This window comes from Chiloscyllium plagiosum, unplaced genomic scaffold, assembly GCF_037043375.1.
Source record: "Chiloscyllium plagiosum isolate Xiang-an unplaced genomic scaffold, Cpla_swu_hap1 HiC_scaffold_22, whole genome shotgun sequence".
Taxonomy (NCBI): Eukaryota; Metazoa; Chordata; class Chondrichthyes; order Orectolobiformes; family Hemiscylliidae; genus Chiloscyllium; species Chiloscyllium plagiosum.
The window spans coordinates 13,306,429-13,512,270 of record NW_028270160.1 but is presented as its reverse complement, the minus strand read 5'-3'; the positions used below and the strand labels follow the sequence as shown (position 1 = coordinate 13,512,270).

Sequence of the window (205,842 nt, the reverse complement as noted above, 5' to 3'; positions counted from 1 at the left end):
CCCTCCTCCCCCTCCTCCCCCTCCTCCCCCTCCCCCCCTCCTCCCCCCTCCCCCCTCCCCCTCTCCCCCCTCCCCCCTCTCCCCCCTCCCCCCCCTCCCCCCCTCCCCCCTCTCCCCCTCCCCCCCCTCCCCCCTCCCCCCACTCCCCCCTCCCCCCTCCCCCCCCCTCCCCCTCTCCCCCCTCCCCCTCTCCCCCCTCCCCCCTCCCCCCCCCCTCCCCCCCCTCCCCCCCCTCCCCCCCTCCCCCCTCCCCCCTCCTCCCCCTCCCCCCTCCCCCCCCCTCCCCCCCTCCCCCCCCCTCCCCCCCTCCCCCCCCTTCCACCCTCCCCCCCCCTTCCACCCTCCCCCTCCCCCTCCCTCCTCTCCCCCCCCTCCCCCCCTCCCCCCCCTCCCCCCCTCCCCCCCCTCCCCCCCTCCCCCCCCTCCCCCCTCCCCCCTCTCCCCCCCTCCCCCCTCCCCCCTCCCCCCTCCCCCCTCCTCCCCCCCTCCCCCCTCTCCCCCCCCTCCCCCCCTCCCCCCTCTCTCCCCCCTCCCCCCTCCCCCCTCTCCCCCCCTCCCCCCTCCCCCCTCTCCCCCCCTCCCCCCTCCCCCCTCTCCCCCCCTCCCCCCTCCCCCCTCTCCCCCCCTCCCCCCTCCCCCCTCTCCCCCCTCCCCCCTCCCCCCTCTCCTCCCCTCCCCCCTCCCCCCTCTCCCTCCCTCCCCCCTCCCCCCTCTCCCCGTCCCCCCTCTCCCCGTCCCCCCCCTCCCCCCCTCCCCCCTCCCCCCCTCCCCCCTCCCCCCTCTCCCCATCCCCCCTCCCCCCTCTCCCCCTCCCCCCTCTCCCCCTCCCCCCTCTCCCCCTCCCCCTCTCCCCCTCCTCCCCCTCTCCCCCTCCCCCCTCCCCCCTCTCCCCCTCCCCCTCCCCCCTCCCCCCTCTCCCCCTCCCCCCTCTCCCCCTCCCCCCTCTCCCCCTCCCCCCTCTCCCCCTCCCCCCTCTCCCCCTCCCCCCTCTCCCCCTCCCCCCTCTCCCCCTCTCCCCCTCCCCCCTCTCCCCCTCCCTCCCCCCTCTCCCCCTCCCTCCCCCCTCTCCCCCCTCTCCCCCCTCTCCCCCCCCTCCTCCCTCCCCCTCCTCCCTCCCCCTCCTCCCTCCCCCTCCTCCCTCCCCCTCCTCCCTCCCCCTCCTCCCTCCCCCTCCTCTCCCTCTCCCCCTCCCCCCTCTCCCCCTCCCTCCCCCCCCCTCTCCCCCCTCTCCCCCCTCTCCCCCCCTCCCCCCTCTCCCCCCTCCCCCCTCTCCCCCCCTCCCCCCTCCCCCTCCCCCTCCCCCTCCCCCACTCCCCCTCCCCCTCCCCCCCTCCCCCTCCCCCTCCCCCCCTCCCCCTCCCCCTCCCCCCTCCCCCTCCCCCTCCCCCCCTCCCCCTCCCCCTCCCCCTCCCTCCTCCCCCTCCTCCCCCCCCTCCCCCTCCCCCTCCTCCCCCCCCTCCCCCTCCCCCTCCTCCCCCCCCTCCCCCTCCCCCTCCTCCCCCCCCTCCCCCTCCCCCTCCTCCCCCCCCTCCCCCTCCCCCTCCTCCCCCCCCTCCCCCTCCCCCTCCTCCCCCTCCCCCCCTCCCACTCCCCCCCTCCCCCCCTCCCACTCTCCCCCTCCCCCTCCCCCTCCCCCTCCCCCTCCCCCTCCCCCTCCCCCTCCCCCTCTCCCTCCCCCTCCTCCCCCCTCCCTCCTCCCTCTCCCCCCTCTCCCCCCTCTCCCCCCTCTCCCTCCCCCCTCTCCCCCCTCTCCCCCCTCTCGCCCCTCTCCCCCTACCCCCTCCCCCCCTACCCCCTACCCCCCTACCCCCCTCCCCCCCTCCCCCCCTCCCCCCCTCCCCCCCTCCCCCCCTCCCCCCTCCCCCCCTCCCCCCCTCCCCCCTCCCCCCTCCCCCCTCCCCCCTCCCCCCTCTCCCCCTCCCCCCTCTCCCCCTCCCCCCTCTCCCCCTCTCCCCCTCCCCCCTCCACCCCTCCCCCCCTCCCCTCTCCCCCCTCCCCCCTCTCCCCCCTCCCCCTCTCCCCCCTCCCCCTCTCCCCCCTCCCATCCCCCCTCTCCCCCTCTCCCCCTCCCCCCTCTCCCTCCCCCTCCCCCCTCTCCCCCTCCCCCTCTCCCCCTCCCCCCTCTCCCCCTCCCCCTCTCCCCCTCCCCCCTCTCCCCCTCCCCCTCCCCCTCTCCTCCTCCTCTCCCCCCACCCCCCTTTCCCCCTCCCCCTCTCCCCCTCCCCCTCTCCACCTCCCCCCTCTCCCCCTCCCCCCTCTCCCCCTCCCCCCTCTCCCCCTCCCCCTCTCCCCCTCTCCTCCTCCTCTCCCCCACTCCCCCTCTCCCCACTCCCCCTCTCCCCACTCCCCCTCTCCCCACTCCCCCTCTCCCCACTCCCCCTCTCCCCACTCCCCCTCTCCCCACTCCCCCTCTCCCCACTCCCCCTCTCCCCACTCCCCCTCTCCCCACTCCCCCTCTCCCCACTCCCCCTCTCCCCACTCCCCCTCTCCCCACTCCCCCTCTCCCCACTCCCCCTCTCCCCACTCCCCCTCTCCCACTCCCCCTCTCCCACTCCCCCTCTCCCATTCCCCCTCTCCACCCCCCCTCTCCCCACCCCCCCTCTCCCCACCCCCCCTCTCCCCATCCCCCCTCTCCCCATCCCCCCTCTCCCCATCCCCCCTCTCCCCATCCCCCTCCCCCCTCTCCCCATCCCCCTCTCCCCCTCTCATTCCCCCTCTCCCCATTCCCCCTCTCCCCATCCCCCCTCTCCCCATCCCCCCTCTCCCCATCCCCCCTCTCCCCATCCCCCCTCTCCCCATCCCCCCTCTCCCTCCCCCCTCTCCCTCCCCCCTCTCCCTCCCCCCTCTCCCTCCCCACTCCCCTCTCTCCCTCCCCACTCCCCTCTCTCCCTCCCCACTCCCCCCTCTCCCTCCCCACTCCCCCCTCTCCTTCCCCATTCCCCCCTCTTCCTCCCCATTCCCCCCTCTCCCTCCCCCCCTCCCCCTCTCCCTCCCCCCTCCCCCTCTCCCTCCCCCCTCCCCCTCTCCCTCCCCCCTCCCTCTCTCCCTCCCCCCTCCCCCTCTCCCCCCCCTCTCCCCATCCCCCCTCTCCCCATCCCCCCTCTCCCCATCCCCCCTCTCCCCATCCCCCCTCTCCCCATCCCCCCCCTCCCCATCCCCCCTCTCCCCATCCCCCCTCTCCCCATCCCCCCTCTCCCCATCCCCCCTTCTCCCCATCCCCCCTCTCCCCATCCCCCCTCTCCCCATCCCCCCTCTCCCCATCCCCCCTCTCCCCATCCCCCCTCTCCCCATCCCCCCTCTCCCCATCCCCCCTCTCCCCATCCCCCCTCTCCCCATTCCCCCCTCTCCCCATCCCCCCTCTCCCCATCCCCCCTCTCCCCATCCCCCCTCTCCCCATCCCCCCTCTCCCCATCCCCCCTCTCCCCATCCCCCCTCTCCCCATCCCCCCTCTCCCCATCCCCCCTCTCCCCATCCCCCCTCTCCCCATCCCCCCTCTCCCCATCCCCCCTCTCCCCATCCCCCCTCTCCCCATCCCCCCTCTCCCCATCCCCCCTCTCCCCATCCCCCCTCTCCCCATCCCCCCTCTCCCCATCCCCCCTCTCCCCATCCCCCCTCTCCCCATCCCCCATCCCCCCTCTCCCCCCTCTCCCCCCTCTCCCCCCTCTCCCCCCTCTCCCCCCTCTCCCCCCTCTCCCCCCTCTCCCCCCTCTCCCCCCTCTCCCCCTCCCCCCCTCCCCCCCCTCTCGCCCCTCCCCCCCCTCTCGCCCCTCCCCCCCCTCTCGCCCCTCTCGCCCCTCATCGCCCCTCTCCCCCTCATCGCCCCTCTCCCCCCTCATCGCCCCTCTCCCCCCTCATCGCCCCTCTCCCCCCTCATCGCCCCTCTCCCCCCTCATCGCCCCTCTCCCCCCTCATCGCCCCTCTCCCCCCTCATCGCCCCTCTCCCCCCTCATCGCCCCTCTCCCCCCTCATCGCCCCTCTCCCCCCTCATCGCCCCTCTCCCCCCTCATCGCCCCTCATCGCCCCTCTCCTCCACCCCCATCATCCGCCCTCCCCATCATCCCCCCTCCTCATCATCCCCATCCCCATCCCCCCTCCCCATCATCCCCATCCCCCACCCCATCATCCCCATCCCCCACCCCCATCACCCCCCCTTCCCCCACCCCCCTCCCCTCCTCCCCCCACCCCCCCTCCCCTCCTCCCCCCACCCCCCCTCCCCTCCTCCCCCCACCCCCCTCCACTCCCCCCCTCCCCCCACCCTCCCCCCCTCCCCCCTCCCCCACCACCTCCCACCCTCCCCCCACCCCCTCCCACCCTCCCCCCACCCCCTCCCACCCTCCCCCCACCCCCCCTCCCCTCCTCCCCCCACCCCCCTCCACTCCCCCCCCTCCCCCCACCCTCCCCCCCCTCCCCCCTCCCCCCACCCCCTCCCACCCTCCCCCCACCCCCTCCCACCCTCCCCCCACCCCCACCCCCCCCCACCCCCCCACCCCCCCACCCCGCCTCCCCATCATCCCCATCCCCCACCCCATCATCCCCATCCCCCACCCCCATCACCCCCCCTTCCCCCACCCCCCTCCCCTCCTCCCCCCACCCCCCCTCCACTCCCACCCTCCCCCCACCACCTCCCCCCTCCCCCACCACCTCCCACCCTCCCCCCACCCCCCCTCCCCCCACCCCCCCACCCCGTTCTTCCCCCCCCTCCCCCACCCCCATCACCCCCCTTCCCCCATCCCCATCACCTCCCTTCCCCCACCCCCATCATCACCCTTCCCCCACCCCCATCACCCCCCTTCCCCACCCCCATCACCCCCCTCCCCCACCCCCGTTCGCCCCCCCCCCACCCCCCGTTCGTCCCCCCCCTCCCCCACCTCCGTTCGTCCCCACCCCCGTTCGCCCCCCGCCTCCCCACCCCCGTTCGCCCCCCCCCTCCCCCACCCCCGTTCGTCCCCCCCTCCCCCACCCCAGTTCGCCCCCCCCACCCCCGTTCGCCCCCCCCCTCCCCCACCCCCATTCGTCCCCCCCTCCCCCACCCCCGTTCGTCCCCCCCTCCCCCACCCCCGTTCGCCCCCCCTCCCCCACCCCCGTTCGTCCCCCCCTCCCCCACCCCAGTTCGCCCCCCCTCCCCCACCCCCGTTCGCCCCCCCCCCTCCCCCACCCCCGTTCGCCCCCCCTTCACCCACCCCCGTTCGTCCCCCGCCTCCCCCACCCCCGTTCGTCCCCCCCCTCCCCCACCCCTGTTCGTCCCCCCCCTTCTCCCACCCCCGTTCGCCCCCCCCTCCCCCACCCCCGTTCGCCCCCCCCCTCCCCCACCCCCGTTCGTCCCCCCCTCCCCCACCCCCGTTCGTCCCCCCCCTCCCCCACCCCCGTTCATCCCCCCCCTCCCCCACCCCCGTTCGTCCCCCCCCTTCTCCGGTCCCCGTTCGTCCCCCCCTTCCCCCGCCCCCGTTCGTCCCCCCTCCTCATCAATCGCACCATTCCCCCCCAACCCCCCCGACCATTGATCCCTGAATTGAAAATTAAACAAATGTTATTTCTCTGGTTGAAAATGAGGAATTTGCAAGCTTTACAGAGCCACGCCTTCAGTTTATTGTGCAGCGACAGACCATTTTGGTCCATTTGGTTTATGCTGTTCTTCATGGTCAGCAGGAACTTCACCTTACCCCATTTTCCCTCACAAGGCAATTTTGTACCTGAACAAAAGGGATAATAGGGATGAGGAGAGTGTGTGTGGACAGTAGTTTAGAACTGAAATTCTGGTATCTCTGGTTCCCAAGGAGAAAGATCGTGCAGCATTGTGCTCTGAGATTGAGAGCTGTGTATCATGATAGTGATCTTGTGCATGTTCCTTTGTAGACCAACCCATATCTTGAATATGTTTGTTGTTGATGAACTCTAGTCTGAAAGCTGTGGTAGGATTTCACCATCAATTATATAAAGTAATAGTCTTTATTACTTGGACCTGACTCATTCATAATTAACTGACTAAATTAATTAAGTTTGACCAACCTTTTCATTGAAACGTAACTAACTGACAGCAACAGGACGTGTTGGACAGCGGCTCTTGCTTATCATTTCCCTTTTCTTTCCCAGGTATTTGAAGGTTTCTCATGTCTCACCTTAGACGTTTGTCTGTACCCAGCCTCTCAGCCACCAACAGAAGAGATCCTAACGATCACAATGTGGATTGACTTTTCAAAAACCAATTGGTGTTTTTTGACCAGGACCTAGTCAGTGCAACTTCACTATACTGTTGTTGTCTCTCCCTGTGGAACCTGTGTGCATTTAATGTGACAAGACTAATTTATGCAGCTTGGTAAAAGCCCAGGATAGGATCCCTGGGAGAGACGGTGAGGTAAATAGAGTGGATAGGTGTCTCCAGGCTTGGGCTTTAAAGATCGTCAGAGGGAGGGAACGAGTGAGGACAGGAAGGACACTAACAGAGAAGTTAAAAGTCAATGTACTCCACTCATCCTGCAATCTGTCATTGCTATGCATTACTATTTGTTGGATTCTGTAGCTTTGATTTAATTGCCAAAGAAATATTGTCTGTGCTCGGAAAGAGAGAATTGTTAATCACCTAAAGGAATCACCTCACACCCTCAATACACACTACGCTAGACCTTCACACCCATTTCAGCACCTCACCACAGGATCTCCTAGTCATTATAGTGAGTGGATGTATTAATCTAATCTGGCTAATTTATACTTTGTTCTTATTGCAGACATTATTCACCAACTACTGTACCTTGAAGTTCAACAATAACCTCAGGAAGCCTGCAGGAGTCAGCGCACAATGCCTGTTTCCTTAGATCCTGGGTCACTGTTTCTGTTGTACTCATCTATCAGTGAGTGAACTCATCTTGAGGTGCGGACTGAACTCCTACAAGGTTTTTAGAATATCAAGGGATTCAGGTGGATTATACATGAATAACAGGTATCCAGAAGTGATTTATAGACTGGAAACTAATCGAGGGGTTTCGGGGTTTAAATGTGGTGTAACATACATGCAAGATTGAGTTACAGATTGGAACCTAATCGAGGAGTTTTGGGTTTATATGTAGTTCAGTAGATACGATGGATTGAGTTACTGATTGGAATCAAATCAAGGGGTTTAGGAGTTTATATGTAGTGTAACGATGTGTGGAATTGAATTAGAGACCGGAAACTAATCAAGGGGTTGGGGGGGTTTCTACTTAGAGTACAGATACGCAGGAGTGCATTACAGACTAGAAATTAATCGAGGGATTCAGGAGGACCGGCGTATATATAGAAAAACAGATAGCAGGAATGAATTCCAAGCTGGAATCTTAATTGAAGGGTTCAGGGGGATTATATCTACCTAATGGGAGGGTGTTTGATAAGACAGTCTTGTGTATGAATGATATAGCAAATTGTTTGTGAAACCCAAGCAGGTTATCAGCAGACCATCTTTGTTGACCATTTCAATTGTCGTCACTGCAGGTTAATTTGTGGCTATAAATAATGTGACTCTCTCTCACCTCCAACCTCCCACTCTCTATCCGAACTCTCCCAGTTCAATTCTGCTGGAAGTATTATGTGATATTCGGAAGTGCCCTCTCAATTTCACATTATCTGATCTGAATTGACACACACCTTCCTCCCTTTAGCTTAGTGTATGGCTGCTCCGATCTTTTCTTATTTGCCCTTGACATTGACGCTGGAAAGTAAGGAATGATTTCCATTTTGAGACTCTACCATTGCCTTTAATGGAATTAACCTGCAGTTGGTTTTAGTGAGGGAATGTTGTATGATTTGTTAATGCCAGACACCTGAGGACTTATGATGAGAATGTGGGTCATGGCAGCAACAGAAGGAAGGATTTGAACTTCTCCCCCCTTCTTTCCTCCCTCACCCTATAACTGCTGCAAACCACCCCCCTCAAAAACAAAGGGATAAGTCCCACTTTGAAGAGAAATTAAACAGATGGAGGCTAAAATCAGAAGGAAGATTCTCCTCTTCTTCCTCACCTCATCCAATTTCTATGGATTGCATATGAATTCACCCACTTTTCAAGCAAAAACCAAGAGAATCCACTGAGATTTATAGAGCGATTCATGTTGCCGCCAACACATCGTAAAGCCTTTGCAGTGAATTACAGTCAGTGTGCCGCTGCAGTGGCTGTTGTTAACTGCGAAAGTATGAGACCACCACCACTAGCAAATGGCAATTCAGCTAAGCTTGACTGTGTTAACTTAGGGGTATCAGCAATCTTTTATTCAATATAGAATGTTGAAATCTGGACCATTCTCCCTGAAAAATATTCTGGATTTGGGACTAAATGAGAGCTGTCAAGACTAGGATTGATAACACTTTGTGGAATAAGGGGAATTTGGATCAAATATAGGTTAATGGGGTGGAGCCATATGTCTCAGTTGGAATGGGAAATGGTCTTGAGGGGCTGAATGACGTGCTGTTATTCCTGTGGTTTCTCCTACTCTGTCAACAGAGCAACGTTCATGTGGTCACCCATTTTGTTAATGGATCCCGAAGATACTTAATATCTGGGCAGCTTGGATTGAAATCTCATCCAACAGACAGATAGTACTGCAGGAGTGCTGCACTGTCAGAGGTGCTCTCTCCAGATAAGCCAATAAATGGTGGCCATACTACTCTGATAGATGTCAAAGATCCACTGTCCTAGTACACCATGACCATTGTTTTCCATTGCCTGTATGAAAAGGAACAGCCTCAAAAACTCCCAAGTTTGTCAAACTTTATTTTCCTTTCACAAATGGATATTGACTTTAGCTTATCTGTTTTCTAACTGTTCAGTTAACACGTCCATTATAAATTGTAACTTTACTGTTTGTTTGAACCCCTCAATTAATTTCTAGTCTGTAACATACTCTTGCATATCTGTACTCTATATAGAAAGCCCTCAACCGCTTGATTAGTTTCCGGTCTCTAATTCAATCCCACATATCTGTTACACTACATATAAACTCCTAACCCCCTTGATTAGATTCCAATCAGTAACTCAATCTATCGTACCTATTAAACTACATATAAACCCTAAACTCCTCGATTAGGTTCCAATCTGTAACTTAATCCTGCATGTATGTTACACTACATTTAAACCCCGAAGCCCCTCGATTAGTTTCCAGTCTATAAATCACTTCTAGGTACCTGTTATTCATATATAATCCACCTGATTCCTTGATATTCTAAAGACCTTGTAGGAGTTCAGGGGAGAAGTTCAAACCCTCCCTGCTCTCGCTGCCATGACCCACATTCTCATCATATGTCCTCAGGTTTCTGGCATTAACAAATTCTTGTAAATTTAACAAGTCTACCTCCTTTCAAAAGTATTGGTGATATGTTTGCTACTTTCCGGTCTGCAGGAGCCTTTCCAGAATCAATAGAATATTGAAAGATAACCAGCAATACATCTGCCATCTCTTTGAACATAACGATAAAATAAATTGAAAACAGCTGATACTGGAAATCTGAAACAAAATCCAGAAATTGCTAGAAAATCTCAGCAGGTCTGGTATTAGCTTCAGGTCTGATGAAGTGTCATTGGACTCTGCTTTCTCTCCACAGATGCTGCCAGACCTGCTGAGTTTCTCCAGCATTTTCTGTTTTTGTTTCACCGCTTTTAATATGCTGGGATGACGCTCATTGGCTCCAGGGGATTTGTCAGCTTTCAGTTCAGTTGATGTTTCATATCCCACCTTTTTAGTTCAGTATTACTAATTTCTTTTAGTTCCTCACTTTCACCAGTACCTTGGTCACCTAGTATTTATGGGAGATTTTCTGTATTTCCTTCCAGACAGATAGATACAAAGTAATTGTTTAGTTTCTCTGTCATTTTCTTGTTCCTTGATATGTTCTGCTGTCATTACCCTGATTGGGCCACATTTGTCCTGACTAATCCTTTCCATTTCATTTATCAAAACAAGCTTTTGCGATCTGTCTTATGTTCCTTGGTAATTTGCATTAAAATTATATTTCAACTTTTGGGATTTTCTGAGGTTGTGAAAGGTGCCGTAACAATAAAAGTTTTTTTCCTGTTCACCTGGAAAATGAAACCTTGGAGAATGCTACCGTCTTCCAATTCAGTTTTCTAGTTTTATTTCAACTTGAGGTATCTCGTAGATCACACAACCACCTTTATTCCCTGCTTAGAATGGTTCGTTCTTAAAAAGAACAGTAGAACATTTGCATTTGCTCATTGATGCTAGATCAATTGGTCATTTTAAATCAGAGGTAGAAAAAAGTTTATTAAGCAAAGCTATTAAGGCACATGGGCCAAAGGCAGGGTGTATGGAGTTAGGCCATAGATCAGCCATGCTCTCATTGAATTGAGGAACAGGCTTGAGGGGCTGAATGGCCTACTCCTGTTTCTATAATTCCTTAAAGTTTTAAACATTACATCAGCTGCAGTATTCTTAGTCTTTGCTTCAATCGTGCTGTATCTGTCCTGGGAGTGTTTGATAGTGTCGAGGGAGAACTACGAGTGAGATTTACTCTGTCTTGGGAGTGTTAAAGGGAGCTTTACCGTCCCGAGCTAACCTATACCCAGGTATATCCTAATTCCTTCTTACAGGCTGGCCACTGTTGGAATGAGAAGGCGACTGCATTGTGTCTGTACAGCAATGCGTTTGTTCCTGAAGTGTCTCCGACTAGGCCGCAGGCGGCGTTCGAAGCTCTTCCACCGTGTGAGGACCCTCTGGAGCTACAGCAAACTGTGTGTCAACTCACTCGTTTACAACACCTTCACCAACACTGATGTTGTCCTTGACTCCTTATTTGAGCCCATCTATTGGCTGGTAGATCATGTGACCAGGTGGTTTGGAATGGTGAGTGTAGCATCTTCAGGTTATTTTTTAATATCCACTCTTGGAATGTCAGTGTCTCTGACTGGGCCAGCATTTACTTCCTATCTGTAATTGCCCAGGGGATGCCGGCGACTAGCTGCCTTCATACAGTGCTGTGGTTCATTCAGTTACAGGCACACCCATGATGTTCTTTGGAAGAGAATTCCAGAATTCAGCAACATTGAAGTTTATAGTGATATAATTCAAGTCAGGATGCTCTGTTGCTTTGAGGGGAATTTGCAGTTAGTGATTTTCTATGCATCTGCTCCCCTTTTACTTTCAGGGGATAGAGGTCATAGGTTTGGCAGATACACTGCAGCAACTCTCCAAGGTACCTTACAGATGGTACACATCGCTGCTACTTTGTGGTGTTAGTGAAGGGAATTAATGATGGGATGTTAATCAAGTGGGCTGCTTTGTCTTGGATGGTGTTGAGTTTCTTGAGTTTTATTGGAACTGCACTTTTCCAGGCAACTGGACAGTGTTCCTTCACACTCCTGACTTGTGCCTTCTAGTTTGGGGTGTAATGTCTCAACCTCTCCTCCTCCTCCTCACACTTTGTTTAGATTAATTGCTTCTTCACTTTGTCTTTTGCAGGTGTTTGTGATCCTGGTCATTATTCTAACGACCACCATTGTGATGATTGTCTATATTTGTGTGCTGCCGGTCATCATGAGTACATACCCTGTGGGCTGGATTGCGTGGCACCTTTGCTATGGGCATTGGAACCTTATGCAGATTGTATTTCACTACTACAAAGCTGTGCGGACACACCCCGGATATCCAACAGAGGTATGGACTCTTTGAATGCAAGGTAAGGTGGACAGGAGGAGAGACTAATTTGGAAAGAACAGAAAGGATGTGTGGTTCATGGCAGGGTGTGAAAGGTTTGTGAAGGTAATTCTTTGCTATCATAAAGGGGGAGAAGAGTGTTGAAAGGAAATTGTTTGCATTTGTATAGCACTATTCACAATGTATAAACGTAAGTAATGGAGCAATCACTTTATGCACTGAAACCCTGTGCTGCACCTGTCCCGGGAATCATGATTTGGAGATGCTGGGGTTGGACTGGGGTGTACAAAGTTAAAAATCACACAACACCAGGTTACAGTCCAACAGGTTTAATTGGAAGCGCTAGCTTTCTGAGCGCTGCTCCTCCACAACCAACTGATGAAGGAGCAGCGCTCTGAAGGCTAGTGCTTCCAAATAAACCTGTTGGTCTATAACCTGGTGTTGTGATTTTTAACTCTCCTGGGAAGATTTGATGGGGACAGTGTAGAGTTTATTCTTTATCTACTCCATGCTGAAGCTTGGTTATCTCCAACTTTATTCGCAGGGGAAAAGTGACATTCCAATGGTTTCAATCTGCAGGAAGTGTATTAATCCCAAACCAGCTCGTACCCATCACTGCAGCATATGTAATCGGTAAGAGTTTTGTTCTGTCCATTTGAAGTAACCTTGAGGTTTAATGCTCCCTTGGCAGGGGAAAAGCAGGATTAATTGGTTGGGATATTCCAACTGCTTGCTCATATGAGTGTGTTTAGGGGAAGGGTTGTTCCTGCGTGGTTGATTAACATAGGCTTATTCGGGTGGGGGTGGGGTGGGGGTGGGGAGATGTTGGCTGGAGCACTGCTGTGCTTCTTCCCATGGTTGAATAGGCAACCTGCACTCACCATCCCACACACACCTGAATAGGGTAACCGCGGGATGAATCTCTGTGGAACTAATCCTGAATGAACACTCCTTCCCTGTTTTGCTCAGAATATGGGTATTGTTGATAAAGGTGACATTTACTGTTCATTTATAATTGCCCTGAGAATATTTTTAAACCCTTTATTTTTAAACCCTGGTAGTTATTTGATTTGAGCATCAGAGGGTAGAGGCGTAGGATAGAGCTGGTCCTGACCAGTTTGGACAAGGGCAGCAGGTTTCCTTCCTTAAAGGACATTACTGATTTTTTTTTTACAGCAAACTGGCACAGTTTGATCCCTTTTTTTATTTGCAATAGACTTTATATGAGGAGCAGGACGAGGTAATACTCCTCCATTGATTAACCAGTACTTCATTATCTTCCAGATGTATATTGAAGATGGATCATCATTGTCGTATCCTTTTTGCACTTTAATGTTTTAGCATTTGCAATTTTAAATCCTCTTCAAGCTGAGTTAGTCTAGAAAGCCTTATCAAACACTCTCGGGACATTTACATTATGGGGTTAGGTACAGAGTAAAGCTCCCCCTTTACTGTCTCTCAGTTAAGCGTACCCAGGGGAGCTACAGCGTGTATTTGGTACAGACTGAAGTTTCCACTACACACACTGCAGGACATGTACGGCACAGGGTTAGATACAGAGTAAAGCTTCCCCATACTGACCTCTTCAAACACTCCCAGGTTGGCATAGAATGTGTTATATATAGAGTCATGCTCTAACTATCTTGTTTCCATCAGTCACACCCATGTACAGCATGAGGTGTAATGAAGAAACGCTAGTTGAATTTCAGAAAACTCCTTCTAGAGCATTAAAGGAGTGAAATAAAAGGAGGCTCTGTTGTTGCAGCTCCTCCCCAGATTCGTCTGTTCTCCTTAACTCTACAGCCCAGCTTGGCTGAATAACTGTGTGGGCCATTTTAACCATCGATACTTCTTCTCCTTCTGCCTATTTATGACACTGGGCTGTGTGTACTGTAGTGTGAGCAGCAGGGAGTTGTTTGTAGATGCATATTTCACCATCAACGTAAGCTGCGAGTGTTCACATTGGTGTGCTGGAATGATATGTCTGACACGTTTCCTTATGTAGAATGTATTCTGGATTGTTTAGCTGTGTTTGTGCTCCACCAGAGCAACTCTCCATCTTCTCAGCCTATTGGTAAATCCTGTTTCATTATGTACGTATCTAATATCTCCTTTAAGAACATCATTGTTCACCTCACCCACCCTGTGGTGATGATTCCGACATTGTCACCATTCTAGGTGAACAGTTTGCTCCTGGTTTTTCAGTGACTGCCTTATATCTGTATCATTTAGTGGTCATCTGGTCATTCAGTGACTGCCTTATATCTGTATCATTTAATGGTCATCTGGTCATTCAGTGACTGCCTTATATCATTTCTCTCGCGCCTTCACTATGTCTACCCTATTGAAACACCTTAATGACTAAAAAAAAATCTCTAATAGGTCATCTCTTAGACAAGAATATTGACTGTGTCCTACTCAAATTCCCACAAGAAAATTTATTTCTAATTTTGGAAATCTAGAGCATGTGACCAGAAAAGTTAGCCTGCTTCTGTAAAGTCAGGGTGCTCTTCAATTGAAGTGACACTTGCCTTACTTGTCCCAAAATAGAAATTAAAAAGCAGCTGTGTATTTTATTGATAATGTTTACACTGGGCTCTGCTTCTAAATCCAGAATTTTGATCAAACCTTGTGTTTAAAAACTTAGTGCTATCTCTCCCTGATGGCCCAGTGGAGAACTATGTCACAGAATGAGGGGTAACACTTTCACGCAGAGTGTGGTGTGTGTGTGTGTGGAACAAGCTGCTATAGGAAGGGGTGGATACAATTACAACATTTAAAAGGCATCTGGATGGGTATAAAAATAGGAAGGGTTTGGAGGGATATGGGCCAAATGCTGGCAAATGGGACTAGGTCAGATAAGGAGTCCTGGTGGGTGCAGACAAGATGGATTGAAGGATCTGTTTCTGTGCTGTAGGTTTCGTGACAAGTGTTACAGAGCAAGAGGAGGCCATTTAGCTCTGTGCCAGCTTCCTATCTGTGTCCCGTATACCACAAGCTTGAGTCCAGATTGGCTGAATTCTGCTAGTGTTTAGGTGTGGACGATTGCTGCTAGTTAATTTGGGGCCAGGTTTAAGTCTTCAGTCATTTAATCAGAAACATTGAGGCTGATTCAAACAGTGGCAAAGTGCTACTCTTGCCAGTGTCTCGTCTTTTGGTTGAGATATTAAATTGAACAACCCCTCCCTGTCTCCTCAGTAGACAGCCTTATTTCTCAAGGTGCAAGAGGGTTCTCTATGGTGTCCTGGCTGATATTTAACACTCAACTGATATTGTGAGAAGGAAATGATCGAGCAATTATCACACTGCTGTTTGTGGGAGCTTGCTGTGCCTATACCAGCTGCTGTAATCCCTATATTACTACAATCCTTGCATTTCTTTGTCATCCTCATCTCTTTCTCATCCTCAAAGGTGTTGGAGAAAATCTGCTTATTCATTTTCTTCTTTAATTTTCTTTGTTTGAAATAACTAAAGCTTTCTTTGATAAAGAGAGTGATGTGTGAGGTACAGGTAAGTGTGATTCCCCTTGGCTCCTAACTAATGCCCTCTTTCTCTCTCTCTCCTCTTCTGTCTTTCTCTCTGACAGACGGCCACAGAGACTACAGCTCCCACCATATCCTTCCGAGAAAAAATTTTCCACAAGTGTATAATTTATCTCTGGGTTCTCTGCAGGTCAGTGTTCTCATTTCCTGATACAACCACCCTCGTGTTTGTATTGTGGGATCTTGCTGAGCACAGAATTTCCGGAATGATTGCCTAATGAGGGTATTCACTTCACCGTAATGTAACTGTATGTGATGTGAATGAGATGTCTCTTAGATTAAATAATAAAGTACCAGCTAAATATGATTATTCCCTCTCAGGTTGTGGGTGTCAGGAGGACATGTGACTTTTGGTTGATTTGTTCCCCTCTCTCTCCTCCCCGCCCCCCCCCCCCCCCATTTCCTTGGTTAGTTCTGTAGCCCTGGCTCTCAGTGGCCTCACCATATGGCACACTGTCCTCATTCTCTGCGGGGAGACCAGCATTGAGAGACACATCAACAAGAAGGAACGGCAGAGGCAGCAGAAGAAAGGCAGAGTAAGTCGTAGGAGTCGGAACTCGGCAGTGTCGTGTGCTGAGGACCCCGGCTCTCAGGATACTGCAAAGATGGGAGCTGTGTCTTGGGTTTTGCTGTTGCGTGCTGTGTCGGCTGGGTTGGGGTATAATGTTGGGGGTGAGGGGGCATGTGTCACGTAAGACTTCGAGAGATTTACTGCGTTGGGGAAGTGATGGGGGATATGGGGTGGGGTCAGTGTTAGGCGGTTACAGCGTTGTGGGGTGCTGTGTCAAGTGATACAGAAATGGGTGAAAGCTTGCAGGAGCACCAGTTTGATCTCTGTCTAGTGACTGGTGGGGAAGAGAGGTATTGCGCTGGACTTCTGCAGTCGAATAGCTGACTGGGCCAGGAGGCATGGCAACCTAGATCATTGCCTGAGAGATGCAGGTGAAGAAACAAGCAGCACTGTTTTAGTTCACCACTCTGTGTGTTGAATTCTTTTCTCAGAGTCAGACAACTGCCCATGTCCTGATCCCACACTGACTTCATTGAATACATCATAGAGAGGCTGTCCCCCTGAGCAGGGCTTAGTGGAGGGTTCACAGTTGCCACTTGGTGGTGGGCAGAAGATGGTGAACGCACAGGGTGGTGGGGGTGAGGGTGCAAGATTTAATCCCCATCTGAAAAGCACAGTTCATGTGACGTGTGACCTGATGACCTCAGCCAGTGTTCCTTTGCTGTCTCTATTGGCGGTGAGTCACAGGTGCAAAAGTTGCTCTCTCTCCTATGCTGCCTATCAAAGCTGTGGGAGAGCAAGGGCCACCAAAAAGTACCATGTATATATTCTTTGATCATTAACACAAGGGATGCTGTGCTATATGTCAGACACCTTTCCTGTTCAGGCAGATATAGCACAGGGTTTGTCTAGTGATTATAATGGGTCAACCAGGAGTATCAGAGGTTCTGCTCGCTCCGAGAGCTGGCTCTGAAGAAGCTGGATCAGTGTCAAGAACTCTCCATGCATAAATAAATGGTGAGTTGGTGATGGGATATTGACCACTGGAGTTATTTTAGTTAGATACAGAGTAAAACTACCTCTATGCTGTCCACAGAAAACACTCCTGGGACAGTATAGAGGGAGCTTTACTCTGCATCTAAACCTGTTCTTTACCTGCACCACATATTCGTGGGCCTCTTGCTGAGATATTTGTATCATCCCTAGTCACAGGTGAGGTGCCGGAAGACTGGAGGTTGGCTAACCTGGTGCCACTGTTTAAGAAAGGTGGTAAGGATAAGCCAGGGAACTATAGACCAGTGAACCTGACGTTGGTGGTGGGCAAGTTGTTGGAGGGAATCCTGAGGGACAGGATGTACATGTATTTGGAAAGGCAAGGACTGATTAGGGATAGTCAACATGGCTTTGTGCGTGGGAAATCATGTCTCCCAAATTTGGTTGAGTTTTTTGAAGAAGTAACAGAGGATTGATGAGGGCAGAGCGGTAGATGTGATCTATATGGACTTCAGTAAGGTGTTTGACAAGTCTCCCCATGGGAGACCAGTGAGCAAGGCTAGATCTCACGGGTTACAGGGAGAACTCTCCATTTGGATACAGAACTGGCTCAAAGGTAGAAGATAGAGTGGTGGTGGAGGGTTGTTTTTCAGACTGGAGGCCTGTGACCAGTGGTGAGCACAAGGATCAGTGCTGGGTTCACTACTTTTTGTCATTTATATAAATGATTTGGATGTAGGAGGTATGGTTAGTAAGTTTGCTGATGACACCAAAATTGGAGGTGTAGTGGGCAGTAAAGAAGGTTACCTCAGATTACAACGGGATCTCAGTCAGGTGGGCCAACGGGCCGAGGAGTGGCAGATGGAATTTAATTTAGATAAATGTGAGGTGCTGCTTTTTGAGAAGGCAAATCAGGGCAGAACTTTATACACTTAATGGTAAGGTCCTGGGGAGTGTTGTTGAACACAGACCTTGGAGTGCAGGTTCATAGCTTCTTGAAAGTGGAGTCACAGGTAGACAGGATAGTGAAGAAGGTGTTTGGTATGCTTTCCTTTATTGTTCAATGCATTGAGTATGGTAGTTTGGAGGTCATGTTGCAGCTGTACAGAAGATTAGTGAGGCTACTTTTGGAATACTGAGTTCAATTCTGGTCTGCCCTCAGCCTCCGACACTCCAGGGAAAACACCCCCAGCCTATTCAGCCTCTTCCTATAGCTTAAATCCTCCAACCCTGGCAACATCCTTGTAAATCTTTTCTGAATTCTTTCAATTTTCACAACATCTTTCTGATAGGAAAGAGACCAGAATTGTACGCAATATTCCAACAGTGGCCTAACCCATGTTCTGTACAGTCATGATCTCCCAATGCCTGTACTCAGTACTCTGACCAATAAAGGAAAGCATACCAAACGCCTTCCTCACTATCCTATCTACCTGTGACTGCACTTTCAAGGAGCTATGAATCTGCACTCCAATGTCTCTGTTCAGCAACATTCCCGAGGACCTCACCATTAAGTGTACAAGTCACCACACCAGCTTATAGTTCCCTGGCTTTTCCTTACCACCCTTTCTTAAACAGTGGCACCATGTTATCCAGCCTCCAGTCTTCCGGCACCTCACCTGTGGCTATCAATGATACAAATATCTCTGGACTGACAAAGGAGTGTATAATGATGGGTGGTGTGTAATAGACTATGTGATAACAAGGCCTGGTGTGTGGGGGTTGGGGTAAGGACATGGGTGAATGTGCCTCACGCACTAAAGTTGTTGAACTCTATATTGAGTCTAGAAGGCTGTGGAGTTCTCAAGTGGAAAATGGGGTGAAACACTGCAGCAAGCCTGAGACAGAGATGTTGGCCAGAAAGCACGGTGGTATGTTGATATGGCAGCTAAATGCAAGCTGAGGGTCCTTTTTTTTTTAAGGATAGAATGTAGGTATTGTGCAAAGCGGTCACCCAATCTATACTTGAAGTTGCCTCAATCTTGTTTTACAATTTTCTTCACCTTAATCAGATTTTCAGGAATCCCTATCATGCTGGAAAACTGAACAACTTGAAATTATTTCTTGGGATAGAAAAACGAAGGTAAGTGTTTACATGGAGTTCAACAGAAATTATGAATTGTAAATGGGCTATTTGGCTCAATCATTCCACTTTCCCCTCTCCATCCTATTTCCCTGCTCCTTGTTTCTTTAGTTTTCCTGATTACAGCTCAATTGTTCACCGTTTAGCCCATCAAACCTGTACCAGCTCTCAAGCAATTTAGTGAGTCTCATTTCCAGCCCTTTTTCTCTGCAGCCCATAATGTTTAAACCTTCCGGTGTTAGTACAATTGCTGTTGAAAAGCAATGATTGATCTGGTTTCACCACACTGACAGGCAACACATTCCAGATTCTAAACACTTGCTGCAAAGGAAGATTTCCTAACCTCAGCAACTATTTCTCAATTTTCCCCCAAGATCACAAAATATTGCAGGCCCCTGAGCCACATTTGATAAGATTGTGATTGATCTGATTGTGCCTTTACTCCACTCTCTTATCTCTATATCATAATCCTGAACTTCCTTGTCAAACAAAAATTATCTAGCTCAGCTTTGACTATTACCAAAGATCAGCCTCCATGCTTTGTGTGGAAAAGAATTCGACTTTCCTCTGAGAGAATGAATTCATTCTCATCTCTGTCTTAAATGGTAAACTCCTTAATTTTAAATAGAGTCCGCAAATTCTAGATTTCCCCCAATAAGGGTCAACTTCCTCCCAGGATCTACCTTCTCAAAATCTTCTGTTTCAATAAGACTACCTCTTATGCTTCTGAACTGAAGTGTAAATAGGCCTAACCTACTCAACCTTCTTTATAAGGCAATCTCTTCATCTCAGAAATCATTTTAGTGACTTGTTTCCAGTGTAAGTATATAACTCTCCTTAAATAAGGAGACCAAACTATACCAATAATCATAAAGTCCTCAACAGTTGTAGCAAGACTTCTGTTTTTATATTCCAATATTTCATTGCCTTCCTAATTATTTATTGTATCTGCATGATAACCTTTTGTGATTCATTTACAAAGGCACCAAGATCCCTCTAATGCAGCATTTGCTGTGTCTCACCTTGTTGGGAAAAAAACTTCTATTCTTCCAGTCCAAGTGGACAAGTTCATTTTTTTTCTACATGATACCAATCTTCAGTCTACTCACTGAACCTATCAATATTCTTTTGCAGGATAAATCTCCTTACAAATTGCTTTCATTATATCCTTAGAAAATTTGGCTACGTTACAGTCTGTCTCTTCATCCACGTCATTGTCATGGCTGGTAAATAGTTGAAGCCCTAGCACTGATCTCTGTGGCATATCCCTAGTTAATTTACCAACCTGAAAATAACATATCCTGACTTTCTCTCCTTTTTTCTTTCCTATTAACTATTCCTGTATCCATGCTAATAAATTGCCTTAACACCATGAGCTCCTGTTTTGTGCACAAATCTTTTATGTCATATCCTGTCGGATGCGTCGAGGAAATCAAAATACACTGCATCCATTGGTTCCCCTTTATCTATCCTGCTTTTTACATCCTGTTGTTCTGTCACAAATTTGTTAAACACTGTTTTGCATTCACAAAACCATATTAACACTGCCTGATTGTATTCGGATTTTCTAAGTGTCTTGCTATAACCTCATTAACACTGGATTCTCACATATTTCTGCAATGATGACTGTTAGGCTAACTGGCCTACAGTTTCCTGCTTTCTCCTTCCATTTTTAAAGTGTTGTATTGATAGCTTTCCAGAATCTCTGCAATTACAACCAATGCATCCGTTATCTCTTCAGTGATTTCCTTTGAGTAAAGGGCTTTTGCCCGAAACATCGATTTCGCTGCTCATTGGATGCTGCCTGAACTGCTGTGCTCTTCAAGCACCACTGATCCAGAATTTATATCTTTAACCATGCTTCCTTCCTCTGTGCGTAAATCCACTTTTATAGCCCTATTCCATGATTCATATTTTTGCTATTTGTGTGCCCTTCAATTATTGGATCTCCTTTAATGTTGGCTTCTGGTATTTTCTCATTCTGTTTGCTGAACTTCTATTGAGATACTTCTATAATTCCTCCTGTGAAATCAGACAAGGGAAGGAATTTCAGCCCCCACTGCTACTCCTGTCACAGAACACAGTGGCCCTGAGTGCAATGGCCCTGCCTCAGGCTTCGAATGGTTGTTTTCAAAATCTCCACCTTATTTGCCATTATTAACTTGCCAGTCTCATCCCCTATGGGATTGTTGAGTGCTTTAGTTAATTTTTTTTAGTATTCTTATAAAAACAGAAAAATAGACTAAATTTATTTTCATCATCCGTTTCACCTTTCAATCATCCTTTGCTGGTTTCTAATATTTTCCCAATCTGCTGGGCTACTGCTAACTTTCTAAGATTGTTCATCTTTTCTTTTTGATTCCATTCTTGTACATCTATCCAGTGCTGGATGTGCAGAAACTTCCACCGTTAAATATTGGGAAGACTGAAGCCATTGTTTACAATTCCCTCTCTGAACCCCAGCTGCTTTAAGTAAACCAACCCTCCTGATCCTTTTTTTAAAATCAGTTATTAACCCATTAGGTGTCTCAATTACCTCCTCTTTTAGTTTGGGCACCAAGTTCATCCTTGGAGAAAACAGATGCAAAATGTTATTTTTTAACCAAACTTAAATTTTTTTGGCCCCTAATTGGTGCCTCTTTTTTTGCTATTCTTCTGTCCATACATTTTTGGATTTGCTTTCATGTTGGCTTCTTTTCTGATCATCTGTTTCCTGCACTTTAGTTTGTTGCTGTAGCCAATAATTTGTGGGTTTATTCTTTTAGTAATTGGTGAATCATTACATTTGTGCCCTCTGTTTGCATTCCAGTCACTGGATTACTCGCCTACTGCTCCCCTCGTCACACCTACCTTATGGAAATGGTATGACATGGACACTGCCATCAGCCTTCAGTGTGGATAAGGCCATACTGGCGATTTGAGGAATGACAAAAGAGACATCTGACGAAAGACATCAAAAAGGCTTTTTTGTTTGCCTGGAGGAAAAGAACTAATAGCTTCACGCTTCCCTGTGTATCCTGGGTCTGATAACAGATACAAATTTTCGAACGGGAAAACTCAAATGATCCGTGGTGATCGGTTGGTGCTCCGTGCATTCAAAGGCAATAATTACAGAGTCAATGAAGCAATAAAACACCCGAGCAGATGTGACGGGAGTAAATTTCCTTGACTAATGGTTATGCTCATGCCACAAAGCTGTGCTTCCTTGGATGGGCATTATCAGGGACATTTTTTTGAACATAAAGGTTTAAGGACTGTGTTTTATAAAAACTGTAAATGATTATTGTATAATGATTGCTTTCTTTGTTAACTTTGGGTGATGTTGAAACTGGCAATAACTTCTGAGTGGCCCAGAGGGGTGAAGGGGTGCCCACACCTGATCTCAGCAGACTTCTCCCCAAAACCCCAGTGGACCAACCCCTTCCCCATCACTCTCTTACAGTAAGATTCTAATGAATTAAAACCCTTTAGTGGAAGAAATTGTAGCTAGTCTTTAAAAAGCTTTCAGGTTGTGTGGTGGCTGGAGTTATTTTTGCTGCAGTCAGTTATATATTGTGGTGATGTATTAAGCAAGTTGTCATGTAGGTCCTGAGTTAGGTCATTCTGGTGCTGATTTTAAGTGGATCTGTAGCTTGGGGTACACTGTTTCTCACTGCCCAGTAGGGGGAGGAGTGAGTATGAGGCAGGTACTGTTCTTAATCAAAACCACTCCTCCTCATCCATAAATTCCAGTGTAAATAATCAAAGCTAAATCTTTGTTGAATTAATATTGCTTCTTTCTCATCCTTTACTAAAGCAGAAATTTATCCCAGACCTGCTCATTAGCTTTGGGGTTATTGAGTGCAGAGTGAGAACTGTCATGTGAATAATATCAACATCCAGTTGAGCCAATTTGAAGATCATTCCTTAATTTTGATATTAAAATTCCCTCACTGTTCACTGAGAGACTTAACTGGAAAACTGGAGTGGAGTCCAATTAAGGACAAGCTTAGGACTGCTTCTGCCACTGCACAGTGGCAAGGTTCACACTTAAGAGCAATTTATTAAGTATTGCAGACCCCGACAAAAAGGGAGGCTCTTTCTTGGGCTTCTTTTGGTGTTGACCCATGTTTGCAGCTTATTTTCTCCTTGTCTTAATGTAACTACACTACCTTTGTAATATGTATGTTTAATGTGACCAACTGTGGATACTCTACACCAGAGGCTGGAGAATCTGATTGGAGCTGGAAAACCCAATTAAGTGTTACAAATAAAGTATCAGATTCATTACCTCACTAGTTGCTATTTCCCCAGAAAATCATTTATTGACCATTGAACAGAGTGATTTGCTAGGGTTGTTTGAGGCTAGTAAAAAGTCATGTGTTGTTGTGTCCAGAGTCACATGTACAGTAGGTTCCTGATGCTCCTACAATAGCCCCAGTGTGATAGTCCAAAGTAATCAAGGTGACCTACTGAAACAAAAGCTATCTAATCTGAGGCTAGATTCTAGTTTCTCAGCTTGATACCACTCTTACATTGATATTTTAACTCCGGCAGCCTCTAAAGGCATCCTTTGAAGAGTAAAAATAACACACACAATTTTTTTTTAAAATGTTAATTATTTCTCCAGTGGAGAGTTAATCTTACATTAAAAGTTGTGCAGGCAACAGTTACAGATCACACTTGTTTTTATAAACTAGTTGGGTGGAACTAGTAAAGGCTCAGTAAGTGTCACCTTTCATTTTCACCACTATCTTTGTTCTACGTAAAAGCTGCGTGTGCACAGCACATCTTATAGTCCACTTAGCTCTGTCAAACCAAAAGCCAAAGGGGAGTGCTTTGAGTTAGAGCACCTTACCAGAAGCAAGAAGGAGCAGAGGATTAAAATGGAACCTTCTGGCATTAACTTCAAACAAATTAACAAAACTATCAAAAAAATCTACAAACAATCCAGGCTGTAGAAATACTTTAGAAATGGTCTAAAGTTTGCAATACAGAGCTATACAGCAGTAATTATTGACTGCCAAGTTTAAAAATGGATGGCATAGGCTTGAGATGTCAAAAAAAAAGAGGACTGGGAGATACCACAACAAATCCTCAATTTTGGTAGGAACAGAAACAGAGAACGAAAATGAGATTGACAGGGAAATATATCATCTGTCCTCAGTTTGAAGAAAGAGTAAATTTACAGAGCAGATGTAGGAAAAGGGTGGAAAAAATGGAGGCAATTTGAGTTTCCATCTAACTGTGGGAGAATATCAAAGGCAAATTCACAACTATCTCCCCAGTTACATCACACACAAGTCTTACCATCAGTACAAAACTAGCGATTAAAAGGAGCAACTTTGTAGATGAAAACATTAATGGTTTGAAAAGAACATCACAGCAGACCATTTTGGAGTGACAGAACTTAGTAGGATATAATGTGAATATGGAGGTCATTGCTTGTCAATGATAGGGCATGGAGGTTGGTGAGAATCAGTGACAGGGCAAAGGGTACACTGAGATTATCACTGAACCAAGGAAGTCACCCAAGAAATTATAAACTGGTAAACAAAAAACAACAGAGTGGTGGATGCTGAAAATCTGAAAAAAAGGAAGTTGCTGGAGAAACTCAAAGGTCTGGCACCACTTGTCAGGGTCCAGTGACCTTTCTTCAGAACACTTCTGCACAAGGTCACTGGTCCAGAAACGATGGCATTGCTTTATTTCCACAGATGCTGCTAGAGCTGCTGCATTTCTCCAGAAATTTGTTTTCGTTTCAAACGATAGTTTGTGATTAGTCAGCAAGAATGAGAGACAGTGATTCTAGTCCTATTTCCCTTTAACTAATCCAAGATACTGATACAAGATTTTAATGTTTTAGCACAATGCCAGCAATGTGCACTATTTTGGTAAAAGTTGCGGCCAGAAAAACATTTCCTCAAGACAATTTTTGACAAACCTCCCAGTTAATACATGCTAATTCATCCACCGGAGTATCAATCAGCCTTACCATCACAGAGGACAAATGAAGTTATGTCTGGAATCAGTTCATTCAGTGTAGACTGTGCAATGCCTAGGCAGTAATCAGCCAATGATTACAGAGCAAATGCACGTAGTAAGACAGTCTGATGGTTGTCAGTAAGCTGCTCCTCCCAAAATAATACCCGGCAGAGAGAAGGGCTTCAACTGGAGGGGTCACCCCCTCAAAAAAAAAAGTGCAAATATTCTATTACCTTGGGCATTCTACCATTGCCCTGACTTGTTTTCCACATGCACCTTTTTCTGCTGTGCTCCGCTTTACCCCTGACTATTCATCATCCTTCCCCATTCTGTAATAATGCTAAGGTATCCAGAGTGTAAATATGACACATGTTAACAAAGATGCACGAGACATACTAAACCGGGGAGGGGATGGGGCAGCAATAACAAAAATACAAGTGATTTCACTCCTGTTTTTTCCCAATTTTTGAAGCTGACAGGTATAGATCATTCATGTTATTTCTCAACGGACCAAGACTACTCTGGTATCATTACTCAGTAAATGGAATCCGAACTATGGAATACCTCTATCACTCATACTCCACTACTAGTCTTGCACTTTGTCACACCTGTCATACTTCAAAAAGATCACAGTTTTTACAAGACGGGTATTTTGTTCTGGTTCTTAGCACTTAGCAATTTTCAAACCATCCTCATCAGCAAAAATGACACTCAGACTGACCTACAGTAGTTAGACCTGACAGCCTGAAAAGACAGGCCACCGCTAAAAGCAGCTTCAACTTAACAGCAGTACACTACATTCTGCAATATATGGAATATAGTACATATCAATCTAAAAAAACATGCATCACCTAACTCACAGAGAGTCAGCCAAGGAGAATTTCAAGGAGATGCACTTTAAAAACAAAGTAATTAAAGCAATTTCAACACAGTACCTATTGATCAAGTTCCAGCCTGTAATTCACACTTAGGTATTAGTCGTTCTATATATAAAACTCCAAGCTCTTGGATTAATTCATAACAAATTCCTAGGTGTCTGTTATTCCATTTATAAATCAACGAAACCCCTTGATTACATTCCAGTTTGTAACTTACTCTCAGGTACCTGTTATTTCACATAGAATCTCCTGAACCCTTCGATTAATTTTGTAACTCACTCCCAAATATCTGTTGTGGCATATATAAATCACCCAAACTCTTCGATTAGTTTCCAGTCTGTAACTCACTCATGAGATTCCAAGATTGTGTACAGGTTTGTCCTGGTACACATTAGGGTGAAATGAACCATCTCAACTGCAATACAGCAGAATCACTGCACAGCTATTTGATGCAAAAGTCCTACAGGACATTTGCCATGTGTCTGTCTCTCCTAACCTTTGCTCAGTTACTAGAACGAATTAGGCAATTTGCTCAGTTAGTGAGGTTGCTTTGTCATATCATACAAGGTGAAGAATTACCACACTCTACACAAGGGCCATTCTGAGACCACCGAGGTGCTGAATGAAATGTGCTTATTTAAATAGTCGTTAATTGGTTAAAGGTGCAAATTCTTCATTATTTCAGTCTTCATTTCCGCTGGAACACTTTTTCTTTTGTAAGAAAAACTGGATTTAATTTTTATTGTGTTATTTTTGTGGGGGCTTGGAATGTTAAGTTGAACAGGCCACTGGTTGTAAATGTGCCGGACAGGCTAGGCCTCGTCTGATTGTCGTCTTTCTCTCTCTCTCTCTCTGGTCAGGTGGATGCGCATCAACTGCCTGGGCTCCCTAAAAGAAACCTATATTAAAGAGAAAAGGGTTTGGGAAGAGGGTAGAATTGGAGATTAAAAAAAGAGAAAAGATTAACAAAAAATACTTCACATTTGTTAAAGACAGAAATGCAGAGTGCAGAATCACACCAGAATGTGAAAATCATATTAGACATCAGCAATTATACACCAAACAAACTATTTTCTCAGTGTTAAGCTGATCAGCATAGACCAGGATCAACACTGGGAACTTCAGTCCTGAGAGACCGGACACTGCAGCCTTGAAGTCCAGGCTGGTCCCAATTCTAATCTCTGTTATCAGATGGAATAACTGACTTTCTTTTACCTTTAGAGGGGCCTGGACTGGAGTAGAAATTATATCATATGGAAAGCAAGCATCTTAACATAACACTTAGAGATCGCCTGGACTGGTTCTGGTCCTGACAGGTCAGACAGCAATTTTCCAGAAGTAAATTTTCTTTACTGCCTGATATTGTTTTGCGTCTCCAAGGAGGTTACTTGGCTGTGGTGATGGAGTGGAGTAGGAAGTTTCTGTTTGTGATGACATGGACAGCATGAGGCATGGGCAAGTTTTGATGCTGGAAATGTTCTTCATCTCTCTCCAACCATGAAGGTCTCTATTTCGGCAGATCTCCAACTGGGTTTCTAGTTTTAATTAAGTGTGTGAGATTGATCATAGACACAAGCATCTTGGCTTAGTTCCTGCCTTCTGGGGAGGTAGCTGAACCTAGTCACAGGGTGGACAGCAAATTTACAAAGGTATTACTGATTTGAATAATATAGTTTACAGTACTGGGGGAATGAGTTGAGTAGAAGGGACAGAGGGAGAGCTGTTGAAAGCTTCCTTTCACCTCCAAAGCACATGAGGTTACCAGGAATTAGAATCCATAATGTTTTCAAGCCTTCCAACACACGGTGGCCCATCGTAACGTTTTTGTGGCTGTGATAAATGAATGCAACTGGCACTGCACTGCACAGCCTCTTCCCCCTTTACCCAATCGCCTTGTAAAAAGCTCACACATACCATTCTCCCCGAGCTCTGACTGCTTCCTTCCTCACCAGTCGCTTCTTGTCATCTAAGGGTTTAGCCAGGGCTTGGATTACCCGGGATTTGTGGGGCAGGATCTGTAAAATTAAGGCAAATTTTACATGTTATTTACAAACATGGCTTTCACAGGGTCCAACAATGGATGGAAACGGCAGGATTCCATTCAATTTTCCGACACATGCATCACAACTATGCTCATCAATATTTTAAGAGAATGCACACACAAACTTGGCAGAAATACTGAACAGGCAAAATCCTTGCAAACATATTTCTGGTGCTCTGATGCGTAGCCAAAGGAATTGCCATCCAACACAGGTACGATGGAAACAATTACACTTCAATTCGGTATAGTGTCATGGAGAGGGCAAAAAAAACATGCAAGCAAGGTTAATAACCAGATTGAAGTTTTCAGTTATCAAGATATGGACCCCACCCCTTTGAGAAAAATAGAAGTCCTTGCGATCAGGCCAATATTTCAAAGATTAAGGAGGGATAAAATTGAATTTGTGCTTAGTAGCCAGTATGTTTCAAACAAATAGTTCAGAGAGGACCCGGGAGCACGATCTCAGGTTATACAGAACTGGAACTAAGTTAGCAATCTTTCCCAGAGATCCTTGAAAACTCCAGAATCAGGCTACTGCCTTGTGAACTTCACTGTGAACTTCACTGAATCCCTTCCAGTGACAACTAGACCTGTTTCTGGTTAGAGAGATCACTTTGTACAGGAGGTAATATGTAACGTTAATCAGGAACAAATGGATCTGGACTAGTTTCAATCCCATAAGGGTATAGGATTTGAATCTCTTTCTCTCATGAGGTCATCTGGGGTGGGAGTGAATCTATTTGATGCTCACTGCTCAGATCATACTTGTGTGGGACAGGTTGAAGTCACTGTTTATTTATATTTTAACAGACAACATATTCTTTAAAAAAAGTAATGAATTGGCACAGTGATAGACTTGGAGATCACATCCAGTTATGAGTGTACCACACCAAATACACACAGCATCAGATTACGTTCCTTTATCAATATGGCAGCACAATTGAGGAAGTGCAGCCCTGTTGTTGGCACTGACCTTTAAGTGAGGCATTAACTGAGACTTTGTGGAATTACTTAGAGAAGCAACAGGGAATCCCAACTCAATCAGCACCAAAAACAGAAAAAAAAACACAACACACCACCAATTTCATTGGTACGTGACATTATGTTGTGCACAAAATGTCCGTTAATTTTACTTCCTCAAATAAAGTAACTGGATCTTGAAGAAATAATTACACGACAGATGTCTGGGTAAACACAAATCTAATGGACAACACCATAGATGATTAATTGTATAAATCTTACCACATGTGGTGGCAGCTTAGTCAGTGCATGCATGCACTGTAAGGATGCAATACGGACTTTCTGCAATTGAAACACAGGCAAATTAGCATCAAAAGAGAGGCACACCTTTCTGACACAACACTGATAAGTGATTGCATCATCATTATCACTAAGGGCATTACTATTTGGACTCTATCTTAAACGGAGCACAAAGCGAATCGAAAAGACGAAACCAGCAAGTGAGGCCTCAATCGGATGCACTGAATGAACACAGTGTACAGGATGGACTAGGATTACTGATGATATTCGACTACTGTATGAACTTGAATGAGTCCTGTGAACATTCCTCTATGTGCTGAATCAAACTTGTTTTCTGTACTAGCTCCTTGTTAAACCATATAAGAGAGAGAGTTTCGTTCTGAGTCACTGAACTTCCCCTTGGATCGGGATCATAAATGTTGCTGGGAACAAACCTTAGCCTCCAGGACTGGCCATTGATTGAGGGGTCCCCGATGGGCTGAAGGGAGTGAGGCCCATTGCTCTCTCTTCCTTTCTTTTCCATTTTAAAAATATTATTACTTATTAAACGTTTAAGCAAACTGCTGTTGTCAAATCTTCTCTTAACTACATTTAATGGAATCCGAAGGACCACTTGTGATCCAAGACAGACAGAAAACACTTTCTGGAGTTTAAGATAATGGCCACGAGAATCAGATGCAAAATAAGAGCAGCTGCTTTCACACAGCTCGGTGTGATCTGGAACTTGCTGCCCGAATGGGCAGTGGAAGTTGATTCAGTGGTAACCTTCAAAAGGGAATTGGGTGAATAACTAAAAACATAAATATGTCAGGATTATGGGGAAGGAGCAGAGAGGAACTAACTGAACAGATTTTTCAAAGAATGGGCACAGGCATGATGGATTGAGTGACTGCGTGCACTGTACAATTTAACACACAGAGGTATCCTAAGCAACAATTGCACATGTAAGTAAGTCAGCTCAAAAGGTACCACTTGTAAAATACTTTTTCTTGCCAATCTCCTGACGAACATAACCTTGAAAAGTTACATTATTTTAAAGTCATTATAAAAATACAAGTTGTTGCAATGGATCCGCACGCTGCAGGAACAGAAGCAGACCATTCAGTTGAACAGGTCTGCTTTGCCAGACAATGAGATCATGGATGATCTAATGATCCTCAACGCCACTTGCCTACCTTTTCCCCATAACTCTCGAGTCCCTTAATGATTAAAAATTTGAGTTTGTCAGCCTTGAATATACTTCATGACCCAGCATCGACAGCCCTCTTTAGCAATGAATTCCACAAATTCTCTCCACTCAAAAGAAATGTGTCTTAAATGGTCAAATCACCAATGAATCTGAATGTACCACAGGCTAATAAAATTTATGACTATAAAGGCTTCAGAACACAATAAAAGTATAAAAAAAAATGCCCTTCACCTCAAGAACGTCAGGTTTCTGTTCCTGAGTAAGTAAGAAAAGATTGCACAAGTTAGATCTGATAATTAAATGATGAAAGTCCTTGGTCACAGTCACAGTGCTCCAACTGTCTATACGTACCATGGCAGGGCTGGAAGTCAGATTGAGCAATTTGTTCACTAAAGTATCTACATGCAAGCTCATGGTCTGAGTGGCGTCCAGCAAAAGAGGATGCAAACAGCCCAGTGTGGACAACTGGACCACCTGGTCTGAGCACGACAAAGCCTCCAACAACAGAGTCAGCAGCTGGTGAAGGAAAAGGAGCAATGGTTAAACCCGGCACAAATCAAATGCTTGGCTGATATAGACTGGTACCCATTACGTGCCTATTAATAGAGGTATTTTCTAATTCACCTGTTCAAAGATATTACTGCACACCTCCAGAGCAGATGAGATTTGAATGTAGGCCTCCTGGCTCAAAGGTTGGGACACTACCACTACATCACAAGGATGACACATCCCTCAATATGAGCCAGCACCAATCACATGCTCCCCTTAATACGAGCCAGCACCAATCGCGTACCACCCCCCCCTTTGGTATGAACCAGCACCAATCACACATTCTCACTGCTGTACCAGTCAGAAGTTGTTGATGCTGATTTATATCAAAGGGTCAAGTGAAAAGAGATAGAGAGGGTTAAAGTCAGGAATGCCATATTACACAGAATCACAACCTCCAGTAATATGATTGACTCTTAAGTGCCCTCTGTGCAATTAGGGATGGGCAATAAATGCTGGCCGAGCCAGCAATGCTCTTATTCAGTGAATAATTAAAACAAAAGCACATACAGAAGTGAAGAGATGACTAACATGATGAAGTTGCCCAGATTCTATAAAAGGCACAAAGCCCAAAGGGTGAAAAATGCTTTTACTGACCGACGGGAGCTCTGTCATCAGGACCTGCTTCGGAAGACTGTTCAACACGTGAGAAAGTGCCTTCAGGTAGTTCGACTTATTATCTGTAACAAAGCAAGCCCATTGTCCCAGGGTTAGAGGGAATATACCAATGTCACTATACCACTGTCAGGGTGAAAATGCCAGTGTTGGCATCAGCATGCGCTCGTTTAACAGGAAACAATTACCAATGGAGATTGGGACTAATTCTCCTGTAATCCTACCCCACGACAGCTCTGTAACTAACATATTTCACTCTGGAATTAGACAGCTCAAAAATCCTGCCTCCAGTTACAACCCATACTGCAGAGACAAACTACAATTATACTAAACACTGCTCTTGCAGACCGGTAGCAAATTCTAACCATTTAATTCTCCATTTCCTTTTGTGAAAAATGTGCACACACTCCTGAAGCTGGTGACTCTCAGGATGGAGTCTGGATGCTCCAGGATAGGGACTGAATTTCCCAGGGTGCTGCTGTCCGGTGGTCTGGTAGAACCCCCCCCAGCCTTGATTGTTGGTCCTACCGCAAACAACGGCCTGTCCTTTTCTCTCATTTGCCAATTAACCCACTACGCCTTCCTTTGCTCCAGAATCCCCATTCCAATTGCAACTGCAGACATGGATCACCTTCACTGGCTGAGTGGAAGCCCTGGACCAGTTTGGGGACGTTCTCGGTGAAGAATCGCTGCCGGTACATGATGCGAATGTCGGCGTGAGTGGCCTTGTTCAGGACATCCGAGGAGTCACTGACCAAGACGGAGAATCCGTCCGCTGCCTCAGTTCCCAGATCGGGGTCAGTGAGCAGCTGTATCAGCTGAGGAGAAAGGGGAGATTGAAGTGAGTGCGATGGGGAATGGAAACAGGCAGATTTGGAGAGATCAGAAAGAAAACAAGCTGCATGGTGTGCACCAGATCAGAGAAATCTCTTACCTTGTCAGTCAATGTGGCAGCAAGAGAGTGATAGCGCAGCACAAGTGATTTTGTTAACTATGGAAATAATACAAGAGGAGGAGATTGTTAGACACAGCAGAACACTGCCTCAATTCACATCCCAAGGTGGTCAGCAACATCATTTGAAAGCATCAACACATCCACACTGACACAAGGCCATTAAACTTACAACGTGAGCAGATGGCTTAAAGCTAATTATTTCACATTAAAAAAAAATCTTTCATTCATGAGATTTGGGCTTCGCTGGTTGGATCAGCATTTATTGCCGGTTCCCCGTTGCCCTGGAGAAGGTGGTGGGAGCTGTCTTCTTGAACCACTGCAGCCCATATCGTGTAGGTAGACCCAAGGTGCCGAAAGGGAGCGAGTTCCAGCATTCTGACCCAGCGACAATGAAGGGGTGATAATGTATTTCCAAGTCAGGATGGTGAGTGGTTTGGAGGGGATCTTGCAGGTAGTAGTTTTCCCATGTACCTGCTTGTCCTTCCAGATGGTAAAGATCATGAGCTTGAACAATGATGTCCATGGAGCCTCAGTGAGTTTGCTGCAATTCATCTTGTTGGTAGTACACACTGCTGTCACTGTGGGTCACTGATGGAGGGAGTGAATGTTTGAGATGACGATGAGGTGCATATCAAGCAGGCTGCTTTGTCTTGGAAGTTTGTGTGAGTAGTTGCAGCTGTATTCACGCAGGCAAGTGGGGAGTATTCTATCACACTCCTATCAGGATTTGGGTGGTCAGGTCCAATCTCTGACCTGTTCTTGTAGCCTCAGCATTTATTTACTGTGGATCAGTTAGCTCAGTTGGCTGGATGTTGGTTTATAATGCAGAGTGATGCTTACAGCATGGGTTCAATTCATATGCCAGCTGAGCTTACCATGAAGAAGTCTCCTTCTTAACCGCTCCTGAGGTGTGATGGCCCTTTGGTTAAACCACCACCAGTCATCTCTCTCTCTAATGAGCAAGCAGCACTCTGGTTTGGCAGGACTTTGGTAACTTTACTTTGATCTACTTATGTGACTGGTCTAGTTCAGTGGAACGTAATCCCTGGAATGTTGGCAGTAGGAAATTCTCCCAAATGACCACTCCTGGTACCTGGCTGCATGTGCCACCTAAACTCAGTGGTACTGAGTCAGGATTGTTTGAGGTAGTTCACTGCCACCAGTCTTCCTTTGTCTTTGCTTTGTCTGGGGCCTACTTAGAGATTAGTGGTGGAGGACAATGTGAACAGAAGAGGCTCTGTTTTTAGATAACAAGATACCACTGCATGATAGCATTAAACACAGTGACATTTGGTCAGGCATCTTTACTTGGACCTTAGCGGATGGTACAGCTGTATCTGCTTCCTCCAAAAACTACAGTAAGACCATAAGATCCTCAGATATAGGAGCAGATTTAGACCAGTTGGCCCATTGAGTCTGCTACGCCATTGTATTTCTCAGATCCACTCTCCTGCCTGTCACCCTTGATCCCCTGACTAATCTAGAATCTATCTACCTCTGTTTTAAATAGACTCAATGACTTGGCCTCCACTACCTTCTGTGGTAATGATTTCCATAAATCTCTCTTCAGTTTTAAAAGGGTTGTCACTTCACTCTGAGGCTGTGCCCTTCGATCCCAGTCACTCCATCCAGTGAAAACATCTTCTCCACATCCATTCTCTCCAGGCCTCTCAGTATTTTGCAAGTTTCAATCAGATACCCCCTCCCCAATTCTATACTCTTCATTGAGTACACACCCAGAGTCCTCAACTGCTCCTCATATGACAAGCCCTTCACTTTTGTGAACCTCCTCTGGACCCTGTCCAAGCCCAGCACACACTTTCCCAATTAAGGAGCTCAAAACCTCTCCCAAAACTCCAAATGTGGTCTGATCTTAGCCTTATACAGCCTCAGCACTACATCACAGCTCTTGTAATCTAGCACTTTTGAAATGAAACAAATGCAAATATTGCATTTATTCTTAGGAGAATCCAGATTAGAATGCCTTGTCTTCACCCACACTGTGTGGCATCAGTAGGATGGAAGGAGCCTTATAACATGAATATTAACCCCTTCAGGGCCATTATTCATATAACAGTGGGTAATTAACATATGACGCAGCCTGCCAGGAAAGACTAGAGAATGAAGGAGTGCTACTGGCAAATAAAAAGAGGAACTGAATCTCAAACTTGCAACACAGACGAAAAGGCTGTTTGGACACATGTGTCAGGTCTCTGAACCAGCCACTTACTTATGCGCATTACCCCAACTGCTAAACATTTCAGTATACATTACCCTCTTCAAAGTCTTACAAGATCCTGCACTCACTACAGTTCCTGTTAAGTCTTATTGTAAGTTTTGAACTGCTACACTGAGTTACTGGATAGCATCTGGGAGCAGAAATTCTGGCCGACTTCCCCAGCGCTCCTCTACCCAAGGATTTTGAGAGAAGTTGAAGAAGTGCCTGTGCTCTTGGATACATTTGCTGTATAATGCCTCTGCTTTAGTCGGGAGTAGCTGTTTGAGTCAGATGTTGGCGAGTTCGACTCTCACACCAGAGGTTCTAGCACAGAATCCAGGGTGATACTCGGTGCTGGTTCTGAAGAAAGACTGCACCATCAGTGGTGCTGTGAAATAAAATGAGTCATGGAAGCAAGGTCCTGTCTGTCCTCTCTTAAGGAGGAAGAGGATCCACAGCTACTATTCTGACCAGGAACAAGGGTGTTCTCCCATGGCCTGGTCATCCGTCAAGAATCACTAGAGGGAAAAATAATTGGTAATTATCATATTGCTGATAGTAGGAGGTAGTTGTGCACAAACTGGCCAAACGTACATTCCAAAAGGGACTACAATTAGTCTTTTAGTTCATGAAAGGCTCTGTATAAATACACATTTCTCAAAAATCGAATAAGTATAACTATTGGCGTATAAATTCCTTACCCACAGCAGTAAGGTGAAAACTCGGGTCCTGCTAGTAGCCTGTGCACAAACTCCAGCATTCCTCTCCAGCCCACTGTCAATCTTTTTCAACACATCCTGGAGAACAGAGTCCAACTGTTCACCTACAAACACACACAGGGAAAGGATTAATCACAGGACTGTCCTGCACAACCTGAGTTGAGGCTCCTGCAAGTGGGAGTGGTTAAAAAAAAACAGAGAGAGGAAGCTAAAGTTGGCTCTCAAAAATTATTTTTAGAACATAACCAACTCGGAGTAGGAGTAGGCAATCCAGGCCCTCGAGCCTGCTTCACTATTCAATACGATTGTGGCTGATCTCATCTCAGCCTTGATTCCATCTTTTCTGGCTGCTTTCCATAACATTTCCACTCATTGAAAAACCTGTCTATCTCCTGCTTAGATCTTCTCAATGTCCTGGCATCCACTGCATTGTATTCCACAGAATCATGACACTTTGAGAAGTAATTTCACCACATGTCTGTTTGAACTATGCTACCCTTTATCCTTATGGATAAAGTCCGATATGGATACCCAATTGGGCAAAGCTTATTAATTAGAGCACAGAGATATACAGCACAGAAACAGACCCTTCTGCCCAACTCGTCCATGCCGATCAAATATCCTAAATAAATCAAGTCCCATTTGCCAGCATTTGGCCCACATCCTTCTAAACCTTTCCTATTCAAATACCCAGCCAGATGCCTTTTAAATGTTGTAATTGTACCAGCCTCCACCCCTTCCTCTGGCAGCTCATTCCATACACGTACCACCCTGTGTGAAAAAGTTGCCGTGTAGGTCACTTTTAAATCTTTTCCCTCTCACCCTAAACCTATGCCCTCTAGTTCTAGACTTCCCCATCCCAGGGAAAAGACCTTGTCTATTTACCCTATCCATGCCCTCATGATTTTATAAACCTCAATAAGGTTTTTAAAAGGTCAGCTGACACTCCAGGAAAAGTAGCCCCAGCCTATCCAGCCTCTCCTTATAGCTCAAACCTTCTAGCTCTGGCAACATCCTTACAAATTTTCTCTCAACCCTTTCAAGTTTCACAACATCTTTCCTACAGCAGGCCTTGTGCTCCATCACTCCTCTTGCTGAGAGTTTCCAGGACAATCAATCCCCATTCGCTAACTGTCAGCAGAACTTCAGGATATCAGAGAAAGGAAAGCAGGTGCTGAATCTTGAGTCACAAATAAATATAGTGTTTATGTGAAGCAGCGTTAGTCAAGGGGTGGTCACATGTCATAATCCCTGACTTGAAGTAATTCACTCTGCCCTCACTTCCATTGCAAGTTCTCATGTCCACATTCATCTGAAAGTGCCTGTGTTATTTATCCACTGCGAGTGGCTTTGCTGCAGCGACTCCACTAGAGGGAGCGTGGTTACAAAATGATTGTTTATACAGGCAATTTCCTATTGTAAATCCAGCCACAGAAAATTATATTAGAACCACAGTGACACAGAAATGCATGCACACACAAAGTTTCCAATTCAGAAACCTCAACATAGTGCTGTTCACCACCAAGATAGCAAAGAATAGTGAGACCCCATCTTCCAGAACAATTTTTTAACAACCAGGTAATGAGGTATGAACTGTTGGTGTTTGTTGATGGTCTCCCTTTACCTTTTATGACAAGGCAAGGTGTTATATAAATGGCAAAGGCTGAATCCTACACTGACTTATTCACTACCTGTCCACTGTCTACAATTTACAAGTCAGGATGTGATGGAATACATGTCAGTGGCTGGGATGAGTACAATTTCAACAACACAGAGACCTGACAGCATACAGCACACAGGCAGCCTGCTTGATTGGCACCCATCCACCAGCAACGACGAGCACTCTCTTCACCACCAATGCAGAGTGACAGCAGTGTGTAGTGTTGCTGGGATGCACTGCACCAACTCATCACACCCACAATTTCTACCATTTAGTACAAGGGCAGCAGGTAAATGGGAACACTGAGAAAGTCTATAGCCTTAAAACTTGTCCTTAACCATTTAGACTAAACGTAACGTTGAATTATAGAACACATTTGCTGCACACTAGAAAAGAAGCTGACAGGCAGGGAGGATCAGGCCACAAAAAGGGGGAAACCCAGGTTACGCAGAAGATAAAAACATCTGTTCTCATCAGCATGCTCCTCGGCAATTAAGAACATTTGCCTTAACATAAGTGAATCTGTGTAAACAGGACACCGAGTGATAACATTCACGGCTGTTCCCTTGTGAAACTAATGACAGTGTTTGATTCTGACCTGAAAACGAATCTCGGTATCATCAAAAGCCTTGTAATTAATGGTCAGGTCCTATCAATTATAATGGATTCTTAGAGGGAAAAACATATTTTCTGTTACAGTCCCTGACTTGAGAGTTCAAAAGGACATGAGAGAGAGAGAGAGAGAGAGAGAGAGAGAGAAAGACCATTTTAATACTGAGACTACTGAAGCTAGTAGAAAATTAACTCTTTGTGCTTACTTGCTATGGACTGAATTTAATTGCATTTTGAGACTTTATGATGATGTTGAGTAGCCATTACTGGTCATGAAATGCAAACTCTGTAAAAAGGTAATATTGATGAAGCTTTAACTTATTTGCTGTTCTTATAGACCATGACTGCCCCACTGTCAATTCTAACGAATCAGATCTTATGTCTTACTTGAATTTGAATCATAACTCTGAAAAGAAAGCATGTTTAGTTTGAGGCTAATTAATCAGTTTAAATACAACCTTACGGTAACATCTCAGCCTCAGGTACAGAATGATTCTGTGCTCAAGATAAAAATCAGGAGTCTGCTCCTAGTTTAAAAATTATTCTAAACCTAACATTGAAGAGATTCTGACACAATCTGTCAGGAAGCTATTTTATGGTCAAAAGTTTGCCCTCCTTGCAAAGAAGACATTTTGTAAAACAATGATATCTGACATGCGAGCTGTGCAAGGTTACCTTACAAACTCTTCCAATTAATTCAGACTGGTACCTCTTTATGATAGGCCCTTATTTTGCCAGCAGATGCCTAACTCAGCTGGATTTGTTTTTCCCACCTGATGAATGGCTCAGGGCCTATAGGAGTGATCAGTCAAGCGCACACAGACCTGTCAATTAACTTCACTTCCTTACGAATTATTGTCTTTCACTGTTATCTAATTAAGAACATACAGTGTTGTTGTAAACTTTTTGTATAAAGGAAACCACTTTGTGACAGTACAACAGAGTAGCCTGCAAGTACCCTACTCTCCTCGGTTATTAGAACCTAGTTCGTTTAGCTTATAGGTATCAGTGTTATGTTGTAACAGTGATGTAATCAGTAAATAAAGGAGATGACTAAAATTAAACTAATCTGCCTGTAAGAGGTTTTTTATTCCAGACTACCAAAGAGTACAATCTCCGGGACAAACCAAGAGAGGCTTACAGGTTGAGTCCACAAAGGATTCCCTGGGCCGTCTCAAATCTATATTTAACACCACCACCACTTGCAAGTTTGTCTCCAAGCCACTCTCCATCCTGACTTGGAAATATATTGCCATTCCTTCAGTGTCATTGGGTCAAAATCCTTAAACTCCCTCAGTATTATGAGTCAACATATAGCACAGGGAGTGCAGTGTTTCAGCACAACTTTCTCAAGGAGTTCTGAGGAAGGGTCAGTGGACAGCAGTGGAGCCTGGTACAATTACAACATTTAAAAGGCATTGGATGGGTACATGAATAGGAAGGGTTTAGAGGGATATGCTGGCAAATGAGACTAGATTAATTTAGGATATCTGGTCGGCACAGAAGAATTGGACCAAAGAGTCTGTTTCTGGACTGTAAATCTCTATGACCCGAAACGTTAACTGATTTCTCTCCATAGCTGCTAAATCTGCTGAGCTTTTCCAGCAATTTCTGATTTTATTTCTCAAGGACGATTTAGGAATAGACAATAAATAGTAGCCTAGCGAGTGATGCTGCTGCAGATAGGTGCTATAGCTTATGAGGTTAAAGGCCTGTTTTTGATCAACAGAGGATCTTGAGTTTCAACCTGAATGCAGCTTTCAATTAAACTGATGTGTGCCAGAGAACATTTTGAATTAAGTGCCAATATAGTGACAGCATTCAAATCACCTTTCCAGCAAATCTCCGACAGTTGTGTAAATAACTCATAAGGAAATGGTTGCCAGTGGTGCTTGCCACCTGTGAGTGAATAAATAAAAGTCTTGTCTGCAGAATATTGAGCAATGGGCTGATGTAGATCGCTACTTCTCGCCTGTGAAAAGAAATGCTGACCTAGACCCTGTTCTCACCTGCAGGGTATTTGTTGATGAGGCCAGCAATGCATTTAGCAGCAGACGTGTAAGTGAATCGATGGTCGCTGGTGCAAGCTAGCTCCATTAGTCGTTCCAACAACCTCTCCTGTTGTGGTACTATTATCTGCAATAAACAAAATGCTTCTGTAACTTAGTGATTAGTGATCTGAGATTTATGAAATGAAACTAGACCTCATTCAGAGTTGTCCTCTCTCATGTTATTATCAAAAAGAAAGGACTCAGCATTAAGATGAGAACTTAACTACAGTGTATATACACATATTTATTTGATAGCCACACTTGGCGTTGAGAGCAGCACTGATTAAGTAGATGCAGATTGGAATCATAGAATCCCTACAGTACAGATAGAGGCCATTTGGCCCATCAGGTCTGCAGCGACCCTCTGAAGAGTATCCCTTACCCCCACCCCATCCCTGTTCACCATAATTAACCCACTGAGCCTGCACAACGCTAGAAACTATGGAACAATTTAGCATGGCCAATCCACCTAACTGACACATCTTGGGCCTTTGGGAGCTCCCTGGCAGAAACCCATGCAGATCGGGAGAGAATGTGTAAACTCCACAAAGTCAGTCACCCAAGGCTGGAATTGAATCCATGGCCCTGGCACTGTAAGGCACCAGTGCTAACTACTGAGACACAGTGCTGCCCTCTACACGGTTTCCAATGCTCCCAATTATATGTTCTAGACAGATTAAAGTTTGTTCGACACAATTCCCATCAAACTCTCTCAAGGTAGGTACACCACAGGGCTAGACCCATCCTAAAGCTTTCTTTGCATGACTCAACCCAACCTCAAGTGTGATTATCAGTGTGATAGTTTCATGTACCAACGCATCCTGCAAAACAAAGAGTACCAACTTGTAAACAGTCTTAGTTTGGTGGACTCTCCTTAACCGTTCACCTCATCAAAATGGTTGAAATGGACCAAGGTAACCCCAGCTCCAAGGAGGAAAAGACCATCTAATGATGGTGATAATTTTGCTTTTAGGTCAGGTTAAGACTCACATTCTTTGGCAGGGAGCAGACAGCAGCCTGCAGAAGGGCAATCAGCTGAGTTTGTGGCCACGGAGAATCCGGTGACTGGAAAACAAAAAGAAAATTTCATAGTTTACAGATTACAATGAAACATTCCAATTTCTCAATTCTGTATAACTTCTGTCTCCAATCATAAATCTACTGTGTCGAGCTTCGGACGATGGTAGGGGAAATAGAAGGTTGCCTTCAGTTGAGGCATTCAGAGGTACTGGAGCTTTTTATTCAAGGAGGAATGTGTTTGAGTCTGGAACACCTTTTATTTCAGGAGCCCTGTATCAGCATCAGGCATTTCTCAGTTAGAACTCCCTGGGCTCCATCCCGACAATGATTCTCTCCAAGAACAGATCAATCCCACGGCATCCCCAAGTCAGGTTGAATATTAGCACCTCACATTAGGCAGTTTGTCAACCCAAACTGAATGGAATGGTCTGGAATGTACTTGGTTACATTCTGCTCAACCATAGAATTAGTGTGTATCCGGATGGTGGAGCGAGAGGTGGAGTTATGAACTAATTCTGTTACTTAAGTTTCTGAGTGAGTCTGCAAGATAAAACAGGGAGATATCAAGGAGATGTCTGAGCTTCAAATCAAGGGCAGGCAGAAGAAGGGGTAAAGCCATTTAGGATTGAGATGAGGAAACATTGCTTCACTCCGAGGGTAGTGAATCTTTGGAACACTTTACCTCTGAAGGCAACTGAATATGTTTAAGGCTGAGACAATAGATTTCTACATATCAAAAACATCAAGGGATAAGATAATGCAGGAAAATGGTACTGAAGTAGAAGATTAGCTTCAATCACCTCAAAAGGTGGAACTGGGTCAAAAGGAGGAACGGCCTATTCCTGCTCCTACAGTTTATGTTCTTTGAAGTACTGAAAATCAGAGATTCATCAACCTCTCTCACCCACCTCCTGCTGTTTGCAGAGTCACTGGTATAGAGACCTAGGGCAGTGCACCAACCAAGTCAGTCAATGCAACGTGGGATAAACCTTGCCTGGGCTTGGGAGGGAGGCATAACTGAACTTTTCTAACATCAACTCAGTCCCTAATAAAGTTTTGTTAGGCAGCATCAGACCTCAGTACCTTAGACAATGTGAGGTTGTTCACCCAAGCCTCAGCATCACTATGTCAAGCAGACTAGGATTTTCCTGCTCCTCGGATGCTGCCTGACCTGCTGTGCTTTTCCAGCACCACTCTAATCTAGACTCTATTTAGCTGAATAAGTTGTGCCCTACATTTTTTCGGATAGAGTTCACTGGAAAAGCCTATGTTTATCGGCTGTCTTCCCTGATTTAGCTCCTATCACTGTCGCAGCTGAAATTAGCTGATTCATTACTGACAGAAGGTCAAACCTGAGTATTCTGGTCAGCATGGCACAGCTACATAGAAATGCAAGTAACAGCTGGAGCAGGAAGGCCATTTGAGACTGTTCCAACTTTCAACAGAACAGGCTGATCCATCGGCAACTCAGCTTTCTTGCCCTACACCCATGTCCCTTGATTCAGTCACTGCCCAAAAATCTAGTTTTTAAAAAAAAAATCATTATTTCATGTTATATCAACATCACTGGCAAAGCCAGCATTTGCTGCCCATCCCCCCTTGTCCTGGAGATGATGGTGGTAAAAGCTGCCTCCTTCAATCACAGCAATCCGTATGGTGTCAATAGAAACTGAAACATATGCAACAACTGAACATCTACAGCATTATTGCAAAAAGGATTCCAAAGATTCACAACCCTCTAACAGGATAGAAGAATTGGGAGCAGGAGCAGGCTGTTCAGCTCCTCAGAACCTGCTGCACGAACTCAAAAATATCATGGCTGATCGGATTGCAGCCTCAATTCCCACCCAGCCCTGAAAACCTTTGCCTCTTGTTACCTACCTCTGTCTTTAAAATGATCAACGACTGCCACCATGCCGTTTGTGGGACAACAATGTTCCAAACACTCATGACTCTCAGAAAAAGTTGAAAATCACACAACACCAGGTTATAGTCCAACAGGTTTATTCGGAAGTACAAGCTTTCGGAGCGCTGCTCCTTCACCAGCAGCTAGTTTGATTTTAAACTTTGCCCACCCCAGTCCAACATGGCACCTCCATATCATGGCCTCTTAGAAAAAGTATTCTCTATCTCAGACTATGAAGACGTTTTGATGAATGACCAGTTTCTATGTGGGGCGGCAAGGTGGCTCAGTGGTTAGCACTGCTGCCTCACAGCACCAGGGTCCCAGGTTCGATTCCAGCCGCGGGCGACTGACTGTGTGGAGTTTGCACATTCTCCCAGTGTCTGCGTGGGTTTCCTCTGGGTGCTCTGATTTCCTCCCACAGTCCAAAGATGTGCAGGTCAGGTGAAATGGCCATACTAAATTGCCCATAGTGTTAGGTGCATCAGTCAGAGGGAAATAGGTCTGGGTGGGTTACTCGGAGGGTCGGTGTGGACTTGTTGGGCCAAAAGGCCTCTTTCCACACTGTAGGAAATCTAATCTAAATCTAAAAAAGGCATGATCTGATTGTGGCTATATGGCTGGTTGCGTATTCTGAGACTCTGACCCCTAGTGCTAGACTCCCCAAAGGATAAACTACAGAGCTCTCAGGAGGACTGAAGGCCCATTGAGATGAAATGTCCGAATCTGAATTTAGCACCATCTCATTCTGCAGAACAGGGAACACCCCCAGTGTTCCTGCTGCTGTAAAGTTAGTGTTGCTTCAGACATTCTCATTTATTTAGTTTCAAACAGCTTACTGTAAACAATATGCTGTGCTTTATCTGAAGGATCAGAAATGTAAAGGGACTGCTTTAACTGTATACAGCCTTGGTTCGATCCGGTACTGGATTCAGATCTAGGCACTGCATCTCAGGCCTTGGAGGGAATACACAAGTGATTCACCATTCACAGGATGACATGTATTAATTTATGAGAACAGGTTGCAACTTCAGGCCTCTCAGGGATAAATATTTGAGGAGTGATTAAATTGAAGTGATTAAAATAATTGAAAGGGATTCAACCAGACAGGAAGAGAGAGAAATTATTTCCTCTAGTGGGAGAGTCAGAACTAGGGTGAGCTGAATGCAGTATTCCAATTGGGATCTGTACAATACTCTGAAAAGTAGAGCTCAGCGATTCAAGACTAAAACCAAGAAATAAGCAGTCATGGAAATCTAGAACTCGACACTCCAAAAGGGTACAGATGCTGAGGAACAAACTAATCGTCCTTGCAGGAACTTTTTATTCAGTAAGGGTACCATTAAAGATGGGTGGCTGGTCTTGAGGTACAGATCAGCAATGGTTTCACTGACAGGCAGAACAGGCTCAAGGGGCTGAATGGTCGTCTCCTATTCATTTGTTTTGTTTCCAGTCAACAATGCAACAAACGTTGCATGTGATGACTGGATAAACCGTGGGCCCTGCCGAGCTCCTCTAATGATTCAGCATTGAAGACCCCAGGAACAATGTCAAAAATGCAGAACTAAAAGCAATCAGAATCCTGTGAACACCTTGGTGCATGTCTGGCTGGAGCAGGATTATACTGAGCTTCAATGGTGTGGCCACTGAATAGCCCAGCCAATACTGTGCTCAGCCGGACAGAACACAGCCAGTTGGTTGGCTCTTGCAAAACATTCTCAGAGGGTCAGTACCACAGGGGACACTGTTAAAGATAACTGGAACTCTAGGTTCTGATATAGATAATCTGGAATGCAATGGGTTGTGGAGAGAAATTCAGCAGTTAATTTAGATAGGAAAACTAGTTAACTAATTGAGAAATGAAAATATTTATCTTTTCCATCAACCTGCTCAGACATATTATGACACCTCTGGAGTAGGTGGGATGTGAACCTGGGTCAACTGGTCCAGAGGTAAGGACATTACCACTGTGCCACAGGAACCCTCAACAGCTATGGGACTAATTGGCAGTTGTTTCAAAGCTGGTACAGAATTTGTGTGTAGAATGATTCTCTGATTAAAGATCATTAACAAAAAAAAAACAAAGGAGTTGCTCACCTGAAAAGGCTGGAACTTTCTGGAAAGGTTATTTTCAGGCAAGGAGGAGACATCCCCATCAAGGTACAAGGCCACAATCTGGGAGATTGTTCTAGAAGCTCGTCTAAGAGTGGGTAGTGTTAGAGAATGGGGAAGGGGGAAAAAAGAAAACAAAACCTTTTCTTTAATAACAAAGAACTTTCTACACACAAACGGAAAATTTCAAAAGGTAACTCATGTCATGATTCAAAAATAATTTCACTGCCAGGTAATTTTCAAAAGCCAGGTTTAAAAATATTCATAGAGTGAAAAGGTTGCTGAGAACCTTGGCATTTCTTTTCCTTTATTCGTCTATGGCAGTGTTTTTCAACCTTTCTGTATACAATGCCCCCTTCTTATCCTTGAAATCATGCAACACCCCCAAATCACCAAAGTCTGTTTTTGCAATTCACTGCAGTGCTGAAAACGGAAAACCTTTGTGAAATATGTTTTATATACAACAAAAAATAAATGTTATTTATTACTGTTCTTACTGTCCGCCTACTTTTGACTCACTCTGTATAAATTTTAGTCTGTGATAGCAAAATAGTCAGTGCGATCCTTGTGGTTCATGTTGTCTTGCTAAATCATATACATGTTTCAATTTTTGTCAAAAACAATCTCAGGTCACCACGCTGAACAACATCCATGTGATTGCGGGTCTTATCTTGTATTCTGGCAACAGCACGGAATCCTTTCTCAACCAAATAAGAGGTAGGAAATGGTCGTGCAAACCACTTCGCCTCTTCGCTTAATAGCAGGAACCAACAGTGGGTGGCAGCTTGAATCCAAAAAAGGGGCTCACTCATTTGCGAAAACCGAATTTTCATTGCAGTGTCTTTTTGGAGCTCGATCATTTCTTCCTGAAGTCAAATGTCCATTTCTTCTGCGCACGAGATAAAGGGGTCAGTCAGCCATGTAGGGATCTCCATCTCGATAAGATCAGCAAATCATATTTTCATATCATGCTGCAGTGCACAAATGTGAGCTGAGTAGATTAGTAACTGATCATCAGTAACATCCTCCGTAATATTGTTTAAACTCCGGAACTGGTAAACTCACGACGACTGATATTCCGATGAAAGAGATCAAGTTTCGCAATAAAAGATGTAACAGCATTCCTTGCTTTTATGAAACTCACATTATCTCCTTGTATCTGCATGATCAGCGAATTGCACTTATCAAATATATCCGCGAGATATGCACAGTCGTGTTTTACGGTTTCAGCTTTCATACAAAGGTTTTCATTATTTCTGTGTAGGAATTCGATGCTAGAATCGAACACTTCATGGAAACGATTGAGGCATTTTCCTTTCAAGAGCCATCTCACTTCTGTGTGCAGCAATTGCAGAAATTCATCTTCATTATCTTTATAGAGTTGGCGGAGAAATTGTTCATTCAGAGCATGTCTCTTTATATAATTTACCTCATCTATCACCACTTGTAGAGAATGGTTGAGGGCTTCACTAAGTTTCTTTGCAGCCAGATGCTGCCAATGGATAATGCAGTGTATTGTGAAAACGTGTGGCACTTCTCTCTTCAATAATGCGACAAATCCCCGATGTTGGCCAATCATAGCACGCGCACCATCTGTAGCACAAGCAATAATGTTTTTGAGGGAAACAGACTTTTTATCAAAATAATCCTTGACGCAGTCTAAGATAGTCTTACCTTTGGTATCTGTTGGTAGATCCAGAGCAAAAAGTAGTTCTTCTAGTATTTCATTTTTGTTGATGAAACGTACGTACCCCAAAAGAAAAGCTTGATTTCTGCATATAGTACTTTCATCAATTTGTAAGGCGATTTCTTTCGATATCAAAAGGGAACATAATGTATCTTCAACATTTGACGCCATTTCATCGATGCGCCTTCTCACAGAATCGTTGCTAAGAGGAATACACTTGACAGTCATTGATGGCTCCTGGCGTAGCACGATTGATAATACTTCAGCAATAGCTGGAAGCACCAATGATTCACCCACGGAATGAGGTCTACCACATTTTGCAATTAGCTTTGCTATGTTGTATGATGCCACAAGGCCACCCACATTTGTGGCTCCCATCTTTGAAAAAGCAGTGGAAATCATTGGTCGCTGATTGAATGTTTGAAAATATGCCAAATCTTTGTCCTTTTTGTCACTGTGTTTCTTTTTCCAAATGTTTAATAAGATGGGAAGGCTTCATGGCCTTGTTGGAAAAACCTTGTTCACAGAGCAAGCACAGTGGTAACTGCTTATTAGACGGAGATTGAATAAAGAGATATCACAAATAGTCCATGCTATACTGCCTGCACTTTTTCTTACTCCATGAGGCCATTTTTACACTGTCGCTCGAATAACCTGATGGAATCATGGGTATTGCCTTATCATGATGATTTTAAGATGCTCAGACAAGTGGCAAAATTTGATTGGTTAGTGTGCATTCATTCTGCCACCCGGTAGAACAGTTGAAAAGCTGTGTTTCGTCTTCCTAGAAGCGACACGAATTAGGTGATATTGATCTCGGCAGTAGAATCAGTGCCAACTGCAAACGAGTTCAAATGGTTTGCCATTCACAGAGAAGACTGTCAACAATAGCGCAGCAACCAATCAGAACGCACGCCTTCATGGGTGCAGGGAAAATAACAGGCGCTTCCGCCCCCCCCCCCCCCGTTGAGAAACACAGATCTATGGGATTCAGGCATCATTGGCCACTTGACATTTGTTGTCTGGCCATAATTGCCCTTGAATTGGATATGCGGAGAAATGTTCGACAACGGCGGGGCAGGGGCAGGGACAGGGGCGGCTTTGTTCAGAATAATTGAGGACATCTGTTCTTAGTGTCAGTGGATCGGTGATACCATTTATTCACTTGTGTAACATGTGGCAGTACTTCCTTCTCACGCCGGGTCTGGAAGATTGCGCATATTTCACAGTTGGATATCGGATAACTAAAATTTTGGTTATATCGAAGACTCTTAGCAAAACTCATACTCAAGAGGAAAATATTTAATAAGGTGAATGGAATATGCACGTAATAGAACAATCCTGATACATAATCATGTAAACCACACTGAGCAGATTTGAATTTATGAAGCTCAGCTCCCTCATCTTGACTGTTCTGGAATGTGAATGTCTCATTACCCCTACAAGCTAAGAAAACATGAAGTCTGAAACTGAGATAGTAGGAAAGTTGGAAGATGTTCATATGTGAGTGAGAGAGAAAAACATTCTTCTGTAAATTATATTCACTGACCGAAGAGACCAGAGAGCGAGCGAGAGAGAGACACACAGAGAGACAGAGAGACACACACACACACACAGACAGACATTTCAGAAGCTGGTGGAAAGATTAACTCTGTGGTCTGATTTGAGTGAATACTGGCTTGTCATGTTTTGAATGTTTGTGTGCTGTTCCCTGGAGCCCGAGATCCGAGAATGTTATGAATTTAATTTGCATTCTGGGAACCTGAGATGATTTTAAAAGAAAAAGCCATTTTGTAGGACAATGATACTGGAAGTGTTAGATGAGCAAGGTTACCTCATGACTTTTTCCATATAGGTTAGACTATTGTCATTATGATGAACTAGCCAAAGCAACTGACCATTTGGCCTGACTTGATCAGGTTCCCTACTTTAATGTGCGTGTAGCTTAATTAGTTAAGCATACTCAGACCCGTCAGTGAGTTCCTCTTCCTCTGCAAACTTTTGCCATTTTATTGCTGCTCATCTGATTAAGGACATGTGGCATTTTTGTAATTTTAATACCAATTTCTGTGTAGAAACAGCTTGTTTGCAGCAAAAAAGGGAACAGCCTGAGAGAGCTCTTAGGGGTAAGAGCTGGCGCTGCTACTCTGCTAATGGTTTTAGAACCTTAGCTCAAACCTGGCTTGTAGGTATCTATAATATAGTGTATGGTAAATGCCATTGGTAAATAAAAAGGTAATAATTTAAACTAAACTGTCTCTAAGAATTTTATATTCCAGACTACCATGAGTAAGATCTCCGTGGAATCTTTTTTTTTTACCTACAATTCCATGAAAGGGCAAATGAAGCCTCCATTATAAGACAGTAGGCCCGACAGTGCAGCATTCCTTTCATTATCGGATTGAAGTGCAAACCTACATTTTGGGCTGAGATCTCAAAGGGAGCTCGAGTGTTAACAGTGGTTCAGTTGGTACCATTCTTATCCAAATCAGGAGGTTTTGGTTCAAGCCACACTCAAGGACTTGAGCTCAAGATACTGACATTCTTGTGCCAGGGTGTTGCAATTTTGGCTGAAATATTAAACCAATGGCCCAGCTTCTCTCTCACGAGAGCACAATTTCAGACAAGAGAAATCCCTAATGCCCATGGCCAATGCCTGACCCCAATTCAGTCTCAAAAAATTATATGGTCATTACCACATTAATTGCTGTGGGAGCTTAGTTACCACAAATCAGCTGTTAACTTTTCCTACTTTACAGCAGTGGTTACATATCAAAGAGCAATTGTTTGGCTTTAGTTCCATCTGTGGGTGTGAAGGCATCAGAGAAATGCAAGTTTTGTTTTAATTATGAAACCACAACATTCTGATTCAGAGCCAGAGTGCTATCTCCTGAGGTAAGCCGCCAAATGAACTTTACACTTGCCTGAAAAAGAGCTTCACACATACAAATTACTGTTCAAGTTCAAGGAATTTAGATAGCCAGGCAAATACAGCACAGCGAATTACAAGCAATAAATGAGATGAATGACAATTCTTGTGCTTTTTGGTCATGTTAACAGAGCGAGAAATGTTGGCTGGAAGCTGGCAAACAACTTGCTCCTGTTTCAGTACCCCCTCACCAAAAGGTCGTTGATATGCAGAACTGCCCATTTCTTTTCAGTCTCTTCTGGTAACCTCACTGACTTAGAACTAGTGAGAGATCCCAGGAGCGAGAGAAAAACACTAATCGCGGGTTTACAAGGTGGCACCTATCATCCATGCCATCGTGAACATCATTATAGACATCATTACAGTGGCAACATCCGTAGCTGTCTGGAACAGCGATGACGCTACCCAATTGCCAGTTCCAGCAGCTGGTATCTAAAATAAATTAGAAAACATGTGGGCCACAGAGTTGACCAATCTACACATGTAATCCAGATACATGCATTCAAGGCACTATTGCGGCTGTGTGACACCACAGGACCATCAGCATATGCACGGACTCCAGTGGCCATCTTTGCACAGATGAACTCTGCCAAGCACCTTTGATATTTGGAACACATGATGTAGGTTGACAATTCACTCATCAGGTCCACTTTCCACAAGGGCAAACAGTCAATAAGTTGGACCAGTCTTGACTGGGACAGAGATTTCATCCTACATAAGAAACAGGAGCAAAAGTAGACAGTACAGCTGCTTCAGACTGGACTGGCCGTCAATACAACCATAGCTGCTTCCCTGAATTCATTGCCTGAACTCCTTGACCACAACCTACTGCCACATGAACTCCAATTTCCCATCAACTCCACATACGCTTCCATTCCCTGGTGGGCCAAAAATCTATCATTTGCAGTCATTAATATATTCAAAGTATGAAGCATCTACTGTTCTCGGGAATAGAGAATTCCAAAGTCTCACAACCTTCTGAGTGAACAAATTTCTTATCTCAGTCCTAAGTGGCTTACTAATTGTCAATGTTTCCTCTAAACTGTGTGGCTGTGCAGCTGCTTCGACAGTCCACGTTGCATTGATTTGTAATTCTGAGAAGTCACTCCCGTGCACAGACCTTGGAGATCATTGCAGAAAATAAAATTAGTGGGAACATTACTCCTTAGCCTAAGATTCTGTCATCACCTTTTAGATTCTCTGACCAGGGGAAACAACTACTGAGTGTCGATCCTGTCAAACCCCTTCAGAATTTATGTATCAATGAATTCTTTTCCAAAAAGTACTTGGCCCATAAGATCGTCTTCCTGGCCCAAGGATTTCCATCACTCAAGACATTATGTGAATACAAGGGGAGGGTGGGAAAGACGTGGTTGGTCATGATGACTTGGCCATGGACTTTTGGTACATAAGGGAATAGGGGCATCCTTCATGAACCAGACAAATATTTCCTGTCCCTGAAAAGTACGTGCAAAAGTCACAGAAACTTACTCTGTCTCGCCATCACTGTAGGCAGTGCTGATCACGGTCCCAAACGCCGTGATTACCTGTTCCTCACACAGGATGCCAAGCCGGACCTCAGATGCACAGTCTAGATCAGATAGTTTACAAGGTTTAGTGAGTAAAATTCACATTTCTTCATTTTTTTTCAGTGACAAGCTTTATAATCATCGTTCACTTCCAATTACACAAAGCCAGATCAAAAGAGAAAGTAAACTGTAGGGAGCAGTAAATTTTATCTTAAAGACAGCATCTCTGACAGTTCAACACTCACTCAGTGCTGCACAGGAATGTCAGCCTAGATTATATGTGCAAACCCCCCCAAAGTGGGACTTGAACCCCTCAACCTTCTGACTGAGGCGAGACAGAAACATTTGGATGGGTATATGAATAGGAAGGGTTTGGAGGGATATGGGCCGGGTGCTGGCAGGTGGGACTAGATTGGATTGGGATAACTAGTCGGCATGGATGGGTTGGACCGAAGGGTCTGTTTCCATGCTGTATATCTCTATGACTCTACAATCCATTGAGCCGCAGCTAACACGAAAAAGTTTCCAAATTCCAGTTCTGAGGAAGGGTCACTTGACCTGAAATGGTAACTCTGATTTTTCTCCACAGATGCCAGACCTGCTGAGCTTTTCCAGCAATTTCTACTTCCGTTAAGTATTTTCCAAAGTAGGCTGCTTTCTTTAAATGTAGAGCTAATAGACTGGGTTGCATGGAGGTTCATGTCGGGACTCTCAGCTCCAGTGGAAGAAGGAGAAGAGGGTCAGTGTCTAGGTGGCAAGGCCTGCATCTCAAATTATTTTTTCTAAAAAAGCTACAGATGAAGAATTTACATGCAGCTGTCATGTAGTTGGGCAAAAAAAAAGTTATATATCAACAGCTGTGCTTACAATGACACAGATTTCCTATCAGTGTCACATCTGCTTCCTATCATGGTTCAGAAATGGGGAGGGCATAGAGAGTTGGGCAGCTCATGGAATTAATCAGTTCAGACTCAGTTTCTAATTTCAGGATAGCTTAATATGTAAATCTCCTTCCGTTTACTCTTGAGATGTAGTTACAGACTAATATTTGTGAGAGCAAAACAATACCCTTTTTTGTTAAATATGTTTTCTCATTCCCTTGGTTAATCCAATCCAGGTGTCTAACAAAGAAATCTCTCTGAAGGCATGATTTGGAGATGCCGGTGTTGGACTGGGGTGTACAAAGTTAAAAATCACAACATCAGGTTATAGTCCAACAGGTTTAATTGAAAGCACTAGCTTTCGGAATGCTGCTCCTTCCAACCACCTGATGAAGGAGCAGCGCTTCAAAAGCTATAGCTTCCAATTAAACCTGTTGGACTATAACCTGGTGTTGTGCGATTTTTAACTCTCTCAAGGCAGACATCAAACTGTGTCCCAAACAGGTGCCTTGAGATGCTCGGCTCCTTATTGTCTCACTGCACGTTCTTGAGAAAACAATGACAAGAGTGTACAGCAGAGAACTATTGCTGAGGTTGGGGTGGCACAGGACAAAAAAAAAAAAATTGGGCACCCAAGAGCCTGTATCACTCAGAACAGGAAGGAAGAAAAACAGAGAAATAGCAGGAGGCTATTTGGACCCTCGAGCCTGTACCACTAATTAGTGAGCTCATGGCTGAGCAGAGGTTGAATTCTATTCATCACGCTTGGCTCCATTCCCCTTAGTATCATCAGCCAGCAATCTAAATTAAAATTATTAATTGAGTTGGCATCCACTACTTCAGTTCTACATACCTAACCACTCCTAACTGATCTGGTTGATTTTAAGGTTATGTCATCATTTTTCTAGATTCCTTCCACAGAAAAAATATCAAGATAGAGTGGAGGACAAAAAAAAAAGAGAGTCTGGCTGAATGATAATTCAGTCTTCCTTTCCGGTGGAAGTATCTGTGGTGCATTCAGCCCCTCTGTGCAGTTCTGTGACTACAATCAACCAAGTGAGTGGCAGAGTGGGGAAGTGGGAACTAATCCAATTCCCACTGCTGTCGGATATCTCAGCAAGTTGTGTGACTACACCTTTGATTGGAAGTTTCATTTAAAGTTGAGAGAAAGAAAGTGGGGGGGGGGTGGTTGAGGGGAGGATAGAGGGAGGAAGAGAGAGAGAGAGAAAAAATGCAAGTGAGATAAGAGGTCTTTGAGAAATGCAAACACAATATGAATTCCAATAAAGCAGGTAATAAATGACAGGTTGGCGAAGTTCCAGGTTAGGGTCCCAGACCATGGCAATTTAACTGATCCACTTTTTGAATCCCAAATAGTAAAAAAAAAGAAAAAGTTTAAAAATTGATCAAATACTCTGCAAATATTTAATTAGGAAGAAAATAAAAATAAAAATGGGAAAGAGCATGGGCAGGTACTAGCTCATAGTTACAATGCATGCTTAAGGTTATGTTTAATGTCCTTCAGCAGTTTGAATGAATTCTGGGTCAAATATTTCAGAAGAAAAAGAAGAGGGAAAAAGTGTAGAAGCCTGATCCAATGGAATCAAGGTAATGCATGGTTAATATTTAATAGCAGTTACACTTTTGTACAAAAACAAAGAGCAAGTGGGAGTCATGACTTACTAAAAAGGTAAACAGACCTTTCTCCTGTCCTGTAAGGGAATGCTAACTTGGATGCTTAGCAATGCTCATTTGGGTTTGGCTATAAGGTCATGTTTACCTTGCATAGCTGTCTGGATGGCCAGTCCCAGTAGGCATGGAACAACCATTTGGTGAAAGTACTGGCTGCTCTCTTCAGCACCCCGACAGTGTTCTGCCACTCGCTGCAGGCTCTGGCACATCAAGATGGCCATGTCGCTTTCATTGCCTGAAGTCCCTGCAAGAAAATAAAGTTACTGTAATTAGGTCCTCTGATGGTGGAGCTCTAATGTACGCCACTACTGAGCTACAGTTTTCAAAAACATCCACCATAGAGTAGGATAGTCATCTCTCCCTTCCAAAAACCTGGTGTTGTTCACCTTAAAGTATTTTGCAATTGAAGAACAGGAAATTACATGTATATCAGGACTTTTACAATTATATTACATCCCAAAGCACTTGACAGCCAATTAAGTACTCTTGAAATGTTGATTCACTGTTTCTACATAGAATTTGTGCATAACAAGAAAACAACATAATATCTTTTAATCAAACAGAATTTATTATTGAAACTCAGTAGGTCGGGTAGCATCCGTGGAGAGAAAACAGAAGGACACTAAACATTACCTCTCTTTCCCTCCACAAATGCTGCCAGACCTGTTGGGTTTCTCCAGCAATTTCTGCTTTTGTTGGTTTCAGATCTCCAGCATGTGCAGTCTTTTGTTTTATATTGATATGTTGATTAAGGGATACCTTTCCCTTTTCGACCTCAAAGTATTTTCATGGGACCTGAGCATCTGCTGGAATTGACTGGCCTCAGTTTAATACATCAATGGGCATGTGCAGTCCTGCTGCAGCATCTGACCAAATGACAGTGCAGCACTCCTTAGCTGAGTGTCAGTTTTGACTCTTGTACTCAAGTTGAGAGTGGACCGAAACCCACAAAGTTCTGATTCAGAAACGCGACGAAACCCACAATTGACAATTAAAGGCAAAGTGAAGAGGGAACAAAACTATCAAATAAATGTTCAGAGTCACAATGTATTGAATTTCATGCCCCCAAGAGTGACCCATCCCCACATTCTATTTTTAAGAGCATTAGTCCTAATCACAAGATAGTTATCAATAGCAGATCACTGATCACTGATCACTCTGCCTCTGATTTACCATCCTTGGTCTCCTTCCACACCTGGAACATTAATGGTCCCCTTGCCTTTCAAAACCCCTTTTTCACTGACACTGTCTCACCCAAAGAAGGCGTCAATTCCGACCAGAGGCAGAGTTTCTTAAACCTTTTCACATCTGAACGGATACTCAATTAATAATTTGGAAAGAAATCTCAGCTTTCAGCATCTCAGTTCACCAACATTTTGGTGAGAAAAAAAACTCTTTCTGTAGAACTCACCTTTCTGTAAATTGGTCAAATGCTGCAGCAGGACTGGGACTGTCCTCTTCACTATACTGGGGTGTGTGGAAATGGCAGCCAGAGCCTGTATACTGCGTTGATGCAGAGCATTACCAGACGGTGCAAGAGGTTCGCCATCATCCTTCACTTCCATCCGTTCTAGAAATATCAGTGTACAAAATATTCATATTCAGTATTAATTACTCTTTTGATGACTCTGCTCAAAACTCAGAGCATGTTTCAGACAGTGCTTCAATACCAATTCTTCAGTTCCAGTCTCACTTGCTCACAGAAATTTCAGGTGTAAGAAGTGGAAGCAGAATTAACATTGCGAGTCCAAAAACAGTCTTCTTCAGTAATACCGTCTGCCTCCACCCCACCGCCAACACAATGGCTTGGATGTGTCTCGTTGGCTTTGCACTGATGAGATACTAAAGGAGATCCAGTCTGTATTATAGGGAAAAAGTTCAAGATCTTCACACTTGGAGACAGTGGCAACAGCCCTTATGCTAAACTTGCACAGACTCTAATTCTCCAAAGTTCCAAAGTGTTTTGAATGTTGGGTTGCAAACAGCTATGCTTTAAACTGTCAATTTGTTTCCAAGAGAAAAGGGATCTCAAGGATAACTCATCCACATTTATACTTGCATACATGATCTATGTGATTCTCGTTGCTATGGAGCAGGGGTTTGAGAGGGGATATGTTTCTAAAATATCCACGAAAACCATCTGTTATGCATCAAGAGAAAAAGTGAGTGAGTGACTGAGAGTCAGACAGACAGAGAGAGAGAACACGAGTGAGAGTGAGAGAGAGAGCGACAGGGAGACATAGAGAGAGAGCGCGAGCGAGAGCAAGAGGGGGAGAGAGCTAGCGGGGGAGAGAGAGAAAAGCTAAATACCTTTATTGTGCACAACACCACAAGAATGCAGATAGACATTTGTGCTTGGACTGGAAAAACCAAACTTGTGAAGAGCTAAAACTTGTGAAGAATTGCCTCACTTCAGCAAAAGGAAACATTACATGGTCAATGATACTTCTGGAGCTAAAGTGTTGCAAGCTGGAAAGGAACAGACCAGAAGTAAACTGTCAGGAGCCAGTCATTTTGGACTGTTTGCAGGAGCATTGAACATCCGCTTAAAAGACCTAATAGTGGATAATTTCAGTGTTTCTGAGGATAGTGAGACTTAACCTGTTTGACAGTGAAGTGTGAGATAACTTCGATTTTAGCTAATCCAGCTCTGACTGATTGGCAGCAGAAACTGCTTCAGTTTTCTCTCCAACCTATATTGACCCAAGACTTTTTGATCTCAGTGAACATTGCCCCATTAGAGCTTGATTTGAGATTGCAACTACACCCATGGTGCAGGCATAGCATTGAGCATAATAAAGGTCATTCCTTATGCCTTTAATTAATAGAGTGGCCAGTTAGTGATTTATTCAGTTATCATTTATTGCAGGTACTCAGAGTGATCTACTCTCAGCAATCACTGCAGACGTAGTGCACTTGGGAAAGGCAATTACAAATTGTGAGGAACATGGTTTTACCAGAGGGTGTGGCATCAAGGAAATAAACTGTGCCAAAACATGCAGGTCAATAACCAACAAGGATTTTCTTTTAAACACAGCAAGCTGTTGTGATGTGTAATGCGTTGCCTGAGAGAATGGTGGAAGCAGATTCAACAGTAACTTTCAAAAGGAAATTAGATATTTCAAAAATGAGACATTTACAGGGCTTTGTAAAAAAAACATGAGGGTGGGATTAAATGGATATCTCCTTCAAAGCTATAATGAGTTGAATGGCCTCCTTTGTGAAGTGTGATTTTGTAAGTCAACAATAAAGGAAGTGGTAGGTCCAAGGTCTTTTAGCATTCCAAGCGCTGTTACATCCGTGTGTAACAATCCATCCAGAGAAGAAACGAACACAGCAATGTGATATACCTGTATTTAAATCTTGCGTCAGTGCTGGAACCATCTTAGTGACGAAAGCAGAGGGCTGGATTGCAGAAATGATCGTGGAAGCTTCCAATGCTGCGGCACTAAGAAAGAAGGGTTTAAAAAAAAAACAGCTTTTATTTATATTTAGCTCTTCTAACACAGTAAAAAAATCTCAAGGCTCTCCACAGAAATATAATCACACAGAATACTGACAATCAACAACATGATATTAGAACAGTTGCTTGATCAAAGATGCAAGCTTAAATAGGAGAGGGAAATGTGGAGAAATTGCAGAGTTTAGGGATCAGACAGCTGAAAGCACACTTGCTTATGGTAGGACATCGAAAGTGAAACTGCACAACTGGCCAGAGCTGGAGAAGTACAGAATCCTTGGGAGAACTGTACCGCTGAGGACAGTTACAGATGGAGCTTTAAGTATGGTGAAGAATTTATCATTTAAAGTGTACAATTGTTGGCGAGAATGGCATGCAGACGATCAGAAGTCTGAAAGGCCAGAGCACACCAGCAGGCAAAAGTTTAACCTTTGATCACAAGCTGGTGGCTCATGGCTCGTGGGGAAATGAGGGGGACACATTCCAAATTGAACTGAGGTCATCCATTTAAAATGTTCTATTGTTGGAGCAGTCAGTTCCTTGCAAGGAGGTCTGTAGAGAGCAGTCTCCTATTCTTCACCATACAGCAAATATTTTATCTGCCAGCCTACTATTCAACTACTGGAAGAGGACAGGAAATGGACAGAACATCAAAGCTCAAATTTGTCCTCAGCCAAGATTGACACCAATATCCTGCAGGGTAGACAGATGATGATTAGGAATAAGGTTCTGGATGTAGAACCCCACCTATTTTGTTCTCAAGCTCCAGGTTGCTGTGATCAACAGTAGAAGCCCGAAAGTATTACTGACTGATCAGCAGAGAATACCATAGAATACATACAATGTGGTATTTGGCCCAACAAGTCCACACCGACCCTCCGAAGAATACCCCACCCAGACCCATTCCTCTCTCCTATCACCCGGTATTTGCCAAGGCTAATGCCCTTAACCTACACATCCCTGCACACTATGGGCAATTTAGCATGGCCAATTTATGCAACCTGCACATCTGTGGACTGCAGTCTCAGAATCAAACCACTGATGCTCTTTATCTGGATGGCACCAAGGTGCATAGTTTTTTTTTATTTAAACTGATTAAGCCTTCTTATGTCAATCTTCCACCTGGCATCCCCCTCTTTTTCAGAGTTTTGGAATTACTTTTCGAATGACAAGGCCAGAGCACAAGGTTGGAATACTCCAGAAACGTTCTGCCATTCACAACCAGACAATGAACGCAGCAGAGCTTTCCTTGGAGTATCAAAAAGAGACATTTAAAATCCTCACCAAACTTGAGGATCAGCCTCCTGTAGGATCAGTCTGTTCAAGTGGTCTACACTCAACTCGATGTCGGAGGAAGACAGCAAATCTATAATAAGAGAGATCCATGAAGCCAGATACACAGCGAAATAAGAGTCGGTAAATAGAGGTGCTCACAGCAGCTCTGCACCAGTCAGCCACCCTGCCATTTAACTGAGTTCAGTTAGCAATCATAAAAAAAAAATTACAGCTGAGCACGCGTGATGAGGAACTAACCTTGCTGTGATGCCAGAACTGCCAAAGTGCTAGTCCCCACCATTTGCAGTTGGACACTGGAATCAGTCAGTGCAGAGAATACCAGGATACAAAGCTGATCCTTAAAGGCACACAGGGGATTCTCATCTATAAGTGGGAGGGGCAGAAGAACAATTAAAAATCAAATCAATGTGCTCACTCCCCATTCACATTGCTCAGTTTCATTGTTCAATAGTTTGCATTTACCTAGCACCTTCATCTAATGAGTTTTGAGAAGATTTGTAGCTCAGGCTGAGGTTCTGGATGTAGGTTTGCTCGCTGAGCTGGAAGGTTCATTTTCAGACGTTCCATCACCATATTAGGTATCATCAGTGAGCCTCCGGATGAAGGCTTCATCCAGAGGCTCACTGCTGATTATACCTAGTATGGTGACAAAACATCTGAAAATGAACCTTCCAGCTCAGCGAGCAAACCTACATCCAGAACCTTCATCGAATTCACCAGAATGTCCCAAAAGTTTTATCAAACTTGTACACTCAGTCACATGAGGAGGTATTAAGATATATGGCCAAACACTTGATCAAAGCAGTAGTGAAACACTGAACTCCAGTTAAAGTGCTGCAGGCACTTTGGGAGGAAATTCCAGAAATCAGTGCCCATGTAGCTGAAGACATGGCTCTCTATGGTGGAGTGATAATTTGAGAGAAGCATAGAGTCCTGAAAGGCTTATAGGACGAGAGCATTAAAACTAAGACAGATTTGACCACAAAGATTTGGAAAACATGGACAATAAATAGTATCCAAGCAGGTATTGACAAACAAAAATAACTCCTTTATTCATCAATGAACAAACCACAATTTATGCTTACTTTTAATGAAATTAATTGTATCTCCTGAAATGACTCAGCAAAACTATTTCTTTCAGGAACAACTCAATTCCACTTTTTTATACTGATGCTGAAACATTGATACAAGCAGCAGAGTTTGCTCAATGATAATTAGTCACAAAGGACATGAACATTGCAGCCTATGGTGTAAAAAGGCATATCTATCAAATGTTATTGTATTATCAGTATTCTAGGAACAGTTCACATGGAAAAATCAAACACTTACATTCTTTAACTTACATGAGAGGTAACAAATGATAAAATATCAGAGTCCACAATTTGCTTTCAAAAATCTGTCACTGGGTGTTTTCGGTCTCCAGGGTGGAGTTACCTCTTGTGATACTGGGAGTGAGCACTCATTGAACAAACAAATATTACAAAAAAAAAAGCAAGTGTTGGCCATGCAACCCAGGTCTTTGCAACATAGTCTGACATTTTCTGCACTCTGATCATTGTTGCATTCTCTTGTTAACTATCTTTTTTCCTGCAACATCAAAAGACCCAGGTCCATCCACACTTTCACTCACTGATGCGGTGACTGGACCCTCTCTCAAATTCAACAACAATGTGAAATGATCCCAAACAATTCACAGGAGTGTTACCAAAAAACAAAATTACAAAGAAGGCAATTGAAGAAATAGATTTTAGGCAGCATTTTATCGGAGACAACAGGGTAAGAAGTTGGACAGGTTTAAAGGAGGGAATTCCAGAACTTAAGACAAAGTTTCCAAATACAAAGCCATTACAACTGGGAGATGTGCAAGAGACAAGAATTCCCTTGATAACACCCTGGAACACCTCAGGGGGATTGTCGTGCATCCCCACTTCCTCCATTCCCATTCCTTGAATATCTGATCAGCACAAAATCCAACCCACCTTCCTCATCTTGGTCCCACTTTTGGATTAGTTTAATGAAAATTTTCAAAATTCCCAAGATTGTCCAACGTTGGCTACTCTGCAAAAAAAGAACATTCCATCATTAGTTCAATTTGCAAGAATTGAATGCCAATACAAGTAAAGTGCCTCACAGTGTCCTTGTCAAGGGCGCCACACCAAATTAATTTTGGAGCACAGTGACAATCATGTAAGGAAACCTATCAATCTATAACAGCAAAATCCCACGAACAAACATGAAAGGCCAATTAACCAGTTTGTTAGTGGTGCTTTACGAAGAAATGTCAGCCAAGACACTCACTCTGCTCTTCTTTGCATAGTTCAGGTTGTTGTTTCAAATTTTCATACTTTGTCTGGAGTATTGTGTGTAGTTTTGGTCTCCTTACTCAAGAAACAATATACTTTCCAGAGTAGGAGTATAGTGACTGTTCACCAAACTGATTCCTGTGATGGAAGGACAGTCATACGGAGAGATAGATTGGGTTGACCGAGCCTGTGGCCACTGAAGTTTAGAAGTATGACAGGGCTGTCAATGAAACATATAAAGTACTGACAGGGCTGGACAGACAGGTTGAAGCATCTTTCGGGCATAAGCCCTTCTTCAGGAATTCAGGAAGAAGGGCTTATGCCTGAAACGTCGATTCTCCTGCTCCTTTGGTGCTGCCTGACCTGCTGCGCTTTTCCAGGAACACATTTTTCAGCTCTGATCTCCAGCATCTGCAGTCCTCACTTTCTCCCAGACAGGATGAAGGGATGATGCTCACCCTAGGGGGAAAGAGTGTCTACAACAAGGGGTCAAGATCTTAGGATACGAATTAAGAGCAGAGGTAGGTCATTCAGCCCATCAAGTCTGCTCTGCCATTCAGTGACAACACAGCTGATCTGATCATTCTCAACTCCACTTTCCTCCTTTTCCCCATAATCCTCGATTCCCTTATTAATTACAAGTCTTAGTCTTGAATATACTCAGTGAGCTAGTCTCAACACCCTCTGTGGTAAATAATTCCACAGTTTCACTATCCTCAGAGAAGAAATGCCTCCTCAGCTGTGTCTTAAATGTGCAATTCCTTATTCTGAGATTATGTCTTCTAGTCCTAGGCTCTCCCACCAGCCCTGTCAAATCCTCAAATAATCTTTTATGTTTCAATAAGGTTTCCTCTTATTCTTCTATATTCCAAGAAGTACAGGCCCAGTTGATTAACCTCTACTCCTAACACAGTTCTCCCATACCTGCTATTAACCTAGTGTACCTTTCCTGCACTGAAGGGTAGGCTATTTAGAAATGATAGGAGACATTCTTCACTCTGAGGATGGTAAGTCTGTATAATTCCCTACAACAGGTAGCTGTGGACGCCAAATTAGTGAATATATTCAAGAAAGAATCAGACAGATTCCTCAACATTGAAAATGACAAAGAGTATGGGGACAATGATGTTAAGATAGAGGATCGGCCATGATCAAACTGAATGACAGTGCATACTTGATGGGCTCAGTGGCCTATACATACCATTACTTTTGACCTTTCTATGTTTGAATGTCCAAACAGGACAACACTTCTGACAATATGCAAATTCTCTGTAGAAAGAGTTCAACTTTATATTGTGCATGAACCCTGAGTTTTGACAGGTTATTCAACTGGGCACAGCACCACAGCTTTGGTTGAGGCCATCTTCAAGTTAATGTTATTTCATTAGATACTGAGTGGAAATGCAGTAATCAATTTGCAATATCACTGTGTGCATTGCAATATCCACAAACAGCAGCAGGATCAATGACTAACTAATCTGATATAATGGTGCTGGATGAAGGAGGAATGTTAGGTCAAACATGGAATCTTTATCAGTCAAACTAAGTGCACTGAGGATCCAAGTTCAACATCATCTCTGAAACACTTGAGTACTGCGCTGGAATATTGGCCCAGATTCTGCGCTCATGGTCCCAAATGAGGCCTCAACACATGGCATTGCTAATCCAAGGTGAGTTTCCATGTGCTCTTCCTTTACCTGTTTATGTTTATTGAATTGTTCCAGCAACAGAGGAAATATGCAGCTGTTGATCTTGGAGCATGCTCTGTACGAAGCACTCGCAGCTGCCTGGAGCAGCTTTGCACTTGGCCACACGAGTTTCATGTCTGGTTCACACAGATGATGCTTGCAATCTGAAGCAAGGAGGCAACAGTAAACTTTTCAGAGATGCTGTAGAGTCATAGAGTCATACAGCACAGTAACAAACCCTTCAGTCCCAGTTTCCCAAATTAAACTTATGCTACTTGCACAGCTGACATTGTGGGCAATGTCAAAATGGGCTGTTGTATAATCTGTAAGGAGGGACAACGGCAAGTGAATTTGGTTGAGATATCAGTTGATCTGCTGGTCCCACTTTGAAGTGAATACCATTATTCAAGAATGATAGAACAAATTTAATTATGTAATATGCCAGCTGTGAGGAAGAACATGTCCAAGACAAAAATAAAGAAGGAAGTTAATCAACAAAGAATAAAGAAATTTTTTTGACCGCACATGCAAAACATACAAAAGGAAAACATCCTGCAGTGAGCTGGTAAACAACACCACATTGAATACAAACAAATCTCAAATTTTTAAAAGCTTTTAAATGGCAACAATTTAATATATTGTCAGCGAGAAAAAATCTTCAAGGGATTTCCAGTAGTTTGTTCAACTTGAAAATGGTCAGCATGTGTGAATTGTCCAGTTTCTCCTCAGTACATCAAGATGTACTCTGCAACATAAGAACCTTGAGAACTGCTTGATGCTGAAATCAGATGATTAAAATGGAATGTGTTTGGCTCCCCAGCGTTGAAATGTTTCTCTTTCAAGTACAAAACTGACAGTACATCTATCTGGAAAGGCCTGAAAACCTCAGGTTACTAATTTAGACAGGTAATGGTTTCTATACTTATTCATGGAGTGAGATCGATGCATTGGATACAAAGGGGTAGATTTCATCCATACCCTGTAGAACATTATTGAGGAATGCATCCAGACTATCCTCTGCATCCGAATCGATAACTGACTTGGACAGACTAGTTGATAGTGCCTGGAGAGCAGCAAGACCTTCAGCTTCAACCTTTTCACTTGCTGTCTGAAAGACCTAGAAAAATTTAAAGGGTATATGTAATGATCAAAATGGGCCTGACCAACTCCCACTCTGCCATAAATGAAACAGCACATGATCCATTTAACAAGTATCTGGCTTTATAACATATGTTGTGTCAAAGCAATGCTAGAAATTACTCAGGGTTTAGAGCCCACCACTCTCAGAGTGAAAGTGCTCCTTTCAAGCACCCGAGAGAGGAAACAGGCTAGGAATGTTCTCAATTCAGTTCTCAGCGGGCACTCAAAATGCAATTCATTCTCAGCTGTTTAGGCCATTCAGCCGAACTGGCTCTTTGTAGTGATCATGCTCCATGAGCCTCCTCCTACCCTCTTCATCTTACCCGACCAAACACAACCATCTGCTCCTTTTGCAGTCATGTCTATTTCACTTCTCTTAAATGCAGCAATGCTATTTGCCTTAGCTGCATCTTGTAACTGAACTTACATATTCTCATCACTATCTGGGTATTTAATCCCAAATCCCCACCTGCATCACTCATGCCTGTCTAATATTTATAACCAATAGTTTTGGACTCCCCTTCAAGATGAAATATGTTCTGTACACCCAATCCACACCCTTACCACTCTACTGGGGGGGTTGGTATCTTGAATCACACATTTAAACTATAGTGGGTTTGAATCCTTATCCTTTAAGAAGGATTAGTACGGCAAACTGAATCAGGGTTAACACTCTAGAAGGTAGATATTGCACAGTCTATATATTCTTGTGCTTACCTCTCTGCGTATAGAGTGCCAAAGAGCTGGTAGGAATTCTTTCAACTCCTTCTTCCTATAATCTCTGCAGCATGTTGTCTATGAGGGACAAGAAAGCAGGGAAAGTTATCTTCTTTTATTGATTCTCAGGGTCTCACAGGCGACACCACACATATATTGCTAATTGTCATGAAGGTGGTGGTGATGCATTGTCTTCCTTGAACTTCTGCAGTCCATGTCGCTCCACAGTGCTATTTGTTTCAGGATTCTGACTCAGCCATGAAAGAACAGCTAATAGATAGTCAAGTTGAGACCGTGGTGTTGGAAAAGCACAGCAGGTCAGGCAGCATCCAAGGAGCAGGCAAATTGACGTTTTAGGCAAAAGCCCTTCATCAGGAAGCATTCTTGATGATGCTGACAAGCACAGTACAAAGATGTTGTGTTTTTATTTCATATCTATATCCCTTTTTTTCATCATTTTCATTTTTTAAATCAATATTGCACTTCACTACAATAGCAGCACAAGTTTTAGTTGGCCACTTGCAACCTATTGATTTAAGAGTAGCACTTAATATACATATGTGCCATTTGAGGCCCATCTCCCTTTCTCTTCCCTCAATGGAACAGTAAATGTAGTGAAATAGGAAGCAAGGTCAGATCAGCAGCTACAAGAAAATGAAAAGGGTTTTGTCAAATGGCACACCTACATGTTTTGACAGAATGATTGGTCTCAGCTATCCATTCACCATTACCCATGTAGCTGCAATAATCTGGATTTTCCTGTTCAGGTGAGTGATCTTAAAAAGGGATAAGCCAGATTTACTAAAGGACATCACAGCCCAAACCCAGAGTCCTTGATCACCAACACCACAGAGAATTTCGAACAGGAACACCTCACCTACCAGAGTCCGAAGGGAATCCACTTTGGCACTCTGAATATCCGAATCCAGTTTCTCAATCAGGAGTGGCATTAGGAACTAAGAACACAAGGAACATTTTTGTCAAATTAATACAATTCTGAGAAAAGATGCAAAACTAAATTAAGACAAGCCTTCACTTCCCCATCATCTAACAACCACTAACACTCAATATCAAATGTCACAAAAGAAAAAGAGCCTGTTTCTGTCATATTTCTACAACTGTCATCAAAGGATGAGACACAGACCAGGTGGGAAATATAAAGAGAACAAAATGATACAGGCCGACAGGAACTTTCTGGTTGAAACTGTTTGTAGCAGTACTACTAATGAACACATTGAAGTTTGTTCACACTTCCTTAAGAATCTGATTAATCTCTACATAAAAGTTGGAAGGTTGAAACATCACTAACAATTTGACAGGAATAAGCATGCCTGTTTTATTACAGGCATAAGTAATCGTGATCATAAGTAAACTCTTAATGTATGTGGGGGGGGGGGGGGCGGGGGTGAAGACTTGTAGGTGATAAAGGTCTATCCCTGCATTGTATCGACTGCACGTTTTTGCCACATCAACCTCAAGTATATAACCCCAAGGCACAGGATGAGATATGATACCTATGCCATACTACTCACTAGTGTTATCTGCACCAATCTACTGCCAACTCCATATCTGAGCCCTTTCTGACTAACCAACCATTATCATACTGGCATAGACTTGTTGGGCCAAATAATCCATTTCTCAACTGTAAATGCTACTTAGTAATGATAGAAGTATGTGTCTTGGAATCAGGAAATATTTTGGTCTGTTTTTGCCAATCCTCCCTGCTGGGGGCATCATCTCCTTGAAGGCATACAGTACTATAGGTAATCACCAACAGTTCAAAGTTACCATGCTTCAGGGACAAATCCTGAATCACAAGCTAGTGGGCAGCACGATGGCACAATGGTTAGCACTGCTGTCTCACAGCAGCAGAGACCCAGGTTCAATTCCCGCCTCAGACGACTGACTGTGTGGAGTTTGCACATTCTCCCAATGTCTGCATCGGTTTCCTCCCACAGTGCAAAGATGTGCAGGTCAGGTGAATCGGCCATGCTAAATTGCCCGTAGTGTTAGGTGAAGGGGTAATGTAGGGGTATGGGTGGGTTGTGCTTCGGCGGGTCTGTGTGGACTTGTTGGGCCGAAGGGCCTATTTCCACACTAAGTAATCTAATCTATATTGACTGAAGTATCAGTGTCAGGTCTGACACTGCCCTCAGACTAACTTAGAACAAGAGACACCAAAAGCAAGGACAGTTAAGGTGAGATTTAATTTGGGTGTTCAAACTTCTGGGGAATAAATAAGACTACAACAATTGTTTAGAAGAATCAGAAGGAGATTCATTTATTTAACAAATCTATGATGATGTGTTGCCTGAAAGGGCAGTGGAAGTGGTACAAGAGTAACATGAAAAAGGGAATTCGATAAATACTTGAAGAAGCAAAAGAATTGTGAGGCTACGATGAGAAAGTAGGGTGAGAGGGAGCAATTGGTTCTCTTTCCAAGAGCCGGTACAGGCACACTGTGTCAAAAGGCTTCCCTTCAGTCTTATACAATTCTAAAAAGTCACAGGAAAGTCTTAATTGATAGTTTGTTGGTTGCATTGGTGCTGGTGCCTATCACCACACCCCAGTAGAAATGCTAAAGCATTCTGACAGACTAGATTACTGATAATACCTCTGCAAACCGGGGTGTGGCAGTAAGTACAGATCGCAGGCTCAACACTAACTCCTCTTGAGATATCCCATGTGGGTCATTTGGAGGCTGCAAATAAAAGCAGAATGAAGTCAGATTCTAATAATAACATGCACTCAACACAATCCATTCATTCAAACGAGAAGGATTTCTGTAAAAGGATTCCTTGCTCTCCAGTTACTTTATTGCATGAGAGTTCCAAGGTTCCAATTTAAAGGGATCATTAGCACTTCAGCACATCATTCAATGCCATTCATTTATTTTCCTCCACCGTTACAATTCTTTCCATTTTGTAAAATGTACATGATTCCTCCAACACTTGCTTTCTGCAAACATTAAAAAAAAGTTAAAGCATTCCCTGTAACCTCACAATGTTGAAATGTGACTGATCTCAAGATCTCCTTCTTCACTGCATTCCCCGTCAAATACCAGACTAATGCCATTTACAAGCTCGCTGACGACACCACCATAGTCGGTCGAATCTCAGATGGTGATGAAACAGCCTACAGATAGGAGGTGGAAGACCTGGAAAAATGGTGCACTGAGAACACTAGCTCTCAATGCCGGCAAAACCAATGAACTCATTATTGACTTTCGGCGGGATGTTACCCATGCCCCCTACACATTAACAGCACAGAGGTGGAATGAGTGGAGAGTGTCAAACTTCTGGGAGTGGTCATCCACAACAAGCTTTCTTGGACTCTTCATGTGGATGCACTGGTTACAAAGGGTCAACAATGTCTCTCCTTCCTCAGACAGCTGAGGAAATGTGGCATGACAGCTAATACCCTTGCCAATTTTTATAGGTGCGCCATCGAGAGCATTCTGTCTGGATGTATCACTACCTGGTATAGCAACTGTACCATTCAAGATTGGAGACAGTTACAGAGAAAGTGGTGAATTCGGCCCAGACAATCACAAAGGCCAACCTCCTATCTATAGAATCCATCTACCAGACCCGCTGTCAAGGAAAGGTCGCCAGAATTCTTAAAGATCTACCCCACCTTGGCAATGTTTTTCTACAACCTCTATCATCAGACAAAAGGTATCAAAGCCTGAACATACGCACCAGCTGGTTCCGTAACATTTTTTACCCTACTGTTGTTAGAATACTGAATGGACTCACAAACTCTAAACATTCGCCTGTATCCGTGTTTTTGTTTTTGCCGCTATTTACCTATTACTTACTATCTATGCTACATAACTCTGTGATCTGCCTGTATTATTCGTAAGGCAAAGCTTTTCACTGTGCCTCGGTACACGTGACAATAAATTCAATTCAATTCAATTCTTTTCCAGGGTCTGAAGACTCAAACGCCTCACCTTCTCTTCTTTCAAAAACTGCTAAGACTTTATCTCCCACATACACAAAACGTTACTGGAAATGGAGGCAAAAATCAGAAACCCACCCCTCAGATCAATCAAGGGTCAAGCATCAGCACTATACCACTGATCACTTGCATTGATCATCTTCAGAGGGTCAGTGCAGATTCAGATGGGCTGAATGGCCTCTATCTGCACTGTAGGGATTCTATGATTCACCCAGCCTGAAGGATCTTGAGAAGGCAGATGTGGAGAGGGTTATTCCTCTTATGGGGGAGTCCAGAACTAGGGATCACCATTTAAAAATAAAGCACATCCTTTTGAAAGAGATAATGCAATTTCCCCCTCACAACTACCTTAATTCATAAGCTTGTGGAAGCAGAGTATTTGAATATCTTTAAGTCAGGAAGAAAGAGAGTGAAAGGTTTTCAAAAGCAGATGGAATTGTGGATTTGAGATCACATTTATATCAACCATAATCTTATTCATGCCAGAACTTCTGCTCCTTGTTCATAGATGCATAAACTGGTATACTTAAAACACAAACTCAATCTTCTCATCAAGACTGACTTACCGGTGTAAAATCAATGGGAAAATAGCATGAAGTGATCTCAAAGAACTCTTCCACAAAGTTCCCTATAAACAAAGAAAGAAATCAATAGCTAAGCAGAAGGCAAAATAAATTGAATAGTATCTAAACAGAACACATTCTTTTATATCTTAATTCAATTCAGTAGAAACTAAGCAGGTTCTGCTTATTAAACCAAGATTTATTTGCACTCCGGATTAAAAATATATACATAACAGTTCCAATTTTCACTCTGTTTCTTTGCTGAGTGCGCCAATTTAAGGTGGGGTCCTTTTTCCGTGCACCAAAAGTCTCTGTATCTAATCAAGACATAAGCCATGAATTAATGGCTTGCACTTTCTCCAGAGTCAGCAGGCTGTTGTTTTAAGGTCTCCTTTAGGACATGAGTGCATTATCTTAATAAACACTGATGTAGTACAGGCATATTGATATTCCATTTACCCTCACAGGTGGATCACAAAAATTCCAAGGAACCACTCCAAGAACAGAAAGGGTCTTCCTGAATATCCTGGAACATATATCCATGAACTAACACCATCAAGATATCATTTTCACATCATTATATCATGATCACATCACTTCCTGTACTATAGAAAATGAGGTAGTCAAATTGGACAATTGTGATTACAATTCCAAAGTACTTAGTGACAGACACTTGTCCTAAATGCAACAGCAAAATAAATGCTTGGTTTCCCTTATTGTGTTTAACCAAAATTACTTGGTAACTGTACAAAGTAAAGTCGTCACAGTCCCCAGATGACTATACAGCTGCTTTCTCAGAGTGACGACTAGCATGAACATCTTTCGCAAATGTAGACAATAAATGTCAGCAGACTGTTCAATCACAGTGCAATATTTTGAAAAGTCTGATCAAGTTTTCATCTCAAGTCGACACAAGCAGATTTCGAGATTTTTTTTGGGAGAGTGTGGTTTACCAATTCAGGATATTTGGTTGGAGATGGGAGAGAAAACACATGCACATAGGAAGAACCTTATAACTGTAGTGTCGTGGGTGCAGAAGAAGGAGGTAAGACGTGGAACTATATCTGTGTGACAGCCTAACAAAAATAAAATTCAAGCTCCCACACAGCACCTTTGCTGGGTTGCTGGAAACTGAACCAACTCATACACTAAAAATAAACTCATGCGCTCTGACAGGATGTCAGCAAGTTAGCAGTGAGACAGAATGATGGGTGTATATATGTTTGTAGTACACCCAATTGAGAAGTGAAAATAGAATTAATGTTATTTTACTGCTATTACATGGGGTTGTTAGCAGGGTGACAGATCTCAGATGATTTAATTAACAGTATCACACATGAAACACATTTAGGTGTAATTTGTCCAATAGGTTATGTTCCTAGCTCAGTCTCAGGACTATAAAATTGCAGACACTGGCACAAAATACATACCAAGTTCATAATTGTTGATGATGATGTCCCTGGAGATTTGAAAAGCCATTAATAAATTCCGTGGGTCCTTCTCTCCATCCATTGCTTGAATAAAACCAAATGTGAAGTCTGCTGCCAAACTCTTCAATTCTGAGAAGGATGAAAACAAGCTTATTCTGTGCTAAATTCCACAATAACCACACAGAAGGACTCTTAACCTCTCTCAGGACATTTAGGATAGGCAATAAATGCTGGCCTTGCCTGTGACACTCCATGAAGAATATAAAAAAAACCTTTGCTCATTATCTCACTCAGAGTAGGTCGGGGGTGGGGGGGGAAGAAAAGTCTCACTGATTTTGTAGAGAGTAATAAAGATCATGGCTGATTAATATTAATAGGACAGTATAAAGGAAACATCTCTTTTTATTTATCTCTTGTCATAACATCAGATTATCCAATCATTATTATTAAATGTGAGGGTGTGCCGAAAGCAAATTGCATCTTCCATACATACAACAGTTATGAATGAAATTGAACTGAACTAACCATATAGTCATACTCTTGGAATCATACCTTACACAAAAGTCCCAAATGACACTGTCACAATGCCTGTAAAGGCTCTGTACCACCAGCAGGACAGACCCAATTGAAGTGGTAGCACAGTCGTACACAGGAGAGGGCTGCTCTATATTCACTCTGGACCCCATGAAGTTGCATGGCACTAGGTCAAACATAGACAAGGAAACCTGCTGTATGGAGAGTGTCAAGGGGTACAGATGGTACTTGGGTGCAGAATGGGGGACTTCAAAATCTACGACCAAGAGTGTCTCAACAACACGATGACTGACTGAGCTGGTCATATCCTAAAGGACATTAGAGACCGAGCAGCTCGGGTATATAATTCTTTGAAGTTTGCATCTCAAGGAGGAGTTGGAACATTATGTTGAAGTTGTACAGGACATTGATGAGCCTCCCCTGGAGTACACTGTCCAGTTCTGGTTTCTATCATAGGGAGGATATTATTAAACTGGACAGGGTTCAGAAGAGATTCACCAGATTGTTGCTGGGAATGGAGGGTGTGAGTTATAAGGAGAAACTGGAACTTTTTCCACTGGATTGATTGGACGAAAGGGTCTGTTTCTGTGCTGTATGGCTTTATGACGAAACTGCAAAACTGGGTCTGTGGCAATGTGGGAATCAACAAGAGGGAAAAGTATAAATTATCCTCACCCCCAATGTGTCTGTTGCAGATGCAGGTGAAAGTATTGGTAAGAGTGACCACCACACAATCACTGTAGAGAGCAAGTCCTGTCTTCATACTGGAATTACTCTCGGTCATGTTGTGTGGAACTATCACTGTGCTAAATGGCATAGACTTTGAAGCAATGTAGAACTATCACTGTGCTAAATGGCATAAACTTTGAAGCATGCTGGACATCCACCATGCACTGTGGCCCATCAGCAGTAACCAAATTGTACTCCAGCACAACTGCAATTTCCTGGCCCAACATAACCCCACTCTGCCATGACCATCAAGTTAGAGGATCAACTCTGTTTCAATGGAAAGTGCAGGAGGGTAAGTATCAGGTATACTTGAAGCTAAGGTGTCAACCAGGCAAAGCTACAAAACAGGACAGCAGCAAGTGAAGAAACAGAACAAATTATTCCACAAATAACAGATTATATCTAAGTTCTGCAGTGCTCCAGCATCTAGCCATGAATGGTGGTGGACAATTAAATTGGAAGAGGGTCTACAAAAATCCCTATCATCAATAATGGGTAGGCCCAGCACATACTAACAGATTCAAGAACAGCTTCTTCCACGCTGTTATTAAGACTTATGAATGGACCTCTCATTTTATTAGAATTGAACTTCCTCTGCACTTTCACAGTAGCTGTAACACTATATTCTGAATTCTGTTCTACTACCCTGATGTACTTATATAAGGTAAGATTTGACTTGTTAGCATGTAAAACAATATTTTTCACTGTATCTCAGTACATACGACAATAATAAATCAAACTGAAACATTCTCAACAGTCATCAGCCAGAAATGCCAACCTTCCTCCTGTTTGCTCCGGATGCTCCGGTTTCCTCCCACACTCCAAAAATGTGCAGGTTAGGTGAATTGGCCACGCTAAATTGCCTGTAGTGTTAGGTGCAGGGGTAAATGTAGGGGAATGGGTCTGGGTGGGTGTGCTTCGGCGGGTCGGTGTGGACTTGTTGGGCCGAAGGGCCTGTTTCCACACTGTAAGTAATCTAATCTAATCTAATCTTCTCCAGAGGTCCTAGTATCTTAGATACCACTCCACGTAAAAGAAACGGTTGGAGGCACTAGATACTGCAAGGACTGTGGAATAAAATAAAGCAAAGAACTGCAAATGCTGAAACAAAAACAAAAATGGCTAGAGAACCTCAACAGGAATTAAGAGTCATCGGACTTGAAACGTTAACTGTTTTCTCTGTGTGGATGGTGTCAGACCTGCTGAGGTTCTCCAAGAGTTTCTGTTATTGTTGCAAAGACAGTATTGTAGAATATAATGAAAATGTATTGTCCAGAACTTGCCACAGTCCCAGTAGAGCTACAAAACTGGTATTTATATGACAATTTGGAAAATTGCCAAATATGTCCCATACACCAAAAGCAGGACAAATCCAACCTGGCCAATTACTAGCCCATCAATTTGATCTTCATCATCAGAAAAGGAAGATATTATCAACTGTGCTATCAAACCGCACTTGCTAAACAACAACCTTCTCAATGGCTCTAGTGAAAACCAAACTGCAAGTCACTCAGTCCCTGATCTCACTACAACCTTGGTTCAAACATGGACAAAAGAGCTAAATTCCAGAAGGTGAGGTGAGGTGAGAATAACTGCTCTGGAGTGACTGCGGTATTAAGGTTTTCGAGCAAAACTGGATACTATGGGAATCATGAGAAAACTCTGCGCTGGTTGGAGTCATACTTGGCGCAAAGAAAAGTGGTCGGAGATCAGTCATCTCAGTTCCAGGACATTTCTGCAGGAATTCCTCAGAATTCATGCCCTTGGCCCAACCACCTTCAGCTGCTTCATCAATGACCTTCCCTCCATCATAAGGTCAGAAATGTGGATGTCTGCAGATAATAAGACAATTTTCAGCAAAATTTATAACGCCTCAGATGCTAAAGCAGCCCATGTGCAAATGCAGCAACACGAGGATAATATCCAGGCTTGGGCTGACAAGTGTTAAGTAACACTCAAGCCAGACAATGACCATATCCAATAAGAGCTGAAAATGTGTTGCTGGAAAAGTGCAGCAGGTCAGGCAGCATCCAAGGAACAGGAGAATCGACGTTTCGGGCATAAGTCCTTCTTCAGGAAGGGCATAAGCCCTTCTTCGGGCTTATGCCCGAAACGTCGATTCTCCTGTTCCTTGGATGCTGCCTGACCTGCTGCGCTTTTCCAGCAACACATTTTCAGCTCTGATCTCCAGCATCTGCAGCCCTCACTTTCTCTCATATCCAGTAAGAGACAATCTAACCACCATCACTGAATTCCCCCACCATAAACATCCTGGGAATTACCAATGACCAGAAACTGAACTGGACTAGTCACACAAATACTGTGGCTGCAAGGTCAGATCAGACTCAGAATTCTGCAGTGTGTAACTGACTCAAAGCTTGCCCACCATCAACAAAGCACAAGTCAGGAGTGTGATGAACCTTCTACACTTGCCTGGATGAGTGCAGCTTCAAGAACACTCAGGAAGCTTGATAACATTCAGGACAAAGTGGGCAACTGATCGACACCACATTCACAAGCGTTCAATCTCTCCACCAAAGACATACAGCAGCAGCAGTTAAAAGGTGCACTGCAAAAGTTCTCCAAGGATTCTCAGACAGCACCTGCCACACCCAAGAATTGTTAGGACCATGGTAACAGACAGATAAGAACACTACTACTTGCGAGTTGTTCTCCAAGCCACTGACTTGGAAATGTATTGTCATTTGCTGAGTCATAATTTTGAACTCCTTTTAAAAGCACAGGGATGGTAACTATCAAATAGACTACAACATTTCAAGATGGTGGCTTTCATCACCTTATCAAGGGCATTAGGGTTAGGCAATCAGTGTTGGTCCAGCCAGTGAGGCCCAAAATCTCCTGAATGAATAAAGACAAAAGGGCATTTAGGTGGGGATGAGTTAGGATTTGTCAGAACAATCTTAAGGGGTTGAATGTTCCCAACCACTTCCTATTTGATGGATTTCCATCAGAAATTACGAAGCAAAAAATTTGAAATGTTTTGCAATAACACTTGGTTTGATCAAGGGTGGAGGACAATCACACTTTTCACTTAAGTGTACTTTAATGCCTCCCTTTATCCATTTCCAATGTATGACAGTGATAAACAGAAACTCGCTTTAATGTAGCCACATTACCTACAGCATATGGACAGCAGCAGTTCAAGAAGGTAGCTCAGCACCATCTTCTCAAGGACAAGGGTTGAGCAATAAATGCTGGCCAGTCAATGATGCCCTCGTTCCACATGTGAATAAAAAAGTGGAAGTGAGATGTGCAAAGAGAATAGAACAAAACAATGAAATATACCTTGCTCTCTGGTATCCATTAAATTTGAGATGATGGTGTACACAGAATGCCGATCAGATTGCATCAGGGACTAAAGAAAAGAAAAGACATTAAAAGAAACACACAAAATACCTTCACACCTCACGAGGCTACAGTACTTACAAATCACATAGTATATTGCCAAAATGTCCCAAGGTGCTCAGTAAGACCACTATCAATTAAAACATTTTGAGCAGTTCGGACATCGATCCAGAGAAGGAGAAATCAAAAAAAGATGAAGGTTTATCAAAGTCAGGGGTTTATGGGAAAGAAAAGGAGGTAGAGAGGATTAGGGTAGGAATCATAGATCTTAGGGGCTAGATAGCTAAAATCTATCATTGGATTCAGTCTCAGGCCATCATCCATCTATGTACCACTCCCTCTCAGTCTCCTTAATCAGGAACAATGACCAGAACCCAAGATAAACAAAGCAAGGGAGCATATAAAGAATGCAAGAGTACTGAGAAGGGTAGAAAAGTGACAGACATTGGAAGGCGTGTCCACAGGAGTGTCCTTCCAATGGCAGGACAGTGACATAAGGTGGTAAAGAAGGCATACGGAATGCTTCCCCTCATTGGGAGAGGTGCTGACAATGACAGCAGGGATGTAATGCTGGAACTATACAAGTCACTGGTTAGACCAAAAATGAAAATTTGTATATGGTTCCGGTCACATCACAGAAAGGACATGATGACTCTACGTTGTTCAGAGGAGACTTACAAGAATGCTGCCAGGATTTGAAAATTGCAGGTATGAGCAAAAATTGCAAAGCCTAGGGATGCTTTCCTTCGAAGAGAGGAGGCTGAAGGATGCCTTAATCAATCAAGGAATATAAAATAATGATGGATTTGTTGAGTGGACAGAGAAGACCAATTTTTCCTAGCAGAAAATCACCAGTGGGCACAAACATAATGTACAAGAACAGAAATTTCTGGAGAAACTCAACAAGTCTGGCAGCATCTGTGGAGACAAAGCAGAGCCAACATTTTGAGTCCAGAGTTAACATTTTGGCCCTTCTTCGGAAGTCTATAATGGATTTAAGGTGATTGGGAGAAGGGTTAAAGAGACAAGGAGAAGAACATTTTCCACAGAGGGGAGTGGGTGACTGGAATCCACAACTCTATTTGGTGATCGAGATAGAAACCCTCAACTCATTTAAAAGGAATGAACCGCTGTAAATAACAAAGCTGTGGACCAAGTGCTAATAAGCTGCTCTAATGGGTAGCTGGTTTATTTAGTCGGCACAAACACAGTTGGCTGAATGGCCTTTTTCTGTGCTTAAACTTTTCTATGATTCTAAAACACTGAACTGGGTTTTCTCTTGTCAGTAGTGTTCCACAGGACTTTGATGTTTATCACATTAACTCACCTGGACATGTACCTCCTGGAACAGTGCCTTCAACATTGTTACAGCCAACCCTTCTGGCAGAACAGAGCTCATACTCTAAAGGCAACAGATAAAGCAACAATAGTTAAGCCAGAAAGAATGGATTGATGACAGCTGACAGCATACACAGCTCTGCTTAGTTGCTTTCCAACACAGCACAAAATTGCATTAAATTATTTTTAATATAAAAAAAATTGGAAAATAATTAGGCTTCCACCAACAGAACTCTAACAGAGTAGTCAAATTCAGTGTCCACACATACTGCGTGACTTGCTTCCTGCATTTTCTGCTTTCATTTCGGACTTCCAGTTTTCATACTATTTTACATTGGTACTACAGTAGTTCAATTTTCTTCTGCCCTTTCTTCATATCCCTCACACACTTATTTCCAATAAATTATTTCTCTCTTTTAAATATTTTAATTCAATCTATGGCATTCTAGGGCAATGTGCTCTCTCAGCTCTACGTGCAAAGGAATGTCTCCCTGTATTTAGACTCAACTAGTTCTGTTTGAAATTTTAAGCCTTTGTTTGGAGTTTCCCCTTTAAATAGAGCAATGTCCTTTTAGCAAGCAGGTGAAGATAACAGAACACAAAATGCCCAATATCTTGTACAACAGTAATATGACCTACTTTTGATATATACATTTTCTTGGCTCATACTGCAAACCTTGTCATATTAAATGCAGCTAGGTGAACAAGGGAACTTGCATATACACAAGACTTAGAACTTTTAGAAGGTGCTAAAGGTTTTTAATTATCTTCAAGTGTAGTCACTGATGGTATGTTGGAAATTTTTTAACTTGGTTTTTAAACTTGGTGCTAGCAGTTCGATCAAAAGATTACTTTCCTGATCAGAAAGCTGAACCACAATTACAGTTGCAATTAACTGTTTCCCCTCTGTGCTCTGAGCAGTGTCAATCACACTCACTTTGACACTGCAAGTTATTCAACACTGCAGCAGGAGTTTTCTGAGATATGGCTGAAGCAAGCTGTTGGAAGAGAGTCAGAGATCTCTAAGCTGCTATTAACTTGTGTTGGAAGTTTGATACTGACATGTATTGACAAGAATATTCCAACATTTACAATTCACTTTAACAAAATATATAAAAACAATAAACATTCTCACCAAGGCTTTCAACCCTTGCAAGACATAAGGTGTGATAATGTAATGATCCTTCAGTCGATCTATATAGAAGATAGCCAGTGCCTCCACTGGAAAAAAAAGAAAAGAACTAAAATTTATATGGTGCTTTTTATAACTATCAGACATCTCAAAGTTTCACAGCCCACGAACTGCTTTTTAAAGAGAGTCACTGCTGTATTGTAGGAAAACTGGCAGCAATTTTCACAAAGCAAATTCTCACCAACTATTGAAAATGACCATATCATTTTCTCATGATATTGGTAGAGAAAAGAATATTGGCCGAAACATCAGGGAAAATTGCCCCATTCTTGGAAATAGTGCCATAGGATTTTTATGTTCATCCAAGCAGGTAGATGTGGCCTCAGCTTAATTTCTCATCTGAAAGATGGCATCTATTACAGTCTTGCACTACGAATGCCACTATAGATTTTTCTTCTTAAGTAGTTTGATGGAGCTTGAACCTGAACTCTTGTGATGCAGAGGTGACATCACATTCCATTGAGATATGGAAAGAAATAACGTTACTTTAAAGTCTTGGCTTTCTTTCTCTCAGGGTGGGAGGTGCGCAGAGGAGGAGGAGAGAGTTCAACAGATAGACAAAGACAGGGAAGGAGACAGAAAAGAATTAAAGGAATCTTTTGCATAGTGGACTGGGTCACTAGGTGTGAGTTGTGCTGACTAACTTGTACAGTTTGTGAGAATGGAGTAATGGTCAAGGTATGGGAGCTCAGTTGGGGTGGCTTGGATCCCTAGCAGATGCATTTGTTAACATTTCTGTATAAGATGCAGCCTTCATTGATTGAGTTTCATTTGACAATCCACCTTTTGCTTGGTAACGTTCACCCTAAAACAAGAAAGGAAGACTATGATGACTCTATGTTGCTCAGAGGAGACTTATAAGAATGTTGCCAGGGTTTGAAATTGCAGGTAGGAACTAAAATTGAAAAGACTACGGAAACCTTCCTAAGAACTGAGGAAACTGAAGGAAGACTTAATCAAGGAGTATAAAATAATGACGGGTTTGGTGAGTAGACAGAGAAGACCCATTTTTCCCAGCAGAAAGGTCAATCATCAGAGGGCACAGACCATGTGTAGAGACTAATACTGTTGGTCACTGTTAGCAAAAATCAGATACTGGGAAGGTTTTACCCAGGACGAGTCATGGAAAAATCCTGGATAATTGGTGATCCTGACCTAAAATTGTAATAACTTTCAATTAAAATTTGTTCTCGTCACAGCAACAATTCAGATTGCCAGAAGTTGCACAACGGAGTGATTTGTACTTCAGAGGATATTTACAGTGAACGATGCAACATAAGAAATAGTTATGTGAAGACTGAGCAAAAGTGAAACAGCTCACATTTTCACAACTATGTGGCAGCATTAATGGTCAAGGACGAACAATCTAGAAAAGTGATTACATTAGAAGTCAGCCTCTCTTCTAATGTGCCTCTTTCCCCACATGATCACTGACCAATCCCTCTTCCAACCTAGTTGGTGGTGTCTGTGAAGCAGAGTCTCTATCATGGCCCTACCTACATACCTAGAACAAAATTAAAAATCACACAACACCAGGTTATAGTCCAACAGGTTTAATTGGAAGCACACTAGCTTCCAATGAAACCTGTTGGACTGTAACCTGGTGTTGTGTGATTTTTAACTTTGTACATCCCAGTCCAACACCAGCATCTCCAAATCATACCTAAAACAATGATGGATTGATTGTAAATCCAAAAAGTAAACAGCAGTACAGGTTGTTCTGCTTTAACATGCATTTCATTAACTCAAATTCGCTATAATGAGATTGGCGAACTGGGGACACTCTTTTAAAGCGCAAACTTTTAAAACGTGTTATTGTAATGCGATTACAGTGCCATTACTTTAAGTGCAGTTTCTAAAGCGTGATGTTTCTGTAACACGTGGTTGCACAAGAATGCAATCATCGCGTTATCGAACTACCTGTATATTTAAAAAGTTAGTTTAGCATCTTCTCAAAGTGTGCACAAAACTCTTACCTTCTCTTTGTTTGAGAGACGAATAAGACAGCAGCAAAACCTGAGAGAGGAGCTGAATCCCCCGGCTTCTTATTCTTGGCTCAGAATTCGTCAAACATTTCCTGTAAATCAAAATGCATTTTAAGAAACAACACAATTAGACTTGATCCAACCAGTGTCAGTGTTCATTCAGTTATAACATGTAATCACTGATGGAAGTTTACTCCTTTGCATTGATACCAATTCCTTGCTTTAATTCAGTGTTTTCTCAAGATGCAGGCTCTTTCTAAAATATGGTAAGAGAACCATCAATGCAATGATAGCCGAGACAATGCGTCTGTTTCAGTGTTGCCCTAATAAAATCAGCTAACTCGGCCAACATCAGCATGATGATTTTTGCAGTGTACTGTGCAAACCAGAAAGCGACACAGAATTGTGTCTTTGCACTCTGGTAATAAGGAGCTCTGATTCAGACAGCACACTGATATTTTGAAGTATTTTTGGTGAGGAAACAGATGCACTAGGAGCCAAGGCTAAACATCAAGTGTTTCAGTACTCATTCTTTTAAAAAAAAGCAACGATAACAGTCTTTCTAAACACAAGTGCTGCCACTATGAATAATTAATCCCTCTCACTCTAACTTTATCAAACTTATTCTTTTTTAGCTGCTCTAAGTAGAGGAGACTAATTGCTATTGTAAACTTTAATTAATCCTATTGAAGACCAATTTCAAGGCAAAGGCCTATTACATAGGATAGTGAAGGCGGCATTAGGTATGCTTTACTTTATTGGTCAGAGTATTGAGTACAGGAGTTGGGACGTCATGTTGCGGCTGTACAGGACATTGGTTAGGCCTCTTTTGGAATATTGCGTGCAATTCTGGTCTCCTTTCTATTGGAAAGATGTTGTGAAACTTGAAAGGGTTCAGAAAAGATTTACAAGGATGTTGCCAGGGTTGGAGGATTTGAGCTATAGGGAGTGGTTGAATAGGCTGGGGCTGTTTTCCCTGGAGCGTCGGAGGCTGAGGGATGACCTTATAGAGGTTTACAAAATCATGAGGGGCATGGATAGGATAAACAGAGCAAGTTTCTTCCCTGGGGTGGGGGAGCCCAGAACTAGAGGGCATAAATTTAAGGTGAGAGGGGAAAGATATAAAAGAGACCTATGGGGCAACTTTTTCACACAGAGGGTGGTACATGTATGGAATGAGCTGCCAGAGGAAGTGGTGGAGGCTAGTACGATTACAACATTTAAAAGGCATCTGGATGGGTATATGAACAGGAAGGATTTGGAGGGATATGGGCCGGGTGCTGGCAGGTGGGACTAGATTGGGTTGGGATATCTGGTCGGCATGGACCAGTTGGACTAAAGGGTCTGTTTCCATGCTGTACATCTCTATGACCTAGCTATTCCAGCTCGCGAAATCATTCCTTAAACTTTTCGGAAAGTTAAAAGAATCATCCATGAGAGCTAACAGTCGCTTCAGTATTTTGGGTCAGACAAAGAGGTAAAATCAAATCAAATCAGTCCCAGTGACACAGACTTGACAAGTACGTGAGAACATCAGGGAACAGCTTTATTAGCCAAAGGCAATGTTGCAGCTCTTTATCTCAGCTCATGTGTAAAGAACATGTGGGCAAGGCATTAGCTGTATCTGGTATCTGTGAAGCAATGTTCAAACAAGGAGTCTTGAAGATTAGGCACAAAGAGATATTCATGGTTCAGTCACAACGAAGAACAAAATTATATTTAACCTACACTAGACAGCAAATTTAGGAACTTATATTGATCTTACTAGATGAAAGAGGTTGGAAATACAGACATCGATATAGCTCCTTTACATGCCCATGGGTCATCTAAACAACTTCATATCCAAGAAACAACAATTATGTATAGTTGCTGTGTAATGTAAGAAACACAGCAGCCAAATTATGCACAGCAATTTTTTACAATTAGCAGTGTGACAACGACCAGACAACTAACATTTATGATGCTAGTTCAGGGTTAAACATCGGCTGAGACTCAGAGGATAATTGTCCCGCTTTTCTTTGAAGAATGCTGTGGAGTCTTTCATGAACAGCTGAAAGGCTGCTTGAGGCCTTCAATAAATGTCTTATCAAAAACACAACACCTTTGGCAGTTGTGCAGCCACTCAATAGAACATCGGGAGTGAGGAACTAATTGGTGTGCTCAATTCCTGCAGTGGGACTTGACTTCACAATCTTCTAACTTAAAGGTGACCAACTGAGCCATAGCTCAAATTCTCACAAATTACTGGTTGCATAAATATGGCTTGCATAGAACAGTGAGTGATAATCTGACAGAAGTATTCAGAGGAATTCGATCAAGTAGATATAGAGAAATTAATCATTCTGGTAAAAGAAATCAACTTTGCACATAAGAAAATCTGCAAACTCCCCCCTCCCCCACCCCAAAACATCATTGATGCTAGGGACAAATTTCAAGACAGAGATCATTAGGTAAGGACGTAGATCAGAAGAGGATAAACCTGTTCTGAGGTACAGAATAACTTTGAACAACTTTGTGTTAAAATATGAAGCTGAAAAATCTTTTTGCTTTGCACATTGCATAGGATCAATAATCAGTAAATTGTAATGGCCAACACCAACCCAATTAAACAAATACCTGGCTAATCAAACAGCATTATATATTGATACTCTATAAACTACATTTCCAAGGAGGACACAAATTCTTGTTAACTGTTGGTCAAAGTAGCTCATCAAAACTTAATTCTATGTTTGCAACAGATAGAGAAAATGGTCAGCAGAAAAATGAACTACCAATAAAGTTTACAAGATCCAAAAGCACAAAAGATAATTCACCTTCAACTTTAACATGTGAACACTGAACATTAAAATAACAATGAAGTTTCAAGAATAATTTCACGAAGTAGAAGACTCAAGGTTTAGTTCTTTTGTTCCTTCTATTAGCTAAACTCAATTTGCACTTCATAATTTAGAGTCACTGGAATAGAGAAGATGATGTTAAAAAACCCAAGTTCATAGCAATCCACTATCTGGTTATTACTGAGTTAAACATAGAAGGGCAGGAGCAAGATCAGCTGTGAATCATCCTACAGCCAGGCAAGAATTATTTTCTCGGCTAACAACAAGAAGTCATACTTAACCTGAAGTATGCAGTACTGTGAGACCCACATCCTACCAACAAACTAACTTTAGGAAAGTGAAGAAAGAGAGGAAAACACACACAGCAACAAAACAAAAGGAATCAATCAATTGTTTTTTACTGGTCTCTTCCACTCCGCGAAACAAAGACAGAACTAATTAAATTAGAAACTGAACAAGGATGGTTTGCATTACCCCAAAGCTTCCACAATTTCCAGTGCAGTGCACTTCCCATCAATGACACCTGAAAGGAAATGAAACACAGTTAATATTAGATGGAGGGGGCATCATACTCTCAATTCCTGTAACATGTAATTTTGAAGATATTTAAATTATCCAATTATTTCATTCTTTAACTGAGTTGTTAGAGAATGCTGGTAAAGTACAGAGTGCAGGTAACATTCTATCTATTCCCACCTTAATCAGTCTGCTCTTTTCAGTTGTTATCGGATATTTGTGCACTTCCAGAACTTTCTGGTTTCAAGTATCAGAAAAGAGCAACATGGAAGAGGCATCAAACAATAAAAATTACAGCCAGTTACAAATTCTCATTCAGATTATGTCTACAAGCACACTTCTTGCAATGGCAACCACAGGTAACCTTGGACTGGAACAGCAGTGACACAATGGTTAAGGTCAGGCTGTCTGCATTTTCTGAGGGCTTGAAAGCCCTCTGCTCAGCGTTGCACTGTTCAATAGAAAATACACCAGAACTGCGCAGCTACGACAACATTACGGAAACCAGCCAACATAACAAATTCTCATTTATAACTGATTGCAGACCACTTCACCAACATAAAAATCACAAATCAATAATTGTCAACAGATGTTAAGCTTGTGAATATGTGCATTTCTTCTAAGTTTTACTGAATAGTAGTTGAGTTCCTGCAGAGTCGTACAACATGAGTCAGGGCAAAACGTAATTTTAAAGTTACATACTGTGACCATGTTTATATATTTTAGCTTGGTAATAGAGACTGTGTAAATAATTCAAACTAGAGTTATATTGTCTCATCACAAATGGAACTGTAGCACCTCTGGGGAGAGGTGGGTGGAAGATACAATTAGTGGGACATATAAATGTGGCCAGTCTCCATTCTAAATGCAAACACATGAATTTGTAACAAGAAAGGACAAACAGGAAGTGCAGGCTCGAGATTGTGCTGTTTTATCAGGACTGGCAAGCAATTCAATTTAGTCTAATTACAGGGCCAACCAGAAACTAAACCTTCAATGCAAAGATAAAGAATGATTTGGAAATGCCGGTGTTGGACTGGGGTGTACAAAGTTAAAAATCACACAACACCAGGTTATAGTCCAACAGGTTTAATTGGAAGCATACTAGCTTTCGGAGCGGCGCTCCTTCATCACAACCACCTGGTGAAGGAGCAGCGCTCCAAAAGCTAGTGTGCTTCCAATTAAACCTGTTGAAAGATAAAGAAAGTCTCAATTGTGTCAGACAGGGGTTTCTTTCCCTATTACTGAGACAAAGAGAATGAAGGTCACCACTGCAACGATTCCATGCTTGTTCTCCAATGCTTAAACAACATGCAATCTGCTGCATAAGCAGAAACTATAAAGAATAAAATCTCATCAATTTGTTATTTTTCCCAATGACTACTTTGGAAGAAGAATGCAACTTCAGTGGTTGACAAAGGATCACCTGCTTTTTAAAGACATTCCTCCTCCTTCAGGAATGACGCAGAAACTAATGAAGAAACAGAGAGGAAGGCAGCCTCCTGAAAAAGCAGGCCATTGTCCAAGCCTGTTTCAAGAGGGCCAACATCATACCTGTGCCTAAGGCGGCTCATGACTACCGCCCAGTGGCTCTAACTTCGGTGCTCATGAAGTGCTTTGAAAGGCTGGTCATGGCAATAATCAACTCCAACCTCTTGACATTCTCCAATTTGCATATCAGACCAACTGATCCATGTCAGATTTCCTATCACTTGCCCTTCACTCCTCTCTTGAACATCTTGACACCAAGAACAGCTATGTAAGAACCCTACTCTGACTACAGTTCAGCCTTCAACACTATTATCCCCTTGAGACTGATTATTAAACTTAGTGATCTCAGACTAAGCCCCTCTCTCTGCAACTGGATCCTCAGTTTCCTGACCCACAAGCCACAATCAGTGAAGATTGGGGACGATATTTCATCTGCACTAACACAACACTAGAGCCCAAGAGTGCGTACTCAGCCCCCTACTATACTCACTGTACAGCCATAACTGCATCTCCAAATACCAGACTAATGCCATTTACAAGTTCACTGATGACACCACCACAGTCGGTTGAATCTCAGATGGCGACAAAACAAACTACAGATGGGAGGTGGAAGACCTAGAAAAATGGTGCACTGAGAACAACTTAGCACTCAATGCCGTCAAAACCAAGGAACTCATTACTGACTTTTGGCGGGATGTTACCCATGCCCCCTACACATTAACAGCACAGAGGTGGAATGAGTGGAGAGTGTCAAGTTCCTGGGAGTGGTCATCCACAACAAGCTTTCATGGACTCTTCATGTGGACGCACCAGTAACAAAGGCGTAACAATATCTCTTCTTCCTCAGGCAGCTGAGGAAATTTGGCATGATGGCGAATATCCTTGCCAACTTTTATAGGTGTGCCATCAAGAGCATTCTGTCTGGGTGTATCACTACTGATAAAGCATTCAAGATCGGAGACAGTTATAGAGAGTGGTGAACTCAGCCCGGACAATCACAAAGGCCTCCCATTTATAGAATCCATCTACCAGGCCCGCTGTCAAGAAAAGACCGCCAGCGTTCTCAAAGATCCATTCCACCCTGGCAATGCTTTTCTCCAACCTCTAACATTGGAGAGAAGGTACAGAAGCCTGAACACATGCACCAGCCGGTTTCAAAACAGGAGGGTTCTACCCTACTATTGTTAGAATACTGAATGGTCTCACAAACTCTTCACATCTGTCTGTACCTGTGTTTTTGTTTTTGCTGCTGTTTACCTGTTATTTACTTATCGATGCCACTTTACTACGTGACCTGCCTGCATTGCTCGCAAAGCAAACCTTTTCACAGTACACGTGACAATTCAATTCAACTCAATTCTTGCTTCACGGGCAGTAGAAATGGAACTTCAAACGGTTTAGCCTGGACAGATTCAGAGTCGGTATGTCAATTCAGAATCGACTGTACGACGACATTTCCTCCCACACATTCTGCTAGAGAACAAAGTAGAAGGAACCACACTGAGAAAATGCCATTATGTCATAGGCTGTTGCATTTCAGATGATATAAAATGAGACATTGCCTGTTTGTTGGATGAGCACTTAGAATGACAGGGCTATGGACGAAGTCCATGTAAATGGGATTTGGGGTTTGGGGGTCAGTATAGACATGGTGGGTTGAAGGACCTGTTTCTATGCTGTATTATTTCATGACCACGTTCAGGTGGACAGAAGTAATCCTCAGTGAAGAGCAGGGAGTTCTCAATGCCCTAGGCAACACTCATTATGATTTACAGGATGCTGTTATATTTGACTAAGCAGCAACACTGATGAAAATTTCTAAGTAATTTGTAGACTGTGAAGAGATATAGGACATCTTGAGGATGTTTAAGCTGCAGCACACATGCAAGTTTGTTTTTTCTTTCCTTTCTAATCAATATTCAGGAAGGAAGTAGATTTGAGGTTAAGAGCTGCATCTTTCAGCTTACACATCCTATATAAGTATATTTGATAAAATATCAAGACCAAGACCAAAACATGATTCATTCTTGGAATACAGAATGTGGGCACATGACTGCTTTGCCTAAAATGAAATGCACTGCAACAAACTTCTCACTTCTATGTTTTATTCATATATATTTATCCTCCATAGCTTTAACTAACACGTTTCAAACAAATAGCCCTCTAGAATTTAACACTATAAAATACTATGTAACAAGAGAGGAATGTATTTTCTAATCATTATTTGGTGCATTTAACGAATTGTGATTTTTCACTGAAATGCACAGGAAAATGCATTCTCATTCTTACTTACAAACCTCTCCATGACCTCAGCCCCCAACCTCTGCACTCAGCCTGTGCCATTCAGTTGTCCATGTCTGGTTCCCCGGCAATGCAACTGATTAAATTGCCCATTCCCTGTGCACATCTTCAGCACCATTATAAAGGAGCATTCACTCAGGATCTCCCTCTGTGCTAACCAATATTTACTCCTCAATCAACAATGCAAAAACACAATCTGATCATTATATTTCTCCAGATAGGAGTTTGCTGTATACTAATTGGTTGCTAGCTTTCTTACATTGCTACAGTAATGATGATACAAAAAGCAACCAATTAGCTGGGATGCATGTTGCAATATACCAAGATCAAGTCAGGCTTCATGAATCTAAGTTATTTCTTTTTTTTATAAGTACTCTTCAAATCCTAATAACATTTTGAGCAATGAACAGCTTAGTTTCACTTATGACAGTTGTAACACCCCCTGCCCTATGGAAATCAGCAAAGACTGGAGAGATGAAGTGCCCATAGCTTTTTAAGCATGGTCCCTTGTGTCATTATGACCCAGCTTGCAAATTCACACAACTGGCAGCAACACAGATTTAAATAGATTCAGAGTTCCTTCTTAAACTGAGTCCATAATGAGTTTGTTTTGCTATTGCCATCAGCTGCAAGAAACCAGTGTCAGAATCCCACAGAAGTAGCAGGACATTAATAATGAACTAAAAGCAGCTTGTAAGCAGGTAACTGTATAAACAAACACTTTCATGCATTCATATATTTGGTGCAAGTATCACCAGTAACAGAGGTATGTCATAACATGTTCAACAGATTGATTAAAAGTGTTTCAAGGAGTCTGATGATGCAGTGGTGTTATCCCTGCTGCCAGGCCAGAAAGCCTGGATCAGTCCCACTTACTTGGGGGAATCATACGTCTGAAAAAGTTGACTGAAAATAATTTTCATGGTTCCTTTCAGAATGTCAACACAGCCTAATGTACTTACAGTCAAAAACTACTTCTGAAATGAAGTCACTGTTACAACAAAAAGCAGGGAAGCCAGTTTACACACAGCAGGCTCCCTCTAATAGCGACAATGACTCGGGTCTTTTTTTAGTGACATGGATTCAGAGATTGATATTGGCCAATCCCTTGTACTCCTGTGAAATAGCTGCAAGAAATCTCATGTTTATCCAAGACAGCATATGAGGCCTCAGTTCAGTATCTAGCCTGAAAGACAGAGCTTCCAGATGTACATTTTTTCTGCAATGGACTTTTTTTCCAAGTCTTCGCACTGTAGCTCCACAGAGCCTATACCAACAATTCCACGAAATAAGGTGAAGGAACAAGCCATGGGTGGTTGCAGGAGCAACATTTAAGAAAAGAATATCTCACCATAGTACACCCCTTACTTGAAAAACAGACCAGAGATGTGCACAGAAGGAATTGAGATGCTTCATCTTCCCACCCTAGTCTTCCACAGTTGAGCCACCTCTCCTCAGTGTCCTCTCCTTTTACATCAAGTGCTGAAATCTGCTGCCCAATAGACTAACTTTCGACAATCAATGGACTATATAGGATGCCTGATCAGCTGATCGCTTGACTCACATTTTCTTGAGAATAATGCACAACTAGCTGTCAGAAATCCAACTATAGAGGGAAATGAATAACTATTTATTGCTCCAAATGCACCTTCGTTTGGGTTTTAAATTTGAACTGCCTGACATTGCCTAGTAGGGTGGTGCTCGGATCAACGCTTGGACTGCAGCTATTCAAAATACATGTTCATGTTTTAGCTGAGCGAACTTAATGTTATATCTCCAAGGATGCAGCTGACACAAAGCTAGGTAGAAGGTGAGTTGTGAGGATACTGAAGAGATGCATCTGTGATTTGGACAAGCTGAGTGGGCAAATGCATGGCAGATGAAATATAATGTGAGATTATCCACATGGGTGGCAAAAATAGCATGGTTGATTATTATTTTAATGGCATTAGATTGTGAAAGGGGGGGATACAACGGGGCACAGGTATTCTTGTACACCAATCAAAGTAAGTGGACAGGTGCAACAGACACTGAAGAATGCAAATGGTATGTTGGCTTTCATAGCAACACAATTCAAACACAGGCGCAGGGATGTATTGTTGCAATTGTACCAGGCCTTGGTGAGACCACACCTGGAATATTCTGTGCAGTTCTGGTGTCTTTATCTGAGGAAGGATGTTCTGGCTATGGAGGGAGTGCAATGAAGGTTTACCAAACTAATTCCTGGATAGACAGGACTGACACAAGGGGAGAAACTGGATTGGTTAGGACTATATTCTGACCATAGGACTATTGAGGTCAGAAGGAGGAGTGGGATCACAAAGAACCCGATAAAATTCCAACAGGACTAGATAGGGCAAAATACAGGAAGAAATATCTAATGCCCTGGGGGTCCAGAAACAGGGTAAGCCATTTAGGACTGAGATGTGGAGAAATTTCTTCAAATATGAGAGTGATGACCTTGTGGAATTCATGACCACAGAAAGTGGTTGAGGCCAAAGCATTGAATGTTTTCAAGGAGGTGTTAGATATAATTCTTACAGCAAAAATGATCCAGGGATTTGGGAGGGTCCTGTGGGGGACGTTCAGCATGATCATATTGTACAATGGAACAGGCTCAAAGGGCTAGATGGCATACTCCTGCTCCTATCTTTTGTGTTTCCATATCTCTTAAGAAATGGAGATGTGTTTCCTTATAAGGGAAAACTATTTAGTCACTATGAAACTCGCAAATAAGTTCCTCCTCAGGATAATAGCTACCAAAGTATTTATCAAATCTGTTGCTGTTTCTGAAGATATGTGTAATTTCAAATAAGTAGAAAAAGCTATCCACTGACTTCAAAGATTTTCAAACAAAATATGCTTGTGAATGCTGTACTCTTAGAAATAGAGTACGGAATGCAATCAAGACTTAACTCTTGTATGCAATGAATATCAAATATTCCTCAGCACTTTTCAAGAACAGCAGCTTTATTCACTGTGCCAGCTAATCAGTAACACTCTCAGAATCAAGTTCAACCACAAAGATGCAGCAATGAGTCTCAATGCCAGATTTAGGAAAGGACATCAGCCTGTAGCGCAGTTGCGATTGATCTTTATCAAGCAAATGCAGCAGGATAGTGTACAATGTGGCTGTCAGGTGAACATAGCCAGCCTATTTGGACCATGACAATACTAACATTGAGGGCTAGAAGAGCAATATGCAAACCTGGAATTACAATTTGAAAAGGACAACACTTGCAGAAATAGATGCAAAACATTGCAAATTATGTAAATTTGAAATAAAAACCACCATTAATGAAAATACTCAGGTCAGGCAGCATTTGTGGAAAGTGGAACAGAGTTAATACTTTGAGTTGAATATGCTTCTTCTTCAAAACGTCTTGCAGGAGCACTGCCAAGAGTTAAACAACAGAAGAAAATGCCTGCAAAAAGCAAAATTATATTGAAAAAACTTTTCTGATCTGAAAGAATAATGGGTGCGTTGAGTGAGGCCTCTTCAGGAGTGCTGTGTCCAGTTCTTGTTGCCCTGTTACAGGAAGGATATGATTAAGCCAGAGAATGGTCAGAAATGATTTAACAGAGTGTTACTGGGAATGGAGATTTTGAGTTATAAGGCTAGACAGCCTGGGACCTTTTTCACTGGAGTGTAGATGGTTGAGGGGTGACCTTAATGAGGCTTCTAAAATCATGATAGGTGTAGATAAGGTGAGTGACAGCTATCTTTTCCCTTTTCAAGGCTAGGCAGCTTCAAGGCCAAGGACATATTTTTAGTGAGAGGAGAAAACTTGGTAAAAAATCAGGAGGGGCAACCTTTTTGCACAGAGGGTTTATTTGTGTGCATAATGAACTGCCGAAGGAAGTAGTGGATGTTGGTACAGTTACAATGTTTAAATGACATTTGGATAAGTATATAAATAAGAGGAATATAGGCCAAGTGCAAGCAGGTGGGACTAATTTAGTTTGGGATTATGGTCAGCACGGACTTGTTGGAACGAAGGGTCTGTTTCCATGTTGCATGACTCTTTGACTCTGGAAACGGAAAGTTTTTTCAATTTCTAATCTAATTTTCTCCATCCTGTAAACACTACTCAATGCCAACATATATTATTCCACTGAAATTTCATGACATTCACAATTTTAAAAACTGCAACATCAAGAAATGTAACATGTAGCAGATTGCTGCCCCAAGGCACAAATCATTGTTGCTGGCAATGCAGTGTTAAAGAGTTATAAACTCTCAGCCATAAGGAAAGTTAAGTGAATCAATAATTTTAAAATCAATACTGCATTATGGCTGTCTGTGAAATTCCAGTAAAACAAGCCATTATTTTGAATTCAAAGGTCTCGTCTCTCTATTTATGCCGGATCCAGAAGCGTCAAGTTCCAGAAATCAATTTTAATGAAAGGTAACTTGACACTTTGAAACTGATTACCCATCCCACACAGTATCCATTTTTTTTGAATGAGAGAAAATATGGAAAGATATCAAAAACAAATAAATAAATTTACTATCTAAAAACAAATTTTAAAAATGCCATTTTTAATATTTCTATCTGAATTGCAAGAACAGTTACAAACTTGTCAAATGCTTCTCATTCAAAGTGACAAATGTTTTCTTTCTGTCCAATTTCACTCTGTTTTCCTAAAAGGGTGTACTCCCCTAAATAAACACAGTTCCTCAGAAACTGGTTGTAACCGTGACCATCCTGCATCGAGTACTGATGTATTGAGCCCAAAGGAACTTACAAAAACATATTCTGGAGGGATCATGGGCTCAAGTGTGGAAAACAGAATTTCAGTTAAACTAATTTGATTCAACTGGCTTTTAAAGAATCAGCTTTCATATTGATACTTACATGCAGTCTGAAACATAGGAACAGGACATTGTGATAAAACAGATTAAAAACTACAAGGAGAAGAGAGCCTCAATCCATTTAGATATCAAAAATCCAAGATTAGTGTCACTAGGTTACCAGTAAGGACAATTTCTGTCTCCTTATTCAAAGACAGATATATGTTTGTCTTTAAGGGAGTGCAACAAAAATTTATTGCATGTGATTTCTGAAGCAAGGAGGATGTCCAAAGAGAGATGCAATAGACTTGGCCCATTCTCTTCGGTGTTTATGAGAATTCAAAATGTGTTGCTGGAAAAGCGCAGCAGGTCAGGCAGCATCCAAGGAGCAGGAGAATCGACACTTCGGGCATGAGCCCTTCTTCAAGAATGAGAATTCAAAATCTCATTGAAACCTAAAGGTTTTGAGGGGTTTGACAGGGTAGATTCTAGGAGGATGTTTCCCCCATGGCAATCACAGTATCAAAACAAAGGGTCAGCTATTTAGGAAATTAGGAGATGCTCCATTATTGACTTTATTCAAAAAGAGAAGGATTGATTTTTGAACACTAAGAAAATCAAGATAAATGTGTGTAATATAAGATAGAGTTGGGTAGATAATCTTACTGAATGGTGAAGAAAGCTCAAAGGTTGTATGGTCATATCTGCTCCATTTTCTTATGTTCTTATGTGTAAATAAATATAAAATTGGAGTCGTAAGATCAAAGGGGTCAGCCAATTTTATATCATATATAAAGTTTAGATCTGTTGGCATCAACATAAGCTCTGTGGTGCCAACCTCCCAAAATAGATGATCAACTCTAGAAACTCTGACTCAAACAACAGTGCTGAAACATTATCCAGGCCATCTTTCAGACAAAACTTTAAGCCGAAATCTTTTTTGCCAACACGTTGACGCAAAAGGTTGCACAGTTCTATGTGAGGAGTACAGGTTTTCTTACAGAACAGTTGAATACTTATTCCACAACATCACAAAAACAAAATGCATAACCACTAAATTCAAAGGACCTTACAAATTGTCAGATCTGTTTCGTTCATGACAATAAGCAACAAAAATGTAATTCACTGTTTTGAACATCTTGAGATTGGGAATGCATTGTAAAAATACTAGTTTTGAGTTTTTTTGATGTTACAAAACATCTTGGTATAGTAAGACAAAGGAATATTGATAGTTTAATTGAAGGACAATTTATCTTTAATGGATCTGGTTGTTTAGTGGTTGTCAACAAGGCCAGCAACATTCCATGAAATAGGGTAAATGTGAAACTATCCATTTTGGAAGGAAAGAATGTCTTTTGAAATACTGAGTAACTAGACAAAGTCTGGATCGAACTCAGTTTGCATATCTTCAGTACAAAATTTAGTAGATTTTGAATATTAAGGAATTTGGTAGTGGAGTGGGATGTTGAACTTGAGATAGATTATCCATGATCGGGTTAGAAGCGTTAAATACTTACTTCCATCGCTTATATTTAGGCTTGCATTTGTATAACGCCTTCCACAACCCTTATTATTCACATTGATTTGTAGTGATCTAAAATTATAAACAAGGAGGTATGTCAGAAAAAAAAGGTGTATTCTTCTATTTCAAACAGGAGGGAACAGGAAATAAATACGAGCGGAAACAAGTTGCTTGGTTTTGAGGGCTGGTTGCCAAGTCAGACACCTATTATTGACCAGATTTACAATGAATCAGGTCGGTTCATCTTATTTCATGAACAACCAGAATGCTGAACAGCTCGGGAAGGCCTAAGTGAGGGCTGTCTGGCACAGAAGAGATACAGATCCTAGTCAGGGCACTGGGGTCCATGCGCCGTTACCAGGGTGACAGGGCCAGGCAGGTGGCGCCTACTCCTCACCCAGGACCCCTCCACAGACATCTCTCCTTCTCCCAGGCCAGACAGGCTCTCTACAGCACCTTGCACTTCCGTTCCTACCTGTGGCTAAGTCCTTGGCCGCCCCGTCCTGCAATCCACTCACAAACTCCTCCACCAACCCGAGCAGCCTCATGTCGGCCGCCATGTTCCACCGCCGAACCGCGCAGGCGCAACGAGATGGATGGGTCCGTCACGTGACCACGAACTGCACTGATCACATGATCAGACTCAAAGTAATACGTGTAGAAACTCCTTCACTTGGTATTTTTGAATTTCACTCCGTTAGGCAAAGGCAACAGAAACTGAATTCAGTGTCGATGATAAACACTTTTAATTACACGGTTGTTTGGTTGTATCACTATTATTGAAAAAATTAGAAATGAAGTCGTACAATTTTTTGTAAAAGTTTTTTCAACAATGCTCAAATCACAGAATAATTACAATGTGGAAGAAGGAGATGCTGGTGTAGTGGCAATGGGCTTTTGTTCAAATCTCACTGCAGCTGGTGGGGTTTAAAGCTAGTCATTGTAACTATTGATTGTTGTAAGTATCTGGTTGACTAATATACTTTAGGCAAAAGTGAGGACTGGAGATGCTGGAAAGCAGAGTTTAGATCAGAGTGGTGCTGGAAAAGCACAGCAGGTCAGGCAGCATTTGAGGAGCAGGAAAATCGACGTTTCGGCAAAAGCCCTTCATCAGGAATGGAAGCAGGGAGCCTCCTTGCCTCCATTCCTGATGAATGGCTTTTGCCCGGTTTACTCCGGGTGCTCCAGTTTCCTCCCACAGTCCAAAAAGGTGCAGGTTAGGTGAATTGGCTATGCTAAATTGCCTTTGTGTTAGGTGAAGGGGTAAATGTAGCGGAATGGGTCTGCGTGGGTCCCTCTTTGGAGGGTCGGTGTGGGTTTGGTGGGCCGAAGGGCCTGTTTCCACACTGTAAGTAATCTAATCTAAACTCAACATCCCATGAAAGGATAAAACGAGGCCATTAGGCCTACTAATAAAAATTAACCTCTCCAGCCTGCTTATCATACAACAAAATGATAGCTCAAAAGGTGACCTTTTCAGGAACAGAGTTATTGTTGCTGTTCAAATTGAAATAATCATCTCATTTTAATTTATTTTTAAAAAGGTCAATTTGATCAAATTTAACTCAAAATTATTTTTTTTAAAAATGAGTTTTGAATAATTCCTTAACACCACAGTATTCCAGGCAGAAGGGCTAAATTTGAATTTTGTTCCATTTGTTCATGGGATATGCTAGCATTAATTGACAATCTTGAGTTGCTCGAAGGATCAATCACTTTGCTGTTCATCTGGAGTCATGTTTAAGTCAGACCATGTAAGGACATAAGCAGGAGAACATGAGGATTGCAGATACTGGAGATCAGAGTCAAGAATGTGGTGCTGGAAAAGCACAGCAGGTCAGGCAGCATCCAAGGACCAGGAGAATCGACATTTTGGGCATAAGCCCTTCATCAGGAATGAGATTTGTGGACCGGGACGGAGTTGCTGAGAGATATATGGGGGGGGGGGGGGGTTTGGCAGCAAGGTAGCTGAAAAGCGATAGGTAGATGAAGGTGAGGGAGAAAGTGATAGGTCGGAGGGGGAGGTGGAGCGGATAGATGGGAAAGGTGATGGGCAGGTCAGGAGAGCGGTGCTGAGTTGGAGACTTGGGATTGGGATAATGTGAGGGGAGAAGGGAAAATGAGGAAACTGTTGAAATCCACATTCTTCTCATGTGGTTGCAGGGTGCCAAGGCAGAATATGAGGCATTCTTCCTCCAGGTTTTGGGTTGTAATTGTTTGGCGGTGGAGGAGGCCCAGGACCTGCATGTTCTTGATAGAGTGGGAGGGGGAGTTGAATTGTTCAGCCATGGGCAGTGGGTTTGGTGGTGCGGGTGTCCCAGGAATGTTCTCTGAACTGATCTGCAAGAAGGCGTCCTATCACCCTGATGTAGAGGATGCTACATCGGGTGCAACGGATACAGTAGATGACATTGGTAGAGGTATAGGTAAATTTCTGTCGAATGTGGAAGGATTCTTTGGGGCCTTGGACGGAGGTGAGGGGAATGGTGTGGGCGCAGGTGTTGCAACACCTGCAGTGGCAGGGGAAGATGCCAGGAGTGGGCTATGGGCTGGTGGGGGGTGTGGACCTGACGAGGGAGTCGTGGAGGAAATGGTCTCTCCGAATGCTGATAAGGGTGGAAGAGAAATATATCTCTGGTGGTGGAGTCTATTTGGAGGTATTGGAAGTGGCAGAGAATAGTGTGATGTATGCGGAGATTCGTGGGGGTGGAAGGTGAGGACCAGGAGGGTTCTGTCCTTGTTTCATTGGGAGGGGTGGGGTTCATAAACAGATTGCCTTCCCTGGGGAGCAGTATTGAGCCAGAAAGGTGTTTAAACATCAGTCATTGTAAATTGGCCACCATGAAGCTAGTTTCCAGACTTTTCATGAATAAAACAAAGACCTGCGGATGCAGGAGATTGAAACAAACAGAAACAGAAACTTTTGACTGCTGAGTTTCTCCAGTTATTTATGTTTGCAGCTGCTGGAGATCTGACACAAACAGACATTGCTGCAGAAACTCAATACTATGACTCTCTAACTTGATTTGTGAAGTAAAAGCTGAGTTCACGCCTTGAATCTAGTGACCTTTTTTCCTGAAGATGTTACGAGATCTACTGAGTTCTTCCCCCAGCAATTTCCATTTATTTTCACCAAATCAATTATCACGCTGGGACTCCAACTGAAGTTAAGAGACGCTGGGTCTGAGTTACTCATCGAGTGATATTACCTCCACGACCTTAGCCTATCGCCCCGAGTAAAGTCTTCCCCATTCGGAGCATCAGGGGATCGCCTTAACAACAGCAAGCATCCGGTTGCTAAGGAAGCGTACGCCAGTCGGGTGGGGGCGGGTCGGTAGCAAGTACGCGTGTGCGGCGGGCCGTGCGTCAGGTGCGGGGACGGTGTTACCCAGCGTGCACCGGGCGGGGTAAGGGGTCGGCGCAGGCGCGTTGGGTGTAGATCGGCAGCGACGTCGCTCAGGTGCCCAGGTGGGGAAGGCAGGTTGTCGAGTGTTATCGGCGGCCCGGCTCAGCGCAGCCTTCGACAGATATGGAGTGAAGCGAAACATATATATGTATATCCGTAGACAGCGCAACTTTATCTTTGTGACATTGTGAGAGAGAGAGAGAGAGAGAGAGAGAGAGTGTGAGTGAGAGTAAGTGTAGAGTCTGCTTTATTGACCGAGATGGGAAGCTTAGTGAAGCGATGAGGGGTGTAGTTTTTCAGTAGTAGGTAAAGGCCAACTGGTTGCCCCTGGTTACGGGCTGGTCCCTGGTTTGGGAGGGAGAGGAGGGTTAGTTCTGTATCTGCACTGCGCCTGTGGTTTGAGGGTGGGCTGGGGATCCTCTTGGTCCTAAACTTTGCACGGACTGGTGGTGATCTTCAGGATTTTGCTTGTGTACGTTCTTTTGGGAGGGAGGGTGGGGAGTTCGACGGTGAGTCTTGGAGAAAATGATCCCATGAAGAGCTTCAGGGGGCTTGCTGCGAGTTTCTCCCAGACTTCAGGTGGGTTTGTTGCTCGTGGGTGAGACGCACCCGGGCCAAGGGCATCATTGATGGGAGGCTGCGTGGGGACCCAACGCCGCCAACAACAACAGCAGCAACAACAACATCATCGCTCAGGGAGGCGAAGTGGCAATGGGAGAAAAACAGGTAAGGCAGCAGAAGATTTTAAAACTTATGATAGCGCGCAGTGTTCAGCGTTGAGGGTGCTCAGCAGGAGGTTAATGGCGTAGGATGTTCTTCTCACTTTTGATCATTTTAGTTTCAGTTATGGAATTTTTCCATTGTATAAGTGTTTTGCTAGCAACAGTTATTACAATCGTTATTCACTAGATCTAAATTATACTTCACTGAATTAATGACTTTAAGACTTAAAGACTGAATTAAAAACTTAAAAACTGTTCACTGTCTGCTTTGGAAGCTACTTCCTTGTTCTTATATTTCCATAAGTAAGTAGATGGACCTTGCTATGTAGTACTGTGAGATTTACGTCTGTGCTGATGTTGATATTCACATTGTTATAATTTCTTCCGGATGAGAGCTTGATATTTTAATGCAGCCATTCAGTTTAGCCTAATTTATCTTAGCTGTACCAATGAAATTACTTTTCTTTGCTCTTTCTTTTCACACCCCCATCCCTGACCTTTGTATGCTGCCACACACAAAAAGCAGTGTTTATTTGTGTCGCTGAAGGCTTGTTTTGCTTCCTGGATGCCAATTTCATTCCCAGGTTGACATGGAGATTGCACAGATATGGTAATAGCAGCAGAACTGTTATCAGGAAGCTTTATTGCTACATATGCAACTCTTCGCTGGACTTGACTGAGTGCCAGCAAGTCTTGTTATCCTAAAATAGTCCCTTGTTTTCTGTGGACAAGTGAATGTTTTTAGTATCCTTGATGGCAAGGGTTAAAGTTTTAATTTGTAGCTGGAATGTATTCTTTTTCACAAAATTGTTGAACTGTGTTGAGAAGTAAGTTTATTGTCTTAGCAGAAGAATATAATAATTATTTGTATTGCTCAGCAGGGCTGATATTCATGTCAACATACTATTAAGGTCAGATTTAAGTAGACTGGCATATGTGAACAGACTTCGAGTATCCATACTTAAATGTGCTTGTCCTAAACGAGCAGGAAAACCTTGCTCAGTTTTTCATTGGTTTACAGTTTGAGGTCTGAGATAAGATGATCAGGCTTAGTAATGTGAATGTTAGGAGCTTGTGATTCATGCAACTCAAGTATTTCATAACCAGTTTTCGTCATCCTGCAGTGGAAGACAAGTCAATACGGACACACCCCACTTAATCTGAAGCAACCACAGGTAAATTAATAGTCAACTAAAATATTTATTCAAAATAGTTCCTAACAGGAGCTGCCATATTCTAAGAGAAGTGGCAATATTTTGCATAAAATTCAACCAATTATCTTTGAGTAGGGTTCATAACATAATTAGTATCTGAAAAGGGAAATAATTGCAGGGCTTGGGAAAAAGCAGGGGAGGGGGATCAGGTTATTTACTCGCAAACAGCCAGCATGGATATGGAAGGCAAAATGGTTTTCTGTGCCGCAATTGTTCTATGATTTCCAACATACTTGAGTATAATCACAGAATACTGATACTGAATGAGGCGCCTCAGTCATTGAATGTATGACAGCACCAAGATCAGTCTCTTTTCTCCTAGCCCAACAATTAATTTCCTTAACATATATTTATCCAATTTTCTTTTGAAGTCTCATGAAGTTTTATGCAGATTTATCTTTGCAAACTTAGTACTGATTGCAGTTGAATACCATTACAAGTCGTTTGAACTTTTTCATAGTTATGACTGGCACAGTTTTTTTTTAAAGAAAATTTTATTTGTAAGGTTGACTTTTTTCCAGTCTCTGTAAAGTAATATGCTATACTTAGGATAAATATAAGTTTATACAATAATTAAAATGATGGCAATAAGGAAGAGGAACATGTTGCTTTCTATATTGCATGACCAAAGAAGCAACTGCATTGGGGATTATTTCTCAATCTAGTGGTTTGGTGTAAGAATGTGGTGTGTGATTTGCACCATAGTGATGAACAAGAGCCTTCCTGTGGTCTCACTGATCAAACCTAGTTTTGCAATTAACTCTCTAAACCTTTGCACATTGACATCCAGTCTAATAGTGAGCGCCATTCTAAATTGTGTGCAAGCTTAATTTCTATGTGAATCTCTTCAGGATTATTGTGGAATGCTGCTGTTTGTGTCTGACGAGATATTTATTTTGTATGTTGGAATGAAAGTATAAAAATGATATAAGAACAGAAATTGATGGAAAAACTCATTGATATGGCAGTATTTGTGGAAAGAAAGCAGTAAACATTTCAGGTCCAGTACCCTCCTTTAGAATCCAGCAATTCCTGTTTTTATTTGCAGCTCATTGGGTTCTTTGGTTTAGAAATGAAGTTTGGAATGTTATGATATATATGTAAACACGCTGGAGGCACTCAACTATTTCACTTAGATACTGGGGCAATAGTCATGCATGACATGTTAGTGACTAGCTTCATTAATTATAGATGTGATACTGTAATTATACAGTCTAGCCTGAAATAAATGAAAGAACAGTTATCTTGTCTCAGGCTGTTTATAATGTATGCAAAAAAACTTTCCAGCCCTTGGTTATAAACCAATTCATTCATTTTTATTTTGTAAAACTGTCATATGACAAATGCATCTGTGTATGTAGTTTTCATACGTTTGTGCAAATGCTGTTACGCCTGCATATCCAAACTTTTTATGCTAAAGACTTCCACTTGTTCAGTTGCTTGTTGGCCCAAGCAAATGTGCCAGTCCAGATCTTGTTGAATTAATAACCTCCGATGCTGTAAATGTCTCTGGTTCTGCCAAACACTATTCCTTCAAATCTGCATGGCTGCTTTTCTTTGCATTAAACATTTTAAAATTGTTTTGACATCTGTATCTATGTCAGTGACTTTTTTTGTTTGCAGTATCTTGAAAAGGTTTTTTCGTTTTATGTCAGTTAATTTACTGCCTACTTGAATAGAAAAGCAATGATAACTTGGTATTTTGGATGGCTGTGTAGGACTATACATTGAGAACTAAATTAGTTTGAAGCTTTTGAAGCATGTCACATGGTTTGTTTCTGGTTATCTTTTGGTATTCCATCAGGTCGAGAACAGTAAATGGTGATGGATTTGACAGGTTATGCATAGGATGAATAGGCCTAGCATCAGTTCAGGACTTCTCTGCACCCAAAAAAAAATTCACTGTGTTGTAAATTGATTTTGAATGTATAACGGAACCAAATCTGTTAATGCAGTTTTTGCAAGTGTCACTATCTAATACAGCAGGTCAATCTGGTGCTTGGACTATGTGAAACATGAGCCTGTCCAAAAGTTATCAAAGTTTTCCTAATCTATACTAGTAATAACTATATCAAGTTACTTTATTTGAAGTTTTTGAAAGAGATTTTGACGTCCTCAACCTCTGGATTGCCCAAAATATTTAAGAGTTAAGTAAATGGCATTAGATTTTTACCACGTATCTGCCCTTCAGTAAATGTATGATGTCTGACCAACATTGAGTTTTTGAAGCTGTGTAATGTGGTGTACTTATTTCAAATAATTGTCCGTGCTGTAAATTAATGTTGATAATTTGCACATGGTCCTCAATGGCTGTCAATTTGGAACTATTTTGGTTCTTTTCTGGTGATTAGTAGTATACAAAAACTGGAAGCGTTTTTCAATGCTGCTTCCAGCCGTTATCTATTAACCCTAAATCTTGCTGGAGTAAGAGCAACTGACATTCCCTTAAACTTTGTCCAAGCAGCCGTCCTTCATGTGTAAGTCTTGACGGGGATGAGGTAGTTGTGAGTTATAGTGAATATTAGAATTAGTGTATACTTTGATGTGTTCCGTCCAAGTCAAAGCACCAAACTGGTGCTTCCTTCATTCTTCAAGTTCTTGTGAGTGGAAGGAAACATGAAGGCTCTGCACTATTTGGGCCTCAAGTATAGTACTATGCATCAATTGGCAAACATACTTTAATTTTAAAATATCTAGAATTTAATATAGAATATAAAATTCTGTTTTTGAATAATTAACAGCTATTTTGAGTTTTTAGAGAGAAATCTCCATTTGAAGGTTAATTATACACTTTGTGATGGAAAATAACAATGTCAATAATTCTCTTGTCTCCAAATCCTGTGTCTTTTTGTGCCTCTCCACTGATGAGTGAGGTATTAAACATTGGTCAACGGTTCCTAATTCAATGAGGTGTTCTGAAGTTTTAATTTGGGTTAAGTCTGCCATTGAATGGAACTTGATTTTTTTGTGGAAATATATGTTTCCTCCATCAGTCTTCCATTGTAACATTTTTAGCTACAATGTAGCTGATTCAATGGGCAAATTGAAAAACCTTAAACAGTATTGAAAGTGTAGCTGTTTAGGTAAACATGATACTAAACTGAGCCTTCGGTTTTGCTGTTTTTTTTAAGCAGCTTCTCAGTGTCATAACCATTCATTATACGGTGTTAATGACCGAGTATCAAAAGAACCTTTGGATATAAAACTGCAGCGAGTTTTGAAACCCTCAGGTTTGTAGTCATGTCTAGAAGCTTTATAAACTACTTTTAACTTTGTTTAATGGGGTGAACATGGCCAACTTGCAACTTGGTATCATTGATTTTTGTTGAGGTCAACCACTTGTTAGAATGCAATATTAAAGGTTAAGAATGCTTACTCATCTGTCCTGGGTTCACTGATATTTTTTTTGCAAAGTAGCAATGGACACTCCAAATGGAGCCAAGAAGAGATCGTTTCCATTATTATTTGCAGTCACTAGACCCTGTTGTAAACTGTTCTGTGGGCCTCATTCAAGGCTGAGATATTCTGCTCTGTGCTGCCTCCATATTGAATAACTTAAAGATTTTCTGTCTACTGTATAAACATCAACCTCATGGGCGGTGGACAGAAAATCTATTGCCAAGCTTTTATGTTCACTTTACTGAATTTGTGTTGTTCCATCATGCAAAGTTGTTTGTACTTTGTTGCAAGTTACTGATTAGTCTAAATAGCCCTAGAATAGAGCAATTAACACTTAATGAGCAGAAGTAGTGGAAAAAGAAAGGAAAATATTTTACTTATAACTTTTGAATGATTTTGCTGACCTGTTGAGCTTCTCGGTACAATATTCCTTTCATTATGCATGGAGTTTATCATTCACTTTAGTATTGAAGAGCTTGTCAGAACATCCAGGGAGCAATATCACATCAGATGCACCTGAAAAAGCACGTTCAATCTTCCATCCAAAAAACTGAAATTTTTTTCAATCATGCTGCAAGTCTGCCACATGTGTATTCATTTCTCAGAACATTTCAATTAAAGTTTTCCTGATGCGTTGGGGTGATTGATGACCAGTCACTTGTATTTTCTTTTAGTAATTGACTCTATTTCTAACTCTTATTGGATGTGAGTGCTTTATAATTCATATATATGGACATTTGCAAAAAGTCCATAGTACAGAGGAGGAAGTGCTGGATGTCTTGAAACGCATAAAGGTGGATAAATCCCCAGGACCTGATCAGGTGTACCTTAGAACTCTGTGGGGAAGCTAGAGAGATGATTGATAGTCACAGGTGAGGTGCCGGAAGACTGGAGGTTGGCTAACGTGGTGCCACTGTTTAAGAAGGGTGGTAAGGACAAGCCAGGGAACTATAGACCAGTGAGCCTGACGTCGGTGGTGGGCAAGTTTTTGGAGGGAATCCTGAGGGACAGGATGTACATGTATTTGGAAAGGCAAGGACTGATTAGGGATAGTCAACATGGCTTTGTGCGTGGGAAGTCATGTCTCACAAACTTGATTGAGTTTTTTGAGGAAGTAACAAAAAAGATTGAGGGAAGAGTGGTAGATGTGAACTATATGGACTTCAGTAAGGTGTTCAACAAGGTTCCCCATGGGAGACTGATTAGCTAGGTTTGATCTCATGGAATACATGGAGAACTAGCCTTTTGAATACAGAACTGGCTCAAAGGTAGAAGACAGAGGGTGGTGGTGGAGGGTTGTTTTTCAGACTGGAGGCCTGTGACCAGTGGAGTTCCACAAGGATCGGTGCTTGGTCCTCTACTGTCTGTCGTTTACCTAAATGATTTGGATGCAAGCATAACAGGTGCAGTTAGTAAGTTTGCAGATGACACCAAAATTGGAGGTGTAGTGGACAGCGAAGAAGGTTACCTCAGATTACAACAGGATCTTGACCAGATGGGCCAATGGGCTGAGAAGTGGCAGATGGAGTTTAATTCAGATAAATGTGAGGTGCTGCATTTTGGGAATGCAAATCTTAGCAGGACTTATACACTTAATGGTAAGGTCCTCGGCACTGTTGCTGAACAAAGAGACTTTGGAGTGCAGGTTCATAGCTCCTTGAAAGTGGAGTCGCAGGTAGATAGGATAGTGAAGAAGGCGTTTGGTATGCTTTCCTTTATTGGTCAGAGTATTGAGTACAGGTGTTGGGAGGTCATGTTGCGGCTGTACAGGACATTGGTTACGCCACTGTTGGAATATTGCATGCAATTCTGGTCTCCTTCCTATTGGGAAGATGTTGTGAAGCTTGAAAGGGTTCAGAAAAGATTTATAAGGATGTTGCCAGGGTTGGAGGATTTGAGCTATGGGGGAAGAGGCTGAACAGGCTGGAGCTGTCTTCCCTGGAGCGTCGGAAGCTGAGGGGTGACCTTAGAGAGGTTTATAAAATCATGAGGAGCATGGATAGGGTAAATAGGCAAATTCTTTCCCCTGGTCGGGGAGTCCAGAACTAGAGGGCATAGGTTTAGGGTGAGAGGGGAAAGATATAAAAGAGACCTACGGAGCAACTTTTTCACGCAGAGAGTGGTACGTGTATGGAATGAGCTGCCAGAGGATGTGGTGGAGGCTGGTACAATTACAACATTTAAAAGGCATTTGGATGGGTATATGAATAGGAAGGGTTTGGAGGGATATGGGCCGGGTGCTGGCAGGTGGGACTAGATTGGGTTGGGATATCTGGTCGGCATGGGCGGGTTGGGCCGAATGGTCTGTTTTCTTGCTGTTCACCTCTGACTCTTAAGTGAATGAGGTGAACTTGGTCTGATTTTGCTGATTTAAACTATATGCATTCAATCAAAAATTGCTTTATTGCTGCTCTTTTCCCTTAGTAAAGTGAGCTATTTGAAGGAAAAGATTTCCTGATGTATACAATTGGTAAAATTGCCCTTCAATTGGTGTACTTGGCTTTTTTGTGATAATAAGCTTCTTGTCCTTTCCCTACCGCAGTCAGTGACTGACCTGCAACTGCTTTTACTTTATGGCTCATTTTATGCAGTTTAAAATGTGCCATGGGAACAAGTTTAGAACATCAGATCAAATTTTTGTCTTTGCTCAATATTTTTAGACTATATAACATAAACCTCAAACAACGCTTTCAGATGCAGTCCAAGTGGCAACACCGAACAACTATGTACATCCTCCAGTATGGAGATATAATTGCAGCACCATAAATAGATTAACATTGTAGCTTGGGAGTTTATGGTCTCAAATATCCACAGCTCCTTGTATTTTGTTTAGAGTGCTGGTTGCGCATGCAGCTGGTGCAAAATTAAATCAGATGACATGGATACTCAGATGGACAAATAGTTCTCTCATGTCACTGCTCTTTTTCCACCAGCTCACTGTTTTATATGAAGTATTGATTTTAAAAAATCCATTGTATACATATTTGTATCGAAAGATGATTCAGGGGGTGCCACAAATTACAAAACTTGCTAAAATGTGAGACCAAATTTTTGATGTCAAATAGGTTTAGTTTTGAATAAATAGCAACCACTCTTAACGTCATTTTATTCTGTGCAGACAACCATTAACAATTGTTCACCATGTGGTAAGCTTGCTGCTACTATTCCCTTTTAATGTAGGGATCTCAAAAGCCTACTTGGTCTGGTGTGATCAAGGGAAATCACTTGGTAGTCTCTCAAGAAGTGTCCCTTGTCCTAAATCCGATGTAGTTTATTGCATGTTAGCTATGAAGCAGAAGTTACACTGATATGGTAGACATTGTTCAAGAGACTGAGTCGTCCTCAAGTGGTAGGTCTTAGTCCCTTTAAGATGTTAAAATATTCTCCCACCAGGTCCATGTGACACATTATCATAGGTGATATGTATGGCCCTCTCCAGTACTAACGTTTTCAGACCCAGGCCCCTTTGTGCAACAGTAATAACTCTCCATATTTTTAATGAGGGCAAAAAGGATTTTTTCCCCAAATCCTCCTAAAATACACTAAATGATTTGATATCGATCTACTCCCATTGGGTTGAGATATTGTCCTTTTCCTGTGATTGTAAGTGCACTATATATTGTGAATCTAATCTTTCTAATCCAGTCAGTGTGTAGCCTCAGGAACCTTACATTGAAAACTGCACAGAAATTGGTATTTTTACTCAAAATGCTTGGTGTGTCGAAGGAAATGAATGTTTCCGAGTAATTTTTGAGGATTTTAGGCTCTTCTGGTGCAGAGCACTTGGAAATGTACTTCACTTCCAAGAACATAATGTTTGTGCAAGCATAGTCATCACAGAGGAGGGGGTGTAGGCTTTTTAGCTCCCTGAGGTTGTCCTTCCATTTTTGGTGATTTCTAATCATGATTTGCTTGTCTTTTATTCCAGATTACTTCATATTCTTCAATAAAAATGTAATTCATTAGTTCAGTATCCACAGATGTTTTCAGGGAGAAAAAGAATTTTAGATGTCTAGCTTCCTTCATGAATTTGGGAAAAAGCCCCAATTAAAAGCCTGTTACTAATTTTAAGATTATCCCATTGTCTTGAAACCCCACAACATAGGAAGTTGTTTCTCTTAGTTCTCCTTATTGAATTCCTTTTAAATTAAACTCTTAGGTGTAATGTTCCCTGAGCTTTCTAAACTGAAGGGAATATAAGCTAAGTTTTTGTAGTGCATCCTGTCATTTTGCCTTTATAGCAACAGTATTCTGGGGAATTTGTGCTCTCCTAAAATGCCAACATAGTTTTAGTCGGCTCGCCTCAAAATGTAAGTGATAGGCACATGTCACTCCAAGAGCAAGTATTTCCCCAGTCCCCTCCTTCCAACCTGGCTGAAGAGGGAAGTCAGGGACAGCAGAAAAGCAAAATAAAAAAGCATCCAATGTGCTGAAGATTAGTAGGATACAAGGTGATTGGGAAGCCTTTAAAAATTAACAGGATAACGAAAAAAAACAAAAGGGGAGAAAATGAAATATGAGAGTAAGCTCGCTATTAATATAAAGGAAGATTGAGTTTTTAATTATCTAAAAACTCAGAGGCAAGAGTGGACATTGGACCGCTAGAAAATGAGGTTGGAGAAATGGTGGAAGAAGAAATAGCAAAACTGAATCGGTACTTTGCAGCAGTTTTTCCAGTGGAAGACACCTGCAGCATTCCAGAACTTCGAGAGTCAGGGGCAGAAGTAAATGTAGTGGCCATCATTGAAGAGAAAGTGAGGTCTGCAGATGCTGGAGATCAGAGATGGAAATGTGTTGCTGGAAAAGTGCAGCAGGTCAGGCAGCATCTAGGAAACAGGAGAATCGACGTTTCGGGCATTAGCCCTTCTTCAGGAATGAGGAAAGTTGGTCCAGCAGGCTAAGATAAAAGATAGGGAGGAGGGACTTGGGGGAGGGGCGTCGGAAATGTGATAGGTGGAAAGAGGTCAAGGTGAGGGTGATAGGTCAGACTGGGGTGGGGGCGGAGAGGTCGGGAAGAAGATTGCAGGTTAGGAAGGCGGTGCTGAATTTGATGGATTTGACTGAGACAGGCTGGGGGGAGGGGAAATGAGGAAACTGGTGAAATCCGAGTTCATCCCTTGTGGTTGGAGGGTTCATCTTCCGGCTAGGAACCCTCCAACCACAAGGGATGAACTCTGATTTCACCAGTTTCCTCATCTCCCCTCCCCCCAGCCTGTCTCAGTCAAATCCATCAAATTCAGCACCGCCTTCCTAACCTGCAATCTTCTTCCCGACCTCTCCGCCCCCACCCCAGTCTGACCTATCACCCTCACCTTGACCTCTTTCCACCTATCACATTTCCGACGCCCCTCCCCCAAGTCCCTCCTCCCTATCTTTTATCTTAGCCTGCTGGACCAACTTTCCTCATTCCTGAAGAAGTGCTAATGCCCGAAACGTCGATTCTCCTGTTCCCTAGATGCTGCCTGACCTGCTGCACTTTTCCAGCAACACATGGCCATCATTGAAGACAAGGTGTGAGGAAGCTGAAAGGTCTGAAGGTGAATAAATCACCCAGACCAGATGGACTATTGTCATCCAGTTTCCCTATCCCGGTATCAGTCGAAGCAAACACTGAGACACAGTACGGCTTTACCTCCTTCATTTTTATTCCATGCCCTGGAGGGAGAGAGAATGATCGCTCGTGCATAGAGACATGAGTTCTCTGTCGTCTTTTGAACAGCAGATTCTTAAGGAATTATGTAGTCACTTACAGGGAGCAGCATCCAGATAAGGCAACATCAATATTGATTGGGTGACCGATACAATCAGTGAGCGTCAACAGTAAAGATTAATCCATCTGGCATTGTACAGTAGATGTTCTTAACCTTGTTAACTGGCATTACGTAATGTATGCTTTTCACCTTGTTAACCCACTACCCTTGCCTCCAACACCTCATTGTTTACTGTAAGTTCTTAACTGGTCAAAGTCATGCCACCTGAGCCTTTGTCAAGCAACCCTAAACTTAACTTTTTTCCTACCTGCTCATGCCTTATACAGTTTCTCACTACACCCCAGAGTTCTGAGGGAGATTGTAGAAGCATTGGTGGTGATCTTTCAGGAATCGCTAGAGGGGTCATCGCTGGCGGACTGGAAAATGGGTAATGTAACATCCTTGCTTAAGAAGGGAGGGAGGCAGAAGACTGGAATCTAAAGGTCAGTTAGCCTGACCTTGGTCTTTGCTTAGATTTTCGAGTTCATTAGGAAGGATGAGATGGTGGAGTACTTGGAAGTGCACGGTAAAATAGAGCTATGTCAGCACGGCTTTGTCAAGGGGAGGTCATAGCTGGCAAGCAAATTAGACAAAGGAGAGCTAGTGGCCTTGATCTATTTGGATTTCTAACCTCAGGCCTTGGATGAGGTTCCAGACAGGAGGCTGCTAAATAGGATAAGAGCCCAGGGTGTTAAGTGCAAAGTGCTGACATGGATTGAAGATCGGCTGACTGGCTGAAGCAGAGAGTAGTGGAAAGGAGTCTTTTTCAGGATGACAGCTAGTGATGCATGGAGTTCTGCAGGGGTCAGTGTTGGGACCGTAACTGTTCCTGACCTGAATTCTATGTTCTGGAAAGAGTAACTGAGGGCATTGTTGCTGAGTCACCCGAGAACACAAAGATACTTGGAATCTGAAACTCAAAGGGACTAGGGAGTCCTAGTTCAGGTTCTCTTAAGGTTAGCTGCAGGTTCAGTTGGCAATTAGGAAGTCAAATGCGATGTTAGCATTTATTTCAAGAGGGCTTGAATAGAAGAGTAGAGATACTGTATACAGATAAAGCTGTAAAAGGATCTGGTCAGACTGCATTTGGAATATTGAGTGTATTTAAAGAAGGATGTGTCAGTGTTGGAGCAAGTCTAGAGGGAGTTGACAAGAGTGAGCCAAGGATAAATGGCTTGTTTTATGAGGTGTCTGATTATGTACTCAGGAGTTGAGAAGGATGAGGAGTGAATCTGATCGAAACTTGCAGATAACTGAAGGGTCTGGATAGAGTGGATTTGGAAAAGGTGTTTTCACTGGTAGGAGAGAATTGGAACTGAGGCGCACAGCCTCAATGAAGGGGTGCCCTGTTTGAACTCAAATGAGTAGGAATTTCTTCAGGTAGAGGTGGCAAATCTGTGGAATTCATTGTCACAGAAGACTGTGGAGGCCGAGTCATTGAATGTATTTGACAGATGTATAGGTTCTTGGTAAGGTAATTAAGGTTATGGGGAGAAGACATGAGAATAGAGTTGAAGAACAGGTCAGCCACAATGGAGTTGCAGAGCTGATCCGATTGATTGAATGGCCTAATTTTGCTCCTATATCTTATGATCTGTGCAGTTCCTTAATTCACAGAACTACACCATGCATGTTTCTGTTTGAGCCACTCACCAACCCGACGTGGAAATATATTGACATTCCTTCATTTGCTCGGTCAAAATCCTGGAACTTCTTTCACACCATTGCGATCTACTTAAGCCAGATGGATTACACCATTTCAAAAATGCAGCTCACCATGACCTTCTCAAGGGCAAGTCAGCATATGCAAGAAATGCTGGTCCAGTCAGCAATATCCATATCTTGTGAATGGATATAAAATAAATGGATGGATGACCTCCCACTTGCTCATGTTGAATTCCACCTTGTATTCTGCCTTTGACCCATTTTTGCTCATCTGCATCATACTTAGTGCTTTCTTACTTGGTGACATCTTGCAAACTTGGATATAAAAGTTAATACTTCAATCCCTGTTTTTGTGCATGGTGAAAACTAAGAATCCTGGGGAATCACTATCACCAGCTTCTCGTGATCTGTAGCTTGGTTTTAGCTAATAATTGCATCACAACAGTATGCTTTGAAAAGATTAATTGGCTATAAAGCACTTTGAGACATCCTGAGGTCAAATGAACTGTGTAAAATCAAGACTTTAATTTTCCTCTTTTCTCTTCCTTTCTTTAGATCTCTTATGATACTTTCATAGTCATAGAGATGTACAGCACAGAAATGAGCCTTTGGTCCAACTTGTCCATGCTGACCAGATATCCCGATCCAATCTAGTTCCACCTGCGAGCGCCTGGCCCATATCCCTCTAAACCCTTTCTATTCATATACCATCAAGATGCATTTCAAATGTTGGAATTGTACTAGCCACCTCCACTTCCTCTGGCAGTTCATTCCATACACATACCACCCTCTGCGTGAAAAAGTTGCACCTTGGGTCTCTTTTTTTTATATATCTTTCCCCTCTCACCCTAAACCTATGCCCTCTAGTTCTGGACTCTCCCACCTCAGGGAAAAGACCTTGTCTATTTATCCTATCCATGCCCCTCATAATTTTATAAACCTCTATCAGGTCACTCTTCAGCCTCCGCTCCAGGGAAAACAGCCCTAGCCTATTCAACCACTCCCTATAGTTCAAATCCTCCAACCCTGGCAACATTCTTGTAAATCTTTTCTAAGCCCTTTCAAGTTTTACAACATCCTTCCGATAGGAAGGAGGTCAGAACTGCATGCAACATTCCAAAAGTTCTAACCAATGTCCTGGACAGATGCATCATGACCTCAATACTCAATACTCTGACCAATAAAAGAAAGCATACCAAACACTGCCTTCACTATCCTATCTACCTGTGACTGTACTTTGAAGGAGCTATGAACCTGCACTCCAAGGTCTCTTTGTTCAGCCATGTTGACTATCCCTGATCAGTCCTTGCCTTTCCAAATACATGTACACCCTGTCCCTCAGGATTCCCTCCAACAACTTGCCCATCACCCACGTCAGGCTCACTGGTCTATCGTTCCCTGGCTTAACCTACCACCTTTCTTAAATAGTGGCACCATGTTAGCCAACCTCCAGTCTTCCAGCACCTCACATGTGACTATCTATCATGATACAAATCTCTCAGTAATAGGCCCAGCAATCACTTCCCTTGTTTCCCACAGAGTTCTAAGGTACACCTGATCAGGTCCTGGGGATTTATTCACCTTTATGCACTTCAAGACATCCAGCACTTCCTCCTTTGTAATATAGGCATGGTCACCATCTATTTCCCTACAGTCTATATCTTCTATGTTCTTCACAATAAACACTGATGCAAAATACTCGTTTAGCATCTCCCCCATTTTCTGCGGTACCACACAAAGGCCACTTTGCTGATCTTTGAGGGGCCAATTTCTTCTCTAGTTATCCTTTTCTCTTTAATGTATTTGTAATAACCCTTTGGATTCTCCTTAACTCTATTTGCCAAAGCTATCTCATGTCCTCTTTTGCCCTCTAGATTTCCCTCTTAATTATACTCCTCTTGCCTTTATACTCTTGTAAGGATTTGCTCGATCTCTCCTGTCTGTATGCTTCCTTCTTTTTCTTAACCAAACCCTCAATTTCTTTAGTCATCCAGCATTCCCTACACCTACAAGCCTTTCCTTTTACCCTCACAGGAATATACTGTCTCTGGACTCTTGTTATCTCATTTCTGAAGGCTTCCCATTTTCCAGCCGTCCCTTTTATCTGCGAACATCTGCCCCTAAATAGCTTTTGAAAGTACTTTATTGAATGTCACGAATGTTCCTTAGAGGCAATGTGCACAGAATTGTGAGCTAGCTCAATTGGTTAGTTTGTGATGCAGTGACACCACCAGAATAGGTTTCAATTTCCAATTTGGCTGGACTTACCCAGAAGCTCCTACCTTCTCACTCTTGAACCTTGTGTGTGATCACTGTCAACTCCCAGTTGTCTTCTCTCTTTAATAACTATCTCGCATGACTTTTTAACCTATATTCATAGTCATTCCCGTCCCAACAATGAGTCATCTCCTTAAATCTTCAAGTAAACACAGCATGTCATTTACATGCCAATTCTGACACACTCTGATCAGCTCATACTTGTCCAAATGCTTAGTTCTCTTCTTGATAGGTTCCAGTAACATCCACCCACTCATCTCATGACTGATGTTAGACTCATGGATTGCTATGCAAGCTTAATGTGTTGTCATGTTGCATAATAGCTACCCTCAACAGATCACTTCTCATTTGTGTATATAATATATTGGTGTACAGGTCTAAGATTCAAATTTGAGCAACATATGAAACTAGATGTTTCACATTGTTACCAGACAGTAGCAACTTGATTGGTGTTTACCACGCACAGAATGCTGCCATCAAGCTAGAAAGATGTTCTGCAAATGCACCATTTGCATTATGAATGTGACTGCTGGTGTGATGGTAGATGTGTGGCTCAAAGACAAACTGATCATATTAAACAATGTAGTTCATCAGCTACTTGCATTGAGCATGTTACTCATGATAATCAAACAGTCAGCACTTAAAACTGTTAAGTGTCCAACAGTAGATGTGATTCAGCAGTTGGAGTGTTTGCTAAACAGTCTTTTACATGTAGAAAAAAAGCATTGTGAATCAAGGTGATGAAGAGGGTGTTTGGTACGCTTGCTTTTATTGGTCAAGTACAGGAGTTGGGAGGTCATGATGCAGCTGTACAGGACATTGGTTAGTCCGCTTTTGGCATACTGCATTCAATCTTGGTCTCCCTACATGAAAGATATTAAACTTGAACAGGTGTAGAAAAGATTTACAGGGATGTTGCCAGGGTTGGAGAGTTTGCGGTAAAGGAAGAGTCTGAATGGGCTGAGGTTGTTTTCCCTGGAGTGTCCGAAGCTGAGGGGTGACCTTGTAGAAGTTTATAAAATCACAAGGAGCATGGACAGGATAAATAGACAAGGCCTTTTCCCCAGGGTAGGAAAGTCCAAGTTTCAGGACTTACCCATGCAATTCAGCCTGAATGAGTCCAATGTCACTCAGATTCTGCTCCTAGCTGAGTCAAAGATGACTTCTGTGCCATTAATATTAGAATAATGTTATGATGTTGAAGGTGCTGTCTATCGGGTGTAAACCGAGATGAGTCGGAGCTAATCTGTTTTTTTTTAAATTGTGATAGTTTTTGAGCAAAAGTCCTTCCAGTTTTGTAGCTGGCAGTCTTCCTTGAAGCGTTAAAACAAATAAACTGGTTATTCATCTCACAGTGGAATCTTGCTTTCTGATACATGTCTACTGTCTATCTCTCCTGATTTTTCGAATTACAGGAATTCAGTTTGAGAGATGTAATAAGAGTATCAACTGTGTGGTTGAAAAATGGCTGAATCGACTTGAAGGAATTGTTGAACAGGCTTAATGGACTGAATGGCCGACTTGTTCCCATGTATATCATACAAGTTTTTAAAAAATTCTTCAATTACTTGCGTGATCAAAAAACTACCCATCCCAAAAACATTCCAGTGCAAACCTCTAAACTTAGCAGTGAGATGAATAAAAGCAAATATGAAATATCCATCCAGTGAAATGCAGGGCAGTATTGGATATTGGGTAGTCATGTCCACAGTTGAGCTTTTAAATTAAATGTAAGCCAAATTTAATTAACTGCTTTTCTCACATAACTCCTTGAAATGTTTCGATCATATGTAATTGCATAGGGACAAAACAGTGCTGAAGCACCATCAGATCCATTTCTGCTTCTTCCCAAGATCACTGATTTCACCATGCCAGTCTTCAACCAATTTAATTCTCCTCTTGTGATATTAAGAAGTTGCTGAAGACACTAGATATTGCAAAGACGATTGTTAGGATCATGTCTCTCTATTTTTCTGTATTCCTGATTCTGGACTAAGAAGCAAAGAACTGTTTTAAACTGTAAGGATTGTTGAAGATTACTGTAGTTTCTGAAAACGAGTAACTTGACACTCATTGCAATTTCTGTTTACGTGATTGCTCGCTCAGACAAGAGATGGTTTGTGAATGAGCTGAAATGAAAACAAGTGGTAAGTGACATTGATGCTACTTAAGTGCCAGGAAATAACCTTGTCCAGAAAGAGACATTCTAACTATTGCCTTTTGACATTCTCTTCTCTGAACCTCCCACTGTCAACATCCTGATTATTGCTATTGACCAGAAATTGAACTGAACTAGTCATGTTGAAATACGGTGGCTTTTTGTTTAATTTGTTCTTTGGTTGTTGTTAACATCACTGGGCAGCATTTATTGTCCAACCTGAATTGCCCAAAGAATATTTGGACGTTTTTGAAGAGAAGGTGGGAGGCTGGGTATTCTGCAATAAGTAATTAATCGTCTCTTATCCCAATGCCTGTCCATCATTTGCAAGATGCACTGTGATAACTCAAGAAGGCTCCCTTCACTTCTGCCACCAAGAGGGACAAGGACAGCAGATGCATGGGAATGCCACCACCGGCAAGCTTCCCTCCAAGCCACACACCACCCTGAATGCCACTGGGTCAAAATGCTGGCATTCCCTCCCACAAATATAATGGATAACCATATATCCTAAGGGTTAGCAATTCAAAAAGGTAGCTCCCCATCACCTTCTGAGGCAATTAAGAATGGCCAGTAATTGCTGGCCAAACCAGCAGCACTCATATATGACTAAATAATTGCCATTTTTTAATATGGAGAAATATTCCACAAATCTAGAATGATAAAAACTGAGCAAATAAAGAAGTTTTGGGAGATGTGATTAAAATCAACTTTGATCAAGCTTTTAAGGAAGCTATTCAAGGAAGAGAGGGGTGAAAGGGAATTCCAGTGGTCAGGGGCCCCACTGTTCTGACAGCGATGGCAATAAAGGGAGGAGACATCTGCAAGGAACCATAATAAAAGCAAATATGGGGTTCTGGGATAATTGGAGATCGCTTTCAACATTTGCTCACAGATGTGAGCATTATGTACAAATCAAACCTTTTATTGATCATCCCTAATTGTCCTTTCTTTGCAGTGCTCTTTTTGAGATGTTTAGAGTGCTAATGGGTACTGCAAATTAATACTGTACATTGTATTTCTGAGAAACTAATTTCTTTTGTTTATTGAACTTTTTTCCAAATTCATATTTTAATATTTAACCATTTTAATTACATTTGCTGTGGAACATTCCCAAGTTGTGTATCTCGGGAAATAATTGTTGTGATTTTGTTTATGCATGATTGTAGTGTTCAGCCTCCGATCTCTGTGAATCAGATACTAGAGGGCTGGTGTCCTTTTTTTTGTAGGTAGAGGTGGAAAACAGAAGAAACTTGGAATGAATCTTCCAAGTTCTGTTTAATTTAATTGTTATTGTTTTGTGTTCTGTCTTTGCATTTTTGTATGGTACTGAAATCATCTGGTTAGTTGGTTTAGTTAGGTTGGAATGTTTTTTAAAGGCTGATTAATCAGCATCAAGGGATTTTGGAGTTGCTTGATTTGAGGATACCTTGGTTAAATGAACTTTTTCACCTATACTCTGATCCTCCTCTATTCTGGAGATCATGGCTCATTGTGTTGTACTTCCATTTTGATTTCTGTAGCTCAATAGCCATACCTGCAATAACTATTGGGCCAAGAATTCTATTTTAGCAGGTCTAGCTTTTCGCAATGTCTAAAATTTTCATGGTATGTAAGTTTTTGATCACCTTTGTCTATAAGAAAAATCTGTCATCCCGTGGGTTCATTTTTCAAAAACAAATTGAACAAATTGTGTTTCTAAATAGTATGATATCACAGCTATAGAATAACTGGCGGCAGCAAGATTAAGAAATACTCCTATTTTAAGACCACTTTCAGATCACCACCCTTGAGTAACTGAATGAAGAATCTTGGCATGGAATCTGATTTTCAGACTTTATTTTCTGATTCTTGTCCTTTTCCTGGCCAACTGACTGAATCAATTATTGATAGTGATCACACTGAGCAATGACTCACCAAGGCTTTTTAGAAAGTATTTTCTGAGAGGGATTCACTGCATCTAACATTGTTTCATCTACTTGTGGATTTCAAAATATTATTTCCAAGATGCTTGCAGTGCTGGCCATATAAACAGATGATGTTAGGCCTGAGTAATTTACTGCAGCCCTAATGAGGAAGTTTTAATGATCCATCCTAGTCAGGTGTTCCAGTTTTTGGGCCACAATGAAATAAATAAAGATAATGTAATCTAGAACACAGCCTCAACCAGTGGTCTTATTGTGAAATTGCTGCCCTTGTCCTTGGTAACAAAGACTCGTTATCAAAATAAGATGATTGATGTCCATCATGCAGTTAAAATATTTAGGCATTGAATTTGTGTGCTGATTACAGGTCTAAAAGTAGTTTTTATGCTTGCCCCCTTAACTGGAGAATAATACCTGACGTAATGGATGTAATTCAAATTCTTCTTCTCCCACAGCAGCTTGATATTTGATGTGTATGTGTCCTCATTTGTTTTTCCCAATAATTAGTGTAAAATGTGGGACTGGAAAATGCAAGCTCGGTGCCTGTGTATCTGTCTTCACCAGATTACTGATGGAATCTTGTGCGTATGTTAAATTTTGTTTGCTTTGTCGATGTTATGTGTAGCAATCTGAAAGGTACCATACCTATTCATCCCAAGTGCAGTAGCAGATGTTTCATGGCATTAACTGAAAGTTGGGGAATTATTATGGGTATTAACTTTGATTCCATGCAAGTCATGCTTAATGAATCGTTGCAGAGTGAAATGCTGAAGTTTTCAAATTGGTTGCATAAATTTGAATGAGTAATTCCCAGGGTGCTGCAACAGCTGTTAGAGCTTCATAGTTGCATTTATGAGTGTATATTGCTCAGAATAATCTGGTCAAGGGCTGTAAATATTTTTGGGCTGAATGGTTTAAATTAGCCAGTCCAGAAGCCTCAAAAGTATTTTCTCTGGCTAGAGAGTATGCAATAAATGTGCACTGATATAGCCTTTGTTGAAAACCATATGAAACTGGTGCTGATGATCAATGCTCCTGGACTGAGTTCAGGAGTCCTTTGCTTCCACCAGTCTAATTCAATTATTTTGGTCATAATCTAATACGATTGTCAAATCAAGGAACCAAATATTGTAACCTTTTGTAGGGTAAACAATGTGTTATTAACTTTTTAACCTTCAGTTCCTGTTTTACACTGTTGTTCAACAGTGACTTAATAGTAGCGATGTTTCGAATAGAAAGCATTCCAGTCTGTACAAGTTTTATATGGATACTTAAAATGTTGAAAATAAGTATCGAGAGTTCAAGGATATTTTGAAAAATCCTTGCGTATATTCTAGGAATAGGCACAACTATTGTGACTTAATATTTACGAACATGCAAACAAAAAGCAGGAGAAGGCTATCAGCCCTTTGAGCCTGCTTTCTCATTAGAGCTTATAGCTGTGCACTCAAACGTAAGGTAATTAGGAAGAGTCACATGGTTTCATTAAAGTTAAATCATAGGGTCATAGAGATGTACAGCATGGAAACAGACCCTTTGGTCCAACCCATCCATGCTGACCAGATATCCCAACGAGTTGCTGAGTCTTAGAACTTTATTCCACAAGAGTCAATGCAATCAGAATGGCAGAAGAAGGGCCAGGAAATAAAGAAATTCAAAATGGTAGATCTCAAGTCTGATATAAAACAGAAACAACAATTTCTTCCAAATCTGTGATAGTGGAACACCATTTAGAGCTGGACTGGGAGGAAGAGACTATTCAGAAAAGGGTGAAAGGGAAACAAACAGTATTCAGATTTGCAGGGTGCCACAGTTACCTCATGGTGATCACCAATGGGTGCCTGGCTCTGGCTGCAGGGATGCCTATTTGGGCATCAAGATGGGAAACTGATTTGCAGAGGAAAGTTTTTAGCAAACTGAAAGATAAACCCTGAATCATTCCAGGCCTGGAGAGGGGATATGGGTAGAGCCAAGCAGAGCAGGATAAAATGCAAGGTGAGTGAATCTACTTCGATAAGCAGTGCCACAGGAACTTTCACATGAATCACTGAAACAATTGATCATTGAATCAGGCTAATATTTGATCTAAAGGATTGGAAGGACAATTAAGCCACCCATAACTGGTTAACCAATGTGCAACTGTGGATGAAGGTTAGTCTGTAGAGCTCCTATACTTGGATTTTTGGAAGGCATTCAATAAAGTGCCACCTCAAAGACTGAGAAAAATAAAAGCTTATTGTGTAAAGGATAACATGAATAGAATGTTAGCTAGCAGCAAACAGTAGGCATAAATAAATCATTGACAGTATATACCAAATACAGATGCATAGGTGTCGGTACTGGGGCCTCAATTTGTCATGAATTTAAATTTACTTGGATGAGTGAAGGAAAAGCATAGTTTCTAAATTGCTGAAGACATAAAAATATGTAGGACAGTATGTTGTGAAGAAGACATAAGTTGCAGATGGATTTAGTGAGTGGGCAAATCTGGTACAGAACATAACATGGCAATACTGAGAAGTTCTTCACTTTGGTAGGAAAAATAAAAGAACCAAAGTATTAAATAGAGAATTGCTGTGCAACTCCAAACTACAAAGAGATGTCTGTTCAAGGTGTGCAAGTCTCAAAGTTGGTGTGTCAGTTAAGCATGTAACCAAGAAGGCTAATTAGATCATTGCAAGAGGAATTGGAAATAAGGGTGTTATGCTTTACTTTTCAAGGCATTGGTGAGACTGCTTCTAGCAAACTGTGCAGATTTGAACATTTTTACTTAAGGAAGGATAGAAATGCATTAGAGGTACATAGGAAGAAATTTACTCAGTTAGTAACTCGAATGAGCCGGTTGTCTTATGAGAATATGTTGAACAGGTTGGGCTTGTTTTCTCACAGGTTTAGAAGAGTGATGGGTGACTTGATTGTGTTCTTTTCCTCAAGCAGGGGACATGTAAAGTCATTGAATATTCTGAAGATGGAGGTTGCTAGGTTCTTTTTAGGCAGGGGAGCCAGGGTTCTCGGGGATGGATGGGAATGTTAAATTTGAAATGCAAGCAGTTCAGCCATGATCTTGTTGAAAGATGGAACAGATTCAAGAGACTTTGACTTCTGCACTTAAGACCGCTGAACACAATGCAATTTCAAATTCTCTAGGATTCTGTACTTGGCAAGCAGAATAAATATATACAAAATACCTTTTCTCACTGATGCTTAGGTCAAAAATACGTCCTTTGTATTTCTTGGATCCAGTGTTTGTCTAAGGGGGCTGAGAGATCGAGGGGAGGTGGGGTTGGGTTAGCTCTCAGCCACCTCGCACCCCACACCCCCACCCCTCCAAACACTTAAAACATTCCTGATGAAGAGATTATGCTCAGCATTGACTGCACTGCTCCTCGGATGCTGCCTGACCAGCTGTACTTTTCCAGTGCCACACTTTTCAACTCTGATCTCCAGTATCTGCAGTCCTCACTTTCTCCTGGAGGAATGGATGGAGATGAATTGTGTTGTACAGGTGAAGATTAATAAGATAACGTAATGAGCAACTTGAAGCTCAACTTGGATGAGCAAAATGCTGAGGCTGCAGACCATGGTGTGGCCTGAAGAGATTTGTCTGGAAGGAGAGTCAATGAATGATTAGACACTGGTGTGGCAAATTCAGGGAATTCGGTGTCTAATATGTAAACACTTGGTAGCAATCATAATGTTTTTAGTTCATGTAACAGACATGATACCTTTACTCAAAGACTTTGATTTTTGAACAAGGCATGCTTATTACAACTTTTGCATTGCCAACGAAAATGGCTGAAGTGTTTTCCCCTTTAAAATTTCATATTTCCACTTCTTTTGCTGAAGATGTAGGGGCTCTTCAAAGCACACTCTAAGTCGTCATTTCTGTGTCCCAGCAATAAGTGTTGGCAAAGTAGTATATCACAATGGGCGTGGCTGTGCACATATGTACAGTATGGAAATGACTGAACCTTAAATACAAACTTAGTCTTTTTTTTTCTAAACTGGTATCTTTTCAAGCAGTGAGAAGCAAGCAGTTAGTTAATATGGCATCATTAAGACTAGCAGAGGGTAGGATTGATCCTGAATCATTGTGCTCTGTGGTTTAATTGTTTTCAAAATCAGCTTGGCTGTCAAAGAATACAATAGATTTTTATTGGAGGAAGTTTTGGAATGATATCCCTGACTTGACAATCTCAAGTGCCATTAATAGACTTGGTTGCAACTTTTGGGAAACAAATTGCTCTTTTTGAGTCAAGTGCACCTTGTGGAAAGCCAACTCAGCAGTTGTCCTTTCTTTTAAGTTAATTGTTGCAGATTTGTGTAAAGATGTTATAATTTACCCACTTCCTCCTGTCATGAAACTTTGCTTTGTTTTCAAACAAACAATTGTCCTTTTCTTAATGTATTCAAAAGCAGGGTAAGTTTTGACAGGGCAATACAGATGACACTGGATAGTGAATTTATTAAAGTTGAATAGGAAGCTGAAGTTGTACTTCAGGCTAAACAGATCAAGAGGAATAAACAATTATTTTCTCACCTTGGGTAATGTGACAGTATGTTAAGGTGCAAAAAGTAAAGACTGGCACAAGAATAAGCTAAACCCACAATTCCTTCCGTTTAGCCTTTGACCTGTGCATTGTACATTGGTTCTATTGAAGCACTAAACATGGTGGATTCCTCCATGTTGTCTCCTCACTGCTTCGTCTGAAACCATGCATTGTTGCTTAAATTAAATACTGAGATTGTCAACAGTGCTCTGCTATATATTTGACCATTCCTTTTAAAGCTACTCATTTAGCCTCTTTAAAAGAGAAAAAGAAATTATGTAAATTGTGGTGACCTGACAAAACATCCCAAAACATAATTTGGGATGTTTTGCTTAGGTTATATCTTTATTTTTTTCAAAGTTGTGTTGATCTGAAGCACCAAAATTATCATTGAGGTACAATTTGATATTTAGCCAGTGTGAAGTCATTTTTGTTTTTAGCTTTTACGAAAGATATAAAAGAGACCTACGGGGCAACGTTTTCTCATAGAGGGTGGTATGGGTATGGAATGAGCTGCCAGAGGATGTGGTGGAGGCTGATACAATTGCAACATTTAAGAGGCATTTGGATGGGTATATGAATAGGAAGGGTTTGGAGGGATATGGCCCGGGTGCTGACAGGTGGGGCGAGATTGGTTTGGGATATCTGGTCGGCATGGACGGTTTGGACCGAAGGGTCTGTTTCCATGCTGTACATCTCTATGACTCTACAAATATTTTTTCTGAAAATTGAGTTTTAGATTGCTTTATTTTGAAAACCAGCATCTACCTCTTTGCTATCAGTGCATTTAAATAACAGAAGAAGGCTCTGTTTATTGCTGAGTTGGGGAAAGCTGATTCACACATGCCATTCAATTTTTTAGAAGCTGCGAAGCACTTTGGAGCAAATTGATCAATTTTCTAGGCCAACACATTAGTCAGTGTGAACACAGCAAGGTGTCACAAATAGCAATGTCATGAATGATCGAAATTTTTCTGTTGTTGCTTGAGATATCATGTTTGTCAGCAGAGGTGTCAAAAACAGCATGGAATTTTTTACCTCCTATCTGAACAAGCATATAGGCATCTTTGGCATGTGACCCAGAAGATGGTAGCACTAACAATACAACACTTGCTCAGTACTGCATCAAAAAGGCAGCTAAAATATTGTGCACACAAGTCCTGGACCAGTGTGAATTCTTTGCCCTCTGCCTTAACTGATCATGACACCCCTAAGCAGGAGCCAATTACTACAGATGCTTGAATCTGTACTGAAAACAAAAAAACTGCTTGAAATCACAGTGGGTCAAGCAGTATCCATGGGAAGAGCGTGCGTTAATATTTTGAGTCTAGATGACTCTTCAGAGTGAAGTGTGGAGGTGGCAGCATTTACACAATGGTGGGGAGAGGAGTGCCAGTCTGAAGACTCAGGCACTTTGTGGACAACCTTGTGGACTTAATATTGAGGTCAACATCTTCAGATTGTGAAGCTGCTCCCATTTCTTTCCTTTTAGCTTTATCTGTTGTATTCTCTGAAATCATGTCCTTTCTCACCTCCTTACCCCAATCCCAGTGGGACTGTCTGTTCTTACCAGTCTGGCAGTTCGACAAACCATTGTTCTGCCATTCTCATGTTCCGATCCCTTAATCCGAACTATCAAAATCCTTTCTTCCTGCAGCACTCCTGCACCACCACATCCCCCTCATCCCCACCCCCAACTATTCATAAATGCCATCCCCTCCACACTTCATGTCAGCGCTGAAGAGTCATCTGGACTTGAAACAGTAGCTTGCCCTCTCTCCGTGAATGCTGTCTGACCCACTGATTTCATGACCCCAACCTCAAGCCACAGCTAACTCAAGTCCAATCCACTGGTTGTTTTTTACACAAGTATTAGGGGCACATCAGGTTTGCTGTTCTTTTGTGTATATGTTAGCATTCTGAAGTAGCTTTTTGTTTCACTTTTCGAGCTTGTCCTTTCTTAAATTCTAGCATTGGATTTGTGATCTTAATATTTTTCAGATGAGATCCATCGCAACAATTTGATCAAAGTACATGCTAATAAACTTTGGATTAAATAATGCATTGTAATGAATGCTAAAGCGCCTTCTTGCTCTAGGAAATTAACTTGATAGCCAGGTTATATTACATGGTAGGCCTGTCTGTGAACCAACTGAAGAGGCATAATAACTAAATTAGTGATATCAAGTTGGTTTTAAGTGTTCTCATCTTGTATATGTTGATTGAAATAGTGTTGAGGGAAAGTATTAGTGTTGATCCAAGATTGATTACAAAGAAGCAAAATGCTGTTCCACAAGATATATTTCTGCTGGATGAACCAGTTGTGTTATAACTGTGGGAGAAAGTGACGGAGATAAGAGTGTAGTGTGGTGCTGGAAAAGCACAGCTGGTCAGGCAGCATCTGAGAGACAGGAGAATCAACACTTTGGGCATAAGCCCTTCATCAGGAATAACTGTGTGTAGATTTGCTATTTTATTTTCATGGAGTCACGAATTTTGTGGCAATTGACATTTAATTTGTTTGTCTCGAGACCTGTGCTCCTTTGAATTTGCAGCTCGTCGTCCCCAATTTTAATTGCTGTACCATTAGCTAGCCTTCAAATACTCTTAGCCGAGGAATGAACTCACTCAAACTCTGTACCTCATTTTCTGCCTTCCTTTTAAGCTACTCTTTGAAGTCTAACACTTTCACCTAACTGTACTAATATTTCCTCAAATAGTTCATTATTCCACCCTTGATATAGCTCATTGAAGGGAACAGCCTGTGACATTAGAAATTAAACTGGGATTGGATGAACTGTGGTTTAATATCTTGAACAGAGACTAATTGTTTATCTTATGTTCCATTTACTTTTCCACAATCTTCCTATTGGAGAAGGAGAATATATCTTGAAGTAAAACTGTTTTTCTCATTTTAAGAGCAAGCTTACAAAGGGTCAGGTACTTAGTGATATCACTGGTTCGTGGGTAACTTATGCAATTTCACATTTGTTGTGAGGCACTACTTGATGTTCTACAGTTTTCATGAAATGTTCTCCAGATCTCTGCTTATTGTGCAGGTCTTGGAAACAGGAGTCTCAGTGTGAGCCAGTGACCCCTTATCTTGTTTCAGTGAGTTGGGGAGTAACTTAATGATGTGAAAATACTTTTAGTTTTTGAAGTAAAGTATATTCAAGCCATTTACATTGAAACTTTTAAGAAATAATCCTTCTAACCAATGTATCCCAAGACATACGCTTCCCAAATTTTCCTCTACAATGACATTGTAGACATTTGGTCTTTGAAAAGTGGCTATGAAGAAGTGCCAAACTGCCATTGCAAAGTTTTTATAAAAATTCAGATATAAATTACTCAGAATAATTGTGTTGCCATGTGTGGTTTGGTGCAGCTTTGGGGCAAGAATGTGGTCAAGTACAGTTTAACATTTTGATATGCCCAACCCCACAAGTCTCAATCTTAAGTACAATATTATTGATTGCACTGAGAAAAGTAGAGGACTGACAGATGTTAACAATGTTGATTGGGTGATGGTAAAATTGAGTCAAATTCAGATTAAGCTCTGTATCAAAGCCATCATAGATTCCTGCCAGGGAAACAGCAAACCTAACAGAATGATACCCATGGTGAGCTGAAGTTCTGAACTGGTAACTCTTGAATTAGCCAATGTTGTCAAGCATCTCCAATAAGAAAGAGTGAGACTGGCTACATACTCTGACACTGAAAGCTAATGTGTCTACTTGTATGTTTCGCAGTAACCTGAGCTGAGATGGCTCCTCTTTGAACCAAGGAGGCTGATGACGCTCTGGTTTAAATGTTTTCTGAGCTGCAGCTATAGTGGCTCTGAAGATGCTCCAGGCTTTCCATGTGCAATGAGGGATTGACTGAGTTTTGCCACTGCTAATTCCCAGCGTTCCTCAATGCCTTTTAAAAGTCTGCACCAAATTGAATAACTAAGACCTTTTTCAAATTTACTGCTCTCTCGTATTTTCAATTGGTATTTCTTTTTCAGCACTGTGTTTGTAGGCGAGAACAAATGTTAGCCTTACTGGTGACACCCACATCTCTTGAGAGAATGAGAACAGAATGAATTACAGAATGATCTCATCTACCTTGCAGTTCACTTAACATTGACAGGTGCCCATGATTCAACTGATTGAGATTTGATGGTTGGATAGGTCATAAAGTCGTAGTATGGAAACAGTCCCTTTGGTCCAATGTGTCCAGGCTGACCAAATATCCTAAATTACTCTCGTCGGATTTGCCAGCATTTGGCCCATATCCCTCTAAACCTTTCCTATTCATATACCCATCCAGATGCCTTTTAAGTGATGTAATTGTATCAGCCTCTACCACGTCTACCGGCAGGTCATTCCATATGCTCGCACACTCTGAAAAGTTTCACTCAGGTCCCTTGTAAATTTTTCTCCTCCCTCCTTAAGCTGATGCCTTCAAGTTTTCGACTCCCCTACCCTGGGGAAATGATCCTGTCTATTCACCCTATCCCTCATGATTTTATAAACCTCTGTAAGATCATTCCTGAGCCACTGCACTGCAGGGAAGTCCCAGCATATTCAGCCTCCTCTTCTTGCATAAACCCTCCGACACCCAGCAACACCCGTGTATATGTTCATTGAACCCTTTTGAGTTTAACAACATCTTTCCTGTAGTATAGAAACCAGAATTGAATGCAGTATTTTAAAAGTGGCCTACTACTATACTCAATACACTGACCAATGAAGGCAAGTTGCCAAGTTCTATCACCACCACCCTATCTACCTCCACTTTCAAGGAACTGTGTACCTGCACCCCTTGGTCTCTGTTTGTTAACTCTCTCCAGGGCCCTACTGTTAATTGTACAAGTCCTGCCCTGAATTGCCTTATCAAAATGAAATGCCTCTAAATTTAATCTAAATTAAACTCTAGTGGCCACTCATCGGCCTATTGGCCGATCTGATCAAAAGTCCCATTGTATTCTGTGGTAACCTACTACATTGTCCACTATACCACCAATTTTGGTGTCATCTTCAAACTTACTAACCATACCTCCTATATTCACATCTAAATCATCTGCTCTGCTTTCATCAGTCTTTGTCACTTCAAAACATTGAATTAAGTTAATTCACACTTTCCCTTGCACATGTCGACTACCTTTTAAGTCCTTGCCTTTCAAAATGCATGTAAATCCTGTTCCTCTGAATCCTTTCCATCACTCGCGTCAGGCTCACCTGTCTATAGTTCCCTGGCTATTCCTTACCATCTTTCTTTCTTAAATAATGACATCACAGTAGCCCACTTCTGGTCTTCCAGCACCTGTCCCATAGCTATCAATGCTGTTTCAGCAAGGGGGCCACCAATCTCTTCCCTAGCTTCCCACAAAGTTCTGGGATACATCCTGACCAGGTTCTGGACAGTTGTGCTATTTTAAGAGATCTGGCACTGCCACCTCTATAACATGGAAATGTTCCAAGACATCGCAATTTTTATTTCCCTAAGTTCTCTAGCTTTTGTGTTCCCCATGGTGAGTACTGACGTGAAATATTTGTTGTGTATCTCGCCCATCTCTTGTGGTTCCACACATGACAGCTTTAAGGGGCCCTGTTCTCTCCTGAGTGACTCTTTTGTCCTTAACATATTTGTAGAATCTCTTGCAATTCTCCTTAACCCCTATTTGCCAAAGCTATCTTATGTCCCCTTTTTGCTCTCTTGATTTCCCTCTTAAGTATACACCTTCTGTCCTTACAGTCTTCTAGGGGTTCACTTGATCCCAGCTGTCTAGGCCTGACATATGTCGTCTCCTTTTTCGTGACCAAAGCCTCGATTTCTTGAGTCATCCAACATTGCCTACACCTACCAGCCTTGCCCTTCGCACTAACTGGGACATGCTGTCTCTGAACTCTTGTTATCTAATTTTTTGAAAGTCTCCCACTTTCCAACCATCACATCACCTCAACTGTGAAATAGCCTCTTCTAATCAACGTTTGGAAGTTGTAGTTTCCATGTTACAGAGTGACTGATATAAAATAGTTCATTCAATTGCTGATCTCTAATGCGTTATAATGTACTTCAGGCTGCACTTCAATGTTTGTCACTAGATATCTTAATCTTGTCCACACAAGTTATGGATTGAGTTGAAACAGTACTTATTCCTAATGCTTAACAAACATTAGTCTTTGTAAAACTCATTGTCAGGCCACTCTTGATCCATACTCCTCTCCTGAATTCTCTTTATTTGACCTTCATTTAGCAGAATAAGAGATTAGCTTTCATAAAACTGCTATAAGTATTTTGTTTCAAGATAGTTCACTGTGTTAATGTAAACACTTGCAGTATTTCAGTGAATGATTGAATGCTTTTGGTATGGTACTAAGCTGCACTGAACCATGAAAATTTGGTTTGATTTCTGGGTCTGTGCTGCCAGTACATTGCAGGCAGAGGGTGAGAGTTGTTAGGTTAATTAGGTCTGCATCTTTGGGCTATGAGAGAATAAATTAACCAAACATTTATAAAATCCTGTTCATAGCTTAGGGATCATTACTGGAAAGCATGAATGTGTGATTTTTAGATGAGGGCAAATTTGACTTAGCTGTGTCAGTTTGCTAACTATTTTGAACAGCTTGAAGTCTTCCAATGGTGTTGATATGGTTGATCAGTTCAGCTTATGTTCAGCAGTGCACCTCAGGACATTGCTGACGGGGCACACTGCAATGGTATGGAAGACCAAGGAGCATGATTGGCTTTTCTCTATTCAAGATAGATACAAACTGGCATTTAAGTGAAGCATATGTCATGTGTACTTGTCAGCTCAAAGTTGGCCATGAAATCTTGCTGTAGGCTAGTGTAAAGTGTTTATCATGGGAATTGTGATTAGTACTCATTACAATGGAGTTCTCGATGAACTGACCTCTATTGATTTTAAAACTTGAGACAAGGTCATTGAAGAATTATCAGAAGGTGATTTGGCAAAAGATGTTGTCTTGAGCAACTCTTCTTGTGATCTTCTAGTACTGCAGTATCTTGGGACAAATACAACTATTTTCCTTACCTTTTTATGGGAGTTAAAGATTCAGTGCTTTGTTAACTAATAGCATAAGGGGCATGATTTTATTTTTTCTGATTGTTGACTTGATTTGTGGTTCCAGTACATGAATCTCAAAAAAGCAAGCATCCAGGTACATCAAGCACTCGGGAAGGTGAATGGCATGTTATTCTTTTATCTCTAAGGGAATGGAATATCGAAATAGGAAAACATTTGCAAAAAATAATACAAGGTAACAATCAGACAACATGTGAATTACTGAGACTGTTTGGGCCCCTTATCTAAGGAATGATAGTGATATTGCAGGTAGTCCAGAGAACGTTCCCCAGATTTGATCTGAAGTGCAGAGGTGTTTTCTGATCAGAGGTTGAGTAGGTTGGCCTTCCACTCTGTGGACTTCCAGAGAATGAGGAGATGTCATTGAAATAAAAGATTCTTCGGGAAAAAGGCTGTTGCTCCCTGTGGGAGAGTTTTAGAACAGAAGGCAAAATCTCAGAGCAAGGAGCTGTCTGTTAAAACAGAAATACGAGAAAATTCCTTTTGATGGTGGTAAATCTGTGGAATTCTTTTGAGGCTGGCTTGTTCAGAATTCTCATGGTACAGAGATTTTTTAATCATTTAAGGGACTCAAGGGTGATGGGGGTAAAGCACAGAAATGGCGTTGGGGATTTTTGGGTCAACGACTGGTGGAGTGGACTGAATGGCTGCTTCTGCTTCTACTTCCTTAACTCAAGTGCTTTCATGTCTGTCTAACCTGTTCACATAAAACAATCCACCCATTCCAAATTTGTTTTATAAACCTCTGAGTTGCTCTGGATGCATTTGCCCTCTTCCTTAAATAGGGAAATTAGTACTAGAAACAATATTCCAGATGGGGACAACCAGTGTTTTATATAATTGAAGCATAACCTCGTGGTCAGTTTGTTCATTTGGCTGGATTGCTTGTTTGTGATGGAGGTCCTGGGCCGCCTCCACCGCCGCTCCCTCACCAATAGACGCCTGGAGAAAGAACGCCTCATCTTCCGCCTCGGAACACTTCAACCCCAGGGCATCAATGTGGACTTCAACAGTTTCCTCATTTCCCCTTCCCCCACCTCACCCTAGTTCCAAACTTCCAGCTCAGCACTGTCCCCATGACTTGTCCTACCTGCCTATCTTCTTTTCCACCTATCCACTCCACCCTCCTCCCTGACCTATCACCTTCATCCCCTCCCCCATTCACCTATTGTACTCTATGCTACTTTCTCCCCACCCTCACCCTCCTCTAGCTTCTCTCTCCACGCTTCAGGCTCTCTGCCTTTATTCCTGATGAAGGGCTTTTGCCTGAAACATCTGTTTTACTGCTCAGATGCTGCCTGAACCACTGTGCTCTTCCAGCACCACTAATCCAGAAGATGCTTGTTTGTGATGCAAGGTGAAGCCAATGGCGCAGGTTTAATTCCTATTCCAGGTTCAGCTCACCATTCCTCATCTCTCCCTCATGAGAGAAACAGCCTATAGTCTTCTGGGTCAATGGCTATTTTGACTTTCAGGTCACTGAGATCCCTCTGCCACTCCGAGCTCTGCAATCTCTCAACGTTTGTATAACATACTATTTTATTCTTCAGAAAACAAAATCCCCAATTTCACATTCCCCACGTTATTCTCCATTTACCACATCTTTGCTTACTCATTTAATCTGGTTATATCAAGTTTTAAACTTGTCCTTTCAGAATTAATTTTCCTAACTATATTTGTCATCAGAAAATTTGGCTACCACGCCTTCCATCCCTTCATCCAGGCCGTTTACGTAAGTTGTAACCTGCTGAGGTTTCAGCACTGATCCCTGTGGTACACTGCTTATCACATCTTGTAAACACAAAAAAAGGCCTCTTAATGTTTACAGTTTCCAGTTAGGTTGTCAATGTTTTCTCAATGATAATGTTATTCCATACACTATGAGCTTTTCGTTTCCATAATAACGTTTGTAGCACCTTTTATGATGTGTCTTCTGGAAATGGAAATACAAGACATTCACCAGTTCTGTTGTATCCGCAGCACATCTTTCTGCCTCAAAGAAGACTACCAAATGGCTAAACATGATCTCCCTTGCACAAAACTATATTCACTCTGCCTGATTCTCTCAGAATATTTAAATTCAAGGTAATGTCTTTAATAGGTTCTAATATCTGCCCTACAACAGCTATAAGGCTAACGTGCCTATAGTTCGCTGCTTTCTCTCTCCTTTCTGGAGTGAACTTAACTCTTTTACTATCTTCCAACCTAATGGAACCTTCCCCGAAACTAGTAAATTAGGACCATTGCATCAACTGTCTCATTTACCACGATGACCCTAGACCTGTTAGAACGCCACTGCAACAGTTTGCTCAGTTCCACTTCTTCCTTGTTGATAGTAGTTTTCATGAGTTCCCCTCTCAATACTCTTTTCTTGATTTCCAATTGTAACTTGAATCCTCCATAGTAAAGACCAGTGCAAAGAAAAATTTGTTTAATTCTCATGCTGTTCTTGTGGCACAGAGGTAATGTCCATTCCCCCTAGACTAGGAGGCCCGAGTTCAAGTCCCACTTGCTCCAGAGGAATGTAAGTAACATCGTTAAACAGGTTGATTTAAAAAAAAATAGATTCACATGCTGTTCTTGTCTGGCAACAAAAGTTCCTTATACTCCCTTTCTCTAGCACCAATGTCTATCTAATTTAAATTTTCCTTTCAATTCTTGATTTTTAAAATATCTTTCTGGCTTGCTTTTTTTTTCTCCTTTTTTTTATAACTTGTTTATGACACTTAGTTACCTTTGCTTTTCTATCTTCTGTCCAGCCTTATGACCTGCTTTACAACTTCGTGCGATTGTATTTTTTTAGTTAACAAGAAAGGTGGGTCCTCCCTTAAATATTTGCTCTATTGTCTATTCTGAAAGATACTCTTAAATGCTTGTCACTTTATCTCTCTTGATATAGCCTTTAACCTAGTTGGCCAGTTTACTTTTTAGCTTACTCTGCTTTCATGTTCACCTAATTGCTTTAAGTTTAAAATTCCCACTTTACTTTGAATTCCACATTCTGTTTAAACAGTTATACTTTGATCAATGTGTTTGGAAGTGTTACGGTACCTCTCAGGTGCAGATGAGACTTGAACCCAGTCCTTCTGGCCTAAAGTGAAGGACATCATCAGTGTGCCACACGACCTTGTAGAATTTAGATCTATAATGGTTGCTCTTTAAACAGGGTACCTTCACTACAAAGAGGTTATATTAATGTAGGATTATTCACAGCATCAACTCTTGAGGCAGCTTCAGAACATAATTTTTTTGGGAGAGATTTTTTGAATTTGACGATATCTAGTCTACAAAGTTAAAAATCACTCAACACTTTGTATATTTTGTACACCCCAGTCCATCACCGGCACCTCCAAATCTTATCATCTAGTCTACCTTTGCTAATCTGATTTTTCCAGTTGATATGTTGATGAAAATCATCTTGATTATTGCTGTACCTTTTTGACTAGCTACTATTAGTCCTTTTGTGCTCCATGTAGTATGGTTATTTTTATGGGAATCTGTATACTACTCATACAAGTAACATTGCCTTTATCCTTTCTCGTCTCCATCAAATGACTTTGGTTTAGGACACCATAACTATTAGGCATCACTCTCTCTTGAACTCCTGTCAATTAATTAAAAGGAGCCCTCCTCCTATTCATAGTTTTCTGTCCGTCCTAAATGTCCTGTGCAAGATTTAGATCCCAATCTGTCATCCTACAGCCATATCTGTCTAATGGCTGATTGTACTTTATTTCGACTTGCGCTTTCATTTAATCTATTTTGGACTGAATGTGACGTGCTTTCAGATGCAAAGCCTTTAATTATGTCTTTATTGGTTTTTGTACACTCTCTATCAAAAATGTTAATCAAGAGGTTAAGATATGCACTCCTTAAGTTGGTTAACAGGTATGTTTTTTGATTATCTGACCAAATAGTGCCTTGCATGGTTTGGTGTCAAATTGTGCTTCTGTGATCACCTGTTGCATTAGAGGTACTATATAAATTGTTTTATGACTCTTTGTGGTTGACTTAGGTTGTGTGTCAGCAACACTTCTTTCCTCAACCAAGATAGTTTAAGTATTCTCATTACATCAAAAACATCATAGTCCTACAGAGTCATACAGGAAACAGATCCTTCGGTCCAACTCCTCTGTGTTGACCAGACATCCTAATCTGACCTAGTCCCATTTACCAGAATTTGACTCATCCCTCTAAATCATCCAGATGCCTTTTAAATGTTGTAATTGTACCAGCCGCCTCCACTTCCTCTGGCAACTCATTCAATACACGCACCACTTTGTGAAAGTTACCCCTTGGGTCCTTTTTAAATCTCCCTCTCACCTTGAACTTATGTCTATTCAACGTCTTCCTATAACTCAAACTCTCCAGTCCCATTAACCTTCATATAAACATTTTCTGCGCCCTCTCACGTTCAATAACATCTTTATTATGTGTGACCAGACTCTTACGGAGTATTCCAAAATTTCTGTATCTTTCCTGCATTGCATCAGTTTCCTAGATCCCTGTCCCTGCTAAGGTACAGTGACCACCCCTTCCACTCAAACTATCTCAACTTAAAGGAAAGTCTTTGTCTCCATGAACTCTTATCCATTTATGATCTTGTTTATCTCCTTTTTGTGCTCTCTCATTAACTACTTTCAGCCCAACAACTAAGTAGTAAAGGCAGTTACAATTTGGACAGCCTTGTGGCTAGGAGAAAGTGAGGGCTGCAGATCCGAGTCGAGAGTGTAGTACTGGAAAAGAACAGCAGGTCAGGCAGCATACGTGGAGCAGAAGAATCAATGTTTTGAGTTCCTGATGAAAGGTTTATACCCGAAGCGTCGAATCTCTTGCTCCTCGGGTGCTGCCTGACCTGCTGTGCTTTTTCAGCACTACACTCTCAGCTTCGTGGCAAGGAAGGGTTTGAAGGGATAGGGGTCAAATGAAGGCAAATGGGCCTAGTTCAGTTTAGGAAACCTGGTTGGCATGGTCCAGTTGGGCTGATGGGTCTGTTTCCATGATGTAGACTCTGAATCGATAACCCACCAACTCCTCTTTGGAAAGTCGATGCTGAGAGTGGCATATGCATGCATGTAGAGGTGGCCAGACTACAGGTTCCATAAGCAAGAAGACAATGGCTGACCACCAGGCAGAGCAAGAGGATTAGGCAGGCTATGCTGGAATCTCCTGTGGATATTCCCCTGCAAAACTGATGCATCGCTTTGGATATTGTTAGGGGCAATGGCTGGTTTTGGGGGAAGTTGGGGGAGCAAGTGTTTGGAAACAGCAACAAACTCACGACACTGTAGTTGGCTCTGCTGCACAGAAGAGGAGTTAAAAAGTGTGATGATTCCCATCTAAGGGGAATGAACAAGTGTTTCTCTGACTGTGAACAGGACTCCAAGATGGTATGTTGCCTCCCTGCTGCCAGGATGTTTCAAAGCAGTTATGTGACATTGTGAATGGGGAGGGTGAACAGCCAGTGATTATGACACATATTAGTACAAATGATTTAAGTAATTAAAAAGGATGAGGTCCTAAAAAGCAGTGTATGTTGAGTTAGAAGTAAGTTGAAAGGTAGAACCTCCAAAGGTGATCTCAGAATTGCTAACAGTGCCACATGCTCGTCAGGGTAGAAATAGGATAGATCAGATGAACACATGGTTGAAGAAATGGTACAAGGGGGAGGTGGGGCCAGTACAAACTAGGCAGGTTACCCCAGGGCTGGACTGGAATCAATGTCTTCTGCAGAGTATTTACTAGATTGGGAGGCTTTTACGCTAAAATGGCAGGGGGATTGGAACATGTGCAAGGAGTCAAACGAAAGGGAAATAAAGACCAGAATAAAAGATAAAGGGAAATAAGAAAGGTAGTAGCCAGAGAAGTTGAGGGCCTGGATCAAACAGAGCCAGAGTGGAAAACAATGGGAATGGGCAAGTAATGTAAATATGACAAATCTTAAAGCTTTTGAGTCTTTACGCATGAACATTCATCGTAAATTGGGTAAATTAATTATTCGAGTAGGTTAAAACAGGATTATGGAGACATGGCTGCAAGATGACCAGGGATGGGAACTCAATATCTGGGATATTCAGTGCCTAAGGACAGTGGTAAAGTTGCTTTGCTGGTGAAAGAGGAGATTAATGTAATAGTGAGGAAGGACATTGGTTCTGACATGGAATCTGTATGGGCAGACCTGAGAAATACCAAGGTGGGGGAAAAACATTGGAGGTATATATAGATGCCCAAGGTGTAGGTGTGATGTTGGGAATGGCATTAAACAAATTATAGATGCATATAATAAAGGAACATTGGTAATTATGGGTGACTTTTAATTTGTATATAGATTGGGCAAATCAAGTTTAGTGACAATTCTTTAGAGGAAAAATTCCAGAAGTCTATATGGGATGGTTTTCTTGGTCAATACATTGGGGAACCAACCAGCGAACAGGCCATCCTAGACTCGATATTGTGTAATGAGAAAAAAATTAATTGGCCGTCTAATTGTGCGAGGTGCCTTAGGGATGAGTGGCCATAATATGGCACACCATCTTGATGAAGAACTCTGATCATTGATTCTGCAACTAGAGTCCTGGATCTAAATGGAGGAAATTACAATGGTATGAGATTTAAGTTGACGATTATCGATTAGGGGATGTTACTTAAAGGGATACAGTGGAAAAAACAATGGCAAGCGTTCAAAGAGTGCATGGGTAAACTGCAGCAACTGTTTTCTCCCGAAAAGAGAAAATGCTGGAGATCACAGCAGGTTAGGCAGCATCCATGGAGAGAAATCAAGCTAACATTTCAAGTCTGGATGACTGTTCATTAGATGAACACTCAAAATGTTAGCTTGCTTTCTCTTCATGGGTGCTGCCTGACCCACATGATCTCCAGCATTATTTGTTCTCAGTACAGATTCTAGCATCTGCAGTAATTTGCTCCTAAATTGTTCATTCCTGCCTGGCACAAAAGTCAAATAGGAAAGGTAGCAAAACTATGACTTAGAAGGGAAATTAGAGACGGTATTAGATCCATGGATGAGACATTAAATTGGCCAGGAAAAAAGACCTAAAGGAGTAAGAGCAGCTTATAATTCAGTAAAGGACAAAGGGATTGATTAAGAACAGGAGCCACCACAACCGCACACCACCTCTCTTTCCGCACCCACCCCCCCAAACAAAACTTTACAAAGAGAGGCAGAGAGAATACCAGGAATTAAGATCTATCAGACTATTGTCAATTGTGGGGCAAACGCTAGAATCCGTAATAGCTAAGCACTTTGCAAATAGTAGTAAGTCAGCATGGATTTATGAAAGGGTAACCATGCCTGACAAATCTACTGCAGTCATGCAGGGCCTTGATGAGACCACACCTGGAATATGTTTTGCAGTTTTTGTTAGCTTATCTGAAGAAGGATGCTCTTACTGCAGAGGGCATGGAACAAAGGTTTACCAAACTAATTGCTGCAATGGCAGGACTGACATGAGAGGTCAGGGTTGTGTTCTGGAGCTCAGAAGAATGAGGGAGTATCTCACAGAATTCTATAAAATTCTAACAGGACATTGTTACAATGTAAGAAGGATGTTCTAAGTGGTGAAAGACTCCAGGGCCCACAGATGAAGATAAATTTCTTCAAGTGCTGTGATCGTGTGGAATTTGCTACCACAGAGCATTGTCTGATTTCAAGGAGTTGGATGTAGCACTTTGGAAAAAGAAGGAACAAGCTGTTTATTTCTATGATCAGACATGATCATAATGATGGAGCAGGTTCAGAGGCCTAAATTCTGCTCCTGTAATCTATGTTTCTGTCAGAAGAGAGTCATTAAAAACTGAGTGGGAACACCACATAACTTTCCCTTGAAATTAAAAATGCGTTCAGTTAACAATTTTCATTTTGATCAACGTCTTCCAGAATTGAATGCCAGTCGTGGAAGGCTGGAGATGAACGAGGGGTTTGAAGTTTTTTTGAGGTTAGCTGGGCTTATGCAAGGCCAGAACAGTAGTAAAGCTATTGTCTTTACCTGTTGATCCTCTGCATCCACGCTAATCAGTATTCTGTTGATGACTGTCTGTGCACTGTTCTGCATTCCTCTTAATACTTCTTCCTTTAAGAAACTCTTGTGTCTCACTTGAGTTGGAAATCAAGCCCCACTATCCTTGGAAATACCAAAGTTAGCTGGGCTTTCCCATTGCTTGAACCAACAACTGTGTAGGCAGTACTTGGAATGAATGTCAGGTATCTTTTTAAAACAAAAACTTCAGTAACCCTTCCACAGTGCTTGACCTTTAAACTAGTTCCTTTTCCATTACTGACCAAATTAAAAATTAAAAGTGGCCTTTACAAACGTTTGATTGCCAATTTTCATGTTTACTCTATTTCAGCAACTACTTTTTTTACTGCACCTTTGAAACATCTTCATTACTTTTACGTTAAATGCAGGGAGCTTAGATAGTGCTTGATGATCCTTAGGCACTTGCTGAGAGTGGGTTTGAATTACATTTGCACAATGTAATGAGGAATTTCTGTCTGTGTACACATCTGAATGTTTTTTCAATGAGGGTTTAATGGAATAAATGACTATGACTTGTATAAATTTCCAGGTGCAAATGATGTTGTCACCATAAATAGATGGAGAATGGAGATTGAGTATACTATGCACACAGCTGACTGAACATTACACTTGTGTTGACTGCAAAGAAGAATACAATACTGGTTCTAAAAACACTTTTCAAACAAGAACCACTTTGTGGTTTACCCTCCTGTCTTTGCCCCTCCGCTTCAGTTTTAGAAGGTTATTCAACCCTTAATTTGCATCACTTTTGAGGCTATTTATATCTTCAGCCAATGCTAAACAAGCACACTTCTAATCATGTTTCATAGGACAGTGATTAAGAGTTAGTATGTTTGCAAATTTTTATCTTCCCTAGACTTGACACTTATGGTTGAATGTAGAATCTTTTGAGACTGTGTAACTAAAATACTACAGCAGATGCATTTAGTCACTGACTTATCAGAAATCTCTTGTATCAGTCCTCTGTATCAACTTGGCGAGAGGCATTATTTATCCTGATGGTGAGTCAATAATTTGTGAATGATAATAGAGCTTCCAAGTACCTTTTTATAAGGATTGTGCTGTGAAATAGCTAATTGATATATTTTGCTCCTGTGAAGCATTTTGGGACATTGGAGTACACGAAAGGCAGTATATAAATAGAATACAATTCATTGTAAAACTTGGTGCAGAAGGGGAAAAAATGCTGAAATACTCAACAACTCAGTCAGTGTCCTTTAAAGAAGTTTCAATTGATAACCTGTAATCTAAACTGGGGAAAGATAGAGCTTTTAAGTGAGTACAGAGGCAGCAAATGGACAATGATGCAAAGCAAAAGACGATTATGATTGGACAGTTATACTGCACAGTGCAACTCTTCCATGCCAACCAAGTTTCCCAAACTAAAGTAGTTTCATTTGCCTGCGTTTTGCCCATATCCCTCCAGACCTTTCCTATTTGTGCACCTGTCCAAATGTTTTTACATGTCATAACTGTACCTGCATCCACCATTTCCTATGACCGTTCGTTCTGCATATGAAGTTGCCCCTCCCATCTCTTTTTTAAGTCTTTCTCCTCTCACCTTAAAAATATGTGCTCTAGTTTTAGATTGCGGTACCCAGGGGAAAAGATCTTTGCTATTCACCTTATCTGTGCCCCTCATTATTTTATAAACCTCTAAGTTCACCCCTCAATCTCCTACGCTCCAGCTTTTCCTTATAACTCAAACTCTCCAGTCCTGGTAAAGAGATACATGGGAGATCTGGAGGAATTATATAAGGAATACATACAGAAAACACTTGACAGGTGGCATCCTCAGTGTGAAGAAACTGAGAGAATGGAAGGATGTGGTCACTTCTTTATTAAGAAGACCAAATTCAGGTTTGGTAACGCCTTTATTAAAGGTCAGTTTTCTGTCTGTGATTCTGGGACTTAATTCTCTGAGCAATGCTCATCTTGACTCCAGCCTCCCAATACTGTTTCAGTGAAGCTCAGCAGAAGTTTGAGAAACATTTCTTGGTTAGGCACTTAAGAGCTTTATGGACTCATTTTTATGTCATAACATCTGACCTACATCTCCCCTCTCTTCAAAGGCAACAAAGATGTAAATGATTAAGAAGTTACTGCTTATTTCCAGCAAAAACTTGAAATTCAAATCTTTCTTTGAAGCTGAATATGTAATATTCCTTTGTGTGAAACTTGTGCAATCAAGTCGTCTACAGAAATGCATGTAAATTCAAGTTGAAACATTTGAATATGGCAAGCTCCCTGTTGACAATCAAGATTAGAGTAGTGCTGGAAAAGCACAGAAGGCAGCATCTGAGGAGCAGGAAAATTGATATTTCAGGCAGGAGCCCACAAACAGGCCTCTTGGATGATAGTTCTTGAGTAGGATAAAGCAAGAAAGGGAGCTTTATGACAAATTTCAGCTTGATACAAGAGCTTCACACCTGAATGTGAAAAGTAGAGAACAAATGAAAATAAGAGGGTGAAGAGTGAGCATGAGAATGTATTGGTTTGTAATCAAAGGAATTTAAAGACCTTGTTAACAGTAAAGGGGATGTCAGAAGTGGTACGGCTTGTTTGGGATCTAAATGGAGGTATAATAGTGGAAAGAGAGGCTAACATACAAAGAGTTTCTTTGTTAATATTTACTAAAGCAGAGCCCATTTCTAAAGATATAGTGCATGTGATTGTCAGGATACAGGATGTAATAAAATTAGAAGGAGGATATACTTAGAAGGCTAGCAGGCACTGGATAAGTCACCTGGTCCCAATGGATATATTTTAAGATACTGAGGAAGGCAGTGGCATATTGGCAATGTTGCTGAGCTCATAATCCAGTGCTCCTGCTTCTCAGATGCTGCCTGACTGGCTGTGCCTTTCCAGCACCACACTTTTCAACTCATAATCCAGTGCCCCAGGATATTGTTCAGGGGTCATAGATTAAAACTCCCGCCATGGCAGGTGGTGAAACTGGAATTCAGTAAAAATCTTGAATAAAAAAACTGACCTAATGTTGACTGTGTATTTGGTTTTTTTGGTAAATCCCAATTTAGTTCACTAATGGGAAGGAAATTTGCTGTCCATACCTGATCTGGCATAAGTGACTCTAGATCCATATCATTATTGATTCAACTGACCGCTGGACAGTGGAGGATGGGCAATAAATGCTAGCTTACGTCACATGATCAAATTTTAAAAAAAATTGCCAACATTCTGACCACTCTTAGCGACTTCCATGAGTGAAGAAGTGATGCCAAAGAGCTAGATGAATGCAAATGTTACATCTTTGTTTAAAAAGGGGTTAAAGATAAGCTTGGCAATTGCAGTAGTTTTCTGTCCCTTGTGGAAAGAATTTAAAAGTGATAATCTGGGAGAAAATGGCTAATTGCTTAGGCAAGGATGCAATGAAAGGAGAGTTAGCACAGGTTTGGTGAACTTGATTGAGAAGCTTGGAGAAAATGAAAAATGCAGATGCTGGAGATCAGAGTTAGAGTGTGGCGCTGCAGTTACTGTGTATCAGAACTTTCAACAAGCATCTTATGAATAGTATGTGTTGGCAAAATTGAAGACCATTGATTAAAAGGGGCAGCACTAGCATTGACTAAGAACGAGAAAAGGACAGTAGTACTAACAAGATATAGTATGCTCAACTTTTATTAAATGCTAGTTCAGTGGCAATTGGAGTTCTGTGTCCAATTCTAAATACCACACATTTGGAAAGATATGTGGAGGCTTTGGACAGTCTACAGAAACTGTTTCATAAAAGGGTTCCACATATCAATTACTGTACTGTGGGTGAACTGGAGACTGGGTGAAGTTGGTCTTCTTTCAGAGAAGACTAATTTGAATTCTTATCAAAGTCAAAGGTATACAGCATAGAAACATGCCTTCGAGCCCAGCATGTCTCTGCTGACCACAAACACCAAACGTTACCAATCCCATTTACCAGAATTTCGTCCATAGGTTAACCTGGCTCACCCAGGTGTTTTTTAAATGTTCCAAGAGAATCTGCCTCCACCATCCTCTTGGGCAGCACAATGCATATTTCTACCACCCTCTGGGTGAATTTTGTTTCCCCAGAAATCCTGGAAACTACCTGCTCCTTATCTTTAAAATTATGCTCTCTGGTCTTAGACATTTTTGCTGTGAGGAAATAATTCCTGTGATCTACTCTTTCTATACTTCGCATGATTGTTTAAAATGCTGAAGAGTTTGATAAGGCAAATAATGACATTGTTTCTATTAATCAAATGGTTGCTTATTATATCATCAGAAGAGATTCAAAATGATTGCAAAAGAACAGTTTGTGGCCAGCAGCGAAAAAGCAGAATGGTGTTGTTTCCCTGGTGCCAGGATCAAGGATGTCTCAGAGAGGGTGCAGAATGTTCTCACGGGGAAGAGGGGCCAGCAGGAGGTCATTGTCCACATTGGAACTAACGACATAGGAAGGGAAAAGGTTGAGCTTCTGAAGGGAGATTAGAATTGGGCAGCAATTTAAAAAGGAGGTCCTCGAGGGTAGTAATATCTGGATTACTCCCAGTGCTACGAGCTAGTGAGGGCAGGAATAGGAGGATAGAGCAGATGAATGTATGGCTGAGGAGCCGGTATATGGGAGGAGGATTCACATTTTTGGATCATTGGAATCTCTTTTGGGATAGAAGTGACCTGTACAAGAAGGATGGATTGCACCTAAATTGGCAGGGAAATTTGCTAGAACTGCTTGGGAGGATTTAAACTAGTAAGGTGGGGGGCGGTGGGACCCAGGGAGATAGTGAGGAAAGAGATCGATCTGAGACAGGTACAGCTGAGAACAGAAGTGAGTCAAACAGTCAGGGCTGGCAGGGACAAGGTAGGACTAATAAATGAAACAGCATTTATTTCAATACAAGGGGCCTAACAGGGAAGGCAGATGAACTCAGGGCATGGTTAGGAACATGGGACTGGGATATCATAGCAATTATGGAAACATGGCTCAGGGATGGGCAGGACTGGCAGCTTAATGTTCCAGGATACAAATGCTACAGGAAGGATAGAAAGGGAGGCAAGAGAGGAGGGAGAGTGACATTTTTGATAAGGGATAGCATTACAGCTGTGCTGAGGGAGGATATTCCCGGAAATACATCCAGGGAAGGTATTTGGATGGAACTGAGGAATAAGAAAGGGATGATCACATTATTGGGGTTGTATTATAGACCCCCCCCCCCTCCCAATAGTCAGGGAAATTGAGAAACAAACTTGTAAGGAGATCTCAGCTATCTGTAAGAATAATAGGGTAGTTATGGTAGGGGATTTTAACTTTCCAAACATCGACTGGGACTGCCAAAGTGTTAAAGGTTTAGATGGAGAGGAATTTAAGTGTGTACAAGACAATTTTCTGATTCCGTATGTGGATGTACCTACTAGAGAAGTTGCAAAACTTGACCTATTCTTGGAAAATAAGGCAGGGCAGGTGACTGAGGTGTCATTGGGGGAGCACTTTGGGGCCAGCGACCATAATTCTATTTGTTTTAAAATAGTGATGGAAAAGGATAGACCAGATCTAAAAGTTGAAGTTCTAAATTGGAGCAAGGCCAATTTTGACAGTATTAGGCAAGAACTTTCAAAAGCTGATTGGAGGCAGATGTTCGCAGGTAAAGGGACGACTGGAAAATGGGAAGCCTTCAGAAATGAGATAACAAGAATCCAGAGAAAGTATATTCCTGTTGGGTGAAAGGGAAGGCTGGTAGATATAGGGAATGCTGGATGACTAAAGAAATTGAGGGTTTGGTTAAGAAAAAGAAGGAAGCATATGTCAGGTATAGACAGGATAGATCGAGTGAATCCTTAGAGGAGAAAGGAGGTAGGAGTATACTTAAGAGGGAAATCAGGAGGGCAAAAAGGGGACATGAGATAGCTTTGGCAAATAGAATTAAGGAGAATCCAAAGGGCTTTTACAAATATATTAAAAACAAAAGGGTAACTAGGGAGAGAATAGGGTCCTTCAAAGATCAGCAAGGCAGCCTTTGTGTGGAGCCACAGAAAATGGGGGAGATACTAAATGAATATTTTGCATCAGTATTTACTGTGGAAAAGGATATGGAAGATATAGACTGTCGGGAAATAGATGGTGACATCTTGAAAAATGTCCAGATTACAGAGGAGGAAGTGCTGGATGACTTGAAATGGGTAAAGGTGGATAAATTCCCAGGACCTGATCAGGTGTACCTGAGAACTTTGTGGGAAGCTAGAGAAGTGATTGCTGGGCCTCTTGCTGAGATATTTGTATTGTTGATAGTCACAGGTGAGGTGCCGGAAGACTGGAGGTTGGCAAACGTGGTGCCACTGTTTAAGAAGGGCGGTAAAGACAAGTCAGGGAACTATAGACCAGTGAGCCTGACCTCCGTGTTGGGCAAGTTGTTGAAGGAATCCTGAGGGACAGCATGTACATGCATTTGGAAAGGCAAGGACTGATTATGGATAGTCAATATGGCTTTGTGCATGGGAAATCTAGGAGAAAGTGAAGACTGCAGTTGCTGGAGATCATAGCTGAAAATATGTTGCTGGAAAAGCGCAGCAGGTCAGGCAGCGTCCAAGGAGCAGAGAATCGACATTTCTGGCATGACCCCATCTTCAGGAAGAAGGGCTCATGCCTGAAATGTTGATTCTCCTGCTCCTTGGATGCTGCCTGACCTGCGCTTTTCCAGCAACACATTTTCAGCATGGGAAATCATGTCTCTCAAACTTGATTGAGTTTTTTGAAGAAGTAACAAAAAAGATTGAGGGCAGCGCAGTAGATGTGATCGATATGGACTTCAGTAAGGCTTTCGACAAGGTTCCCCATGGGAGACTGATTAGCAAGGTTTGATCTCATGGAATAAAGGGAGAACTAGCTATTTGGATACAGAATTGACTCAAAGGTAGAAGACAGAGGGTGGTGGTGGAGGGTTATTTTTCAGACTGGAGGCCTGTGACCAGTGGAGTGCCACAAGGATCGGTGCGGAGCCCTCTATTTTTTGTCATTTACATAAATGATTTGGATGCAAACATAAGAGGTAAGTTAGTAAGTTTACAGGTGACACCAAAATTGGAGGTGTAGTGGACAGCGAAGAGGGTTACCTCAGATTACAACAGGATCTTGACCAGATGGGCCAATGGGCTGAGAAGTGGCAGATGGAGTTTAATTCATATAAATGCTAGGTGCTGCATTTTGGGAAAGCAAATCTCAGCAGGTCTTATACACTTAATGGTAAGGTCCTAGGGAGTGTTGCTGAACAAAGAGACCTTGGAGTGCAGGTTCGTAGCTCCTTGAAAGTGGAGTCGCAGGTAGATAGGATAGTGAAGGCGGTGTTTGGTATGCTTTCCTTTATTGCTCAGAGTATTGAGGACAGGAGTTGAGGTCATGTTGCGGCTATACAGGACGTTGGTTAGGCCACTTTGGAATATTGCGTGCAATTCTGGCCTCCTTCCTATCTGAAAGATGATGTGAAATTTGAAAGGGTTCAGAAACGATTTATAAGGATGTTGCCAGTGTTGGAAGATTTGAGGTATAGTGAGAGGCTGAACAGGCTGGGGCTGTTTTCCCTGGAGCGCCGGAGGCTGAGGGGTGACCTTATAGATGTTTACAAAATTGAGGGCCATGGATAGGATAAATAGACTAAGTCCTTTCCCTGGGGTTGGGGAATCCAGAACTAGAGGGCATAGGTTTAGGGTGAGGGGGGAAAGATATAAAAGAGACCTTAGAGGGTGGTACGTGTATGCCAGAGGATGTGGTGGACGCTGGTACAATTGTAACATTTAAGAAGCATTTGGATGGGTATATGAATAGGAAGGGTTTGGAGGGATATGGGCCGGGTGCTGGCAGGTGGGACTAGATTGGGTTGGGATATCTGGTCGGCATGGACGGGTTGGACTGAAGGGTCTGTTTCCATGCTGTACAACTCTATGACACTATAACCAGGGGCAAAAGGAGAAAAAGCTTCTTTAAGGCATTGGTTTGAAATTTCTAATAGGAAGGTGGATATTGAGTCATTACTAGCCTCCAAAAGTGAATGGAATAAAGTGTTTATTTATTTATTTTTTTGGAGTGGAGGATAAATTGCAAGCTAGTGGGAAGGTGTGGTATTTATTGAATTACTCTTAATGATTGCACAGACCAAATGAGATGAATTGCCTCTTATTGTCCCTAACTATTTAACTATACAGGTGAAGTTTGTTTTTATGTATAAAAACAAAATTAGAGGTGCTGGAATTTTGAAACAACAAGTGCTGGAGAAACTCTGATCTGGCAAGATCTATTGAGAGAAAAAAAGGGTTAATGTTTCAAGTCCAGTGACCCTTCAATAGAACTGAAAATACCTGGCAAAGGGTGGTTCTTTAGTTGATGTGGGGAGGCAGGTAGTGAGTAATGTACATTGAGGCATTGCCCAGAGAGATGAGAGTAAAGCTTAGAAATCATAGGTGATGCTGATAAGCCAAGAGAGATGCTGGGTGAGATGGATGGCTAATGACAAGTGAAAATGCTCAATGTGGTCTACTGTACACTAGGGAGATGAAACGGAAACTGGGTGGCCTCTTTGTTGAACACCCCCACTCCCAGTTTTCATTCACCTACCAGTTCAACATACCACTGTGGTCCCACGCTAACATATTTCTATCTCAGGCCTGTGGCAATGCTCCAGCAGGGATCAACACAAGGCAGAGGAACAATACGTCATCATCTACCTGGGTATCTTACAGCTGTCAGGACTCAATTGAATTTATCAGTTTCAGAACATGAGCACCCTCCTCCATCTTCATTACCTACCCCCTGCACCCCATATCCTACTTTGTATGGGTTTCTCCCAATGCAGCTAACTCATTTTCAACTATTTACTCTTCGTATTGGAACTTGACCCAGCATTTATCTCTCAGCTTATCATCAGCAATCTCTTAATTATCTAACTTTTGTCTGTCTCTCTATTCCTGTCCCTACATTCTCTATGTACTCTATTCATCAACAATCATTGCACACCTGCCTCTTCTTTGTCATAAATACCACCTTTTCCCAGCTATTTTCAGTTCTAATGAAGGGCCACTGGACTCGAAACATTAACTCTGTTTCTCTCTACAGATGCAGCAAGAGCTGCTGAATTACTGGAGGCCTTTGTTTTTGTTTTTATACATGATGCTATTGTTGTACATCCAATGGTCCTTGTCTTTATTTATGACTTGAATACTATAAAGCATCATAATATTCTTTAGAAGTCTAACTTTGTGTTCCCATTTTCAAGGGCATGTACATTTTAAGCTATAGCTACCAAACAGGTCCTTATTTTCTTAATGGAATAGACTTATCCACCAGAAAGATGACAATGCCACTGCACAACTGTCTTTCCCCTGGTCCTCTTTAGAAATTGAATGTCAAGTTTTCAGGTAAGCAATTGAACAGAGACTTTGTCTGCCTACTCAAATGGATTTAACCTCTCCTGAAGAGGAGCAAGAACATTTTAATGTCTAGGCTAATAGTAATCTTTAACCAACACACCTAAGCAGATTAGCTGCCCATTTGTCTTATTCACTGAGGTGACCAACTCCGAAAAATATAAGGGACACTTTTTTTGCCATGGAGAATACTGCGGGGTCTTGAGAATCGGAGGGCTGGTTGGGCGAGATGGGAAGCATCAGCTATGCAATTTGTCAAGATTCAGGTGCTGTTATCTATAGATACACACAGGACAGCCCCAAACTCTCACCATGGACCTGCACAAGAACAAAATCTGCTGAGGTAGAAAACATCAGGAACAAACACAATCCTGACCTGGGATGAAATACTAAATTACAGAATGGTTGGTTGACCTGCAGTTTGTTGAACTTGACTGTGAACATATGCCTACATTGTCATTACTTGAAAATTCATTCATCATGATCTGTGAAATGCTGCAGAAAAGCCTGATTCGTGAAAGATGCAGTTCTACAAGCAAGTTCTTTCTTTTGCCTCATGTGCCAAACAACTTGGACATCAAACAGCAGCTACATCCCAAAAGTTGTTGGGCTCCTCTATTCAATTAGGTTTAAAAAGGACAACATAATTTGTTAACCACAGCAACTTGCAGCTTTGCAGCTGACATTTCACTTTCTGGCAAGGCTTTGTCTTATTATCTCATCTGTCTAGCTTTATCCAAATGATTCTATTACAAAGCTGAAGAAAATAACCCATGATCCCTGGCCACTGAAATGAGTTTTTAATGTGCTGTGATGGAAATAGTTTATCGACCATCCTTTAGTCCAGTCAATCAGCTGTTAAAGCATTATTTGGCAGTGAAATTAATTGGGTCATTATTACATGTATTGCACAGCTAGCAGTAGATTAAGCCGCCAGTACAAGCATCGCTTAACAGTATGAATATAAGATAGTATTTTGAGCCTTTGTTTTTGTAATGCAGTTTGGGAGGCATGGTGCAGTGGATTAGATGTTAGCATTTCACTTAATCTTCTTCAAATCTCAACCAGACGCGATGGAAGACTCTTTTGTTTGGCAACGACAATTGCGTAGTTCATTTTACCAAGTCTGAACCAAATTTATGGGCTATATCCTTAATAAGTATCAGGGACTGGCCATTTAGTACTTAAGAGAAATCACTTTTCCTGGAGGATTGCAAGTCTTTGACTATATTCAGAACTGTTTACTGTATTCAGAAATTGAGAGACATTGGGATGTCGCACAGAGTTGAAGTTGAGAGGTGAACTGTGATCATGTTGAATGGTGGAGCAAGTTTGAAAGGCTGAATGAGCCTCGTTCAGATCCTAATTCTTACATGAAAACTAAATTGTAAACTTCCATGAGTAAAGATGGTTGGTATTGAATAGCTGGTGAGGGAAGATACCAGTCATATTGATTGTAGATATTGTTTTGAAATGTCTCTTGGATATGTATTACTGAAGCAGAGTTCAGAACTTTTTAATCTGTTATAAAATCATAACATACTTTCCGGAATGCTTTACCATGCTTAACACAATAATTGTCATGACTTGAGCATGATGTCATCCACGCACAAATCAAAATTTTTTTCCATTATTCATTCACAGGATAAGGCTGTCGCTGACTAGGCAGCATTTATTACTCATCCCTAACTGCACAAAGAGCAGTTAAGGATCAGCCACATTGCTGTGGGTCAGGAGTCATGTGTAGGCCAGAATAGGTAAGGATGGCAGTTTCCTCCCCTAAAGGACATTAGTGATCCAGATGGGTTTTTCTGACAATGGATTCATGGTCATTATTAGATACTTAATTCCAGATATTTATTGAATTCAAATTCCACCATCTGCCATGGCGGGATTTGAACCTGGGTCCCCACAGCATTATCTGGATCTCTGAATTAAATATGTATTATGCATATGGAAAGTGTATAACACTATTGTGATAGAGCAACATAATTACTTTGGAAGCAAGCTCCAAAAAATGTATTCTCAATCCAGACACTTGGAATTTCTTGGCCTCTGTCATGATGTTAATAGTTGTAAGCATCCTTGAATTTGCTGTGTTGCTTGGACCTTTTGTATTCAGTTGATTAGAAAACACAAGCCTATTGGATGCTACTTTTTAGACTAGATTTTACATTAACAATTCAGTTTACTCCATTCTTGACTTTGACTTGTGTTTCCATGGATGCTAACTATCTTCTGCTGTTGTGACATTCTTGTGAGAATTTAGATCATAAAACAATCCAGATAGGGAGGGACTTCAAGTGAATTCTAGTGCCTCTGTCAAAACCCAGAGGGTCTCTGAATAAAAATTAGCAGTGTGAATCTGTGCTTTACTGACCTCTTTAGCCTAATGTATCTGAACTCTATTGTATTAAAGGATAAGAGCTCATTTTGAATGTTTGCTTCAAAGTTAGCTGAACTAAGAGCAGAAGCTGAGGAGGAAAGTTACTGCTGACCTCAATGCATCCAGCGCTTTTTCATCTAAGTTTTCCAAACTGGTGTTTTTAAAAGTGTCAAACCCACCTATTTCAAAAGGTTGGATTTCATTGGAAAATGCTTCTGATTATGATCCGCTGGAAGTGGCAGAAAAGGAAACTTATGCAGCGAGATGCCATCTGCAGACACATTCCCCATCCCTCCTTGTCAGCATTCCACAGGGACCATTTCTTTTGGGTCACCCTGGTCACTTCTCCACTGCCAGCACTACAAGCCTCGAAGGCATCTTGCAGAAGGCACAACATTTGCCTATTTGCTTCTTCCCATCTAACTATTCTGGGCCTGTGATACACCTTTCAGGTTTACCTGCACTTCAGTTCTGAAGAAGGGTCAGTGTACTTGAGACGTTAAATGTTTTTCTCTCCAATAATGCACCAGATTTGCTAAGTTTCTCCACTTAGTTTTTGTTTCTGAACTCCAGCATCTACAGTTCTTTAATTTAGTTGAGCGAGTAATGCAATTTGCTTAAATGTATGCGGAGCTTAACAATAATTTCACAGATTTGATTTCAAATAGTTGGTTAAGAATAATTAGTAAGTTATAATTCTGTAAATGATAGCCACTTAAATTTTAATTTTGATTGATGTTTCCGATAACAGGTTCTTATTCTGTAATTCTCTCATTTACAGAATATCTGGAGGTCATGTTGCGGCTCTACCGGACATTAGTTAGGCCACTTTTGGAATATTGCGTTCAATTTTGGTCTCCTTCCTATCAGAAAGCTGTTGTGAAACTTGAAAGGGTTCAGTAAGGATTTACAAGGATGTTGCCAGGGTTGGAGGATTTGAGCTATTGGGAGAGGTTGAATAGGCTGGGGCTGTTTTCCCTGGAGCGTCGGAGGCTGAGGGGTGACCTTGGAGGATTATAAAATCATGAGGGGCATGGATAGGGTAAACAGACAAGGTCTTTTCCCTGGGGTGGGGGAGTCCAGAACTCGAGGGCCAAAGTATAGGGTGAGAAGGGAAAGATATAAAAGAGACCTAAGGGGCAGCTTTTTCATGCAGAGGATGGTATGTGTATGGAATGAGCTGCCAGAGGAAGTGGAGGTGGCTAGTACAATTGCAACACTTAAAAGGCATCCGTATGGGTATTTGAATAGGAAGGATTTAGAGGGAAATGGGCCTGGCAAGTGGAACTAAATTATGTTGGGGATATCTGTTTGGCATGGACGAGTTGGACCGAAGGGCCTGTTTCTGTGCTGTACATCTGTATGACTCTAAGTAGGTCTTCAAATATATCGCAAGCCTGTCTTTCTTCTCATGTGGCCATCAGATTATGGAAATTTGGCAATTAAATAGGAGTAACCCATTATGGACTCTGAACTGTGTACTTGAAACATTGAACATGTTTTAAGGCTAGGTTTCAGTGCATTGCCCCTTTGTAACCATTGCAACAAAAAACCCATAACCATAATCTGTTCAAGTGGGACTGTCAAAGCTTTGCTTTATGGAAGAAATAACTTTCATTGAGAATCTTTCAAGCTCTTGGAACGTCTGTTTTATAGCTCATGAGACACTTCTGACATTAAAATGTAGAAGAGACAGTAGATAATTTGTATATAATGAAGTTTCACTAATGTTAATAACCAGGTTATTTGTTCGTAATGTCAAGAGAGGGATACATATTGATCCCAAAGCAACAGTGCTGTGGCACGTTTGATTCTAATTGTGGGCTACTTGCATGTTTTTCATGGAGCTTTAAGAACCCCATAAAACCTTATATTCTTAAGCTCTGCGATCTGTTCCGACCCACAAACCCCAAATATGATTACCTCCAATTCTGCTATTGTTTTCATCTCTAATTTTAATGATTGCTACACCTTTAGTTGGTTGGACCAGAAACATTGCAGTACCTTCCCCTTACCTCTCCATGTTTCATACCTCATGACATTCCTTAAAATTAATCTCTCTGTCTGTCTGTCTGTCTGTCTCTCTGTCTGTCTGTCTCTCTGTCTGTCTGTCTCTCTGTCTGTCTGTCTGTCTGTCTGTCTGTCTGTCTGTCTGTCTGTCTGTCTCTCTGTCTGTCTCTCTGTCTGTCTGTCTGTCTGTCTGTCTGTCTGTCTGTCTGTCTCTCTCTGTCTGTCTCTCTCTGTCTGTCTCTCTCTGTCTGTCTCTCTCTGTCTGTCTCTCTCTGTCTGTCTCTCTCTGTCTTAACCACAAACACATTTTAAAAATGGGCATTTTGAAGCACTTGATTTTGCAATCACAAGGACATTTTGCAGGAATGCTAATTTAAGGGGAAAATCAACATTTACACTGAGAGCAGAGTGCTGATTGGTTGGCCTGATTAAGAATTGGCAATCTGCCACTCCGGAAATATTGATGAGGCAAGGGCTCTCAGTTCACTGAAAAGACTGCTAGAAGCAAAACTGAGAGAATACATCGAAGTTGATATTTTAGGGTCAAGGAAGCTAAATGACAAATTTGTTTCTGCCTGTAGCAAATAGTTTGCTAGAAATCCATGTCTTGAATTAAATCCATTAAAAATGGTCAAGACTGAAATTAGCTTTTCTTTGGAGTGTTTTTGATACAGCTGGTAATGTACATGTCCCCCAGTTGCAGAAATCTCTGGTCATTTTGCCAATCAATTGCCTCCTGCTTGAGGACATCTTTGTCACTCAAGAACTGTCATTTTCCACATTCTACATTGCTTTGACATTGATAAGCTGTTCCTCCTCATCCTTCTTGATCTGTCTGAATCCTTTGGCAGAGTTGATGACATCAGCTGCCTCCAGTGCTCCTCTGTTGTCGAGGTGAGTGGGTCTGCAATTACATATCACACTCAATTGCCTCTCCTTTGCTCCTTCAGTATTACACATGAATGCTCCCCCTAGGTTCTGTCCTTGAGTTCCCTCTTATTTCTCATCATCAAGGTGTCCCTCAGCAACATGATTGAAAAGCCCCACTTTACCGTTCAGGTTTAGTCCAACTGCAACCAGGTTATACTGTACCATCATCTCTGGCTCCTTCATTGTTGCTGATCTGTCAGATGGCTTATCTAACACCAGTTCTGGCAAAACCTAAATTTTCTCCAATTAAATTTTCGGAAAACTGAAACCATTAGGTTTGGTCTCTGTTACAAACTTTGTTCTTGAGCTATTGCCTGCAGTTCTCTCCTTGGCAACTTTGAAGCTGAACAAGATTGTTCACAACCTTGGTGTCAGCCACAAATCTGTGACATTATTCAGACTGTTTATTTGCATTTGTATTATCACCCAACTCCAACTCTGCCTTGCTCACCTGATATTGAAGCCCTCAATCAGATGTGTTAAATTTGAAGTTTGACTACACAAATGCAGTCCTGGTCAACCTGTGTCATTCTACTTTCCGTAAACTTGAGGTCATCCAAAAGTCTCCCATTTCCTCACTTTAACCAGATGTTGTTAATTCTTCAACATGCACAATATTTACTCCATGTAGGTAATGTCTTGACTTTGAAATTCTCATTCTTCTTTACAAATTCTTCCACAACATCAGACCTCAAAAACTGTTATCTCTTCCACCCCACCACCCTTTGGAACTGTATGCTTGTTTGTCTCGGACCTGTTTTGTAAAACTGATTTTGATCATTCTACTATTTGGTGGATGTGCTTTCAGTAACATGGCCCTAAACAGTTGAATCCCCTCTCTGAATTACTCCACCTCTGGTGCTTTCTCTTCCTTTCTTTTTAAGGTGCTCCTTCAACTGCATTCAATCACATTTTTCATTATCTAGCTAAATATCAGCTTAGGTAGTTTGGTGTCAGATTTTACTTAATGCATTTAAATGAATCATATTGGGTTTTTAAAACATTTTATTCCATTAAAGGTACTATATAAATAGAAATGATTGTCTGTCCTCTGGGATTGATTAGCATCTTGCATTATAGATTGCCAAGGGTCTGATGACAAACATGAGGTTCAGTGTACCTAACTGCAGTCAGGCTAAACGTTGTCACTTCCCATGCGTCCAAATCAAGGGACTGGATTATTTCACTTAAACATAATATTGCCAAGCATATGCACTAGCAAAGCTGTTCTTGTAATCATTGCGACCTAATGTTGCTGGATTCATCTTGACCTCCAAAGGCATGGTAAATTTTGAAAGCTATGGCCTGACAATTCTTTTATGGTTTTATAGTTTGTGTGCTCTAAATCTGTAATGTTTACTCCACTCTTAATAAGACTGCCTCTTATTAAAGTTTAAATTATCTCTTCATGCGATGGATATGATGAAGAATTACTTTTCTATTAATGCCTTGTTAATTTTATAAAAACTATTTTGGAGTAACTAGTGAGGGTGGCTCAGTGGTTAGCACTGCTGCCTCTCAGTGCCAGGGACCTGGGTTCGATTTCAGCCTTGGGTGAATGTCTGTGTGGAGTTTGCACATTCTGTGTCTGCTTTCCTCTGAGTGCTTCGGTTTCCTCCCACAGTTCAAAGCTTGTGCAGTTTGTATAGATTGGCCATGGTAAATTGACCTGTAGTGTCCAGGGATGTGCGGGTTGATTTAGTTAGCCATGGTAAATGCATGGTTACATCGATTATGTGGTGGACTGGGTCTAGGTGGGATGCTCTTGAGTGGGTACAGATTCAATGGGCCGAATGTCCTCTTTCCGTACTGTAGGAATTCTGTGATAATACAAAAAATGTGGTTTAAAGCAAAATTTGTAAGAAATGCTATGTCAAAGATTGTCACGCTTTTTGACTAGTGAAACATGGAACTGATGCATTAATTTTCATCCTTATTGAAAGACTGATTTACTTTAAATGTATGCAGTCGGTGCAGCAAGTTTCTCACTTGAATATGGTCTTTGTGTGGAAGAATGTTAATGCATTGATTGTAAGTTGAACCTCTTCGTGGAGAATCTTGCTATGAATAGTTGCCGTGTCATTGTGACAAATCTGTGTCACATGCTTTGTCTAATTTCATGAACTTGTCTAAGATTTTACTCTTTTGAAATATAAAAATGGCACCAGTATAACTAACGTAATCAAACTGAATTAGATTATTGTACTATCTGGTAAATATCTTGTTTTTTTTTATATCTACATATCATGAACTATAAAATGAATAGTTTAAAGATCTTGCTAAACTGGTTTTGAGAGATTCTAAATAAACCTTCCCAGTCTTTGATTTGATGTGCAGATACTGTAAAAATATATTCTAATTAAAATGCTTTCAGTACCCAATGTATACTTAAGAATTGATGATGCCACTGAGTCATGCCATGCCACTGTAGGGTAATTCCTGAATTCATTTTCATCCCTAAACGTGTTCAGCCCTACCACCACCACAAAGTACGTTTGAATGAAATAGGTCAACTGTTTGGTTGCACAGTGGAGGATGCCATAAGACTGGTCTGAGTTGAAAATCAATGTTTCAGGAGGGAAAAATTGATTAGCTTTCTCTAATATAAAAACCTCATTTCCAGGTCAGGGATAGGACATGAAATTTGTGGTAGGTGTTAACTGAATTTGATTTAAGGATGATTGGGGAACAGGGTTGTTGGGGAAGGGGAGGTGGGGAATGTGTGAAACAAAATTTAATGTCCTCTTTAAACATTAGTGGCTTAAAAGTGAAGGTAGGAAAATGGCAAGAGAAGGTAAGATTTGTGTGTATGAAGGGTTTGTTTGAAGTCTCAACGCAATATTTCAGTTTGCTTTTGGTGGAGAATGTTTTGGATACTTTGGCATGGCCTTACTCTATGAAAATAACAATAGTTAGGGGTGCTGCCTCAGCACCAAGGATCTGGGTTCATTTCCTGCCTTGAGTGACTGTGTCTATTTGCAGCTTCCATGTCCTTTCTGTGCGTGGGTTTCCTCCCACAGTCCAAAGATGTACAGGCTAGGTGGATTAGCTATGGGAAATGTTGGGTTACGGGAATGGAGTGGCGGCTGAGTCTGGGTGGGATCTCTTCAGAGGATCAGTGCAGGCTTGATGGGCCAAATGGTGTCTTTGCACATAAAGATTTCAACTCTACTTGCCTTTCCATGGCTTATTTGTGTGTCAAAAAAAATCGATCTGTCTCTGTTTTGAATAAATTTAAAGAACCAGCCTGCACTCTTTTCTGGAAAGAGAATTCCATACATTAGATTCCTTCCAAGAGAAAACAGTTTTCCTCATCTGAATAAAAGGAATAATTTTTCTATTCTCAAATGATCTCTATTCTTGTGTCCTCTACTTTTAGTCTTACCCAAAAGTGGAAATGTGCTCCAGGTATCCACTTCATCCATCCCCCTCAAGAAACATATGCAACCTTTCTTAACGTAACACTTTCATCCTACAAATTAGTTGAGTAAACATTCTCTAAAGAGCTTCATAAGTAATGATATCATTTTTCAAATAAAGAGACCAGAACTACACACACTACTCTCATCAATGCCCTGTACAGTTGCAATAAAAGTTCCCTAGTTTTGTATTCCATTCCCCTTGGAATGGAAAAAAAATTCAAGTGCCTCCTGAATCACCTACTGTTTAATTTGGTGATCCATGTACCAGGACACAGGTTCTGCGAAAGCCTTCCGTTTAAAGAGTAGACTGTTTCTGTTGTTCCTGCCAAAAGGTCCAAGTTTATATTTACCTACATGATACCCCCTTTGCCAAGTTTTGCCCTTTCACTTAACATGTCTATGTGCCTTTGCAGACACTTCAACTCTTGACAACTTACCTGCCTGATGACACCAAGGTGGACAGTGAAATTTAACTAACACACCTGTGGCTTCATGGTCCAAATTCTCTTTCTAGATTATAAAAGATTGAGGTCAGAGCACTGAACGCTTTGGCCCTCCGCCAGTTATAGTTTGCCAATCTCAGACCAACTATTCCTACTTCCTGCTAGCTAGCCAATCTATTATCCATGCAAATATTTTGCATATTCTTGGTGCTATTGACTGACTGACTGTTTTGGAGTCTTCCTCTTTCTCGCTCCTTTAGATGCTGCTCATTGCCTGCCTTGAGTAAAAGAGATGTACAGCATGGGAAAAATAACCTTTGATCCAACTCATCCAGGCCAACCAGATAGCCTAAATAAATCTAGTCCAATTTGCCAGCATTTGGTCCTGATCCTTCTAAACACCCTTTTCTATTCATGTATCCATCCAAGGCTTTTTAAAGTTGTAATTATACCAGCCTCCTCATACTCTGGCAACTGATTCCATACACGCACCATTCCCTGCACGAAAAATTTGTGCCTTAGGTCCTGTTTTAAATCCTTCCCTTCTCACCTTAACCCAGTAAATTCTAGTTTTGGACCCCTCCCCTCCCCCCACCCCACTCCAAGGGAAAAACTGTCGATTTACCCTATCCATGTCCCTCATGATATTATAAATCAGTATAAGGACAGTCTCAGCCTGCCATGCTCCAGGAAAAAGTAGCCCTGTCTCATTCAGCCTCTCCCTGTAGCTCAAACCCTCCAACCCAGGCAACATCCTTGTATATCTTTTCTGAACCCTTTCAAGTTTCACAACAACCTCCGTATAATGGGCAGATAAGAATTGCACGCAATATTCTAAAAGTGGCCTAACCAATGTCCTGTACAGCCACAACATGAACTCCCAACTCCTATACTCCATGCATTGACAAATCATGTCAAGTATACCAAATGCCGCCTTCACTATGCCATCTTTCAAGGAGCTACAAACCTGCACTCCAAGGTCTTTGTTCAGCAACACTCCCCAGGACCTTACCATTAAGTGGATAAGTCCTGCTCTGAATAGCCTTTACAAAATGCAGCACCTCACATTTATTTAAATTAAACTCCATCTCCTACTTCCCAGCCCAGTAGCACATCTGATTAAGGTTCTGTTGTACTCTAAGATAGCCACCTTGGCTGTCCACTACACCACTAATTTTGGTGTCCTCAAACTTACTAACCATACCTCCTATGTTCACATCCCTCATATTTTATTAGAAACAATCTTCCTTGAATAAAGGTTTCTATTTTTAAAACCACTGGGACTTTTCTGGAATCTTGTGAATTTTGGAAGAAAGTAATGAATGTATCTACTATCTCTGTTTGTATCTTTTAAGATTTTAGAATGCAGGCCATCTACTTGTCTGACAATACAATAAAGGAGTGCAGGAGCATGGAGACCTGTGTGTATATGAGCATGTCTCATTAAATGTGGCAAGACTGGCTGTGGGTCTTTTTAATAAACCATGTACTATTCTCAACTTCATTGTTAGTGGCATAAAGTAGAAGAGCAAGGGGATTATGCTGAGCCTATATTAGGCACTGGTTAAACCCCAGCTGAAGTATTGTGGATATCACACTTTAGGAAGGATCTGAATGTTTTGAAGGAAGTGCTGAAGAACCTGAATGATTCAATGAATGAAAAGCTTGGTTATTGAAGATAGATTAGAGACTTTACCATGAAGAGCAGAATGCTAACAGGAGATTCAGTCAAGGTTTCAAAATCATGAGAGGGGCTGGACAGAATAGGTGAGAAATTTTCGCCACTCAGGAGGATTGACAACCAGGACATAAAGATTTAAAATTCTGCAGAAGAAGAAGAAAATGCATGGTGAGAACAAACTTTTTTTCACACGAGTAGTTAGGCTCTGAGGGTGCACTGTGGAGATATGTGATGGTGGTGAGGTTCAGTTGAGGCATTCAAGAACATATTGTTTGTTTTAAACCATATGTAATCTGCACGGTTTGTGTGGAAAAGTTAGAATAGTACTAGGTCAAAATGCTCAAAGAACCAGTGCAGACTGGATCGGCCAAATGGCCTGTCATTAATCTTGGCAAATTTATACCATTTCTTACAATTTGATATCTTAATTTATTTAGCCATAGCTGATGTATCTTTCTCAAAGAACCTTTCTTTTTCACAGGGCTAGATCTCCTTACAGTCTGCCAATGTAACTTTGCAGTCCTCCATTGTAAACTAGCTTCCCAGTTTATCTTGGCCATCTCTGCCTTCATGCTAAAATTTTTACCTTTAGATTTGAAATACTCATCTCTTTCAATCTGGGCAAGAAATTCTATTAATTTGTTATTACTGTAACCTAGAGTCTCTCTTTATCATGAGGTAATTGACTAATTGTCTTATTGCACATTACCGAATCCAGGATCGCCTGCTCCCCAGCTGATTGTAGAATACACTGCTCAAAGAAATTATTCTGAAAACACTAGCTCATTTTAGAATTGAAATCTACAACTCTTTCCAGGCTACTTTTGCCAATCTAATTCTCCCAATCCAGATGCTAATTAAAGTCACCCGTGCTCATTGTTCTGCTACTTTGTCTTCCATGTCCCATTTATCTTTTCCTAACTTCTATCCTACAGTATAACTATTAACTTAATTTTGAGGATACGTGGCACAAACAGTGGCACAAATGATGTCCTATTTTCAATTACCCCAACCTAAACTGAAACTGCATTTTGGTATTTCAATTTAAAGTCAGTCTTAGGCTTCAATACTTCAGTATTCAAGAACTCCTGCAATGCTAAATGAACAGCATTGCTTAGCCATTCTTCTCTAGTTTCCTTTCATGCTGATTTATCAAGACCCTTCAACATTCAGGTTCCAGCATCCGTCACCTTACAATCATGTCTCTGTAATATCTTTCTTTGTTTCTCTTGACTATATCCTCCCTCACTGGGCCCCTTCACTGCTCCCTGTCTCCATCCCATACTATTTTGTTTAAAGTCCTTCTACTGCCCGGGTTATGGATTTGCCTGATAATAGGTCTCAGAATAGCATAGGTATAGGCTTTCCTAATTGTGCAACTCCCACCTTCCTCAGTGCTAATGTCCATGTAAACTAAGCCAAAGCCCATTTTGCCCACACTAACCTTTGAGCCAGGTATACATGTCTCTCATCTTATTTGGTGCACATTAGTTGTTTCTAGCTCAGGTAATAATTTCAATCATAACTTGCAAGGTTACACTTTTCAATTTAGCCCCGAGCTGCTCATACTGCCTCAGCAGAGACTCCATCCTCGTTTTGCCCATGTCACCGATACTCATGTGGACCACAACAACCAGATCCTGCCCTACCCAATAGGTTTTTTTCTCCAGCCTAGAGCTGACTACACTATTTTCTACTACCGGTACATTCCTTTATTTTAATTTCCTCTGTTTGAATAACTCTGTGTACCATTACCGTTGTAGAGTCCCCCACTACCAATATCTTTGGGACTACATACTAAATAAAAACAGAACTGTGGATGCTGAGTTTTGAGGAAGGGTCAGTGGACTTCTTTTCAGAGATGCTGGCAGACCTGCTGAGCTTTTCCAGCAATTTGTTTTTTTTTTGGGATTATTGTTGACTAGAAAATAAACTGGACCAAGTATATAAATACTATGACTCGAAGAGCAGGTCAGAGGCTGAGACTTCTGCAGTGAGTTAACCTGCATGTTCCTCGGTGCAGCTGACTGCCCCTTTCGCATGTTCCTGCAGATATTGCTGGCTGTCTTTGGGGCTGTCTGTTTGCATGTTTTCTGATGCTGCTGACTCCATCATGTCTCGCAGCCCTCCAGATTCTGGTGACTGCTTGTCTCCGGATTCTCCTCTTCCACACCTCTGTGCTGCTGACTGTTTTGGGGTTCTCTGCTTATACATTTTTCTCTACTGCTGGTTATCTGAGGCAGAGGGCATTGGTTACCTTCTTCTGATTACTTCACTTTATGATTCTTTGTGTATGTGACTGGCTTCAATTCTTCCAAGGAGAAAGTGAGGACTGGAGATCAGAGCTGAAAATGTGTTGCTGGAAAAGCGCAGCAGGTCAGGCAGCATCCAGGGAACAGGAGAATCGACGTTTCGGGCATAAACCCTTCTTCAGGAATGAGGAAAGGGCTTATGCCCGAAACGTCGATTCTCCTGTTCCCTGGATGCTGCCTGACCTGCTGCGCTTTTCCAGCAACACATTTTCAGTTCAATTCTTCCAATTAAACAGTGGAATCCAAAGTAATTGGGGATAGATGGGAATATGGAATTTGGAACTCGAGCAGATCCAGTCTGAATGGCCAACCTCTTAATACTTGTGTATGCAAGCCGACATGTCTGATCCTCCAATGTCACCTCTTATACTCATGCCACTTGAGACCTCTGCCTTTGATAGGACTGCTGCATTTGTGACTTGTTCAACCAGGCTATACCCATAATGTACCTTGGGTAACAGCTGAAGAAATTGATCTTTTTATGGTAACTGCATGTTGTCTGTTTCACAGCTGTACAGCATGTTGCTGAGAATACAACCTGAAGGCCCATCAGCTTGGGTCAGTTTTGTTATCTGCATGTTTCACAAGTCCGCCAAATGTGCCGTTTTGGGAACCATGACCTAATCCACTATATTAAAAGTCATACACCAGGTTATAGTCCAACAGGTCTATTTGGCAACACTAGCTTTTGGAGCACTGCTCCTTCATTAGGACAGTTACCTGATGAAGGAGCAGTGCTCCGAAAGCTAGTGTTTCCAAATAGACCTGTTGGACTATAACCTGGTGTTGTGACTTTTATTTTAACTTTGTCCACCCCAATCCAACACACTCCTCCACATCATGGCTTAATCCACTGCCAGTGAGGGCATGACTGTGTTCCCCCTGGAGCATGATTGAGAATGTTTATATTGTGGGGTAAACATTAAAAGATTGCCATTTGGTTTAGAATAATCAAAGATGGTTTTTAATTTTAAACTCTGAGACTGAAAGCTTTTAGGACAGTTTTGGGCAAGACCTGACTGGAGTCAGAACCAAATATAGTTTCTCTTCCAGAAATGAATGTACTAAAGCTCAAACAAAGCTCCATAACCTCTGTGTAAAAGTTTAGCTTGTTAAACTACCAGACTCCCATGTGACTGCAGAAGGTGCGCCATCTGCCCCTCCACCACCTCCCTCTTCACCATCCAACAGCCGTAACGTTCTTTACAAGTGAAGCATACCCCCTCCAATCCTGTATATTATATTTGCTGCCAATGTGGCCAACTCTACACTGGAGAAACCAAATGCAAATTGGCTGACTGCTTTGCCGAATACCACCTGTCTTTGCCTGAGCAAGACCCTGACCTTCCCGTAGCTGGTCACTTTAACACCGCGTCCTGCTTGCATGCCGACATGTCTGTCCTTTGTATGCTGCGGTGTTCTAGTGATTCAATAGACAATAGGTGCAGGAGTAGGGCATTCTGCCCTTTGAGCCTGCACCACCATTCAATATGATCATGGCAGATCATCCTCAATCAGTATCCTGTTCCTGCCTTATCTCCATAACCCTTGATTCCACTATCTTTGAGAGCTCTATCCAACTCTTTCTTAAATGAATCCAGAGACAGGGCCTCCACTGCCCTCTGGGGCAGAGCATTCCACACAGCCACCACTCTCTGGGTGAAGAGGTTTCTCCTCATCTCTGTCCTAAATGGTCTACCCCGTATTTTTAAGCTGTGTCCTCTGGTTCGGCACTCACCCATCACCGGAAACATGTTTCCTGCCTCCAGAGTGTCCAATCCTTTCATAATCTTGTGTCTCAATCAGATCCCCTCTCAGTCTTCTAAACTCAAGGGTATACAAGCCCAGTTGCTTCAGTCTTTCAGTGTAAGGTAATCACGCCATTCCAGGAATTGACCTTATGAACCTACGCTGCACTCCCTCAATAGCCAGAATGTCTTTCCTCAAATTTGGAGACCAGAACTGCGCACAGTACTCCAGGTGTGGTCTCACCAGGGCCCTGTACGGCTGCAGAAGCACCTCTTTGCTTCTATACTCAATTCCTCTTGTTATGAAAGCCAGCATGCTATTAGCCGCCTTCACTACTTGCTGTACCTGCATGCTTGCCCTCATTGACTGGTGTACAAGAACACCCAGATCTCTCTATACTGCCCCTTTACCTAAATTGATTCCATTGAGGTAGTAATCTGCCTTCCTGTTCTTGCCACCAAAATGGATAACCATATATATATCCACCATTAAACTGCATCTGCCATGCATCTGCCCACTCACCTAACTTGTCCAGGTCACCCTGTAATCTCCTAACATCCTCATCACATTTCACCCTGCCACCCAGCTTTGTATCATCAGCAAATTTGCTAATGTTATTGCTGATACCAACTTCTATATCATTAACATATATTGTAAAAAGCTGCGGTCCCAGCACGGATCCCTGCGGTACCCCACTGGTCACTGCCTGCCATTCCTAAATGGAGCCATTTATCACTACCCTTTGTTTCCTATCAGCCAACCAATTTTCAATCCAATCTAGTACTTTGCCCCCAATACCATGCGCCCTAATTTTACTCACTAACCTCCTGTGTGGGACTTTATCAAAAGCTTTCTGAAAGTCCAGGTACACTACATCTACTGGATCTTCCTCGTCCATCTTCAGAGTTACATCCTCAAAAAATTCAAGAAGATTAGTCAAGCATGATTTCCCCTTCATAAATCCATGCTGACTCTGTCTTATCATGTTACTACTATCTAGATGTGTCGTAATTTCATCCTTTATAATAGACTCCAGCATCTTTCCCACCACTGAGGTCAGACTAACTGGTCTATATTTTCCTGCTTTCTCTCTCCCACCTTTCTTAAAAAGTAGTATAACATTAGCCACCCTCCAATCCTCAGGAACCGATCCCGAATCTATCTAACTCTGGAAAATAATCACCAACGCATCCACGATTCCCCGAGCCACCTTCTTCAGTACCCTGGGATGTAGACCATCAGGCCCCGGAGACTTATCAACCTTCAGACCTAACAGTTTCTCCAACACCAAATCCTGGCAAATATAAATTCCCTTAAGTTCAGGTCCTTCAGCCATTGTTACCTCAGGGAGATTGCTTGTGTCTTCCCCAGTGAACACAGATCTGAAGTACCCATTTAATTCTTCTGCCATTTCTTTGTACCCCGGAATATATTCCCCTGTTTGTGTCTTCAAGGGCCCAATTTTAGTCCTAACCATTTATTTGCCTTGCACATACCTAAAAATGCTTTTACTATCCTCCTTTATATTATTGCCCAGTTTACCTTCGGTATTCATTTTTTCTCTGCGTATTTCCTTCTTAGTAGTCCTCTGTTGCTCTTTAAAAGCTTCCCAGTCCTCAGTTTTCCCACTTATCTTTGCTATGTTATACTTTTTCTCTTTTAACTTTATATGTTTCTTAACTTCCCTCGTCAGCCACGGCTGCCCATGCCTCCTCCTGGGATCTTTCTTCCTTTTAGGAATGAACTGATCCTGCAACTTCTGCATTATACACAGAAATATCTGCCATTGTTCCTCCACGGTCATCCCTGCTAAGGTATTGCACCATTGAACTTTGGCCAGCTCCTCCCTCATAGCTCCATAGTTCCCTTTATTCAACAGAAGTACTGTCACTTCCGACTGTACCCTCTCCCTCTCAAATTGCAGATTGAAGCTTAATGTATTACGGTCACTACTTCCCAATGGCTCCTTCACTTCGAGGTCTCTGACCAATTCTGGTTCGTTACGCAATACCAGATCCAGAATTGCCTTCTCCCTGGTCGGCTCCAGCACCAGCTGCTCTAAGAATCCATCTCTGAGGCACTCCACAAAGTCTCTCTCTTGAGCTCCAATACCATCCTGATTCTCCCAGTCTACCTGCATGTTAAAATCCCCCATAACAACTGTAGTGACATCTTTGCGACAGGCCAATTTCAGCTCCTGATTCAACTTACATCCAACATCCAGACTACTGTTTGGGGGCCTGTAGATGACTCCCAAGAGGATCTTTTTACCCTTAGTATATTGCAGCTTAATCACACTGACTCTACATCTCTAGGTCCCCCCGCGCAAGGGACTGAATATCCTCCCTTACCAACAAGGCCACCCCACCCCCTCTGCCCTTCAGTCTGTCCTTACAATAGCACGTGTAGCCTTGAAAATTCATTTCCCAGGCCCTGTCCACTTGAAGCCACGTCTCAGTTATCCCCACAATATCGTATCTGCCAATTTCCAAAAGAGCCTCCAGCTCATCCATCTTATGTCTAATGCTTTGTGCATTCATGTATAGTATTTTTAATTTGTTACTACTCTCACCCTTCCCATCAACCCCTATTTCACTCAACCTTACAGCATGATCCCTTTCCGAGTTTTCTGCCTCATTGATACAGTTGTCTGTCTTTCTTGACGACTTTTGTTCTAACTTTCCCTTCAATTTCCTTTTTAAACATCCAGTTTGTCCTCTCCTCCCCGCTACTTAGTTTAAATGTAGCCGTGTTGCAGTAGAAAACCTGCCTGCCAGAATGCTGGTCCCTAACCTATTAAGGTGCAAACCGTCTCTCTTGTAGAATTTATGTTTACCACAAAATATATCCCAGTGATCCAAGAACTTAAATCCTTGCTTCCTGCACCAGTTCCCCAACCACACGTTCAAGTCCATTATCTCCCTGTTTCTGGCCATACCAGCCCGAGGAACTGGAAGCAAACCGGAGATAACCACCTTGGACGTCCTGCTTTTCAGCCTTCTTCCTAGTTCTCCGAAGTCCCGCTATAGTATATTCCTCCTCTTCTTCCCGACATCATTTGTGCCGACATGTACCACCACCTCTGGCTCTTCACCCTCGTCCTTGAGGATTTCCTGCACTCTGTCCACAATGTCTTTCACCCTGGCACCAGGAAGGCAACACAGCATCCTTAAATCCCATCTCCTGCCACAAAAACCCCGGTCAGTTCCTCTCACGATGGAGTCCCCTATTACCACAGTTCTGTGCGATGTCCTATTCTTCCGCTCTGCCTCTGCGCCAACTTTTGATTGACAGACCTGGCCGCCATGCGAACTGGCGGTGTCATCAGTCTCTACTGTTTCCAAAAGCTTCAACTTGTTCCTGACAGGTACTTCTCCTGGGGTCTCTTGCACCTGTCTCCTCTCTGCCTTCCTCATCGTCTGCTCTCTTCTGGCATGATTGGTGTAATAACCTCGCTGAAGGTCTTGTCCAGAAAGATCTCGTTCTCTCAGATGAGCCTCAGGTCCTCGAGTTCTTTCATCAGCGCTGCAATATGCTCGGTCAATAGCTGAATGTGCACACACTTTCCACACATATACGAGCCAGACACACCAGAGTCGTTGACCTCCCACATCAAGCACGTAGCGCACTGAACCAGCTGGGCAGTCATGTCTTCACTCTCCAACTGTGGCGTAATCACTTCACTCAACCTCCTTGTCAAAGGCTCCTGAGCTGAAGCCTCACTCTTCGATCCAAACTTCCTTAATCCCTCTTTTTGCGGCAAGTTTGTGGACTCTTAATTTAGATTAGAGGAGGATGGAGGGAGGGAGACCCTACTTTGTAGGACCTGGGGTTTAGAACACACCCACTCTAATAGCAATCACTTATCTTCCCGACCGGCTTTGCGCTCCGCCTGAACTTCCGCCCAGCTCCCGCCGCTCTCTGCTGCGATTCATAGCACAAACTGAAGGAACAACACCTTATCTTCGGACTACCCACTATACAACCTTCTGGACTTAATGTTGAATTCAACACTTTTTAAACTGTGAATCATTCTTTCCCTTTCTTTTAGCTTATCATATGTTTTTCTCTCCTCTCCTCCCACCCCCACCACTACCACCCATTCCAGTTACTGTCTTTTCAAGTCTGGCAGGAGACAATACATATGGTGTTCACCTTTCACAGCATTGGCTTCCGGTTCCAGAAACTGTTATGCCCATGGACCTTGGAGGTCTCTGCAGAAGTAAATAAATTAGTAGCACCATTGGTTGAGTTGGTGCATGACAATCCATGAGTATTTGTGGTTGTGTTGCCATGCATGTAACTAGATAATTTTAATAATTACAAATATAATGGCAATGCTAAGAAGGTTCACATAAAAAAGGATGGTAATGATTTTTCACAAGGTGCTGAACTTGTTCAATAATTTAGCATGGCAAGTCACTTTCAGCAATAATTTTAAATGGACCAAAGAGAAGGGATTCAAGGATAGAACCTGGAGAAATGTCCATGGAATTTACTTTTGTGGATGAATTCCAAGTTTGTTACCTGGTGTTATTTATTCAAAAGTCCCTTTTCTTATAATGTAAGTTCTGTCGAGCCCAAAATGTATGTTCAGCCTATGTCTGGAGGTAAAACTTGAACCTGTATGAATTCAGACAGAAACGGTCAGCAAAATAGTGGCACTCCACTCCATGCAAATGCACTGCCAGCACCACTTCAAAATGAAAAACCTGGAATGTTATTTAAGTCAAAGTAAAATACAACAGATGCTGAAAGTATGAAATAACAGCTAAGTGCTGGACAAACTCAGTTTCTGGCAGCATCTTTGCAGAGGAAAGCAGTTGGACTTGGATATTACTTCTTCAGAATGGACACTAAAACGTTAACACTGCTTTTCTCTGCAAAGATGCAAAACAGATTAGGCGAAAGTGAGGACTGCAGATGCTGGAGATCAGAGTCAAGATTATAGTGGTGCTGGAAGAGCACCACAGGTCAGGCAGCATCCAAGGAGCAGGAAAATCAACGTTTCGGGCAAAATCCCGGTTAAAAACAAAGTGCTAGAGCAACTCAATAGATGGGGCAGCATCTTTGCAGAGAAAAGCAGTGTTAACGTTTTAGTGTCCATTCTGAAGAAGTAATATCCAAGTCCAACTGATGACTGATTTTCCTGCTCCTTGGATGCTGCCTGACCTGTGGTGCTCTTCCAGCACCACTATAATCTTGACTCTGATCTCCAGCATCTGCAGTCCTCACTTTCGCCTAATCTGTTTTGCATGGCTACTTAACAGAAAACTGCAAGTTTTAATGTTCCTTTCCAGGCACTGAACGTGACTGCCTCACTTGATGATCAAATTATCTATGTCAGTACTCAATTGTCAATCATTTAATCACTTTAAAGTCACTACTGCATCATAGTACAGGAAATTACTTTGGCATTGGGAAATATCATGCCAATGTGTAAGGTTATTGCTGTTGCATCCTCTCTATTTGTACTAGAAACAGGGTGCAGGCCCTCTTCCTTTACAGTTAGTATCCTAATTTGTTGAGTAGGATGTGCATGAAATTCATGACAGACTGATAGACACACAAATTTGAGATCTTCAAATATGTTGGTTCACAACACCAATGCTAATTTAATACAGTAACATTTATGCTCTGAGTTAGGGTAAGTGGCACAAAAAATGTCTGGTTGTTTCAGAGTGCAAGGAATGTTGGCAATTCCTTTTTTTGAGTTTCTATTGATTTAAGTGGTTTAATATATAAACTTCATTTTTTTTTTAAATGTATTGTCTGATGTTCACTGGATTTCCTCTTCACTGCTCCCTCCATTTTGGTTTTTGATCCTGATAAAAGTTTTATCAGTAAGCACAGTCATTGGGGATAAGAGGTTTGGTGCCCAAGAAAACTTTGCTGTTAGGTTGGTGATTATAATTTGTTTTTCTGGGAGGCTTAAATAAACTCAACAAATAGTCTCCTTCTGTTCTGTACCACTTTGGAACTTTTAGCTTGCTACTCATGATTGTAACACTTGTTTTCTGTTTAAAAAAACTCAACTACCGAAGAAGGGAGAATACAGTAATTGTTTAAATGTGGAGAGATGCAATAGTAAATATGTCCCCCATTAGCTTTTTCAGTTAACCAGTGATGATAGTTGTAAAACAAAAGTTGAAATTGGTTTTCAGTATGATTATTTTGCAGACTGATAGGTGGAACAGCCAAATTTGACTTCAGTAGTCATTGTGGCTCTAATCTGTGAAACTTGAACATAAACTGTCTTTAACACAACCAAATTTAAGCATTTACCTTATTATTTTGGCAGTTTCCATGAGTCAACTTTCTAGAAATTTGTGATTTAACAGAATCAGAAAATGAACATGTATGCAAAAGGGTGTGTTCAAATTTTGTTAAAGTTTAAAAATTGAATGTACTCCATTTTCAGGCAAATGTGCACATGAATTAAACCTTTGCTGAGGGGCATGTAAGTGTGAGAGTCTAAAGTTCTTTGATAATTTCAAGGGCCTTTGTTTTGACGTTCTGGTGCTGTTAGCATTCCTTGTGGAATTGAAGGTGTACACAATACAAGTAGTGTTTGGCCACGAGCAGCTTTTTGTCCTTTTTAAACATCTAAGTGAGTATTAGTCCATGAGGTAGTGTGTCACAAGCTGATAGTTGAGTTAAATTTCTAATTTATACCTGTTTTGTTGAAATACAATGGATAAGTTTTCTTTGCAAGTGAGGAGAAGATGTTACAGTCTGTGCTGATCTTGTGATTAACACTTGTTTGCATGTTGGATTTTGGATTGTTGCTCAGTGGAAACAAAATTAAAACCTTAAATTCTTCCTGTGCTTCAATCACCAGCACCTCCCCAGTGCATCCATTGATTAGTTTAATCTACCTTCCTTGAGTAAAATATCTTTGCCATAGCAGGCCTAACAGAGGTATGAATATTTATTAGTATTCTGTGTGAAGTTGGCCAGATTTCTATAGGAACCTTGGAATACCTAGTCTGAACAGATTCAGAGCAATGAATACCTAGAATAAGCAGTCAGTCATACAGCATGGAAACAGACCCTTTGGTCCAACCAGTCCATGCCTAAAATGCCAAACTAAACTATTCAATTTTTAAACTTTAACAAAATTTGAACACACCCTTTTGCATACATGTTAATTTTCTGATTCTGTTAAATCACAAATTTCTAGAAAGTTGACTCATGGAAACTGCCAAAATAATAAGGTAAATGCTTAAATTTGGTTGTGTTAAAGACATGTTCCTGGCCCATATTCCTCCAAACCGTTCCTGTTCATGTATAGTGGTTAACTTTTTAAAGCACTAGATTTCTTTCAGAAACAGGTAGGTGTATGTTCATAATCAATGGGGAACTGCTTTGGAAGGAATGAGAATTTGGGCCTCAACTTTCCACTCTGGCACAGCAGAAGCCAGACGGAGTCTACCAAGCCTGCTAACTCAGCACTCTGTTCTACAGTGGTGAGACCTAGATAAGATCAGTGAAGTGGGAAAGAAAGCCAAATGCTTTCCACCTTCACAGTGCAAGATTTATTAATGTTTCTTGGCAGGGCAAGATCACTAAATCAGAGCGTCTGTAGTATGCAAGTTCAGTCAGCATATATTCATTGCTCAAACCTACGGTGTCTGTACTGGGTTGGTTTTGTTCATGGAATGAGTGACAGCCATATGTCCCCAAAGACCTCTGGTTAAGGTGAACTGGCCACTGGCTCAAATTCTCCAGGTTGTCTGTATCTCTGCTGCAGCAACACCAGTGAGCAAGATATGGAAGTGCTGGACGCAAATAAATGGGATGCAGCTGTTGATGGTTGTGACCTACATTCCCTTGTAATTTTTTTCTTGTATACCGAACCAGAAATCAATGTTTCTGTGCACAGAGCAGCATGTGCAAAGCCTCTGAGCATCTGCAGCCATGCTGAGCATGTCCACGACCTATAGAAAAGTGGTTTAGAGGCAAGAACTGGAAAGCTGAGCTAACTCAGAAGAGATCCCAGAGGAAACAAAGGCCAGCGTATCATGCACCATCTCAGCCACCTGTCTTTCTCTGCAGCAAATTTTGGGGTAGTGGGACTTGCGAGCTATACCAAGTGGTGTGTAGCACAGTTTACTGCAGCATTATTGTGGTCAATTGTCACGAGACAGAAGGTTTCCAAACGACTGAAAAAAAAAACAGTGCTGGAGTTTTGTGTCTCCCCCATTTCAGCATTGAGATTGTGCAATCACAAAATTCTCGCTTTCATTATGGCAGAGAAAAACTGATATTCTATATTACTAGATCAAATTGGCTACTTCTTACAAATGTCTTCTGAAAATAATGTGTCATGTGATGTAATTTTGTCTAGTGTATTTTTAATATTTGGTTGTGAGAACTAGCAGTTTTGAAGATTGCGTGAGAATCTGTTTTAAAGCATGGCACCATTTTTTAAGATACATAAGATCATGGCTATGCATATAAATTGGACTCAGTAATTTTTTTCTATTCTTCTCTCTCCCATCTGTTGGTTATCCAATGATTAAAGGCTAAGTGAATTGGACCTGTGTTCTCTGACATTGAGAAGAATGACTGTGATCTCTTGAAAATCCCCTCAATCTTGTTTTTTTGACAGAAAGGACATTGGGCATATTTCCTTTGGCTGGGGAATTTAGAACATTAGGCCCAATCCCAGGATAGAGGGCTGATCATTTAAGATTGGGATGAGGCGAAATTTCTTCAGCAACGGTTAATGTTTGAAATTCAATATCATAGATGGTTGAGTACCCCATTGTTCAATACATTTAATGCTGAGGGACAGATTTTGGTTTCTTCAGATTAAAGTATATAGGGAAAAGGCAGAATAGTGGAGTTCAGGCCTGTACAGGATTAGGCTTGTATTGGTTAGGCTACTGTTGGAATATTGTGTGCAATTCTGGTCTCCTTCCGTCGGAGGCTGAGGGGTGACCTTCTAGAGGTTTACAAAATTGAAGGGCATGCATAGGATAAATAGACAGTCTTTTCCCTGGGGTAGGAGAGTCCAGAACTAGAGGGCATAGGTTTAGGGTGAGAGGGGAAAGATATTAAAGAGACCTAAGGAGCAACTTTTTCCACACAGGGTGGTAAGCGTATGGAATGAGCTGCCAGAGGAAGTGATGGAGGCTAATACAATTGCAACATTTTAAGAGGTATTTGAATGGATATATGAATAGGAAGGGTTTGGAGAGATATGGGCCAGGTGCTGCCAGGTGGGACTAGATTGGGTTGGGATATCTGATCGGCATGGACCGAAGGGTCTGTTTCCATGCTGTACATCTCTGACTCTAAGTATCAGCCCCGATTGTGTCAAATAGCAGAATAGATTCAAGCGGTCATATGGTCCACTTCTTATTTCTTTTCTTGTATTAAGCACACTTAAGCCAGATGAATTTGCCATGGTGTCATTTCTTGCTGACTTCAGAAGCAATTCCTTAATTTATGCAAAATATTCCAATTTTCGTTCACTGTCCTGGTTGCTACTCTGAGAAATAACTAAAGCTGATTTCTGGAACACTAAGTTGGCAGAGTCCGTGTATGAAGCGAGTTCTCAAACCAGTACTTGAGACATTATTACTTAAGTGCAGAATCAAACATAATATGCCTTTAAAGTTAGAAGTAATAGCTCGCAGATTTCATTTCATGAAAACATTGAGGACTTTTTAGGGCTTGGCTATGTAGGCCTATTCTGGAATACAAAATAGTTGCAAGACGAAGCTAACTCTGTCTCAGTACTTTTGTCACCAAACCATTTCTGTCAAATGAAACAAGTTAGTATTATTTATTTTAAATGGATGATTGAATCTTTCACTACCTTTTAAGATATTACAATACATTTGAATTAAGTTGTGCTTAAGATTAATTTTGTTTTCTAAAATGTTTCCCCAAAACCCAACCCCAAATCTGTTGAGTTTGTTTCTGATTTGTAACAGTTGGTATCACACCGAAAGGTGCCAGCAGCATTTTACATATAACTTAAATAATGAAAATCCACAAAGCTGAGCAAGACTAGAGCCTCCAGGGGGTTTCCCATTGGTTGAATCTAGTTTGGATGGCTTACCACTAGATTTGCATTAATACAAGGCTGGCACTGTTTTCTGATTGTACAGTGTGATTAGGCTAGTTATTTTCTGTTTAGTTCCTTGTTTGCAGTCATGTTTGTAGTTAAATTTTGGCTCTGCTGGATATTGGTTTTTGTTGCTGAATCATCCACTTGACATGAGTATAGATGTCTGCTTTGTCAACATGTTGGATCAGCTGAGCAGGCTTGGAATTGCTGCCTCTGACTTTCTCTAAGGGCTATCTCACAATGTTGCTTCTCCTCCACATAAAAAATGGCTACTAAGGCTTACTTTACTTAGAGCAATTTACCCAGCAGCTGTTTGTAGCTTGAGGAATGTGAATGCTGATTAAGTTTTAGTAGTAAGAATGCAAGCTGGAATAAAGATATTATAGGTTGAAAATAGTTTGACATTAAACTAGGGTCCTCTAAGTGATTTTTATCTGACCAGGTTTTCATTTTGACTTACTGAGGCAAGTTGTGGCAGTGGAGAAGGCACCATCAAGCTTGGCAAGAGATGATTGAATGAATAAATAAATAATGCTAGCAAGCTGACAGGCTCTTCAAACACAGTACACCTGGGGTTAATATCTCTGAGTCATTAGTTTCAGGTGCCAACAGAGCCCTAATAGTTGTTAATGCATGTGTACATGTACACCAGACACACCCAAACTTGTATGTTTGCTGCCAGTAGGTGATGCATGCCTAAGACATTTGTCATACCTTCCACATAAACAAACTAACAATAAAATGGTTGTTTTGTATTTTTGTTTTTTTGTTGTCACATCAATATGAACCAGTTTATTGTTTATTTTAATTGGTTAACATTTTAATTGTATCTGTTTCATTTCCCCCCCCTCCCAATCTAATTTTCTCCCTATTATCTCAGGCAGAGTTCCTTCATGCTTGGATATATTCCCATTGGGTATTGATAGCCCTTGACACTAAAGTTGTGATGGCTTAGATTGAGCCATGAAAATCCTCCATCATGACACTTTTTCCCATTCTTCGTCTTTGAACCGAAAGTCCACAGTACTTTTGGGGAACCTGGAATTATGTTGTGTTTAAAATGGCAGCCAACAGCAAATGTGCAGTTCACCTGCGCTCGTTTTGTTCTGACAATAGCAGAAACCCTTTTTGAACAGGTCTCATGAACTCACTCCTTGCTGCCATTTCCATATTGCATGTTACACAGTGACTGGTTTTGGAATACCCAGACTGCACACATGTACTTGTCTGTTATAGGTAATGATAACAGAAATACCTAGCTATAGACACAGGCAAAAGAGTTTTGAAAGATTATTCTCCTGAAAGCTGAACATATAATGGTAGTTGGCACAGACTTCAAAAGGGAAAATTGATTGGCCAGCCACATTGACTTTGACTTTGATTTTCAACAACATTGAAATTAAGAATAAACACCAGTTCGTCAAAGGTCGTGTAGTAGATCTAATACTTCGATTTTCAAAAAGCTGTCTCATAGTAATTTCATGACTAAGTTTGGCACGAGTGCTAGAATGGGTAGAAAGCTGGGTATAGAACAGAGCACCAAAGTGTAGAGTTAAGGGTAGCTACTTGAATGGCACACAGTGGGATTGGTGCTGGGAAGGCTGACATTCTCCATTTACATTAATGATTTGGAACCTGATTTACAATTTAATAAATTTGCAGACTGTACTACATTAGAGGAATAATTGATTTTACGCTTTCTGCATTATATAAAAGATGAATTTTTAAAATTGACTGTTTAATTAGCAAATTAATTTCAATATGAAGTGTGAGCCTGTACCATTTTGGTAGGAAGTACAAGAAAGCCACATTATTGGATATTAATCATAGATGAGGCCAAATATTCATGTTCGAATCTTGAGGGGATGTGGGAGAAAGAGAAAGTGAGACAATGTAATTATCAGGAATGGCTAAACCGATAGTGGATCTTGTAGAAAAACCAAAGTTGAGAAGTGACCTAATTGAGGTTTTTTCTACTTTGAGGAGTCAAAACCTAAGTGCCATAAAGACAACAGTCTTTATTAAACCCTTGATGAAATTGAAGAGAAACTTTTTCACTTAATATTTAGCATGTGAAACACTACCACTGTTAAGGCAAATAACAATTTGCATTTTATACATTTTAAGCAAAAACTAGGTAAGCACATGCATGAGAAAGTATAGAATAATATGCTGATTTGACAGTGGGTGACAGGGAAGATGTTTGTGTGGGTTATAAGCACAAGTCTAGATGAACAGGCTTGATAGGCCAGATTATTTGTTTGGAGAAAGTGAGGACTGCAGATGCTGGAGATCAGTGTCGAAGAGTGTGGTGCTGGATAAACACAGCTGGTCAAGCAGCATCTGAGGAGAGAAGAGTTGAAACTCCAGGCAAAAGCCCTTCATCAGGAATGAGGCTTGTGGGCCAGTGGAGGCTGAGAGATAAATGGAAGGGAGGGGGGGGGGGGGTCCCAAGGCAGAAGATGAGGTGTTTTTACCTCCAGGCTTGCTTCAGTGATGTTAACAGTTTGGTTTCATTTCTTGCATTGGCTGAGATCAACATTGAAGAACCTGCCTTCTCAACCTTGTCCCTCACTTGAAGCATGCAGAGCCTCAGGTTCAACTCTGCACTCGTCAGTGCTCTCCGAGAGCAGTCCTGTGATACATTGGGTCTATGACAACTAATACTAACATCTTTTCAAAACCATTCAGAATCTTGTTTGTTCAATGAGATAAGTTTCAGAAATTACAGACCTAATTTACTCAGCCTTGTTTGTATAACAACCCTTTCACCCATGGGACTAAATTGAAGACAAATTTGAGTTGGAGGACTGAGCTGGATGCAAGGAGCAAGTTCTTTTCTTGGGTGATTGTGATTTTGGAGGTGCTTTTAACTTCTCAAACTCCAATTCACCCAATTTTTCAAATATTTAACATCCCCTTTGAATTATTGTTGTCTTTATTTAGGCCTCTTGCGTGTGGTACCTCGTCCTTTCTCGGGAAATACTTGTGGATCTTGATATCCATGATACTCATAACTATTTTCCAGTCCATCCTTTTGTATGTTTGTAATAACCTGCTGCCTATTGCTCCTTCAATGTTAGCACATGAGGCTCACCTATCTTCGCTGTCTTTTACTGCAGATCTTTCTACATCATCAGTGATTTTGTCGCAACATCCTACAAGACTAAGTATTCTCTGGAGGAGAACACAGTATTTTTTTTGCCATTACCTGCACTTTAAGAAATCGTGTTAGCTTACATGTCCTGCTTCTTTGTGCAAACCAGGATATGGCTGAACCTTCCTGCTGCATACTATTATTTTGTCACAAAGCTTATATACAAACTTAACAAGTGTGAATCTATTTAAAAATGTTTGTTTTAAAAGTATATCAAAATATTTTGCAAAATTTTGAATGGGTTTCCTGCACACTTTATAAACTTTGTTTCTTCATTTGTGTTTTCACATTTGAAAATTGCTAACCACTCATCCTACATGAAAAGTTTGACTGAGTTCAGGAAGGGAGAAAGGTTTGCAGAAAGACAGGAGATAGGTTGGGTTACAAAGTAAATGAATGTTAGGTTATTGAGAGAGGTCTGTTTTCTCTATGGTTTTTGAGTTGATTCTCTCTCATCAAATGTGGATCAGATTGGGAGGAGAATTATCTCCATTTGAATAATGTTCTTTAGAAAATTCTTTTGTTGTCAACCTGTATCCATTAAGCTTTTAATCCCTATACAAGGTAAAATAGAGAATGCTGGAAATACGGCAGGCCAAACAGGATCAAGAGTGAGAAACAATTCACATGTCAAGTTGATGCCTTTTCATTAGGTTTTAATCCTACTGCACTTGATCAGCAATTCTTTTTGTTACTTCAAGAACAGCTTAGATTTTATATAGAACCTTAATTAAATGCCCCACGGCACAGAACAGGAGCATTTTAAAACAAGTGGCACCATGCCAAGAAATATTAGGCCAGATAACAAAGTTTGAGCAAAGAAGTAGGTTTTAAAGAATGTCTTAGAGGAGTGAGAAGTAGAGAAGTGGAGGAGTTGAGGGAGGGAATTCAAGGTTGAAGCTTAAGCAATTAAAGGCATTGCCATTGTTATGGACCAGACCAAACCCCTTCAGAACACAGAGATAGCAAAGACCCTATCTTTTGTCTTAAGGTAAGTGTAGGGTGCTATGTTCCAGATGTGGTTTGATTGGTCAAACTACCAGACTTTAAGCAAAATGCACTTTATTCCTTCACCACAGTTAAAATACAAACCAAAAAATGGCATAACTTTGCATCAAAATACTTAAAAAAAAAAAAAAAAAATTAACTACTCATGAACTGTTCCAATATAGCAGCATGCCATAAACACCTTTGGCAAAGGCATTCAGCAAAACCGATTTCTCTGACATGCTATCTTCTGGAGTCTAGGAGAAGGATGCTGACAGCTTGAATCCAGCAACAGAGAGAGAAGTCTGAGTTTCTTCAGCAGAGAGAGGGGTGTATCTAGCAGCTTCAATTCCAAAACCTCAACTGAAAGCAAAACTAAGACCCAGCCTGTGTGAAACCCTGACTCCACCCACTCATGTTGTTTTTGTCTAATTTTAAAAAGAGAAAAAACTATTTACTCTGTTTGCCATGGAACAGACACCTGGTTGACAACACACTGCTTCAAGAGAAACAGGACAGAATAACTCGCTCTTAAAGGTACATTTTATTACACCACCAGTGATGTGCATTGCCAATTTTACAAGACGTCCCTCTGCAGGTAACCTGTGTTGTGGGAATAGAGATGATTTGAGACATGGGGGAGCAAAGCCATAGAGGGCTATGTAAACCAGGATTAGAATTTTAAAATGAATGCATTGCCTAACTAGGAGCCAGCATAAATCAGTGAGCACAGGAGTGACAGGTAAATGGGATTTGTTGAGAGTGGTTTACTAGTTACATTACAACATGTATCATTTGGCTGTTACTCCCACTAAAACTATTGGGAACGCAAGTCATCTTGCCCTCGGCAACAAAAGTTGTCCCCTCCAATTTTCCACATAATCCACTCTGCAGAATGCCATGCAAACCAGTTTGTTCACTTGTGATTGTCTGTCTGTTTCAGAGGAATTGGGAATCCCCTGCTCAAACACCCAACAGCAGCAGCACATGTCAAGAAGACTACAAAAATGGTGCTGTGACTGCAAGACTGAGTAGTAATAATATTCTAGCTGCTTCAATATTACCTGCTCTTCACTCTGCAGGCCTAGCAAGGGCAAGGTTGTGACTATGTTGGCAAATGTTAGCCATCCTTGAGCTAACAGATACAGAGAGTGACTTTATGAACAAAAATTGCCCATGTCTCAAATATGTCAAACTTACTGACCTGATTCAGCAGCTGTTTTGGTGTTTAAAAGTCAAGGTTTTAAAAATAAAGAATAATCCAGTCATGTATACCATTGTTATGAGCAACCAACTAGGGATTGAGATGGTAGTACTGGACAGTAAGTCTAGGACTGCAGAGTACACAGGACAGTTTGACATGGAGAAAGTGAGGACTGGAGATCAGAGATGGAAAGTGTGGCGCTGGAAAAGGACAGGAGATCATGCAGCATCTGAGCAACAAGAGTCAACGTTTCAGTCATAAGCCCTTCGTCAGGAATGTCCTGATGAAGGGCTTATGCCCAAAATGTCAACTCTACTCAGATGCTGCCTGACCACCTGTGCTTTTACAGCACCACACTTTTTGACAGTTTGACATGTCTTTTTAGAGCTATGCCTAAACATTTGTGCCTCAAGTTGTTCAAAGTCATTATTCAGTGCTGAATGAATGATTGGACTTCACATTGTATGCATGATTACATGGATTGACTTGGTCAACCAACCTGTACTGTCCTTCATTGCAAGGTCTCCTAAAATACTATTTTTTTAAATATATTTTCAAGTCTGACATCATTTCTTTGCTGATCTCTCATTTTTTGTGTTCTGAAGGGGGGGGGGGGGGTCGTTGGACCCAAACGCTAACTCTGATTTCTCTCCAGATGCTGTCAGACCTGCTGAGCTTTCCGGCAACTTCTGTTTTTGTTTCTGATTTACAGCATCCGCAGTTCTTGAGGTTTTATTTTTATAAGGTTTTTTCTTGATTTCAGGTCGAAATGAGCCCCTGAAGAAAGAGAGGCCAAAGTGGAAAAGTGATTATCCTATGACAGATGGCCAACTGAGGAGTAAAAGAGATGAATTCTGGGATACAGCACCAGCTTTTGAAGGTCGCAAAGAAATCTGGGATGCCCTTAAGGCAGCTGCCTATGCCATTGAATGCAACGATCATGAACTGGCCCAGGCTATTGTAGATGGCGCTAGTATTACCTTGCCACATGGTAAGCACAACAGTGTCAAATGGTGTTTTACAGCATGTTCTTGATCCTACAAAGTCTCCAATGATATCTTCAAAATTGTAGGCTAGTTTCCCAAATTCTCTCCAGTGATGCACTCTTTAGTGAATACTTCCTTAACTCCACCCTCACCCCCAGTCTAAATTCAGAGTTGTGGAAATCTCCAAAAGTTGAGCTTTTTACCCAGCATCTTTTACATACCTGAGTATTGCCATTTAAAGCTGTAGCCCTTTCCTAATATTACTTCAACTATCCACCATAGAACATACCAGATGGCCTCCTCCTTCATAGACCGCAATTTCCCTTCCCACGTGGTCAATGATGCCCTCTAGCACATCTTATCCACTTCCCACACCTCTGCTCCCTAACCCCACCACTGCAACAGCAGAAAGGACAGAACCCCTCGGTCCTCACCTTCCACCCCACCAACCTCCGGATACATCACATCACATCACATCCTCAGCCATTTCCGCCACCTACAAACAGACCCCACCACCAGGGATATATTTCCCTCCCCACCCCCATCTGTGTTCTGTAAAGTCCATTCCCTCCATGACTCTCTTGTCAGGTCCACTGCCCCAGCCAATCCATCATCCCCTCCCTGCATCTTCCCTCACAGGAATTGAAAAACCTGCAACCACACCTCCCCTTCATCTCCGTCCAAGATCCCAAAGGATCCTTCCGCATCCATCAGAAATTTACCAGCACTTCCACAAGTGTCATCTGCTGTATCCATTGCTCCTGATGTGGTCTCCTCTACACTAGGGAGACAGGATGCCTACTTGTGGAACGCTTCAGAGAACATCTCTGGGACACATATATGAAACAACCCCACCACCCTGTGGCCAAGCATTTTAACTCCCACTCCCACTCCCCCGAGGACATGCAAGTCCTGGGCCGCCTCCATTGCCAAACCTTTACCACCCAATGCCTGGAGGAAGAATACCTCATCTTCTACCTTGGGACCCTCCAACCACATGGGATCAATGCGGATTTCACCAGTTTCCTCATTTTCCCTACCCCCACTTTACCCCCGATCCAACCTTTCAAATCGGCATTGCCTTTTTGACCTGTTTTATCTCTCCATCTTCCTTCCCACCTATCCACTCTACCCTCCTCTCTGATGTATCACATTACCTGCTACCTCACCCCCCCCCCCCCCCCCCCCCCCACTCCCAATCCTCCACCCATTTATCTCTCAGCCCCTTTAGCCCACAAGCCTCATTCCTGGTCAAGGACTTATGCTTGAAATGTTGACTCTCCTTTTCCTCGGATACTGCCTACCTGACTCTGCTTTTCCAGCACCACACTCCCAATACTATCCACCTTGAAGGTTGACCTCCAGTGTTCTAATTTTGAGCCCATTCTGCATATCTAAAGTTAATAGGGAGCTGGATAAACATGAAGGACAAAGGAGCATGAGTTTATGCTGATAAACTGAGTCAAGGAAGGTGGTGGCTATTATGGTTGATAAGCAAAAGATGAAATATTTATTGCTAATGGCCGCCTCCTGTGCTATATTTTATGTCGTTAATCTGACATCCAGCATTTATGGGCGGCACGGTGGCACAGTGGTTAGCACTGCCGCCTCGCAGCTCCTGAGACCCGGGTTCAATTCCCGCCTCAGGCGACTGACTGTGTGGAGTTTGCACGTTCTCCCCGTGTCTGCGTGGGTTTCCTCCGGGTGCTCCGGTTTCCTCCCACAGTCCAAAGATGTGCAGGGCCAGGTGAATTGGCCATGCTAAATTGTCCGTAGTGTTAGGTAAGGGGTAAATGTAGGGGTATGGGTGGGTTGCGCTTCGGCGGGTCGGTGTGGACTTGTTGGGCCGAAGGGCCTGTTTCCACACTGTAATCTAATCTAATCTAATCTAAAAACTTGTTTTCCATTCACCATGTTCATTTGCCCCAATACGGCCAAGCTATATTCTAATATACCCTAGTGAATAGTAAAATGTCTTTGTAGCCTTGGTCTGACATATTTTTCAGTTGCGAGCAACATTTATCTGCATGTACACCCCAGTTTTGATTCTAGATCGATTTTTCTTTTCTCCTTTCATTGGAGCCTTATTGTTGATTCTTTGTGGAATATACTCCAGCACCTCCCAGGGGATTTTGGAAAACCTGAAGTAAAGCTAAGAATGCTGGAAATACTCAGGTTAGGCGACATCTCTGCAGAGAGAAAGAGTTCATGATTCAGATCCATGATCTTTCACTAAAACTGGGAAAAATTAGAAACTTGGACACTTTTTAAGTTGGTGGAGGGTATAGCTGGGGAGCAGGGCCTACAGTTTATATCAGTGGAAGACGGAAGGGATTAACTGGCAAAAGAGTTTGTGGTGCAAGGCCAAGGGTATGGTAATTGGGCAAGTAAAGAAACAAAAGATTGGTTTAGAGAAGGCAGTGAATGGCAGAAAGATAAATAGCTGCCATCTGAAAGCAAAAACAAGAAAAAATGAATTGAAACATAAACTAGCAAAGGAAATTCAATGGAGACAAAGATTACAGACTGAAATGCAGAACTCGTTTTTAAGTTTGGAAGGTTATGGGATGCTTAATCAAAAGATGAGATGTTCCTTGAATTGACATTGAGCTTTACTGGAACAGAGTAGGAGACTGAAGGATGAAAAGTGAGCATGAGGATCAGGGTGATGAATTAAAATAAACCGAACCTCTGTTCACTTGTTGTGTTATTAAACTGAGGTTTGTTTTTTGACTTGCTACTTGCCACTCAACTTCTAAAACCTCACTTTTCTCTCTCCTACTCTTTTGAAATGCTAACACGTTATTGGGCATTCAGAATATTAATTGTGAGGAGTGTTGCACTAATGCTTGTACATGTGCAGTATATCTAAAACAGAAATTTTTCGTAACTTTATTTTTATTTCAGATTTGCAACACCTGCAATGTGTTGATTTTATTTTCAGGGGAATATTTTGTGTTGGTTCTGGATAACCATATCTAAATACGAAGCATCTATGAAACCTTAAATTTCCTCAGCACATGTCCAGGTCCAATGAGGAGAACACAGACATGGACCTCGGCTTCTGAAACCCGTGTTCACGCTAGGATGTGGGTGTTGCAAATGAGGTGCTTCACTATTGGCCGTTTCAGATATGACTGGTTTCCTCAGTCACTTTCAGGGAACAATTAAGAGTCAACTATATTGCTGTAGAACTGAAATCACCTATAGCACCAACCTAACTGTAATGAAGACTATTTCCTTCTGAAAGGAACATTTGTGAAAAGTTGAGTTTTCAAATCCAGCAGTTTCATGGCAACTTTTCCTGAAGGCAGATTCTTAACGGAATTCTACTGCTCAAAATACCACAGTACATTTGAACTCCCATTCTTCGAATTATTATTTCAATAACATAGTTATACTTTACCAGTCCCAGAGCATTCTGAATCAGCAAACAAAAAGATTTAGCTGTTCTATAATATGTGCCAGATCCACTGAAGCAGCAATATTGAAGCAAATCCATTGGCATCATGGTAGCCCACAAACCCACCAACACACTAAAACAGCAGCTAATGAACTTGAAACACCCTATGCAGACAGCAAGCAAAACTCATGTCATTTACAAAATACCCTACAAGAACGATAACTAACAATACATTGGACAAACGGGCAGAAAAGTAGCCACCAGGATATATGAACATCAACTAGCCACAAAACGACATGGCCCTCTCACTAATATCCTTCCTTAGGATAAGGAAGGACACCACTTCGTAGGACAAGCTAAACAGAGACACTCATAAGAGTTCCTAGAAGCATGGCATTCCAACTGGAACTTTTATCAACAAGCACATTGACTTGGACCCCCATTTACCACCCCCTGAGAAAAACAGGAAATGACATCACAGTAGGAAATGACATCATCAACTCAGAAATCCAAACACATAAATAGAAAGCAGGAATCATCAGCAGTGCTTCGTCCGGAGGCTCACTGAAAATGTTACGTAGTATGGTGACGAAATGTCTGAAAATGAACCTTCCAGCTCAGCGCACAAACCTACATCCAGAACATGTTAGCTACTATAGAAGATATCTGTTGCAAGTATACACTCAGATTTTGAATGGTTCATCTGGGTTGCTATCAAAAAGGTGTTCTCTTTATTTCTTTTAGTCAAGTTAGTTAATTTAGTTGATCAAAATCTAGTTTTGTCCAGCTGTTTCTGACGCAGTGGCCAGATATTGAATGGCAATCTTTTAATTTTGTTAGGGTGTTCTTGCACTTAACTTTCATCTCATGTGGGACTTGACTGCTTGTGTGTCAGCAGCCCACCATAGCCTACTCATTTTGAACTCTTCATCTGTGACCAGAGATGAAATGCTTGAAGGGTACCTTCCAACTGAAGCTTAAGCTACGATTAATACTGTACTGTTGTCATTCACTATTGCATGGCCCCTGTACAACTGAAGTAGACAGGCAGGAGGTTGGAAGAACACAACAAGCCACACAGCATCAGGAGGTAGAGAAGTCAATGTTTTGAGTGTAACCCTTCAGGACTAAGGGTACAGGGGGAGCTGCAGATAAAGGGGTGGTGAAGTGGGGACAGTGGAGGGTGCAGCCTGGTTGGTCCGATTGCATGGGAAAGTACCTGGGTGTTAAGGGGGTTGGTAGGGAGAGTTGCGCAAACAAAGGAATGTTAAATGGAATGGTCCTTGCGGAAGGCAGAGAGGGGTGGGGAGGGAAAGGTGTTCTTGATGGTGAGGTCTAGTTGGAGTTGGAGGAAGTGTTTAAGGATGACACTTTGAATGTGGAGACTGGATTGGTGGGTGAGGACAAAGGGGACTCTGTTTTTATTGTGTTTGGAGGGGGAGTGTTTAGAGCAGTGGAATGGGGAATGGAGGTGGTGCAGTGAGGGTTGTCTGGATAACAGGGAGAAAATAAACACATTGTTTGAAATAGGTGGATGTGGGGAATGCTTGGGAATGGAATGTCTCCTCATCCAAGCAGATGCAACGGAGGAATTGTGAAAATGGGATGGAGTTCTTGCAGGATACTGGGTGGGAGGAGCTGTAGTCCAGGTAGTTATGGGAGTCTGTGGGTTTGTAGTAAACAGAAAGCAATGCTGGAGATATTTGCTATTGGTGAAGTTCTGTAACTGCGAAGTCCCAATGAAAAGAAACCTTGGGCATGTTAGATATTTTACTTTTTTTAAAAAAAGGTTACTTTTAGAGGGATGGCAGTGAAGGCAGTGCAATGTTCCTCTTGCAACATGTTTGAGGTGAGGGATGCCATGGTCATCCCTGCTGATTACACTTGCAGGAAGTGCACCCATCTCCAGCTCCTCCAAGACAGTGTTAGGGAACTGGAGCTGGAGTTGGATGAACTTAGGATCATTCGGGAGGCAGAGGGGGTCATAGATCGGAGCTTTAGTGAAGTAGTAACTCCAAAGATTGCAGACAGATGGGTGACAGTGAGGGGGAACTGGGAGGAAGCAGCCAGTGCAGGGACCCCCTGCGGCCGTTCCCCTCAAGAACAAGTATACCGTTTTGGATACTTGTTGGGGGGATGACTTACCAGGGGTAAGTAATGGGGCTCAGGCCTCTGGCATGGAGCCTGTCCCCGTTGCTCAGAAGGGAAGGGTGGAGAAGAGCAGAGCAATAGTAATTGGGGACTCGATAGTTCGGGGCACAGATAGGCGGTTTTGTGGGGGCAAGAGAGACTCACGTTTGGTATGTTGCCTCCCAGGTGCAAGGGTACGTGATGTCTCTGATCGTGTTTTCCGGATCCTTAAGGGGGAGGGGGAGGGGGAGCAGCCCGAAGTCGTGGTCCACATTGGCACCAATGACATTAGTAGGAGGAGGGCTGAGGATGTTAGGCAGGCTTTCAGGGAGCTAGGTTGGAAGCTCAGAGTTAGAACGAACAGAGTTGTTGTCTCTGGTTTGTTACCCGTGCCACGTGATAGAGAGTCGAGGAATAGGGAGAGAGAACAGTTAAATGCGTGGCTACAGGGATGGTGCAGGAGGGAGGGATTCCGGTATTTGGATAACTGGGGTTCTTTCTGGGGAAGGTGGGACCTCTATAAACAGGATGGTCTGCACCTGAACCTGAGGGGCACCAGTATCCTTGGCGGGAGGTTTGCTAGTGCTCTTGGGGGGGGGGTTAAACTAACTCTGCATGGGCATGGGAACCTAGACTGTAGCTTTAGGGTGCAGGACCTGGAGTGTAGGGAGGTTAGGAACATGGCATCAATCTCAAAGGAGGGTGCCTGTAAACAGGAAAGTGGCTTGAAGTGTGTATACTTCAATGCAAGAAGTATATGAAATAAGGTAGGTGAACTTGCAGCGTGGGTTAGTACCTCAGACTTCGATGTTGTGGCTATTACGGAGACATGGGTAGAACAGGGACAGGATTGGCTGTTGCAGGTCCCAGGGTTTAAATGTTTTAGTAGGGTCAGAGGTGGGGGTAAAAGAGGGGGAGGTGTGGCATTGCTTGTCAAAGATCGTACTACAGCTGTGGAAAGGACGATGATGAAGACTCGCCATCTGAGGTAGTTTGGGCTGAGGCTAGGAATAGGAAAGGTGAGGTCACCCTGTTAGGAGTTTTTTACAGGCCTCCTAATAGTCCTAGAAACGTAGAAGAAAGGATTGCGAGGATGATTCAGGAGAAGAGTGAAAGTAATAGGGTGGTTGTTATGGGGGACTTTAACTTTCCTGATATTGATTGGGAAAGCTATAGCTCTAGTTTGTTAGATGGGTCGGTGTTTGTCCAATGTGTGCAGGAGGGTTTCCTGACACAATATGTAGATAGGCCAACAAGAGGTGAGGCCATACTGGATTTGGTTCTGGGTAACGAACCTGGCCAGGTGTTAGAATTAGAGGTAGGTGAGCACTTTGGGGACAGTGACCACAATTCGGTGACTTTTACTCTAGTGATGGAGAGGGATAAGTGTGCACTGCAGGGCAAGAGTTATAGCTGGGGGCAGGGAAATTATGATGCGGTGAGGCACAACTTAGGATGCGTGGCTTGGAAAACTAGGCTTCAAGGCAAGGGCGTAATTGATATGTGGAGCTTGTTCAAGGAGCAACTATTGAGTGTCCTTGATAAGTATGTACCTGTCAGGCAGGGAGGAAAGGATCGTGTGAGGGAGCCGTGGTTTAATAAGGAATTGGAATCCCTTGTTAAATGGAAGAGGGCGGCCTATGTAAAGATGAGGCGTGAAGGTTCAATTGGGGTGATTGAGTTATAAGGTAGCCAGGAAGGACCTGAAGAGAGAGCTAAGAGCAGCAAGGAGGGGACATGAAAGGTCCTTAGTTGGTAGGATTAGGGAAAACCCTAAGGCTTTTTATAGGTATGTCAGGAATAAAAGAATGACTAGGGTAGGAATAGGTCCAGCCAAGGATAGTAGTGGGCAGTTGCGTGTGGAGGCTGAAGAGATTGGGGAGACACTGAATGAATACTTTTCGTCAGTATTCACTCAGGAACAGGACATTGTTGCCGATGTGAATACTGAGTCACAATTAAGTAGAATGAATGGCTTTGAGGTATGTAGGGAAGAGGTGTTGGACATTCTGGAAAGGGTGAATATAGATAAGTCCCCTGGGCCTGATGGCATTTATCCTAGGATTCTCTGGGAAGCAAGGGAGGAGATTGCAGAGCCATTGGCCTTGATTTTTGTGTCCTCGTTGTCTATAGGAGTAGTGCCAGAAGACTGGAGGCTAGCAAATGTGGTTCCCTTGTTCAAGAAGGGGAGTAGGGATAACCCTAGTAACTATAGGCCGGTGAGTCTCACTTCTGTTGTGGGCAAAATCTTAGAGAGAATTGTAAGGGATAGGATTTATGCACATCTGGATAGGAATAATGTGATCAAGGATAGTCAGCATGGTTTTGTGAAGGGCAGGTCGTGCCTCACAAACCTTATTGAATTCTTTGAGAAGGTGATTAAGGAGGTGGACGAGGGGAAAGCGGTAGATGTGGTGTATATGGATTTTAGTAAGGCATTTGATAAGGTTCCCCATGGTAGGCTACTTCAAAAAATACGGAGGTATGGCATTGAGGGTGAGTTGGAGGTTTGGATTAGGAATTGGCTGGCTGGAAGAAGACAGAGGGTAGTAGTTGATGGTAAAGGTTCATCTTGGAGTGCCGTTACTAGCGGTGTTCTGCAAGGATCTGTTTTGGGACCATTGCTGTTTGTCATTTTTATAAATGACCTGGAGGAGGGGCTCGAAGGTTGGGTGAGCAAGTTTGTGGATGATACGAAAGTCTGAGGAGTTGTTGACAGTGAGGAAGGATGTGGCAGGTTACAGCGGGATATAGATAAGCTGCAGAACTGGGCAGAAAGGTGGCAAATGGAGTTCAATGTAGCTAAGTGTGAGGTGATTCACTTTGGTAAGAGTAACAAAAAGATGGGGTACTGGGCTAATGGTCGGATACTTGGTAGTGTGGATGAGCAGAGGGATCTTGGTGTCCATGTACACAGATCTTTGAAAGTTGCCACCCAGGTAAATAGTGCGGTGAAGAAGGCATATGGTGTACTGGCTTTTATTGGTAGAGGAATTGAGTTCCAGAGTCCTGAGATCATGTTGCAGTTGTATAAGACTCTGGTGCGGCCGCATCTGGAGTATTGTGTGCAGTTTTGGTCGCCATACTATAGGAAGGATGTGGAGGCACTAGAACAGGTGCAGAGGAGGTTTACCAGGATGTTGCCTGGTATGGTAGGAAGATCGTATGAGGAAAGGCTGAGGCACTTGGGGCTGTTTTCATTGGAGAAAAGAAGATTTAGGGGTGACTTGATAGAGGTGTGCAAGATGATTAGGGGTTTAGATAGGATTGACCGTGAGAACCTTTTTCCACGTATGGAGTCAGCTATTACGAGGGGGCATAGCTTTAAATTAAGGGGGAGTAGGTATAGGGCAGATGTTAGGGGTAGGTTCTTTACTCAGCGAGTCGTGAGTTCATGGAATGCCCTGCCAGTAGCAGTGGTGGACACCCCCTCTTTATGGGCATTTAAGTGGGCATTGGATAGGCATATGGAGGATAGTGGGCTAGTGTAGGTTAGGTGGGCTTGGATCGGCGCAACATTGAGGGCCAAAGGGCCTGTACTGCGCTGTATTCTTCTATGTTCTATGTTCTATTTTGTAAATTAATACCAATGTGTGTATGCATTTAAAACAGGTTATAATTATTCATCCCTAATCTGGATGCTTTCTTGATTTGACACATTCCTGACTGAGACATTCTTGCTGAAGAAGTAGTATGTATGCAGTCTGTCGGGAAAACCGTAGTGATTTTGTTTTTGCCCCTGGTCTTGCAAGTTTAGTCTTGCAAGTTTCATCGAGCAAGGAGAAGTTATTGAATAGCTGTTTTGATCAAGCACATACCAATGTAGTTGCTGTCAAGTAAGTACTGGTGTAGCACAGAAGAATTAAAACTGGAAAAAAAATACCAAAAGTGTCAAATTTGAAATTAAGTTCTCCATTCCTGGTTTCCCTGCCCTTATCTTATAGATACTTAAGATGAGTTAGGGGCAAGAATCGTAAACCTCCATGACTGCCATGGAGTCTTCATGAATTTTGGATTAATCTCCTGAATATTGCTCAAGTAAACCAGGGAAATGTCTTTAACTTCCATTTTCTTTGAATTTTTGGGTTTATGAAGATATTAAAGGAAGAATAAGACTTTATTTGACTGGATTGGAGGCCAATTGATGCAATCTCCAGCTACATAATCAGTTGGTGATAGTAACCTATGGAGACTGGGTGTAATATCACTTTTGTTACAACACAGACAGCCAAATCATATCAGCCTTCCTGTTCCCGGTATTCGCAACACTGTAAAACTAAAATACACAATGATCCTCAAAATTGCTCCAATGTTTCCTAACTGGATTACTTTGACAACCAATACCAGGCACCAAGTCCATCCCTTAAACAAAAGAATTCACAATTTATTTGGCTTTATCGGGGCATAGTTAAACAAAAGTTTAGCCTAATTAGTGTCTGTGGTTTAAACTGAGTCGTCTTTGATTCTCGCCCCCCCACTCAAAGGTAAACAGACACACTTAAGGGATAAATCAAAAGAAAAATAAGATGAAATTGGTCAGTTCACTTAAGCAATTCACATGATCTATAATACCATAGGAACATGGATTGTACTTTGCGTGGTTTCCAAAGACACTGGTCAATGCAGATAGCTTCCAGTAAGCTCAGGAATATTCATATAATGCTTATAACTGAGATTCTATTCTCCAAATAAGTTTCAATAAGTTGATCATGGAAGGATAGCCAGAGAGCAATCTGGTCTTCCTGTAGCTTTGGCAGTCTCAATACTTCTGACCAAAAATCCAATTTGATATCAGTTCAGACTTTAGTTTATCTTTGTGTTTTTGGTTTTCATTCTCTTTGTTAGACTGGTTGGCACCAACCCCCCCCTATGATAACATTGAAATATCTGACATCTGTTTGACCATAATACATCTCTGGAACTGAAACATCTATAACATTCTTTGAACAAGAATCAATCTGCAGTTAACTTCTAGGCCTGGACTCATAAATGAGTTTATTTGTTCTGTTTTGTGGGGAAAAAAAACTAGCAGCTGTTCACAGCGCAAAGATCACCTTCCACTCTCCGGTCGCAGCTCCACCTGAGACCGGTATTGCCGTAGGTATCTAGCAAAAGCAGTCTTTCTTTAGTTATCCTCCCATCTTTATTTTTGTTGACTGATCCTGACCTCCACTTACTTTCTAATTAAGAGTACTGTATTGGTAGTGATCAGGAGCAGACTGCCCTCCTTTTTATCTTCTAAGTCAGTATACCAAAGAAAAAGAAACCATGAAGAGGTTCCTATTCTGTGTTGCTCATTTCACAGTGGGGCAGTCTCACTAAGTGTCAAAAAATAAAATTGTGTTGGTCAGCTTATGGTGCATTTCCTGTGTGTGGGTTTATATCTCTGCTCAGTGTCAAAGAGGTTTCATGTTTTAATTTTGTAAACCATCTCCTGGCATGCCCTAGTTGTATTGACATTTGGTTTTATTTTAGGCTTCAAATACTTTTGGACTGATTCTCAGTTACAGTTTGCCTTTTGCTCTTCAACCTCTTGCAAAAGCACGTCTATGGCCACAAATTCATGAGTCATGCATCTGATGGCACCGGATGGTTTGTTTCTGTGTTACTGTTTCTGTATTTACTGTCCCTGTAAATACCAATTCTCTTGGTATTTGAATTACTTAAATAATTTAAAGCATGCTTGCTGATCTCCTATGGCTTTGCTCATGGTGAATCGAAGTGTATGCGGTTACAGATGGTGTTCTAGTAAGAAAGCTGTACCTAACTTCACTGAGAATTCAAAAAGAAATTTCTATAAAGCTGGAACCAGGTTCGATTCCCGCCTCGGGTGACTGTCTGTGTGGAATTTGCACATTCTCCATTTATGTGTGTGTTTCCTCCGGGTGCTCTGGTTTCTTCCCACAATCCAAAGATGTACAGATCAGGTGAATTGGCCATGCTAAATTGCCTGTAGTGTTACGTGCGTTAGTCAGGAGTAAATATAGGGTGCGGGAATGGGTTTGGGTGTAGACCAGTCAGCCCTCACAGCTGAACTGATAATCCTCAACTTCACTTTCTTGGCTTTTCTCCATAACCTTTGATTCCCCTGCTGGTTAAAAATGTGTTTATATCAGCCTTGAATATGCTTTCTAACATAGTCTCTCTAGCTTTAATTCCAAGATTCACTACCTTTAGAGAGATGAAAGTATTCCTTGTCTGTCATAAATGGCAACCACTGACTCTGAAATTATGGCCTCTGGTCCTTTACTCATTCTCAAATGAAAATAACCTCTCAGTATCTACTTTGTCAATTCCCTAAGAATTTTGTATGTTTCATTTAGGTCATTGATCTAAATGCTGATGAGTATAAATCCATCCAAACTTACTCAACCTCTCTTCATAAAAACAAAACGTCCCTCCATAGCAAGGATCAACCCAGTGAGCCTTCTCTGGACTGACTCCCATGCTCATATCACTTTTCTTCAATAAGTGACCAACACTGTTCACAGTAGTCCAGGTGTGGTCTGACTAGTACCTTGAATAGTTTTAGCAAGATCTCCCTTTTTTTTAATACTCTATTTACTTTGAAGTGAAGGTCAACATTCCATTTGCCTTTCCTATTACAGCTGAACTTGAATACTAGCTTTTTGTGATTCATGTACCTGAGCCCTCCAATCCCTCTGTGCTGAGGTTTTCTGCAGACTTGCTCCATTCAACTAATATTCAGCTTCTCTATTTTTCCTGCTAAAGTGCATACTTCACATTTTCCCCCTCATTATAGTCTCTCTGACAAGTTTTTGCTCACTCTCTCAACCTGTCAATGCACCTCTGTACCTTTATTGTATCATCCTCAATACTTGCCTTGCCTTTGAATTTTGTAATCTGAAACTTGACAACAGTGCATTCACTTTACTCATTCAAGTCATTAATTTTTATTATAAATAATGTGGCCCAAATACTGGTCCCTGTAACACTCCACTAGTTGCAGCTTGTCATTCAGAAAATTCCCTCTTTATCTCAGCCCTAACTTCTATTAGTTAATTGGTCCTCTATACAAACTAATATACTACCCCATGAGATCTTGCCTTTACGTAGCCTGATGTGGGGTTCCTTTGGACAACTTGTCACCAATTTCACTAAAACACTAATATGTAAGCTTTTCTTATTTCTGCATATGAAAGAAACACTCAGCTGTACCATTTTAGAGATTTTCCTAAATCTGGATTGTATTTTGAATCTTAATAGCTTTTTTTGGGACAGGGGTGGGGGCAGAAGCGAAGAATAAGGGACTTTGGAAATGAAATCATAGCACCAAAGTCTTGTGATCTTAACCAAACAAAAACAATGCAAGGTAAAGAAAAAAAGAAGGAAGCATATGTCAGGTATAGACAGGATAGATTGAGTGAATTCTTAGAGTATAAATTCTTAGAGTAGGAGTGTACTTAAGAGGGAAATCAAGAGGGCAAAAAGGGGATATGCGATAGCTTTTGCAAATAGAATTAAGGAGAATCCAAAGAGTTTTTACAAACACATTAAGGACAAAAGAGTAACTAGGGAGAGGATAGGGCCCCTCAAAGATCAGCAAGGCGGCCTTTGTGTGGAGCCACAGAAAATGGGGGAGATACTAAATAAGTATTTTGCATCAGTATTTACTGTGGGAAAGGAATGGAAGATATAGACTGTAGGGAAACCGATGGTGACATCTTGCAAAATGTCCAGATTACAGAGGAGGAAGCGCTGGATGTCTTGAAACAGGTAAAGGTGGATAAATTCCCAGGACCTGATCAGGTGTACCTGAGAACTCCGTGGGAAGCTAGAGAAGTGATTGCTGGGCCTCTTGCTGAGATATTTGTATCATCGATAGTCACAGGTGAGGTGCCGGAAGACTGGAGATTGGCTAACATGGTGCCACTGTTTAAGAAAGGCGGTAAAGACAAGCCAGGGAACTATAGACCAGTGAGCCTGACCTCAGTGGTGGGCAAGTTATTGGAGGGAGTCTTGAGGGACAGGATGTACAAGTATTTGGAAAGGCAAGCCCTGATTAGGGATAGTCACATGGCTTTGTGCGTGGGAAATCATGTCTCTCAAACTTGATTGAGTTTTTTGAAGACGTAACAGAGGATTGATGAGGGCAGAGCGGTAGATGTGATCTATATGGACTTCAGTAAGGCATTCGACAAGGTTCCCCATGGGAGACTGATTAGCAAGGTTAGACCTCAATACAGGGAAACTAGCAATTTGGATACAGAACTGGCTCAAAAGTAGAAGACCGAGGGTGGTGGTGGAGGGTTGTTTTTCAGATTGGAGGTCTTTGACCAGTGGAGTGCCACAAGGATTGGTGCTGGGTCCTCTACTGTTTGTCATTTACATAAATGATTTGGATGCGAGCATAAGAAGGACAGTTAGTAAGTTTGCAGATGACACCAAATTGGAGGTGTGGTGGACAGTGAAGAGGGTTACCTCAGATTACAACAGGATCTTGACCAGATGGGCCAATGGGCTGAGAAGTGGCAGATGGAGTTTAATTCAGATAAATGTGAGGTGCTGCATTTTGGGAAAGAAAATCTTAGCAAGTCAAGTCTTATACACTTAATGGTAACTTCCTAAAGAGTGTTGCTGAACAAAGAGACCTTGGAGTGGAGGTTCATAGCTCCTTGAAAGTGGAGTTGCAGGTAGATAGGATAGTAAACAAGGCGTTTGGTATGCTTTCCTTTATTGGTCCGAGTATTGAGTACAGGAGTTGGGAGGTCATGTTGCAGCTGTACAGGACATTGGTTAGGTCACTGTTGGAATATTGCGTGCAATTCTGGTCTCCTTCCTATCGGAAAGATGTTGTGAAACTTGAAAGGGTTCAGAAAAGATTTACAAGGAGGTTGCAAGGGTTAGAGGATTTGAGCTATAGGGAGAGGCTGAACAGACTGGGGCTGTTTTCCCTGGAGCATCGGAGGCTGAGGGGTGATGTTATAGAGATTTACAATATCATGAGGGGCATGGATAGGGTAAATAGGCCTTTTCCTGGGGTCAGGGGATCCAGAACTAGAGGGCATAGGTTTAGGGTGAGAGGGGAAAGATATAAAAGAGTCCTAAGGGGCAACGTTTTCACGCAGAGGGTGGTACGTGTATGGAATGAGCTGCCAGAGGAAGTGGTGGAGGCTGGTGCAATAGCAATATTTAAGCGACATTTGGATGGGTATATGAATAGGAAGGGTTTGGAGAGATATGGGCCAGGTGCTGGCAGGTGGGACTAGATTGGGTTGGGATATCTGTTTGGCATGGATGGGTTGGACTGAAGGGTCTGTTTGCATACTATACATCCCTATGACTCTCTGAAAACTTGGATAGGACTCATGATGCACAATATGCTCTCCAAGAACAGTTGGATATTTCAAAAGTTGGTTCCATAGTATGCTAATTTGGTTGAGGTCAAATAAAAGAAAATGTTTTAATCATCCACAATCTGCCCTGTTGGAGGTGCTATCTTTACATGAAATGTGAAGTTGAACTGTAAGCTAAGTGAGGTTGAACATGTAACATTAGTTTGCTTCCCACATAGCTATGAAACCTTATATGGTACTGTATGAAGAACCACAGGTAAATTTTTTTTGTCTGGGCTAATATTTATGCTTCAATCAGTAATAATCAAAAAAATTATGATTAGCTTATTGGATACAGATTCATTGTACTGAAAGTATTTAATTGGCTGTGATATTCTGAGAATGTAGAAGGATTAGTTCACTGTTCCTTCTGACCTTTCTCAAGCTTTTAACAGTTGATATACTCCATCCAATGCCTCTTCTCTGTTCAATTGGATAGGACTGTGGTTCCATTTTTTTTTTTATCCAGTCATAGCTGAAGAATTACTGGCAATTACTTCTCTTCCCAGCCTTGCACCATTTATCTCTGGTGTCATTGGTTAGAGCATAAAAGAAGACTATTTTGCACTCTCTGCAACTGTATTACAGTTGATCCCATTCCTGCAACCTTTTATAACCCTGCAGTGTGTGCCTTTCCAGGTGCTGCTCCAATTCCATCTTGAAAGCAATGATTAAATGTTGTTCCACCAAATTCTTGCAATTTGGAATCTAATCTCTTTTTCTTTTGTCATTGACCTTGAGTCGGTGTCCTCTGGTTCTTGACCTTTCAGTCAACAGGAACAATGTCTAATCTATCTAGACCCTTCATGATGTATCATTTTCTCCTGTCTATTATCTTTAAGCTGCGCTTCAACAACATCATAGTCATAAGAGTCATACAGCATGGAATTTTCACGAGTCGTGCAGCACATCCTTCAGCTCAATTCGTTCATGTCGAACAGGTCTGCTCAACTGAAGTAATTCCATTTGCCTGCGATTGGCCCATATCCCTTCAAACCTTTCCTATCCATGTACTTGTCCAAATGTCTTTTAAATATTGTAGTTGTATTCATCTTTCTCTATCACTTCTCGTGGCAGCTCATTCCAGATACGCACAGCACCCTTTGCTTGAAAAACGTTGCCCCTCAGGACCCTTTTAAATCTTTCTCTTCTCACCTTAAACTTATGCTGAATAGTTTTGAACTCGCCTGCGCTAAGGAAAATACCTTGGCTATTCACTTTATCTATGCCCTTCATGATTTTATAAATCTTTTACAAGGCACCCCTCAACCTCCTGCGCTCCAGGGAAAAAGTTCCAGCATATTCTGCCTCTCTTTATAAATCAAACCCTCCAATTGAAAAACATCTTTTTTGCATCTTTCCAGTTTAATAAATCCTTCCTCTCGCAGGGTGACCAGGATTGTATGCGGTACTCAATGTCCTTTCAATGTCCCAACTCCTGTACTCTATGCTCTGATTGATGAAGATAAGCCGCCTTAACCTTCGCCACTTCAAAGGAACTGTGTACCTGTACCTCTCAGTGCCTCTGTTGATAACACACTCCACAGCCCTGCCATTAACTGTGTAAATCTTGTCCTGGTTTCCTTACCAAAATCCAACACCTCATATTTATCTAAATTAAATGCCATCTGCCATTCCTTGGCCCACTGACCCAGTTGATCAAGATCAAGTTGTACCCCAATTTTGGTATGATCTGCAAACTTAATAATCATGCCTCCTATATTTTAATTCAAATAATTTATATAAATGATGAACAACAGTGGTCCCAGGACTGATCCTTGTAGCACATTGCTGGTCACAAGTCTCCAATCTGAACAACAACCCTGTACAACAACCTTCTGTCTCCTACCACTAAGCGAATTTTGTATCCAGTTGGCAAGCTCTCCCTGGATCCCATGTGATCGAACCTTACTAATCAGTATAATAATCACATTAGATTCATACCTATGTTAACATTTCCCAGCAATATCACCCCCTCTCACCTGCACCCCTCAGCAGACTCCCACCACCCCCAACACCTATTTGACACTAACTTGCCTAACATCCAGTATTAAATAAATAGCAACTTTCCCTGACTGTATGTCAAAACCAGCCTTCAGTCCATGCCCCACACTTTTTAGTTACCACGTTCATCTTTTTCCCTAGCAATTGCCTTGTTATTGAATCAGCCAGTATATAATCTTGGGTATCACATTTGACTCTGAGGTAAGTTGTAACTGCATCCAACCCATCGCTAATTCTATCTGCTTCTCATTAATAATGTTACTCTGTCTTCCCTCCCTCAATTTATCTACTGATATTTGCTTTCATATCTTTGGTCACTAAATTTGGCTGACTTGACAACTCCTGACCAGCCTCATCTTCCATTCTCTGTAAACTTGATCATCCAAAACTCTGCCTGTATCTTAGCTTGCATCATGTCCCATTCATTCTTCATTTCTGGATGTACAGTAGCACCTCGACATACAAACGACCCCGTTCACGTACAAATTGGTTTACGAACAGGATTGTACGTAAAATTTTGCTTCAATGTACGTACCAAGTTCAAGATACGAACGAAGGTACGAACGCAAAAAGCCCTGTGCAACCACGTGGTTTCATTGTTCTGCTTTGCTACGCGCTTGTTGAACGCAAAAGCTCTCAGGCCCCACGTGATCTCATTCAGTTTGTCTTTGGCACGTGCGCTGTGAACAGCAGTTCAAGCATTCTTATGCTATCCAAGCAATGGGAAAAATTTATTCAGTTCGCGAACTTTTCGGTTCGCGAACCGGGTCCCGAAACGGATTAAGTTCGTAAGTCGAGGCACTACTGTACTAATAAATTTTCTCTCCTGGTTGAACAATGTCTCAAATTTGAGATAATGCTTATCCTTGTTTTTGAATCTTTCCAAGGCCTCATTCCTGTCTGCAACTTCTTCCTTCCAACTCCAACATTGCACCCACCATTCCTCCATAATGGAATCTCTGCTCAGATCTAAGCATCTTAATTTCTTGTCCCTATGTATTCCTGATTTGAATTGCTTTCCATGACCACTACGTTTTATGCCAGCACAGTCCCATGACCAGCAAATGAATTACGATTTAATGTGAACCATTGCTCAGCCATTTAATTGTCATAAAACTCAGCTGATTCATAAACTTGTTTCAGTGAAGCAACCGTGCCATCCTTACACGGGCTAGTCAAGGTGTGACTTGGTTGGGTTCCTTAACTGTCTTCTGACATAGCCTGACAAATATTCAGCTAAACCCACCCGGGCAATTCAATGCGAAATACATCCTGGCTCTGCCAATGACACCCACAGCCCAAGCATTAATTTTAAAATAACTATTATTAGTGGGCTAAAGTGTTTCCCTGCTCGCAGCTTAATAGGCCTTTTATGGTTGCTGTATTTTCCTGCACAATAGTAGTCAATGACTGATTCACTTGACCAAGATGGTATCAGAAGTTTTAAGGGAATGAAAAGTCACTTCAGTATTAGTTCCTTTGTCTTTGAGGGTAATTACTAAGTCTGCCCAAAGGGAAATCTATGAAGTAATGTGTAGGTGAACATCAGAAATGTGGTTAGTAAGTTTGCAGATGACAACAAAATTGGTGTAGTGGATAGTCAAGAAGGTTATCTTAAGGTTAGAATGAGACCTTGATCAGATGGGCCAATGGATCAAGGAGTGGCAGGAGGAGTTTAATTTAGATAAATGTGAGGTGTTGCATTTTGGTAAGGCAAACCAGGGCAGGACTTGCACAGTTAATGGTAGGACTTGCACAGTTAATGGTAGGGCCCTGGGGTGTCTTGCCAAATGGGCCAAAGGGTGCAGTGCATACTTCCTTGGAAATGGAGACACAGGCTAATGAAGAAGGCATTTGGCCTTCATTGGTTAGAGCTTTTGAGTCTAGGAGTTAGGATGTTATATCGTGACTATACAGGATATTGTCACTTTTGGAATACTGTATTCAATTCTGGTCTCCCTGTTATAAGAAATGTTAAATTTGAAGGATTCAGAAAAGATTTACAAGGATGTTGCTAGGATTGGAGGGTTTGAGCTTTAGTGAGAGGCATGATAGACTGTGGCTATTTCCCCTGGGGCATAGGAGACTGAGTTTTATAAAACTTGTGAAATTATTAGGGGCATATATATGGTGAATAGTCATGGTCTTTTCCCTAGGGTAGAGGAGTCCAAAACTGGAGGACATAGGATTCAGAGGGTGGTGCATTTATGGAATGAGCTGCCAGAGGAAGACTTGGAGATGGGTGCAATTACAACATGTAAAAGGCATTTGGACACTGTTAAGACAAATGGGGGTAAACCCCTCTGCTAATTTAAACCCAACACACAGAAGCTCACCTCGAGCTAATAACTATCCCAGAGGTCACTATTTAAAGTAAAAATTAACAATTTTATTATTTACGGCCAACAGAGATCATTAAAACAACAGCTATTTACAACTCCTTTCTCTTAAACCTGTCTTTTACCTACCATTCTACAATACTGTTCCAATTTTTAAAAAAAATTAAGATTTGCAAAAACAATTTCAGCTTTCAAAACCAGCCAGCTGTCGAATCTTCTTTGTATCTCCTCTGCAGATTTTCTTCTGTTGCCTTTTCTTCAGTATTCTGCTTCACAGGTCTTTCATATGAACAGGTCCCGTTCAGAGATCCATTCATCTAGCAGTCTATACTTGTTGTGCTTGACAGTTCTTCCCTAACTGTTCAACATGTCCAGTCTTTTACCCCAAAGCCTTGGATCATTTCATTGGTTTGATGTCATCCCAAACAATAAAATTCAAATTTGCTCTGTGGGGCATAATTTAAACTGGTCGAACTTGAATTTGTTTTTGTTCCATGGCAATACAACACCATATGTTTCCACTCACTACTTGTTTCAACCAAGTGTTACATTTTTATCTTCAGGGCACTTTGTGCTTTCAGTCAGTGCTTACGAGCTTCCCCTCTCTCTTAAAGGTACAGAGCACTTCTACACCTTCATAACAACACATACCTGGATTGAAAGCATTTTGAGGGATATGAGCCAAACACTGGCAGAATGGACTGGTTCAGTTTCGGAAACTTGGTTGGCATGGTGTATGACTGACTGACTGTATCATTGAGGGACAAATGTTGGCCACAGCTGCAGACAAATTTCCCCACTGCTTTGGAGTGGTTCCATGGGATTTTTTAAAATTCAACTAAGCAACTAGATGAAGCCATTCCTTAAGTTCTTCATCTGAAAGATGATAGAATGTCCAACTGCATTATATTGCCTTAAGTTATGCACTCCACTTCCAGTGTCTCATTTGAACCCATGACCACCTAATTGAGTCGAGTTTATAAGTTTGCTTCTGTTTTCCTGTTCATCGTTCACCTTGTCACTACAAGCATTTGCAACCTTTGCTTTATGTGTCAAGTGGAATGTAGTTCTGATTCGGCTCCCTGTGGATTTCTGCGGCTGATGAGTCTTGCTGCATCAGGACGCTAATTTTAGTTGGAGATAGTTGTGCTGGCTTCATCAGATTTTTACTCTGCATACTGTTACAGCAGGCTTTAATGATTTTTGTCTATACGTTCTAAGTTTTTCCTGTTGTATTACTGATCAACCTGCATCACTAACATAAATTTCTTTCCTTGAATGGTCAGTCAATGAAGGCAAGCATGCTGAACACTGCCTTAACCACCCTGTCTACATGTGATCCAAATTTCAAAGAATTAGGTACTTGAACCACCTCGGTCTCTCTGTTCTGCAAAACTCCCCAGGGCCCTACCATTAATTGTGTGAATCCTGCCCATGTTTGTTTACCAAAATGCAATACTTCACATTTACCGAAATTAAATTCCATCTGTCACTCCTCAGCCCATTGACCCAATGGATCAAGATCTCTTTGTAATCTTAGGTATCCCTCTTCACTATACTGCCAGTGTTAGTGTCATCTACAAAATTACTAACCATGCCTCCTATATTCTCATTTAAATTGTTTATATAAATGACAGACAAAAGTGGATCCAGTACCGATGCTTGTGGAACACTGCTGGTCACAGGCCTCCAGTCTGAAAAACAACTTACCTCCTCCACTCAGTCTCTATCATCGAGCAAATTTTGGATCCAGTTGGAAAGCTCACCCTGAATCCCATGTGATCTAACTTTACCAATTAGTCTACCATGTGGAACCTTGTCTAAGGCTTTACTGAAGTCCTCATAAACAACAACTATCGCGCTGTCCTCATCAATCTTTTTGGTTATGCCCTCATCAATCTTTTTGGTTACTTCCTCAAAAAGCTCAATCAAGTTTGAGAGACAGTATTTCCCTCGCACAAAACCATGCTGATTATCCCTGATCAGTCCTGCCTCTCCAAATGCATGTAAATCCTATCTTTCAGAATCGTGGAGAGTTTAAAGACAGTCTTACGAGCAGAGATGAATTTAGGCCAATGGAATTCTCTTGCTCAGCCCCAAAGGGTGGGCTAAATAGCTACATATATAGTTGATAACAGTGAAACATGGGGAGGGATTGGTCAAAACAATTTCACAATTCTTTTTGGGCTGTCGAGGGTAAATAAAGTTCCAGATAGAGGGAAATGCAAGGCTATGAAGGGAATAAAAAGGAGAATGATAGTTCACATTCAAGGAGCTGCATGTCATGAACATATGTGGAAGTTTGGTCCATGTCTGCGTAATGATCACACATGAACATTGGACGTAGAACATAAGAACAGTGATAGCACATTCAACTTTGAGCTTGTTTTGGCATTGAATAAGATCATGGCTGATCTGATTTTGGTGTACACTCCAATTTTCTGTCTGCCTACAACCCAGAACTCCTTCATCAGTCAAAATCTTGAACAATCCCACCTATATAGGTGAATGATTTTATTGTTACATGTTTTTACAGTAAGAAAAATAGTAAAAGACCAACTTTTCAACTGCCACCACAGGCCAGTGCCATTTTGAAAAGTTTTAAGAATGATGGGAAATAAAGTAAGATACAAATTAAAGCAACTCTACCAGTACTGAGCCAACTCATTAAGTAGGTGGAAATAGGTGACCTTAATAGAGAGAAGCCATACTTGCTCCAATTTTAACCTAATTCCCCTAAATCACCTTTTGAGCTCACCTAGCTTTTCTTGGGGGTTAGATTTCTTCCTAGAAACATACAACATGTTAGTGAGTTGTAAGCTATGAGGTGCTTTTTCCAGTCTTAGGGAAAAATAGCTTATGGATTAGAAGCAAAACAATCTCCTCCGGTTCATGAAGACACCACAGCTAACAACACTTACCACTTGTCTAGAAACAGAGTGGTGAGTACTGCAACAAGCTCAGTCGTGGTGCCCCTTTTGGATGAATAGCCAGCCATAATCACAACACTCAGGTGAATAATTGTCAGGCAGGTCAGTTGCCAGAAGGATTTATAGCTGTGGAACTGAGGAGTAAGGGAAGAATCGTGTCAAAGCTGGGAGGAGATACCAGTAACCCGAAGCTTGAAATATTTAAACATTTACTTCAAACCCAGGAACTAGTTGCAAAATATATCTGATTAGCCATTATGCTCATATTTGACAAGCAGAACTGATGTTTTTAAAAGTAGTTAATGATAGCAGCACTGCAGGTATTTATAATATATCCATAAACAAAGTAATAATGATGAACTGATAGGTTGAAGTATTAATGCCTGACCATCTGTCTGTCTGGTCTGGTATGCTCCCTCTTGAAAGGAGGAACAGATCGAGTGTGATTGATTTCTCACTGAAAATTTTTTTCCACTACCCTCTCCAGGTTCGTTAACGGAATGTTACGATGAGCTTGGCAACCGTTACCAGCTTCCTGTTTACTGCCTGGCACCGCCTCTGAACCTCATCACTGAAAAGTGCGATGAGGAAACTGCTGACATACCCGATCCTCCGGCGAATGCCAAGCGAGAGTTCCAGCTCAAGGTGCGCTTGTCTACAGGGAAGGATGTCAAACTGAACGCCAGCATGGCAGACACCATCGGGCAGCTGAAGAGGCAGCTGCACACAGAGGAAGGTATCGAACCCTCCAGGCAGCGCTGGTTCTTCTCTGGGAGGCTACTCACCGATAAAATGCGACTGCAGGAGACAAAAATCCAGAAAGACTTTGTGGTCCAGGTTATAGTCAATGAGGTAGCAGCAATTTACTGAACCACCAGGCAAAAAATTATATATATATATAAAATATGCAAGACACTTGACTATGTATCTTATGTAAGAAAAAACAGAAGGGCTCTGGAACATGGTCGGCATAGGGAGTGTACTTGAATGTGTGTGTGGTCTACCTTGGCCATTATCCGTTGGTCAGTCAAATGTAGCTTGAGGCCAAAAACAGGAGCCATTTTTAATGGTATCCGGCCGCCTTGATAATCTGCCTTTGGTTGGCCAATGGATATTTGACTGTAAATGAAAGTTGTTCATCTATCTCTCTCTCTCTCGTCTGTCTGTCTGTCTGTCTGTCTCCCTCTGTTTGCTCCTCTGTCACTGTCTCTGTCATTCTGTCTGTTTCTCTGTCTCCTCTCTCCCTCTGTCTGCCCCTCTGTCACTGTCTGTCATTCTGTCTCTTCTCTCTCTTCCTCTGTCTGTCTCTGTCTGCTCCTCTGTCACTGTCACTGTCTCTGTCTATCTTCTCTGCCACCTTTTCCCAGTTCATACTACACCCCCAAAAAAAGTCTGTTTGATTGATTGAATATTTCACTGTTGCCCTTTGAACCTAGGGACTTTACAGTGAGGACCTTTTTTTTTAAAGGTTACTATATAGTAGCAGTATTGAGGCTTTATATAGAAAGTGTACTGAGAATGTTTTACACTGGCTTTAATCGTGCAGTGGTTGATCACTTTTGTTTTATGCTGTAGGTCTATTAGGGCCCAGCTAAGCACCAAAAACTTGCTCTTGTGTGTTTATGTAAAATTATACTAATTCAAGTCTCAATGTAACTGTGCTTCCATTTTTAAAAAAAAAATTAGACTGCAGTATGGTTTCAGCAAAATTGAAGTTTAATACAGCAGCTGGAAATGTCTAAGGACGTCACCCTCTGTACAGAGAAGGGAAAAATTAACATTTTGGATATATGTTGTTAAAACTGGAACATACAAAGGCCTGTTAATGAGAAATCAGCCTTTTGTCTGGTCCTCTTTAACCATGGAGTCTCATGAACAAATGTGCAAATATTTTAACTAATGTTCCCATTTTAATTTGGATTATATATTTTAAGGCTGTAGCTGTGAACTTGTTACCTTTATTGGGGGAATTGCAGGCTCCAAGAACAGCTCTTTCTAAAAATGTGCCCTTCAAGTTCCACTGTGGAAATGCAACAAGTGATGAATTAAAGCACAAATGAACATGAAGTTTCCTGTGCTTCATGGACAAGAACTGCTACAAGTGACCCTTGCGCTGTAGCTTGAATGTACCTTGCATACAAGACCAAACCCAAAGAGGGGTAAAAAAACAAATACTTACAAATGAATGTACTGGTCATATCAGATCTCCATTTTAAAATGTACAAAACTGTGCCAGTATGAGTCATTTGCAAGTTTTATGGGTTTTTCCATCTCAAGACATGGCAGGGATTGGAGAATCATGGGCTGAAGTCAAGATTTTGCTTGTGCTGACTGTCCAAAGAAGCTGGTCATGCTTTCACCTTTCGTTATTGTACTTCCTCTTTGACTTTACTCAATCCACAATACTTATTTTCCAATTTGGATGAAGGACGTAAAATGAGAAAAATTAAGTCGTCTTTCCCCCTTTTCATATGCCAACTAGTCAGCTTTGTATTTTCATTTCTGGACATGCCCTGCAATTCACCAAGAACAGCATTGACTATGTTGTTGTGTGAGCAGGAATACTGTATCTGTGGGCTCAAATTGTACATGCAAGATTTGTGACTCACTTCATAGCCATCAGTTCATTGTCTGCTGATCACAGCTGTGATGATGGTAAGGCATGTCTGTGGTTTGGCCTCCAGATCACTTCGAAGGTAGAACTAAGAGGCTATGCCTGTGTAGGCTTGGGATGAGGATGGAACCTGACTTGGTGGATCTGGCTCTGTTGAAGGGCGATTAATAGTTCCATCCTTGCTCACTCAAAGACTGGTTTATGGTTGGAGCATCTAACAACTGCTTCCCTTTCCACGTGTCCCTACTGTGTATCCAACTTCAGGGAACTGGGAATTGATGGCCTGTTGATTACAACTGTCACAACAATAAAGTCTTTTAATTGCCAACATTAACTTCCATTTTTAAAAACATAGAGTTAAACCTATTTCTTTAGCTGCCAACTTAATGAGGGAATCTATAAACATCTTTCTTTACATGCATTTGAGGTGAAAAATATAAATACTATATTGAAATTATCTTGTCTGAGGCTTTCATCTTTTGATTCAGTACTACAAATAAACAAATCCTTTCCTTTTACAAAAATGTAAAATTCCAGATAGACATTCTCAGTATATACAGAAAATTGTGAAAATACTCAAATCTGGTGGATTTGGAGAAAGGTTGACACTCAGTACTGTGCATACTCAACTTAAGAGTTTTGAAGCTGGGCAGAGATCAGGGAGAAGGAAACAAAAGGGATTCAGGATCAAGAGGAGAATTAAAGGGTCAGGGATGCTAGGGCAAACCTACAAGAGATGGCAATAGGCTAAATAAAGAAATAAAAAGGTCTTTTGATGGGGAACCTTTTTTTTTAACTGTTCCATTAGAATTGGGAGTGTTCAGAAATGCAAGGCAGTATCTGACTTAGTGCAGCATCCAGGACCTCAAGCAAAACTGGAGTCGGTGGGAATTGGGAAAAACTCAACTGGTTGCAGCAATGCCTACCTAAAAAGGAAGACAGTTGCGGTTGTTGGAGGTCAGTCACTTCTGGTCTAGGATGCCACTGCAGATATTCCTCTGGGTTGTGTCCCAGGCCCAACTTAATGTGCAGCACCATTTGCGTTGAGTTCGATATTCAAATACTGAAAGACCTGACAACTGGTAACATTTGCACCTCAAGTACCAGGAAATGACCATCTCCAACAAAAAGAAACCATTGTTCTTGACGTTTAATACCACTGCCATTGCTGAATTCCTCCACTCTTAACATTCTGGGTGTTACCACTGACCAGAAACTGAAATGCTCTAGTCACATATGCTCGGGCAAATCAGAGGCTCCGGATTTCAGTTACTAATTTGTGTCTGGGCTTCCCAATGTCTGTCCATCATCTACAAGGCACAAGTCACGAGTATGATGTAATACTCTATACTTGCCAGGATGACTGCAGCATTAAAAACACTGAAGCTTGACACCATCCAGAAGTAAGTGTCCGCCTGAATTAGCACCACACCTACAAATATTAATTCCCTCCACCAGAGACGCTCATAGCAGCAGTGTATAACATCTGCAAAATATTGCAGCAAGTCACTAAGGGTCCTTGTATACTGCTTTCCACTTTCAGCTTGATGGATAAGTGCAGCAGATATATGGGAACGTCACCAACTGCAAATTTCCTTCCAAGCTATTCACTAACCTGATTTAAAAATATATCGTCATTCCATCAGTGTCACTGGATTAAAATCCTGGACTCCTTCCCTCATGGCATTGTGGATGTGGCTACACGAGATGGACTACAGTTCAAGAGAAGGCAGCTCACCACCATCTTCTCAAGGACCACTAGGCATATGCAAAAAATGTTGCCCCAGTCACAACAGACTCGCACTTCATGAATCAACTAAAATAAATTCCTGCTTTTTTTTCCTCTCCAGAGACCGCTAGACCTGCATAGTATTTTCTGTTTTCCCCCACTCCACCCCCATCATATTTCTAGCATTTTCAGTCTTTTGCTATCTCAGTATTAAAATTGATGCATAGGAGAGGCATTTTTGAATTGCAGTGGAACATTTATTCAAACTTCAACTTCTCCATGCCTCTTCCCCAACTCCCACTCCCACTCCCAAACCCCACCATCTGTCCAGCGTGGAATTTGGACTTTAAAAGGCCAACTTGATTCCTGGTGTTTGCTTGCTTGGTAGTGGTGGGATGTTGGGAGGACTTGGAAGCAAAGCTGCAAAAGAAGTGAAGGTGCAACATCAATATCACTGTTCCCTTGTCCAAGATAAATTGGCTGGAGCACTTGTGTGTGTTGCTTACAATAGAAACATGCATACATTGGCTCCTGCAGTGATTTCTGTTAACCCTTCTGAAATATGGGGGAGGAAGTGGTGGGCATAAAACGGGATCTCAGTACCTTTGAGAAACTTGATACCTGGCATCTGTCTTTGTAGCACAACTATACCTTCAAAAGGATGTTAGTCTATTTTGTCTTCTTTCAGACTGCAAAATGGTGGCCCCGAGTTTTGCTGTCATTGTGTTATTGAAATACATTTCTCTTGAGTAGCAGCAAATCATCATTACTCAGTGGTAGGAACTTGTAACTTCAGATCTCATTCCTGATCATCCCTCCCCCACCTCCTATCAGTGCAGCCATTTGCAGAGTGAAACAGAACTATAAACCCAGGTTAAAGTAAACTGGATTTGTTTTCTTTTGTTTTTGAGCTGCATGGTAAATTGCGGCTTTGATATCCATAGAGGGGGCGAGTCCTCAGCCCTGGTCTCCTTGCTGCCCAGCTGTAGATGTGTATCAGACATGTAGGTAGAAATGAAGACCCTATTGGTGTGGTAAGGCACTAAACGCCTCCATTCAAATGACTTCAGTTATCTTTTTCAGTCACCTTGTTCATGGTGGGGTAATAAATTTGGCAATATAAATTATTAGCAAATGCTATTATCTACAAAATACTTGAATTGGCCTGTACCACTTACTGTGTTCCCCATCTCTTCCATGAGATAACATGGCCATGGTGATAGAATGCCTGCCTGTAAGGTCTTAATGAGCTTCCCTTTACCTTGGTTACTCAGGCAGGACGCCCATTAGTGAACCACATGGAGTTTTACAACAGTTGGTGGTACTTTCACAGTCACTGTTATTGAAACGCCTTTTAAATTTCAAATTTATTAATCAAATTTAAATTCCACCAGTTGCCATGGTAAGAACCCTTGTACCCAGCTCATTAGCCTGGGAGTCTGGAGTACGAGTCCAGTGACATGTCTGCTACCATGCTATCTCCCATATTTTATAAACAAACGAGGTGCAATTATAATAAAATCATTGAAAAATATTTGAACTGTGACAATTCAAGACCAGATTCTGTGCTCAGATTCACCTGGAAGATGGAGAGAAGAATGTAACAAGAGGTTGGGGCACTCCAAAGGTTCATTGGTGGATTCTAGAGCAGGGAAAGAAATTATTTTCTCTTGCTTCTCTTTCTCCAACCCTACTCCCAAAGACGCTGAAATGGCATCTGTTCTTCTGATTATTGCTGTGTCATCTGATTATCTAAATGCTGATACGGTACTTCCCAATGGCTGCCTTGAGCTGCAAACTCTAATGCAATACAGACTCCTGTGCTTAGGCCTTGTGGGAGTCTAATGTCTATAAATATTAGATAACTTGTGTGTATATTTAGCTCCTCTGAACTGAATTGTTTTTAGAATATAAATTCCAATGTTAGATCCGTACAAGTTCTTTATAATATGTACATTTATGAAATGGCTACAATGGTTTTGATTCTTAAATGCCTAATCACGATGTAGCCCTGAGTAATACATTATTAGATCAGTTAGGTTTGTACAAAGTGTGTCTTGTATTTTTTTTAATGTTTGAAGTTTGGTAGGGATTAGGCATCTGGAGCGATATCAGTCAAAACTCTTCACCTTGTGCTACACAGTGACTCCTACTGGCGATATCTTTGGAACATCAGTTGAAAGTACTACCAAGCAAATGTGTTCTGTCATAAACTGCAGAAAGCTGCAACACAAAGGAACTTTCAGGTACTTGTGCATTTAACATAGAAAGCTAGCACACAGGGGCAGCAGGTAATCTGGAAGGCTAATGGAATTTGGCCCTTATTCCAAGGGGGGTTAAAATATAAGAGTAGGGATGTCTGACTGCAACTATACAAGGTGCTGGTGAGACCACATCTGGAGTACTGAAAAGTTTTAGTCCCCAATATCATCGGAGCCAGTTCAGGGAAAATTCACTCTGATGATCCCTAGTATGAGCAAAGATCAAACAGGAGGTGGGGAAGATACTAAACAATCCAGAGAGACAGGAGTTAAATGTATCTGGAAAAGCAAGGATTGATTAGGGATAGTCAACATGGCTTTGTCTGTGGGAAATCATGTCTCACTAATTTGATTGAGTTTTCTTAAAAAAAATGTCATGAAGAGGATTGATGAGGGAAGAGCAGTGGACATGATCTGTATGGACTTCAGTGAACATAGGAGTTATAGTTAGGAAGTTTACAGATGATACCAAAATTGGAGGTGTAGTGGGCAGCAAAGGAGGTCGCCTCAGAGTATAATGGGATCTTGCTCAAATGGGCTGAGGAGTGGCAGATGAAGTTTAATTTAGATAAATGGGAGGTGCTGCATTTTGGAAAGGCAAATCTTAGCAGGACTTATACACCTTACTGGTAAGGTCCTGAGGAGTGTTGCTGAACAAAGAGACCTTCGAGTGCAGGTTTATAGCTCCTTAAAGGTAGATGGTGAAGGAGGCATTTGGTATGCTTTCCTTTATTGGTCAGAGCAATGAATATAGTAGTTGGGAGGTCATGTTGCAGCTGTACACAACATGTTAGGCCACTTTTGAAATATTGAGTGCAATTCTGATCTTCCTATTGGAATGATGTTGTGAAACTTGAAAGGGTGCAGAAAAGATTTACAAGGATGTTGCCAGGGTTGGAGGGTTTGAGCTATAGAGAGAGGCTGAATAGGCTGGAGCTGTTTTCCCTGGAGCACTGGAGGCTGAGAAGTGACCTTTATAAAGGTTTATAAAATCATGAGGGGCATGGATAGGGTAAATAGACAAAGTCTTTTCCCTGGGGTGGGGGAGTCCAGAACTCGAGGGCATAGGTTTAGGGTGAGGGGAAAAAAATTCGAGAGACCTAAGGGGCAACTTTTCACAGAGGGTAGTGCGTGTAGGGAATGAGCTGCCAGAGGAAGTGGTGGAGGCAGCTACAATTACAACATTAAAAGGGCATCTGGATTGGTATGTGAATAGGAAGAGCTTAGAGGGATATGGGCCAACTGCAGGTAAATGGGACTAGATTAGGATATCTGGTTGGCATTGACAAGTTGGACTTAAGCATCTGTTTCCATGTTTTACATCTCTATGAGGTTAAAACTCTACTTGATGGACTTTAGAAGTATGAGAGGTGGTCTCATTGAAACATATAGAATTCTAATTGGGTTAATAGGGTAAATGCTGAGAGGATGTTACCCTTCATGGGAGAGTCTAAGACCAGAGGACATGGTCTCAGAATAAAGTGGTGCTAATTTAAGATTGAGGTGAAAAGGAATTCCTTGCTGCAAAGAGTTGTGGGGGCAGTCCTTTTGTATATTTAACACTGAGCCTGATTGATTCCCCTACTGATCAAGAATCTAGGATTACAGAGAAAAAGCAGGGAAGTGGGCATGTGTTGGATCAGCCATGATCCTGTTGAATGGCAGAGCAGGCTCAAAGGACTGAATGGCCTGCTCCTGTTCCTATTTCTTATGATCTTATTTTTTGTCTGGCA

The 205,842-nt window shown here is 42.1% G+C and overlaps 3 protein-coding genes across 6 annotated transcripts; 2 read left to right on the top strand and 1 right to left on the bottom strand.

Moving 5' to 3' along the window:
* Window positions 1–6,720: 6,720 nt before the first annotated feature.
* Window positions 6,721–23,031, top strand: zdhhc16b (zDHHC palmitoyltransferase 16b). Of its 3 annotated transcripts, none has more exons than XM_043712984.2 (10): window positions 6,721–6,845; window positions 10,571–10,823; window positions 11,439–11,633; window positions 12,178–12,266; window positions 12,918–12,946; window positions 13,442–13,575; window positions 15,220–15,305; window positions 15,588–15,711; window positions 18,692–18,762; window positions 21,572–23,031. In XM_043712984.2, exons 2-10 carry the CDS (start codon window positions 10,587–10,589, stop codon window positions 21,681–21,683), a joined length of 1,077 nt encoding a protein of 358 aa, XP_043568919.1. In that variant the 5' UTR covers window positions 6,721–6,845; window positions 10,571–10,586; the 3' UTR covers window positions 21,684–23,031. The 3 variants fall into 3 exon arrangements, with proteins under 3 accessions (XP_043568919.1, XP_043568918.1, XP_043568917.1); XM_043712983.2 differs by having other exon boundaries at window positions 6,727–6,865; XM_043712982.2 differs by having other exon boundaries at window positions 6,727–6,934.
* A 1,326-nt stretch (window positions 23,032–24,357) lies between these two features.
* Window positions 24,358–92,961, bottom strand: mms19 (MMS19 homolog, cytosolic iron-sulfur assembly component). Of its 2 annotated transcripts, XM_043712980.2 has the most exons (32): window positions 92,868–92,907; window positions 92,388–92,464; window positions 82,242–82,290; window positions 78,922–79,022; window positions 76,889–76,974; window positions 75,743–75,817; window positions 74,356–74,425; window positions 69,787–69,915; window positions 68,360–68,421; window positions 66,445–66,531; window positions 64,712–64,786; window positions 63,831–63,908; window positions 62,952–63,090; window positions 61,983–62,137; window positions 59,962–60,040; window positions 58,220–58,345; window positions 57,971–58,052; window positions 56,577–56,674; window positions 54,638–54,796; window positions 53,315–53,470; window positions 50,616–50,715; window positions 44,494–44,596; window positions 40,464–40,538; window positions 39,432–39,558; window positions 35,133–35,254; window positions 32,193–32,249; window positions 31,890–32,076; window positions 31,241–31,323; window positions 30,446–30,610; window positions 28,888–28,947; window positions 27,519–27,619; window positions 24,358–26,503 (listed from the first exon to the last, which is right to left on the bottom strand). In XM_043712980.2, the coding sequence occupies exons 6-32, from the start codon at window positions 75,812–75,814 to the stop codon at window positions 26,476–26,478; spliced, it is 2,775 nt and encodes a 924-aa protein (XP_043568915.2). In that variant the 5' UTR covers window positions 75,815–75,817; window positions 76,889–76,974; window positions 78,922–79,022; window positions 82,242–82,290; window positions 92,388–92,464; window positions 92,868–92,907; the 3' UTR covers window positions 24,358–26,475. The 2 variants fall into 2 exon arrangements, with proteins under 2 accessions (XP_043568915.2, XP_043568913.2); XM_043712978.2 differs by lacking the exon at window positions 92,388–92,464 and having other exon boundaries at window positions 92,868–92,961.
* A 3,338-nt stretch (window positions 92,962–96,299) lies between these two features.
* ubtd1b (ubiquitin domain containing 1b) lies at window positions 96,300–200,447 on the top strand. The gene is made up of 3 exons (XM_043712987.2): window positions 96,300–96,524; window positions 175,121–175,348; window positions 197,993–200,447. The coding sequence occupies exons 1-3, from the start codon at window positions 96,428–96,430 to the stop codon at window positions 198,373–198,375; spliced, it is 708 nt and encodes a 235-aa protein (XP_043568922.1). The 5' UTR covers window positions 96,300–96,427; the 3' UTR covers window positions 198,376–200,447.
* The last annotated feature ends 5,395 nt before the right edge of the window (window positions 200,448–205,842 follow it).

Excerpts from the sequence above, each read along its gene's own strand:
- zdhhc16b (XM_043712982.2), top strand. Across the intron at positions 12,267-12,917 it reads CACTGCAGCATATGTAATCG|ATGTATATTGAAGATGGATC; the intron begins GTAAGAGTTTTG and ends ATTATCTTCCAG. Across the intron at positions 18,763-21,571 it reads CTTGGGATAGAAAAACGAAG|TCACTGGATTACTCGCCTAC; the intron begins GTAAGTGTTTAC and ends TTTGCATTCCAG.
- mms19 (XM_043712978.2), bottom strand. The coding sequence starts at position 92,952 with ATGGCGGCCGACATGAGGCTGCTCGGGTTGGTGGAGGAGTTTGTGAGT. Across the intron at positions 58,346-59,961 it reads GTGGGACCAAGATGAGGAAG|ATGAGAATCCCCTGTGTGCC; the intron begins GTGGGTTGGATT and ends TCCCACTTATAG. Across the intron at positions 50,716-53,314 it reads CATCCAGACAGCTATGCAAG|ACTGTGCATCTGAGGTCCGG; the intron begins GTAAACATGACC and ends TATCTGATCTAG.
- ubtd1b (XM_043712987.2), top strand. The coding sequence starts at position 96,428 with ATGGGAGGCTGCGTGGGGACCCAACGCCGCCAACAACAACAGCAGCAA. Across the intron at positions 96,525-175,120 it reads TGGCAATGGGAGAAAAACAG|GTCGAAATGAGCCCCTGAAG; the intron begins GTAAGGCAGCAG and ends TCTTGATTTCAG. Across the intron at positions 175,349-197,992 it reads TAGTATTACCTTGCCACATG|GTTCGTTAACGGAATGTTAC; the intron begins GTAAGCACAACA and ends TACCCTCTCCAG.